This window comes from Moschus berezovskii, chromosome 5, assembly GCF_049115385.1.
Source record: "Moschus berezovskii isolate FMDL1 chromosome 5, NW_MosBer_1.0, whole genome shotgun sequence".
Classification (NCBI taxonomy): Eukaryota; Metazoa; Chordata; class Mammalia; order Artiodactyla; family Moschidae; genus Moschus; species Moschus berezovskii.
Genome location: NC_142464.1, coordinates 100289337 through 100530242, shown reverse-complemented (window position 1 = coordinate 100530242; position 240906 = coordinate 100289337). Strand labels below are relative to the sequence as shown.

Genomic DNA, 240906 nt, shown 5'->3' with positions numbered 1-240906 from the left:
AGTTTTTCTATAGAAATAATGGAGAGACCTCTAGCATGGGTGATCAAGACAATTCTTTCTTTCCACCCCCAATATCTTAACACAGCTTTTTCTTCTCCAAAAGCTTCTCCCCTCCTTGGTACACACCCTTTACATGACAAACCCTTAGCAATCCCCCACGACCAGTTCAGTCGTGGGGTGCTAGATCACCTGGGTAGAGGTGCTTGCTGGCACAGATCTCCTCATCCACCTTGTAAAAGCACTAGTTGCATTGTGTTTTAATTGCTGTAACAGTGTCCCGCTAACTTGTGAGCTCGTGTAGGTAGCAGGGGCAGAGTGTATCCATCCTGAATCCCCCACGCTCGGCGCTTGGTGGCCGGCAGCTCCCATCTGGGGAGAGACGGGGAGAGCAGGCGATTTTCCCGCGGTAACCGCGGGGCCTGCGACGAGAGGGCGGGGGCGTCGCTGGGCGAGGGTCAGGGAGCCGCCGGTGCTGGGCGGCCCCCGGGACCGGCGGCGGGGCGCTCGGGCCGAATCGCGGCGGCCGCCGCGGGGCACATGACTGCGGGCTCAGCCTCCGCCCCGCCCGCGTCCCCGCGCAGCTGCCGCCCGTCGCCTCCCGGGGTTGCGGCGTGCCGGGCCGGCGAGCGTCTCCGCGCCGCGCGCTCCCTCCGCCTCGCGAGCTGCGCCAGGCGCGCGCCGCGGCGGCCCGGGCCGGAGAAAGCGAAACCAAGGCGGGACTCCCACTCCCCTCCGGCCGGCCGGGTGCGAGCCGGGCCGCGCTCGCCCAGTCGCGGAGCCGGGAGCCGGGCCCCTCGGCCGGGCCGCGGGCGCCCGAGGGTCCCAGGTCTTCCGGCCGCCCCGGCGGCGCCCCTCCGTCTCTCCCTCCTTCCTTCTCATCCGGTCGCCGGCCGCCCGGCCCCGGAGCGGTGCGCGGAATGGGCAGGTGCTGCTTCTACGCGGTGGGGACGCTGTCCCTGCTGTTGCTGGTGACCAGCATCACGCTGCTGGTGGCCCGAGTCTTCCAGAAGGCCGTGGACCAGAAGATCGAGAAGGTGAGGCGTGGCGGGCTGTGTGTGTGTGTGTGTGCGTGTGTGTGCGCGCGCGCGCGTCGAGCGGGCTTGAGGGGGCACTTCCAGCCCACCCTCCCACTGCTGAACCTTGTGCAGGGTGGATCTGCACCCCTTATAACCCTAGTCCAGGGGCTAGGGCCCTCCTTTGTTCCTTGTCTTCTTGGACTGGGTGGGTAAGAGTTAAACAAGGCTGGAGAGGAATAATTCTGTTCCTTTTAGAGTAATAAACAAGACTGTGGGTCTAGTCTTTGAAAGAAGGCTTTCACTTACATTCTGTCATTTGTTTTCTGGGCCCTCCCCGCGCCCCAATCTCTGTTGGGCCCAAACTCATTTCCCTCCCACTTTATGAAGAAACAAACGAAATGAAAGACACCACCACCCCGCGGGTGTGTTGGCTGCTTGCCCTGGCCTCTGAAGTGGTGTGAGGTGGGGATGAGAGGCTGGTGCCTAGTCTGTTGTGTTCCTGCCTTCCTGGGCTGAGCCCCGCACTTGGTAGCCAGGCCAGGCCTCTGGGCTGGGTGACATTTCAGTTCATCAGAGCCTGTGCTGACTAGCTGACTTAGCAGCTTGGTGTCTTGTGCCAGCAGTCTGTGTTGCTTTGTCTCACCATGGATTTCTTGCTCTTCTCAAACAACCCTAAGTTTAGGTAAAGCTGCATTTAAATTCTTAATCTGAGCCCATCTCTTCCTCTCAGATGAGTGGGCTGGAGAGCTGGTCACTTCAGACCTCTCCATCCTATGATTTCACCAGTAGTCATTTCTCCTGCCCTTTCACCCACATCCACCAATCTGTGTGGAAAGAGGAACCAGAGAGAGTTACTGGGGTCACTTTTTCCTTTAAAAAAAGTTACTGGAGAAGCCTTTTTCGTTAGCACCTGATCACTGCCTGATTTCTCCCACTCCTTTACACTTACTGCTGGCCAGATAATAAAAGCTGGGGCCTCCTCCAAAATTGGTCACTGTGCTCCCAATTAGCAAAATTGTTTCATTTTTAAAATAGAGGGTTCTAAAAGCCATCAATTACTTGAAATCTGAAGCCGCTTTAAAAAAAAATGCCACGGCAAAGCATAGTTTAATTTTTTAAAAATTCACATTGCCAACGGGTGACAGGACCCACTGTCTGAGCTTCTCAAAGGCCATTGTTCAAAGCATGTTCAAAGAAAAAACTGAATTGAATCTCTCCACCTTTGTCCACCTGCAAATCCATGGCAAGGTAGTTTAAGGATGTAACCTCTTGCTTGGGTGTCTAGAGTTAAGCAATCCAATGATAGTCAATTGGATTTTCTTGTGTGGCTTTGAAAGGCTGTTTCAGGAGAGGTCTGTGTCTCAGGTATTGTCAGCCTTTGGATGCTCTGTGGCTCTACATTCATGGGCAGTGGGTAGGGAGGTGGTGGGGGTGGAAGGCAGTTGTAAGGCAGCTGGGCTGGGGCTTAGGTTTGCACTGATATTGGCGATTGGTTTTTAAAGGTGGTTTTCTCCATGAAGAATGGACTCTGATCTGACTGTAAATGAAAGGACAGGGGAAGTGAACTTTCAGAACTGCCTCACCCTGTTAAGGAACACTGCACCATGTGGTGTGTGAAACTAAATGACAGGGCTCGGTGTGGACAGGTGTGGAAATATGGTAAGGCAACCAGAGGTCACGCATTACCATCATTACCACTCCGCTTTCCTGGGTCGCCTGGAGGGGGTCGGCATGAGATGGTGGAAAGAGAAAGGACTTTGCAGGTCAGTTCGCTGGCATGAATCCAGCTCCAACGTGCACTAGCTGGGTAACTTTAGGCTAGTACTTAACCTTTCTTAAGTCTGGGCTTTTCCATATGTAAATGAGGATAACAACTATTCATGTAAATAGAATTATAAGAATTACTAGAGGAAATGGGTGTACTTTTCATGGGATACAGTAGTATGTATAGTTATTGGTAGAGCTTCCCTGGTGACTTAGCAGTAAAGAATCCACCTGCAGTGTAAGAGACATGGGTTCAATCCCTGGGTAGGCAAGATCCCCTGGAGAAAGGAATGGCAACCCACTCCAGTATTCCTGCCTAGGAATCCCATGGACACAGGAGCCTGGAGGGCTCCAGTTCATGGGGTTGTAAGAGTCAGACGCAGCTTAGCGACTAAACTACCACCACCACCATAGTTATTTGTAAATGATAGCAGTTTTATCTTTGTTAGAAGCAAATAAAAAATACATGAGATTGGAGGTTATACACCCTATGTTCAAATCCTAGCCCTGACATTTCTAGGCTCTTTCCCTTTGGGCAAGTTACATAACCTCTGAAACTCAGTCTCATTCCTGAGAGAAATGAGGATGTTAGCCATCTTGGGGGTGCATTTACCATGAAACTCACAAATCTTACACTTTGGGTCCCTCAGTTGCACGGGCCCTTCCAAGGCCCCATACCTAATTCTGTATCCAACGTTTTCTTTTCTTAGGGACAGCCTCCATACCTTGTATGAGCTTCACACAGACCTAGGATCTGCCTGTGTGTGTGCTGCTATGAAACTGAGTGAGATAACCTGCGTAAAGCACTAAGCACGGGGTGAGGCTTGGAACAGGTGCCCAATTACAGCTTCCATCATTATTCCCATTAATGTTGTTATGGAAAATTCATTCATAACTTGACTTTAATATACTTGTAATACGATCTGATTGGAGAAGGAAACAGTAACTCACTCCAGTATTCTTGCCTGGAGAATCCCATGGACGGAGTAGCCTGGTAGGCTACAGTCCACGGGGTCGCATAGAGTCGGACACGACTGAGTGACGGAACGGAACGAATACAATCTGATATTCCTAGTTCTTAATTTTTTTCCTTTGAAGATTGTCCATGTCCTGCTTTGTCTACATCAAAAAGAGGAGAGAGAAAAAGGATGAAAATCAAATGAGTAGGTTGGGCTAATTGTGAGAAGCTTAGTAACATAATTCCTATTAGAAGACTCTGTCTCATTTGATAATTGTCTTTGAGGCCCACAGCAGCCAGAGATGACTGAAGGGTGATTTTGATCTCGGCTGTTGAGTAGAGTGGAAGGAGCCAAGACAGTCTGGCTCGATTCTTGGCTTGTTATAGTATGCCTTACATTGAGAAAGCCCGTAACTGTTTCTCTTCGATGTTGTTCTTTAGTCACCCAGTCGTGTCTGACTGTTTTGTGACCCCATGGACTTAACCAACCAGGCTCCTCTGTCCATAGGATTTTCCAGGTAACAATACTGGAGTGGGTTGCCATTTCCTTCTCCAGGGGATCTTCTCAACCCAGGAATCAAACTTGCATGTACTGCATTGGCAGGTGGATTGTTTACCACTGAGCCTCGGGCAAGCTCAGTTATTTTTCTTTACTTTTCTCAATGGCAGAAGAGGCAGAGAAATTTCTCCCTTCTTGGCTGCTCACACCCACATCCTGGAGGATACTCCGAGCATGGGCCAGGCCCTCTTTGTTGAGCATTTTGACCTCCCTGAAGACAGAGCTTTGTAGGGACCCAGCAATCTCTTTTTCTGTCTAGAACCTGGAAGGGCAGGGTTTTATGTTACATTTCATCTGGTAACCCCGCTAATTGTCCTGGCAACTAGGGCAGTGCCTGGTACGTTGTGGGTAAGCTAACTGCCTGCTGTCTCACTTCTAATTGTTTTAGTTGAAAGAACATTTTCCTAAGAATCAGCAGAGCTTAGTGAAAACTCCTTTTTCAGTCACAAACAAATACTTGGATTAAATTGGACATGCCAAGTAGCAAATTATTGAACCCCTCAAAACCTCAGGTTCCTCATCTTGAAAATGGGGGGTCATACCTACCTTTGAGTTGATGCAAGAATGAAATAAAAGGATTGATGTAAAGCGTATAGTACAGTCCCTTCCTGATGCCTGAAATTATTATCGTTATTTGTATAGGCAACATATTTGCACAGCTGACAATAAACATTTGTTATTATTTCCAGCTGTTCTTTTCACAGACAGGAACCAAAGAGTAGATAAAGTTCCTTCTAGCTCCAAAATTCTGAGATTCTATGACACAGGTACGTGACCTGTGCTTGAGAGCAGCTCTGCAGCGCAGGATATTAAATTTGCCTTTCGGCTCGCTGACAGTTTGAATATCTCCCAGAAATGAGGGCACAAGCTGGCCAAAGGCAAAGTTGGCTAATAAGAGAGGGGCTGGCAGGGGAAGCAGTGAGAGGGCAAGAGACTGTTGACACTTTTTTTTCCTATTCATAGACCAAGGAAGGACGACAGCATTAGGGCTCAGGGATGAGACGAACATGACAGAGTCACCTACCCTTCACTGGAAACCTGAGGCCCTGGGCAAATACCAGTGCCTATGCGGGGAGTGAGAGCACCCTTGGAGCGCAAAGAGATAAAATATAATCCCTGACAGTTTAAGCAAATAACACTGATTGGTGAAGCAATGTGATATTTTTCAAGAGTCAAATGAGTAAAACATCTTCATTTTTTCTTATATAAAGATAATCAACTATATATAATCTTTAAGGGCTCCTTCTTGCCTCAGTTCAGTTCAGTCTCTCAGTCGTGTCCGACTCTTTGCGATCCCATGAATCACAGCACGCCAGGCCTCCCTGTCCAACACCAACTCCCGGAGTTCACTCAAACTCACCTCCATCGAGTCGGTGATGCCATCCAGCCATCTCATTTTCTGTCGTCCCCTTCTCCTGCCCCTAATCCCTTCCAACATCAGAGTCTTTTCCAGTGAGTCAGCTCTTCGCATGAGGTGGCCAAAGTGTTGGAGCTTCAGCTTTAGCATCAGTCCGTCCAGTGAACACCCAGGACTGATCTCCTTTAGAGTTCAGTTCAGTTCAGTCGCTCAGTCGTGTCCGACTCTCCGCGACCCCATGAATCACAGCACGCCAGGCCTCCCTGTCCTTTAGAGTAGGCATTGCTTAATCTGTTATTTTCTAGTGGAAAAGGAAACTGAGACTGTAAATTCGAATATGGATAGTGGTGGTTATCAAATTAGGAGCTTCCAGAAGGTGCTAGTGGTAAAGAATCTGCCTGCAATGAAGTAATCTAAGAGATACAGTTTCGATCCCTGGGTCAGGATGATCCCCTGGAGGACAGCATGGCAGCCCATTCCAGTATTCTTGCCAGGAGAATCCCATGGACAGAGGAGCCTGGCAGGCTACAGCCTAGAGTCACAAAGAATTGGACATGACTGAAGCGACTTACCACGCATGCACGTATTAGGATATTGAATTACCTTTACACCTATATGACCCTGGAAGCGTAGAGAAGTGACTTATCAAAGACCACATGATGAAGTTAGGGGCACAGACTGGCTCTTCTAGTTCACTTTTCCCATCCTTAAGGTGATCATACATCCCATTGCCTGTGACAGTTCTGGCTTATTTACACCTGTTATCCTGGAGCAATTACTAGCACCTTCTTCCCTTTCAAAAGATTCCTGGTGACTGTAAATTCTACCCTCACACATCACATTGTCCCACTTCTTGGCATTAAAGAGGAGCAGTGCTCTCAGAGGAAAGGAGCCACCCTCACGCTAGCTCAAGAAAGAGGATTTTTTTTTTTTCTCTCTAAGATTGGAAGAGGAAGCTGGTAGAAATCAAAGGGTGAGAACCACAGCATAGTAAGCCCTCCTGCGAATCCAGTAGAAACTGGACAGTCAGCAGGATCCAGGCCCAGTGTGTCTCTCATCTCTTCCTATGCCTTCCCCACCAGCTTCCTCTGTGTCCTCAGGCCCAGGCTAGTTCCTCATCTGGAGCTTCCCTAGCCCTGACCTTCTGTGATGCTCCAGCTGGTGAGCCTCCCACCAACACGCTTCATCTCTCAGTTTCTTCCTTCCAAATTCGTGACAGAGTCATGTGATTGGCTCAGCACCAGCAGAAACCATAACTCTATAAGCAGAGGCCATATCCTTGCCGGACTCGAACTCCTCCACAAAATCATCCAACTTCTCCCTGGCTTTTGGAAATGTGATCTGGTGATATCAAAATCTTATGATGTTTCTTTCAGCATCTTACTAATTCATGGTGACTGTGGGTGTATGCAGCACTAAAGATTAAGACAAGGGGGTAAGTCAGTAGTTCTCAGTGTTTTTCCTGGACTCTAGGGAACCACATCAGAATCACTTATGGAAAAAACCCAGACCCCCACCAGCCGTGCTGAATCAGAGTCCTTGGGACTAGCACCCAGGTCAAAACCAAGACTGATTCTGTTAACCGAGGTCTTCACTCCTTGAGATGGCAGTTCTTTTTTTCTTTGTGTTTTATTGTTTAAAAAAAAAAGTATTTATTTATTTTTGGCTGCACTGGGTCTTCATTGCTGTGTGTGGGTTTTCTCTAGTTGTGTGGGAGGCTACTCTTCATTGAGGTGAGGGCTTCTCATTGCAGTGTCTTTTATTGCGGAGCATGGGCTCTAGGGCACGCGGGCTTGACAGTTGTGGCACATGGGTTTAGTTGTCTCCTGCCTTGCAAGGCAGGTTCTTTACCACTGGACCACTAGGGACGTCCCTGTATTTTATTCTTTATTTTTGCCTGCTTTTCTGGTAAAGAGAAATATATGCCATTGTAAAAAGTCAGAGACAACAAAGAAAAAAAAGAGAAAGAAACCACTGTTAAATATATTGTTGATTAATCCACATGTTTTCTTTGTGCATTATAGTAGCACATATACTTTAACAGAAATGGGGTGCTTCTGTTCCCACCCTGTTATTTATTTTTAATTCCAACTGGTATAACCAGCATACAAGAGTTGATAATTCTAGTTGGGGCTATTATTCTTAGTAATTACTACTATTCTGCAGGTTTACATCAAAGAAAATATCTTTTGGGAGGGAGGGGAAGGTCTTTGCTTATGAGAACTGTTTTTTGCTTTCTTGTTTCACTGTCAAGCCACAGTGAAGGGGCCATCTGTTCTGCCAGACTCTTGCTTGTTTCCCAGGGAAGAATCAGCAGGTGGGATTATAAAATCATTAATGAAAACACATGATATTGGTCAAGTGACTAGGCATTTCTGGTCTATATCATCAAGATACATAGTCTATATCCATGATATATTACATGAAGCAACCATTTTTTGTCAAAGCTGGTAGCTAGTCAAAAGCAACTGAGAAAAATAAAGGCCACTTTCAGTGTTTGCTCTCTATATCCAAAAGCACTTTTAGGTATATTCTTTGGCAGTCATCCATTTATTTAGGAAATATTTACTGAGTATGAATCATTTATGAGGCAGTGTGCTGAGACCTATGGGTACGATAGTAAATGAGACAGAGTCCATATCCTTATGGAATTTATAATCTAATTCAGAATTCTGGGACTTAGTTGCCTTTATTCTCTTAAGGATTATTGAAGACACCAAAGAACTTATCTTTCTATTGGTTATATCTATCAATATTTATAATATTAGAAATGAAAACTGATACATTTTAAAAACACAAGTATGTGCATGCTAATTTGCTTTGGTTGTATCCAACTCTGTGACCCAATGGACTGTAGCCCACCAGGCTCCTCTGTCCATGGGATTCTCCAGGCAAGAACACTGGAGTGGGATGCCATGCCCTCCTCCATGGGATCTTCCTGACCCAGGGCTCGAACCCCCATCTCTTTCGTCTCCTGCATTGACAGGCAGGTTCTTTACCACTAGCACCACCTGGGAAGCCAAAATACAAGTATACATGAGCACATATTTCATTAGCTATCAGAGCAATGACATCATTACAGCCTGTGTAACCTCTAGAAAGTTCCACTATACGCTCATGAAAAAATGAGAGTGAAAAGGGCAGATAGTTAATGTTATTACAGAAATAGTTTTGACCATAAGGAATCCCCTGAGAGGGTCTTGGGGCCCCTCAGGGGTCCTCAGACCACCCTTGGAGAACTACTGATCTGGTTTTCATTTAATTAATTTTGTTGACTTTTAGAATTTTTAAAACATAATATAACTGCTTTATTTCTGTAAGGCCGCTTTGGGAACTATGTTATTAATGTTTTCAAGCCACCAGGGTCTTGTTTACTTTGTTATATATTTATATGTCTGTTTGGTGTCCTCATGAGTCCAGCGGAAGAACAGTGGGTTTGGGCCATCAGTGAATCAGGTTCAGGGACTCTCCTGTCTTTTCCTCTGTGTTAATCAAACCAGACCAGAACATTAGTAGCTCTATAATTGAATTCTTCAATAATTCCCCTCTAGCCTCAGCCCTGCTGCTGCTGCTGCTAAGTTGCTTCAGTCGTGTCCAACTCTGTGCAACCCCACACCATCCTCAGCCCTGCTACAGATTCTCTATCCACAGGACATAATTCAGTATTTAAAGCTAACCCCAAAGCTCTCTTTGAAAGTAGGTGTCTGGCCATATGTAGCTTTGTATCATCTTCTCAACCTGTTAAATGAATGTCATACAAAATAGATAGTTATTAAACATCACGTGGATGAATGGAGAGATGAGAACTTAACATCTTCAGGATGATTTTGGTTATATATTGTTATTCTGCTACACATTTTTTTCCAGTGGTCACGTTTGCCTCACTAATAGTTTATACCTTTAAAATCTGGAAATTTCACTGAATAATCCAGCTTTCCAGCTTCTCTGGGAGCATGTGACTGTTTGGGTTTTTTGGTTGTTCGTTTTGATTAATTTTTATTGGACTGTAGTTGCTTTTGTGGGATTCCCCAGTGGCTCAACGATAAAGAATCTGCCTGCAACGCAGGAGATATGAGTTTGATCCCTGAGTCAGGAAGATCCCCTGGAGAAGGAAATGGCAACCACTCCAGTATTCTTGCCTGGGGAATCCCATGGACAGAGGAGCCTGGAGGGCTATAGTCCATGGGATCACAGACAGTCGGACACGACTTAGTGACTAAACAACAGCAAACATAGTTGCTTTACAATGTTGAGTTAGTTTCTACTGTACAGCAAAGTGAATCCACTGTGCGTTCACATCTATCCCCTCTTTTTTGGATTTCCCGAATGTGGCTCCTTTGCAGTTCTGGCCCCGTCAGTCTGTGTGACAGCAGCGGGGGCAGAATGGAGGCTGCCCTTCAGACAGGACCTCCATCCCTGCCCCCGCCACCGTCACACTCCTGTTGTCCCCGACCCCAGGGTCCAGGGAAGGTACGCTTTGTCATGGGGTTTGCTCTGCTGTCTTTCACAGAGTGGAGAAATATCTGTTTGTATCTGATGTTCTTTACCACAAGAAGGAAAATGAAAAGATAGCCTGAAGAGGTCATTCGTTGTTCAGCTACTTGGTTGTGTCTGACTCTTTGTGACCCCACGGACTGCAGCACACCAGACTTTCCTGTCCTTCACCATTTCCTGGAGTTTGCGCAAACTTATGTCCATTTAGTCAGTGATGCTATCCAGCCAGCTCATTCTCTGTCACCCCATTCTCCTCCTGCCTTCAATCTTTCCCAGCATCAGGGTCTTTTCTAATGAGTCGGCTCTTTGCAGCAGGTGGCCACAGTATTGGAGCTTCAGCTTTAGCATCAGTCCTTCCAATGAATATTCGGGGTTGATTCTTTTAGTATTGAAGAGTTTAACATGCGTTTAACAAAAATGGGAGAGGGCGTATTTCTGTGTAGAAGTGAATATTAATGCTAGGGTTTGGCATAAAAACATGCTCAGACCTGTACCTGCTTCATTTCTTGACCTTCCCCACGTGGTTCCTTTAGCTACAGAATTTTACATTCTTTCTAAAGAAAGCAAGACAGAATGCCTTGCTTTCTTGTTATAGGAATGTCATCATTACTCTTGCAAGTCCCATTTTAAGGATATTGCTTCTAATATGATTCTTGTGATAATCCACAGTAATGGAAGGAATTAGGAGCTGTAGATATAAACAGGTGAGGGAAACATCCCTTATTTCATCTTTGAGAGATATAGTCACAAGCAAACAGGTTGTAAAATAATAAGACTGGCTCCACACATTATACAGAGAACCTGGCATTATTGCCATGGCCACCCTTCTTATTTATTCACATCTTAAAATCCTGTTTTTCATCCACTCATTCAACTGTTCCTGTATCTCCCTACCCCCATCCCCTGCCAGAATCCACATCTATCTCCCCACTCTTTACCTGGTCCTTTTGATTAAGTTTCTATCTGGTGGCTGATTTTTCTCCCTTTAGGCTGGCAGTTCTCGACCTTGGGTTCACATTTGAAATTACCTGGAAGTATTGAGAAAGTATTCTACTGGGTGTTTTGTAGCAGGAGCTTTTTCAGGATAACTGTTCTACCCTCTTGTCCTATATGTGACTTATAGACAGAGCAGCAGCTGACACATAAACTAACATTGGAGCCTCAACTGTCAGATCTCATTAGCTGAAATTATTGGAGTTGCAATTAAAGCAAAATGAGTTCAATAACAGTGACATTAAAAAAAGAAGAAAACCAATGCTTTTGTCCCTAAGTTAAAATAAGGTCAGAGAATAAGGGTAAAATATTAATGGCAGCATATTTCTTTTACCTCAATAGAGTATTTAGAAAGGTAAATAGTACAAACAACTTACAATACTCCAAGAATCTGCACTAGGTTTGCTTAATTTCTGGGAGAAATTTTTAAAATAATGCAAACCAACTGGTGTTTTGATATCTGGTAAGTTTTATTAATGTGGAATCCAATGAGAATCCTCCACACGCTATTAGATCAGGTTTTCTCAGAGTTGGTCTGCATTATCTCTGGGTAAATTTAGACCCTGTAGATGGCAATGTGGATGTTGAGTTTGTGTTTAATTATTAAGTAGCACTTTGTTGAACTAAAAGTACAAGCAGCAGTGCTCTTAAGCCCTGAAAATTTCTGAAAATATTAACTTACTTGCATTAGAGCCCAATGCAGTTCCCTGAGGGCTTATTCTTATCATCTGCATGTGGCTTTTATCAGGACAGCTGGTTCCTCAGCCATCCTTGTGCTGCTTTTCCGAAAGATCTCCACCAGGCTGGTGTGGATGTGTTGTGTCTTGTGGCTGTACCAAGTCATAGGCTTCCCTGGTGACTCAGACAGTAAACAATCTGCCTGCAATGCAGGGAATCCAGGTTCAATCCCTGGGTTGGGAAGATCCCGTGGAGAAGGAAATGGCAACCCACTCCAGTATTCTGGCCTGGAGAATCCCATGGACAGAGGAGCCTGGTGGACTACAGTCCATGGGGTTGCAAAGAGTCAGATATGACTGAGCAACTAACACCTCTCAGCAGAAGCAGCTAATTCAGCCATACCTGGGAAGAAGGTGGAACATTCCATGTTGCTGGTTCTTAAAGGGACTGTTGGGATGGCCGGTGATGGGCTGAGTCAGGTCCCATGGACTGACGTCTTGGGCTGTGTCAGGACCTCAGAGTTTATCCTGTTAGCAGTGGGGAGAGTATCTGCCCTGATAGGCACTTTTGATGGAACTCTCTGGAAGCTGATGTAGATAATACCTTTGAAAGGGGCAAAGCTGGAGAAAAGGACACCAGCTGGGAGACTACCTAACACTGAACCGTAACGCCGCAGTCCTTGCCAGTAATGAGATGAAAGTGAAAGTGTTAGTCGCTCCATCTTGTCCAGCTCTTTGCAACCCAGTGGGCTGTAGCCCACCAGGCTCCCGTGTCCATGAAATTCTCCAGGCCAGAATACTGGAGTGGGTTGCCATTTCCTTCTCCAGGGAAACTGCCCGACCCAGGGATAGAACCCAGGTCTCCTGCATTACAGGCAGATTCTTTACTGTCTGAGCCGCCAGGGAAGCCCAGTGATGAGATAGGCACAGGAAAAGAAATGAAGAGGAGGAGGTAGGACTCCTGTCATCAGTAGGACTGAGTGATTAGGGGAGAAATCATGAGCCCCTTTTTGGTCATGTTGATGTTGAGCAGCCTGTGAGGTATCCAGATTGGAATTTTAGGATGAAAGTGTAGGTCCCTCAGTCATGTCCAACTCTTTGTGACCCCATGGACTGTAGCCTGCCAGGCTTCTCTGTCCATGGAATTTTCCAACCCACTGGAGTGGGTTGCCATGCCCTCCTCCAGGAGATCTTCCCAACCCAGGGATCAAATCCAGATCTCCCACATTGCAGGCAGATTCTTGACTGTGTGAACCATCAGGGAAACCCATGGATCCATACAATTGATATTATCCCAGGAATTTCAGGCATAGCCCTTCTTTGGGCCTTGCACATGAACGTTCACTGTTACATGCATGTCAATGTTACGTCCTTAGCTGAATGTCTTCTTGAAACAGGGCCTATGCTTGTTGGGCACAGAGAAAGCTCTCAGTATATACATATTGGCTAATTAACTGAGAGGTAGGTTTTTCAGTCCAGATGATTAACCTGGCTTTGACATGGCAGATTGACCGCATAACTCAATCATCTTTACAATATTTCTCTTTTTTAAAATATTTATTTATGTGTTTTATTTTTGGCTGCTTTGGGTTTTTGTTGCTGCATGCTGGCATTCTCTCGGTGCAGTGGCTTCTATTGTTGCAGAGCATGGGCTGCAGGGCATGTGGGCTCAGTAGCTGTGGTGCGTGGGCTTAGTTGCTCTGAGGCATGTGGGATCTTAATTCCCAGACCAGGGATCAAACCCATGTCCCCCGCATTGGCAAGTGGATTCTTAACCACTGGACCACCAGGGAAGTCCCTCCAATATTTCTTCTGATGGTAGTATTACTGCATTACGCCTGGAAAAATTTGTCATGTTCTGCACTATCCAAAGTCACATGATAAAACTGATTTGGGACCTTATGCTGATTTTTAATTTAGCATCAATGGAAGACTCTGCTGGTTGCAGGGTTATCTAGTGGCCCAGGGAGGTCTTGGAGCCCAAGTGATGGTTTCTCCACAGTTTCACGGTCTTTCTGGGGTAGGTTGCCAGATAAAATTCAGGATGCCTAGTTAAATTTGAATTTCAGATAAACTTCAAGTAATATTTTAGTGAGTATGTCTATGCAATATTTTGATTCTCTTCAGTTTATCAGTTGTTAACATCCTGCTGTACTGACTTCATCTTTCTCTTATATACTTTCTTGAATTTTTTGAATGCAAGTTGCAGATATTACAGCACTTTGCCCCTGAATCCTTCAGCATTGCATCCTAAGAATTAAAAGCATTTTTGACATAGCCTGTGCAATATTTTGGGCTTTCAGGTGGCACTAGTGGTAAAGAACCCTCCTGCTAATGAAGGAACCATAAGAGATGCGGATTCTATTCATGGGTCAGGACGATGCCCTGAAGGAGGGCATGGCAACCCACTCCAGTATTCCTGCCTGGGAAATCCCATGGACAGAGGAGCCTGGCAGGTTACAGTCCGTAGTGTTGCACAGAGTTGGACACAACTGAAGCTTAGCATGCACGCATGCAATATTTGGGATATCCTTGGGCGTCCTGTGTTTTTATTCACTAAATCTGGCAGCTGTACTCTGGAAGTGTGATGGGGTAGCAGCTCCTAGAGTGGTCAGGCATGGACTTTGCAAACCCACAGACCTAGACTTGGTGGGATTTGACTTGATCAACTGGCTCTTTGAGTCTGGGAAAGCTGGTGCCATTTCCTTACCCGCAAAATGGGAATTCTTACCTTGTGGGGCCAATGGAAGGCTTAAAGTGCTCATAATGCCCAGCAGAGCACCTGACTCCTGGAGACTTTGAGTCAGTAGCAGCCTGGTAGTAATGGTAATTGTCCTTCTCTGAATTGAACATCAGGGAAGGAGATAAAAATAAAGAAGCAACTGTTTTAGAAATGTTGGCAGCTGTATTTATAAACTCCCTTCTGTTCTCTCATTCCTCTTCTCTACTTAGTGTGTACACACACACACACCCCCCACACCATCTACTCTGGGACTTACAGTGTACACTAGGTTCCTTGAGGGCCATTGTGAGTGGGGAGGTCGGGCGCCAGGGGAACGCATTAAAGGTGCAGGAGGGAATTCCCTGGAGGTCTAGTGGTTAGGACTCTCCACTTTGACTGCTGAGGGCATGGCCAAAAATAAAAGTACAGGAAAAACCAATACTCTTGAGAGCAAAATTTGAGTGGATTCGAGGTCAAAGATGGTGTGAGGCTTGTAAGGATGTTGACTCAGCTCAGAGTGACTGGGGAGAGACTGGGGGTGGGGGTGGAGGCCTACAGTGAGGAGAAGTCCCGATTGTAATAGCACCTGCTGTCAGTGTGGCTCTGACAAGCTGTCAGGCATTGGTGTTTCTGTTGCTGTTGTTAGGTTTTTATTTGGTTTGCTTAGCGAAGGACTCCAGTCGACCAGATGTTTATTTCCATCCTGAAACTTCGTCATCAACTTGAAACTTGGAGAAGTAAGTTCAAGTCAGACTGTCAGTTTTACCCTGCCTTCTGGGAATGACTTTGCCTTCCTTCTTTCTGGGAACTCTTCCTCTTGTCTTCAGACTGTTTTCTTTTTTTTTTTTTACCTAAACTGGATACAAACCAGGCAAGATAAACTCAGGCAGTTTACCATCTGTTCACTCACACTGACTGGCTCTTTGGGGTTAGATAATTCTGAGATGATTTTCTTTACTTTAATAAATGAGGCTGCAAATCCTTTCTTTTTTTTCTATTGAAGTATAGTTGATTTATAGATTGTGTTAGTTTCAGGTGTATTCTTTTTTCAGTTCTTTTCCATTATAGCTTATTACAAAATATTGAGTATAGTTCCTGTGCTATACAGTTAGTCCTCCTTGTTTATGTATTTTATATAGACAAGCGTATATCTGTTAATCACATACTTCCAGTTTATCCCTCTCCATTCCCGCCCCGCTCTTTGCTAACCACAAATTTCTATTTCTATGAGTCTGCTTCTGTTTTGTAAATAAGTTCATTTGTATTACTTTTTATATTCCATGTATAAGTGAAATCGTATAATGTTTATCTTTCTCTGACTTACTTTGCTTAGTGTGATGATATCTAGGTCTGTCCATGTTGCGGCAGCAAGCCCTTTCTCACTCTTAAGTGAGTGAGCATCCACATCTTGTCAGAATAAGCTGGCCAGGAATACAGTGTTACACCAACTATCCTGCCAATAGTCGGAGAAGCAACACTGCGAAGCCCAGTGTGGGGAATGGAGGCCCTTGGCCCTGGTGAGGGAGAGCTGACCACAGCTGATGAGGCATCAGCCTCGCCTTTGTTTTGCAAGGACAGAGGCAAAGCTAGGTGAAATTAGTCCTCTGTATCCACTTCTGCCTTCCCTTGGGGGATCTAATTAATATATTTTATAGAAAAGAGTTCCTTGGATTTTTCACTTTAAAAAATATGTATAAGGGAACAGTTATTTTTTCTGCTTATGGAAATAGTTTATTTTTGTTGTAAAAAACAAAATCCAAACAGTGCATCAGAAACATCACAGAATGAAGACCCCACCTAACCGTGTTCTATAGAGATGAAAGCTGTTAGACATCTAGTGAAGGCCTGATGATTCTGAAGATAGCTAAAAGGTTGAAATTGTAACATTATCTATACATCACCCCCCTAATGTTTCATGTTTGCATTTTATCTGCTGGTTTTGTCCACATTTATACATATTTTGCTTTGTCTGCTTTTACCAGTTAATCTACATCATGAGTATGTTTCTTATTTCTATGTAGTAGTTTTTATAATCCTAATGATTGCTTTCTACTCTAGTCTGTGAATTATTATAATTTACTAAGTCATTCTTGTCCTGTTCAACATTTTAGTTATTTCCAATTTTATGCTAATTCCTTGTTATTTCAACCTTAACTGAATCTTATGTGGGATATTTTATGAAGATAGTGACTAAAAACTTTTTTTCCTTTCTTTTCTGTTTTGTTTAACATTTGTTGGGTTGTCTATATTTGAGGAGACTCATGGAAGCGACTCGATGCCTTTCTTTCTTCAGACAAAATCCTGGAACCCCAATCTGAAGATGGTGATAGTCAACATCACAGTTACCATTTATTGAGTATTTTGAGTGTGACTTGAGATAAGCACTCTGCTTAAGTCTCATTTAATCCTTATAACAATCTTAGCCAAGCCCTCCTTCCCACGTGTGCCAGTGTTAGTTCAGTTAGTTCATGCTCGGTCGTGTCGGACTCTTTGTGACCCCATGGACTGCAGCACGCCAGGCTTCCCTGTCCATCGCCAACTCCCAGAGTTGCTTGCTCAAACTCATGTCCATCAAGTTGGTGATGCCATCCAACCATCTCATCCTCTGTCACCCCCTTCTCCTCCTGCCTTCAATCTTTCCCAGCATCAGGGTCTTTTCAAGTGTGTCAGTTCTTTGCATTAGGTGGCCAAAGTATTGGAGCTTCAGCTTCAGCATCAGTCCTTCCAATGAGTATTGAGGACTGATTTCCTTTAGGATTGACTGGTTGGATCTCCTTGCAGTCCAAGGGACTCTCAAGAGTCTTCACCAACACCACAGTTCAAAAGCATCAATTCTTTAGTGCTCAGCTTTCTTTATGGTCCAACTCTCACATATATACATGACTACTGGAAAAACCATAGCTTTGACTAGATGGGCCTTTGTTGGCAAAGCAGTGTCTCTGCTTTTTAATATGCTGTCTAGGTTGCTTATAGCTTTTCTTCCAAGGAGCAAGTGTCTTAATTTCATGCCTGCAGTCACCATCTGCAATGATTTTGGAGCCCCCAAAAATAAAGTCTGTCACTGTTTCCATTGTTTCCCCATCTGTTTGCCATGAAGTGCCAGTGTAAGCTTCCAAAATACCTCTCTCCTGTGTCAATGCAAAATAGGCAGCCTGGCACAATAGTTAGGAGTGTCAGATAAAAAACAAATCTGACTTTATACTCTATACAGTTAGCAAAAACAAGACCAGGAGCTGACTGTGGCTCAGATCATGGACTCCTTATTGCCAAATTCAGACTTAAATTGAAGAAAGATATGACCTAAATCAAATCCCTTATGATTATATAGTGGAAGTGAGATATAGATTTAAGGGACTAGATCTGATAGATAGAGTGCCTGATGAACTCTGGTTGGAGGTTCGTGACATTGTACAGGAGACAGGGACCAAGACCATCCCCATGGAAAAGAAATGCGAAAAAGCAAAATGGCTGTCTGAGGAGGCCTTACAAATAGCTGTGAAAAGAAGAGAAGTGAAAAGCAAAGGAGAAAAAGAAAGATATAAGCATCTGAATGCAGAGTTCCAAAGAATAGCAAGGAGAGATAAGAAAGCCTTCCTCAGTGATCAATGCAAAGAAATAGAGGAAAACAACAGAATGGGAAAAACAAGAGATCTCTTCAAGAAAATTAGAGATTCCAAGGGAACATTTCATGCAAAGATGGGCTCGATAAAGGACAGAAATAGTATGGACCTAACAGAAGCAGAAGATATTAAGAAGAGGTGGCAAGAATACACAGAAGAACGGTACAAAAAAGATCTTCACGACCCAGATAATCACAATGGTGTGATTACTCACCTGGAACCAGACATCTTGGAATGTGAAGTCAAGTGGGCCTTAGAGAGCATCACTACGAACAAAGCTAGTGGAGGTGATGGAATTCCAATTGAGCTCTTTCAAATCCTGAAAGATGATGCTGTGAAAGTGCTGCACTCAATATGCCAGCAAATTTGGAAAACTCAGCAGTGGCCACAGGACTGGAAAAGGTCAGTCTTCATTCCAATCCCAAAGAAAGGTGATGCCAAAGAATGCTCAAACTACCGCACAATTGTACTCATCTCACACACTAGTAAAGTCATGCTCAAAATTCTCCAAGCCAGGCTTCAGCAATATGTGAACCGTGAACTTCCAGATGTTCAAGCAGGTTTTAGAAAAGGCAGAAGAACCAGAGATCAAGTTGCCAACATCCGCTATATCATAGAGAAAGCAAGAGAGTTCCAGAAAAACCTCTATTTCTGCTTCATTGACTATGCCAAAGCCTTTGACTGTGTGGATCACAATAAACTGTGGAAAATTCTGAAAGAGATGGGAATACCAGATCACCTGACCTGCCTCTTGAGAAACCTGTATGCAGGTCAGGAAGCAACAGTTAGAACTAGACATGGAACAACAGACTGGTTCCAAATAGAAAAAGGAGTACGTCAAGGTTGTATATTGTCACCCTGCCTATTTAACTTATATGCAGAGTACATCATGAGGAACGCTGGGCTGGAAGAAGCACAAGGTGGAATCAAGATTGCCGGGAGAAATATCAATAACCTCAGATATGCAGATGACACCACCCTTATGGCAGAAAGTGAAGAGGATCTAAAAAGCCTCTTGATGAAAGTGAAAGAGGAGAGTGAAAAGGTTGGCTTGAAGCTCAACATTCAGAAAATTAAGATCATGGCATCCGGTCCCATCACTTCATGGGAAATAGATGGGGAAACAGTGGAAACAGTGTCAGACTTCATATTTTGGGCTCCAAAATCACTGCGGATGCTGATTGCAGCCATGAAATTAAAAGACGCTTACTCCTTGGAAGGAAAGTCATGACCAACCTAGATAGCATATTAAAAAGCAGAGACATTACTTTGCCAACCAAGGTCCATCTAGTCAAGGCTGCGGTTTTTCCCATGGTCATGTATGGATGTGAGAGTTGGACTGTGAAGAAAGCTGATTGCCAAAGAATTGATGCTTTTGAACTGTGGTGTTGGAGAAGACTCTTGAGAGTCCCTTGTACTGCAAGGAGATCCAACCAGTCCATTCTAGAGGAGATCAGTCCTGGGTGTTCATTGGAAGGACTGATGCTAAAGCTGAAACTCCAGTACTTTGGCCACCTCATGTGACGAGTTGACTCACTGGAAAAGACTGATGCGGGGAGGGATTGGGGGCGGGAGGAGACGGGGACGACAGTGAATGAGATGGCTGGATGGCATCACCAACTCGATGGACATAAGTTCGAGTGAACTCCGGGAGTTAGTGATGGACAGGGAGGCCTGGCGTGCTGTGATTCATGGGGTCGCAGAGAGTTGGACACGACTGGGCGACTGAACTGAACTGACTTTGATAAGGAGAGGCTGTTTAGAAGGATTATTGTAAAGGAGAAAGGACCTGGTGGTAGGGGGAGGGGATCTTGCATTTGGGAGTACATCTGACTGTATGATCTTCAGGGCCCCGAGGGTTAACCAGAAGGCTTTTCCTTTTATAAGGTGTTCATGCGGCTGAAAAGGAGAGAAACCTGAAGTTTGATTTACAAGCATTTTTTTACCCAGCTTTATTGAGGCCTGTGCATGTGCGTGCTCAGTTGTGTCTGACTCTTTGAGACCCCATGGATTGTAACCCATCAGGCTCCTCTGTCCATAGGATTTTCCAGGCAAGAACACTGCAGTGGGTTGCCATTCCCTTCTCCAGGGGATCTTCATGACTCAGGGATCAAACCCAGGTCTCCGGCATTTGCAGGCAGATTCTTTACCACTGAGCCACCAGGGAAGCCCCAAGTGTACAGCACAGTGTTATTAACTGTAGTCACCGTGCAGGCATTTGGCTACCACTGATCAGTGAGGTCAGACTGTCCAGCTAATTGATTTTGAGGCAAAAAATGGGAATCTGGAGGGTCAGCGTCTGGCCTTGTCTTAGGTAAACAAGAGGGACATCTGTGATTCTAAGTTGTACGGGGAAGGGTGTTTCTTTGAAGCCAGCTATTTCCCAGAACACAGAGCGAAGATTCTAGAACAATTGCTATTTTCCAGGAGTACAAGGCTCTGGTAAAATTCAGCGTTGCCAGGAGCACAGGTTTGCACTGAGTCCTGGCCTGGGAGGCAGGCTGCACCCTCTACCAGTATAGTAGATGTCAGGCATTCACCTAACCTCTTTGAGCTTTGGTCTCCTGAGATGTGAAACAGGGAAGATGATTTTCCTTTTGAAGACTACTAAGAGGATTGTTGTTGTTCAGTCACTAAGTCGTGTCCAACTACTATTTGTGACCCCATGGACTACAACACACCAGGCTTCCCTGTCCCTCACTATCTCCCTGAGTTTGCTTAAACTCAACCCATTGAGTTGATAATGCCATCCAACCATCTCATCCTCTGTCTCCCCCTTCTCCTCCTGCCTTCAATCTTTCCCAGCATCAGGGTCTTTTCCAATGAGTCAGTTCTTCACATCAGGTGGTCAAAGGATTGGAGCTTCAGCTTCAATATCAGTCCTTCTAATGAATATTCAGGGTTGATTTCCTTCAGGACTGACTGGTTTGATCTCCTTGCTGTCCAAGGGACTCTCAAGAGTCTTCTCCAGCATTACCATTAAGAGAATTGGATGAGATAAAGTGAGAACACAACCCTTAGCTCTTGATAGTATTCTGCAGCTCAGAAACCTTCCATACTCCTTCCTTATATATCAGATAAAATCTAGACTTCTGTGACCCCAACGTACCTCTCTAAATGACTCTCCCTGCTCTCTGTAAAGCCCACGCCCAGTCAGACCTAATACCATCACTCCTCTGGATCTTTTACTGTCTCATCCTCCATATCCACTCTTTCTGATTAAATGGAGGGCTCGAGGAGAGATGGACATAGATCAAGCACAGAGGAAGGGCTCACTCTTGTCAGCCAGACAGGATAGTGGAATCAACCCTAGCTGTCCAGAAGGCATCCACCCCTATGAACTTCTCTGCTTGCCAAATTTTTATTCCTTCTTCCTGACTCACATTAAGCCCTACCCTTCTCCATTTCAGTTTGTAGAATTCATTGTCTGAACACTACAGAGACCACTGTTTGGTGTGCTCATTGGCCATTTATTACCTGCTACTTACATTGTTAATTATCTTGCATGTGTATATCACCATCACCCAAATAGAAGGTAAACTCCTGGAACACAGAAACCATATCTGTGTTGCTAGGGATCCCCAACCTGCAATGCCTGGCGCACACACACATACAGTGTTTGGATGCATTGCATGCATAGTTCTATACTTTGCAAGAAAACCATGGTTATAGCATTGCTTTAAATAATTGTTCTGAAAAGAGATCATGGAAGGACACAGATTTTTTTTTTCCCACCCACAAAAGGAACTGGCTGCGTTTAGCTCTTTGTGTGTGTGTGTGCTAAGTCACTTCAGTCATGTCTGACTCTTTGCGAGTCTGTGAACTATAGACCACCAGGCTCCTCCGTCAATGGGATTCTCCAGGCAAGAATATTGGAGTGAGTTGCCATACCCTCCTCCAGAGGGTCTTCCCGACCCAGGAATTGAACCCGTGTCTCTTACATCTCCTGCCTTGGCAGGCAGGTTCTTTACCACTAGTGGCACCTGGGAAGCCCCCTTAGCTCTTTAGTGTGCTGAAAAAAGTGAAAGTGGAGTTGCTCAGTTGTGTCCAACTTTTTGCAACTCCATGGACTGTAGCCTACAAGCCTCCTCTGTCCATGGAATTTTTCAGGCAGCAGTACTGCAGTGGTTGCCATTTCCTTCTCCAGGGGATCTTCCCGACCTAGAGATCGAACCCGGGTCTCCCACATTGCAGGTAGATGCTTTACCGTCTGAGCCACCAGGAAAGCACAAATTAGGGTGCTGGATTACCAATAAGATACAGAAACTAATAGGTGTTAGAGCTGTGTGTTTCTGATTCTAATGTATCTGTATCTGAATTGCTTTCTCCTATCTGAATGTGGTGGCTTCTCATATCTTCCCTATGGACGGAGAAGCCTGATAGGCTACAATCCATGGGGTCACAAAGAGTCAGACACGACTGAGCGACTTCGCTTTTTTTCTTTCTTATCTGAATGTGGTTGAAGTTACGGGACAACTGCTTCCTCTGGGTACCCTTTAAGGGCTCCTTGGACTTGTAGGTGTCGAGCTGCTGTCACGGGACCTTGACTGTGGCTTTGGCTGTGACCGTTCATGCCTCTCTTCTGCTCTTCTCTGGTTGCCCCACATCATGGTCTTCTCTCTCAGCATCTTATAAGCAAAGCTGATGGAACATATAGTTTTCTTCTACTATGTTTTGTTGACTGAACCAATATTTCTCCAAAACCTGCATTGTCCTGGAGGAATGGGAAGGATTAAAGAAAAAGCAAAACCCTACTCTTTTTCTGTAGGTCAGCACCAACAGGTAACCTAATATGTTCCAATATTGAGTAGCTACACTTCTCGTTTTTGGCTAATATCACCTGTGTCATGTTACTTCTGATTAACCTCAGTTCTTTAGAAGATGTTTTCCATCCTGAGCACTTTTTTCCCTAAGAAATTCCCATATAATGTGGTATGAGATTCAAAAAAATGGATGACCCATCCAGTTAAGGGGGATTCTCAAGGAGTTCACAAAGGAGGAGAAATTACTGCCCTGCATTTTTCTGGAAATTTCTGGGTAAGAAAAAGAGGTTTTTATTTGAATGGAAGCAGATAACTTGAAAGGTATCTATGGGAGACACACCACAGGATGCCAAGTTTTTAGTAGTCCAGCCCTCCAATTCAAAATCCTCTAGGAGACAATTATTATTTCCGTGTTACACTTCTCGTAGTTAACATACCAGTTTTAGGTAGGTTTCGTTCAGTGTTAACTGAGCTGTTTCTAGGGGCTGTGTGTGCACTTTATGCCAGAGAAACTCTGGTATATGTCTACTGCATAGAGTTACCGTATAGAGCCTGGCTCTGGCAGGAAGAGGCACAGACCCTTCCTTGTCCTTCCATGGCCTCTGGGTTCTATCAGGTCAGCCTCTGTCAGCTGCTGTCCTCTCTCTCTCTGGGCCTGACTCTATCCCTTGCTCCCTCAGATAACTAAGACTCCCGTTTAGAAGATAAAACACTACAAAGCTCTTAAAAAAAAAACAAAACTGCCTAAAATGATCAGTTAGGCTGATGGGGTTGCACAGAGTCGGACATGACTGAAGCGACTTAGCAGCATGGTTGGGGTGGGGAGAGATTAATGTGTGTGTGGCAGGGGTGGGGGGGAAGGGAAGGGGGTGTTTCAACAAGTGAGTCTGAGCTGGATCCCAAGCTTGGAAGGAAAGGGGTTTTGTGGTTTCTCTTTAAATTTTTCCATCTCACCAATCTGACCTCAAATCGGTAAATCAGTACTGATAGTAAAGGCCAAGAATATTTCACTAATGTGCTGTTTGGATAAAAATCTGATGATTACATGTTCCAGCTGGTGCCAAACCACAAGCAGCCCCCAGTTCTATGACATGGCCGACTCACAGATAGGAATTGATTTCCAGCCCTCCAGATGACTGTGTTTGCGCTGACAAGCTTGGGTTTTCTGCATGCATTTTATTTCAGCACCACTTGTTTTTCCCTGCAGAGAGTCTTGAGATATTTTCCACTGAATACTAGAGTCATATCATTAAGTTCCCTTACAACTCTGCTTCGGTTAAATTGGAGGCCTGGACTACTAAAATCTTGGCATCCTGTGGTGTGCTGTGTCACAGGGTGTGGTTTCCATCGTGTTTTGAAGCCAATGCCTCTGTTTATTCAGATCCTCACCTCTAGAGGGGTTTCAGGTGATGTCATTAGCTGCTTCTTATGCAATCTAGTTATTGTTTCATTAGTGGACTTATACTCTCTTTATCCATAGATCTTTTTCCTCTCTCCTTTTTAAAATTTTTCTGTGTTGGGAATTCCCTAGCTGTCCAGTGGTTGGGACTCCACACTTTCACTGCCGTGGACTCAATCCCTGCTTGGGGAAGTAAAATCCCACATGCGGTGTGGCACACCACCCCCCAATTTTTTTTTTTCAATGTTAAGTTTTTTTTTTATTCATTATAAAAATTTGCAAAATACATAATCTCGTCAAGGAGAAAATAACAGTGATCCAGATCCCAACAGCTATCAGATCAAAATAACAGCTATCAGATCCCTGATAGCTCAGTTGGTAAAGAATCTGCCTGCAATGCAGGAGACCCTGGTTCAATTCCTGGGTTGGGAAGATCTGCTGGAGGAAGGGATAGGCTACCCACTCCAGTACTCTTGGGCTTCCCTTGTGGCTCAGCTGGTAAAGAATCCACCTGCAATGAGGGGTCCTGGGTTTGATCCCTGGGTTGGGAAGATCCCCTGGAGAAGGGAATGGGTACCCACTCCAGTATTCTGGCCTGGAGAGTTCCATGGACTGTATAGTCCATGGGGTCTCAAAGAGTCGGACATGACTGAGCAACTTTCACTTTCAGATCCCAACAAGCAGTTAGTCACTGTTTTTATTCTGGTTTATTTATTCTCAGTCTCTGACCTTATCTTTCTTAAACACCTCAATGATCTTAACTTTTTTAAAAATTAATTTATTTTTAATTGAAGGATAATTGCTGTATAAAATTGTGTTGGTTTCTGCCAAACATCAACATGTATCAACCATAGGTATACATATGTCCCCTCAATGATCTTAACTTTAAAAAAACAATTTTTCCAAAAAGTACCAGGACAATACCCAGATCAAGTCCAATTCAAAAGCAGTAGTTATTTAAATAACAGTACTTCCTTCTCAATTTTAACTATGCCTTATCTCTGTTGTTCACTTGCTAAGCTGTGTCTGACTCTTTGAGATCCCATGGACTGCAGCACAGTAGGCTTCCCTGTTCTTTACTATCTCCCAGAGTTGGCCAAAACTCATGTCCGTTGATTTGGTGATGCCGTTCAACCATCTCTTGTCTTCAGTTCAGTTCAGTCGCTCAGTCATGTCCGACTCTTTGTGACCCTATGAATCACAGCACGCCAGGCCTCCCTGTCCATCACCAACTCCCGGAGTTCACTCAAACTCATGTCCATAGAGTCGGTGATGCCATCCAGCCATCTCATTCTCTGTCGTCCCCTTCTCTTTCTGCCCCCAATCGCTCCCAGCATCAGAGTCTTTTCCAGTGAGTCAACTCGTCTCATGAGGTGGCCAAACTATTGGAGTTTCAGTTTTACCACCAGTCCTTCCAATGAACACCCAGGATTGATCTCCTCTAGAATGGACTGGTTGGATCTCCTTGCAGTCCAAGGGACTCTCAAGAGTCTTCTCCAACACCACAGTTCAAAAGCATCAATTCTACGGTGATCAGCTTTCTTCACAGTCCAACTCTCACATCCATACATGACCACGGGAAAAACCATAGCCTTGACTAGATGGACCTTTGTTGGCAAAGTAATGTCTCTGCTTTTTAATATGCTGTCTAGGTTGGTCATGACTTTCCTTCCAAGGAGTAAGCGTCTTTTAATTTCATGGTTGCAATCAGCATCCGCAGTGATTTTGGAGCCCCCCAAAATAAAATCTGACACTGCTTCCACTGTTTCCCCATCTATTTCCCATGAAGTGATGGGACCAGATGCCATGATCTTTGTTTTCTGAATGTTGAGCTTCAAGCCAACCTTTTCACTCTTCTCTTTCACTTTCATCAAGAGGCTTTTGAGTTCCTCTTCACTTTCTGCCATAAGGGTGGTGTCATCTGCATATCTGAGGTTATTGATATTTCTCCCGGCAATCTTGATTCCACCTTGTGCTTCTTCCAGCCCAGCGTTCCTCATGATGTACTCTGCATATAAGTTAAATAAGCAGGGTGACAATATACAGCCTTGACGTACTCCTTTTCCTATTTGGAACCAGTCTGTTGTTCCATGTCTAGTTCTAACTGTTGCTTCTTGACCTGCATACAGGTTTCTCAAGAGGCAGGTCAGGTGGTCTGGGATTCCCATCTCTTTCAGAATTTTCCACAGTTTATTGTGATCCACACAGTCAAAGGCTTTGGCATAGTCAATGAAGCAGAAACAGATGCTCTTCTGGAACTCTCTTTCTCCATGATCCAGCGGATGTTGGCAATTTGATCTCTTGTTCCTCTGCTTTTTCTAAAACCTGCTTGAACATCTGGAAGTTCACGGTTCACATATTGCTGAAGCCTGGCTTGGAGAATTTTGAGCATGACTTTACTAGCGTGTGAGATGAGTGCAATTGTGCAGTAGTTTGAGCATTCTTTGGCATCGCCTTTCTTTGGGATTGGAAGGAGGACTGACCTTTTCCAGTCCTGTGGCCACTGCTGAGTTTTCCAAATTTGCTGGCATTAGCTCTATATTAAACTTAATTAGTTAAATCTTTAAAAAAATGCAGTTTTTCTTTAATAACAAGTTAACTACTAGATATTAAGTTTATGTGTATTAACCTTGGGTGTGGTATTAATCAGGCTTCTCTTATAATGCTGGATAACAAAACAACCCCCCAAACTCAGCACCTTATACATGTTAGGAAGTAAGATGGACTTCCTACACCTTATGGCCAGGTTGGCTACAATTTGAGCTGAGCTATGTCAGCTGACTTAGGCTGGACTCCTGGCACCATGGCTGGTCTACGCATGGCCATTTTAGGGCCTTGGCTGAAGGGTCACCAACTGCCTGGGACAGGGTAGCAGAGGGCGGCTGGTGGAAACTTGCCATGCCTTTAAGGCCTCATCTCGAAGCTGGGGCATTCCCATTCCACCCACATTCAGTTAATCCAGTCAAGTCACTTGACCACACCTGAAGTCTGCAGGGTGGCAAGATTACTCCTTGCATAGAAGGGCCAAGGTGTATTAGTTTGGGACTGTGCTCTGTTTGTGAGGGGTGTCATAACAGTTACCACAGACTGGGTGACTTAAGCAACAAAAATGTATTGTCTCACAGTCTTGGATACTAGAAGTCTAAGATCAAGGTGTCAGCAAGGTTGATTTCTTCTGCGGCCTCTCTTCTTAGCTTGTATGTGGCTGTCTTCTTCTTGTGTCTTCACATGATCCTTATTTTGTGCTTATATCCTAATCTCTTCTTCTTATAAGGACATCCTTTATACTGGATCACAGCCCACCCTAATGACTTCTTTAACCTTTCATTTCTCTTTAAAGACCCTGTATTCAGGGACTCTCTGGTGGTCCAGAGGTTAAGAACCCACCTTCCAGTGCAAGGGATGTGGGTTTGATCCCTGGTTGGGGAACTAAGATCCATATGCTCTGGGGCAGCTGAGCACCACACTCCACAGCCTGGGTGCCACAACGAGAGAGGTCTGGGCAACACAACAGTGACCCAACACAGCCAAATAAATAGATAAATATTAAAAAAAAAAATAAAAGACCCTATATCTCCAAATACAGTCACATTCTGAGGTACTAGGGGTTAGGACTTCAATATACAAATTTGTGGGGTGGGGGCGGACACACACAGTTTAGACCATAAGACATAGTAAGGGTGGGAAACGAAGGATTGTAGACAAAGAATAGCCTAAGCACTAGACTTCAGTGCAGCTTAGCTTTCTCATCTTTAAATCCAGGATAAGCAAATCTATGCTAGGGGTTTCCTGGGGACTGGATGAGAAAATGCATTTAAAGCCCTTAGTGGTGGAAGTGGAAGGAGTGGGTGTGCGTTAGTCACTCAGTCATCCAACTCTTTGTGACCGCATGGACCATAACCCGCCAGGCTCCTCTGTCCATGAAATATTTTAGACAAGAATACTGGGGTGGGTTGTCATTTCCTTCTTCAGGGGATCTTCCTGACCCAGGGGATCAAAACCTGGGTCTCCTACATTACAGGAGATTCATTAATGTCTGCGCTGCCAGGGAAGCCCCAGGGATGGGTGTGTTTCTACCTCAAAGGGAAGGACCAGCTTTCTGGCCCTCTGGCCCTGTTCCCTCACATGGGCGAGCTGGGAACGCATGCAGCTTCTCAGAGTGGCCTGACTTCCATAGAAGCTGTCCGACCACTAGACTGTTGGTAACAAAGCAAATAAGGCCTTTTGGTACTCAGACTGTGGCCTTGGTTTTGGTGATGCCATGTCTCCATCCATGAGCTATGGCTCTAGCTTGTACCTTTTCGTTACCACACATATTTATTGATCACCTGTTATGGCTTATAAGCGCTATGGGCTCCATACTGGCACAAGGAGTGGCCCTGCTCTCAAGAGACTGCAGCCTGTGAAAAAAATAAGTGAGCTGGGAGGTCAAAGGAGAAGGTGTCCCTCACTCTACCTCTCTGTTGAAAGCCTCATGGTGTATGAATCTCTTTTGTCCTCTCCTAGAATATCGTGTTAAGGAATGGTTCCGAGACCTTTGACTCCTGGAAGAAGCCCCCTCTGCCTGTGTACACCCAGTTCTATTTCTTCAATGTCACCAATCCAGAGGAGATCCTCAATGGGGAGACCCCTCGGTTGGAAGAAGTGGGGCCATACACTTACAGGTGAGTCCTCAGCGCCTGCCTGCCCTGCCAACCAGGAAACGGCACGGCGCTCCCTGTGCCCTGAGCCCCCGTGTCTTTCCACTGGCATCCTCAGTGTGCTGCACGGAAAGCACAGGTTCTGACTGCATCTGTCTGAAGTGCTGCTGCAGGTGGGCACACAGCTGTGAATGAATGGCTTTGTGGATGGGCCAGCCCCAGCCTGTTGTGTTTAGAAATGCAGCTGCTTCTTCCTGAGCTGGAGAATGTGGTTACTAAGCCATGAATAGCTGCTTCCACTCCCTACCCTTTTAAGGTGGCCCCTTGATTTTCTATGGGCTTCCCAGGTAGCTCAGTGGGTAAAGAATCTGCCTACAATTCAGGAGATGCGGGTGGACATGAGTTCGACCCCTGGGTCAGGAAGATCCCCTGGAGGAGGACATGGCAGCCCACTCCAATATTCTTGCCAGGAGAATCCCATGGACAGAAGAGCCTGGCAGGCTACTGTCCATAGAGTCACAAAGAGATGGACATGACTGAAGGGACTAAGCACACATACCTAGTCTTACGCCAGTTCCTAGAATTCATTGTTCGTCTGAACACAGGCCTTTCTGTCTCTTTTTCTTTTTTAATTGAAATATAGTTGATTTATAACTTCCCTGGTGGCTCAGTGGTAAAGAATCCAGCTGCCAATGCAGGAGACCCAGGTTTAATCCCTGGGTAGGGAAGATCCCCTGGAGAAGGAAATGGCAACCCACTCTAGTATTCTTGTCTGGAAAATTCCATAGACAGAGGAGCCTGGTAGGTTACAGTCCATGGGGTTGTGAAAAAGTCAAACTGAGCATGCACAGATGAGATGATAGTTGATTGACCATGTACTAATTTCTGCTCTACGGCAAAGCAGTTCAGTTATACTGAATGTATATGTGTACATTCTTTTTTATATTCCTTTCCATTGTGGTTTATCATGGGATATTGAATATAGTTCCCTGTGTTATGTAGTAGGACCTTGTTTTTCTATCTCTTCTTATTTACTTCTTTCTCCTCCCCTCCTGAGTACAAGAGATAACCTGGTGGCAGGGTGGGTTAGCGTCGTTGGCAGTGACCACCGATTTCAAGCACTGGGGAGTTAGAATTTCTTTAATCATTTTTTAGAAAGATTAGTAAAGGGAGATCTTATGATCAGAGTATTTTCCCCTCTGTTGCAATATTTCCCGCACCTCCAGGACAGTAACCTCCCCCACAACCTTTGCAAACATCTTTCCAACAAAGTTTCTCTTTACCAAGTTAAAAAAAAAAGTAATATTAGAGGAAGCAGACAGATCTTTCTTCAGAACTGCTGTGTGGTAAACATGCCTCGAGATTCCGTCGTAACCGATTGCTCAATAAATGGTTGCTGACTGATTCAATCATTGTGAGTCAGGACTGTCTCAGTGCTGGAATTCAGAGATAAAATTCCCTGTCCCTGCCTCAGGTGCTAAGGGTCTGACTCTGGAGTTGAATGGCCTGTTGTCAGTCTCACCTTGGCCACTTACCAGTTATCTGTGCTTCTGTTTCCTTATCTTTAAAGTGGGGATAAAAATAGGACTTTCACCATGAGATTGTTACGAAGACCGAGTCAATGGGTCAGTATTTATGAAGTGCTTAGACTAGTGTCTGGCATGGAATTAATGCTAGTTAAGTGTTTCATGTTAGTATCAGTCTTAGTGGATTGTCTTAGTCTGTGTAAATCAATGCCCAGAATTATGAAGATGAGCTTTATCATTATGAAGTGAAGTGAAGTGTAAGTCGCTCAGTCATGTCTGACTCTTTGAGGACTCCATGGACTATACAGTCTGTGGAATTCTGCAGGCCAGAACACTGGAGTGGGTAGCCTTTCTCTTCTCCAGGGGATCTTCCCAACCCAGGGATTGAACTCAGGTCTTCCGCATTGCAGGTGGATTCTTTACCAGCTGAGCCACAAGGGAAAGCCTATATTGTCATTGTATAGTAGAATTTGAAAAAAAAAAAAAGACAACACTTGGGTCCTCATATTTATTTATTTTTTTTGGGGTCCTCATTTTAAAAAGCATTTAATGCCTCAAGAAACTCCATGGACTAGGTTAAGCCAGGCCTGCATTTGAGGGTGTACAGCCAGGGGATCGAAGTTGAGCCAGAATTAAGATTTTTGAGTGTCCTGTTTTTTTGCAGTTTTAACCATTTTTCAATGGTGATTAAAAAAATAGAAAATATACCATCTTTACCATTTTGAAGTGCAATTCATTAGTTTTAAATATATTCATATTGTTGTGAAAACAGACCTGCAGAACTTTTTCCTCTTGCAGATCTGAAGCTGTTATAGCCATTATATTACACCCCTTCCTCCTCTCCCCTCAGCCCCTAAGAACCACCATTCTGCTTTGTGTCTATGAATTTGACCACTGTAGATACTCATATAAGTGGAATCATACAGTATTTGTCTTTTGCTGTGTTTAACTAAATTCCTTCAAGTGGGGAGGATGACTGATTCCCTGCAAGAATAAACTCACCTGAGAACTAAAGGAAAACCCCAATAGTCTTCCCTCTGGGTCTTCTGGGCCTGTTTCCGTGATTGTTATCCTCGTCTGAAAGAAAGACGTAGGTTCTAATCATAACCCAACGAAATCCAATATTTCATGAAGACACGTTGTGGGCCATGGCATGTGCTGCCTTCATATGCTGTTGTAGATGTGGTCATGGGGGTAAATAAATCCTAGAAGTGAAATACTGTCCAACTGTCACCATACTCCCTAATGTTCCCATCTTAGAAGGACCTAAACTGACTCTGGATGGAAGCCTGAGAACATCTCACAGGAGTCCTTAACCCATGATTCAAAGATCCCCAGAGGTTAGTGCATAGTACTCATGGTGGTCTGTGACTTGGGGAGAGAAATTTCTGTTCATTTTCATTGGTAGTGGTTTAGTCACTAGATCATATCTGGCTCTTGCGACCCCATGGACTGTAGCCCTGCAAGCTGCTCTCTCTGTCCATAGGATTTCCTAGGCAAGAATACTGGAGTGGCAATTTACTCCTCCAGGGGATCTTCCCGACTCAGGGATTGAACCCGAGTCTCTTGCATTGCAGTCAGATTCTTTACCAACTGAGCCACCAGAGAATAACCCTGTTTTCATTAACCACTCACTAAAATTTAACATTTCCTTTGAGTGTAAATGTAGGCAGATCCCAGCAGTGTTAGAATACCATGGCTTCACCACTAAGGAAACATAGATACTGTTATGTCTCATGATAGCTGTTGCTCAAAATATCATTCATGTTCATAAATATTTCAAAATTATAGCACTTGTTAGACCTGCTGCTACATATTGTTTAAAGTGTCAATAAAGAAGCACACATTGGGACTTTCCTGGCATCCTGTGGTTCATTTTATGAATCTTCTTGAAGATTTTAATTTTTGTAAAAGCATCAGAGTACACAGTGGCTGTCTATAAATGACAAGAGAATTAAATTAACATGATTAAAGATTTGATTACAGTGCAGTTGACAAACTTGGTTATTTCTGTGATGATACAACATTTTAATAAATAAATAGAATCATAACTGAAAACATTATACCAGGACATACTAGATTTTTAAGAATTCCATTAATTTTCTAGAGTATGTTAATGAAATTTACCCATGCAATATAGCCACTTATCTGACAATGTTTCCCATGTAATTTAACATATCAGACAGACCTAACTAGTTTAATACCTCTTTTGAAGATATTTTGGGGTTCCTCTTGTAGCCACGCATTCTGGGAAACAAACTCACTCAGAAGGACCATGCAGATAGAGGAGTGCACTTTATTACACCAGTAGGCCCAAGCCCGAGTCTCCTCTTAGCCAAGGACCTGAACCAGTTTTTGTGAAAACCTTATATACCCAAAGTATATGTGCCCAAACCCAGCTCCCCAAATTCCCTGAAACTAGTCTGAACAAAGGAAAAAGAAAGATACAATCAAAGTTAACCGTGATTCATATGCCTTAAGCCTAGGTAGTTAACAGTGGACAATTATCAATAGGCTGTGGTCATACCATAATAAGCATAATAGAATGTATGATTCTATTCGGTTATACAGATAATTAGGGTAGTCTTTTAGGCAACACAGAGTCTAGGTACGAGCCCTGGGGCTTTTCCTTCCAGGAGCCTGGTTTTCCAGTTGGTATGTCATTTCCAGAGATACTGGGCATATAGCTCAGAGTCCACAGTCCGGCCCAAGATGGAGTCCTGCTTTCAAGACAGCTTTCTGTCTGTTTCCTGCTTCACTCTAAGGCATTTGAATGTTAGCTAGAGGTATTGACTTGGGGAAGTTTGTCAAAGATATCGAAAGGTTTATAACACTTGGTCGAATAGGTCACTGTGAAACAACTCTTATTTACTTAACCAAAATGATAAATTTTAAAGGCAAATACAGACTGTTACAACACATCACTTAAAAGGTAGAGAAACTTTTAAAAAAACTGTTATCAAAAGCAAATCAATATTCCAAGAAAACTTTGTTCTCTTAACACAGAGAAAAAAACAAATTCTAATTTTGTACTAACTTACTTTTAATGTTGAAATTTGTTTCCTTAGTTAAATTTTATTTTAATCTTAGCCAGTCCCGACCATGTGTGAAACTCCTTCTTTTCAGGGTCTCTTTCCCACAATGCTTCTAAAACTTTCTTTTTTGTCTTCAGGTTTTGTCCTATGCTTTCCTTTTCCTTCTCTCTCTCCAGGACAAAATACCTTCTTTCCCTTTAACAAAATGCATTTCTATTCCTTCTATTTTTTCCCTTTCATAAAAAGATGTTTTCCTTATTAATTTGTGTAGTTTTAATTACATATATTAATTAGAATTCTTAACCTTTAAAACCTTAATTTCTTTCTCCAAAGAACATATACAGATGGCTAACAGGCACATGAAAAGATGCTGAACATTGCTAATTATTAGAGAAATGCACATCAAAACTGCAATGAGCTCAGAGTGTCCATCATCAAAAAGTCTATAAATAATAAATGCTGGAGAGGGTGTGGAGAAGTGGGTACCTCCTTTCACTGTTGGTGAGAATGTAAATTGGTACAGCAACTATGGAGAAACATATGGAAGTTCCTTAAAAAGCTAAAAATAGAACTACTGTATGATCCAGCAATCCCACTCCTGGGCATGTATCCAAAGAAGATGAAAAATCTAATTCAAAAAGATACATGTACCCCAGTGTTCATAGCAGCACTGTTTACAATAGTTAAGTCATGGAAGTAACCTAAACATCCATTGACAAATGAATGGATAAAGATGGTATGTTTGTGTGTGTGTGTGTGTGTGTGTGTGTGTGTAGTAGAATAATGCTGCTGCTAAGTCGCTTCAGTCGTGTCTGACTCTGTGCGACCCCATAGACAGCAGCCCACTAGGCTCCACCGTCCCTGGGATTCTCCAGGCATGAACACTGGAGTGGGTTTCCATTTCCTTCTCCAGTGCATGAAAGTGAAAAGTGAAAGTGAAGTTGCTCAGTCGTGTCTGACTCTTCGCGACCCAATGGACTGCAGCCTACCAGGCTCCTCCATCCACAGAATACTACTCATCCATAAAAAAGAATGAAATAATACCATTTGCAGCAACATGGATGAACCTAGAGATTATCATACTAATTGAAGTAAGTCAAAGTCAAATATTATATGATACCACATACATGCAGTATCTAAAAAAAATACAAATTAACTTATTTATGAAACAGAAACTCACAGACATAGAAAAAAAACTATGATTACCAAAGGGGAAAGGGGGTAGGGAGAAATAAATTAGGAATATGAGATCAACAGATACTACTGTATTTAAAATAGATAAACAATAAGGACTTACTGTATAGCATAGGAGATTATATTCAATATCTTGTAATAACCTATAAAGGATAAGAATCTGAAAAAGGATATTTATATCCACATATATCTATATATATACATGTATATTTATATCTATCTAAATCACTTTGCCATATACCTGAAACTAACACAGTATTGTAAATCAAGTACACCTCAGTAAAAAGTTTTAAAACCTTATTTCTAGTGAAAACTAAGAAGTAAGCAATTATGAACTTTTGCATGAGCATTCTGTAGATTGACAAACATAAATATCACTTATACTTTTTAAAAACATGTGCCCTTTTTATGGAAAAATTTTCAGTGTGGCACAAAACATATTTATTAATGGTCCTAAATATCTTTATGGGGTTCCCTGGTGGCTCAGCTGGTAAAGCATCCACCCACAATGTGGGAGACCTGGGTTTGATCCCTGGGTTGAGAAGATCCTCTGGAGAAGGGAAAGGCTACCCACTCCAGTATTCTGGCCTGGAGAATTCCACGGACTGTACAGTCCATGGGGTTGCAAAGAGTCAGACATGACTGAGCGACTTTCACTTTCTAATATCTTTAATTTCTCTGTAAAAGGAAACCTAGTTTTAGTAAATAATGTTTTAATGTCTTACTTTATTTGGGAATGATCTGGATATTTAGTACATTTCCATCATGTAACTTAGCAAAATTCTAAAAGTTTCAGGTTACCAAAAATCTGGAGAAAATTATTTAAGTAGATATACCGTAAAACATAATAATTCTTAGAGTTCACTAAAGGCTCTTATCCCATTTGCATCTATTGAATTCATTTGTTCTCAACAATCATATTTATTTTACCCGTGAAAACTTCCGGAGACATCAGACCAAATTAGCCATCATTCCAAGCTATTTTTCTTGCTGATAAATTTTATAGGAGAAATAATATAAACATATTTGAGAAATAATATAAACATAGGTGCAATAAAAGTAAGTCATGCCTCTATTATTTAAACCAACAAGCTTAAACTTTAAACCAAGTATTAATGTTGAATATTTCCCAGATCACATGAACCTGAAATTCATTTAGGTTATTTCTAATACAGTTAGAAATACTTAATTTCTAAGTGCTTACTTTTAAGTCAATTAACCAGAGCTCCTTTATAAATTAATATTGATGATATTGTCTGGATGAACAGACGTATCTATAATGTACACACAGACATGTAACAGACATAATCAGATTCATAATCATAACTTCTTTTTATAACTTAGTCATAAATCAGGTATTACAATATAAGTTTATAAAGAACAGTTGGAATAAGTTAAATTTATTTGCTCAGATGACTTTTTACAGGGACAGTTGCTTTCAATTCCCCAGAGAACTGTTCTACTGCCTAAAGGGTATCAAATGATTCATTTATCCAACTGCATTTTCCTTAATTTGCTTCTTTGTTTAATCAGTGGGAAGGTTTCCAACTACTGGAAATCAGGAGTTCTGTGTTCTAGAACTCTAGGGTTCATTTTATCATGCCTACAAAAGTTTGCACAAGGCATTTCCCAAAGGTCGTTTTTCTGAGGGCACAAATCAAACCCAGAACAATTTTCCACGGGGGGAAAAAAGGGAAAATCTCCACTATTCCTTTATTAACCCCTGAATATTAGCCCCAGTTTTTGTTTCATATTGTGTGGACTCAGGTAAACTCTATTGGTTTCCTTTAGTATGTTTAACTAGTGTTACCTTAGGGACAGATATATATGCTCTGTGATATAATGCCAGGCAGGGAAAGTTTTCCCTAGTGAGACATAATGTTTATCTCACAATATAATGAGGTAAAAGAGATGTAACCATCTCACATAAAGCCCTTTCAAATAGGCCAACTTTTAAAAAATAAATTTTTATCTCATTTTTAGTAATTCTTACACCTTTAACTTTAGCCAAGGGATACCCTTTTGACTGTGTGGATCACAATAAACTGTGGAAAATTCTGAAAGAGATGGGAATACCATACCACCTGACCTGCCTCTTGAGAAACCTATATGCAGGTCAGGAAGCAACAGTTAGAACTGGACATGGAACAACAGACTGGTTCCAAATAGGAAAAGGAGTACATCAAGGCTATATATTGTCACCCTGCTTATTTAACTTGTACACAGAGTACATCATGAGAATGTTGGGCTGGAAGAAGCACAAGCTGGAATCAAGATTGCGGGGAGAAAATATCAATAACCTCAGATATGCAGATGACACCACCCTTATGGCAGAAAGTGAAGAGGAACTAAAAAGGCTCTTGATGAAAGTGAAAGAGGGGAGTGAAAAAGTTGACTTAAAGCTCAACATTCAGAAAACTAAGATCATGGCATCTGGTCCCATCACTTCATGGGAAATAGATGGGGAAACAGTGGAAACAGTGTCAGACTTTATTTTTCTGGGCTCCAAAATCACTTCAGGTGGTGATTGCAGCCATGAAATTAAAAGACGCTTACTCCTTGGAAGGAATGTTATGACCAACCTAGACAGCATATTAAAAAGCAGAGACATTACTTTGCCAACCAAGGTCCGTCTAGTCAAGGCTATGGTTTTTCCAGTGGTCATGTATGGATGTGAGAGTTGGACTGTGAAAAAAGCTGATCGCCGAAGAATTGATGCTTTTGAACTGTGGTGCTGGAGAAGACTCTTGAGAGTCCCTTGGACTGCAAGGAGATCCAACCAGTCCATCCTAAAGGAGATCAGTCCTGGGTGTTCATTGGAAGGACTGATGTTGAAGCTGAAACTCCAATACTTTGGCCACCTGATGCGAAGAGTTGACTCATTGGAATAGACCCTAATGCTGGGAGGGATTGGGGGAAGGAGGAGAAGGGGACGACAGAGGATGAGATGGCTGGATGGCATCACCAACTCGATGGATATGAGTTTGAGTAAACTCCGGGAGTTGGTGATGGACAGGGAGGCCAGGAGTGCTGCGATTCATAGGGTTGCAAAGGGTCGGACACGACTGAGCGACTGAACTGAACCCTTTTGTTAGTCCTTGCTTGTGCATGCTTGCCCAGTCATGTCCAAGTCTTTTGGCCCCGTGGACTGTAGTCCTCCAGGCTCCTCTGTCCACGGGATTCTCCAGGAGTGGGTTGCCATTTCCTCCTCCAGGGAATATTCCCAATCCAGGGATTGAACCTGAGTCTTCTGCAGCTTCTGTGTTGGCAGGCAGATTCTTTACTGCTTTGCCATCTGGGAAGCCCCAACTTGATTAACTGTCCCAAATGTTACCCCAAGCAACTGCTAGTCAGGTATCTTGATGTAATTTTCTTCCCACATTAAAAAAAAAATTCTAACAGGGGTAAATAAATCAGACTTGTTTAGGGCCCCTTTAATGTCGGGGGGCCAATAGAGGCCTCTTTGGCTCATTTAACTTTAGGTAGTGTTGGTTCAGAGCCTTTCTTTTTTCTGTTTTTGTTTGTTTGGCTGTGCCATGTGGTTTGTGAGATCTTAGTTCCCTGATCAGAGATGGAAACCAGGACACTGGGAGTGAAAGCCCAGAGTCCTAACCGTTAGACCACCAGGGAATTCCCTAAAGCCTTTGTTTTAATCTCAGCAATGTCCTTTTTTTTTTTTCAAATCCCATTTTTAAATCACCATCTAAAGATTTCTATCCTGTTGGGATGATTTCTATCCCGTTGGGATGAGTCCCTATAAAATTTCCACCTTGTTGGGAAGCAGTCTCTTGACTTTCTCCTCAGCATTTCCTATTCCCTTGTTAATTAACCCGGTTAATGTTAATTAACCTAATATTTTTATTAGTAACCTAAAGACCCATCAAGGGAAAGCCATGACCACAAATAAGGCTTTCCAAATAGTTTTAAAATACGGGAATTCTTAAGTTATATATTTTGTATCTCCCTTTTAATTTGCTCTTTTCATGGGCACTAAGAAAACAGCCATTTATAATACGAGCCCCCTAAAAATTTACCAGTTTAGAAGTTTCTTCAATTTAAAGGACCATTGTCTGGCACTGATAAGTAGTATCTTAATAGTGATAACGAGTAAGACACAACGGTGCTCAGTGGCTTCAGTCGTGTCCGACTCTTTGTGACGCTGTGGACTGTAGCCCTTCAGGCTCCTCTGCCTGTGGGATTCTCCAGGCAAGAATACTGGAGGGGATTGCCGTGGGTTCTCCTACAGGGAATCTTCCCCACCAAGGGATTGAACCCGAATCTCTTATGTCTCCTGCATTAGCAGGCAGGTTCTTTACCACTAGAACCACCTGGGAAGCCCTAAGACACCACCGATGCCCTGCAAGAGTGCAAAGGATGTGCCTTCAGCCCCTCTAATGGGCTTTTGTTATCATTTAGTGGATCTGATCTCTGTCACTTGTGAATTTGCCATTGTTTCCCTACACAGGAGAGACAACTTTCCGGAAGCTCTACCCACCCACCCCGCAACCCTGCCCCCAGCCATTTGTTAGTTGCACAGGTTCCCTCCTAACTGAGTCAGTTGTGTGTCTGCAGAGAAGGGAAGGCCTTGTGGTCCCCCACTGGTCAGTGTGAACTGGTCTGGGGGTGGGAGTCCGTGTGGTGGGGGAGACCACGCTGGGCAGTGCCAGGCTTGACTGATTGATTGGACACAGTTTACGGTGTTATGTTTCCCAAAGTTGTCATATAGTCGTGAGTCCAGAATATTAATGTTTGTGGGAAAATATGGTGGAAATTCCATATGTAGATTAAAAAAAAGTCAGTCTGGTTTAAGGAATGTACGTGTTTTTCACATTTTTATTAAGCTGTGGATTGAGCAGTCCTGGGACAGGTCTGTTGACACAAAGTTAATTTGCCTTGTGATCCTATTGCTTAGTGACCTATTTGCCTAAATTTGTGTATTCAGTGACTTTTGCATCCTTTTTGAGGTTTTTCATTTTGTTAGGTTTCTGTTTCTATTTTGCCTACTCTTTGACATTTCAAACATTTTAAAAATTAATTTGTCCAAAGTCCCTCTCAAGTCATTTTCATGTTTCTAAGATGTAGTTGCTAAATTTACAATATCTGGATAAGTATCTCCTATTTTCCTTTATGAGCTTTGCTGTTTGGATTGTTAATTTATTTTATAAGGTCGTATTACTGCTTTGATAGTAAGGAAAAAGATGTGAGGGATAAGTATTTCATAAGTTTTTTTTTTTTAATTCACTCACCATTAAGTTATATTGAATTATAAAGTAATCAACATGTACAATATCAGATACAGCATTACCTTTAAAAGTGTAAACTATATTTTATATTATAAAAATAATACATATAAGCAGCAAAGATAAAGTTGAAAGCACAGTAAATTAAAAAAACTACTGCTACCCTCCATGGTTTCACTGTCTCAAAGATAACCAGTGCTAATGGATATATTCTCGTTTTTCCATGAATGGGTTTCACTTTTGCATGGTTATTCTTTATGTTCATGTGCGTGTGTGCATGTTCAGTCACTCAGTTGTGTCCGACTCGTTGTGACCTCATGGACTGGAGCCCATCAGGCTTTTCTGACCTTGGAATTTCCCAAGCAAGAATACTGGAGTGGGTTGCTGTTTCCTGTTCCAGGGAACCTTCCTAACCCAGGGATCAAACCTAAGTTGCCTGCATCTACCTGCATTGGCAGGCAGATTCTTTACCACTGCACCACCTGGGAAGCATGTTCATATACATACATGTATATTCTACTCACCTAATATTACGTGATAGGTATTTTCCCACGTGTGTCTTTGTCTTGTTTACACAATACATTTTGTGAGAATACTCAAGAGATAGAAGGAATATATTACTACACTTCCCCACTCACTTCTTAGACATGTTGGTCCGTTCTTATTCCATCCTTTGATTACCGCGTGGATTGAATGTTCTCATGTTTGCCAACCAGTTGTGTTTCCACTTTGTTAGTTCTTGTCCTTTCCCAGTTTTCCTATCTGGGAAACTGGGTGTGTTCATGGCACTTATAAACTTTTTATATAGTAATGATATTAATCCTTTGTTATAATTGTGGCAACTGCTTCTCTATTGTTTGCCTTTTTAAAATTTACATCTCTTCTTTAATGAACATTTCTATCATTTCTGAGCTTGAAAAGTCATACTTCCTCCAAAGGGTTGAGTCTATTTTCTTGTATTCTTTTTTTCCCCCCACATTTAATTTCTAATGAATTTAATTGTTTCCTTGCAGTTTAGCCAAGGTAGGAATTCTATTTAAAGTTTCAAATGCTGTTCTGTTATTCCTTTGGTCCTTACCTCAACTCTGAGCCAAACTATATAAATGCCAAAGAGATGATAGAAAAAATTTAAATGCCATGGTTATTGTTTCCATTATTTTAAGAGAATGCTTCTCTCTTTTTCATAAACCTGACTTGCTCTTTTCTGATATCTTTTTTTCTCAAAATAGAAATAGCTTTAGCTAAATCAGGTTTTTTAAAAAATCAAAAGAAAAATATCTGCCTTTTTATCCTGTACAAAAAGGAAGTGACCAGGTGGGCTTTAAATGCACGTGCAGTCCTGGTGAGCCAGCGGAGTCAGGGTAGCACTTGGATGATGGGGGAACATTTCCATCTTCAAGAGTAAAGCTGTTTCTTGTACACCTCTAACACACATGGGCTACCCCCACCCTGGAACCAGTGCTTTTTCTCTTTGTCCCGCTCTGGTTTTCAGTCTTTAACCCGGCTGACCTAGGCAGTGGGGACAGAAGCTTCCGGACCGCGCGGCTCAGACCCGGACTCTGGCCTGTCTCCCGGGCCCGCCCACCGGCCCTGGCCGCACCGCCCTTCCCAGCCTCGCCCCAGGCTGCGGGCTGCTCTTTCTGAACTGCCGCCGCAGGGTGTAACCTTCCGCCCCACTGCAGAGTGCTCACCCTCCACTTGAGAAACACATCCTGTACGGTTATGTGGTGCCGCCTGCCTGTTCTCGCTCTGCTTCTGTTCGGAAGCCCCGTCACCCTCCCACCCTGGGGGAGCTGACTCCTTCCAGAACTAAGTGCGCTCAGGCCCCGCGTTCCCTCGGGGCGCCCTTTCCAGTCGCTGCCTCTCCTCTGACCTGACACCTTGGGGTCAGCTTCAGAGCTCTTTCTACCTGTGAGGTAGCTCTGTAAACAGCAGCTTGCTGTGCCCTGCCTTCGATTCTCTGAGGACAGCACCCAGGTCTTAGCATCTCTGCATCTGGAGAGCTTAGCACAAGCCCGCCTCCCGTGGGGTACTAGAAGCTGATGTTCCCTAAAGCACTTAGTATGTGCTCAGTAGTGTTCTGACTGGATGACAAACCCTACAAGGAAAGTGAGAGTGTTAGTCGCTCAGTCATGTCCAACTCTTAGCGAGGCCATGGACTGTGCCCCGCCCCGCCCCTGGCTCCTCTGTCCATGGAATGAATTCTCCAGGCAAGAATACTGGAGTGGGTAGCCATTCCCTTCTCCAGAGGATCTTCCCGACCCAGGGATCAAATCCGGGTCTTCTGCATTGCAGGCGGATTCTTTACCGTCTGAGCCATCAGGAAAGCCTGCCTTACAAGAAAGGGATGCTATTATTTCCATTTCATAGATGAGGAAACCAAGGCACGAAGCCAGGATTAAATGCAAAGCCTGGCAGTCAGATCTCAACCCGCACTCTACCCCGTGTGCTCAGCCACTTACAGGAATCCTCCACAGAGAGCCTTGGGTGGATGGAGGACAGAAATGACAAGGGAGATAGGATTATGTGGTGATATTGAATGTATCTAGTTTATCCAACACCTCTGAGAAATTAGATGTGGCAGAGATGTTAGTTTTTCAACTGATTAAAATTTTTCCTTTTGATTTCCTGATCTCAGGCATATTGTTTGCCTTCTGTGAGGTGAGGTTTTTGCCTGAACCTTCAGGAGTTTAAAAAAAATTTTTTTTGTTGTTTGTTTTAAAAAGTAAAAACTTCTTAAAAAATGGTTTTAAATGAAGTAATCTCAAATCAATCATTTATTTTCCTGCCATATTAAAATAATTCATGGGGCATAACTCAACCTTTTCTGAGTGACCTGGACTATCATTGTGATTAGCAAATAGTAAACTGTATTCTGAGCCTGTGCTGTCCTGGGCCTTTGACATCAGTAGGATTAATTATCAGCTTCTAAGTAGCAGGGACCATACCAGGTAGTTTTAAGTTGTTATTGTTCAGTCGCTCAGTTGCATCTGATGCTTTGCAGCCCCACAGACTGCAGCGCGCCAGGCTTCCCTGTCCTTCACTATCTCCCTGAGTTTGCTCAAACTCATGTCCATTGAGTCGATAATGCCATCCAACCATCTCATCCTCTGTCATTCCCTTCTCCTCCTGCCTTCAATCTTTCCCAGCATCGGGGTCTTTTCCAGTGAGTTGGCTCTTCCCATCAGGTGGCCAAAGTATTGGAGCTTCAACATCAGTCCTTCCAATGAATATTCACGGTTGATTTCCTTTTGGGTTGACTGGCTTGATCTCCTTGCTGTCCAAGGGACTCTCAAGAGTCCTCTGTGAAATCAAAAAGCCTTGTGTGGTCAAACCTTTGGAAGAGCTGTGCAGTCTCAGATATTTATGTTACTGTGCATAACTTGCTGTTTAGTGCTAGAGAGGAACAGAGACTCGTCTACTTTCATGCCTGTGTAGGTAAGCATTTGTTTCTGGTTTGCTTGTCTCTTTATTGTAAAATCTAGAACAGGTTTAAGAGGCATACTGATTTCTTTTCCTTCCCACCCCCTCTTTTTTTTAAATTGTAGGATAATTGCTTTACAATGTTGTGTTCATTTCTGCTGTACAACTGTGTGAATCAGCTGTATGTATACATAGATCCCTTCCCTTTGAAACTCTCATCCTACCTCTCCAGGTCATCACAGAGCTGGTTTTTTGTTTTTTAATTTTATTTATTTATATTGGTTGTGTTGGGTCTTCATTGCTATTAGGGCTTTTCTCTGATTGCAGTAAGCAGGGGCTGCTCTCTAGTTGTGGCACGCTGGCTTCTCATAGCGGTGGCTTCTCTTGTTTCCAGGAACAGGCTCTAGGCCTGCTAGGCTTCAGTGGTTGTGACTCCTGGGACTAGAGCACAGGTTCACTAGTGGTGGTGCACGGGCTTAGTTGCTCCAAGACAGGGAGCAACTTCTGGATCTTCCTTATGGATCAGGGATCAAGCCCGCATCTCCTGCACTGGCAGGCAGATTCTTTACCAGCTGAGCCACCAGAGAAACCCCACAGAGCTGTCTTTGATCAATGACTGTATTAAGTGATGAAATGATTATATTTGAGAGTCTTCAAAACAGTTTTCAGATTTATAGTAAAGCATTAAAATTATCCAGATACCCTTTTCCAAGGGAAAAAAAGACTTACTTACAATTTACCTGCGATATTAAGATTTTCATTTACAATCTAAATGATGTCATTAAGCAGTTTATGACTGAGTGCCAGAGGTGTGGTATAGGGATGAGAAACCCAGCTTGTGACTGTGGTCAGGAAAGGCCTCTGGAGGAGGCGGTGAGTAACCCTGTTGCCCAATGCCTGTGTCGGAATTATAAACTCTAAATTAGCTCTGTTCAATGATGAAAGTGAAAGAGGAGAGTGAAAAGGTTGGCTTGAAGCTCAACATTCAGAAAACAAAGATCATGGCATCTGGTCCCATCACTTCATGGGAAATAGATGGAAAAACAGTGGAAACAGTGTCAGACTCTATTTTTTTAGGCTCCAAAATCACTGCAGATGCTGATTGCAGCCATGAAATTAAAAGACGCTTACTCCTTGGAAGGAAAATTATGACCAACCTTGATAGTATATTAAAAAGCAGAGACATTACTTTGCCAACAAAGGTCCGTCTAATCAAGGCTATGGTTTTTCCCGTGGTCATGTATGGATGTGAGAGTTGGACTGTGAAGAAAGCTGATCGCCGAAGAATCGATGCTTTTGAACTGTGGTGTTGGAGAAGACTCTTGAGAGTCCCTTGGACTGCAAGGAGATCCAACCAGTCCATTCTAAAGGAGATCGATCCTGGGTGTTTATTGGAAGGACTGATGCTAAAGCTGAAACTGCAATACTTTGGCCACCTCATGCAACGAGTTGACTCACTGAATAAAACTCTGATGCTGGGAAAGGTTGGGGGAGGGAGGAGAAGGGGACGACAGAGAATGAGATGGCTGGATGGCATCACCGACTCGATGGACATGAGTTTGAGTGAACTCCGGGAGTTGGTGATGGACAGGGAGGCCTGGCGTGCTGTGATTCATGGGGTCGCGGAGAGTCGGACACGACTGAGCAACTGAACTGAACTGAATGGAAATATAATGTGAATCACATATGTATTTTAGATTTTTCTAGTAACCACATTCAAAAAAGTAAAAAGAAACATGCAATTAATTTAAATAATATATGTTTATTTTACTCATTCTGAAATAGTATCATTTCTGAATGGATAAATATGTGGTATGTATACACGCACACAAACATACACATATACAATTGAGTACTATTCAGCTATAAAAAAAGAACAAAATTTTGTCATTTGCAATAACGTAGATGTACTTAAAGGGCATTATGCTAAGTGAAATAAGTCAGAGTAAGGTAAATTACTGTATGATATCACTTCTATGTGGAATCTGAAAAATACAGCAAATTAGTGAATATAGCAAAAAAAAAGTAGACTCACAGATACAGAGAACAAACTAGTGGTTACCAGTGGTGAGGGAAGAAGGGCCAGGCTAAGGGTAGGGGAGTAATAGGTACACACTATTAGGTATAAAATAAGGTACACGGTTATATTGTACAACACAGGGAATGTAGCCAATACTTTATAATAACTATAAATTGATTTTTAAAATTGTGAATCGCTATATTGTAAACCTGTAACTTATATTGCACAGCAACTATACTTCAGTTTAAAAATAAACAGAATAAAATAGTATCTTTTTAACATGTAATCGATATTAAAACATTGAGATATTTTACATTCCTTTTTTTTTGGTACTGTTTTTGAAATCTGGTGTGTATCTCACCCTTACAACACATTTCAGTTTCAATTAGCCCCAGTTCAAATGTTCAGCAGACACAGGCCTACCAGGTAAGACCGCACAGCCCTAGATGGAACAGGAAGAATAGTACGCAGCCATGGGAGAGAAGGAAAAACGTGGGAATTTAATGACCATCTACTGTGGACCAGAGAGGTTCACGACTGGCATGAGGCATTTAAAGAACAAAACATCAGTCCTGTTTTTATGTAAAATTCTGATATTTTGGTCATCGTGAATTTTTGGCATTAATTTTGATTTTTAAAATTGCATTCAAATATTAATATATTTTGATTACAGAGTGTTTGGGCCCTTCTTACATTTTGTACCCAAGACAGGTACATCATTTCCCTCACCCTAATCCCAGGCCTGGCAATAGGCACTTCCTACCAACTTAGCCAGTACCTCATTTGGGGGCACTCTCCTGAACCAGGCTGAACTGGATATCAAAAACAGGAGTGAACTCCTCTAATTGACTAACCCTTGGACATTCATTTTGTTAAATTAATTTTCAATTGAATTCAACTTAGAAATAAAAAGACACTGGTAGACATATTGAAATGGAAACTGAATCTATGAACTGAAAACTCTGAAAATGTTTTGGAACCAAACTATAACCTCAGAGGGAGTTATTGGCTTTGATTGCCTACTTTGATTGTCAAAGTAACCGCATTTTGCTTTTCCAAATTATGGGGGAAAAGAAGGAAAGCAACAGGTTTTTGACTCTTTCTGGGGTCTTATTTCCTTCCCACATTATAGCTGGAATCTCCAGTGTTTAGGGGGGTCAGTATCTGCAGTTTCTCCCAGTATACTGAGAATGTTATATTGAAAATAACTTTGATGATGAAAGAAATGAAAAGTGTATTACCTAACAAAGTGTTGCCTATTTTCAAACAAGATCCTTTTCTTTCTTTTAGGGAACTCAGAAACAAGGACGATATTCAATTTGGAGATAATGGAACAACAATATCCGCTGTGAGCAACAAGGCCTATGTTTTTGAACGAGACAAATCTGTTGGAGACCCGAAAATTGACTTACTTAGAACATTAAATATTCCTGCATTGGTAAGCAGGCATTTTAAATCTCATTATTGTGGATTTTAGAAGAAAGGAAAAAGCTAAGCCAAGTCCATTACAGTTTTACTTTTCAGTTCATTTCAGTTCAGTCGCTCAGTTGTGTCTGACCCTTTGCGACCCTATGAATCGCAGCACGCCAGGCCTCCCTGTCCATCACCAGCTCCCGAAGTTTACCCAAACTCATGTCCATCGAGTTGGTGATGCCATCCAACCATCTCATCCTCTGTCATCCCCTTCTCCTCCTGCCCCCAATCCCTCCCAGGATCAGAGTCTTTTCCAATGAGTAAACTCTTTGCATGAGGTGGCCAGAGTATTGGAGTTTCCGCTTCAGCATCAGTCCTTCCAATGAACATCCAGGACTGATCTCCTTTAGGATGGACTGGTTGGATCTCCTTGCAGTCCAAGGACTTTTAGGAGCTATTAAGTTATATATGTAGCTGTATATATATATATATTTAATATGTATATATTGTAATTTTGTAATATGTGTATATATGTGTGTGTGTGTGTGTGTGTATATATTTCCCCTTCCATTCTTTAAAGTTCATTTTAGACTTTTTCTGAGGTCTTTCAAATGTGGTCTCTTCAAATGGTGACAAAGTGCAAATTTTAAGATTTTTTTTTTCAGTTTCTTCCTTTGTGTTCAGGATCAGACTTGTGCAAATAAGCGTGTCTCTAGGATTTTGGAAGGTAGCTGATCATATTTAAAGTGTTTATTTTCCCTCTTGTTTTTGTTCAGAAACTCTGGCAATAGAATTTGCTTGCTACTTTTTTTTTTTTTAGCTTATTTTGTATGGAGGTATATCTGGTTAATAGTGTGATAGTTTCAGGTGAACAGTGAAGGGACTCAGCCACACACAGACGTGTATCCATTCTCCTCCAAACTCCCCTCCCATCCTCCATTTTAAATATAGTAGTGTGTACATATTTAGCTTCCTATCATGGATTTTTTTTAATCCTCAAAATATGTATTGACTTTCCCCCACCTCCTTTTAAATAGCAGAGACTGGGCTGTTGAAGACAACCTAGTATGATTTATTGGGCTCTGTTTTTAACAGCAATTATAGCTGATAAAAATACATGAGACCCAAGAAACTTCTACTCATTCCCTTGGAGGCTCCCATTCTAACTCCTAGGTGACTACTTACTACATACGCGCCTGGACAATTATGGTGGACCCAGGACCTGGAAAGTATTAGACCTCAGATCAGGCCCAGCCCAGCTGCCTGATGGGGGCGCCCCCAGCCTCTAGCCCTGATCAGGAGGAAAATGGTGCCACCTTGTGGCAAAGATGCCAATGCACTGCAAGAGTTATTCCCTTTCTGCAGTTCCTGGGTTGCAAGTGAGGATCGCATTTACAAAATGTAATACTAAGAAAGGACAAGTGAAGAGATTTATTCTTCACGCTCAGCCAGAGAGGAGCCCACTGGCTGATTTTTCAGCTGTTTGATCTCAATACTTACGTTTAGGTCTGCAGCCCCTTTTGCTGAAGGGGCAGTAGGTGGGTGGGGTGCAGACACAGCTGCCTCAGTTTGCCTGTGCTCCTCAGACCGCCATGGAATGGACCCGGCTGCCCTTACTCCGGAACCTCATCGAGGCCCTGCTGAGGGCCTATCAGCAGAAGCTCTTCGTGGTCCACACGGTGGATGAACTGCTCTGGGGTTACAAAGATGAAATCCTATCCCTCATCAACGCTTTCAAACACGACGTCTCTCCCTATTTTGGCCTGTTTTATGGGGTAAGTTGATTTTTCTTTTCAGAAACTGTGTGTTCAGCTGAAGAGGAGGGCATTCCAAGCCAGATTATATCTTCACTTTGGGTGAATTGCTTGGCATTCTCAATCTCTTGTAGAGTATATGAAAAATAAGAAAGTGCTTTCGTAGGGGAAGAAAAACTTCCCCCACAGTTTCAACATGCTACGAGCACCGACTTTGAATGAGTGTGAAAACATGTATGAAGTGGGGCTCTGCCATTAGTCTTTCAAAGTGTCATAAATATGAGTAATCAATGTCAAGTCTTGTTTCGATGGCTTAGAGACTAAACCTATGGATCAGCCTGACAAAGGCAAATGAGAAGCTAAATAGGGATGTGATCATACGTTAGGGATGCGAAGTACTTATTATATTTTCAGAAATCTCATTTGTGAAAGATGTTGGATAATTTGAAACTCCATGTGCCTCCCACCTATGATTTATTTAGCTTATAAGTGGAATTTTGCATCATTTCTTTGCAGATTTTATTTACTTTGATTTGTAACCAAAAAAATGGGCTTCCCTGGTAGCTCAGCTGGTAAAGAATCCACCTCCAAGGCAGGAGATCCTGGTTCGATTCCTGGGTCGGGAAGATCCACTGGAGAAGGGATAGGCTACCCACTTCAGTATTCTTGGGCTTCCTTGGTGGCTCAGCTGGTAAAGAATCTGCCTGCAATGGGTTCAGTCCCTGGGTTGGGAAGATCCCCTCGAGAAGGGAAAGGCGACCCACTCCAGTATTCTGGCCTGGAGAATCCCATGGACTGTGTAGTCCATGGGGTCCCAAAGAGACGGACACAACTGAGCAAACCAAAAATATCAGCATTCAAGTAATTATTATTTGAAGTATATGTTATTAACTGCCTGAGCTTGAAATAAACTGAAAGTAAAAAGTGTTAGTTGCTCAGTCCTGTCCAGCTCATGGCAACCCCATGGACTGTAGCCCTTCAGGCTCCTCTGTCCATGGAATTCTCCAGGCAAGAATACTGGAGTGGGTTGCTGCTCTCTTCTCCAGGGGATCTTCCCGACCCAGGGTTCGAACCCGCGTGTCTCACATCTGCATTGGCAAGTGGGTTCTTTACTGCTGCTGCTGCTGCTGCTAAGTCACTTCAGTCGTGTCCGACTCTGTGTGACCCCATAGATGGCAGCCCACCAGGCTCCCCCATCCCTGGGATTCTCCAGGCAAGAACACTGGAGTGGGTTGCCATTTCCTTCTCCAGTGTGTGAAAGTGAAGTCGCTCAGTCATGTCTGACTCGTAGTGACCCCATGGACTGCAGCCTACTAGGCTCCTCCGTATTTACTGCTAGTGCCACCTAAAAGCAATTAAAGTCTGCATCCCCCTGCCCCGCTCCCAAAAAAAAAACTTGAGTAAAATGGATAGTTGAAAGGTTGGTAAATGACAAACTTAAACTCAGGAAGAGAGGATAAGTTCAGGGCAGGATATGTAATTGTGATTAATTTCCCCATCTTTAAATTTGTGGTTATTCTCTGGCTCTAACTGCTGAAGAATATCACCTCACCCTGTAATCTCTTAGCATTTCACTTGGTAAATGGTGGTAACAGCCCCTGTACTGTCAGGGATATATAACACTTAAAAACTATTCAAACAAAATGGTAAACAACTTTTAGATATTACCTTCACAAGAGGAGGAGGGTCCTAGGACTAGGGTCCCACCAACCCTAAATCCCTCACTCTGGGCAAGCAGACCCAATCGATGTTCCCTGGAAGGTTCCATCTGACAGGAGCCCAGCTTCCATGGGACCAGAGGAAGCACTGATTTCTTGTTAAATTGTGACTAAACCCCTGTCTAGAAATAATTTCAGGGACACTCCCTACAGAGAGATACAAAGGCTACCACCCATCTGCCAAGTAGATTCTGTTCCTCATACTTCAGTATTTCTCTGATAATTTTCTTTGTATAGCTTGATCTTTGTTTTTACACTGATTTCATCAGACTTATGGGGCTTCCCAGGTGGCACTAGTGGTAAAGAGCCCACCTGCCAATGCAGAGACATAAGAGGTGTGGGTTTGATCTCTGGGTCAGAAAGATCCCATGGAGGAGGGCGTGGCAACCCACTCCAGTATTCTTGCCTGGAGAATCCTGTAGACAGAGTAACCTGGTGGGCTACAGTCCAAGGGGTCACAAAGAGGCGGACATGATTGAGGCAACTTAGCATGCGTGCATGCCTCAGACTTATAGCTAATATCCTTAAATACCTGTTAAAAATGTAATTCACATTTACAGGCTGATTTAAGAAATTGGTACTTTTGCTTTCCCTTGGGAAGAATGTGTTGATTTACTTTATTTTTTCTTCTTTCTCTGCTTCCACTGTAACTCTATAAAACCTCATTAGTGAAAAACCCTAGCATTGCTCATTTGGATTAGTACCTGGCATGGATTTCCCACATTCAGGAAAAGAGCACAAGACATCGACTCAGAGGGTCTGGATCCAAGTCCTGACTCTTTAATTTAATAACCAAGGGACTTTTCTGAACCTCAGTTTCATCATTTGTAACCTGAGACTAAAGGTATCCACACTTCAAAGCTTGTTTGAAATAGCCAAAATGAGAGTCCACAAAAGTGCTTTGCAAACCATAAATTGCAACAGGCATTTCAGGAACTGGTTTTTTCTTTTCTGTGACTCACTCAGAAAAGAAGACCCTGAATTACTAATAATATGAACGACTGGTATATGTTTCCATTTTGGAGCCAAATAAACTCTCTCTGGTGTTGTTTTTAAAAAGGCAAAGGTGTTTCTTGTTCAGTTTTTTATCTGCTCTAGCCAAATACTGACTCTATCGCCAGCAGTACAGAGGTCCACACTTGGGCTGCCATTCATTCAAGACTGGGACACACCGTGGGCTTGTGGACTTTGCTGGCACCTACTGCTCTGCACCTGTCTGAGCCTGGCCTCCAGTCTTTCCTTAATCCCAGTGATATCTACCACATATCCCTCTGATCCCCTAGACCATTCCACTTGCTCCACTGCACCTTGTGACTAAAGAAGAAAATCTTAGTTAAGGCCATCGAACATTTTTTCCTTCAAAGACTTTAATGATGAAACAATCAAATGATTTGGTTGTTTCATCTTTAAATGGTGGGACAGAACGTGAGAGTGAGTAGGAAGAGGTGATACAGACAGTGTGTTGGCACAAAGCTCCTGAGAGCAAGAGACCTGGCTGGGTGTCTCTTAGTTGCATACTGGAAAGCCAGTCAGGATATCTGTACCTGTTGATTTTAAGGTACCTCTGTTTTCCTTGGCATAAAAGAGTTCAAGCACCTCCCAGTGAGTGTGGATTCTTGGATGTATTATATAAAATGATGGTGGCTGGGAAGTATCTTTGAGAGGTCAGCCAGTCCTATTGCATGGATGGATTATGCCTGTATTATGCTAGCAGTATGAATGATGTCTTATTCTCAGAACATTTCTCAACCTCCTGCAGTAATATGTTTCTTGTATCCAACCCACATCCCTACTGCAATAACACAAAACCTATTTATTCCTATTTGTCTTCAAACAACAAAAGTTCTAGTGAGTAACAAGGAAGCATTGATTTTCTGTGTCTGACTCTTAGGCCAGTAACAGCTGGGGAGAACTGTTTGAGTGACTGAAATATTTAAATGCTTACCCACTTAGCTTACATTTGAGTTAGTTGGAGGACTGCAAGAAGTAACACACATGTCTTTTTAAAATTTGGGGGTTCAACATTCTTTTGTGTGAGTATGCTTCTAAGTTATTGTATGTTCATATTGTTGCTCTCAAAGAGAGGTCCCTTCTCATATCTTAAAGTCATGTAAAACTTCATATGTGGAACACAATGTGACTGTTATGTATGTGGACAGTGTTGAGATACTGACATAGTTGGTGAAATAATATTGTGACAAAAAGGACCCAAGTAGGCAAAAAAAAAAAAAATAATAATAATGAAAAGAGAATTCACAAAGGGTATGAATGTTTTTTAAGGCAAATAATTGAATGAAAAAAGAATTCAACCTCACTGAATACAGAAATGCAAAAAGAAAGAAAAAACCCTTTTTCGTTGTTGTCGACCCAATAAGCAAAGTTTAACAAAAGGCATCTGAGGAATGTAAATTGATGTATCTTGCTCTTTCCACTGAGTGATCTTGAGCAACTTGCTAATGTGTTTCAAAAGCTTTAAAAATGTTAATCTTCTCTTATCTAGCAATATCACCTTTAGTGGTCTATTTAGAAAATAAAAGCACAGAAAAGTTTTTAGTCATAAAGATATACATACATTATTCATAATAGCAAAAATTTTTAAACTAAATATTTAGTAATAAGAAAGTGGTTAAATTATTTCCACCTAATATGAAGTCATTAAGTTGTACCTAGGAAGAACTTTTAATAATACAGGAAATATGTTATACACATAACTAAAGAAATTGTATATAGGTATAAAAATTGTGTATATATATGCCACACATATGTATATTACCTATATATATGTATAAGTTCTATAAACAAATTTTCTGTAGAAAAAAGACTGGAAAGAGACAAAAATACTAAAAAAAAGAGTGTATGTTGCTTCTTGAAGTCCTCCACTTAACTCAAATGTGGTCTAAGTTAAGTGGTTAAACATTTGAAATGTTTCAGAGTAACCCGTGCTATTTCCCGGAAACCGAAACTGTGTCCCAGGTGAAGAACTTATAAGAATGTACAGAGTATCTGTGCCATTAAGAAGTGTAACCTGGAAAGAATATACAACTCAAGAAAACTTTGGTTGAAGAATAGAATTATATTAATATCACTTTCTTCTATTCAAGTATAGTCAGGTCCTGGCCCTGGATTTATGCTTTTTTTATTTTTTAATTGAGATATTCACTTAACATAAAATTCAGCACTGAAAAGTGTACAATTCAGTGGCTTTTATTATATTCACACAGTTGTGCAACTTCCACCACTGTGTAATTCCAGAACATTTTCATCACCTGCCCCAAAACCCACAGACTTAGCAGTCTCTTCATTCCTCATTCCCACCAGTTCCTGGTAACTTGAATCTACCCTCTCTATATATAGATGTGCCTATTGTGGACATACATATAAATGGAATGGAATGTTGTAGCATATATCAGCACTTCATTCTTTTTCATGGCTGCGTAATATTCTGTCGTCCGGATATACCACACTTGTTTATCCATTTTTCAGTTGATGTATATTTGATTTATTTATACTTTTGGCAATTAAGAATAATGCTGCTATGAACATTTGTGTACAGGTTTTTGTATGACCATTAGATATAAATTTTGGAGTAGAATTCTCTTGGGTATATTATAGAAGTGGAATTTTGGAGTCTTATGGCAACACTGTATAACTTTTTGACTAGCTGACAAACTGTTTTCCATAGCAACTGCCACATTTTACATTCACACCATCAGTGTGGAAAGGCTCTAGTTTCTCCACATCTTCACCAACACTTGGTCTTTTCCTTTTTTAAAAAATTGCCATCCTCATGGATATGAAGTTGTATCTCATTGTGGTTTTGATTTGCATTTTTCTAATAACTTATAATATTTAATATTGAGCATCTTTTCATGTTTTTATTGGTTATTTGGATAATTTCTTTGGAGAAATGTCTCTTCAAATTCTCTGTCCATTATTTAATTGGGCTCATACTTTTTAAAACCATAAAGTAATAATACGGCCAATATGGGATTTAACAAATAGTCACTCTATTCTAATAGTTCTGGTTCAGTCTCATGAGGCATGTAGGTTCCACTAGGGCAGTTTCATAAAGATTAAATGTGCTAGTTACTGTATTATTTAGGGTTCTCTAGAAAAACAGAATCAATAAAGATTTGTATATTTATTGAGGGATTTGTGTTGGGTTGGCCAGAAAGTTCATTTTGCTTTTCCCCTAGGATGTTATGGGAAAACCCAGATGAATTTCCAGCCAACCCAGGATTAAGGAATTGGCTTATATGATTGTGGGGGCTGCCAAGTGACAAGTCAGAAATCCGTGGGACAGGCTAGCAGGCTGGAAACTCAGGCAGGATTTCTATGCTATAGTCCTGAGGAGAGAATTCTTTTTCCTCCCGGGAAACCTCAGATTTTCCTTTTAAAGCTTTCAGCTGATTAAATGAGCCTACGTATATTATCGACAGTAATCTCCTTTACTAAAGCTGAACTGATCACATCTACAATGTATAGCAACATAACAGAGTATTGTTTGGCCAAACAACTAGGCACCATAGCCTAACCAAGTTAGCACATAAAATGAACCATCACAGTTATCTTACATAACCATATTCACTTATTTTCAGAAAAATGGGACTAATGATGGAGACTATGTTTTTCTAACTGGAGAAGACAATTACCTTAACTTTTCCAAGATTGTGGAATGGAATGGAAAAACGTAAGTCTAATGGTTTATCAGTATAATTATTTTTTTCAATTTTCATTTAAATTGAATGTCCGCTTCTGCTTTATTTTTTTTAAAAATTAGCACAATCATTTTTGGGTAAAAAATATATCAATTAAAATCTATAATTATATAAAATATCCTATAATATAAATAATATAGTCTAAAATAAGACGGTAGGTATTGCGAGAGGGCATCAGAGGGCAGACACACTGAAATCAAAATCACAGAAAACTAGTTGATCTGATCACACAGACCACAGCCCTGTCTAACTCAATGAAACTAAGCCATGCCATGTGGGGCCACCCAAGACGGGCAGGTCATGGTGGAGAGGTCTGACAGAATGTGGTCCACTGGAGAAGGGAATGGCAAGCCACTTGAGTATACTTGCCTTGAGAACCCCATGAACAGTATGAAAAGGCAAAATGATAGGATACTGAATGAGGAATTCCCCAGGTCAGTAGGTGCCCAGTATGCTACTGGAGATCAGTGGAGAAATAACACCAGAAAGAATGAAGGGATGGAGCCAAAGCAAAAACAATACCCAGTTGTGGCATTGGAAGGACTGATGCTAAAGCTGAAGCTCCAACACTTTGACTACCTCATGCGAAGAGATGACGCACTGGAAAAGACTCTGATGATGGGAGGGATTGGGGGCAGGAGGAGAAGGGGACGACAGAGAATGAGATGGCTCGATAGCATCACCGACTCAATGGAGGTGAGTTTGAATGAACTCCGGGAGTTGGTGATGGACAGGGAGGCCTGGCGTGCTGTGATTCATGGGGTCGCAAAGAATTGGACACGACTGAGTGACTGAACTGAACTGAAAGATGTAAAATTATTATTTTGTAAATCAGGATTGGGGCAAGATTAAGTACTAAATTATTAGTATTAGTATACAATTATTAGTGTTAGTATTCAATTACCGTATAATGATATGTAGGTTTCTCACGGTTAAAGCATGAATCACAAGCCGGTGAAAAGTTTCACTCTTCCACTTGTTATTGTTTGTTGTTGTTTAGTTGCTCAGTCATGTCCAACTCTTTTGCAGCCCCATGGACTGCCCTCTGTCCATGGGATTTCCCAGGCCATAGTACTGGAGTGGGTTCCTCCTCCAAGGGATCTTCCTGACCCAGGGATCGAACCCACATTGAGTGATGTGTGGCTGCTGGGCAAATATTTTTCAAATTGCTGCCTGTTTGGGGGGAAGGAAAGAGATTTTTTTTAATTTAATTTAGTGATTGTACATTGCTTGTGTATCTTTCTTTTATGATGAAATACATTTCAGTTCAGTGCTATAGAATTTCAAAATTATTTCACATTTATAATTTATAAACAAACTACCTCCAAAACCAAATTTCTCCAGAAAGGAACTGAGGCAGCTTGCAATTAAGTCACACATAAAGCAAAATAATTTTTTTAGGTCACAGAAATTAGAAATCTTCAAGGAAAAGGAGGCTAATTATTCAGGGACTGTAGTAAGAGGAATTTACTTCTTGAACATTAAATTTACTTTAAAGCTTCCTAGAAACACAGGCAAGAAAACTGGTGTGGAATATTATCTTTACAATTTTCTATAAAACAAAAACTTTTTAAATTAAAAAAAAATTTTTAATTTCTTATAACACATATATCCAGGTGTATACACATATATTTACATACACATACACACACTCATTCCCAAGGATATAAGAACCTTGAAAGAATATAAGAAACTGGAAACAGTGTTGCCTTTGGAGGCATAACTAGATGACTAGGTACTAGGCTAAGAGAAATTTACTTGTAAAGGTAATAAAGCTGGATCTTGTTTTAAAGCCCATCTGTTGTTTTCTCTTCAGTCTTTTAATAGAGTTTAATGCTTCTATATATGTGTTGTAACTACTGATACAATTACCATATAATGATATTTCATATATTTATACTTATTTCAACATTCTTTTTCACCCTTAGCTGGTTATGTGTATTCTACCCTTGCTGCTAAGTCACTTCAGTCGTGTCCGACTCTGTGCGATCCCATAGACAGCAGCCCACCAGGCTCCCCCGTTCCTGGGATTCTCCGGGCAAGAACACTGGAGTGGGTTGCCATTTCCTTCTCCAGTGCATGAAAGGGAAAAGGGAAAGTGAAGTCACTCAGTCGTGTCCAACTCTTAGCAACCCCATGGACTGCAGCCTACTAGACTCCTCCATCCATGGGATTTTCCGGGCAAGAGTACTGGAGTGGGTTGCCAGTGCCTTCTCCGATTCTACCCTTAGACTATACTTAATAGTTTTTTTCTAACAGAATCTAAAGTTAGCTATTATCTTTTTCTTCCAATGAAACAATACCTTTACCCATTTCTTAACACAGCTTCTGTGTTATTCTTGTCTACAACTTGTTTCACCTTTTTAGGAAGCCAAATATAACTTAAAAGTTCATTATTTTTATAGTAAATTAAAATACCAATATATTTTATTAATTTGTCAGTGTTTTTCTTTTTACATCTTCCCTTTGGGTTTAGTTTTCTTATTGCTGAAGATCAATAGTACAGTGGTTCTCAAACAGGGGCAGTTTTGCTCCCCAGAGGACACTGGGTGATGTCTGGACGCATATCATCACAACTGGAGGTCGCTACTGGCATCTACTGGGTAGAGTCCTGGGATGCTGCTAAACATCCTGCAGTGTACAAGACAGTCGCCTACAGAGAATTCCATCAGTTCAGTTCAGTCACTCAGTCGTGTCCGACTCTTTGCAACCCCATGACTGCAGCATGCCAGGCCTCCCTGTCCAACACCAACTCCCGGAGTTTACTCAAACTCATGTCCATTGAGTCAGTGATACCATCCAACCATCTCATCCTCTGTCGTCCCCTTCTCCTCCCTCCTTCAATCTTTCCCAGCATCAGGGTCTTTGCAAATGAGTTAGCTCTTCGCAACAGGTGGCCAGAGTACTGGAATTTCAGCTTCAACATCAGTCCTTCCAATGAACACTCAGGGCTGATCTCCTTTAGGATGGACTGGTTGGATCTCCTTGTAGTCCAAAGGACTCTTAAGAGTCTTCTCCAACACCATAGTTCAAAAGCGTCAATTCTTCGGTGCTCAGCTTTCTCTGTAATACAACTCTCACATCCATACATCAGGCTCAAAATGTTACTGGGTTGTTTGTTGTTGTTGAGTTGCTAAGTTGTGTCCGACTATTTGCAGCCCCAGGTTTCCTTGTCCTTCATCATTTCCCAGAGCTTGCTCAAGCTCATGTCCATTAAGTCGTTGATGCCATCCAACCATCTCATCCTTTATTGTCCCCTTCTCCTGCCTTCAATCTTTCCCAGCATCAGGGTCTTTTCTGATGAGTTGGCTCTTCACATCAGTTGGTCAAAGTAATGGAGCTTCAACTTCAGCATCAGTCCTTCCAATGAATATTCAGGGTAGATTTCCTTTAGGATTGACTGGTTTGATCTCCTTGGGACTCTCAGAGTCTTCTCCATCACCACAATTCAAAAGCGTCAATTCTTCCGCACTCAGCCTTCTTTATGGTTCACCTCTCACATCCATACATGACTGTTGGAAAAACCTAAGCTTGACTATACTAGGTTGGGAAACCCTCGATTAGTAGTTGTTTCAGTAAGGATCTGTGGGTGGTAAACTTTCTTAGACTTTGCATATTTAAAAATGTCTTTATTTCACATTCAGTTTTTAATGATTTTCGTTTGGTATAGAATTCTAGTTTGACAGTTCAAAATTATGAAGATACTACTCCATTTACTTTGATTATATTTTTCCTTGACTTTATTGCAGTTTTACTACAACATAATCTAAATTTGAATTTATTTTATTTATTCTGTTCAGCCCTTGGAGCATACTTTAAATCTAAGGCCTTGTATCTTTCTTAAAATTTGGAAAACTTTCAACAATTGTCTCTTAAATTATTGCTTCTCTGTTATTCACTCTGTTCTCACTACCGTCCCCCAAACTCCCACTAAACGTTTATTGAAGCCTCTTGATTTAGTCTCTGTACCTTGATCCTTTCATTTTTAATCTTCCTAAGATTATATCTGTGTAAATTCTTTGAAGTAATATCTCATTTAGCCTGTTCTTTCCAACTATATACAGTCTAGAGTTTATCCCAATAGAGAGTTTTTCTTTCAGAAACTGTTTCTATTCTGAAGATTTCTACTTTTTATTCCTTGGGTCTCTCTAGAGAAGAGAGTCCCTTGGACTGCAAGGAGATCCAACCAGTCCATCCTAAAGGAAATCAGTCCTGGGTGTTCATTGGAAGGACTGATGTTGAAGCTGAAAGCTCCAATACTTTGGCCACCTGATGCGAAGAGCCAACTTATTTGAAAAGACTCTGATGCTGGGAAATATTGAGGGCAGGAGAAGAAGGGGACAACAGAGGATGAGATGGTTGAATGGCATCACCGACTCGATGGACATGGGTTTGGGTGGACTCCGGGAGTTGGTGATGGACAGGGAGGCCTGGCATGCTGCGGTTCATGGGGTCACAAAGAGTCAGACATGACGGAGTGACTGAACTGAACTGAACTCTTATTTTATTCTTCCCTTTTTATTTGTTAGTAGTTTACTGTTCCTTTTGAAGGATGCTGTTCTTTCATTTGTCTCTTTGAGGATACTAAACAGGCTATTTATTAACCAGATTGTTCAGTTACTTTAATTTCTTCAAAAGTGAATTCATCTTATCATTGTTGATTTTGTTGCCTATCTCTTAGCATACGTTGCTTTCGTTAAAAGAAATGTTAACTTGCAGAATTATTTTCATTGGTAAGTCTGTTATCTATCCATCCGCTCATCCATCCAACTATCCACCCATCCTCTCACCTCTCCCTAGGTAGCAGGTATGCAGTAGTCCACCCAGTAACCCCCCAAACCAGTATACATGGTAGACCTCCACCTCACAATTATTTAGAGCATGAGAAAGTTAGATATCATCACTGACTCAGTGAACATGAGTTTGAGCAAACTCTGGGAGAGAGTGAAGGACCAGGAAGCCTGCTGTGCTGCAGTCCATGGGATTGCAAATAGGCGGACAGAACTTAGCGACTGAACAACATCACAGATCTGGCCAAAAAATCAGCAGGCATCTTGGCCCAGGTTCTGGTTATAAGGTGTCTGGGGCTTTCTGCCTCCCTGCGACTCAGCTTTGCTTTCTTCAGCCTCTCTTGCTGAGCAGAAAAAATCCCTGCCCTAGATCCTGATTTCAAGCCCTTGATGGACCACCTTTAATCCTCACCAACCTCAGAATCTAGACTTGCAGATCTTTCTCTTGGCTTCCATACCTGCAGCCCAGTAGGCCAGCAGCTTTAGCCTTCTCGTTACTTGGCATTTATCACCTTTCATTGTCGAAAAAGATGTTTGTGCTTGAGTAGAGTATAGACCTTTTAAATGTTCCCTTTTATGGTTTATCAACCACTGCTCTGAGATTTTACTTGGAAGAGACACTTAATACATGAATTTAGAATTTCACCTTGACCAGAAGTTGGAAGAATTCCTGTTTTTTGCCCATTCCTTCCTATCTTTTGCATTTTATACCATTATTCAAGAATTAATTTTTAAAAACCTGCTATCTCAACTGTGCTCTTCAGTTCAGTTCAGTCACTCAATCGTGTCCGACTCTTTGCGACTCCATGAATCACAGCACGCCAGGCCTCCCTGTCCATCACCAACTCCCAGAGTTCACTCAAACTCACGTCCATCGAGTCGGTGATGCCATCCAGCCATCTCATTCTCTGTCGTCCCCTTCCCCTCCTGCCCCCAATCCCTCCCAGCATCAGAGTCTTTTCCAGTGAGTCAACTCTTCGCATGAGGTGGCCAAAGTAACTGTGCTCTTAGTGAGTATAAAATAGATTCAAAATTAAGCTTTCTTGTGACCCGAGAGAAGTCTTCTGTTAATTTTGGATCAGAGAGCTGTTTAGAGGGGAGACAGTTAATGATCTGTCGAGAATATTATCTTCCTGAACATGTCTGTCCAGAGTTCATCTGACTGTGGGCTGGCTGTGAACACAGCTGTTGTGAATGGCAAATTGGATCAGTGCTTAAAGCACGTGGATATTTCTAAGCCTTTACAGGAGATCCTCAGTTTTGAAGGCAGGGAAGAAGGATGTTTGAGTGTTTTCTCTGTCAGAATTGATATTTAGAAATCAGGGCCCTGCTCTTCCCTGTCTTGATCCAATTCCCAACCAATATCACCCTGGTGTCTGCATGTGAACAAGGTTCTGTGGGTAGCCAACTCCCAATTAGGTCTTGAAAAGTCCAGACCATTAAAAAAAAAAAAAAAAGGCTAGGGACTTTGCTGGTGGTCCAGTGGTTAGGAATCCTTCCAATACAGGGGCCGTGTGTTCAACCCCTGGTCTGGGAACTAAGACCCCACATACTGCGGCGCTACTAAGCCCATGCACCACAACTGGAGAGGCCACATGCCGCAACAAAGGGTCCTTGTACCACAGCTAAGACCCAACAAAGCCAAAAATACATAAATAGATAAATATATCTTTAGAAATAGCCTAAAATCCAATGTGACCATCTGGACCCTTTCTTGTTTTCCTGTGACAGGTCACTTGACTGGTGGACCGCAGACGAGTGCAATATGATCAACGGAACAGATGGAGACTCTTTTCACCCATTAATCACCAAAGATGAAGTCCTTTACGTCTTCCCATCTGATTTTTGCAGGTAAGAACTTGAAATGTGAGTTCTTTGACTGTAAGGCCGCCCAAAATATGAGGGATGTATATAATTGCACTTATTTGATGAGGATATTTATGCTTAATGAGTGACCAGCGATAATGGCATATTGAGAAACAAGAGAACGTGTCGCCGTTCACAGACCAGCTGTGTTGGTTTGAATACCAGCTCCACCACTTACACCTGTGTAACGTTGGGAACATTATTTACTGTTTGCCTCACTGTCCTCATTTATAAAGTAAGGACAGAAATAGTTGCCTACCTTGGGAGTTGTTTTGAGGATAAATGAGTTACTTTAATAAAATACTTAGCCCAGGGCCTGTCACACAGTAAATAATATTAGCTCTTCATTATTACGATATCCTCTATCAGGTGTGAAATTTGCTCTGGTCTTCTTCCAGTTGCTGCATGGAAGATAAAGAAATCATACCGTGGTCCATACTTCAGAGTTCATAGGTCTTTGCTGAGCGCTGACCTTCCCGTTGAGCGTATCCGCTCACACTTGCCCGCATCTATCCCTCTCTCCCACCTGCTGTTTCGCTCCCGACACCCGTGATGAAGTCCTTTCCGTGGGAGGAAGGCATCTTGCTCCACACCCTGACTCCCATCTCCCTGTCGTTACCTCTCCTTCTCCGCCCTTCACCATCACACTGCTCAGATGAGTAGCTGATCACACAGCCTCCCTTTCCTCTCCCACACACTCCTGCAGGGCTTTTTATGAGACTTCTCCTCGGTTGGACGTCACCAAGTTACCTTTGACTCTGTGGTGTCTACATTCTCAAGAATGGCTGTTCTTCTGGCTTTCATTTATTGTTGCTGTTCAGTCACCAAAGCGTGTCCATGACTCCATGGACTGCAGCATGCCAGGCTTCCCTGTCCCTCACCGTCTCCCAGAGTTTGCCCAAGTTCATGTCTATTGAATAGGAGATGCCATCCAACCATCTCATCCTCTGTCACCCCCTTCTCCTTCTGTCCTCAATCTTTCCCAGCATCAGAGTCTTTTCCAGTGAGTCGGCTCTTTGCATCGGGTGGCCAAAGTATTGGAGCTTCAGCTTCAGCCTCAGTCTTTCCAGAGAGTATTCAGGGTTGATTTCCTTTAGGATGGACTGGTTTGATCTCCTTGCAGTCCAAGGGACTCTGATCTCTCACACGGTTGAGCACCTCCCGAGCCAGCCCTGTCAGAATCACTGTAAACCTCCCTCATCTCTTGCACTAAATTAGCCGCAAGTGCTATTCATCCTCCTCAGAAAGGGCTCTTCTTTCACTCCCTCTCCGTCCCCAGTCTCTGTGTCACAGTGCAGGCCCTTTCCAGCTCTGGAGCGGACTGCCGGTCACCTTCCAGGCAGCTGTTCTCCCTGGTCAGTATTTGCAGAAGGACCGAAGAAAGAGAACATGTTTGAGTGCAATGAGTAAGACAAGGAAACCTAGGAGGGCAGGAAGGGCTTATTAAAGATTCGCCACAGAGGAAACTTCTTCTTATCTGGTTCCACCACTTGTGAAGAGCCACTTGGCAGCGCTTAGTAACGCCAAAGACCTCCAACCCCATGGTTACACACGTCTCTCCAACATGGGTTCCCTGGCCTGAAGAACTAGGGTACCTATGTGAAGATTTACACATCGATTGTAGTTAGGAAAACACTGGAAGTGTTGACAGAAATAATCAATAAGCGATCTATAATTGGAATAGAAAAGTTTTACTTGAGCCAAACTGAGGGCTGTAGCCCAGGAAACGCTAACTGAGAGAGCACTTGAATTGTATTTTGTCAGATTACAAAATGTGGGAGGCGTACAAAGCAAAAACCTCAAGGTTACAGTTAGTTACATGAGTTGTTTTATCAAGAAATATAACTGGACCTGTCAAGAAGTAAGGGTGCTTGTTAAACAAGGGTTGGCTGGGATCTGAAATGTTTGCCTAGTTGCAAGGGGAGACCTTGACCTTGCAAAGCTGCAGCTGACCGCTGCTAGGAGATACTGTTTTGAGAACAGCTAGTGGTGTCCTTGAGTTTAATGCAGTTCAGGAAGTTCAAGTTTTCAGTGATGCAGGAGTGTGTCTGAAGCCACATGCACAGTGGTCACCCAGTTCCCTCCTGGATATCTGAACCACAGCTACTCCATTTTGGTTTTTAAATACATTCTCTTGATTAACGGTTAAAGCAGATGTACCATGCATGTTCAACAGGCCATAAGACAGGCTGTTCTCTTTAGCATAAAGTTTAAGTTAATTCATGTATAAACTGAAATCACTTCCCCATATCTTGATATGTAAAAATTTCTTCCATCCAAAGCAATCTGAGTGCCTATGAAAAGGAGAACATAAATAAATAAATGGGATCTTTGTATGGTAGAATATCATTTAAAAAGTAAAATATAGCAACCAGAGCCATGTACTTTAATGCAAGAAATCTTAAAAATATAATGATGAAGGAAGAAACAAATTTCAGAAAGACAATATGGTATACTATTATAATGACATTTAGAAATAACAAACAGTGCCACATGTTGTTTATGAGTATGTATGTAGGTAAAAGTATAAAGGCCTGTGGAAACTTCCCTGTGGTCAGTGGCTAAGATGCTGTGCTCCCAATGCAGGGGGCTCTGGTTCGATCCCTGGTCAGGGAACCAAATCCCGCATGCCACAACTAAGTGTTCATGTCAAAACTAAAAATGCAAAGATCCTACATTCCAACTTTGACCCAGCACAGCCAAATTAATTATTTTTTTAAAAAAAAGCATAGAGGTCTGCATGGGAATGATAAACCCCAAATTCAGGATAGTGGTTACCTCTGGGGATGCAGAGAAAAATCAGAATCAGGAGTATTACACTGAGAACTTCAGTTGTAGTCGTAAATATACATTTTATTTATCTAGTGGTATTTGTTATAAAGTGTATTTATTTTAACATTTTTCTCTATTTTTCTGTTTGCTTAAAATTTTCATTAAGAAATGCTGCAGGGGTGTGATGTACAGTTGAAGGCAACTCCTACATTAGTCACAACGCAGCAAGAGATGTGTCCCGCCTGTGGTTCAGAGATGAAACATGAGGCCCCCCTCAGCCTTCAGACACCCTCAGATGCAGGGATGAAGGCTCTAAGACAATGCATGTGACAGTGCCTTGACTGTCACTCAAAGTGAAAGTGAAAGTCCCAGGGACTATACAGTCCATGGAATTCTCCAGGCCAGAATACTGGAGTGGGTAACCTTTCCCTTCTCCAGGGGATCTTCCCAACCCAGGGATCGAACCCAGGTCTCCTGCATTGCAGGTGGATTGTTTACGAGCTGAGTCACAAGGGAAGCCCAGCTGTCACTCAGGTGCTATGCAGATAACTGGGTGGTTTGTGTTAGAAGGAACCACTGATTGAAACTCTAATATCTGAGGGCAGAATTGGTGTTCTACTCTGTTGAAATAAATAACCAGGGCAAAATATGGAAACTATTTTTACTTGGGGCAAATGGGTCTCAAAGTACATCTAATTAAGTATCTGTCTAATGGGGCACCTGTCCAGGCCTTTGGGAATCTGCGGGGCCATGCCTTTTGTCACCTCCTCTACTTCTGTTTTGTCTCGGCTTCTCCCTGGCTTCCTTTCTTTTGCTTCTGCTTCGTCCACACTGGCATGTGCCCGTGCTGGTCTGGACGACTCTTCTTTCTTTTAGCATAAGCATCCATTCTAACTCATTTTCTTGGTTTTCTACCAAACATTATGTCTTTTTTCTCAGTCTCGTTGGAATGTTAGCACAGTTGCTGCCTCTTAAACATCTTTCACTGCAGTCCATCTCCTACTTTATTATACACTGAGTGGGTTGAGATCCTCTCAGTCTTTCTTAGGCCTCTTCATTTCCCATGTATCCTGTAAGCGTTTAGCCGGATTACACCTGATAACAGTTGGCTGACTTACTGACACAGGCAGAGCATGCTGATGGGGACCCACACTGACTTTTTATTCTTACTTCCTAACAGGTCAGTGTATATAACTTTCAGTGACTTTGAGAGTGTCCAGGGACTGCCTGCCTTGAGGTATAAGGTGCCTGCAGAAATATTAGCCAATACCTCAGACAACGCTGGCTTCTGTATACCTAAAGGAAACTGCCTGGGCTCAGGAGTTTTGAATGTCAGTGTCTGCAAGAATGGTAAGAACTCAGAGAGGGGACATGGGTAGGGGTACGGGGGTCTGGATGTATGATTGATGTTCTTCAACAAAGAAGGTTGTCAGCCCAATAGAGCAATTCCGACCTCTCAGGAATAATGTTTTGTTAGAGACAGACTCATAGACATAGAAAGCAGACTTATGGTTACCAAGAGGAAGCAGAGGGTATAAATTAGGAGTTTAAGACCACCAGATACAAATTACTATATATAAAATAAAGAATAAGGTCATACTGTACAGCACAGGGAACTATATTCAATGTCTTGAAAATATATATATATATATATATGTATAATTGAATCACTTCGCTGTACACCAGAAATGAACACAACATTGTAAATTAACTACAATTAAAAAAAAAAGTTTTGTAACATGGCTATAGCATAGTTTTTTTAAAAAGCATTGGCTTTCCTGTAATGATTTTATTACAGGAAATAAAATGCTAGGATACCATGTTGTGTTTTTTCTGGGCAGTAGTTCAGGAGTTGTTTTGGTTTTATTTTTTTTGAAACTGGTCCTGGGATAGGAGTGGCTGGTGGCTGCCTGTGCTCTGTGGGTCTCCTTGGTACAAGGCACTGACCGGGGTAACTGGACTCCACCGTACCCCGGTCTCCTGCACATGTGCATGACTCAGGTGCAGTGTAGCTCCAAAGGAGGCAGGGCTGTCGCTTAGGAGTCCTTCTTTTTTTCCCTTTGGCTCTTCAATTTAGCACATTTTTGTTTTGTTTTTTAGTTTTTTTGTTGGAGTTAATTTACAGTGTTGTGTTAGCTTCTGCTGTATAGCAAAGTGAATCAGTCATACATATATGCACACTTTCGTAGATTTTTTTCCTGTACACATTTTTACAGGTATTGAGTAGAGTTCCCTGTGTGATGCAGTAGGTCCTTATTAGTTATCTATTTTATATATAGTAGTGTGTATATGTTAATCCCAGCCTCCTGATTTATCCCTCCCTCTACCCTTTTCCCCTTTGGTACCCATAAGATCATTTTCTTCATGTTACGCTATTCCTGTTTTGTGAATGAGTTAATTTGTGCCATTTTTTAAGACTCCATATATAAGCGATATCATGTGATGGCTGTCTTTCTCGGACTTACTTCACTCGGTATGACAGTCTCTAGGCCCATCCATGTTACTGCAGATGGTATTATTTCATTCATTTTTTTTAAAATGGCTGAGGATATTCTATTGTAAATATATACCACATCTTCTTAATCTATTCATCTGTTGGTGGCCATTTAAGTTGCCTCCATGTCCTGGTTATTGTGAATAGTGCTGCTATGAACATTGGGGTGCATGTATCTTTTTCAATTACAGTTTTAATAGAAATAATAATTCATATTACTAGCAGCTTACTAGTACCAGTCACTGTTGTAAGTGCTTCACATATTTACATATAGTTAACACATGTAAAGTATTAACTGATTTCATGTTCAAAAGAAGGCTGAAACAGAAAGTACAGAATCAGGTAATAGGAAAGTTCATACCTTAGTAATGATTCTCATTACTCTTAAAATTAAGAGTTCATTTTAAGCAGAGTTTTAAACCCTGACCACAAAGTTCCCGGTGTTTCTTAACAATGTCTGAGCTAACCTGCTCCTTCCTGTGAATGAGGTGAAATGACTAGCGGTGCAGCTGACAAAAGCATTTTCTGCATCACAAGGATAGTTTTCACAATCATATGCTGCAAAAATAGCCTTGTTAGATAGACAACCAGTGGCCTGTTTTTATAATTGTAGAAACCAAGGCTCAGAGAAGGAATAGGATTTTTTAAATAAAATCTTTATCTCTGAGCAAATTCCTGCTAGAATTCAGGTCTTTTCATATTTGTACTGTGATGTTTCTCAGGCTTCAATTCTTTAGTTTCTGTTGAGAAACTTGGTAACCCCTTTCTCTTGATTAAAACTGTACTTTTTTCCTGAATAATGTGCTGACTTTCGCCCCCTTGTCCTTGTGGTTTGGAAGTTCTCTTTGGGCTAATCCTCCCTTTCCTTGTCTGTTGAGGTCATGGCTTCCAAGCCTGGCCATACATCAGAATGATCTGGAGAATCATTAAAAGCATCTGTCCCAGAGCCCACATACGAGGGCCCCAGAATCGGTATTTTTTAATGTGCTGCAGATAATTCTCATGAAGATGGTGCCTGCACTATTGAGAATGACTGTTCTGGGGGGCACACACCCCAACCCGGAGATTAGACTCTCCTGCGGACTCACTGCGGGGCAGTCCTGAAGCAGCGCCTGCCTGATCAGCCCATGGTTCTGTGGTTCAAGGCACACGTTAGTAACCTTCTGCTTCCTCAAGAAGTTGATGTCAGAACCCACAGAAGGATTCCAGTTTGCAACAGACTTCCTGCTTTAGTCCCTTTCCTCTTGCCTCTTCTGTGTTCCCAGATGTGGACTAAAATGTTAGCCTCCAGGACTGTCCTCCAGTGTTTTGAATTCCTCAGGGGAACATTTTGCTTAGTGGGATGAGTGAGGGTTCTGGAGTCAGAGGAATCTGGGTTTGAATCCTATTCTGTTCGTTAGCAAATTGGCCATGTTGCTGAAGGAGGGTTCCGGACAGCAGTTTTCTCATCTGTAAAGTGGGAATGATTATAACTTCCTTGGAAGGCTGTGTGAAGGTGAGAGATAAATGTATGCACAACACTCAGGACAGTGTCTGGCCCTTATTGTCTTCAACAGATCTTTAAAAATAATTTTAAAGGTCAGCGTCCTTTAAAGAAGGAAATCGTATCTTTGTGAAACTGTGTAGCAAGAGAACAAAACTCTGTATGTGTGACAAGTGAGATGTCTGAGCCATGGACTCAGACTTAAATTACTTGCCATTAGGTAGTTCAGACAGTAAAGAATCTGCCTGCAATGCAAGAGACTCAGGTTTGATCCCTCGGTCGGGAAGATCCCCTGGAAAAGGGAATGGCAACCCACTCCAGTATTCTTGCCTGGGAAATCCCATGGACAGAGGAGCCTGGTGGGCTACAGTCCATGGGGTTGCAAAGAGTTGGACACAAATGAGCAGCTAACACACAGGTTAATTTTTCCCCAAATATATTTTCCTGGCAGGAGTGACTGGGTCCCACTCTTATTTTCAAGAGCAAAACCTAGAATAGGTTTCCTTTAATAATTTGCTTCTTTATTTATTTCTTAAAAGGAATAGAAAATATTTTTTAAAAAAGAAAGAAAAGAAAACCAGTGTCTTCCTGGGGGCAGACCTTGATCTAGTCAGAGGCTGGGCCGATGGCAGGACCAGGCAAAGTCTTAAAAAAGTTCTACATAGGGAATTCTCTGGTGGTAGAGTGGGTTAGGACTCCATGCTTTCACTGCTGAGGGTGCAGGTTCAACCCCTGGTTGGGGAACTAAGATCCCATGAGACACAGCCTCCCCCCCTCAAAAAAAATTCTGTATCAACACATGCAGGAGAACAAAGCCTATCTTGGGTAAAACAAAAACAGAAAAGCAAGCAGGGGAGGAGGGCAGTGGGAAAATCCACTTACTGATGGAGAATTATAGTTGAAACAAATGCTTTAAGATGAGCCAACCCTCATTTGATCAGAATTCTGTCTCCATCACCTGATAGCTGGATGTCCTCAGGAAATTTTGTAAATTCTCTCAACCTCCCTTTCCTCAAGTGCAAACGGAAGGTAATAATTCTAACTTCATAGGATTTCTGGGACTGTCAACTAAAATAATGTGTATGAAGCTCTTGTACGTTATAAGTCCAGCACATATGAGTTGAAAAATAAATAATTCAGCTAGTAGTAGTAGTGTTAGTCACTCAGTCGTATCCAACTCTTTGCCACCCTGTGGACCAAGCCTGTCAGGTTCCTCTGTCCATGGAATTTTCCAGGCAAGAATACTAGAGTGGCTTGCCATTCCCTCTGCTAGGAGAGCTTCCTGGCCCAAGGGTCAAACCTGGGTCTCCTGCACTGAAGGCAGATTCTTGGTATAAAATAATATAGGGGTAAATGACATGTCAGAAATTGAAGTATAAACCCCAAACTAGGACTTTTAGCCTCACCCTCTCCTCCACTCAAGTTTTCTGTATCCAGCTTTCCACCCCTCACCGAGGAGCCAGATTTGTGGTCAGGAACTGTGCATTCAACTTAGACTTGAAAGAACCACATCATTCATTTCTGTTTTCCTCACTTTGCAGGTGCACCTATTATTATGTCTTTCCCACACTTCTACCAGGCAGATGAAAAGTTTGTCTCTGCCATTGAAGGCATGCATCCAAATAAGGAATATCATGAGACGTTTGTGGACATCAATCCTGTGAGTACACACGTCTTCCTGGTTAAACAGCAGGCATTTTATTCTGTCTATACGGTGTTCACCTGTTTAGCCCTGAGCACTCCTGAGAAATATATTGTCTTCCTTTCATTTATATATTCAAGTGGAGGGAACTTGGCTCAGTGCAATGTGACACATAGTCTTATAACCCGGCCATTAGAAGGCTAAGTTCTGTGGAGCTAATATGCAAAAATATCAGCAAATCCCCTTTAACACAAAAGCAACAGTGAAAGTTCCATCATTGGAAACCACTGGAATCAGACAAGGTAACCTGGATCTTCTTCTGTTGCCAAAAGAGTGGCCTGAACATATATATGCATTTCTCCCACTGGGCCACAGATCAACAAGGTGAAGATATTCCTCTGCTTACTTGCTGCCAGGAATGTTTTAGTTGAAATTTAAATATATATATAAGCTTTAGTCGCTTTTGGCAAAACACTTTATACAGGTGTTTTTGAGAGTTATTATATGACAACATTAATTTAAAGGGCATCAGATATACATACACTCTAATCCCATGTTCACAGAGGAGAAAGACTAAAAACCGTGTTAAAAGGATGTGAGTATCACTTCATAGCATGAGAGCCTCTCACTGAATGTAATATTGTCTTTCTTGGGATTCTGAACACATGCATGGAACAGTCACCCAAGAGCAAACACATTCTTTGAGCACAGCAAGTTATGGGCATTTCACTCATAACTACTCATTGCATTTACATTTGAGAAATTTGTGCCCTTGTCTTCTTATGAGGGCATCTCAGGTGGCTCAGTGGTAAAGAATCCACCTGCCAGTGAAGGATATGAGGGTTTAATCCCTGGGTTGGGAAGATCCTCTGGAAGAGGACATGGCAACCCACTCCAGTATTCTTGCCTGGACAATCCCCATGGACAGGGGAGACTGGCAGGCTGTAGTCCATGGGGTCACAAAGAGTAGGACACGACTGAGCTACTGAGCACACACAGCACATCTTATGGATAAGATCTGGTGTGGTTTTCTCCCTTTTCTCTCTTACCCATCGGTCAGTTCCTTTTCAGCAACCAAACTGTTCGTAGGTGCTTGTCACCAGGGCAAGGCACAGCCCCACACCCTTGGTGCAGAGGTGGAGTGGCCATGGGGGATGATGCTGCATCTGCCTTCTGGGCTCTGTGGGGTGGGCCTGGCTGTGCATGGGCACCATTCTCTGGCTGTGACCACATCCTCCTCATAGTGGTCTGACCCTCTGCCCGCATAGCCAGGCCCGACAGTCCAGTTCAGTCCAGTCACTCAGTCATGTCCAACTCTTTGCGACCCCATGGACTATAGAACAGCAGACCTCCCTGTCCATCACCAGCTCCCACAGCTTGCTCAAATTCATGTCCATTGAGTCAGTGATGCCATCCAACCATCTTACCCTCTGATGTCCTCTTCTCTTCCTGCCTTCAATCTTTCCCAGCATCAGGGTCTTTTCCAAGGAGTCAGTTCTTTGCATCAAGTAGCCAAAGTATTAGAGCTTCAGCATCAGTCCTTCCAATGAATATTCAGGACTGATTTCCTTTAGGATTGACTGGTTTGATCTCCTTGCAGTCCAAGGGACTCTCAAGAGTCTTCTCCAACATCACAGTTCAAAAGCATCAATTCTTTGGTGCTCAGCTTTCTTTATAGTCCAACTCTCACATCCGTACATGACCACTGGAAAAACCATAGCTTTGACTATACGGAGTTTTGTTGGCAAAGTAATGTCTCTGCTTTTTAATATACTGTCTAGGTTGGTCATAGCTTTTCTTCCAAGGAGCAAGCGTGTTTTAATTTCAGGGCTGTAGTCACCATCTATGGTGAGTTTGGAGCCAAGACCTGACAGGGCATCTGTTAAATCTCCTTCCTGCCCAGGTCCTCTAGTGCTTTGCTATTCAAAGTGACAGCATCCTGGGCTTCCCAGGTGGCTCCATGGTAAAGCAGCTGCCTGCTAATGTAGAAGACGTGGGTTCCATGCCTGGGTCAGGAAGATTCCACATGCTGTGGAGCAACTAGGCCTGTGTGCCACAACTATTGAGCCTGTGCTCTACAGCCCGAGAGTTGCAGCCACTGAACCCTACACACTCTAGAGCCCATGTTCCACAACAAGAGAAGCCACTACAATGAGAAGCCCATGCACTGCAACTAGAGAGTAGCCCCAGTTTGCTGCAACTTGAGAAAGTCTATGCAGCAACGAAGACCCAGCACAATCAGAAATAAGTAAATAAAAATAAAATTATTTTTAAAAAACCCCAAAGTGACAGCCTCCTGCCCAATCTCAAGCCCCAACCCAGACCTACCAAATCAGAACCTGCATTTTAACAAGGTCCCCCAGAATTCACATGTATAGTAAGTGTGAGAAACATTGGTCTCCTAACTCAATCCCCAGTTCTCATTCTGTCTTGGGGAACAGTTGTCCCTTGTGCCACTTTGCCTAGCAAACATGGCAGTGGCTGCCCTGTTTATCAGAACCACACAGAAACGGTGCTCTATTGAACAAGACCCTGTGTGTGGTTTTAATAAATCGACGAGTTGACTTACTGGAAAAGACCCTGATGCTGGGAGGGATTGGGGGCGGGAGGAGAAGGGAATGACAGAGAATGAGATGGCTGGATGGCATCACTGACTCGATGGACATGAATTTGAGTGAACTCCGGGAGTTGGTGATGGACAGGGAGGCCAGGCGTGCTGTGATTCATGGGGTCGCAAAGAGTCAGTCATGACTGAGCGACTGAACTGAACTGAACTGAATTGAATGTTTTCTTTCTGCTTTTCTGATTTGCAGTTGACTGGAATTATCCTAAGAGCAGCCAAGAGGTTCCAAATCAACGTTTATGTCAGAAAATTAGATGACTTCATGTAAGTTTTGCTTCTTTCTGCAGAGTCACAGGGTGGTTTTGCTACATTGACTTTCTGGTGGGGTTGCTGCTGGGAGGGGTACAGCTCTCTTCTAAGTCTGTTCACCCTTGTCCTTCAGGGATGAGGCACCCTGAGCATTTTCATGGGCTGCCTTGGTCTTAGAATTTCCTTATTTTATTTAAGCAAACATGTATAGAATTCTTTCCACGAATTAGCCATTGTTCTAAGTTGTTTACATACTTATCTATTCCTTACAATAACCCTGTGGGGCTTCCCTGGTGGCTCAGACAGTAAAGAATGAAGATCCCCTGGAGAAGGGAATGTCCACCCACTCCAGTATTCTTGCCTGGATAATCCCATGGACAGAGGAGCCTGGCCATGGGGTCGCAAAGAGTTGGGCACAACTGAGTGACTAACTTCAGTTCACTTCATCCCCATTTTACAGATAAGAAAACTGAGGCACAGAGAGGGTTAAAACCCTGCTAGAACTAGAACTCACACAGCTAGTAAAGCTACAGAGGCTGTTCTTACCCATCCACTAAGCATTTCCCATGGGCTTCCCTGGTAGCTCAGCTGGTAAAAAATCCACCTGCAATGCAGGAAACCCTGGTTTGATTCCTGGGTTGGGAAGATCCTCTAGAGAAGGGAAAGACTACCCAATCCAGTATTCACAGGTTTCCCTGGTGGCTCAGGGAAGGCTGGATATGGTATATCTATTATATAGATACCATATAGATATGGTAAAGAATCCACCTGCAATGCAGGAGACCTGGGTTCCATCCCTGGGTTGGGAAGATCCCCTGGAGGAGGGCATGGCAACCCACTCCAGTATTCTCGCCTAGAGAATCCCTATGGACAGAGGTGCCTGGAGGACTATGGTCCATGGGGTCACAAAGAGTCAGACACGACTGACTGACTAAGCACAGCACACAGCAAGCATTTCCCACACCATGACTCTGGTTCCCTTCCTCTCTTCCTTTCTTTCCACTGCTCCCACCCAGGGCCAGCCATGAGCTCTCTGGTGGGTGGTTTAAAACTCTATGGAGTTCAGTGTCCCCACACACCATCTGAAAACCACTACTGAGGATTCCTGAGTATAATCTCCTGCTGAGACTTTTCAGTGGAAACTGAGAAAATGCTATTTATGATTTAATGGCAAATGAAAAAACTGGATCCAAAACTGTAATATGTATCTATAATATCATATATCTATATTTATCAATTTTTTCTGTCTGCCTGTCAATCAGACTTGGTTAGTTTCCCCCATCGAATTTGCCAGATTTAAGCCCAGGTGTTTTGCATCTTTTTAGGAAGCAAGTGTGGTTTGTAAGAACGTATTTTGTGTGTGTATTTCTGAGGGAATATAATTCAGTAGTTATGATCTAGAGCCTTAAGAATTAAAATGGAACTGCAGTCCTGGCTCCAGCACTTCTTTGTGGTGGTTCCGGGCAGCTTACTCTGAGCCATCATTTCCTCTTCTCAAACGTGGGGCAGTAATACCTCTGCACGTGAGAACTGAGATGTTTTCCCAAGATGCCCGGTGCAGAGCTGGTGCTTAGTGCATGCTCCCTAGCTGATTGCTCCAGGCTCTTGCAAAGACAATACTTAGTAGCCTGGTTGTAAAACATTCTGAGGAATGATAGCATTGTTCCACTGGAGCCTCCCCTCCCATAACTCTTGGGAGTATAGTTATCATTTTGATTAATTTGCTTTCAGCATCTTGTGCTTTGGTAAAGACACTGTCCATAAACGTGCAACACTTCAAATTGCTCAAGTGTGATCTAACTGCTGATTGTTATGTGTTTGCAAAGGTAAGAAGGCTGCATAAATTCTGGGTAATTTAACGAATAAGTGTGCTGGAATTTCATATACAGTTATCTCATCAGGCCAGAGTGCCATCATAATGAGGATGTCTATAAAATAATCTTTTTTGTTGTTTTTATAGTGAAACAGGAAACATTCAAACCCTGGTTTTCCCAGTAATGTATATCAATGAGGTAAGTCCTGGGAGGGAGCCACGGGTATATTTCACCTATGGAAGCTTGGGACCTTCAATTATGGTGTCTGTGATTGTAGCTATGTGTGATTTTAGATGTGAGAAAGGGCGAAGGTGATTTTTTAAAACCTGTTTGTCCTCAGAAAATTTCTGATTATATGTTTACATGAATCTGTGAGATTTGAAAATGACAGAAAGAAATTTCCCTTGTCAAGAACATTATGTGGGTGAAACTCCTTTCTGGAAGCTGGTTGTGTAAGAACCAAAATGTAAAGGTGATCAGTTTCCCATTCATTACTTGAAAAAAAGAGTGAAAAAAGAGTGTGAGCTGGTTGAGAAATGATTAAATAAATTGGGACACTTGCCCATTGATGCAGTGATATGTGGTTGCCTTATCCTTCATCACAGCATAGAAGTCTATTCTACTTTCTGATAAACAGATCCTGTCTTAGTTCAAACAAAAGGAGTTTCTCTGAAGAAATTTCTTTGACAGTGTACCCAGAGAAATACTATCCCTAATTGTTAGGCATAAATTGAAGTTTTGTAAATAAAGCATATTCTGAAGGTTCTGAAAACACCTACCCACTATGTAAAACACCTGTGATAAATTCTTCTCTGAATCACATATCACACTTACTATAGGGATATCTCCTCAATTTCCCTTCTCTTTTTCACCCAGTTTTGAGGGAAAAGTTTCAGGATTTTCCTCCTCAAATTCTTGACTGGACTGGCTTTCAGTGTTAACAGCAACATTTTTTAAAGTTTGTGGTTTTTCTGTCTTTCATAAAAATATTTTTTCTTTGCAGAAGATTTAGTAACAGAGCTTAGCAAGAAAGGACAAATTAAAAATGATTTCTCACAAAACCTGAGCCAGACTGATAAACTATTTTTAACTTGCTTTATTTTCCTCAACAGTGTGTTATAAAAATTGTTTTCCAGAACAGCTTTGTAAAAATAATTTGATGTTTTGCATTTTGTAAAAATAACACGTGCTCTTTCCGGAACTCTTGGGAAATTAAAAATAACATTTAAAAAGTGAACTGCTTAATAAGCAAGCCCATGCCTCAGAGAAAAATGCAGGTGACATCTGCTTACATTGCCTCAGTGTTTTTCTGGTTTTGATATTACAAACTTGAGACCATACAGTAGATCGAGCTTGATATCCTTTTTTCACTTAGCATTGTATTGGTAGCCACACTGATAAACTTTTGAAGGGTTTGTGATTACAGTTCTAAGACAAGGCTTTTATTGTTTCATAGGAAAAATTCCATCTATATTTACCATTTACAGGACCTATTTGCTGTTTCTCCTGGGTCATTACTGTTATTGTTTGTGGGGAGCACCTTGGAAGTAGGGCTTTGTGAGAGTGTGGAAGGGTCCTGTTCTGCCACGTTGCAACATATCTGAAGTCCCCTACACCTGAACCTTTGCTTTGACCTTTTGCTAAAGACTGGATTGCGTCCAGGGAATGATGGAGTGAAACCTTATGCTTTTGCTCCCTCCCAGAAAAACTTGACTTTTCTCTAGAAAAGTAAAACATTAGACCTGGAAGCAACCTTGGAGACTGCTCTCTCACCCTTTTTTTTCCAGAGGAGACTCTGAAGGGCCTTCACCTGCAAATTGAGCCTAAATTAAGCCTAAACTCCCAGTTGTTGCTAATAATTGTTATAGCATTAAGCTCTTCAGATACCTCAGTCACAACAATTTAAGGTGATAATACCTTTGCCTTTCATCCAGAAAGTGTTATTCTAGAATAATTCCTTATTTATCAATACCCTGTGCAATTCTGGTTAGCCTTAAGACTTCTCCGAACACTCTGTTGAGACCTCTGGTCCTGATAAGTATAGCTAACTAAGAGAGAAATGATACTTCCCACACGCCATTTGTTGGAGTATTTCATTCATTTATTTATCTAATCAACTGACATTAATTGAGCACCTACTGTGTTCAGTTCAGTTCAGTCGCTCAGTCGTGTCCGACTCTCCGCGACCCCATGAATCACAGCACGCTGTGCCATATCCCAGCTTTTAGTTGACTGAAATAAAAGTCTTGACTTCAGGAATACTTCACAGTCAAGAGGAGACAAATAGGTAAATAGTTACAATGCAGAATGTGAAGACAGTGATTTTAGAATGTGAGATGGCACCTCAGAAAAGGGGCCTTGACCGAGGCCTGATGTGGCCAGAAAAGACTTCTGGAAGGAAGTTATGCTGAGCTGGACTTTGAAGGATGAGCTGGAGTCTGATACAAAAGAAAAGCTGGTATTTCAATATTTCCCCCTCCTTTTTCAGGAGGAGGAAATACCTCCTGGTGTTATCTGAGTATTTTCTCCCTCCTTTCCCCCACCAATTTGGAGTAAAACATGCCTTCAGGAGAAAAGGGAGATATTAATGACTGAGTGCCCCCTCTGGCTATTTGAACTTGCCCCCTCTGGCTATTTGAACTTGCCCCCTCTGGCTATTTGAACTTATAAATGGATTTTCAGTATCTCTGGTTTGCTGACAGGAGGACATACCCAAATTGTGTTTAATGATTTGGAAGAAAGATAGCGCAAAAAGCTTTACCCCCTGGATATTCATTAGTAATCGAGGGAATGCTATTTTCTTGCTCCTCTCCGCAGAGTGTTCTCATTGATAAAGAGACTGCAAGTCGACTGAAGTCTGTGATTAACACTACTCTGATTGTCACCAACATACCCTACATTATCATGGCGCTGGGTGTGTTCTTTGGTCTGATCTTCACCTGGCTTGCATGCAGAGGACAGGGATCCACAGATGAGGTGAGCAGTGGCTGGAGGAATGTCTGCCTTACTGGATTATGTTCCCTGAGGACTTCAGCTGTGCTTCATTGAAGGGGTGTCAGTGGGCTCATTAGGGTGGACTCTGAAGTTTGATGCTGGGCCCAGTGATTTCATGGTTGTGTTATTGCTGAGCCAAATGAGAGGCAAGGGAAGTGTGTCAAAGATGGAGGGGTGATGGAATAATACTGTTCAGTGTTTCAGACTCTGTTGTTGGGACTAGAACCCCTGGGAGTAAGGATTACATCTTTGAAAAGAAGAATATATAATACCTGAGCACCCAAACTTTGGTGTCAGTGTCCAGGTTCAAATCCCAGTTTTGACACTTAGCTATGTGACCCTAGAAATCGTGCCTCACTTTCTCCATCTGTAAAATGGGATGATAACTGAGCCTCACTTAGGAATTTTTTGTGAGGACTTGATGATATTTTAAACATAAAGCACTTGGCCCAGTGTAAACATGTAGTAAGAGCTCAGTAAATACTAGTTATAGGCCAAAACAGCTCCATAATTACATAGCAAGGCAGCCAGGGATCTGCTTGGAAAGAATCCCTGGTGTATCAGGAGACACCTACCACTGAGTCGTTACTGCACAATAAATGGTGGGCACAGGAGAGTGACTCCTTTTCTGGAGGGATGGGAACAGCCCCAAATGGATAGGATGAACGATCAGGTTGGCTTCCGTAAGTGACCAACAGGCCAACCCAGGGGCCTAAACATCTTCAATGAGCCTTTCTTAAATTCTCACCAGCTTTCCAGTTGGCGACAAAGGCTTTTTCCCTTCTCTCTTCACTGCCTCCATTAAGTGTCTGAGGCAAATATGAAGTAGGAAATGAAATAGGCTGAAACCATCTAAATCATGTTAGCTCAGATTTCCCTGTCTTCCGCGTGCTTCCAGTATGCCTCTTGACCCATGCCCGTCACATTAGCATGAATTAGGGGTGAGGCAGCAATCTTTCCATTTCTATCTGTGGATCTTAAAGTCACTGTAAAATGGCTCTTACTGCCACAGACACAGATGAAAGCCCACGTACATGTCACGAGTGCTCCTCCAGTTAACCATCTTCACATATTCAACAAGCAAACAATTACTGAGCACCCACCACCTCCAAGACATTGTTCTCTGATGGGTTTCCACTTGAAGGAGGCAAATTAAATAATGTGTGATGAGGACTGTGTTTCACGTCGACACAGGGAAGGGTACCTGCTCCAGTGTCAGGGTGAGGGTGTTAGAGCAGGCCTCCTGGAGAGGATTGGGGCTGAAAGTTAAAGAAGGAAAAAGAGGAAGCAGGCCAAGAGAAGAGAAGGCGAGTGGGACAACATCCTCCCTATCAGTTTCTCCATCCCCGCCCCAAACCTTTCCTATCTGGGGAGAAGCCGGTGAGGTGACCGCCTAACCCCACTGTGCTGTCTCTTCTGGTCTCAGGGAACTGCAGACGAAAGAGCGCCCCTCATACGAACCTAATCACACCGCGAGCCGTGCTCGGGGAAGGGAGCATGCGCACTGTTGGGACCGGGGCCACGATGCCACGGGGCAACCGTCTGTGTCCCCATGGGCTTGTCGCCTGGGGAGACTGGAGGAGGACACCCCGTGCCGGCACGTGATGAGCACCTTCCAGCAGAGGTTCAGGAACAGGCTGACCTGGTTGGCCGTTAGGATCCTGTGGTCCCTGACAGACTGTTTTGTTTTTCATGTGTCTGGCAAGTATTTAATAAACGCTTGTAATTTTTTGTTATTGTTGGGTGCTGGTAGCTCCAGAATTTTGTGACCACTGTCGTGGTTATAATGTCTTTGCATCACTTGTTAATGCTACTTGGTCTAACCTTATTCAATACTCTTCATTCACCAGATTTTGTGCTCAGAATACATAAGTATTACTTTATGTTGTATTCCTCCATTCATTTCATCCACCAAACAGAAGTAAATAAGAGTTCGGAATGCAGGGTAAAGTGGTAAACATCATTCAGTAGTGTTCAAATGAATTTAATTTCCTCTTTTGAAAAAGTACATATTGCCTTTGTTGCGAATCTTCAGTTCATAATTCCTCCAGGATAATAATTCAGTCTTCTGACCAACTTTCACCCAGGATAGAAAAAAGTGGGGAAGGGGTTGTTGGGGTGGTCCCCATGAGTTGATAGTGACAAGCACTTGAGGATTTTTGACTGGTACTTTTGTGAATTGAAAGAATGCATAAATAATGTTGGTGAGGACAAGTACAGATATTTCATATAGAATAGAGTGCTAGTTATGACTTTCGTGGGTAGTTTGTTTCTTTTTTTTTTTAGTCAGAATGATCTTGATGTGGAAGGGTGTTTCTGGGAAAATGTAATCAGTAACTGATTTTTTTCCCCCGAACCACCCTTGCCAAATATGACTGTGTTAACTACAATACTATTGAGTGAATTATTTGTAAAATTATTTATCAATATAGGAAATCCATCTATCCACAACCTAAGTTACAGTTAAATTTCAGAAGTCTTACTGTACTAAATACACATTTCTTCTGGGGCAGTCTTCTTGGTAACTCTGAAATTGTTTTTGAGTTGTTCTCACCTCAGATTCAGTTCCTTCTGATGTTTTGTGGCTCACTATCACTCACTGAGTGGAGGAAAATGTGCCCTGCGCTTCCTGTGACAATCATTTTGCTGACAGGTGATGGTGTTTTAAAATATTGCACAGGAAGTACTTTTAAGAAAGGTCGCTTGGTGTCAAAAGCAGAGCCACCTGTCTGCAGAAGACCTCTTGACTCTTAATGTAACCTGAGTCAGGATTGAGAACCATCCATTGTCACAGAATTCAAGCATATTTAAGGGCAGTTTCTCTTATTCTTAATGCTCACCATTCATTTTGGATTGAGAAACTCGTACAGTTAATCTGGCAGACCGCACAGAGAACTTCTTAACAATTGAATCATTCTGCAGGATTTTTTTTGTTTAAAACGGGATTTCAGTGTAAGCAAACGAGGGAAAAAAGTCACAGATTTCACAAATATAGTTTCTGATCCCTGTATGGAGGCAATAAATCATTTCCTTGCCCCAATTTTCCTACTCTCTACACTAAAGCCATAGGTAATGTTTCCCTTTTTTGAAGGAGCAATTCATTAAACTCTCAGTTTCTCTATAAATTAAGATAGAACCTATAGATACCCCAAATCACCAAAATGTGAGGTGCTAAATTGAAGTTATTTTGTCTTTAGTAATGCCAAATATCTAGATGTTTTAATTCATTAACATTTAACTAGATAACATCTTATTGTTAGGCACCCACTTATTCACACAAATAAAACTGATATGTCAGTGCATGCCTGTTGATTCATCCTATTATCAAGATATAATCATCTGAGATGAGGAAATTTTTAAATACTATGATAACAGTTAACGATGAACACGTTTCGACTGAATCCCACACAGCCAGGGACCCCAAAACGTATTATTTTCATGTGATTCTTAATAGTTACTTGGCTTAAAAAAATCACATTTGATATTTTCCTCCTAAAAAATCTGTGGCAAACCCATACGCTGCAGTCAAGATTATAGATTGGTTAAGAACGAATGTACCTATTTGGTTTTTGGTTGAAAATAGCAAACGGTTCCTCATGATAATTTTTGTGGAGCTGTTATCCTAGACAGGCTCCCAAAATCTTTGTGATTGTCACAATCAAAGAATACCATGTCCTGTACTCTGATGCTCAATTTACAGAGAAAGCCAACAGAGAGAGGTTACCTCCCTTCTCTCGCAGAAAACTGGGAGCTGAACACAGGACAGGAAATGGGCTTTGCCACTTTCAGCTCCAGGCTTCTCCCACTAGACTTTATTCTAGAAAGATTACTAATGGTCAGGCAGGGCAAGTACTACACAACTAACTTCTGTTGGGGTTTTTACTTAAGAGAGACTAATTCGTTATTTCAGTTGCTTAGAATGAGAGTTCTGTAAGAGATGACCTCCATCCTCGGCCCTCTGGGCACTATCGCTGGGATTAATTGCTTGTGACTATTAAAGAGAATGCTGCCCAGAATGTTCTTCCTGTAGTTTATACTGCTGGTTCCTTTCATGTGATTCTTGACATGTGTATTTCTACCCTTAATGCAATGGAATATTTCACTAATAAAAAGCTTTCTATGAAATTGCTCTGGAAACTGTATGTTATGTCATCAGGTGTTCAGTGGTCTATGGAGTTTCATTTGAAAGGTGCTCTTCGCCCTGTGGATGGAATCAGGCCTGAGTCATACGCCTTAGGCCACCTCCAATTTGAGCTCAAACTGTGGTGGACAGTTACAGGCAGCCTGACAAGCCTCACTTCAAATAGGTCCGATGCTGTGCTTTTTTGCCTCAAGTCTTTCTCCAGAGCCCTGGAAGCCCCTCAGGAGAATGGGGGTTAATGCTCCCAATTACTCATGCTCTGGGGCTTCCCAGGTGGCTCAGTGGGAAAGAATCCGCCTGCCAATGCAGGAGATGCAGGAGATGTGGATTTGATCCCTGGGTCGGGAAGATCCCCTGGGGAAGGCAATTGCAAACCCATTCCAGTATTCTTGCCTGGAGAATCCCATGGACAGAGGAGTCTGATGAGCTACAGTCCCTGGCGTCGCAAAGAGTTGGACAGGACTTAGTGACTGAGCAGCAACAACTGATGCTCAACCAGAGCGGGCAGGACTCAGCTGACAAGGGCTCCAGTCCTCAGAGGGCCAGTTCGCAGGCTCACTCTGCTTGGTTCCTCAGTTAGGGTTGCCCGCACCAGAAACTGCTCGTTACCATTTCTTCATCCCTGGCCTCATGCTCCTTACCCCCGCACAGCTGCTTCCAACCAAATAATCTACCTGTTTTAACATCCCTATTCAGGTCTGTTTCCAGGTAAATGCAAACAAATCCACCCAGAGGGTTCAGCAAGATCAGAGAGCTGTTGGGAGAAATACTAGACCTGTGTGTCTGAGGACATTTGGACTGAAGTTATTAGCCCCAAAGTTTAGATTCTCTTTAAAACCTTTCCCATGCTGATAATTGTGCAACTTATTTCTGAAGTCAGAGCCAATCCAGATCAATCATAACATATTTAGCTCAGTGTTACAAACATCCTTATATTATTAAGGATACTTGAAAACCTTAGTGTATGTGCTTCCTAGGGACCCCAAAGCTGATTTCAACTGGCTTAAGTCATAGGAGAAGTTGTGGGATCATAAATGTAAACTTTCAATGAAGTTTCAAGATGTTCTGGGAACTGACTTGGAGCTAAGGGAAGGCTTGACTAAGGAAGCAATATTTGCCTGAGACTGAAGAACAGGCAAAGCGAAGCATTGCAGACAAAGGTCACTGGAAGTGCCCAGGAGCAGGAAGGAACATGTTACACGTGACTGAGGTAATATTTGGCTAGAATTTAGAGAAGGAAGAATAGTGGGAGATTAGAGTGTTCATTGGAAGGACTGATGCTAAAGCTGAAGCTCCAATACTTTGGCCACCTCATGCGAAGAGTTAACTCACTGAGAAGACTCTGATGCTGGGAGGGATTGGGGGTGGGAGGAGAAGGGGACGACAGAGAATGAGATGACTGGATGGCATCATGGACTTGATGGAGGTGAGTTTGAGTGAACTTCGGGAGTTGGTGATGGACAGGGAGGCCTGGCATGCTGTGATTCATGGGTCGCAAAGAGTCGGACATGACTGAGCAACTGAACTGAACTGAACTGAACTGAAGGCTGGAAAGAAAGGCAGCCTTATTGGGCCATGTTAAAGATTTTGTTACATATTGTATGATTCTACTTGCAAGTGGTACTTAAAATAGATTCACAGAGACGGAGTAGAAACAGTGGTTCCTAGGGGCTGAGAGTGGGGTTATTGTGTGCCCCAGTTGTGGCCAACTCTTTGAGACCCCACTGACTGTAGTCCGGCAGGCAGCTCTGTCCTTGAGATTGTTCAGGCAAGAAAACTGGAGTGGGTTGCTGTTTTCTCCTCCAAGGGATCTTTCCAACTCAGGGCTCAAACTCACAACTCGCGTCGGCAGGCGGATTCTTTACCACTAGCACCACTATTTCTAAGGCCAACAGGAAGCCATTAAAGGGTTGTGAACTGGGCTGTTGGCCGGTGCAGGACAGGGAGAAGAATGGGAGATGTGACAGGTTTGTTTAGGAAAAACTCAACTCTAGCTGCAGGGTGAATAAACTGGAAGAGTCAACCTGGATACAGGGAGGTCAGTTACGAGGCTGTTGTGTTAGGTGGTTTCTTTGGGATCTCCACTGACGTTTAAGATGGATTTCGTCTAGGTATCATGAACCAGCTGGCAGGGTGAATTCCACAATGCTGCAGAGCATGGGTTATGTAATGGGTTTATTATGGAAAAAAAATTATAGAAAAAGGAAAGGACAGACCCTCCATCTTCCTGTCATCTCATGGAGAGGGAAGCTGAGGGTCAGAGCTCTGGTCTCAGTGCAGAGAGCGTATTTACCTTTTTATAGGACGAGTGTGAAAAAGCAGTCTTGCCGATGGAGGAATAAACAAGCAAGTGAAAACAGCAAGTTTGGGCTTGGGCTGCCTATGGAATATTACAGTCTCCACTGCTGGGGTGAAGAAGACGCCAGTTACATGGGACCTATCATGGGGTGCAGCCCTTCCCCTCCTCCAGGGGAAGGGGGAACCCCCAGTCACAGCTCGTTCATTCACCAGGCAACCTAGAATGAACAGCCAAGGTCACAGTCCAACAGTCCTGCTCATTGCACAGCACAGGCTACTGCAGTAGTCTAGCCAGGAGCTGGAAAACATTGTTTTTTCTGTAAAAAGCCACTTAGAAAATAGTTTAGGCTTTGCAAGCCTCTTTGTCACAACTACTCACCTTTGTTCTTGGAGCATGAAAGCAGTCATAGACAACACATAAGTGAATGCATAAGTCTGCCACCCAAAGAAACTGTGTTTACAAAAACAGCAGCCCACCTTTGGCCCGTGGGCTGACATTTGCTGATCCCTGGTCTGGGCAAGAGGTTACAGAAATTTGAATCAGGGAGATGGCAGTGGAAATGAAGTATTTTTGAAATATTTAAAAGATAAAATATATAGGTTGTTGTTGTTCAGTCACTAAGTCGTGTCCGACTCTTCGCAACCAAAATAATGGGACTTGGAGATAAAAATGGAAAGGCAAGGGAGAGAAACATGTCAAGGAAATTATTCATTCACTCCATGGTACGGAATAAAAGTCTGTCATGTGGATGGACACTCTGTTAGCATTAGGAACACAACCAGTAAACAGTTTTCTGTCTTCATGGCGCTAAGATTAAGACCACACGTGCTAAGTCACTTCAGTTGTGTCTGACTCTGGGCGACCCCATGGGCTGTAGCCCACCAGGCTCTTCTGTCTATGGGATTCTCCAGGCAAGAATACTGGAGTGGGTTGTCATCTTCCCGAGCCAGGGATGGAACCTGTATCTCGTCTCCTGCATTGGCATATGGGTTCTTTGGTGGTGGTAACTGCTAAGAATATTAAAATAGCCAGTGATAGGAGTGGAATCGGGAGGCTTCATATTGAAGAAATGCTTGTCCATTCTCTTCCATCTGAAATTGTTCTCTATCATAATTTCTGTGATTTGGCTCAGCTGGTTCTTCTCTCTCTTGGGCTCTGCTCTGGTCATGTTACTGGTGCTCAGCTGTAACCTCTTCTCACTGGATCCTCTCTCCCTGACAATCCCATTGGCTCCCTGGCTTCAATAGCAACCTAAACCTCATGGACCTCTGTTTAACCTCAGTCCCACATATCCAAGCATCTGCTGGATATCCTCAACCAGCTTGTGCTCAAATCCAGTAAGTAAAGCAAGGAACTCATGTTTTTTTTTTTTTTTTGCTTATCTTCCTCCCAAGTTCCAGTGTCATCACAGTGTAGCTGGCTGTACAAGCCAGGAACCAGGGACTCTTGCTAGACCCTGCTTGCCTGCCTCCCACACCCATCAATCATTAAGCCCACCTGCTCTTCAGTCTCCATTCCTGTCGTCCTCATCCACATACCAGTGTTCGCACTGGCCCTCCTGGAATGACCACTTTTAGAATTACTTAATTACTCACATTTTCGAAACCTGTAATGGGTTTTATACTGCAAAGTTTTCCTCCACCCCATCTCCTTGCCACCCAATTCATCTTCTCAGAAAACCAAAGTTATTCATTTTTAAAAACATATCTTTCCAGGTATATTTTATACAAATATGTGTAATTACATATTCTAGCCCTCTTTTTTCTCCACTGAAATTGTAGCATACCATATTCAAGGTGTTGTGTTTATGTAATTTATCTTTGAGATCTTTCTTTTCAGTACACAGAGCTTTACTGTTCCTATTGCATTGCTGAATAGTAGTCCTTTGTATGAATGCAACTTTTTAGGCAAAACACTGTTTCCAACCATTTGTTATTATAAACAGTGTTGTAACAGATAACCTTGTATTCCATTAATTTTGCCAAATAATTTACAAGGTAAGTTCCTGGCAGTAGCATTGCTAGGTCCAAAGACAATTTTAACAGACATATGACTTTTTTGTTGGTTTTATTTGTATTAAAGTTACAAAAGCACATAGATTTAAGAATCACATAATTCTACAAAGTCTCCACCAATAATTCTTTTCTCCCTCTATTCTCTTTTCTAATTTAAATTTATTTTTAATTGGAGAATATCTGCTTTACAATGTTGTGGTTTCTGCCATGCATCATGCATCAGTCATAAGTACCGCTGGACTGCAAGGAGATCAGTCCTGGGTGTTCATTGGAAGGACTGATGCTAAAGCTGAAACTCCAATACTTTGGCCACCTCATGCGAAGAGCTGACTCACTGGAAAAGACTCTGATGCTGGGAGGGATTGGGGGCAGGAGGAGAAGGGGACGGCAGAGAATGAGATGGCTGGATGGCATCACCGACTCGATGGACGTGAGTCTGAGTGGGAGTTGGTGATGGACAGGGAGGCCTGGCGTGCTGCAGTTCATGGGGTCGCAGAGACGGCCGCTACTGAGCGACTGAACTGAACTGAACCGCTACGTTCCCTCCCTCTTGAACTTTCCTCTCACCCTGTCTACCAAGAATTCTACAAAATAAAAAAACCCAAAAAACCTAAATTCTCAGAAGCACTTCTTTCTGCCTTTTTCTCTCCCCGCCCCACCCCCATTATTACCCCATAACTTTAAGTGACCCGGTGTTTGGTGAATGTTCCATTGACTCTCTCAGGGCGTCCTGGGTAGCTCAAATGGTAAAGAATCTGCCTGCAATGCCGAAGACGTGGGTCCGATCCCTGGGTCGGGAATGCCCTGGAGAAGGGCATGACAACCCACTCCAGTATTCTTGCCTGGAGAATTGCACGGGCTGAGGAGCCTAGCGGGCTACAGTCCATGGGGTTCCAGAGTCGGATGCGACTTTCACTTTCTCATTGCCTTTCCACTACGAAGAAGGAGGATTTAGCTTTCTTTCCTACCCTGGATTCATTAGACACTGGCCTTCAGCCTGCTTGCACATCTTTCCCAAGGGGGCCTCCCCAAAGCCGTTTTTAAAGGCTCCCGAGCGGCAGGTCACTGCAAGCTTCCCAGCGTCTCACCTAGGCTGTGAAGCTCCACGCCGGGTGAAGCCACAAGGCCCCCGGAAGCTAGCCGGGCCGGGGGCGTTCCCTCCCCACCCTCCACCCCCTGCGCCTTTCCAGCGTTCCGGCCTCTACGGCGAGGCCAGAAAAGAGGCGGAACTCCCTGATCTGGAGGCGGTTTCCTCGCCGGATTGAAAGGCGGCGTGCACCGAGTGTCGCGGGAGCCCCACCTGGGTCCCCTGCTCCCGCGACATGGCCTTCAACTTTGGTACTCCGTCTGGCACTTCAGGTACCGCTGCAGCCACCGCGGCTCCCGCGGGTGAGTGACTGCCCCGGACCTGCTCCCGGCGAGGAGGGGAGGTCTTCGGTCCGGCCCTTCCGTCCGAGACTCTTCGGCTTGGGGATCCTGGGGTCTCCTGCCCGCGCGGAGACTTTGGGGGCTTCGGGAAAGGGCGGGCGTCAGCCGAGCGGGCGACGGCGGCTCCTGAGGAGGCCGCGGGAGGAATGGGGGCCCAACCCGGTGCTCGCGCGCGCGGGTCTGGCCCCGCAGGCCCCTCTCCTCCTAGGGTTCGTTTCCCGCCATCCGGGAGTCGGGCTCGGAGAGACCCGAGGCGGCTTCTCTCACCCTCTGCCAGAGACCCGTCCTCCCTCACCTCGCCGCCGCAGCCTCCGGGACTTGCGCGAACTCGTCGCGGGTTTCCTGCTGCTGGGCTCGGCGAGGATCAGGCTGGGGAGCCTGAGGCGCTGCCGTGCGGCTCCCTCGGCCCTGGCCCTTTAGCTTCTCGCTGCGGGACTGCAGGCTCCTGCCCCTTCCTCCTGTCCCCGCCTCCTCGGCTTTCTTAACTCAGGTTGGAGCAAAGTCAGGGTTTGTCTTTGTTCACTTCTGTGGAACCTCCTGCAGACTCTTCTAATCCTTATCTTGCTTTCTTTTTCTTCTTTTTTCTTCCCCCTCTCCCCTTTTAAAATTCTGTTTATTTCTTTGCCTGCACGCCTATCAGGATTTGGTGGGCTTGAGACTGCCAACTCCACCGCCAGTGGGTTTAATTTTGGGGGTTTCGGATTAACTGCTAATCCTGCAGTGAACTTTAATATTGGGAATTTCGGTGTTTCTACCACCTCGGCGACTCCGTTCAATTTTGGTAACAGTCTGGCAAGTGCAGGTAGATATGCGGGTCGTCTGTGTAATGAATGTTGGGAGCTGGAGTCCAAGAATATTTTGTGGTTCCAGAGTTTGAGAAACAACAGCGACTTGTCTAATAAAGGAAAATCATTTCCTAACGTCGAATCAAAAACATTTGTATTAAGTTTTGACTCTTAAAAGATTTGGTTTGGGGAAGTCTTGCAAGTTATTATATAATATTCCTTTGTTAAATTTCCTTTTGATTGAGTAGAATATATCTTCCAAGTGATATGAAATTGGAGTGGATTTTTATTTTGAGTGGAATACGTCTTCCAAATTATTAAATATCTCTTTTCAAAATGTAAGTCAACAGGCCCGTTTTCCCGGAATTCTTGGACTCCTGCAGTCATTTTTTTCCCATTTTTCCTGCATCTTTCATGGGAATTTCATTTGATTGTCTTTGTGTTTCCTGAGAGAAACAAATCTTATACGAACAGCAGCAAACTGTCTTGTTTTTTAATTTGTATAATAATAATAATGTCTTTCTTTAATAAACTGAGCAGATTAGGATACATTTCTGTAAAATAATGTAATTATAGTAAGAATCCTCAGTTCTTTACTGGATTTTTGAGAAATGACCAGAGCAGTTTAATTTCAGATAGCACTGACTTCTAAGATGTAGGCTAGACATCTTTGCACTAAAAAAGATAATTATGAAGATTTTGTATCTATATGGATCATTTGAAGCTCATTGAAAATTCTGCAAAACACAAACGATGTGTGTCTATATATATATATGAGAAAAAATTTTAAGTAGGTCTCTGTACCTTGCATACAATGACCCTATAGAAAAGTCTTGTTCTTCAGCTGCTCGTATATGAATTTATTGTTCATATTCTCTAACATATGCCAGTTATGCCCATGCCAATTATATGCATTTGGTAATCATGATTTATTCCCTAAGACCTATTTGGAAGTCTGGCATTTTGTGCAGTCACTTGTTACTGCAATGTGAATATGAGCTTGGCATTTGATTTGAAAACATTTTGAAGAATACTTGAATATTCCAAAGATTGAACAATCTGTTATCATTAAGGTATATTTAAAGTGATCACATATCACTGTTGTTTGGTATGTTTTCTTTTCCTTCTTTGCTTAAAATTGGCACTGGGTAAAACAGAAACATTATTCTGAAATTTATGTTTCCGAACAAACCCACCCAGCTCATAACTCAACAACAATAAATAAACCAGTTGGTATTTGCTTGATTTCATGTTCATTTGAAGTTGTCACTTTTAAGTTTTGAGTTATGATAACTGTTTTAACTACTTTTACGTATGTTCATTAACTTAGTCTTCAGCAAAGGATTGATTGAAATTCTTGTTTACTTTTTAAATTTTATATCCTGGCAGATCCATTATTATTTATAAATATTTTTCATATTATGGAGCATGTTAAGATACCAGTGCTTTTATTGTATAGCCATTCAGAATATATCTTAGTTTTTCTGTGATACTTGGAAGTAATGAAAAAGATTAGGAACAGTATTTAGTATTTTAGGTGATTTTTATCAAAATGTTTGCAGTTTGCAGTACCACAGTAGAATCTACAAGTAAATAAAGTATTTGGTTGTGCCTGGATGCAACATGTAATTTACTCTTGAATTATTTTCCCAGTCAGAATCATATGATGACTGTCAATGGGCTGTGGATTTTTTGCCTTTTTGTATCTCTTATGTTACAATATTAATGAATCTCTTTCTCTTATGCCAGAAATATATGAGATTGAAAGTTAGAATCCCAGAAAGTCTGCAGTATAACTCAGAGAGGACTAATGGTTCAAACATCTGTCTTAAAAGTCTTTTTCAGCATTTCATTGGTAATCAAAGACTGACTGTAAGGGAAGACAAAGCAATTTTAGATTGGCTAGATTCACCTCCACTCATATGTCAAGTTGCATCGGTAAAGATTAATTTTGTCTTTAGATTTATCTGAAAATGAAATTTTTGTATCTGTCAGTTCCCAAACTGTGGTGCAGGGTCTGGTGATGGCTCTGCTCTCCTTTGAGGCCACTACTGCCTTTTTTTTTTTCTCTTATCTCTTTAAGAAGTAACATTCTTGTTGTATAAAAGTCATTATATTGGTATGTTTAATTTGAAAAGTTGCTTAGTCTTGATGGAGACCAAGTAGAAATGTAAGTTAGAATATAAATTAATTCAACAAAACCAAGGTTGCAAACTGGCAACACAGCCTGCCAATATGATGTTTATCACACTGTCTTAAAAATATTTGAATTAGTTGCAAAAAATCTGTTGAATTCAGGTTTAAAATTATGTCAATTTCACATTTAAAAAATCTAAATTTTTCTATTTCTCTTGGGGAAAATGGGAACATATAACACTACTCAACTACCATTCTCCTGTAGCAGTCATCTGCTGGAATTTAGGAACTGCTGCCATTTAAAAAAACTGTCCACATTGATCAGTTCCACCAGTCAGTAAACACCTAGCCTATTTCATTAATATTAACAGCCTGTGTCTTATAGACATTTGAATTTGCAACCCCTGTTCTAAAAGTACATAGTCATTTTAGTGTACACAAACACTAACTAAATAGGCTTAACGTGTTTTCTCAGCCATAACTTAATCACGTCTTCAGTTGAAAGATATACATTGCATTGTGGCAAATACTTACATAATTTGGAAAAGAAATTACCTCGTATGTATTCAAAAATTCTTCATTTCTATTTTATTTATGCTTTTTTAATTAGGTGGGTTTGGAGGATTTGGGACAACGTCTACCACAGCGGGTTCTGCATTCAGCTTTTCTACTCCAGCTAACACAGGCACTACGGGTAAGAAGATATCTTATATCGTTTGTAGAAGAAAATGAGCTACAGATCAGATATCTTTTTTAACTTAAAATTGCTAATTTTCATTCACAGGATTCTTTGGTAGTACTCAGAACAAAGGTTTTGGATTTGGGACTGGTTTTGGCACAACTGGAACTAGTACTGGCTTAGGTACTGGTCTGGGGACCGGACTTGGATTTGGAGGATTTAATACGCAGCAGCAGCAACAGCAGCAACAGACTAGTAAGTACAAGAGGTTTTCATTTTCAGATATGAAACCATAACAACGTAGATAATATTATTTAGTGCACTGTTCAAAACATTTGAGTAGATACCTTTTTTTTTTGAGGAGTTATAAATATCATATTCCATAGGATTCCAAAAGCTACTTCTCATGTTCAAATATAATGATAGCAACTGGGGAAAAGACATGATTGTGATTATAAGACCTCTGTGTTTAGTGTCATTCTATTACAGTTTTGTTGTTGGTAAAAATAACACAGGTATGTAAAGCTGCACAGAAATACAGCTTCATGAATTGTTTATAAGATGAATGCCCTTTGTAACCACTGCCCATGTCAGGAGGTGGACCCTAACCAGCCACTTTAGAAACCCTCCACATTCTTCTCCTAGTCATTTCCCCATCAAAGGAAATAGTTTTGCCTTTTATGTTGATCACTTCCTTACTTTTCTTTATGGTTTGTTACTCAAGTGCGTGAACAGTATTATTCACTTTCATTTGTCTTAAATCTCTGTAAGTCCCCCTTTTTAGTTTTCTTTTTTATTTTTCAGTTTGTTGATGAAATCAGATCATTTGTCCTATAGCGGTTGACAGTCAGGACTTTATGATTGCATTCCTTTTGTATAGTTAACATACCTTTGTCCTCTGTATTTCTTGTAAATTAGGTTGGATCTAAGGGGTTATTTATATTGATCATTCAGTTTTTTATTTGTTTGCAAGACTACTTTATAAATGTTGTATTTTTTTTTTTATCAAGAAGCATATAATGTCATTGTCTCTATTTTTTGTGATGTTACCATTGGTGATGATTACCAAGATCCATTAATTCATTGCGGGTTGCCAAATGGTATTATTCCAGCTGTGTGCTTCCTTTTCCATTTATTTGTTGAAATACTTCTATAAAGAGAAACTTCTCCTCATCTACCATTTGAATAATTCTTTCCCTTTATTCCTAGCTTTCAAAATAAAGATTTGGTTCCCTATCCTTCTCCAAAGGTAACCTTTTTTTTAAATGTCAGGAACTGAAGTATTTCAATTATTTGACATTTTTCAGTCCATTGCTGTTTTCCGTATTGATGTTTAAATTGTTCCATCTTTAGCCAGCGTATGCCTCTTCAAGTTGGTTCCCAAGTCATGTTGGTACACAAGTGTAGAATTAGTCTGATAACTTCCTTACTCAGAGAAGGCACTGGCACCCCACTCCAGTACTCTTGCCTGGAAAATCCCATGGACGGAGGAGCCTGGTGGGCTGCGGTCCATGGGGTTGCTACAAGTTGGGCACAACTGAGCGACTTCACTTTCACTTTTCACTTTCCTGCATTGGAGAAGGAAATGGCAATCCACTCTGGTGTTCTTGCCTGGAGAATCCCAGGGACAGAGGAGCCTGGTGGGCTTCCGTCTGTGGGGGTCACACAGAGTCAGACACAACTGAAGTGACTTAGCAGCAGCAGCAGCTTCCTTACTAGCTGGTGTGGCAGTATGTTCCAGAGTTATCTTGTATGTGTATATGTATGCTTATATGCTTAGTCGCTCAGTTGTGTCCAACTCTTTGCGACACCATGGACTGTAGCCCACCAGGCTCCTCTGTCCATGAAATTCTCCAAGCAAGGATACTGGAGTGGGTAGCCATTCCTTTCTCCAGGAAATCTTCCTGACCCAGGGATTGAACCTGATTCTCCTGCATTGTAAGCAGATTCTTTACAACTGAGCCACCAGGGAAGCCCTTTATCTTGTATGGATTAGTATATTTAATTATCACAAGAACTCTATGAAATAGAATTCTTATTACCTCCATTTTATAGATGGAGAGAGGTAACTGAGAAAATTGTGCCTTGTCCATACGTCTTCTGAAATGTACAGTAAAACAGGTTCAGGTTCTTTGATTTCCTCTGTAATGCTCCATTTGCTTTTCTGCAGGCCGGTACCTCCTAAAATCACTTTTGTTTCATTTTTCTTAGGTGACTTCGATTGATTGGCTCGAATTCGCCCTACTCAGTCATTGAAGCTTAGTATCTTATTAAACATGAATTTCAAGAATTATTAACCAATAAAATGAAGAAAATAGAAATTTTCATTCTTGTGTTATAAGAAAGTAATATATCTTTCTACTCTCCTCCTGCAACAATAGGAAGTTAGATGGAAATCCTAATAGTTAAGAAGAAGAAAGGAAAAATGAAGGGTTTTCTTTGTTTCTTGACATGAAGTCTCTTCAGCTATGTTATTGTAGTTACACTTATTTTTCCTCAGAAAAATGGGAGTTTGAATCTGGTGCTGTTCATTTTCAGGAAAAGGGCTCATTCTCCTCTAAGTGTGTTGTTATGTCAAGACTCTGGGTATATAAGGTATATATACTGGGTTTATAAGGTTGTTCACAGTCTGTAAGGAGATAGAATAACAAACTTTCAATTAGATTGTCTAATAAACATTCAGTTATAAAAAATATATGTGTTAAAGCACTAAAATACACCATATAAAGTGCTTTGGAATGTAGAGGAAAAGTCGACTCTTAAGGGACTTAGATGGTTGGATAAAGTCAGAAAAGCGTATTCTAGGCAGAGGACTAACATTGACAAAGGCATGAATGCCTGGCACAGTGTGGTGAATTTGGGACCTGCTGTTGGTAAGGAGTTTGAGTTTACTGTGCAAAGATTGTGAAACTTTTGCATCATTTTTTAAAAACTGTTTGTACGAGGTGCTTGCTGTCTGATTACACTGTCTCTGATATGCCTAATCTCGGTTATCTGCTGACTTCCTGGACAGTACTTCTTATTCATTGAACACTTTGGCAGCTGGCTCTGAGTTTTGCTCAGTGGCTCAGTCAGTAAAGCATCTGCCTGCAGTGCAGGAGACTTGGTTTCAATTCCTGAATCGGAAGTTCCCCTGGAGAAGGAAATGGCAACCCACTCCAGTATTCTTGCCTGGAGAATCCCATGGACAGGGGATCCAGGCAGGCTATAATTTATGGGATTGCAAGAGTTGGACACGACTTAGCGCTATCTTTTTCTTCTTCTGAGTTTTGCTTTTCGACTTGTGCTGTCAATCTGAGTTATTTTAGCATTCACATACCTATGTACTCAGACAGTCATACCATCTACCTTTCATTCTGAAGACCTCCATTTCAGTTTAGCCATAATTCTTACCTTGGACTTTGGCAACATCTGAAACTGTTCTAATTTCATAATTGACTAATGTAAACATCCCACAACCTTTGCTCTTTAAGCCTGCCTTTTCAGGTACTTTCAACATAGCTGTTCTTAGACCTTGTTCTGATTTTTAGACCACCGACACTTTCTACACTTCAGTCAGCTCCTTCACTGTTCTTTCTAACTAGCTTAAGAGTCCTTGTCCTTCCATTTCAGTCACTCTTACCAAGATGCTAAACTGCCTTATCCTTGTATCATGTTTCCCTGCAAGAACAACCTGAAGCCTGTGTAAGCCCGATATCTATCTAGATACCACCTGAGAAAATCATACAGTACAGGAGATTGAATGGTACCTCCAAATTCTTAATCACCAACCCAAGTTGGGCCCTCAACATTGCTTGGTAATCCTGTGAAGTTTCTATTTTCAAATTATTCTCCTGCTTTCTATAAGTTATTTTAAACCTTTATTCTCTTCAAATCTCAAATTTCTCTGTTCTCACTTTTAGCAAATGGCCTTGACCTCTACTTCAAAGAGAAAATAGAAGCCCTCATGGTAATTCCTTCAGCTGCCCATTGCCAAACCTAGTTTATCTATCTCCTGTATCCATTCTTTCCTCTTCGCCTGTGCTTTGGATCTCATATCTTCCATCTTCTGGGGCCCCTTGTGCTGTGGATTATTTTTCCCAGCAACCCCGTGCCACTTTCCACCTCTTACTCCCCACCAAAAAAAAAGTCTTCAGCTTCTCTATCCAAGGATTATTCTCATCCACATTTAAACATTCTGAAATTTCTTTTTTCTTTAAACAGTGAAAACAAAACAACTTTTATTTCACATCTCACTTAAGTTATTGCTGCCTATCACTCTTCTCCCCTTCATAATCTACTTGGAACAGATGTAAAAGAATGGGATCCCCTGCTGCTATCTTCTGTTACCTCTTAGACCACACTGGTTTCTAAACTCTTTCTTTACCCAATCAAGTGTGTGTGTTAGTTGATCAGTTGTGTCTGACTCTTTGCAACCTCCTGGACTGTAACCCACCAGGTTCCTCTGTCCATGGAATTCTTTAGGCAATAATACTGGAGTGGGTATTATATCCCCTTCTCCAGGGGATCTTCCTGACCCAGCGATCGAACCCTGGTCTCCCACATTGCAGGCAGATTCTTTGCCATCTTAGCCATCAGGGAATGACCTTAACTAATTAAGGTCATTAATTTCTAAAATCCAGTGAACATCCACTGTTCTTGAATTGTGAAAAAGTCTAACATACAAAAATAGAATAGTAAAATGACCTCATGGTCTACCAAATAGATTGAACAAAAATCAGAATCTACCACATTTGTTTTCTCTATCTCCTTCTTCCTCGTCTGTTTTTTTTTTTAATTGCTGAAGTACTGTAAAGCAAACCCCAAACTTATCATTTCACCCTTATTTTACTGCTTTACTGTATTTTTCTCTTTAAAACCACAGAGTCATTCCAACTCACAACTCCTTGGTATCATCTGATACTCAGGTCTTAATCAGATTTCCCCTTATGTCTCAGTCAAGTTTTCTTCAGTTGGCTTGTTGAAATCATGATCCAAACAAAGTCACACATTTACTTTCTTGTTATGTCAGTATAGAGAATTCTTTTTAGTATAGATAGTTTCTTACTTAAGGTTTCGTTTTTTTTTTTTTAACCTGGCTCATGAATTGTTGAAGATACTGAACCAGTTGTTCTGTGAAATATCCCCTATTCTAGATTTCTTTGTTTCCTTGTAGAATCATTTAACTTTATGCCCCATATTTCTGGTGAATGAAGTTAGCTTTTAGGTAATAAAGAGTTAAGTTTGACTTTTTAGCATGAATACTCTGCAAGTGGTGCTGTGTGCCTCCTGTTCAGAGGCTGTCTCCTTTGGAGATGCCAAGGTTGACCAGTTGGTTCAGGTGGTGAGAGCTAATCTACAAAGTCCCCCATCATTCTTTAACCTGTTGGTTTCGTTAACTGACGGTCGTCACCTCAATCAGTTACTTTATTAGGAGCTGCAGAATGGTGACTTTCTAATTCCCGCCCTGTCTTCCACACTGAAATTCTTCTGTAAAAGGAGTTTTTCTTCATTCCTTTTCCCCCCAAGACTGCTTGGTCACCCTGAAATAGAATTTGTGTAGGAAAGGCATAATAAATTCTTTCTTTTTAATTGATAGTATTTGTAAGAAGTTTTTGGTTCTTGATTATTTCCAGTGGTATCCAAGGAGTTGAGAGTTTTCTAAATTTTTTACTTTTACTTTTAAAAATTATCATTTTGAATGCATGAAATTAATAAATTGAATATGTTTGAGTTGGTTACATTCATTATTCTTTTGATGCTGAGATTGTCACATTTTTGGCTAGTGTGAGCCCTCAGCTTCAGTGATAGTCTGATCTTTTTTTTTTCTCCTACCCTTTTGTTTAGTATTCCGTATTCCTTTTGCCAGCTCATCTCCCCCTCTTCTTTGACACAGAGATTTGCACATGCTTTTATTCTTTGCTGCTACCCCTGGCCTGACTGACTACTTCTTTTAGACCTTAGCTGAAGTTCTAATGGAATAGCGTTCTCTTGACCCTCCTGCCCCAGGCTTGATTAGCTCCCTCATTTAGGACTCTCAGAGCCTCTACTTCTTTGAGGCACTTATCACAACTGTGAATGTTTGTTTGATGTGCTCAGTTTGTTTAAAGAACCAGTCTTGTTTACCACCATATCCTTAGTTTTTGCCTCTCTGTCTGACACTTAGGAAGTATTCAATAAATATTTGTTGAATGAATACATGGTGCAAGAATGAATGAAAGTTATGTCTAAAGTTACACAGCCAGCTAAAGCTTTAGCTTAGGATTTGTCCATTTGTTGATTTTTTTTCACTGTATATTTCTTTGCACTAAGAAAAGGAAATTGTTTATTAAGCTGATACTACATAACATTGATATAATTATTCTTTTTGCTTATTTTGTGTCCTCCAATTTGTATATATTGTATAAATATAACAGTAGTAAATGTTGTTTAAAAAATAATTTTGCAACTTCACAGACTTTAACCTTTTTTTGGTGTGGGTCTAGAATTAATATCATGAATCTAATTTGTGTCTAATGGAACTGGTTGCATTAAGATGATATTAAACATGCCAGTTTGACATTATAAAGATTGTCCTAGCATATTAGTTTTCTATTATTGCTGTAGCTAAGTCTCACAAGCTTTGTAACTTAAAACATACTACCTTACAGTTCTGGAGATCAGAAAACCAGAAATAAGTTTCACTGAGCTAAAATCAAGGCACTGAGAAGACTGCATTACTTCTGAAGGCTCTAGGAGAGAATCCATTCCCTTGCCTTGTCCAGCTTCTGGAGCCCGCATTTCTTGGCTTATAGCTCCTTTCCCCATCTTCAAAGCGAGCAGCATAGCATCTGCAAATCTCACTTTGACTCTGACCTTCCTCTTCCCTTCTAAGGATGCTTATATTATGTTGAACTCACTCTGATAATCCAGAATGGTCTCAGCTTAATTAATTGAATCATATCTGCAAAGTCCCTTTCTCTGTGCAAGGTAACATATTTACAGATTCTGGGGATTAAGATGTGGATCTTTTGGGGCAAGGTTGTGACAGGGTTTATTCTGCTAATTGTATCTAGGATCTGAATTGATAGATTAAAAAAAAACTAATTTTGGGGTAAATTTTTAGCATTAGGTGGTCTCTTCAGTCAGCCTACACAAGCTCCTGCCCAGTCCAACCAGCTGATAAATACTGCAAGTGCCCTTTCTGCTCCAACACTACTGGGAGATGAGAGAGATGCTATTTTGGCAAAATGGAATCAACTACAAGCCTTCTGGGGAACAGGAAAAGGATATTTCAACAATAACATTCCACCCGTGGAATTCACACTAGAAAATCCCTTTTGCCGGTTTAAGGTATCGATACTGCTTTTGATCATCACTTGAAGAGTGTTTGAGAGAATGTGATATTTGGATTAAAATAATACTAAGGAAACAATTGCTTGTTTTTTTTTTTAAGTACTCATTGAACATGGTACAGTAACACTTTTGTTTTAAAAGTATAGAGATAAAATTATACAAAAATTGAGATAAAGTTGAATAATTTCTTATGTGTGTGTGATTGAGATGACTAGGATATGACTAAAGAAAAGTGACTAGAGTGACGTTTTTAACAGGAAAATTGTTAAATGGTCTGCTTGGTACCTATAAAGGGGAGACCCAAAACTAGAATTTAGCTGGATGCAAAAGCCATTACAACAATATGGTCCATTTTCTTTGTTCTGATTCCACGCCTACCAAACAACTTTCTTGTTTGAATTGAACTTCTTAGACATTCTGCTCATCAGTCAGTGAGAGTATTTAGTTCAGCTTGGTGATGTATTTTTCATAAAAAATTAACGTATTATAATTCAGTTTATGTGGCAATCCAGGGAAATTTTAATTTTACTCTCTAGGTTTATGTTGTTCCTGGGTAAGAAAGAAGGTTTCTCTTTATAATTATGTGACCTTAGAGCACAGATTGGTGGAAGGAATCATTACATATTCCCATATTCTTCAAGTTTTGTTGGCCTGTGTCAGCCTCTTAAACCTAATCATTGTGTGTATAAGCCGGTGTTTGGAATTGCAAGGCTGGAAATTAGACCTTTAAACATGGCTAAAGAACAAAAAGGGACCAACCTGTCTTTTTAGAGAATATCTCTATCTCATCACTCTGCAAAAAGAAAATATGTCTTTCGAGTGTACATAGTTTAAATTTTAATACTAAGAGATATGTAGTAGACATAGGTTGAATATAACAATTTAATTTTTTTATAATGCTATATTAATATACATATGGTAAAATGCATAATGAAGTAATCTAAAGTGAGTTTAGATTCTTTTTTAAAAATTGTATTATAAATGATAACAAAAGAGAAAAAAGACTTCTGCCTAAAAGAATAATTCTTTAGAAAAGTATAGTTTGTCATATTTAATGAATTATGTAAACAGCTAACCTGTTCTATATTATATGAAACCATAAAATAATGTAGACATTCTTTGTAGCATTTATAAGTTGATGGTGTTATTATGGTACTTTATAAGTATTTATTTAGTAAATCATTTCTTTATATATCTTTAAACTTTGCTTAAGATTCCATGAGTCAGATAGATAGTAAAAAGTAAGTTACGTTTTGATCCATGACTTTGGCAGTCATTTTTATGGCATGCAGAGTGGTTTCCACAGTGTTAAAAAACCCAACAATGGGGATCAGTTTTTCAGAGGAGAAAACTATTTAGTTACTCTGTAGGAGAGAAAATTTTATTTTCACTATCTATGTTATTCTTGGGTAAGAAAGTTTCTCTTTGTAATCTTGTGACCTCCTAGGGCACAGAGTGGCGGAAAGAATCATTATATAGTTCCTTCATTACCAGACATTAAGCTATTTTTCCCATTTTAGCAGATAGTAGGCTGTTAATGTTAAACACTTGATTTGAGATCTGTACATGTTTTTGATATTGTTTTGTCATTCCACAGGCTGTAGGTTATAGTTGCATGCCCAATAATAAAGATGAAGATGGGCTAGTGGTTTTAGTTTTCAACAAAAAAGAAACAGATATTCGAAGCCAGCAACAGCAATTGGTAGAATCATTGCATAAAGTTTTGGGAGGAAACCAGACCCTTACTGTAAACGTAGAGGGTATTAAAACATTGCCAGATGATCAGTAAGTATACATTAAATGTACTGTATGTTTCTGTGTACCTTGGTTCAAAGAGAGTGATCAACACTGTTACTGTTTTTGTTGTTAAAGCACAAATTAAATCTCAAAGCAGAGTATTATTTTTCAGCTAGTGATTCTTCAGTGTTCATAGAAACATTTATTTAAAAGTCTTTTTCTTAATCTTGGGTTTCTTAACTTGTTCAGTTCAGTCGCTCAGTCGTATCTGACCCTTTGCGACCCCATGAATCACAGCACGCCAGGCCTCCCTGTCCATCACCAACTCCCGGAGTTCACTCAAACTCATATCCATCGAGTCAGTGATGCCATCCAGCCATCTGATTCTCTGTCGTCCCCTTCTCCTCCTGCCCCCAATCTCTCCCAGCATCAGAGTCTTTTCCAGTGAATTTTCACTTAGAAACATTAATTGTGGCTGTGTGCAAATCAGGGGCCACAAAGATGTTACTGCAATGTTTTAACTGATTACTGTTCATGTTCATTCATGGATAAATATTATTAACTTCCCTTGTCCTGTGTATAATTGTCATACTTAGTGGCAAGACATTTGCTTTAGAATATTTTGGGTTAGAAGAATTATTAGTGAGATATAGTAACTGAAATCAGATTTTACTTTTTGTTCTATAAACTGCAATGAAGCAACCGTTAAGTTTCAACAGAATCTCCAAAGTACTTCTTGATTCTGGTGGGGAAAAAAATTAAAATAGGACTTGCAGCTAAACATACCTTTACAGATAATATTGTCTGTCTCATTTCTGAATTGAGCTAGCACCCTTCTAAAATCACATACTGCGTTAATATTTGTGACTGTGAGTTATATGCCCTGTATTCTATAACTTGGTTATCTTTCCCCCAGGACAGAAGTTGTCATTTATGTTGTTGAGCGTTCTCCAAATGGTACTTCAAGAAGAGTTCCAGCTACAACACTGTATGCCCATTTTGAACAAGCTAATATTAAAACACAATTGCAGCAACTTGGTGTAACCCTTTCTATGACTAGAACAGAGCTTTCTCCTGCACAGATCAAGCAGCTTTTACAAAATCCTCCTGCTGGTATGTCTCCAGAGTCATGGGGTTGAGGAAATGAAAAGTTTGGAAATACATGCTTCCTCTATTTTGGGAGCTGTTGCTTTGTTATTAATGTTAATGAAACCAGTGTCATCCTGTCACATCTGCTTATTTGGGACATAGGTTTGAATGTTCTTATTGTACTTATTCATTTAATTTTTTTGTATAACTAATTATGTTTGTTAGAAATTTTGTTGGGCAATGATGAACTAAAGAAAAATAGCCCATAATCCATCTACCCAAAGATAATTCAGTCTTAATATTTTATTTTTGTCTAGCTTATCTCTTATTTTAACTGAGTATTCAAGTAAAACCTGAATGTGTTCTCACCGTAAGATTCCAGATGGCATATCTTAATTGACTGAGTGAAAGATCTTTACCTCTCTTCTGCAGAAGTAACTACTATTAATAATTTATTGAACTTTATCAGTCCTTTATCTGTGATTTTAATGTCAGCATTTCTGTCTGTATTTATATATAAAGTCCTTGAAAAAGGAATTCTGAACTACACATTTACTACAACCTGCCTTTCTGCTTTCCATGTCAGTACATAAAGATAAATCAGTACATAAAGATAAAGAAATCTTACTCTTTTTAAAAAACTGCATGGAATACTGTGGATGTACCTTACTGTATTTAACCTCTAGGCTATTTCTACTTTTGCACTACTATAAACTATGTAACAATTAACCTCCTTGTGTACTTGTCTTAAAATGCACAGGAATGTATTTTTTTTTTTAGAATAGATTCCTGGTAGTGAAATTTTAAAGTCAAGATTATGTATACAGTCAGCCCTCTGTATCCGGGGGCTCCACATCTGCAGGTTCCACGTCTGCACCTTCAACTAACCACAGGTCCAAAACAGGAAATAAATTTTAGGAAGTTCCAAAAAACAAAACTTGAATTGCTACACCTTGGCAGCTTTTTCATAGCATTTCATTGTGTTAGGTATTATAAGTAACCCACAAGTGATTTAAAGTGTATGGTAGGATGGATGTAGGTTATATGCAAATATTATTAATACTATACCCTTTTTTACAAGGGACGTGAGCATCCCCAGGAAGTGGGGTGGGTCCTGAACCCCACCCTCTGCAGATATCAGAGGGTCGGCAGTACTTTATGTATTGTTGTTGCTCCTGCTGCTAAGTCGCTTCAGTCGTGTCCGACTCTGTGCGACTGCATAGACGGCAGCCCACCAGGCTCCTCTGTCCATGGGATTCTCCAGGCAAGAACACTGGAGTGGGTTGCCATTTCCTTCTCCAGTGCACGAAAGCGAAAAGTGAAAGTGAAGTCGCTCAGTTATGTCTGACTCTTCGCGACCCCGTGGACTGCAGCCGACCAGGCTCCTCCATCCATGGGATTTTCCAGGCAAGAGTACTGGAGTTGGGTGCCATCGCCTTCTCTGGTATTGTTACTGCTACTGCTAAGTCACTTCAGTCGTGTCCGACTCTGTGTGACCCCATAGACGGAAGCCCACCAGGCTCCCCCTTCCCTGGGATTCTCCAGGCAAGAACACTGGAGTGGCTTGCCATTGCCTTCTCCGGGTATTGTTGTTAGGTACTGCCAAATTGCCCTCCAGAGCAAGTTTAGCCATTTACATTCATAATAGGAATGTGTTAGTTTTCCTCACATTTTTTATTTTTCTAAAGTTTTCTCATTCTGCTCTATTTTTGCCAACAATGGAGATAATCAGTCTTTTTAATTTTTCCACTCTTTTGACAAAAAGTTAATACTTTCATTTGCATTTCCCTATTACTAAAGTTGACCAGCTTTTTGTATATTCAGTTCAGTCGCTCAGTCGTGTCCGAGTCTTTGTGACCCCATGAATCACAGCACGCCAGGCCTCCCTGTCCAACACCAACTGCCGGAGTTCACTCAAACTCATGTCCATCGAGTTGGTGATGCCATCCAGCCATCTCATTCTCTGTCATCCCCATCTCCTCCCACCCCCAATCCCTCCCAGCATCAGAGTCTTTTCCAGTGAGTCAACTCGTTGCATGAGGTGGCCAAAGTATTGGGAGTTTCCGCTTTAGCATCAGTCCTTCCAATGAACACCCAGGATTGATCTCCTCTAGAATGGACTGGTTGGATCTCCTTGCAGTCCAAGGGACTCTTAAGAGTCTTCTCCAGCACCACAGTTCAAAAGCATCAATTCTTCGGCGATCAGCTTTCTTCACAGTCCAACTCTCACATCCATACATGACCACTGGAAAAACCATAGCCTATTAGCCACGTTTATAATATTTGTGAATTACCTATTCATGTTCTTTGCCCATTTTCTATTAAATTTTTTGTCTTTGTGATTTAGAGGAGCTCTTCCTATATTCTGGAGATTAATCTATTATCCTATTATAGATACTTGCTTTTGAGGTACTTTTTTTTTTTAGCTGTATCCTACAAAACAATTTTTTCTTCTTGTTATGGTCATATTTGACAATCATTTTTCATTATAGATTTTAGGTTTTGTGTCTCACCATAGGAGGGCCTTTCCCATACAAATATTATAATAATGGGAAATAGTTCCTTTTAAAAAAAATGTTTCTTTTTTATGCTAGGTGTTGACCCTATTATCTGGGAACAAGCCAAGGTGGATAACCCTGATTCTGAAAAGTAAGTGTATCTTCATCTTGTTTTTATATTCAAACTAATATTTACTACCAGGGAAGCAGATGCAAGCTGTTAACTATAATTCTTAAATTTAGAGTGAGTTTATCTTCCTTTTCATTCCTTTTTAAAGAGTGTTGATTATAATCAGGCCGCATCATGTGGTGAAAAGATTAAAATCTGAGTCATAGTGCCCTAATTATGTATTTGCATTTAATACTGCAGTTTTTGACCACACTGTATTTCCTCACTCATAAAATGAGGTTGGATGAAATCTCTGTGGTGTAACACTTGATTTCATACTCATAGATCTGCCTTTTAACCCTAGAAATGTGAATTACAGAAATGTTATTATGAAACCCTTACCTTGCATTTTGTAATAATAAAGGCTTTGGTCTGAAAAGTGACCATTTGTGTTTCTTCAGGTTAATTCCTGTACCAATGGTGGGTTTCAAAGAACTTCTTCGAAGACTGAAGGTTCAAGATCAGATGACTAAGCAGCATCAGACCAGATTAGATGTAAGAATCTAGCTTCGTTCTCTGGCCCCAGGAGGAGTAGAGGGATTACAGACCTTTGTTCTTACCATGTGTTTTAGTTACTGTTTTGTCTTATGGGAAACAGTATAGTGTATACTACAAATTAACAATTATACTTTTACACAACTTATTTATAGAACCTCCAAAAATCATGTAAATCTGATTTAACAATGAGTTTAGAATTGTTGACTTTAGCAAATAAATTAGACTTATGGATTCTTTGGCTGGAATTTAAAAGATTATTTTTTTAAACACTTTTATTTATGGGGCCTTATGAAAATGAGGGCTACAATTATGATTGTGTCATCATAGTGCATTGTAATAATAGGTTAATGAAGCAAATTTTAAATTACTGAATGCTTAAATCTTAATATTTTTAAAGTAGACTTTTGTAATCAAATGCCTAAAGGTTCTAGAGGTCACCTCCAAGTCATGTGGAACTCCTATTTAGATATTCATTCAGACTCTATTTGTGTAATGAAGCACTTCTGTTTTTGAAGCAGCCCATTTCTTTGTCAGCTCGCTCTGATTGATGCTGGTTCTCTTTCTTACATTGACTCAAAATCTGTCTTACTATAATTTATATGCATTTTCTCAGGCATTCTTTCTAGGTAACCACTATATTCCTATGACATCCCTATAGGTATTTGAACATCATGATCATTTTTCTTTTTTTTTTTTTTAATTATTTATTTAGGTGGTTGTGCAGTCATTTTTTCTTCTTCTTATTTTCTCTGGCTGAAAATTCCAACATGGATTTTGAATGTTACATGATACCCAGGCCTTATCTTAGACTCAGTCAGTTCAGCTCAGTCATGTCCGACTCTGCGACCCCGTGAATTGCAGCACGCCAGGCCTCCCTATCTATCAGCAACTCCCGGAGTTCATCCAAACTCATGTGCATCCAGTTGGTGATACCATCCAGCCATCTCATCCTCTGTCGTCCCCTTCTCCTCCTGCCCCCAGTCCCTCCCAGCATCGGAGTCTTTTCCAATGAGTCAACTCTTCGCATGAGGTGGCCAAAGTATTGCAGTTTCAGCTTCAGCATCAGTCCTTCCGATGAACACCCAGGACTGATCTCCTTTAGGATGGATGGTTGGATCTCCTTGCAGTCCAAGGGATTTTCAGGAGTCTTCTCCAACACCACAGTTCAAAAGCATCAATTCTTTAGTGCTAAGCTTTCTTTATGGTCCAACTCTCACATCCATACATGACCACTGGAAAAACCATAGCCTTGACTAGACGGACCTTTGTTGGCAAAGTAATGTCTCTGCTTTTTAATATGCTATCTAGGTTGGTCATAACTTTCCTTCCAAAGTGTAAGCATCTTTTAATTTCATGACTGCAGTCACCATCTGCAGTGATTTTGGAGCCCCCGAAAATAAAGTCTGACACTGTTTCCACTGTTTGCCCATCTATTTCCCATGAAGTGATGGGACCAGATGCCATGATCTTAGTTTTCTGAATGTTGAGCTTTAAGCCAACTTTTTAACTCTCCTCTTTCACTTTCATCAAGAGGCTTTTTAGTAAGGGTGGTGTCATCTGCATAGCTGAGGTTATTGATATTTCTCCCGGCAATCTTGATTCCAGCCTGTGCTTCTTCCAGCCCAACGTTTCTCATGCATATAAGTTAAATAAGCAGGGTGACAATATAAAGCCTTGACGTACTCCTTTTCCTATTTGGAACCAGTCTGTTGTTCCATGTCCAGTTCTAACTGTTGCTTCCTGACCTGCATACAGATTTCTCAGGAGGCAGGTCAGGTGGTCTGAGATTCCCATCTCTTTCAGAATTTTCCACAGTTTATTGTGATCCACACAGTCAAAGGCTTTCACATATCAATAAAACAGAAATAGATGTTCTTCTGGAACTCTCTTGCTTTTTCCATGATCCATTGGATGTTGGCAGTTTGATCTCTGGTTCCTCTGCCTTTTCTAAAACCAGATTGACCATCTGGAAGTTCACAGTTCACATGTTGCTGAAGCCTGGCTTGGAGAATTTTGAGCATTACTAGCGTGTGAGATGAGTGCAATTGTGTGGTAGTTTGAGCATTCTTTGGCATTGCCTTTCTTTGGGATTGGAATGAAGACTGACCTTTTCCAGTCCTGTGGTCACTGCTGAATTTTCCAAATTTGCTGGCATATTGAGTGCAGCACTTTCACAGCATCATCTTTCAGGATTTAAAATAGCTCAACTGCAGTTCCATCACCTCCACTAGCTTTGTTCATAGTGGTGCTTTCTAAGGCCCACTTGACTTCACATTCCAGGATGCCTGGCTCTAGGTGAGTATCATGCCATCGTGATTATCTTGGTCTTTAAGATCTTTTTTGTACAGTTCTTCGTTGTATTTTGCAACTTCTTTTAATATCTTCTGCTTCTGTTAAGTCCATACCATTTCTGTCCTTTATTGAGCCCATCTTTGCATGAAATTTTCCCTTGATATCTCTGATTTTCTTGAAGCGATCTCTAGTCTTTCCCATTCTGTTGTTTTCCTCTATTTCTTTGCACTGATCGCTGAGGAAGCCTTTCTTATCTCTCCTTGCTTTTCTTTGGAACTCTGCATTCAAATGGGAATATCTTTCGTTTTCTCTTTTGCTTTTTGCTTCTCTTCTTTTCACAGCTATTTGTAAGGCCTCCTCAGACAGCCATTTTGCTTTTTTGCATTTCTTTTCCATGGGGATGGTCTTGATCCCTGTCTCCTGTACATTGTCATGAACCTCCATCCATAGTTCATCAGGCACTCTGTCTATCAGATTTAGTCCCTTAAATCTATTTCTCACTTCCACTGTATAATCATAAGGGATTTGATTTAGGTCATACCTGAATGGTCTAGTGGTTTTCTCTGCTTTCTTCAGTTTACATCTGAATTTGGCAATAAGAAGTTCATGATCTGAGCCACAGTCAGCTCCCGGTCTTGTTTTTGCTGACTGTATAGAGTTTCTCCATCTTTGGCTGGAGAAGGGAATGGCAACCACTTCAGTATTCTTGCCTTGAGAACTCCATGAACAGTATGAAAAGGCAAAATGACAGGATACTAAAAGAGGAACTCCCCAGGTCGGCAGGTACCCAGTATGCTATAGAAGATCAGTGGAGAAATAACTCCAGAAAGAATGAAGGGATGGATCCAAAGCAAAAACAATACCCAGTTGTGGATGTGACTGGTGATAGAAGCAAGGTCCAATGCTGTAAAGAGCAATATTCATAGGAACCTGAAATGTTAAGTCCATGAATCAAGGCAAATTGGAAGTGGTCAAACAGGAGATGGCAAGAGTCAACATTCTAGGAATCAGCGAACTAAAATGGACTGGAATTGGTGAATTTAACTCAGATGACCATTATATCTACTACTGTGGGCAGGAATCCCTTAGAAGAAATGGAGTAGCCATCATGGTCAACAAAAGATTCCAAAATGCAGTACTTGGATGCAATCTCAAAAACGACAGAATGATCTCTGTTCATTTCCAAGGCAAACCATTCAATATCATGGTGATCCAAGCCTATGCCCCAACCAGTAACGGTGAAGAGGCTGAAGTTGAACAGTTCTATGAAAACCTACAAGACCTTTTAGAACTAACACCCAAAAAAGATGTCCTTTTCATTATAGGGGACTGGAATGCAAAAGTAGGAAGTCAAGAAACACCTGGAATAACAGGCAAATTTGGCCTTGGAGCACGGAATGAAGCAAGGCAAAGACTAATAGAGTTTTGCCAAGAGAACGCACTGGTCATAGCAAACACCCTCTTCCAACAACACAAGAGAAGACTCTACACATGGACATCACCAGAAGGTCAACACTGAAATCAGATTGATTGTCTTAGACTAGGTACACTGAATTTATTGGCATCACTTTTAAAATGAGTTGTGCATAGTACTATAAATGGGGTGTGACCAGTTCTTGAAAGTAAGGACAAAGAAGCTATTATTTGTGCTTATCTTTGTCAGTTTTGCTAGAAGTTTGTCCATTTTATTGATCTTTTCAAAGAACAAGTTCTTGGTTTTTTTTTTCCTAGTTTTCTGTTTACAGTTTTATAAATTTTGGCTCTTAACCATTTCCTTTATTCTGCTTGCTTTGGGTTTATTTTTCTCTTCTTTTTCTAGTTTCTTAAGGTCGCAGCTTAGGGTAGAGACTTCTAATAAAGGCATTTGATGCTATTAATTTTCTTCTAAGTACTGCTTTACCTGAATTCCCCAAATTTTGATAATGTTTTGTCATCTTTTATTAAATTTTTTTTTAAAATTTAACTTTATTTGTCTGTGTCGGGCCCCAGTTGGGGCACACAGGATCTTCCATCTTCCTTGAGGCATGTGTGATCTTTAGTTGTGACATGTGAACTCTTAGTTGCATCATGTAGGACCTAGTTCCCTGACCAGGGATCGAACCCAGGCCTCCTGCATTGGGAGCTTGGAATCTTAACCATTGGACCACCAGGGAGGTGCCATATTTTTTATTTCCCTTGATGGTTGTATTTGACTGTTGTGGTTTTTGACTAATAGGTTATTTAGAAGTATGTTTCATTTTCAAGTATGTTTCAAGTATGTTTCATTTGGAGATTTTCCTTTTATTCTGTTAGCTAGTCTGTTATGGTCAGAGAACTTTTGTATGATTTCAGTTCTTTTAACTTTGTAAAGGTTTTAATCCATAGACCTATGAAAAGAATGTGTATCCTGCTATTCTTGGAGTCCTCTGATGTTGTCAGTGAGATCCATTTGATAGATTGCTCAGTTCTTCTAAGTTCTTGTTGATTTTTCTAATTGTTTTTTTTATTGTTTATTTTTGCTGAGTCTTCACTGCTACATGGGCCTCTCCAGTGGTAGAGAGCGAGGGCTACTCTCTAGTTTTGCGGTATGTGGACTTCTCATTGCAGTGTCTTCTCTTGTGAGGCACGGGCTTGGTTGCTCCGTGAAATGTGGGATCTTTTCAGATCAGGGATCAAACCCATGTCTCCTGCATTGGCAAGCGGATTCTTTACCACTGAACGACCAGGGAAGCCCTACAAGTTGTATCTTAAGAGCAGAGTTGAAGTCTCCAGGTGTAGTTATGGATTTGTCTTTTTTCTCCTTTCACATATTTTAGGTGGTTTGCTGTTAGGTACGTATGTATCTGGGATTGTTATATTTTCCTGGCATATACCATTATGTTCCTCTTTATGCTTAGCAGTTATCTTTGCTTGGAAGTCATCTTTCTCTGATATCAAATAAAGCCACTCTGGCTTTCTTTTGACTAGTGATTTTGTATCTTTTCCATCCTTTTACTGTTAACTTACCTTTATCATGTTTGAAGTAATTTTTTTGTAGATAGCATAAAATTTAGATTTAGGCCTACAATCTTACTGTTAACTGTTTACTCTGTTTTTCTTTCCTCTTTTTTGTTTTCTTCTGGGTTGTTTGGACATTTTTTAGTATTCTTTTTAATCTATTGTCATTTCACCTATCATTTGTTTTAGTGATTGATTGAGTGTAGATCTCATTGGCGTGTGTGGTGGTGATTTTGTCCCCCAGGACACACTTGGCAGTATCTGGAGACTTGTTCGATTGTTACAGCTGGGTGAGGGTGGTGGTTGTGGTGGTGTGTGCTACAGTTATCTAGCAGGTAGAAGCCAGGATTCTGATAAACATCCTACAGTGTACAGAATAGTACCACTGCAATGAAGAATTATCTGGCCCAAATTAATAGTGTTAAAAGTGAGAAACACTTCTTTGTATACCATAACGTATCTCCTTGCACCAGAGGTAATAGGTTTTTCTTGGAGTTATCAGCGTGATGCCCACTTCTAGGTTTTGGGCTGTGTTGAAACCAAACTGAGGGCAAAATAATGGTAAACTCACCGCTAGTTCGGTGGTCCTTCAAATTCAGAGTCCTCAGATGGTTGCCCATGCATTCTGTTCATTGTACAGCTATCTTCAACAGGAAAGAGAGAGCGGCACGTATCTAGTCATTTGGTCTAGAATCAAAATTGTTCATATCATTTGCCAGTTTTTCTGATGGACTGCATATCTTTTCTTTTTGAATTTCAGTTCATCTTTTATTCCAGATTTTAATCCGTCGTCTAACATTTCAAAAATCTCCTACTTTTTTATTTCTCTGCTAATTCTGTCTGTAGTGTCCATAGTTGAAGACTTTTGTTATTTACAATGCTGTGTTAATTTCTCCTGTTCAGCAAAGTGATTCAGTTTAATTTATATTTATATATATATTCTTTTTCATATTCTCCATTTTGGTGTATCACAGAATATTAAATATAGTTCCCTGTGCCATAAGTAGGGTCTTGTTGTTTATGAAAATCTTAATTTTAATGTAATGATAGCCATTGTTTTTTTGGCCTTTTGTCTTCTTTTTCGGGGATTTTCTTAAGAAATCATTCCTCATCCAAGGTCTTAGAGTCTACAGTTTTTTTTCTATTCTTGTAGAGTTTAACCTTTCACCGTTGAGTCTTCTGTCCTCATGGAATTCACTTTATATACACTATATGATATGAACTTTTTCTAAATAGTAGCTTATTTTTTCCAGTGTTACCCACAAAACACAGATACTTTCCTCAATGATTTATCAAAGCATTTACCAAACCAAGTTCCCGTATGTATGTGATGTAGTCTGTTCTTAAATCGGTTTCACATTTTTTTTTACTCTTACAGCTTTGCAACATATTTTAAAGATATGTGGTGGAGTCAATCTCCAGCCTTTGTTCTTTTCACTCTTTTAAAGCTCTTTATGGATTTTCATTCTTCTGTAACAGTTTTATAATTGAGTTTGTCAAAATGCTAGAATTTTAGTTTGAATTGCATTAAATATATAATTGAATCTTAATAATTTTGTTATTCCATCTTGAACAGGTTCCTTTTCTCTTGTGTCTTTCGTAATAGTTTTAAAATAAATTTTAAAAATCGTAGGCATTTTTTCTTGGTTAATTTCTAGATTGTTTTAGTGTTGTCAATAAATACTGTGAGTGGTAACATTTCTTTTTCTTACTATTGCTGCTATAGAATAATAATTACTCCTGTTGTCTAGAAGTCCTGCAAACTTTTCAAAATTGGGATGGAGAGGGTGCCTGGGTTACATAATATAAAATTTAGTCACCTAATTGTGTCCCTTCAACATGGCCTGGCACTGAAGTTTCCTTAAAAGGTGACATGTATAGGTAAAAATGCTAAAATATGTCTTGTACAATCTTCTTAGCCTCTTATCATCTCAATATAAGCCAGTGTCACAGAATGATTAGTTATGATAGGAACAATCATAATGGGGTTAATTTTGATTGGGAAGCTTTAATTAACTAGGATTTTAACTCATTCTGTAAGGTTAAGACTTTCATAAGGTAGAACAGTAGGATTTTAGGCCAAGTAAAGAACAAATTAAATATCTGCAGAGACATAAAAATGTCTCAGTTGTGTAATTAATATCCTTCCTTTCTCCGTCCACTCTGAGTGTATCTCTCCATAGTATTCTGTTAAATTTACTCTTGGACTGTATACTATACAGGGCTTCCTTGGTGGCTTAGACGGTAAAGAATCCACCTTCAATGCAGGAGACTTGGGTTTGATCCCTGGGTTGGGAAGATGCCCTGGAGGAGGGCATGGCAACCAACACAGTATTCCTGCCTGGAGAATCCCCATGGACAGAAGTGCCTGGCGGGCTACAGTCCATAGAGTCGCTCAGAGACGACTGAGCGAAAGCACAATGTATACTGTAATTTCTTCAAGTAGTTAGATTTAATTGTCTCTTAAGGCTCCTCCATGTTACTTTATAGATCTTAACTTTTATACTTTCATGGCCTGGTTGTTGGCTCTGTTCCATAATATTCAAATTCCTTAATTACTTCCAAAGAATATGTTTTATTATTCTATACACTTTGGCTCATCACTAAAGTTCCTGGAGCTCTAAAGAAATTTTTGAATGGTATGTTTTAACTTCTGGATGTACAAAAGTGGAAGAAATATAAAAGTAGATTTAAAGGAGTTTATATTTTGAGAGATGAATCTCAGGCTCACCTTTTGCATGTAGTGAACTTAATAAATAGTTGTAATACTTCATTTACCTTAAAAAATTGTTTTAAACAGATAATATCTGAAGACATTGGTGAATTACAGAAGAATCAAACTACAACCATGGCCAAAATTGCACAATACAAGAGGAAACTTATGGACCTTTCCCACAGAACTTTACAGGTAGTGATTTGGATTTTTTTTTTTCCAACATTTTATAAGACTATATACATGATGGAAGTGCTAAATACGGATTTTTGCAATGGGAAAAAAAAAAGACTAAAAGGAAATAATAGTCCGAAAGTATCAAACTTTCTCATTAAAACTTAGAACTCTGAGGTGAGATCTCTGGAGAGGATTGGGTGAAGAAAGTGAAATATTCTAAAACTTGCATTTTATTGAGAGGGTAGGAGGAAAGCAGTGAGAAAATGAATCATCTTTATGATGTAGCAAAAGTATGCATCAGATCATTAATATCTAGTTTTCGTAAAAATAGCGAGTATAACAATTTAATGAATGAAAAACAACAAAAGAACTTGCAAACTAACAAGGAAATGAAAGAATGAATACCGGCTTGAAATTTACCATGACATTGAAATTACCACGGAAACAAACAGTATACAGCAGAAATTTGGGTGGAAATTTATAGCCTTAAGAAACTTCATTTTTTAAAGATACAAGATGCAAAAAGTAAAGAACTTAGTACTCAAGGGAAAATATTGTCAAGAGAAGACAAAAGGAGCCAGTGAGAGGGAAATATAGGTGATGTGGAGTGAGTGAGGCAGGAAAAACCAACCACAGTAGAAAGAATATGTTGAAGAGCTGTCTCTTTAAAAAGACCATTAAAATGGCTAAATATGAATCTGAAGAAGGAAAAAAAGATTCCTCTCATGAGCCTAAAGACAGAAAAGAAAAATTAGAAGTAAGAAGGGAGATAATACCACATACATACACAAGAGAATAAGAAAATACTACAGTGGAATTCAGGGCAATAAATTTAGATGTTAGATGATTTTCTAGCAAAATGGAAATTATTAAAATTGACCTATAGAAAAAAAATCTTAAATAGACAAACACCATAGAAGCAATTGGGAAAGTTATTAAAGATCCAATAGCAGAAAAAGCACAAAGGTCAAATAGATTCATTTGTCTAAACATTAATGCACTAATTCTAAAGTTACTTTATTTCAGACAAAAAGAAAAATATAGCTGTTTTTTTTTAACAGTTTGAGATATAATTCATATACCATACAATTCACCTACTTGATTTTTAGTATATTCACAAATTTGTACAACCATCACCACAGTTTTAGAACATTCGCATCACTCTAAATTAAAAAAAAGCCATGCCCATAAGCAGCTACTCCCCATTTCATCCTAAACCCCCTAGCCGTAGGCAACAACTTTGCATTTCTATGGATTTGCCTATTTTTGAACACTTCTTGTAAATGAAATCATTAAATATGTGGTATTTTTTGACTGGCTTTCTCAGCATAATATTTTCAGCGTTCATTCATGTTGTAGCATGTAACAGCACTTGCGTTTTATTGCTGAATAATATTTCATTGTATGATTAACAGATTTTATCTCTTCATCAATCCATGAACATTTTGGTTGTTTCCACTTTTTGGCTATTCTGAATAATGTTACTATTAAAACTTGTGTACAAGTGTTTGTGTGGATATATGCTTTTGTTTCTCTTGGGATACATAAACCTAGGATGGCAATTGTGTACCTCTGTGTTCAACCTTTTCAATAACCAAATTATTTTTCCAGAGCAGCTGCAGCATTTTACATCAGTGTTTAGTACCCCAAAATAAAAATTTATAACAGATAATTCTAACAGAGGTGCAGATTATACTAAGTAAAACAAACCAGACTTAAAGGCTATATGTGATATAATTCCATTTATATGATATCATGCAAAAGGCACAGCGAGAGGTATGTAATAGATCAGTAGTTGCTAGGAGCAGGCGGTAAGGGAGAGGAGACTACAAGGAGCAGGAGGGAACTTTTTGGGTGATAGAAATGTTCTATATCTTGATTGTGGTGATGGTAACCTGTGTTCATCCAAATACATAGAACTGTACTCCTGAAAAAGGGTGAATTTTGTTGTATGTGGATTATAACTCAGTAAATCTGACCAGAGAAGACAAGTGCAAAAATCTAAGTGAAATATAAGAGAATTCTAAAGGAATGTAATTTTTTTCTTAAAGGAATATACTTTGACTCAGGTTAATTTCAGGAATGGAAGGTTGGTTCTGTAACAGGATCTATGAACATAATTTATCCTAGCAACACATGGAAGGAAAATATTTAAGTTTTTGTAAATAAGCAGGGTAATTAAACTAGTATAAAACAATGAAAAGAGATTCTCTCTTTGCTGATATGACTGTGTATCTAGAAAACCCAAGGAAATAAACAATAGAATGAATGTGGTAAGATGGCTAAATATGAGGTTTTTAATGTTTCTTTTTACTAAATCAGTGTTAGTGTTTTAAAAAGTCAGTGTTTCTTTATACTATTCAAGGAAATAAGAGTATTCCATTCATTATCATGAAAAAACTGTAAAATACTTAGGAATAAATTTGTGAGGAAAATATACAATCGGAATTAAAGTTTTCACAGATAGATAAACCATATTCTAGGAAATATCTACTTTAAGAGTGAATTACAGCTTTAAAAAAATTGATTAAAATCTTTCAGTACATAAGGATAACTTTTGAGAATAGATTCAGGAAAACAAGAAATAGTGTAGCAGACTTGCTTTATCAAATTTTAGAAACTATTTTAAAGTTCTTATAATCAAATTAGCATGGGCTTGGCGTGAGATTGGACATGAAGATCCACAGAACAGAATAGAGAATCCAGAAATAGATGCACATTGTATCTTGATATGAAAAAGGTGATATTTCAATTCAGTGGGTTTAATTAATAATGCTAGAGTAATTGTCTATCCATCTGGAAAATTTGACCACTATATCACACCATATACCAATTAGCTCCAGGTTCTTCTGTCCGCAGGGATTCTCCAGGCAAGAATACTGGAGTGGATTGCCATGCTATCCTCCAAAGGATTTTCCCAACCCAGGGATCAAACCTAGGTCTCCTGCATTGCAGGCAGATTCTTTACCAACTGAGCCAACAGGGAAGCCCATATACAAAAACAAGGGGTATTAAAGACTTAACTCTTAAGAAATTTATGAAGCTGCGTGAACAACCTAGGGATTGAAGAGATGTGTAACCAGAAACCATAAAACAAAATTAACTAACAAATTTTGTAGAGCAAAAGAAAACAGAAGCCATTTGTTAGTAGTCAAGTGATTTTAGAAAAAGAAAATTGTGAATTTGCAAACAGCACTGATTTTAGTTGTAGTGTTAATATTTGTATCTTACAAAGAAAGTGCTACATTTTGACCCCTAAAACCCCAATTGAAATACAGGCAAATGTGAAGGCAATTCACAGGGCAGATGCAGAGTAGTTCTTAACTGGTGGAAGATGGTCCTTCAACATTCAAGGTGGGGGTGGAATCCCCTGGTGGTCCAGTGGTTAAAGCTCCTCACTTCCACTGCAGGGAGTCCGGGTTCAATCCCTGGTCGAGGAACTAAGATCCTAACTGATCCCAGAAGCCAAGAGTCCAAGAAAGAAAAAGCAATCAAGGGGATGCAGATTTTAAAGAAAAATCGTGTGATGCTTTAATACTCATCAGATTGGAAAAAATTTAAACGTCATTACCTATTGCTGACAGAAATGTGTTTAACAGGGTATAACAGGGTAGTCTTATGTGTGTCTTATGAATATGTAAGTTGCTAGGATATTTGGGAAAGCAGTTTACCAGCTTCTGAAGACTGAACACACCTACCTTTAAACCCAGCAATCTCAAATTCATGGCAGTCTATACCACTAAATAAAGATAATATATATATATATATACACAAAACTGTTTATTATAGCATTGTTCAGAGTGTCAAAACTAGGAAAAATATATCTACCTCAATATAAGAATACTTAAATTATTGGCTAATCATGAAAGTTATGTAGTCATTAAAAGTAAATTCATCTAACTTGCCTAATAAGAATGGGCAAATATAATTCAAATCTTAAACTGTTATGATTCTATTGTTAGTGTATTTAGCTAATTTCTTTCAACAGTTGATGTGTAATAAAATTACCTGTATAACTGAAAAGAAATAATTCTATTGTTGGGCTTTCTTTGTGTAGGTCCTAATCAAACAAGAAATTCAGAGGAAGAGTGGATATGCCATCCAAGCTGATGAAGAGCAGTTGCGAGTTCAGCTGGATACAATTCAGGGTGAACTAAATGCCCCTACTCAGTTTAAGGTAAGACCATAAAGCCAGAATTTGTTTCAGGTGGCTCAGAAATGTTACTTGGTCTTCAAAGAGACCAGGTACGTGTTCTTTTTAATTAAAACTTGCTTTCTAAAGTAGACTCTTAATCATGATGTTCTGGGCATGTATTAATTGTATGATTGTATTAATGTTTCAAATAAGGTACAAAAGGAGAATTAAAATCCCTTTAATTATAGTAGTATCCATCCTTTTAAAACATTCTCTTAGAAATGGTTGCTGTTGTGAGCAGTTATAATACTCAGTATTATTTTTAAGGGCCGACTAAATGAACTGATGTCCCAAATCAGGATGCAGAATCACTTTGGAGCAGTCAAATCTGAAGAAAGATACTACATAGATGCAGATCTGTTACGAGAAATCAAGCAGGTAAGTTTTCCACTAGAGTGCACTTTTTAAAAAGTGAATTCATATCCATAAGGAGGCTGTTATCCAAAACAAAACACCCTCCAGAAAATAACATGTTTAGAGGATATGAAGAAAATGGAACTGTTGTGCATTGCTAGTGGCAATGTAAAATGATATTCACAAGCACTATGAAAAATGCTTCCTTAAAATATTAAATATAGAATTACAATACAGTCCCGCAATTCTACTTCTGTGTATGTACCTGTAAGAACTGAATACAGTGACTCAGATATTTGCATGCCCATATTCATAGAATCTGGAGAAGGAAACGGTAACCCACTCCAGTATTCTTGCCTGGAGAATCCCATGGACGGAGAAGCCTGGTAGGCTACAGTCCACGGGGTCGCAAAGAGTCGGACACGACTGAGCGATGGAACGGAATGGAATTCATAGAATCATTATTCACAGTAGCCAAAGTGGAAGCAATCCAGGTGTCCAAAGATGGGTAAGTAGACAAAGTATGGTATTTGTACACAATGGAGTATCAGCCTTAAAAAGGCAGGCAGTTTAAAGACATTATGTGAAATAAGCCAGTTATTTGAAGGACAATAGTTGTATGATTCCATTTATATGGTGTACACAAGAATAGAGTGGTAGTTGCCGAAGGGAGGGTTACTGATCTCATCAGCCTTCAGGGGACCTGGGTGGAGGCTGCAGGAGCCAAGACCTCAGACCACTTGTCTAAGGCTCACTTCTATGAAAACGTTAGGAAGTACTACTCTAGCTTACTTTCATTAGTATAAATACACACTGGTTTAATGAAAGCTGTCCATCCATCCAGCAACTGTCTAAAAAAATAAGATGGCAAACTTTGTGGAATATATTCAGTTCAGTTCAGTTCACTCAGTCGTGTCCGACTCTCTGCGATCCCATGAATCACAGCACGCCAGGCCTCCCTGTCCATCACCAACTCCCGGAGTTCACTCAAACTCATGTCCATCGAGTTGGTGATGCCATCCAGCCATTTCATTCTCTGTCTTCCCCTTCTCCTCCTGCCCCCAATCCTTCCCAGCCTCAGAGTCTTTTCCATGAGTCAACTGTTCGCATGAGGTGGCCAAAGTATTGGAGTTTCAGCTTTAGCATCAGTCCTTCCAATGAACACCCAGGATTGATCTCCTTTAGGATGGACTGGTTGGATCTCCTTGCAGTCCAAGGGACTCTCGAGAGTCTTCTCCAACACCACAGTTCAAAAGCATCATTTCTTCGGTGCTCATCTTTCTTCATAGTCCAACTCTCACATCCATACACGACTACTGGAAAAACCAGAGCCTTGACTAGGCAGACCTTTGTTGGCAAAATAATGTCTCTGCTTTTTAATATGCTATCTAGGTTGGTCATAACTTTCCTTCCAAGGAGTAAGCGTCTTTTAATTTATATATGTACCTGATTACATTCATATTTATAATTAACTGAGAACAATTCCAACATATTAGAATAACTATATGAGTTTATGTATGCAATAAAATTGGGAATAATATAAACACCTGAAATGTTAGCAATAGTAGTTACCACCATTATCAACAGTTTATACTTTAAAACATGGAAATCCTCCGATTTCAGAATGATTATTTTGTTAATCTATATTTGAGTACCTTCTTGCATTGTTTTAATATAACTGGTTTTTTATCAAAGGTTGATAAAAGAAATCTGTAAAAATCTGCATCTTTTGTAAAATTTGTTATATTTATTACATATTTGATTTTGCTTTTCACAGTATTTAACTGTATTTTAAAGTGTTAGCAAAAGATACATTGCAAATTTTTAAAATATGCATATGAGAGCGACTGAGTCCTGTGTTGTTAGTAAAATAATGAAAAATAGCCTTTTTCCTGTAAGTAGCTTGCAGTTTAATACAGAAATACATTGATATTTTTTTGATTCCTTCTAGCATTTGAAACAACAACAGGAAGGCCTAAGCCACTTGATTAGCATCATAAAAGATGACTTAGAAGATATCAAGTTGGTAGAACATGGATTGAATGAAACCATCCACATCAGAGGTGGTGTCTTCAGTTGACAGCTCACAAACTTGTGTTAAAGGTTTGTGAAATACATCTTCCTGTTACATCAGGCCTTCTTTAAAAATGAAACTGACCACATGGAGGGGGGAAAAAACAATCCTCTCTCCTGACTTGGTTTTTGAGAAGGTTACTGAAAAATTATTATCCATCAAATCTGAAATAACAGTCACTTCACTGCTCTTCAGAGATAGCCTTTGAAAGATTTATATCTAAAAGCTGTAATTACTTTAAAAGAGAAATACATAATTACCAAAAATATTTACTATTGTACATTTTTACAACAGCATTGTTCTTAAAAATAATCAGTGTTTAATGATTATTCTCCATTGAGCCTGTACTCTGCTTTCCATAGCAAGTAAATATGAAATGTCTACTTTGCACATAACAAAATAAACTGTATAATTACTTGGCTGCTGGAGATTTGTACTTCAGAATGTAAATGTCAGTTTTTATATTTGTGAATTCATCTGTGGGAGGAGTAAAGAAAATCCAAGAGTATTTAATGATTAATGTGGTTTTCTTTTCATTCTATAAAAATTTGAAGATATATTTTTATATTATTTTACTTATTTGGAATTATAGAACACACGTAAGCAATTAGGATATAACAGAAGAATTACATTTTATCATTTTTGCACCTTTTTTTGTTTTTTAAACCTCTATGAAAACATAAATAAATTCTTGATTATAATTACTTTTTATATAATTCTGTCTGGTGCTTTGTTTATTTGGTTCTGGGAGAAAGATGACTGATTCATGTTCATACAAGTATTAAATCATAATCACAACTGAAGTATTTCAGTTTTAACCTGGTTTTAAGTCTGACTTCACCATCAAGGTGAAGGGCTTCCCTTGTGGCTCAGCTGGTAAAGAATCTGCACGCAATGCGTGAGACCTGGGTTTGATCCCTGGGTTGGCAAGGTCCCCTGGAGAAGGGAAAGGCTACCCACTCCAGTATTCTGGCCTGAAGAATTCCAAGGACTACAGTCCATGGGGTCGCAAAGAGTCGGACACGACTGAACTGAAGAGACTTTCACTTCACCCTCAATACTGATGTATTTTGACTGGGTACAGCAAAGAGAAATTACTTCATATATCATCTAGGATAAACAATTCTCTAATACATCATTAGCATCTGAAAACACTGGAAAATCTAAGTTAGACATGGTAATGTGCAATAGTGATTCTTTAAAACCAGATAATTTAAGCAATTTCTCTGACTACACACGGCACATCTCACTGCATGTTAGCCCCTGTTGGAATGCTTTCACTCTGCATTTCAGGATCATGCTTTGGCTTATGATGAGAGGTATCATAAACAGCCTATGAACCCTACCACCGTGTTACTATGAGGATAGCAAGGAGTGTGATGTACTGTGTGTCCACAGGCCCCCTCTGAGACACCACTGGAGGAATCTGTCCAGATGCAGACTAGCTAACAGTTGTGTAGGAGACACAAACAATTCTTGTGGGCTGCTGCTTCTAACACCTCTTTCTCATCCTTGTAGCCAAAGGTGAAAGGAGTTTGCCTCTCTGCACACTCTTTTACTGTAGGAAGAAGTGGTGATTTAACAAATGAGAATTGCTCCTCAGTGAGCAACATCTCTGTTGGACAGATGGCTAACGGTGCTCACCTCTCTAGCCTTTAATTTTTCGTGCTGTCATATTCTTAATTTCTAATTTCACAAGCCCTAAATAGGGCTCAGGGTTTGCCTTTTAAAGACAGGTCCAGTTAGCCTCCTAAGTTTCAATTCTGCTGGTGACTGCATGTTAAGGCAGGCTACAGGCTTTGTTCATGCAGCTGTTAGATAAGCGGCCCTGGTCTGTATCTGACTTGTGCTCCAAGCAAATGATAACCAAGTTCTAGATTTGGATAGAAATCAGACTAACTTTGGCCTCAGGACTAAACTGTGCTCTCCAGCACAATTTATAAAAGTTCTGTGAACTAGGTAATGGTTCTTGTGGATAGTTCACTCCAAATTCTCAATATGAAGAGAGATAAATAGAATTAAAGCACACTGAACCCTTAACACCTAGTTTAGACTTCATGAAGTTTTTCTGTATCTCTGAAAATGGCCTTAAGTTCTTTTTGAAACACTGGCAGTGTAAACAAGTGTCACTTATCAAAGCCCATGCCTAAATCAGTTCAACCACTTATCAAAGCCCATGCCTAAATCATTCAACCACTCTTTTTCTTGGGGAAAAGAGCACCTTACTGTACTTACCTCATTCTCCTTTCTTACTGAGCCCACATATTCGCTTAGTACTGTCTGCCTTCCTAGGTTAATATGAGGTTCAAGTTAGGAACTACGTATGGGAAATACTTAGTAAACTGTTTTGTTTGTAAAAAAACAAAGTATTCATATATAGAAGGAAAATGAAGAGACTGAAAGAATATACTATTTGAAGTCAAAGTCTGATCCTTTAAAGATGAGTAAAACACCTTCAAAATTCTAATTCAGGAATTAAATTCATGTTAACCACTACCATTATTGATATTTTAGTATTGAGCCAGTCATTTCCTAGGCAGGTTGATAAGAAGTCTAGGGGTCCCCAAGGAGAGAGGGGTCTGGAATTCTCAAGGAGGAAGAAAGGACAAACTTTTTTTCCTCTACATTCCTTAGGATTATATAACAATAATGTATACTGCCTGAGGACAGTCTCTGGATTAAACCTGCTGGTTAAACCTGTTATTTTAAGATGTAAATTATGGGAGTAGGTCTGGTGAGGTCTTTACAACCTCCAGACATTCTTTGGATTCATTGGAGAGTATATAACTCCATTGCTAACACTAGGAAGGGGGTACTCTTTCTACCCACTTCTGATGCCTATGTCAGAAGATTTCTCTATCTCCTTTATACTTTAATAAAACTTTATTACACAAAAGCTCTGATGAGATCAAGCCTCATCTCTGGCCCCTGAATTCTCCTCCGGAGGCCAAGAATCCCGGTGTCTTTTCGTGGTTCAGCAACAACCTTTCAGTATCTGGCAATTCTACTGAAATTAAAGGTCTTTTATTGAATTAAATCAAAAGTATACAGTTTTTTACAATCATAAAATTAATATAGAAATAAGTGAAAAATGAATTCTATGATATCTGGGTTTACTACCAGATTTGCTAAGTGAATAACAAATTCATGTTTTATCAACTGAATGTTGACCAACAAGTGAAAAATACATCTTTCCTTTTGATGATTTCTGTGGGATGCCTGTAGTTCTATTTCAAGTACAATGTAAAGTACAAGTAAAGAGTGTATCAGACTACAGAGCGACCAAAATTTATAGCAGAAGCACTGATTAAAATGATGAATGTCCCACACTGGGGAAGGATCATTTTGCCAGAAGATGCAGAGGGATGGCTTTTGGGACCTGGAACTGGAACTGCTGGAGCTGGAGCTGTTAATGAGAATACATAGTCACTGACACACGTCATTTTGAGTATCACATATTTCATCCCCTGACACCATATTTCCTGACTATATGAACAGACAAGTTAGATTAGAAACATACATCAAGTACTTCTAACCAGGACAACTTTAAAATAAATACAGTTCATTACAGACTGGGGGCTATATTTTCATATATATCATCAAGGTGTGCTGATCTAGGTTTTATCCAGGTTTCCACAGCCTTTTTAGTATTTAAGTAGACAAAAGTAATTTCTCATTGTTCAAGTTCACTAGAATTTCTTGGCAATTGAAAATTTTCATCTTCTGTATATAAAATATAAAGTTTAATGCTGTGTCTTGTCTATTTAGAGTAAAATAGTATATTTCATATGTATATTCTACTAGTATACAATGGAATATAGCTGCATTTTTTAAAACACTAAGCCCTGCAAGCTGATTAAAAAATATATCTTTTCCCTTTATACATAAAACACTACTCTGGAGAAAACCACTTCCCTTCCATCTGAATAGCAGAGAGAGGTTCAGTAGAGTCCAGCCATCCAGGATGGCCTGATTCACACTGCCCTTAATGCAGACATCTGACTTTTGACTGTGTTCTGGTTTAGACTACCAGGGAAGACTGACGAAATACTCAGATGGGCTTGAGAGAGTCATTTCTTAGGCAGGTTGATAAGTCTAGGGGTCCCCAAGGAGAGAGGGGTCTGGACTTCTCAAGGAGGAAGAAAGGACAAACTTTTCTTTCCTCTACATTCCTTAGGATTATATAACAATAATGTATCCTGCCTGAGGACAGTCTCTGGATTAAACCTGGCTAAACCTGTTATCTTGCTTCCCTGGTGGCTCAGAGGTTAAAGCGTCTGCCTCCAATGCGGGAGACCCGGGTTTGATCCCTGGGTCGGGAAGATCCCCCGGAGAAGGAGATGGTAACCCACTCCAGTATTCTTGCCTGGAGAATCCCATGGACGGAGAAGCCTGGTAGGCTACAGTCCATGGGGTCGCAAAGAGTCGGACACGACTGAGCAACGGAACGGAACGGAAACCTGTTATCTAAAGATGTATATTATGGGAGTGGGTCTGCTGAGGTCTTTACAACCTCCAGACATTCTTTGGATTCACTGGACAGTATATATAACTCCACTGCTAACACTAGGAAGGGGGTACTCTTTCTACCTGCTTCTGAAGCCCATGTCAGAAGCTTTCTCTATTTCCTTTATACTTTAATAAAACTTTTATTACACAAAGCTCTGAGTGATCAAGCCTCATCTCTGGCTCCAGATTGAATTCTTCTCCTCTGGAGGCCAAGAATCCTGGCATCTTTTCCGTGGTTCAGCAACAACCTTTCAGGCTCACCATTCACATTTCATAAGTGAAACCATGGAAATATTATAAAACCTTCAAATCATAAATGTATTTGCTTGCCATAATCATAAACATGCAGTTATGGGAAAATGGACAGGTGGATGCACTCCTGCATTAGTTTGTTACTAGAGAGCAGTGGTTCTCAAGGGGGTTCTCAAGGGCCTGCTAAGAGGCAGTTTGCAAACTTGTCAGGATATTTTTTGATTATCACAGCAGTGGGGTATAGAAGTAGAAGACTAGTACCCATGCTGTGGACAGTCTTGCACAATGAAAAACTGACCCACTTCCACATAAATTTCAAATGTACTGCTAGACATAAATATATATTAAAAATGTATTTATATCCAGAACCTGTTTTACATATAGGCAAAATATATTTGGATAGTTTTAATAAACATTAGTTTCTATATAATAAGTTTAGATTATTAGTTTAGTATCTAATTAGTTTCTATCTAATAAGCCCACAGTATTTCTTCACTTTTATTTTTCTTGTATAGAGTAGCTTCCAGGTTTCTCTTAAATCCAAATTTATTTGTGTAATTAAATACAATCATCTGACTACTTCATTATGTCTTCTAGAATAATCTATGCATTTATTTACATACTGAAATGTTTATAATTTTGTTATATCATTAGGACATTAATTGATTTTTTTATGGGTGCAAGTGGGTCTTATCTAAGAATTTTATTTCAGAATACCTTTAGAAAATATTTGTTCTAAAAGAACTGGGTTGATAGAGTTGAGAACCACTGCTTGAAAAAGTAGTCTCTATATACAGTTGAAAATCACTGCTTAAGAAACAAAATCAAGTTGCCCCCACCATTTGCACATACAAGTATTTGGATGTGACATTATATTGTTAGGATGCTTTAAACTTGAGGTTGGTGTCTTTTTTTGAAAAACTTCTCAGTTTTTGTATATTGCAGAAACAGACATCAACTAAAGAAAAGAAATATTTCTTACTAGGCTGGTTGATATCTTGGCTTTTGTCTTCTAAAATAGAAACAGATGTTCAGTTAATTGCATTGTACACCAAAGAGAAAAATATCTCATTATATGATTAAGCAAACTTGGTTATCTCTGGGTGTGGGACTGAAGGGCAGGATATTAGACTTACAGGTATTGGGGGGAGGGTCTAAGTTTACTCATTTGCATGCTTTGAAATATTTTTACAATGTATGTGTATTTTCATTTTTAAAAGTTAAAATTTTGTTTATAGGAAAGTCTTTTTTACCTTTTAAACTCAGATCCCCAAATGCAACTATAGCACCTACCATTTACTGAATGCTTACTGTGTCACACGTTGACCAAATACTTAATGTTCATTAACACTTTTACTTCTCACAGTCCTAGTAGGTAGTAGGGTTATCCATATTATACAGATTTCCCCAAAAGTTGCATAAAATCACAACTTCTATGCTTGGTAATCAGTGGGAACAATACCTGCTTTCAAAGCCTCTGCTCTTAATTACTATGCTATTTCAACTCCAGGTGTGTTAAAATTAAAAGATTGCAATATTGCCATATTTTGACAGCTCTGAAGCCAAATGCCAATTCTAGAAGCCCAGATTCGAGGTGTATTTATTTTCTGTAACTACATCCAGCTGGGAGACAAGTGTCATGCAAGAGAAAATGAACAAAACTTGGGAAGTTTGGGTCTTGACTGTCTCGTTCTAGCCTCTTACAGGTTCCTTAACTTCCCTATATTCCATGTTTTCATCTCTGCAATGGTGACAGTACTTCTCTTATTGGATTATATGAGATTCTGTGTAAATGTTTTGGCATCACCTTTAAAAGCCTGCACTATAACAGTTTTCTAAGAAAGGGCACGATACAAAACAGTCCCAGCAAAACTGAGTGGCTTATTGTTGGAGGACATGGTGAGTGCAGTAAGGAGTGCAGAAAGCATGTCCCACGCTGTGCAGGGTTGACACACCCCTCCTTGATGATTCCTGTGACTACAGATTCCCTCAGTAGCCTGTTCACCTGGAGAAACCTGCCCCTTCTGGAATAGACAGGTGCAGCTGGAGGTCAACTGTTCCAGCTTCAGGTCAACTGACCCAGGGAGCCCTAAGAGCAGTCTGCTGCTCACACTGAAAGGAGTCCTCGGCACCTCCCCTGTGGCTTGCAGACTGGATGTGTCAAGCTGTACAGCCCAACTGTCCAGACCCCTTAAGACAGAGCTCAGTGAGTGATTACAGTGAAGGACTCAGAACCCCATGGTGCGTCCACCCCCACATACATAAAAGAATTTTACAAAAAGAATTTACCAGGTTTTTCATCCGGTTGTAACATTTTTATTCCTAAATGAGAAAAAGATGTATTATTCAGATAATAATAAAGGCAACTACCACTTACTATTTTAACCCACCATTTGTTTTGTCAGTGCTTTATCTCATTAGGACTTTAATCCTAAATTAAGACTTTAGTCCTGCAAGACAGAAGCTTTCCTCATTTTACAGATGCAGAAGCAGAGGTCCAGAAAAGTGAAATAACTTATAGAAAGTTACCAAGAGGAATATGGCAGAGGAGAGACTTCATGAAGTTGGGTCTGTCTACCCAGACCATGTACATCCCCCATACCTTGCTAAGTAACTGCCTTTCAAAACCCAGTGTGCCGAGTAAGGTGCCAATGAGAGTACTAAGTAAACTCAGGTCCAGCGAGCTGAAGAGATGTAGATGAAGTGTGCCATCAATGTCATTAGAGGTTCACTTCAAAGTTGTGGCCAAGTAAGTTCAATCATTCAAATCTGGGCGATTATAAAAGTGTTGCTGGAACCTCGCTCTCTGGGTCACAGTGAACTGTGAACGGCTTGTTCCTGCACACAGCACGCAGTACCCAAAGGCAGCAACATTAAGCAAAGCTCAGTGCTGTGTGGACGGATGCCATTTAGTAGATGCCAGAAATCTAATTTCCTTAACAGATGATCATTACATAATAACAAAACCTACCAAAAATCATTTTCAAAACACCTATGAATTCAAAAGAAAGGATTTATAAGCACTGGATAGGGGCTTGCGCCCTGAGATTTTGTGTTTTTATAGTCCTTACAGGTATCTCCATAAGGCAGCCACATTTGAAAGAGGACAGTTCTTAGGCATAGAGAAGTTTTATTATTGTCCATAGCTCTCTGGTAAAATACTAGATCATTTCTTTTTTTTTTAACCTTCTCCTTGTCTCAGAGATAAAAACTAACTTTGAGGGCCTTTTAATATTTTTTCCTCCCCTATTAGCATAAGTTCTGAGGTCCTTTTGACTTGACAGGAGTCACACTGTTCAGTTTCTCCGGCCATAGAAACTCAAGGCCCCTCACAAGCCTTGCCTTCAGCAACAGCCTCACACTTTTTAAAATACTCATTTTCATGGTTATATCATAAACGTAGGTTACATATGCATGATAAATATACTGGAAAAACACTTGAGGAACCATAAATTTTAAGAAACTGGTTCTTGGTCATAGCGGCTTTCCTGGTGGCTCAGACAGTAATCTGCCTGTAATGCAGGAGACTGGGGTTCGATCTCTGGGCCAGAAAGATTCCCTGGAGAAGGGAATTGCTACCCAGTTGAGACTCCCACGGACTGCAAGGAAATCAAACCAGTCAATCCTAAAGGAAATCAACCCTGAACATTCATTGGAAGGACTGATGCTGAGGCTGAAGCTCCAATACTTTGTCCACCTGATACAGAGCCAACTAACTGGAAAAGACCCTGATGCTGGGAAAGATAAAGAGCAGAAGGAGAAGGGGGTGACAGAGGATGAGATGGTTAGATGGCATCACCAACTTGATGGACATAAGTTTGAGCAAACTCTGGGAGACAGTGAAGGACAGAGAAGCCTGGTATACTACAGTTCACAGGGTCACAAAGAGTAGGACATGACTTAGCGACTGAACAACAATTTGGTTATAAGAACCTAGATCTTTCACTCATGTGATCTTGCGCAAAGTACTTAGCCTCCCTGCATATCTAATGGTGACGATTAAACCTATACTTCCCAGACTGGCAGTCTCCTCTCCAGCATGCATAACATTGCTTACTAGGTAGTGAAAAAGATTCTCTAATTTTCATTCCTAAATGAGAAAGAAATTTTCAGTGACTTGCAGTTTGTTCCAGTAAGTACAATTTTCAAACTCCTTCTTGTCTCATGAACTCAAGTGATACAAGCACCAGAGATCCCACCTGCACTGTAGTTTCTGGCTTTTATTTTAAAAGTTCTGGCTACATGAACCCTCACTGTGCAAATCTATGCCAGACTCAGAAAAGCCTTCTGTCATGGCACGTAAGTCTGCCTCTATGGCCAGGAAAATCCTATACTTAGTTACCTGCAGATCTTAGATGCTGAGATGCTTTTATTAACAGCCAAAGCTAACAATCAGCTTTTGCATAAAGTTGAAGTTTCTATTAAATACCTTTAGCTGTGGAATCTAAGCCTGGACTGCATGCATCCAGGTTGCAGCAGCCTGCCTTCCACCTGCCCCCAACAGAGCCAACTGTCCAGCTCCAAGAATGCACACACACTAGGGAGGAAAGGAACTTTCCTACTCTCTTCTCCAGCTAAAATTCTGTAGAATGACAGGTAAGAAGGAGGCTATAAGGGAAATATTAATGACTAGTTGTCTCATGACAATATTCTCTTTAACACCCTGAGGAATCCTTCTCTTCTCATACTTGGACCAAGAGTATAAATAAAGCTGTCTTACCAGGTATCTGGGTGGCTTCCTGGCTTTTCATATCTGAAGACAGAAATGAATATTGGTTAATGTTAATCAAATATCTTGCATTGTTAATGCTCCCTTTTGTGTATACCAGCCCCCATTTCTAAGCCTTAAAAGGGGGGAAGTAGGGGTGGGGAACAGTAACAATAAAAACACCTTTTAATTGCTCTTCATTCTCAGACTGGATAAAGCCCAAACTCCTGATGCTGGACTTCAGGGACTTCATGATGTAGCCAACCTTATCTTCATAAGGCAATCTGAGCACACCAGTTTTTGAATGAAACAGTACTGGGTCTAAGACTCTGCTTGGTTTAGTTCTATTGTCATTACAGTTACTAGCTCTCTGACTGGGCAGGCCTAATCCCTCTGACCTTTATTTCCTTATGTACGCAAAAGAAACACCTTGCAGGTTTGTAGTAACTGATGATTATAAAAGTGCTAAATACATTATTACATGGAACATAAGCAGCTCTCAATAACTAGAGTTCCTCTGTTTTGGCTTAACTTATTCCTCAAACTCTACATGTCCAGTAATGTCCTTAGTTCTAGGAGTCCTCACATCTCCTTCTAACCTTGCAGCTAGCAGCTAGTCTCAGAGAGTAAATAAAGGGTCACTTACCAGGAAAGACAGTGGATTCCTGGCTTTTCATTTCTAAAGATGAGAATAGGAACTATGTAATGATAAATGCAGTAAGCTTGAAAATTAACCTTATATAACTATTTACAAGTAAGAGATGACCCATTCCCAAAGTTTTATCCTATTTGGGTAAAAAGGAAGAAGATTTAGCACACTGGTGCCTAACTTACACAGAGAACTATGGTCAGTGATCCAGGCACTTTCTAGATTAAGTGAAATATCTCTTATTGATTTATATTTTTTAGACTCTGACCTATATTTGTCATGATCTATTTTTTAAAAATAAAATTTCTTGATTATGTAAGTAATATAATTATAGATAATTTAGAAAAACATAGGAATCTACTAAACATTACTCATAATCCCAGCTATCAGAGCTGTTCATTCTTAATACTGGCATATCTCCTTCTTGTCTCTTTGCTATAATATATGTCTATGTGCATATGCTACATACATTTTCATTACTTTTTCAATTTTACTGAGATATAACTGACATAAAACACTGTATAAGTTTAAAGTGTGCAACATAATGGCCTGAGTTACATATATTGTGGCATGATTACCACAACAGTTTAACATCCACCATCTCATATAAATACCAAAAAAGAAATTTTTTTTCCCTTGTTATGAGAACTCTTAGGATCTACTCTTCTAACAACTTTCAAATATACCACACAGCTGTAAACTATAGTCATGTTGTACATTATATTCCTTGTATTTATTTATCTTATAAATGGAAGTTTGTTCCTTTTGACACTGTAAAATAGATTTGACATTATATTCCATATGCTGTTTTTATCCTTTTTTAATATTCTTATTGGAGTATAACTGACTTACAATGTATTAGCTTCAGAAGTACAGTGAAGTGAATCTGTTATACATACACATATATACACTCTTTCTTAGATTATTTTCCCATAAAGGCCATTACACAGTATTGAGTAGAGTTTGTTTTTATCCTGTGATTTTTACTATCACTGTATTATAAGTACTTTCTCTTATCTTTGGGCTTCCCTGGTGGCACAGTGGTAAAGAATCTGCCTGCTAAGGCAGGAGACATGAGTTTGATCCATGGGTCAGGAAGATCCCCTGGAGAAAGAAATAACAACCCACTCCAGGTATTCTTGCTTGGGAAATCCCACGGACAGAGGAGAATGGTAGGCTGCAGTCCATGGGGTGACAAAGAATCAGACACAACTCAGTGATTAAACAAAACAGCAGCATGTCTTCAGGTATTTTTTGAAAACATGATTTTTAAATTGGTTAGCGTTTCATAATAAGAATGTTATTTAACAATGTCCAACTGTTGGATACTAAGTTTATTTATAAATTTTTGCTGCTATAACACTGTAAAAACATGTCTATATATATTTTGTACACAAACTTTTATGTTTATTTCCTTAGGACAAATATCTAAAAGTGTTACAGCTAGGTTAAAACGCGTGGACATTTTAAGACTAGTGATACAAATGATTGGAACTGTCCTCCAGAGAAGTTTGAATTTATAATCTCACCAGTAATTTATGAGCATGTTTGTGTCCCAGCACCCTTGAAGAATATTATTTTTAAAAAGACCAAAAAACTTGGGAATGAGTCATACTTTAGAATTTACTAAATATCAAATGGATACAGCTAATAGCAACTATATATATATATATATAAATGATTATATATACACACATATATACACATATATATATTTCGGCATATATATAAATATATGGGTGTGTGTGTGTGTGTAGATATATATATATAATCATTTTAATTTAGGAAAAAATGTCATTTTTATGCCCCTGATGAACACCCTAGGTTACAAGAGTTTGTGAAACAATCACACCCTCCTCTATCCATGTAATAGCTAGTATAAAGCAAAAAATAACAGGTTCTCTAGAACTAGTTCCACATGTCGTATCTCTAACTGTTCTGCTGGGATGACCTATGGATTGTTAGCTAGGAGACAGAGAGAACTGCTGCATCAACCTTATTAAGAAGGGTACCTGGAACTCAGGAGGGCCTCTGATACATCAAACTCGTAAGCTAAAGGTGGGTTCTGCCTTCTTCCCACTTTTCCTTACCATTCCATGCCCACCTGCTCCCACCCATAAGGAAGTTGCCCTGCAAATCTAAGTAAGCTCCCAGAGTTTACGAAAATATCTTACCAGGGTTTTCCAGCTTCTGGTTTTCCTCACCTAAGTTACAAAAAGAAACTCATCAGTTTCAAAAATAGACCAAAGTAACTGGGAGTTATCATAGTTACAGCACAACTACTTTAAAGTAAAATGGCCACTTGATATCCAGTAAACTAATGCTACTAAATTTAAGTGTCAGCTACAAACTAAACACAGTTGGCTAATAGGGCTGGAACAGTCCTCTGGCCCCTTCTACCCAGAAAAACTGTTACATATAGCAAGTCTTCTAGCAATCTCCACAAGCTAGTAAAACGTCCTTTGAAGAGGTGGCTGAAGTCCCTGTGGAGTGACCAGTAAAACTTGTGGCTGCCTGAGCCAATAAGAAGTGTTACTAAGCAAGTCCTGAGATGCATGAAATGCTTCACACAAGGACAGGAAATACCTTCCAAACAACAAGTAAACTGCGTACTTAAGAAAAGACTAGAAACTTTTCTCTCTTCACACTGTAGCCACATGGGCCAAACATGTAATAAGAAACTTAGACACAAAGAAGTGACCTGAACCATATCACCATAAGTGGAAACTTAGAGGGGGTGGGGGGTGGGGCGGTGCATCTACACCCAGATGTTTTAATCAAATGATACCAAACACCACTTTATTTAAGAAAGGCAAAAATACTAACTTTTTATACTTTCATCTGGATGTCTGGTATCACACAGGCTAACCTCAATGACTTAATATAGAGCTCTACCTATTAAAGACCTCGGACCTGTCAAGAGTATCTAGCTCTCTGGGTTCCACCAATCTCATTCCCACATTGCTCAGATCTCCAGAGAGCCCACCCTCTCATTTGAAGGGAGGTAAATTTCCCCAGAATAGATTTTTTCCCCCCCTTCATATCTGCCAAGTTACTCCTTCATAGGTGCAAAGCACTCCTTTTCTTCAGCTAAGAACTGAATTTGCTGAACAGGAAAGAGTTACTAAACACCCATGAAGGGGTTATTTTTAAAAATTAGAGCATACTTACCAGGGTTGTAGACAGGTTGAAAATAGTCTAAAATAAAAACATGCTTTCATTACATAGTACTATACTGAGAAGTGAATGTCAGGTTCAGTCTATTTTTACATGCTTATTAATTATAAAGATTTGAGTTGGCTTACATTCAAGATACAAACAAAATATGGCAATATGGGAATATAAAATTTCAATCTTGAAAACAAATGGTTACAGATTCATTTTAATTATGTGAAGAAGAATCCACAGAAAAACTAGCCAGGAAGACAGGTAGAAATGGACCCTTATTTTTCAAACTTTTTAAACAAAGAAATCTTCAAATAGGATCCATCCAAAGTATGCACCAGCCCAAGGCATTTTCTGGCAACTTCAGTTCAAATCTGTTGAGTCTAATTTGATGATGTTGTTCCTGAACATTCTCAGAATTCCTATTTACCTTTCCAAATCTTTCCCATGGTCCTCTAAGAAAGATTATTTTTCTTATATTCTCCTACTTTCCTCTGAGAAAGCAGACCAAGTTACCATTTTGACTCCCCGTGTCTTTCCCCCTGAGCCATATTCACTCCATTCCTTCTTCAGTCTCCCAAATATTACTTCCCAAGATGTCAAAACATAGGAATATGATTCTAACTCTGTGCATAGGAGTCATGTAGGGGTTTTCAGGAGCCCTTAAGTTCTTGTAATGATGGACTAGGGTCAGAGTTGGCAGTCCCGGCATGCCCAAGGCAAATGCAGTATTTGAGAGAACAGCCACAGGCAAAGGTGGGATAGGGTTAAGGTGGATCCCTGCACCCTCCCCCTGAGAAGGTAAGAGAGGCAGCACAACTCAGCATTGAGAAAGCAAGGGCTGACCGTATGACGGTATAGTGGGGTGGCTCTGACCTATTCCAGGGAGAAATAACACTGATAAAATTCCCATTACAGAGATACTAAAGCATATCTTACCTATGTTCTCAACACAACTTTCAGTTTTTAGTCCTGAAACACAAAGATAAAGTTTTATTAGTTAGTGAACTCCGGGAGTTGGTGATGGACAGGGAGGCCTGGCGTGCTGTGGTTCATGGGGTCGCAAAGAGTTGGACACGACTAAGAGACTGAACTGAACTGAACCCTATTAAAAACTTCAAATTGGTCTGTTGCTACTGTAATCTAATCTGTCAGCTCCGAGTCTATCAGACTAATAACTTAGTGGGAAGTAAATTGCATTTTTGTTTCATAGTATAGTCACTAAACAGCTATCTTTTCCGGAATTCAGTTTCCTCATTTATGTCTTTTTTGGGAGATTGCTTCAAATAACCTCAGGAATCCCATCCAAAGGTAATAATAATACTGATTAGTCTGAAAAAATTAGCAGAAAATTTATCTGTTTAACTAACCCTCTCTTCAGATACTAAATATCCTCAACAGTTAACCTACCCCTTTACTATGACAATTTGTAGCCACTGGAGAAAAACAATCTCAATCAGAGCTTAAAGATCTTAGAATATATGAACAAACATCCTTTACATTCATATAGAGAAATGAAGTTGATGTTTCCCAGAACACTGATCTGTGTGTAAGGAAATGCACCATTTTTTGGAGAACAGGTGAACATGATATCGAATGGTATATGTGTATAAGGTCCTTGATCCTCTTGCTGTGGCACCCTAGAAAAAGTCATCAGTGAGTGCTGCAGTGACTCCTCTGAGACTTGACATAAAGGGGGAATCTGCTAGCTTGCCCAACAAAGGTTAAGCCAGAAAATTCAGCGAGAGGGTGTTTAGTTTTAGTGCCAGCATGAGTCATGGAGGGCTTCCCAGGCACCACAGGAAGGTCTCGATGTCTTATGTTCTCTTCTCTTAGTCTGGTTAGCTCACACACCTCATCTGGAACTTCAACTCCCTGAGGATGAACCTCTCAATCCAAGATGTGGGTGTGAAACACCTGGCTTCACTATGAGACATGCTCATTGATAACTGCTCTCAGATCTTGCTCCATTTATGGAGTTTCAACAAGAATCCAGGTGACTTGGTTCAGTTTCTACTGGCCCAGGAAATCTGTAAGCATCTGGATAGTACCCTGAGGCCAACCTTGGTGTTTGGCTATACAAGAAATTTTTTTGAAAGTTCTAGAGACTATTAGAAAATGCTGTCTCAGCAGGTGATGAGTGGGTGCAAGCCTTACCCAGAAGTTTTAGTTGAGGGAAAGGTGAAGGTGAGGGGAGCTGTGGATGAAAAAGCTACAAACATGATAGATTCAGCCTGGGAACAAGCACTGGGGAATTTTAAAAGCCTGCATCTTTTTTCTATAGCACAAATTATGAGCATGTTTCTCAAAGTATCGGGAAGTTCCCCTGGAGAAGGAAATAGCAACCTACTCCATTATTCTTGCCTGAAGAATCTCATGGACAGATGAGTCTGGCAGGCTACAGTCCATGGGGTCACAGAGATGGATATGACTGAGTGACTAATACTTTCATGTTCTCAAAATATAGTCTTCCAATCATATACCTCAGGACCACCTGGGCACTTATTAAAATTGTAAATTCTAAAACTCTAGCCGGGACTACTGATACATAATTTCTGGGAAAGATAACTTTATTGCATTCTTATTGCATTAAAATCTACATTTTAAACAAGCACTCTAAGTGATTTTTAGGCAAAAAAATCTGAGAGCCTCATCCTTAGTAGATTGTTGTTTACCTAAGTCAGAGACCCCACTGACTGTAGTCTGCTAGGTTCCTCTGTCCATGCGATTTCCCAGGCAAGAATACTGACGTGGGGTGCCATTTTCTTCTCCATGGGATCTTTCTGACCCAGGGATCGAACCCCCATCTCATGCACTGGCAGGTGGATTCTTCACCACTGAGCCACCCCGTAGTAGAAGATAGGTATCTTTTAATGTTTAACACAGATCCATTTATATGAAACTGCATTTCTCCTCCCTTTTTGAGCCTAGGTTTAATTTGCCATTAGGGTTTTCAGCAGCATGAATCAAACTATTTTGGGTTTCTAAAGAAGTAGTAGGCTGGGGGAGAGATCAGGATGATGAGTCAGAGGACATGGAGCTCACCTCATCCCAACGAATGCATCAAAAATACATCTGCACGTAGAACAATTCTCACAGAAAACCAACTGGAAGCTGTCTGAGAGCTCTAACACACCAAAGTGGTAAAAAAGATTCCCACGGATGGAATGAAAAAAAAAGGGCATCAGGATGGGATAGGCACCCTGGGGAGGGACCAGTGAAGCAGGGAGGGTCTGCAAAGGCAGGCCCTCACTTTGCGAAGGCCCTCTGTCTGCTGGCAGGTCAGAGGAGCTGCAGGGCTTGGACTCTGATCATGAGGTGTGCAAACCTGCTGGCTTGCTAGGCATCAAGGTGGACAGAGATGCGGTGACAGCTTCCACCTCACAGCCCTTCTCAGCCTGAAAGACATGCCAGGTGAGCTGCAAGTATGTAGAGTAGCCAGGTGGTGAAACTCCAGGAGGTGGACCCTAACAGAGGACTCTGTCAAGCCAGGGGGAGATAGCCCGAAGGGCCTGTGGTGTTATTTCAGTTCAGTTGCTCAGTCATATCTGACTCTTTGCGACCCCAGGGACTGCAGCATGCCAGGCTTCCCTGTCCGTCACCAACTCCTGGAGCTTACTCAAACTCATGTCCACTGAGTCAGTGATGCCATCCAACCATCTCATCCTCTGTCGTCCCCTTCTCCTCCTGCCTTCAATCTTTCCTAGGATCAGGGTCTTTTCCAAGAAGTTAGTTCTTTGCATCAGGTGGCCGAACTATTGGAGCATCAGCTTCAGCATCAGTCCTTCCAATGAATATTCAGGACTGATCTCCTTTAGGATTTACTGGTCTGATCTCCTTGTAGTCCAAGGGACTCTCAAGAGTCTTCTCCAACACCACAGTTCAAAAGCATCAATTCTTCAGTGCTACCAGTCCATTCTAAGGGAGATCAATCCTGGGTGTTCATTGGAAGGACTGATGCTAAAGCTGAAACTGCAATACTTTGGCCATCTCATGCGACAAGTTGACTCACTGGAAAAGACTCTGATGCTGGGAAAGGTTGGGGGCGGGAGGAGAAGGGGACGACGGAGAATGAGATGGCTGGATGGCATCACCAACTCTGTGGACGTGAGTTTGGGTGAACTCCGGGAGTTGGTGATGGATAGGGAGGTCTGGCGTGCTGTGATTCATGGGGTCGCGGAGAGTCGGACATGACTGAGCGACTGAACTGAACTGAAGCTTTCTTTATGGTCCAACTCTCAAATCCATACATGACTACTGGAGAAACCATAGCCTTGACTAGACGGACCTTTGTCAGCAATGTCTCTGATTTTTAATATGCTGTCTAGGTTGGTCATAGTTTTTCTTCCAAGGAGCAACTATCTTTTAATTTCATGGCTGCAATCACCATCTTCAGTGATTTTGGAGCCCCCCAAAATAAAGTCTGTCACTGTTTCCCCATCTATTTGCCACGAAGTGTGGGACCAGATGCCATGATCTTAGTTTTCTGAATGTTGAGTTTTAAGCCAACTCTGCCGCTCTCCTCTTTCAGTTTCATCAGAGGCTATTTAGTTCCTCTTCGCTTTCTGCCATAAAGGTGGTGTCATCTGCATATCTGAGGTTATTGTATTTCTCCCAGCAATCTTGATTCCAGCTTGTGCTTCTTCCAGCCCAGCGTTCCTCATGATGTACTCTGCATATAAGTTAAATAAGCAGGGTGACAGTATACAGCCTTGATGTACTCCTTTCCCAATCTGGAACCAGTCTGTTGTTCCATGTCCAGCTCTAACTGTTGCTTCTTGACTTGCCTACAGATTTCTCAGCAGGCAGGTCAGGTGGTCTGGTATTCCCATCTCTTTAAGAATTTTCCACAGTTTGTTGTGATCCACACAGTCAAAGGCTTTGGCATAGTCAATAAAGCAAAAGTAGATGTTTTTCTGGAACTCTCTTGCTTTTTCAATGATTCAGCAGATGTTGACAATTTAATCTCTGGCTCCTCTGCCTTTTCTAAATCCAGCCTGAACATCTGGAAGTTCACGGTTCACATATTGCTGAAGCCTGGCTTGGAGAATTTTGAGCATTACTTTGCTAGCCTGTGAGATGAGGGCAATTGTGCAGTAGTTTGAGCATTCTTTGGCATTGCCCTTCTTTGGGATTGGAATGAAAACTGACCTTTTCCAGTTCTGAGGCCACTGCTGAGTTTTCCAAATTTGCTGGCATACTGAGTGCAGTGCTTTCACAGCATCATTTTTTAGGATTTGAAATAGCTCAATTGGAATTCCATCACCTCCACTAGCTTTGTTCGTAGTGATGCTTCTTAAGGTCCACTTGACTTTGCATTCCAGGATGTCTGGCTCTAGGTGAGGGATACTATTGCGGTTAACTGAGTCATGAAGATCTTTTTTGCATAGTTCTTCTGTGTATTCTTGCACCTCTTCTTAATATCTTCTGCTTCTGTTAGGTCCATACCGTTTCTGTCCTTTATTGTGCTTGTCTTTGCATGAAATGTTCCCTTTGTATCTCTAATTTTCTTGAAGTGATCTCTAGTCATTCCCATTCTATTGTTTTCCTCTATTTCTTTGCACTGATCATTGAGGAAGGCATTCTTATCTCTTCTTGCTATTCTTTGGAACTCTGCATTCAAATGGTCTGGGCCAAACCAGAGCCCACTGCCAGCATTCATGGAGAGGCTGGGCTCCAGCAGTGGACTTTGTTGGTGTGTACAGTGGGTAGCAGGCAAGGCAGATAGTCCCCTTGGGAGGAGTACTCAGCTGTTCCTTTCCTGGCAGGGGTGTTCCAGTTCTGCCCACCTCACGTAGCAAGTTAGAGCTGGGTCTGGGGTAGACAGGTCCTGGGGAGAACCCTATCACAGAGGCAGCCCCAACGTCAGGCGGCAACACAACCACCTCGCTTCCTGCAGCCACAATGCCCCAGCCTCCAGCACCAGCTGAACACTAGGCAAGAAACGCATGAGACCTTGGACTGCTTCTGGGCAGAACTGTGGGGGCCTGCTTGGGCACAGATTCACTATGACCACATGGGCCTCGCCTGATTCAGTGCTCACCTCCTTGTAGACAGATCACATACTGAAGGGCAATGGAGTCTTACAGAACTGACCCTCAGGATTTCTACTGGGGGGCAGATCCCACCCCACAACAGGCTGTGACAGCCATGGAGCAAAAAGGAGGCCCCACCCAACATCTGGTGCAGGCTCTGATCACCACAACACCAGTCACCCCTTATCAAGGGGATAACAGTCAGCACACTTTGAAGAAAAGAAGCCCTTACAAAAGAAGCCCTCACACCAAAATTATTGGACCCACAGTCTACTCAGGGATGCTCCCACACAAAAGCCAGCCCTTCAAAACCACAGAAGACAACTGTTTCTCCTAAATTTAAAGAGACAGGTAAATGTAAGTAAAATTTAAAAAGCACAGGAACTACTCCCAGTTAAAAGAACAAGAGAAATCCTATGAAAGAACAAACGATGAAACAGACTTCTCCAGTCTACCTGACTCTGAGTTCAAAAAGGAGGTTAAAAAAAAATGCTAAAGGAATAAAGATTATTGACAGAAATGCAGAATCGCTGTAACAAGGAACTAGAAACTATAAAGAGGATCCAATCAAAATTAAACAACTCAATTGCCAAGACAAAAATCAATCTATAAGCAAATAGCAAACTAAATAACACAGAAGAACGAATAAGTGATCTCCAACATAGAATAATGGAAATCGCCCAATCAGAACAAAAGACAGACAAATTTTTTAAAATGATAGCATTAAAGAAGGCCTATGAGGTAAAAGTATGCCAATCTACACATAATAGGGGTTCCAGAGGAAAAGAAAGAAGGGTATTAAAAATGCATTTCAGGGAATTCTCTGGTGGTCCAATGGTTAAGACTCAGCGCTTGCACTGCCACAGGCCTGGGTTCAATCCCTGGTCAGGGAACTAAGATTCCACAAGTTGCACGGTGTAGCCTAAAAAAAAAAAGTGAAGAAATTATGGCTGAAAATTTACCAAGCCTAACAAAGGAAACAGATACCTAGGTACAGAAAGCATGGAGGGTCCCAAATGAGATGCACCTAAACAGACCAACACCATGACATACTATGATTAAAAAGGACAAAGTTCAAAGGCAGCAAAAGAGAAGCAAAGAGTCACTTACAAAGGAACTTCCAGAAGGCTATTAGCTAATTTCTCTGCAGAAACTTTGCAGCCAGAAGGAAGTGGCATGATATATTCAAAGTCATGAAATGGAAAGGTCTGCAACCTAGGTTTACTCTACCCAGCAAGGTTATCCTTTGGACTAAAATAAGAGATAAAGAATTCCTTCAGTTAGTTCAGTTCAGTCGCTCAGTCGTGTCTGATTCTTTGTGACTCCATGAATCACAGCACGCCAGGCCTCCCTGTCCATCACCAACTCCCAGAGTTCACCCAAACTCATGTCCATCAAGTCGGTGATGCCATCCAGCCATCTCATTCACTGGCGTCCCCTTCTCCTCCCGACCCCTATCCCTCCCAGCATCAGAGTCTTTTCCAGTGAGTCAACTCTTTGCATGAGGTGGCCAAAGTATTGGAGCTTCAGCTTTAGCATCAGTCCTTCCAATGAACACCCAGGACTGATCTCCTTTAGAATGGACTGGCTGGATCTCCTTGCAGTAGAAGGGACTCTCAAGAGTCTTCTCCAGCACCACCGTTGAAAAGCATCAATTCTTCGGCAATCAGCCTTCTTCACAGTCCAACTCTCGCATCCATACATGACCATGGGAAAAACCATAGCCTTGACTATACGGACCTTGGTTGGCAAAGTAATGTCTCTGCTTTTTAATATGCTATCTAGGTTGGTCATAACTTTCCTTCCAAGGAGTAAGTGTCTTTTAATTTCACGGTTGCAATCAGCATCTGCAGTGATTTTGGAGCCCCAAAAAATAAAGTCTGACACTGTTTCCCCATCTATTTCCCATGAAGTGATGGGACCATATATCATGATCTTAGTTTTCTGAATGTTGAGCTTCAAGCCAACTTTTTCACTCTCCTCTTTCATTTTCATCAAGAGGCTTTTGAGTTCCTCTTCACTTTCTGCCATAAGGGTGGTGTCATCTGCATATCTGAGGTTATTGATATTTCTCCCGGTAATCTTGATTCCAGCTTGTGCTTCTTCCAGCCCAGCGTTCCTCATGATGTACTCTGCATAGAAGTTAAATAAGCAAGGTGACAATATACAGCCCTGACGTACTCCTTTTCCTATTTGGAACCCGTCTGTTGTTCCATGTACAGTTCTGACTGTTGCTTCCTGACCTGCATACAGGTTTCTCAAGAGGCAGGTCAGGTGGTCTGGTATTCCCATCTCTTTCAGAATTTTCCACAGTTTATTGTGATCCACACAGTCAAAGGCTTTGGCATAGTCAATGAAGCAGAAACAGATATTTTTCTGGAACTCTCTTGCTTTCTCCATGAAGCAAAAAAAAGACCCAGAATACAGCAATACCAAGCCCAACCTAAAAGAAATATTGAAAGGTCTTCTCTAACTAGGAAAGAATCAAGAATCTATTGAAAAGGGAAAATCACAACAGGAAAGGCAAATACATAAAAGAATTGAAGATCACTTAAATAGGTCACATATTAAAAACGATCAAAAAATTTTGTAGAAGTGATAAGTACAATTAATAGCAAAAAGATAAACATTATGATGTCAAACAGGTCATCAAAGTAAAAAATATGAGGGAGGGCAGGAAAAAATGTATATCTTTTAGAATATGTCTGAACTTACATAACTACCAGTCTAATGCAGGTAGATACAATTACAGGTTAATATACTTGAAAACCAAGGTAACCACAAATCAAAATCATACGGTCACAAAAACAGAAAGCAACTCAAGCATAAAACAAAAGAAAACCATCAAACAACAAAAAGAAGAAATGAACAAGCAAGAATTACAAAATCATCTGGAAAACAAGGTTTTAAAATGGCAATAGACATATACTTGTCAATAATTAGTTTAAATGTCGATAGACTAAATGCTCCAATCAAAAGAACAGAATGGCAGTTTTTAAAGAAAAAAAAAACTGTAGTATGCTGTTAACAAGAGACTCACATTAGGGCATAAGAGATACACAGACTGAAAGTGAGGGGATGGAAAAGGGTATTTCATTCAAATGAAAACAGTAAGAAAGCAGGGGTAGCAATATTCACATTAGGCAACACAAACTTTAAAACAAAGTCCATAAAGAAAGAAAAAGACAAAAACTGTATAATGATAATGGTTCAACACTAAGTAAATCAATGTGATATTCCACATTAACAAAAGGAAAGACAGAATCACATGATCATCTCAATAGATGCAGAAAAAGCATTTGATAAAATTCAATATCCATTCAAGACAAAAACTTTCACCAAGGTGGGCACAGAGGGAACCTAGCTCAACACAATAAAAGCCATTTACAATAAACCATAGCCAACATCATACTCAACAGTGAAAAGCTGAAAGCCTTCCTCCTCATTCAGGAATAAGACAAGCATAACAACTCTCACCACTACTATCTAATATAGTATTAGAAATCCTAGGCAAAGGAATCAATTAGAAAAACAAAAGGTATCCAAATTTGAAAGGAAGAGGTAAAACTGTCACTATTTGGAGATGACATGATATTTGATACAAAGAGCCCTACAGATTTCACACACAAACTATTAGAACAAATGATTTCAACAAGTTAGCAGAATCTAAGATTAATATACAGAAATTTGTTGCATTTCTTTACGCTAACAACGAAATATCAGAAAGTAAAAAAGCAATGCTGTTTATAATCATGTCCAAAAAATACCCAGGAATAAACATTTAACTATGGGCATGAAAGAGCTATACACTGAAAACTATAAAACACTGAAGGAAATTGATAATTTTCAAGTAAACTGAAGATGATTCAAAGAAATGGAAAGGTGTCCCACGCTCTTAGACTGGGATTATTATTAAAAATGGCCATACTACCCAAAGCAATCTACAGATTTAATGCAAACCCTATCAAAATATCCATTCCATGTTCACAATACTAGAACTAATAATCCTAAAATTTATATGGAACCATAAAAGACCCAGAACTGCCAAAGCAAGACTGAAGAAAAGAACAAAGCTGGAGGCATAAGCCTCTCAGACTTCAGACAATACTACAAAGCTACAGTAATCAAAGGGCATGGAATTGCCACAAAAACATATGTCAAGGGAACAGAACTGACAGACCAAAAATAAAGCAATACACCTACAGCCAATTAACCTATAACAAAGGAGGCAAGAACACATAATGAAGAAAGTCTCTTCAATAAGTAGTACTGGGAAAGCTGGACAGTTATATAAAAATCAATGAAATCAGAATTCTCCCCCACACCATATACAAAAATAAACTCAAATGGTATAAAGAACTAAATATAAGACATAATACCATACAACTGAAAGTGAAAGCTGCTATCCAACTCTTTGTGACCCCATGGACTATACAGTCCATGGAATTTTCCAGGCCAGAATACTGGAGTGGGCAGCCTTTCCCTTCTCCAGGGGATCTTCCCAACCCAGGGATTAAACCCAGGTCTCCTGCAGTGCAGGTGGACTCTTTACCAGTTGAGCCTCAAGGAAAGCCCAAGAATACTGGAATGGGTAGCCTATCCCTTCTCCAGTGGATCATCACAACCCAAGAATTGAACTGGGGTCTCCTGCATTGTAGGCAGATTCTTTACCAACTGAGCTATCATTGACCCTCAGTGATCAATGCAAAGAAATAGAGAAAAACAACAGAAGCGAAAAGACTAGAGATCTGTTCAAGAAAATTAGATACCAAAGGAACATTTCATGCAAAGATGGACAAATAAAGGACAAAATGGTATGGACCTAACAGAAACAGAAGATGTTAAGAAAAGGTTCCAAGAATACACAGAAGAACTATGCAAAAAAGATCTGGTGATAGAAGCAAGGTCCGGTGCTGTAAAGAGCAATATTGCATAGGAACCTGGAATGTTAGGTCCATGAATCAAGGCAAATTGGAAGTGGTCAAACAGGAGATGGCAAGAGTGAACATAGACATTCTAGGAATCAGTGAATTAAAATGGACTGGAATGGGTGAATTTAACTCTGATGACCATTGTATCTACTACTGTGGGCAGGAATCCCTTAAAGAAACGGAGTAGCCATCATGGTCAACAAAAGAGTCCGAAATGCAGTACTTGGATGCAATCTTAAAAACGACAGAATGATTTCTGTTCGTTTCCAAGGCAAACCATTCAATATTACAGTAATCCAGGCGTACGCCCCAACCAGTAACGCTGAAGAAGCCATAGTTGAACGGTTCTATGAAGACCTATAAGACCTTTTAGAACTAACACCCAAAAAAGATGTCCTTTTCGTTATAGGGGACTGGAATGCAAAAGTAGGAAGTCAAGAAACACCTGGAGTAACAGGCAAATTTGGCCTTGAAGCACGAAATGAAGCAGGGCAAAGGCTAATAGAGTTTTGTCAAGAGAACGCACTGGTCATAGCAAACACCGTCTTCCAACAACACAAGAGAAGACTCTACACATGGACATCACCAGATGGTCAACACCGAAATCAGATTGATTATATTTTTTGTAGCCAAAGATGGAGAAGCTCTATACAGTAAGCAAAAACAAGACCAGGAGCTGACTGTGGCTCAGATAATGAACTCCTTATTGCCAAATTCAGACTGAAATTGAAGAAAGTAGGGAAAACCACTAGACCATTCAGATACGACCTAAATCAAATCCCTTATGATTATACAGTGGAAGTGAGAAATAGATTTAAGGGAGTGGATCTGATAGAGTGCCTGAACTCTGGAAGGAGGTTCGTGACATTGTACAGGAGACAGGGACCAAGACCATCCCCATGGAAAAGAAACGCAAAAAAGCAAAATGGCTGTCTGAGGAGGCCTTACAAATAGCTGTGAAAAGAAGAGAAGCGAAAAGCAAAGGAGAAAAGGAATGATATAAGCATCTGAATGCAGAGTTCCAAAGAATAGCAAGGAGAGATAAGAAAACCTTCCTCAGTGATCAATGCAAAGAAATAGAGGAAAACAACAGAATAGGAAAGACAAGAGATCTCTTCAAGAAAATTAGAGATTCCAAGGGAACATTTCATGCAAAGATGGGCTCGATAAAGGACAGAAATGGTATGGATCTAACAGAAGCAGAAGATATTAAGAAGAGGTGGCAAGAATACACAGAAGAACTGTACAAAAAAGATCTTCACAACCAAGATAGTCACGATAATGTGATCACTGACCTAGAGCCAGACATCTTGGAATGTGAAGTCAAGTGGGCCTTAGAAAGCATCACTACGAACAAAGCTAGTGGAGGTGATGGAATTCCAGTTGATCTATTTCAAATCTTGAAAGTTGATGCTGTGTAAGTGCTGCACTCAATATGCCAGCAAATTTGGAAAACTCAGCAGTGGCCACAGGACTGGAAAAGGTCAGTCTTTATTCCAATCCCAAAGAAAGGCAATGACAAAGAATGCTCAAACTACCGCACAATTGCACTCATCTCACACGCTAGTAAAGTCATGCTCAAAATTCTCCAAGCCAGGCTTCAGCAATATGTGAACCGTGAACTCCCAGATGTTCAAGCAGGTTTTAGAAAAGGCAGAGGCACCAGAGATCAAATTGCCAACATCCATTGGATCATGGAGAAAGCAAGAGAGTACCAGAAAAACATCTACTTCTGCTTCATTGACTATGCCAAAGCCTTTGACTGTGTGGATCACAATAAACTGTGGAAAATTCTGAAAGAGATGGGAATACCAGACCACCTGACCTGCCTCTTGAGAAACCTGTATGCAGGTCAGGAAGCAACAGTCAGAACTGTACATGGAACAACAGACGGTTGGAGATCCAACCAGTTCATTCTAAAGGAGATCAATCCTGGGTGTTCATTGGAAGGACTGATGCTAAAGCTGAAACTGCAATACTTTGGCCCCTCGACGAGTTGACTCACTGGAAAAGACTCTGATGCTGGGAGGGATTGGGAGTGGGAGGAGAAGGGGACGACCGAGAATGAGATGGCTGGATGGCATCACCGACTCTGTGGACATGAGTTTGAGTGAACTCCAGGAATTGGTGATGGACAGGGAGGCCTGGTGTGCTGTGATTCACGGGGTCGCGGAGAGTCAGAGACGACCGAGCAACTGAACTGAACTGAAAGAATGCTCAAACTATTGCACAACTGCCCTCATCTCACACGCTAGCAAAGTAATGCTCAAAATTCTCCAAGTCAGGTTTTAGCAATATGTGAACTGAGAACTACCAGATGTTCAAGCTGGGTTTAGAAAAGACGGAGGACACCAGAGATCTAATTGTCAACATCCATTGGATCATTGAAAAAGTGAGAGTTTCAGAAAAACACCAACTTCTGCTTTATTGATTAAGCCAAAGCCTTTAACTGTGTGGATCACAACAAATGGTGAAAAATTCTTAAAGAGATGGGAATACCGACCACCTTCCCTGCCTCTGGAAAAATCTGTATGCAGGTCAAAAAGCAACAGTTAGAACTGGACATGGAACAACAGACTGGTTCCAAATACGAAAAGGAGTACGTCAAGGCTGTATATTGTCACCCTGCTTATTTAACTTATATGTAGAGTACATCATGCGAAATGCCAGGCTAGAAGAAGCACAAGCTGGAATCAAGACTGCCAGGAGAAATATCAATAACCTCAGATATGCAGATGACACTACCCTTATGGCTGAAAGTGAAAAGGAATCAGAGCCTCTTGATGAGTGAGAGGAGAGTGAGAAGCTTTAAAACTCAACATTCAAAAAACTAAGATCATTGCATCCAGTCCCATCACTTCATGGCAAACTGATGGGGAAACCATGGAAACAGTGACAGACTTTATTTTCTTGGACTGCAAAATCACTGCAGATGGTGACTGCAGCCATGAAATTAAAAGACACTTGCTCCTTGGCAGAAGAACTATGACCAATATAGATAGCATATTAAAAAGCAGAGATGAGACATCACTTTGCCGACAAAGGTCCATCTAGTCAAAGCTATGATTTTTCCAGTAGTCATATATGGGTGTGAGAGCTGGACTATAAAGAAAGCTTAGCACTGAAGAATTGATGCTTTTGAACTGTGGTGTTGGATAAGTCTCTTGAGAGTCCCTTGGACTGAAAGGCGATCAAACGAGTCCATCCGAAAGGAAATTAGTCCTGAATATTCACTGGAAGGACTGAAACTGAAGCTCCAGTACTTCGGCCACCTGATGTGAAGAACTGACTCACTGGAAAAGATCCTCATGCTGGGAAAGACTGAAAGCAGGAGGAGAAGGGAATGACAGAAGATGAGATGGTTGGATGGCATCACTGACTTGATGGACATGAGTTTTAGCAAGCTCCCAGAGTTGTTGATGGACAGGGAAGCCTGGTGTGCTGCAGTCCATGGGGTCGCACAGTCAGACATGACTGAGTAACTGAACTGAACTGAACCATACAACTCCTAGAAAAGGACATAAGCAAAATATTCTCCTGCATAAACTGCAGCAAAATGTTGTTAGATCAGTCTCCCAAGGCAAATGAAATAAAGGCAAAAATAGATAAATGTGACCTAATCAAATTTAAAAGCTTTTGCACAGCAAAGGAACCCATCAATAAAATGAAAAGACAACCGAAAAAAGTAACTGACAAGGAGTTACTATCAAAAATGTACAAATAGCTCATACAACTCAATGTTCACATTCATGTGCAAGTTGCTCAGTCGTGTCCAACTCTTTGAAACCCCATGGACTTTATGTCCATGGAATTCTCCAGGCCAGAATACTGGAGTGGGTAGCCTTTTCCTTTTCCAGGGGATTTTCCCAACCCAGGGATCAAACCAGGGTCTCCTACATTGCAGGTTAATTCTTTACCAACTGAGCCACATGGGAAGCCCAAGCAATTCAGTAGCAAAAAAAAAAAGGAAAGAAGACTTCAATAGAAATTTTCCCAAAGACAACATTCATATAGCCAACAGGCACATGAAAAGATGCTCAATATCATAATTATTCAGTTCAGTTCAGTCGTGCCCAAATCTTTGCGACACCATGAATCGCATCACGCCAGGCCTCCCTGTCCATCACCAACTCCCGGAGTTCACTCAAACTCATGTCCATCGAGTCGGTGATGCCATCCAGCCATCTCATTCTCGGTCGTCCCCTTCTCCTCCCACCCCCAATCCCTCCCAGCATCAGAGTCTTTTCCAGTGAGTCAACTCTTCGCATGAGGTGACCAAAGTATTGGAGTTTCAGCTTTAGCATCAGTCCTTCCAAAGAACACCCAGGACTGATCTCCTTTAGAATGGACTGGTTGGATCTCCTTGCAGTCCAAGGGACTCTCAAGAGTCTTCTCCAACACCACAGTTCAAAAGCATCAATTCTTCGGTGGTCAGCTTTCTTCACAGTCCAACTCTCACATCCATACATGACCATTGGGAAAACCATAGCCTTGACTAGACGGACCTTTGTTGGCAAAGTAATGTCTCTGCTTTTTAATATACTATCTAGGTTGGTCATAACTTTCCTTCCAAGGAAATAATATTCCTTCCAAGGAGTAAGCGTCTTTTAATTTCATGGCTGCAATCAGCATCTGCAGTGATTTTAGAGCCCAAAAAATCATAATTATTAGAGAAAAGCAAATCAAAACCACAATGAGGTATCACCTCACAACCTGTCAGAATAGCTATTATCAAAAAGTCTGCAAATAATAAATACTGGAGAGAAATGTGGAGAAAAGTAAACTTTCTTACACAATGTAAATTGGTGCAGCCACTATGGAAAACAGCTCCTGAAGAAAATAAAAACTGAACTATCATACAATCCAGCAATCCCAATCCTGGGCATATATCTGGATAAAATTCTAATTTGAAAAATACATGCACCCCACTGTTCACAGCAGCATGGCCAAGACATGGAAACAATCTAAGTGCCCACCAATTGACTGGCTTAAGAAGATGTGTGTAGGGGGTGTGTGTGTGTGTGTGTATACATACACATACACTATACACACACACACACATATACACACACAATAGAATATTACTCAGCTACAAGAAGGAATGAAATAATGACACTGCAACACAGAAGGACCTAGAGAATATCATACTAAGTGAAGTAAAGTCTAAACAATAAGGATTTACCATATAACACCATGAGCTATATACATAATGTCCTGTATAACCTATAATGGAAAATAATCTGAAAAAATACATAAAACTGTATCATTCTGTACACTTGAAACTAACACAATATTGTAAATCAACTATACTTGAATAAAAAAGTAGCAGGGTTAAAAATGGGTAATAGATTGATTCAGAAATAAACAGGATAAGACAGAAGTATATATAGGGACTGAAAAAGGAATATAACTGCAGATTCAACAGGTGTAAAAAGACATGAGATTATTATGATTAGCTTTATGCCAATAAATTTGAAATCTAAGGCAAATGGACAATTCCTAGGAAAATGTAGCTTATCAAAAATAACTCAAAAATAAATAGAAAACACAAATGGTATTTTAACTATTAAGCAGTTTAAACTTTTTGCACAAAGGAAAATACCAGGATAGTCTGGTTTTTACAGAGTACTAAAGACTCGATGGACATGAGTTTGAGTGAACTCCGGGAGTTGGTGATGGACAGGGAGGCCTGGCGTGCTGTGGTTCATGGGGTCACAAAGAGTCGGACACGACTGAGCGACTGAACTGAACTGAAAGAGAAAGGAGCTGCATAGAGAACCCCAGACATCTTTAGGGTTTCTAGTAGTCACCAAAGTACTGATCAGTTTACTTGTGTAAGGACTCTATCCAAGGACAGTGAAAGAACTCAGAGTATGAAGAATAGTGCCTATTCCTACCTGCCACACTGGAAACCTTGTAAGCTGTCATTTTAGCAAGAAGCTCTATGGTAAGAAGACTTAGAAGCAGTTCAGACAATAGTAAATAAAACCCTCCCTTGGGTTTCCATCTCCTTCAGATCTCAAACAATTACAGATATTTGTGACCAAACTCACAGCTGACTGGAATTTCTGGCAACAAGAGTAAAGCCACTGGAATTTTGGACACAAGGACTTCTTCCCTTTGCAGGGTTACTACTACTAGCCAGTAGCCAGTAGGGCTACTACTACTGGGCCTAATGATATAGACTATCTCACAGAAAAAGAAGCCATGACTCCCCAACCCAATATCTCATTGTGCAAAGGGTTCTCTTTGAACCACAGTTCCATGAAGTAGGACAAACTCCCAAAAGTTCCATTGTCACATAGAAATTTAACAGCCAAACCTGGCTCCTAAAGCCTCATCCACTTTCATAAATAAATGGCTGCCCATCCATTAGACCTGCAGTTCCCAAACAGTGGTAGAGGTGTCCCTCAATGCTCTAGCAAATTTACAGGGACACCAAGGGATATTTTAAAAATTTCAAGACAAACAGAGCCTTATTTAATATTGTTCAGACACTGCGTGAACTATCAGCTTTAGGTAGAACAGTTTCAAAGTTACATTATATTACATTCAGTTCAATAACATCATATACTTGCAAAGCTGGGTTTTTAGCAATTGTGATAAAAAGCAAATACATGTGAAAATCAATGATCAGGAAATAAGGTAGTATCTACTCTGATACCAAGGTTTGAGAAGCTGTGCAGTCAGTGTCCAACAGGCACAGACATCACATTAGCAAGTCACTATGGTAAAGAACGAAATAACAGCACTTTAAATTTATATATACATATATATATAACTTAAAACATCTACTAAGATGTTAAGACATAAATACTGAGATGTTTGATTTGATTTTACCTAATAAATAGACCTTTTAGGCATTTATTTCAGATTAGAGACACTGTGAAAAAATTATGATAACACTAAGAACACCATGAACTGACAAAATCTGAGAACCTCTGCACTAGACAATACAAAGTCTTACCTACTACTTTAACCAAACTACACTCAATGGGGTCCTTACCTGTAAGACATCACACCTGAAAAGATAGCACAGTTCTCTAATAAAACAGCCTATTGCAACGTTGGGCAAATCCAATGAAATGCTGCATTCATCCATTATAAGGATGGGCACAATAAAAGGACAGAAATGGTAAGAACCTAACAGAAGCAGAAGAGATTAAGAAGTGGCAAGAATACACAAAACAGATGTACAAAAAAAGATCTTAGTGATCTGGATAACTGTAATGGTGTGGCCACTCACCTAGAGCCAGATATTCTGGAGTATGAAGTCAAGTGGGTCTTAGGAAGCATTACTATGAACAAAGCTAGTGGAGGTGATGGAATTCCAGCTGAAGTATTTCAAATCCTAAATGAAGATGCTATTAAAGTGCTGCACTCAATGTCAGCAAATCTGGAAAAAAAGCAGTGGCCACAGGACTGGAAAAGGTCAGTTTTCATTCCAATCCCAAAGGGTAATGCCAAAGAATGTTCAAACTACCATAAAATTTCACTCACTGCATATGCTAGCAAGGTTATGCTCAAAATACTTCAAGTTAGAATTCAACAGTACTTAAACTAAGAATTTCCAGATGTAAAAGCTGGGTTTAGAAAAGGCAGAGGAACCAGAGATCAAATTGCCAACATATACTGGGTCACAGAGAAAGCAAGGAAATTCCAGAAAAACATCTACTTCTGCTTCACTGACTACACTAAAGCCTTTGACTGTTTGGATCACAGCAAACTGTGAAAAATTCTTAAAAGAGATGGGAATACCAGACTACCTTACCTGCCTCCTGAGAAACCTATATGCAGGTCAAGAAACAACAGTTAGAACCAGACATGGAACAATGGACTGGGTCAAAACTGGGAAAGAAGTCAGTCAAGGCTGTATATTGTCAACCTTTTTAATTAACTTATATGCAGAGTACATCATGTGAAATGCTGGGCTGGATGAAGCACAAGCTGGATGAATCACAAGCTGGAATAGACGCTGCCAGGAGAAATATCAACAACCTCAGATATGCAGAAGATACCACTCTAATGACAGAAAGTGAAGAAGAACTAAAGAGCCCTTCACGAGGGTGAAAGAGGAGAGTTAAAAAGCTAACTTGAAACTCAACATTAAAAAAACGAAGATTATGGTATCCGGTGCCATCACTTCATGGCAAATAGAAAGGGGAAAAGTGGGAACAGTGAGATTTTATTTTCTTGGGCTCCAAAATCACTGCAGACAGTGACTGAAGCCATGAAATTAAAAGATACTTGCTCCTTAGAAGAAAAGCTATGACAAATCTAGACAGCATATTAAAAAAGCATATACATTACTTTGCTTACAAAGATCCATGGTTTGTAAGCATTCATCCAGTCAAAACCATGGTTTTTCCAGTAATCATCTATGGATGTGAGAGCTGGACCACAAAGAAGGCTGAATGCTGAACTGTGGTAATGGAGAAGACTCTTGAGAGTCCCGGGGACTGCAAGGAGATCAAACCAGTCCATCTTAAAGGAAATCAGTCCTGGATATTCACTGGAAGGACTGATGCTGAGGCTGAAGTTCCAATACTTTGGTCACCTGATGCTGAGAAGGACTGAGGGCAGGAGGAGGAGTGACAGAGGATGAGATGGTTAGATAGCATCACCAACTCATTGGACATAATTTCAGCAAACTCTGGGAGATAATGGAGAAAAGAAGAGCCTAGCATGCTGTAATCCATGGGGTCACAAAGAGCTGAAAACCACTTAGCAACAAAGACGATGATTAATGACTTGTTCACTGTCTTGGGTGCTCTGTATGAGAAGCTGAACTTCAAATAGTGATCCTGGTAGGGAGCACACCTACTGGGGTACCGACTGAAATCTGCCAATACTAATGCCCTAGTTGTATAATCAGGTCATCAAGACACTCAGAACTGGATTAATAAACTTCCACACAATCTCTCACTACGGAAAAAAATGAAGCAAATACAACTCATAAGCTCAGTCTTTATATTAACCACATACAGGCTCATATTAAGTGACTGCATCTAAAGAAAAGCATCTGGAAACCAACAAAGGAAATCAAGCGTGTGTGGTCACTGTCTCTATTACAGCTTCTGGCTCTATACACAAAACTACTACACTAAGGAAATCACTTGAAAAGGATGAGGACTACAAATTAAGAATTCTAACAGCCTCCCCAATGAAGATCTCTACATAACTAACTGGATGGCTGTCTTCAGGTTTTATTAAGCTGCACATAGTCAAGTTAATTTCTGCCTTGGCCAAGTTCATGCCAAGGATATGCTTGTGTGGGACTTGCTCTAACCTCAGTGGACAGATGAACATTCATATAGCATCTGTTCTTACTTCAGTAAATGAACATATATTTCATATGACCTGAGCAAAAAGATAATTCTGATTAGATCAAAATCACCAGTATATGAAACGAGATGCTAACTTTGCTTCCCCAGTAGTTCTGGGGCTGCTATCCTGACTGTAGAGGTTACCACAGAATTCATCATTACGGAAAGAAGACAGTCAATGTGAGTCATCCCAAACAGAAAGTGACAGACTATAATGGGTTGGGATTATAGTAGGCAGCTTCTGACATGTTTCCCAATGATCTTGCTGCCTAATTCTAGCAAAAGGAATATAGCAAAAGTGATGCAATGTCACTCCTGTGATTAGGTTGCAAAGGACTGTGACTCGTTGGCTCTCTCTGGCTTTCTGGCATTTTGATAAAGAAAGACGCCATGCTGTGAGACAGTCTATGGAGAGGCCTGATGAACAAGGGAGGCCTCCAGTCAATAGCTCATGATGAACGAAGACCTTAGTCAACAACCCAACTGAAGCAACTTAGCATGCACATATACAACAACCCACAGGAAACTGAATCCTGCCATCAACCATGTAAGTGAGCTGGGAAGTAAATCTTCCCCAGTTACGTATTATGATGACTGCAGTCTTTTTTGAGAGATCCTGAGTCAAAAGACCCAGCCACAGTAAACCCAGATTTCTGACCCACAGCAGCTATGAAAAGAAATTCTGCCTATGGACACAGCTTGAGCTCATGGCAGCCTGACCTATGTATTTCAGACCTGTCTAGCTAGCCAATACAATCATGTAAGCCAACTCCTTACAACTGATTTGTTTCTCTGGTTGAGCCTTGACTGATACAACAGCATGAATAAGTCTAGTGGGTGAAAGTCTGGAAGGGGTTGATAAAAAAGAGGTCTCCCTTTTCCTATAAATATGAAATAAATAGTCTGAACAGCCTTCCAAATGTTCTCGGCATTGGATTAATTCACAATGTGAATTTCTCATGGTGATGGATGTGATATATCGCTTCCTATCTGGTCTATCTATACAGAATCTTACTAAATCCCCAATCCCAGACAATAGCACAGAAACTGCGCTACTTCCAGGGAGGGCTAAAAAAGAGTCTATCAGAACCAAGGAAGGCACTTATATTTGAGGAGCCCTCAAGTGCTAGGAGTGGATTTATAAAAATAAATCTGGATAGCTCCTTTCCCCTTTTGATGGCTTAGCAGAGATGTAGCTCAACAAGTCCAAGAAAGCTCAACAAAACAGACTAACCCCAGCCACTGGAGTCCAGGGGCTCTTCCTCTCTAACAAGGTTACTTTTTGAGTCAGAGAATGTTGACATTCCTTGTCCATCATTCTATTAACATGTAGAGTCTATTTACATATATATAGTCTGGTCCCTTGCTATAGAAACACTGTCCAAAATGCCACATGATCTATGACCAGCCTGTTCAGTAAAATAATGAGAGTTCAGAGGATGATGTATGCACTACTATTTCTCTTATTAGTTTTCTTCCAGTAAATCATACTATACCTTCACTGTAAGATACATGAAATCTCAAAGCTATGACTTCCTGCCAGGAATTTATTTATTAAAAGTTTCTTTTATTCATTTATTCACTGCTTATCGATCTCTGAATAGGTGCTAGGGCCAGACACCTTTCTAGACTCTTAGGGTAGGTCATAGGTCAGTGAAGGAAAAAGTAAAAACAAACACCAAAAACCTGCTCTTTAGACGTTTTCATTCAAGTAGGGGAAGGTAACAATAAATACCTAAGTATCATATATAATCCATAGGTGAATCTGCCGCTACTGCCTCACTCCCCATGTTAGCTATCAGTCTGCTTCTAAAGGTGCTGGACCACAATCTTTTCTGTTGTCTCTGATGATACTTTTCTTCCAAGCTGCATTTTTTCCCTCAGTCCTGTTCAAATGCAACAAATAGGTTCTTTTGGCCACACAATTCATACCAATTGCTATCTCTAAACTTTATTTATATCTGAATTCTCTACCATGAAATACACACATGCACACTCATTCAGATTTAGCATTGCTGAGGTATTTATGGATGTGCAGTGGTCTAGTTTAGGGGTACCAGCTTCTTCCTGCTTAATGGTTAAGTTCTTCCAAGGAGATAATTTATTTCAGAGTCATCTTGTCATAACTATTCTACATCGAATTTACGTTTCGCTGCTCACACTCAAGTTTAACTTCTCGCTCACATCAGTTCACACTGGTGCAGCATTTTCCAGCCTGTTCCTTATTAGTCTAAGAGACAGACCACGAGAAAAGTATTCTGTGATCAAATACATCACCTACTTAGAAATTCACATTGTATTAGGTTGGTACAAAAGTAATTGCAGTTTTGGACTGTGAATTTTAAATCATTATTACTAGGCTCAAACACATCTTTATTAATCAAAATAGCAACCATTACAATAACATTTTTGCCAACAGGAAATAAGTTTGTCTATTACTGCAGCATAAAAATCCATGCTTCAGGATTCGACAAACTCTTAGAAAGCATTTTCTGCCCCTTTTTGGTTGTGGAAGTGCTTTGCCTGCAAAAAGTCGTTGAGATGCTTGAAGAAGTGGTGGTCAGTTGGTTGAGAGGGCAGGTGAATATGGTGGATGAAGCAAGACTACAAAGGCCAATTCATTCAACTTTTGAAGCACTGACTGTGTGACATGTGGTCAGGCATCATGGAGAAGAACTGGGCTCTTTCTGTTGACCAATTCTGGCTGCAGGCATTGCAGTTTTCAGTGCATCTCATCAATTTGTGAGTATACTTCTTAGATGTAGTGGTTTTGCCAGGATTCAGAAAGCGGTAGTGGATCAGACTGGCAGCAGACCACTGAACAGTGACCATGACCTTTTTTTGGTGCAAGTTTGGCTTTGGGAAGTGCTTTGGAGCTTCTAGTCCAATCACTGAGTTGGTTGTCACCGGTTGTCATATAAAATGTACTTTACATCACATGTCACAATCCGATTGAGAAACGGTTCGCTGTTGTATAGAATAAGAGAAGACGACACCTTAAAATGACAATATTTTGATTTGCAGTCGGCTCATGACTCAACCACTTATCGAGTCTTTTCACCTTCCCAGTTTGCTTCAATTGCCAAATGACTGCAAAAACGGTCATTTTCAACTTCCGATGGCTGGCCATGACACTCATCTTCAAGGCTCTCCTCTGCAAAACTTCTTGAACCACCACTGCACTGTATGTTCATTAGCAGTTCCTGGGCCAAATGCATTGTTGAGGTTGCAAATTGTCTGCTGCTTTACGACCCATTTTGAACGTGAATAAAAAAATTGCTCGAATTTGCTTTTTGTCTAACATCATTTCCCTACTCTAAAATAAATATAAAACAAGCAGCAAATAATAAGTCATTAGCAAAAAGACATAAAGTGAGAAATGCGCATTAAAAAGATGTATAACATAACCACATTTACATATTCCAACATCAAATGGAATATTGAACCTCAAATATTCAACAATGTAAAACCGCAATTACTTTTGCATCAACCTAAAACATTATCACTTTTAAGGCTCTGAGAAATCTCACAGTAATAAACTGTTTAACTCTGTTCACTCAGTATGTCTGACACTTACTTCACCATAAAACAGAAATTTGCTAACATTCTACTGAACCAGTGTTTCAGAGCTCAACTCTAGACAAATGCTGAGTGGGCTGATAGCATCATAGGCAAGAAATCCAGAAAAATGTGTTCCGATGTTGAGGCTGACTTTGTTAACGTAACCTCAGACAAAGCATCTAACCTCTCAATTCCTACATTTTCCATTGGTAAATGGTGGTAATTACAGGCTCTCCTAGGCTTGCTTTAGGTTTCATTCAGTATCTCTAAGTATAAAACGTGAATGCAAAACACTTTGTACAACCTTAAATAATAGTTTTAAATCTTACTTTTTGTGTCTCTTCAAGCATTTAATTTCCATCTCATGCATATTCTTAAGTAATATTTATTCTTATCCAGTAATTTTATAGACAAGTTCCTCTTATCAATGGTCTAATTTGTACTGTGATCCACATCTAAGTGTAAACCATCTCCCCTCCTGTAGGAAGTTATCCTCAATTTGGCTTTCTCTTATTTCTCCCCTCTTTACTCCTTTGGTCATCTGTTGGGAAATTCTGCCTCTCCTCTGGTATGGAGTTCTGCAAGGGCACAGACCCTATCTTCAGTACCTGGCCCATAGCAAGAATTCAGTTTAAAACTGAGCTGAATCCTAGATTGTTCCATTTTTAAGAATTACATCATCCTGTTTTCAGTTATAGTACTCACAAAACTGGGGGAACCTACCAAATATTTATCCCTGGAGAAGGAACTGGCAACCCACTCCAGTATTCTTGCCTGGAAAATCCCATGGACAGACAAGCCTGGTGGGCTATAGTTCATGGAGTTGAAAAAAGTCGGACACGACTGAGCAACTGAACACACACACAGCATGTATTTGTAATTTATCTACAGTCCTCTCAATTCAACTGCAGTTTTCAAATGGGGTCATTTTAAACGATAATGAATGCAGCCTGATTACACAGCTGACACTCTACTTTTATCAGGTCTTCTAAGAAAACAGTACAGAAGAGGTTTGACCTGTGGTAATTTTCCTATAAGGATGGATCTAGTGTTTGCTACCATTTACTTACTCCTATATTCTTGGATTAATACGAGTATCTCTTTGACTACCAGGAATTATTTTCTCCACTCCCAACCAACTAAACTATTTTCTTTAGCTAACTAGGTTTTGTAAGGCCCACAACGTTTTATCTTGGAAATCACAAACAAGTTTAAAGTAATAGCACAGGACTGTGTCAGCACACTAAATTTAGCACAGCATAATTTTTAAGTCACTTTTAGAAATGTTGCCTTTTTTCATCCAGAGTTATCTTCAGTCACAGTAGAACAGTTCAGTTCAGTTCAGTTCAGTCGCTCAGTCGTGTCCGACTCTCCGCGACCCCATGAATCACAGCACGCCAGGCCTCCCTGTCTATCACCAACTCCCGGAGTACACTCAAACTCATGTCCACAGAGTCGGTGATGCCATCCAGCCATCTCATTCTCGGTCGTCCCCTTCTCCTCCCACCCCCAATCCCTCCCAGCATCAGAGTCTTTTCCAGTGAGTCAACTCGTCGCATGAGGTGGCCAAAGTATTGCAGTTTCAGCTTTAGCATCAGTCCTTCCAATGAACACCCAGGATCGATCTCCCTTAGAATGGACTGGTTGGATCTCCTTGCGGTACAAGGGACTCTCAAGAGTCTTCTCCAACACCACAGTTCAAAAGCAAGGTTCTGACTATATCCGCCTGGTTGAGCTTTTAAAACCCCTGGTTACCATCCTTCATAGTGTTTCAAACAGCCTAGCTTTAACGATCACTTCAGGCTGTTTTGAATCCTGAGTTTCCATTAGTTATCTCCAGATGGCAGCAGAGGACATCAGTTGAGACTCCAGTAAAAGTGAAGTTGCTCAGTTGTGTCTGACTCCTTGTAACCCCATGGACTGTAGCCCGCCAGGCTCCTCTGTCCATGGGGATTCTCCATGCAGGAATACTGGAGTGGGTGGCCATGCCTTCCACCAGGGGATCTTCCCTATCCAAGGATTGAACCCGGGTCTCCCACATTGCAGGTGGATTCTGTACCATCCGGGCCACCAGGGAAGGTAAAGCAACACAATCAAATGCAGTGGCCTGACTTTGTCAGAGCTCTCCAAACAGTATACACGTGAGTTTCCAAAAAGGTTTTCCCTTGTAGCTGGTTTGAACATTAACCTGCTGTGTGGTTAATTAATTAACCTGCTCTGGCTAACTTTCCGGGCAGGCCCTCAGAAGTTTGCCCATTCACCTCCCCTTTCCTCACACTGGACTAGTAACACACTAGCCCACGTAGGTCTGAGTCCCGGCTCATTCTGGATCAACCCGATGGCTCCACCCCTTTTAACTTAATCAAACTCAAAAACGTGAACTCTGTATGCTCCATTGCCCACCTCTGTCCTTCAACCAGATACCAGCTTTGGCCTACTGTAGCTACTGTAGCTCTTGTAGCCAAGGCTTCTGTGTAACCAATGCCTCCCCAAAGGGCATTTGGCTGAATGCACCACCGAAAGTGGTATCATTCTGTCAGCCCAACTGCAACTGGGTTTCTGGCCATAACGTGCTGGTAAAATTGCACAGGTTCTGGGGTGCAGAAAGCGGGTCCTGATTTGTAGTGTTTGCTGATGTTCACTGTATAACTCTCAACCATGGCCAATTTCAAGCCACTGTGATGTACTGAGGAACTCGGAAGAGAGAAATGCCCACAGTTCGCGACCACGAGTTGCTTTGAGGGGCCTGGTTTTGGTCAGGTCCAATGTATGTTCAGTGAAGGAAATGGGCACTTTTCCTCTCAACATAAATTTGCTCACTCCAGCCTTCATATGTCCCTCAAGGAGAACAGTCAGTCTTCCAACTCAGAGTCAGGACTAGAGTGAGGCAAAAAAGGTATGTAAAGTGCAAAATTTAAGGAAGCACTCATTCTCTGGATCATGCAGGTGCAAATCATACATGTATATGACCCTAAGCATGAAGACTTCCTTAAAGTCTTCCTTTTGTGCCCCAAGGATCTCAATGGTTACACAGCTTCTGCCATTAAATCAAAAGTGGACCAGCTCCCCTCCCCACTCCATCCTCCAGGTATAATGTCTCATCAGCACTTCTCTATCCGTTCTTTTTTTATCTCATAATGTGCTGGCACATTTGAGTTTCTGTATAAACTTCTATCCCACTTTCAAGGCCCTACTTCAGTACTTTCTCTGCTTGATAAGCAGCCATGGTTTTGGGTTCAGCTAGACAATCACATTCATGAGACCCCAAAGGCATCCCCTCACCAGTTTACTTGGTTTTGTAGGCAGAGAACAGAGCATACTACTTAGGAGTGACATGCGGTATAAACCTTCAACACAAGTCCTCACAGCAGGGCTGTTCTTCAGTCCCCAGAATGACATCTCAGTACAAGACAACAAGATTACACAGGTGGGTACAGGACCCATCCTAGCTTAGTATCCTCATGCCACATATAGAAGACAATATCTCTTACATCAATCAGTCCATGAGTACACTAGAGCACTCAGCAAGAATACTTCAGTACATCACACCACATTCAGGAATGCCCAAAGCTATGGCTTCCCTCCAGTTATTTATACTTCATTCACAATCTCTCAGCTCATGCACTCTAGCAATCAAGGGTTATGTTTACCATTAGGCAGCGTTGCATGGTTACACAGTTGTCATTCCCTCTGTAGTAGATTACAGAGAAACAGTGCTAGAAGATCAACAAGAGGTCATTTTCATAGGACGAAGGAGAAAGGGTTTTGTTAACCCTTTACTCATATACAACAAGGCACAATTTCATAAAATTTCCGAATGCTGGGGATAAGAAAATATCCTAGAACCTCCCAGAGGGAAAAACGGGTCTCACTCAAAGTTTCAATGATAAGAATGGCTTCACACTCTTTAACAGCAACATCAGAAAGTAAAAGATAGTGGAATAATATCTCCAAAATTCCAAGAAAAATAATTTCAAAAACAGAAATACAAATCTACAAACTATTATTCAAGTCTTTAAAGGTAGATTTTTCAGATGGACAAAGTCTTAGAAAATTTGCCTCACTGTCTCCTTCCTCAGAAACCTTCTGAAGAATCTCTACCCCTTCCAAAGTAAGGAGTAATTCAAGAAAGAGAAACAAATTCAAGATATAGGGGATTCCTCATAGGGCAGAAGCAAAAGAAAGTCTCAGAACAGCAGTGAGGAGAGATTTCAGGATATTTTCACAAAGCAGGACGATGGAGTACAAAGAGGGTGAGGGTGGGGGAGAGTATCTGATACGCCTAAATGTATTAAGAGCTAACGGCTCAGGGGGTGAATTACTGATGGCATACAAAAAACTAAGAAAACAGAAAATCATACAACTAATAACTCTGGAGTAAAAGAAGTACTTAAAAAGAAAAGGTAGCAGGCTTTACTACACTGGGGGAATGAGAAGGGAAAGTGCACAAATATTGAGGAGGGTGGTGTTTATCAGATACTTTTAATTTACTGACCTAACAGCTATTTCTTATTCCCTTCTCCCCTGCCTCCTTACACGACAGAGGCTGGAAAAGCTAATTACCCTCTTTGCAAGATTTTCTTGTAGTTCAGTTCAGTCGCTCAGTCGGTCGCTCAGTCGTGTCCGACTCTTTGCGACTCCATGAACCGCAGCACACCAGGCCTCCCTGTATTCCATCACCAACTCCCGGAGTTTACCCAAACTCATGTCCATTGAGTCAGTGATGCCATCCAACCATATCATCCTGTCATCCCCTTCTCCTCCTGCCCTCAATCTTTCCCAGCATCAGGGTCTTTTCAAATGAATCAGCAGATGACCAAGTAGCTGTTCCGGTCAATAACACACAATCTGGTGAAATCTACCTGGAGTTTCTGGGGAAGCTTTACCCTCTTGGTTAAGCAGGCAGATTTGGCTGCCATCCTCCTTTCCCTTCACTTAATCTTGGACATGGATTGATGCCTATATCTGCCAACAGTCACACTGAAAACACAAATCAACAAACTCAATATGCTAAAGTTGGTGGGCAAGAAACAAAGAGTCTGAGTTACTCATGATGTAGCTGAGTTCCTCTACCAACTCTGGACAGCCCACCTGTAGTTTTTTGATTAAATGAGAGCCACTTGGCAGGTTTTCTGTTACAACTGAATGCAATGAAGAACTCCTAATTAATGTAGGGTATGTCAGAGCTAAATACTTATTCTCTATCAGTATTGCGAAGTCAATAAATAATGTCTAACATTTTTAAATCAAGAAAAACACGCTGAAGCATGTTATTTACTTAGAAACATGCAGTAAGTATCTAAAAAATAGTTAAAAAACAAAAAGGATGCCACTAAGGAGTGGGAATTGGGGACAGAAAGGGGTAGGGCAGGGGTAGGGCTATTTTCCACTGTAAGCCTTACACGAAGGGTTCTGAACCACACACTTCTTTGTTGTGGGGGCTATCTGTGAACAGTTTGGCAGTGTTCTTTGGCCTACACCCACTAGATGGTAGGGAGATGGTGTAACAATTAAAAATGTTTCCAACTACAGTCAATTGATCCTACCAGACAAAACTGCTCCTGGTTGAGAACTATTACCTTATATTACTATTTTATTTAATTTTCAATAATACTGTATGATTTTGATAAAACTAAATTATGGAAAAAGAAACTAATGGTATGAAAAGAGCTAGACAGAAGACCACCAATGACTTTTCTCCCTTCAAGACCTCCCACATTCCTTCCTGACTTCTCCCTGGGCCTAAGAGACTCCCCACTCCCCTTCCAGACACACACAGACAGAACAGAGACACTTACCACCTAGAAACGCACACTCATAGTGGCTGCAGGTCTTGTTTGTGCTCTGAAGGATAAGGTTATTGCCAGCCTCATCCTGTGACACATGAAAAACCTCATTCAGAGGTATTAAAACAATTCTTTCACTTTCTTTATCAAAAAATTTTTCAACAGCAACTCCAAAACATGTTTTGATGGTTAACAGGACATGTTGGTCATCAGCAGCTTGAGGTTTGGATGAATATGCCAAGGTGAAATGGCCAAGTCGGGCTTGGTTCAGCCCTCCAAATGTAAATGAAGTATTCAGCCTTATGCTGTACACCACGTTTTTGTAACTGTTCTCACAAGATCTTCTCAGCAACTGCAGAGCTTTTGTCAGGTAAAAATGGAAAGCTTTGAACTGGAAGCCATAGACATAATCTTTTCGAGACTGGCCAGCCATTTCCATAGCTTCATTGAACAGATGGTAAAAGGAAGATTGCTCTTGAGCTTCAGAAATATAGGCCATCAGGGCTATACCATAGTTATCCTTGAAATTCACAGGGAGAAAGAGTTGAGGCTTCCAAACTTCCCACTTGGCTTCTGCATTTTCCCACACGTCTTTTAAGAGCTGGAGGCTTGCTTTTTCCTCCTTGAACAGTTGAGGAACATATTTGATTTCCATCCGGTTAGCACATTTCAGGTATTCATCATCAAATGCATTATCTGCCATATCTAACATTTCAGCTTTTACCTGCAAAGGAAAAGCAAATTAGTACTCTTGAAATAAAAATACTTAGTGTATATCATTTTCTCTCAATTTTCTGCAAAGAATCCTGCATCCTCTCAAACCCTGCCAAGACTCTCTTCCTTGCCCACAAAGAACTTCTGATATCTTTTTATATAGGAAGTATATTCCACTGTTAGTGATAACTTCTTCCAGCTGTGACATATTTATATGAAAGAGTAAATGGGAAGTATGAGCATGACCATGCCTATAAGTCATTCATCTGAACCCTGTAGTACAGAGGAAAGAAAATGAGTGTGAAAAAAAAGAAATGGGTGGCAGTCCTGGCTCTGAACAATACTGCTAGCTAAATTTCCTCAACCATTCAAGACTATGGAGTTAATCTGAAATACCTTGTATGAAATACTTTACTAGATGGATAAATACATAAAGGTAAATATTACCCCTTTTTCTCTGAGGACACTCCTCCCTTTTCTGTATGGTTTGGCTAGGACTAATTCTGCATCTTCAGCCCCTATTATAAGCAATGATGCGGCAGGCTTAAAAACCAGAACACTCCCAGATAAACAAAAGGCTTTCTTTTCCTTCAACCATAAGCTCTAAGGATAATATTGGCTTGGGGAAGCCAACAGTTATCCTTTTAGTCCCTTGAAGAATCCTGTCTGCAAATAAAGCCAACAAAGAAAGGTTTGTACAGCTTAGAGGTGAAGAGAGATGAAGTCCTGATAACATTACTTAAGGCCTGAGTCCAGCATTACCTTAAAGCTATATTTTGCTTCAGTTGTTCAAAACAGTAAATTTCCTATTCATCTGGGCTTTCTGTTCTATGCAACTAGAAAGGACTAAGCATCTTTAAATGATATGCATAACAAAAGAAGCAGGATGGTGTAATATAACTAACACTAGCTTTGAGCCAGACAGATCTGGATTCAAATTCCATTTCTGTTATTAACTAGGTACTAATTACTTATGGGACTTGACATTTTTGAGCTTCAACAGCTCTCACTAAGGGAACACTTCTTCTTAGACTCCTTTGCACATCCAGCATATTCCAAGTGGCCATTAAAGGTCACAGTTTCTCAAGGCTATTTATTTTCCAAATCTCAAGTCTACCCTTAGGCAATGATGTAAGACCCATAGTTTCAATGATCATCTGATTATCTCTGACTTGTTGTGTAAGTGCAAGATCTATATATCAACTGCATAATTAATAACTCCATTTGACTTCTGTATATCAACTGCCTACTTAATAATTTCACTTGAGGTGCTCGGTGCTCAAAGATCCAAACAATCCAAAGAACAAAACAATCTAAGAGCAAGGCCAAACTTACAACCCTACTGCCTACAGCTAGCATCAATCTAGTCCTTATATAAAACCATCCATTCATTTGTGAAATTTTCTTAGATTTTTCCTTCTCACTCGCGCCCTGCACTCCTAAGACCTATAAAGCTTCTCCAGAGAGCTTTCTGTGTGTGCAGCACTAAGTGTTCATGTACTAACTCATTAATCTTTGTGGTAACCCTGTGAGGTAGGTTCAGTTCAGTTCAGTCACGTCCAATTTTTTGCGTCCCATGGACTGCAGCATGTCAAGCTTCCCTGTCCATCACCAACTCCTGGAGCTTACTCAAACCCATGCTGATCAAGTCAGTGATCCCATCCAACCATTTTATCCTCTGCTGTTCCCTTCTCCTTCTGCCTTCAATCTTTCCCAGCATCAGGGGCTTTTCCAGTGAGTTAGTTCTTCGCATCAGGTGGTCAAAATATTGGAGTTTCAGCTTCAACATCAGTCCTTCCAATGATTCAGGGCTGATTTCCTTCAGGATAGACTGGTTGGCTCTCTTTGCAGTCCAAGGGACTCTCGAGAGTCTTCTCCAATACCACAGTTCAAAAGCATCAATTCTTTGGCACTCAGCTTTCTTTATAGTCCAACTTCACATCCACAGGTAGGTAGGTACTATTATTCAGTTCAGTCGCTCAGTTGTGTCCGACTCTTTGCGACCCCATGAATCGCAGCACTCCAGGCCTCCCTGTCCATCACCAACTCTTAGAGTTTACTCAAACTAATGTCCATCGAGTCAGTGATGCTATCCAGCCATCTCATTATCTGTTGTCCCCTTCTCCTCCTGATCCCAATCCCTCCCAGCATCAGAGTCTTTTCCAATGAGTTAACTCTTCACATGAGGTGGCCAAAGTATTGGAGTTTCAGCTTTAGCATCAGTCCTTCCAAAGAACATCCAGGACTGATCTCCTTTAGAATGGACTGGTTGGATCTCCTTGCAGTCCAAGGGACTCTCAAGAGTCTTCTCCAGCACCACAGTTCAAAAGCATCAATTCTTCGGCGATCAGCTTTCTTCACAGTCCAACTCTCACATCCATACATGACTACTGGAAAAACCACAGCCTTGACTAGACGGACCTTGGTTGGCAAAGTAATGTCTCTGCTTTTTAATATGCTATCTAGGTTGGTCATAACTTTCCTTCCAAGGAGTGCTGCTAAGTCACTTCAGTCGTGTCCGACTCTGTGTGACCCCATAGACGGCAGCCCACCAGGCTCCCCCGTCCCTGGGACTCTCCAGGCAAGAACACTGGAGTGGGTTGCCATTTCCTTCTCCTAAGTGTCTTTTAATTTCATGGCTGCAATCAGCATCTGCAGTGATTTTGGAGCCCAAAAAAATAAAGTCTGACACTGTTTCCACTTTTCTTCCATCTATTTCCCATGAAGTGATGGGACCAGATGCCATGATCTTTGTTTTCTGAATATTGACCTTTAAACCAACTTTTTCACTCTCTTTCACTTTCATCAAGAGGCTTTTGAGTTCCTCTTCACTTTCTGCCATAAGGGTAGTGTCATCTACATATCTGAGGTTATTGGTATTTCTCCCAGCAATCTTGATTCCAGCTTGTGCTTCTTCCAGCCCAGCGTTCCTCATGATGTACTCTGCATATAAGTTAAATAAGCAGGGTGACGATATACAGCCTTGATGTACTCCTTTTCCTACTTGGAACCAGTCTGTTGTTCCAGGTCCATTTCTAACTGCTGCTTCCTGACCTGCATATAGGTTTCTCAAGAGGCAGGTCAGGTGGTCTGGTATTCCCATCCCTCTTTTAAAGATGAGGAAACTAAGGCAGGGAGATTAACTTGTATGGAATTCAGATTTAAACCCAGGCAATCTGGCTCCAGGGTCTGTTTCTTAACCAAAATTTGTTTCTGATAATAAAGACCACTGACATTTATATAGTACTTAAAAAAAAAAGAGCTTAACTCTGTCCTTATAGCAACACTTATGAAAGGTCTGGAATAAAACTCACAACACCATCTTACAAGTAGTGCTAGTAGGAACTGTACTGGCATCAGAAACTGTCTGATTACCAGCCACAAAATATTCTGTTGCAAAAGTCACTGAGACCCCTGAATTCTACGTCCGTAGGTGAGTTTCTTGAAGTGGGAATTTGAGCTTTTCTAGATCAAATCATTGCCATCTCCTAGCCAAGAAATCAGAGAAGGCAATGGCAAGCCACTCCAGTACTCTTGCCTAGAAAATCGCATGGACAGAGGAGCCTGGTGGGCTGCAGTCCATGGGGTTGCTACTAGTCAGACATGACTGAGCGACTTCACTTTCACACACTGGAGAAGGAAATGGCAACCCACTGCAGTGTTCTTGCCTGGAGAATCCCAGGGACGGCGGAGCCTGGTCGGCTGCCGTCTACAGGGTCGCACAGAGTCGGACACGACTGAAGCGACTTAGCAACAGCAGCAGCAGCCAAGAAATGCACTTTCCTCCACAGCACAGAATGTACCAGAGTGCATCCTGGGCACCAATGTCTAATTTATCTTCAAGACTTCAACATGTTATAAGACATCGTGCCCTGAAACCACCTCCCACATTCCTCACATCATATCCAAGAGTTGATCCACTATGTTCCTGTCTTTCCCCGTGCCTCTAACCAGTCTCCACATGTCTAATTTTAGACTTCAAGTCTTTCTGGCCCAAGGCCACAGCTGATTGTGTGTTCTGAACAGTGAGTACCTTGAGCAGTGAAAAAGCCCACAAATGCCACCACCATTCAGGGAAAACTGAATGGACATTTAGGAACAGGTACAAAGGCCAGGTGAAGCTACTAATTATATTTTCTTCCTGAGTTATCCACTGAAACAAGGCTATATGGATGAAGCTTAATTACCAAAAATTTATTACAAAAATGTAAAAATGATTTTAAAAGATATCAGTTAAATTATGAAACATTTATAAATAAACACATCAAAATTATGTTGCAGAAAAATATTAAAAAGGCAAATCAAAATCACAATGAGATACCACCTCATATCCATTAGGATGGATATAAAGATAAGGAAAAAAGGGAAAATAGCAAATGTAGGCAATGATATAGAGAAACTGAATCCTCATACACTGCTGTGTAAGTAATACAAAATGTGGAAAACAATTTGGCAGTTCCTCACAATGTTAAACACTGAGCCACCATATGACCTAGCAATTATATACTTCTGGTATAAACCCAAGAGAACTGAAAACATATTTTCACACAAACAAAAATCTGCATGCAAAAGTTTGTGGCAGGACTATTCATTCCTAAGTCCTGAATGAGGAAATGGCAACTCACTCCAGCAGTCTTGCCTAGAAAATCCCATGGACAGAGGAGCCTGGGAGCTCCAGTCCATGGGGTCAGAAAGAGTTGGACATAACTGAGCATGCATGCTCACATTCATTCATAAGAACCAAAAAGTGGGGCCAACTCAAATGCCCAACAATTAATGAATGGATAAACAAAATGTGGCAGAACCATGCAGTACTAACATACACTGAAACATGTATGAAGCTTGAAAATGTTATGCTAAAAGAAACCACAGAGAAGGCCAGATATTGTATGATTCCATTCAGATGAAATGTCCAGAATCTGCAAATTCATAGAGACAAAGCAGATCAGTGGATCTCAGGGAATACAGGGAAGAGGGAATTGACTGCTAACAGCTACAGGGCTTCTTTAGGGGGTGATAGGAATCCTATAATGAGATAAAGTGATGATGGTTGCACAACACAGTGAATATATGACAATCACTGAACTATACACTTTAAAATGGTATCTTTTTATATGGGAATTACACTTCAATTTTTTAGAAGTCACACTGCGAAACAGGTAACAGAATATACAATGATTCTATAAACAATATTTCAGAATATTAAACTCAAAATGGATGAAGTTTTTAAGAATTAACACATTTTAAAGAAGGTGCTTCAAATCAGTGGACAAATACTCAGTAGTGATGTGAGAGCTAACAATGTGGGGGAATAAAATCAAGTGAGATACCTGGCTCATATTTTACATAAAAACATGTTAAAGAATGTTTGAAGATTCAATTCTAAAAAATAAAATCATGAAAGTTCTATCAGAATAAAAAGAATACTGAACAGGAGAAAACAGCCACTATATAAAACATGGGAAACAAGTAGACACTGCATTGTCAACGTATATGAAGAAAAATATATGTTTTTAGAATATCCAATGCCACGGACAGATACTTGTAGCACAGTATTAACTTAAAAAGGTAAAAAAAAATACTATATGTACTGTGAATCTATCTTGTAAATTACAAACATAAATACATAGAAAAAAGCTGAGAAGCCTACACACCAACAGATTAAGACTCATTCCCTCTGGGTGGAAAACTGGATGATTTTTACTTTCCTCTCTTTGGTCTACTTTGAATTTTTAATTTTCTACACTTAACATGTATCAGTGTGTAAAAGGTAAGATCTACATTTAAAAAACCTAACTTTTACCTATTCTATCTGTCCTCATTTCTATCATCTACCCACACAAATGCCTCAGGCAACCTTATACCAAGAGTTCCCGTTCCAATGACCACATGCTTCCCATTCCTAACATTACCTGGAGGATGTCCATTAGAATCATAGGTGCCAACAGCACGGTGACCATTTCAAAATGTCCTGTCTTCATTCTTCTCTTCTAAATTAAAATGAAGGAATTCCAATTTAGTAGACTTAAAAAAAAAGTTTAGAGAAGTAGAACACGATATACATTTTTTCATTCTGAGTAAGAGTGGGTATCATCATGGTTAGGAAGTGATTATGAATAAATTTCCAATGGCTGAAAGGGTCATTAGATTTTGTCTGGTGATCTAACACCTTCATTCTACACATGAGGAAACAAAAGCTCAGAAAACTTCGGATATTTGCTCAGGATTAAATCTGTCAATTTCCATTCTCCTTTAGACATGTCTCTCCCACCAACAGTTACTGAGAGTCAATTATTCTTCCTCCCTCTCAATCTCCCCTCATCATTCACAGGAAATCACAAACTGAAAAAAAAAAAAGAAAAACACAACACCATTGCAGATTGGTCTCCTAGCTCCCAGTCTCCAAGAATTCTCCAGGAGTTAATATCCACACATATCATCCACTCTTCATCCTCTCTGCAAACCAAGTGACACCCATTTGGTAGGATGGAGACAGGTAGTGGTAAAAACCAGAAGGTTATCCGGGGTGTTCTCTTCCTCCCAAATATTCACATTTAAGAGAAGCCAAGGATAAAACAAGCATCCTGAATAACTTGCTGAAAGCAGGAATGAGAATAAGAAGGAGGTGAACAGGAAGCAACTCTGGTAAGATTATATAACTCTACTGGCTGGCTGCCCAATATTCATCCCAACATTCATGAGACAGAAGCAGGTAAACAGGAGGGTAAGAGGCCATCAAGGGCTGAAGCTGTCCCAGAATCACTAACTGATTCAATTAATTAAAGACTGCTTTTTGGCTTTTTCCACATACCTAAAACAAAGTTGACATGACTGGAAGTGAACTGAAATCTCTTTTTCATCCTACCAATCACCATATTCTGGCACCTGAAAGTGGGGATGAACAACACAGGGGAAAGAAGACAGTCTTCCCTCTGGCCCCAGACTGCCATTTTTATTCATGAGCAGTTTCCTTCATTAAAGATATTAAAAGATAGCACAAAAATGCCACTTCTGTGTTAATCATCCCTTTAGAAAAGAGATTTTGAAAATAACACTTGACAGATAACTGTCACAAGGCAAGCTCTGAATGAGGATTTTCTTGAAAAATCTTCACTTCTGTAGTCTAAATGTAAATAAGTCAAAATGTTTACCTGGCTTTTCTGCCTGTGGAGTTTTAAATGATGCTAGGTCTCACTGTTTCCCCACTCTCTCAGTTGTGGTGAGGGTGTCTTCAGGATAGGAGGTTGTTGACACTGAGAGCTGAAAAGGGAATGCTTTTCTTTTTATAAACATCCCCAGCAGTAGCTTGGCAGTAGCACATTACCTCATTTGTGTTCTGCTATTTATATCTGGCCCCTACACTATCCCTTGGAATCACCACCGTTAACACATGAAATCTCTAAGAGGCTTGTAAAGCCATAGCAATTCCCTCCAAGCACATAACATGTTCAGTCTGAGCCCTCAGTTCTGGGCTTCTCAGAGAGTAATCACACTTCCCATTCCTAACCTTTTGACCCTTTGATTCTGAGATGTCAAGCTAAAGCAAGGATTTTACCCTTGCTAGATGGTCCACATAACTCAGAGGACTTCCTGTGTTAATCACCAGCAACGGTGATGGCTATCACCATTCACTCAATCGGCTTACTGTATTTTAGGTACCATGCCAGGTGCTGGGATGCACAAGGAAAACAAATCTGAAAAGCACTCAAACAAAAGATGTGAAACTTATCCAGAGTACATGTTAAGAATCTTAAGCACAAAGCCTAGTGACAGCACTAAGAAGGGAAGGATTTGGCGGTATCTGCAGTTATAACTCTCATTTGAGTAAAGTACATCTAGTCCTGCCTCTTGAGAAACCTGTATGCAGGTCAGGAAGCAACAGTCAGAACTGGACATGGAACAATAGACTGGTTCCAAATAGGAAAAAGAGTGCGTCAAGGCTGTATATTGTCACCTTGCTTATTTAACTTATACGCAGAGTACATCATGAGGAACGCTGGGCTGGAAGAAGCACAAGCTGGAATCAAGATTGCTGGGAGAAATACCAATAACCTCAGATATGTAGATGACACTACCCTTATGGCAGAAAGTGAAGAGGAACTCAAAAGCCTCTTGATGAAAGTGAAAGAGGAGAGTGAAAAGGTTGGCTTGAAGCTCAACATTCAGAAAACAAAGATTGTGGCATCTGGTCCAATCACTTCATGGGAAATAGATGGAAAAACAGTGGAAACAGTGTCAGACTTTATTTTTTGGGGCTCCAAAATCACTGCAGATGCTGATTGCAGCCATGAAATTAAAAGACACTTACTCCTTGGAAGGAAAGTTATGACCAACCTTGATAATATATTAAAAAGCAGACACATTACTTTGCCAACAAAGGTCCGCCTAGTCAAGGCTATGGTTTTTCCCGTGGTCATGTGTGGATGTGAGAGTTGGACTGTGAAGAAAGCTGATCGCCGAAGAATTGATGCTTTTGAATTGTGGTGTTGGAGAAAACTCTTGAGAGTCCCTTGTACCGCAAGGAGATCCAACCAGTCCATTCTAAGGGAGATCGATCCTGAGTGTTCATTGGAGGGACTGATGCTGAAGCTGAAACTGCAATACTTTGGCCACCTCATGCGACGAGTTGACTCACTGGAAAAGACTCTGATGCTGGGAAAGGTTGGGGGCGGGAGGAGAAGGGGACGACCAGAATGAGATGGCTGGATGGCATCACCGACCCTGTGGACATGAGTTTGAGTGAGCTCCGGGAGTTGGCGATGGACAGGGAGGCCTGGAGTGCTGTGATTCATGGGGTCACGGAGAGTCGGACACGACTGAGCGACTGAACTGAACTGAACTGAACACCTAGTCCATTGACTGCTATGTTGAAGACCATATGTTATTTTTCTCTCCCTGACTTATTTCTTGGCATAATGCCCTCAAGAGCCATCCACGTTGTTACAAATGGCATTATTTCATTCTTTTTATGGCTGACTAATATCACATTATATATGCACCACATTTTCTTTATCCACCTAACTGTCCATGGACAATTACGCTGCTTCCGTATCTTCTTCTTGTTCAGTCGCTCAGTCCTGTCCGATTCTTTGAGACCCCATGGACTGCAGCACACCAGGCTTCCCTGTCCTTCACCATCTCCCAGTCTGCTCAAACTCACGTCCATTGAGTTGACGATGCCATCCAACCATCTCGTCCTCTGTTGTCCCCTTCTCCTCCTGCCTTCAATTTTTCCCAGCACGTAAATAATGCTATCAAGAGCATGAAAGTACAGAAATCTTTTCAACTGTCTTCATTTTCTTTGGGTTAATACTCAGAAGTGGAATTGTTAGATCCTTTGTTGTTACTGTTGCTGTTCAGTCACTAAGTCGTGTTCAACTCTTTGTGACCCCATGGATTACAGCATGCCAAGCTCCTCTGTCCTCCAATATCTCCCAGAGTTTGCTCAAACTCATGTCCACTGAGTTGATGGTGCTATCTAACCATCTCACCCTCTTTCACTCTCTTCTCTTTTTGCTTTCAGTCTTTCCCAGCATCAGGGTCGTTTCCAACGAGTTGGCTCTTGCATCAGGTGGCCAAACTATCAGAGTTTCAGCTTCGGCATCAGTCCTTCCAGTGAATATTCAGGAATGATTCCCTTTAGGATGGACTGATTTGATCTCCTTGCTGTCCAAGGGACTCTCGAGAATCTTCTCCAGCACCACAACTCAAAATCATCAGTTCTCTGGTGTTCAGTCTCCTTTATGGTCCAACTCTCATATCCATATATGACTAGTGGAAAAACCATAGCTTTAACTATACAGACCTTTGTCAGCAAAGTGATATTTCTGCTTTTTAATATGCTATCTAGGTTTATCATCGGAGAAGGCAATGGCAAGCCACTCCAGTACTATTGCCTAGAAAATCCCATGGATGGAGGAGCCTGGTAGGCTGCAGTCCGTGGGGTCGCTAAGAGTCAGACACGACTGAACGACTTCACTTTCACTTTTCACTTTCACACATTGGAGAAGGAAATGGCAACCCACTCCAGTGTTCTTGCCTGGAGAATCCCAGGGACGGGGGAGCCTGGTGGGCTTCCGTCTATGGGGTCACACAGAGTCGGACAGAACTGAAGTGACTTAGCAGCAGCAGCAGCAGGTTTATCATAGCTTTCCTTCCAAGGAACAAGCATCTTTGAATTTCACAGCTGCAGTCACCCTCCACAGTGATTTTGGAGCCCAAGAAAACACAATTATGTTTTTAATTTTTTTGAAGAACTCCCCATATTTTTCATAGCAAATGCACCAATTTACATTCCCATCAAGAGTGCATAAGGATTTCTTTTTGTTCACATTCTCCAATATTTGTTGTCTTTTTAAATAAGAGCCATTCTACCAGGTGTGAGGTGATATTTCATTGTGGTTTTGATGTGCATTTCCCTGATGATTAGTGATACTGATCTTTCCATGTATCTGCTGGCCATCTGTGTATATTATTTGAAAAAATCTCTCTTCAGGTCTTCTGTTCATTTTTATGTGCATTATTTCTGATTGAGTTGTTATGAGTTCTTTACAAAGCTTGGATACCAACCCTTTATCATACTATGTATGATTTGCAAATATTTTCCACCATTCAGGTTGTATTTTCATTTTTAGGTGGTTTCCTTTACTGAGCAGAAACTCCTTAGTTCAGCTGAGTACCATTTTTTGATTTTTGCTTTTACTGCCTTTGCTTTTGGTGTCAAATTCAAAAAATCACTGCTAAGACCAATGCCAAGGAGCTTACCACTTATGTTTCCTCTAAGAGTTTTATGGTTCAGGTCTTACATTCAAGTCTTTAATACATTTTGAGTTAATTTTTGTGTATGATGTGAGAGAATGGTCTGGTTTCATTCTTTTGCATATGCCTGTTCAGTTTTCCCAACACCATTACTGAACACCATTCCCAACACCATTTACTGAAGAGACTCCTTTCCCCATTGTATATTGGCTCCTTTGTTGTAAGTTAATTGACCATATATGCATGGGTTTATTTCTGGGCTTGCCATTCTAGTTCACTGATCTATGTGTCTGTTTTTATGCCAATATCACACTGCTTTGATTACTATGCAGGTGTGTTAGTCACTCAGTCATCCCCAACTCTTCGCGACTCGTGGACTGCAGCTCACCAGGCTCCTCTGTCCATGGGATTCTCCAGGAAAGTATACTGGAGTGGGTTGCCATTTCCTTCTCCATTAGATTACTACAGCTTTATAATAAAATTTGAAATCATGGCACATAATACTTTCAGCTTTGTTCTTCTTTCTCAAGATTGCTTTGGCTGTTTGGAGGTTTATGTGGTCCCAAACAAGTTTTGGGTTTCACTGGTGGCTCAGATGGCAACGAGTACACTTGCAATGCAAGAGACCCGGGTTCAATCCCTAAGTCAGGAAGATCCTCTGGAGAAGGGGATGGCAACCCACTCCAGTATTCCTGGCTGGAGAATTCCATGGACAGAGGAGGCTGGCAGGCTATACAGTCCATGGAGTCAACAGAGTTGGACAAGACTGAGCGACTAACACTTCAGTTCAGTCGCTCAGTCGTGTCCGACTCTTTGCGACCCCATGAATCAAAGCACGCCAGGCCTCCCTGTCCATCACCAACTCCCAGAGTTCACTCAAACTCATGTCCATCGAGTCGGTGATGCCATCCAGCCATCTCATTCTCTGTCGTCCCCGTCTCCTCCCACTCCCAATCCCTCCCAGCATCAGAGTCTTTTCCAGTGAGTCAACTCGTCGCATGAGGTGGCCAAAGTATTGGAGTTTAGTTACTAAACAAGTTTTAGAATTTTGAGGGGGATCCTATTTTGTGGAAAATGCCATTGGAATTTTCAAACGGATTGCACTGAATCTATAGATTGCTTTGGGTAGTATAGACATTTTAACAATAGGAATTCTTCTAGTCTCTGAGCATGGAATATCTTTCTATTCATCTGAGTCTTCTTCATCTTCTTTCATTGCCTTGATTAAATTTATTCACAGATACTTTATTATTATTGGTGAACTATAAATGAGATTATTTTTCTTTATTTCTCTGATAGTTATCAGTGCATTGAAATGTAAGAAATTTCTGTGTATTGCTTCTGTATCCTGCAACTTCACTGAATTTAATTCTAGTTTTTGGAGGAATCTTTAGGATTTTCTGTATATAGTTATCATGTCATCTGCAAACAGAGACAGTTTTACTTCTTCCTTTCCAATTCAGATGATTTCTTTTTCTTGCTGGACTGCTGATTAGGACTCCCAATACAATGCTGAGTAAGTGTCTAGAGTGGTCATCCTGGTCTTGCACCTGATTTTAGATGAAAATCTTTCAGCTTTTCATCACTGAGAATATTAGCTGTAGATCCATCACAGACAACCCTTACTACGTGGAGGTACAGTCCCCTCTATACTGACTTTGTTGAGAACTTTTTTTTTTTTTAATCAAAATGGGTGTTAAAATTTCTCAAGTGCTTTTTCTACATCTGTTGTTATGATCACGTGATTTTTATCTTTCACTTTGTTAATCTACAGTATTTCACTGATTGATTTGTGACTCTGAACTATCCCTGCATCCCTGGAATCAATTCCACTTGATAATGGTGTATAATACTTTTAATGTATTGTTGAACTCAGTTTGCTAATAATTTGTTAAGGATTTTTACATCTATGTTCATCAGGGATATTAGCCTGAAATTTTCATTTTTTGTAGTGTCTTTGTCTGGATTTAGTATCAGGCTAAGAATGCCCTTATAAAATGAGTTACGAACTCAGATGTGTTTCCTCCTCTTCTGTTTCTTGGAAAAGTCTGAGAAGGACTGGTGTTAATTCTATTTCAAATACTTGGTAGAATTTGTTATTGAAACCATTTGGACTTTTGTTTGGGGCAAGTTTTAAATTATTGATTCAATCTGCTTACTAATAATCAGTCTGTTCTGATTTTTTGTTTCTTCCTGATTCACTGCTGGAAGGTTGTTACTAGGAATTTATCCATTTCTTCTAGGTTGCCCAAATTATTAGCATATACTTTATTTGAAGCGGTCTCTGAACAATTCAGTTCAGTCACTCAGTAGTGTCCGACTCTTTGAAACCCCATGGACTGCAGCATGCCAGGCTTCCCTGTCCATCACCAACTCCTGGAGCTTACTCAAACTCAAGTTCATCGAATCGGTGATGCCATCCAACCATCTCATCCTCTGTTGTCCCCTTCTCTCTCTGCCTTCAATTTTTCCCAGCATCAGGGTCTTTTTCAATGCATCAGTTCTTCGCATCAGGTGGTCAAAGTATTGGAGTTTCAGCTTCAGCATCAGTCCTTCCAATGAATGTTCAGGACTGATTTCCTTTAGGATTGACTAGTTTGATCTCCTTGCAGTCCAAGGGACTCTCAAGAGTCTTCTCCAACACCACAGTTCAAAAGCAGCAATTCTTCAGTGTTCAGCTTTCTTTATGGTCCAACTCTCACATCCATACAGACTACTGGAAAAACCACAGCATTATCGGCAAAATAATGTCTCTGCTTTTTAATATGCTGTCTAGGTTGGTCATAGCTTTTTTCCCAAGGAAAAGCTTTTCTTCCAAGTCTCTTATGATGCTTTATATTTCTGTGATATCATCTGTAATGTCTTCTCTTTTGTTTCTGGTTTTGAGTTCTCTCTTTTCAGTGAGCCTAGCTAAAGATTTATCCATTTTGATTATTTAACAAAACAGTTTTTTATTTCATTCATCTTCTCTATTGTCTTTGTTTCATTTATTTCTAGTATGAATTTTGCTATTTCCTTCATTCTAACTCTGGGCTTTATTTATTCTCCTCTTTCTAGTTCCTTGAGATGTAAAGTTAGGTTGCTTGAAATTTTCCCTGCTTCTTGCAGTAGGCATTTATCACTATGAACTCTCCTCTTAGAACTGCTTGTACTGCATCCCACAAATTTTGGTATACTTCCATTTTTGTTTGTCTCAAGGTATTTTTTTATTTTGCTTTCAATTTTTTCTTTGACCTACTGATTATATAGGAGTATGCTATTTAATCTTTCAGTTCAGTTCAGTTACTCAGGCAGGTCCAATTCTTTGAAACCCCATGAACTGCAGCACACCAGGCTTCCCTGTCCATCACCAACTCCTGGAGCTTACTCAAACTCATGTCCATCGAGTCAGTGATGCCATCCAACCATCTCTCCTCTGTCCCCTTCCCCTCCCACCTTCAATCTTTCCCAGCATCAGGGTCTTTTCCAATGAGTCAGATCTTCACATGAGGTGGCCAAAGTGTTGCAGTTTCAGCTTCAGCATCAGTCCTTAAAATAAATCTTCAGGACTGATTTCCTTTAGGATTGACTGGTTTGATCTCCTTGCAGTCAAAGGGACTCTCAAGAATCTTCTCCAACACCACAATTCAAAAACATCAATTCCTTGGTGCTCAGCTTTCTTTGTGGTCTCTCACATCCATACAAGACTACTGGAAAAACCACAGCTTTGACTAGATGGGCCTTTGTTAGCAAAGTAATGTCTTGGCTTTTTAATATGCTGTTTAGGTTGGTCATAGTTTTTCTTCCAAGGAGCACGCGTCTTTCAATTTTATGGCTGCAGTTACCATCTGCAGTGATTCTGGAGCCCAAGAAAATAAAGTCTGTCACTGTTTCCCCATCTATTTGCCATGAAGTGATGGGACTGGATGCTATAGATCTTAGTTTCTTGAATGTTGAGTTTTAAACCAGATTTTTCACTTTCATCAGGAGCCTCTTCAGTTCCTCTTCACTTTCTGCCATAAGGACTTAATCTTTACATATTTATAAATTTCCTAGTTTTCTTCTTATAACTGATTTATAGTTTCATGCCATTGTGATTAGAAAAGATGCTTAATATGATTTCAATTTTCTTAAATTTTTAAATTTTGTGGGCTAACATATAGTCTATCCTAGAGAATGTTCCATATACACTTGAGAAAAATGAGTATTCTACTGCTTTCAGGTGGCATGTCCTGTATATTTCTGTTAAGTCTATGACATTTAAGGCCAATGTTCCCTTATTTATTATCTTTCTGAATGATCTATCCACTGATATAAGTGGGATATTAAAGTCCCCTACTATTATTGTACTGCTATCTATTTCTTCCTTTAGGCCTGTTAATATTTGCTTTATATACTTACATGCTCCTATATTGGCTGCTTGCCTGGTGGTTCAGATGGTAAAGAACCCGCTTACAATGTGGGAGACCTGGGTTTGATTCCTGGGTTGGGAAGATCCCCTGGAGGAGGGAATGGTAACCCACTCCAGTTCTCTTTCCTGGAGAATCCCCATGGACAGAGAAGCCTGGTGGACTAAAGTTCATGGGGTCGCAAAGAGTTGTACACAACTGAGCAACTAACATACTAACTAACATACAACTAATATAACTAACACAGCATACTGGGTGCATAAACATTTACAAATGCTATGTCCTCTTGTTCAACTGACCACTTTATCACTACATAATCTTCTTGTCTCTTTTTACAGTCTGTTTTGTATATTTTGTCTGATATAAGTGTTACTGAATGAACACAAGTTTGTATGCCCTATGCACAGTGAGGCCAAATGATATCAGAACATCATATGCATAGGGGCTTCAGGTGGGAGCAGCGCCAGGTCCCAGGACAGGGCTCCACTGAAAGCCTGGTAGAAGGCTGGACGTGAGCCACAGCCTTGTGTACCACATTTAATGGAGTCAGCTTGCCCAGTGCCACCCACCCTGTGCTACCACTGCTGCCCCCCTAGCCTGGCCTGGCCAAGCAGTCCCTGACGCCTACTGGACTCTCTGCAAGGACAGCTATGACAGGAAGGTGAAGCAGGCAGTGGGAAGAAAGCAAGAAGGTGGCATGCCCCTGTGCCCACTTGGCCAATGAGACCCTGACCTGCAGATATACCTGCCACTAGAATATGGGTGAAGTAACACACAACTGTTAGCATGCAAGAGATAACACATGGTGGTTAAAAGACCCATTCCACCAACAGTCAGCCAAGCAGTGATTCTGGGATAAGAGACTGCAGAGAGAGGCGAATTGCAGCCTAATCCCGGGCCCCTGGGGCCAGGAGGTGAGCTGGGAAGGCCAAGAGACAGGTTGAAGGTTGTGTCCTGCAGAGCTCCAGAGCCCTCACAACAGCCACCAACTGGCTGGACCAGGCCTTGAAGCAGCAGTGAATCTCTCCCCAGTCCTCACCTTCACCACTAACGGTGGTGGCAATCTCCATGGGTCATAGGCCATGAAGGCCTCAGATCCTCTCCAGCTTAAATGAAAAGCCTGAGAGCTGGCTGGGTCCCAGGTGCCTTGCCCTCTACGTGATAATGACTGAGCAGGGTCTCAGAACCTGGCCCTGAGGATTCTGCCAGCTGAGATCTGCCTCTTCAACCAGCCCACAGACTGGCAACAGGACCCAGACTGGGTATTGGATGAATGCACCCAGATAGGTCGACAGGTCCCAAAGAGGGACCCCTCCTTTTAGCCGGGACCAGGACCTTGGAGGGCAGAAGTTGAGCACTGGGACCTCACTCTTTCTTGCCAGAACAAAGAATACCATTTGCTTCACTGGAGATTTACAAGAACATGGTTACGTGACCTCTAGAACAAAGGATCTGACACCAAGAAATCTGAAACAACTAATGATACCTCCTCTCTCACCTCTCCTATAAAAGGCTTTTGCCAAAAGTTTTGGGGAGCTCAAGCACCTGGGACCCAGCCAGCTCTCAGGCTTTTCATTTAAGCTGGAGAGGATCTGAGGCCTTCATGGCCTATGACCCATGGAGATTGCCACCACCGTTAGTGGTGAAGGTGAGGACTGGGGAGAGATTCACTGCTGCTTCAAGGCCTGGTCCAGCCAGTTGGTGGCTGTTGTGAGGGCTCTGGAGCTCTGCAGGACACAACCTTCAAGGCATAAGCCACCCATTTCTGTGCATGGCTCTGCAATAAACCTTTCTCTGCTCCAAATTCCAACATTTTGGTGTTGTCTGACCTCCCTGCACATTGGACACTTAGATGTGCATCCGGTAACGTAAGTATAGTTATTCCAGCTTTCTTTCGGCTTCTGTTGGCATGGAATATCTTTTTCCAGCCTTCTACTTTCAGTTTGTGTGTGTCTTTAGGTATTAAGTGAGTCTCTTGTAGGTAGCAAGAGACTGTATCCATTCAACCACTCTATACTTTTTGATTGGAAAATTTAGTTCATTATACATTTAAAGTGATTATTGAAAGATATGTCCTTATTGTCATTTTGTTAACTGTTTTCTGACTGTCTGTAGTTCCTCTCTTCCTTCTTCTCTTGCTCTCTTCCTTTGTGGTTGATGATTTTCTTTAGTGGTTATCTTATACTCATTTCTCATTTCTTTTTATGTATCTAGTATAGGTTTTTGATTTGTGGTATCAGGAAGCTAACATATAACAACTTAAAACAGTCCATTTTAAGTTGATAACAACTTAACTTTGAATGCATTCAAAGTCCTACATGTTTATTCTTTCACTCTCCATATTTTATGTTTTTGATGTTATATTTACATCTTTTAATTGCGTGTGTTCCTTAACTATTCTGAATGTTGAGCTTCAAGCCAACCTTTTCACTCTCCTCTTTCACTTTCATCAAGAGGCTTTTTAGTTCCTCTTCACTCTCTGCCATAAGGGTGGTGTCATCTGCATATCTGAGGTTATTGATGTTTCTCCCAGCAATCTTGATTCCAGCTTGTGCTTCTTCCAGCCCAGCGTTCCTCATGATGTACTCTGCATATAAGTGAAATAAGCAAGGTGACAATATACAGCCTTGACGTACTCCTTTTCCTATTTGGAACCAGTCTTGATGGAACAAGTCTTTCACTTGATGAAAGTCTTTCACTTGATGAAAGTGAAAGAGGAGAGTGAAAAGGTTGGCTTGAAGCTCAACATTCAGAAAACAAAGATCATGGCATCTGGTCCCATCACTTCATGGGAAATAGATGGGGAAACAGTGGAAACAGTGTCAGACTTTATTTTTTTGGGCTCCAAAATCACTGCAGATGCTGATTGCAGCCATGAAATTAAAAGACGCTTACTCCTTGGAAGCCAAGTTATGACCAACCTTGATAGTATATTAAAAAGCAGAGACATTACTTTGCCAACCAAGGTCCGTCTAGTCAAGGCTATGGTTTTTCCCGTGGTCATGTATGGATGTGAGAGTTGGACTGTGAAGAAAGCTGATCGCCGAAGAATTGATGCTTTTGAACTGTGGTATTGGAGAAGACTCTTGAGAGTCCCTTGGACTGCAAGGAGATCCAACCAGTCCATTCTAAAGGAGATCAATCCTGGGTGTTCATTGGAGGGACTGATGCTAAAGCTGAAACTCCAATACTCTGGCCACCTCATGCGACGAGTTGACTCACTGGAAAAGACTCTGATGCTGGGAAAGGTTGGGGGCGGGAGGAGAAGGGGACAACAGAGAATGAGATGGCTGGATGGCATCACCGACTCTGTGGACATGAGTTTGAGTGAACTCCGGGAGTTGGTGATGGACAGGGAGGCCTGGCGTGCTGTGATTCATGGGGTCGCGGAGAGTCGGACACGACTGAGCGACTGAACTGAACTGATTCCTTAACTACAGTAGTTAGTTACTTTTATTACTTTTGTCTTTTAACCTTCACACATGTTTAACAGTGACTAATCTACTACCTTTACCATACAGCCATACCTTACCTTACTGAACTTTGGTTTATTGTGCTTCACATTGTGCTGCATTTTTTACAAATCAAAGGTTTGTGGCAAACTTGCCCAGACCAAGTCTGTAGGTGCTATTTTTTCAAACAGCATTTGCTAACTTCATGTCTCTGTGTCACATTTTGGTTAATTCTTGAAAATTTTCAAACTTTTAAATTATTACATCATGGTGATCTGTGATCAGTGATCTTTGATGTTACTACTATACTGCTTGCTTAAGGCTCAGACAATGATTAGCATTTTTTAGCATTAAAGTATTTTTAAATTAAGGTATGCACACTGTTTTCTTAGGCTTAATGCTACTGCATACTTAACAGTCTAAAGCATAAAATAAATATAACTTTTATATGCACTGGGAAATCAAAAACTCATGTGACTTGCTTTATTGTGGTAGCTTGGAATCAAGTCAACAGTATCTCTGAGGTATGCCCATATATTTACCTTTAGCAGTGAGTTTTATACTTTCATATGTTTTGTTGTTATTAATTAGCATCCTTTCTTTTCAGCTTAAGTAAGTCCCTTTAACATTTCTTGTAACACTGGTTTAGTGAGTGACATCCTCCTTTGGCTTTTGCTTGTCTGGAAAACTCTCTCCTTCAGTTCTGAATGGTAAGTTTGCAGGCAGAGTATTCTTGGTTGTAGGGTTTTTTCCTTTCCTTGCCACTCCTTTCTGGTCTGCAAATTCACTGCTGAAGAAAATCTTCTGCTGGTCTTATGGAGGTTCCCTTATACATAACAAGCTGTTTTGCTCTTGCTGCTTTTAAGATTCTCTCCTTGTCTTTAACTTTTGACATTTTAATTATAATGAGTCTTGTGGGTCTCTTTATCTTTTAGCTTCCTGGATCTAGATGTCTGCGACCTTCCCCAGGTTAGGGAAGTTTCAATCATCATTTATCCAAATAAGTTTCCTCCCCTTTTTCTCTCTCCTGTCCTGGCGCTCCTATAATACAAAAGGTAGGCACCTGATGTTGCCCCAAAGTTCTTTATGCTATCTTCACTTTTTTACTACTTTGACTCGGTGAGTTCTTCTATCCTGATTTTGAGTTCATTTGCCCTTTCTTCTGTTTCACCTAATCTTCTGTTGAATCCCACTAATGTATTTTCCAGTTCAGTTACCATACTCTTCAGCTCTGTGACTTCTATTTGGAATTTTTTAATATTTTCTAATCTTATGGCAGAAAGTGAAGAGGAACTCAAAAGCCTCTTGATGAAAGTGAAAGAGGAGAGTGAAAAGGTTGGCTTGAAGCTCAACATTCAGAAAACAAAGATCATGGCATCTGGTCCCATCACTTCATGGGAAATAGATGGAAAAACAGTGGAAACAGTGTCAGACTTTGTTTTTTTGGGCTCCAAAATCACTGCAGATGCTGATTGCAGCCATGAAATTAAAAGACGCTTGCTCCTTGGAAGGAAAGTTATGACCAACCTTGATAGTATATTAAAAAGCAGAGACATTACTTTGCCAACCAAGGTCCGTCTAGTCAAGGCAATGGTTTTTCCCGTGGTCATGTATGGATGTGAGAGTTGGACTGTGAAGAAAGCTGATCGCCGAAGAATCGATGCTTTTGAACTGTGGTGTTGGAGAAGACTCTTGAGAGTCCCTTATACTGCAAGGAGATCCAACCAGTCCATTCTAAAGGAGATCAATCCTGGATGTTCATTGGAGGGACTGATGCTAAAGCTGAAACTCCAATACTTTGGCCACCTCATGCGACGAGTTGACTCACTGGAAAAGACTCTGATGCTGGGAAAGGTTGGGGGCGGGAGGAGAAGGGGACGACGGAGAATGAGATGGCTGGATGGCATCACCGACTCTGTGGACATGAGTTTGAGTGTACTCCGGGAGTTGGTGATGGACAGGGAGGCCTGGCGTGCTGTGATTCATGGGGTCGTGGAGAGTCGGACACGACTGAGCGACTGAACTGAACTGAACTGAATCTCTTTGATAAAGTTCTCACTGTGTTCATCCATTCCTGAGTTCAGGGAGCATTTTTATGATTATCACTTTGAACTTTTTATCAAGTTAATTACTTATCTCTATTTTATTAAGTTTTTTTTGAGGTTTTATCTTGTCCATTTGGAACATGCTTCTCTGTTTCTTCTCTTTGCTTGACTTTCTGTCAGTTTCTATGCATTAGATGAAACAGCTGCTTCTGCCAGTCCTGCAGGGTTGGCCCTGTATAGGAGACAAACCTTATCATTCAACCCTGCCCTAGCACTCTTGGTTGTTTCTCAACACCATTGTGATTATCCAAGCAGCCTATTTTAAATAGCTGAGGGAGAACCAAGATCAGTTAGTGTTCCAAAGGGAAAGATCTCACTCAGCATCTAAGTTTAGCCTGATTAGAAGCCAGACCCCCAAGCAGCAGCTTTTATAAATACAAATAAACAGTTTTGTCAGACCACAAGTACAAGCCCCGCTGGCCCCCAGAGCGAAGTGATCTGGAGGTATCCCCTAGGCAGCTGTCATAAAGATCAGGGCTCCAGATGAGTATGTAAGTTCCTTTCGGTGAGAAACCAGTTAAGCTGTGGCATGGTAAAGGGAGAAAGAAAGATGGTATTCCCCAGCCCACATCACCTGAGAGCACCTCTGTAGCCTCTGGAAGTGTTTCATACCTGAGCCTTGTCCTATGGCCAAAGCTCCAGGACTGGCAAGCAGGACTCTTTCACAGAAAGACTAGGGGAAAGTTTTAGTCCACTCTCTGTACAGTGACCTGGGAGTGGGAGTCTTCCAAGAACTGTATCTCTGATAGTTACAGTCCTGGGGGACCCAGGAACGTCCCTGGCTACCAGACAATCAAGGAATATTCCCTGGGCAGCAGCTACAAAAACCAGAGTACCAGATGCAAAACTGGGATACCAGATATTTATAGGCACTCCCTTTCAAGAGATGCTGACACTCAGGAGTCTAGCAGGAGAAGGGAAAGATACTGACTCCCCTTCAAGTTCTCAGGTTTACAGTTAGCTTATATATGTTTAATTAGAAACCTGTCCCTCGGGTTGCAGCAATAAGCTAATATTGGCCCTTTTCACAAAAAGATTGAACTCCTAAGTCTGCTACCTCCTGCTGTGCCCTGGGGGTGATTACTGTTTAAGAACTATTTCTCTTTGGTTACAGTCCCATGGAGCCTACAAGCTAAGCCTGGCTGGCCACTGGAACCAAGTAATTAGAGGTATCCCCTGGCAGCATCTGAAAAAATTACGGCACCAGAGAAGGATATAAGCTTCTCTCTGAACGATACCAGCAAGCCGGAACAAGGTAGAGGGAGAGTGCAAAGATGTAGTCCACCTGCCTCCATACCCTGAAAACAGCTCTATAAGCCCCTATGCTGCTAAGCTGCTGCTGCTACTGCTGCTAAGTCACTTCAGTCGTGTCCGACTCTGTGTGACCCCATACACGGCAGCCCACCAGGCTCCCCCGTCCCTGGGATTCTCCAGGCAAGAACACTGGAGTGGGTTGCCATTTCCTTCTCCATAAGATGTAGTCCACCTGCCTCCATACCCTGAAAACAGCTCTATAAGCCCCTATAAAGTATGCCAAATCAGCAATCTGTTCCTCCAGCCAAAGCTCCTGGACAAGCAAATAGATCTCTTTCTCAGAAGGACTAGAAGGGTGTTTCAGTCTACTTTCCGTGTAGTGCCATAGGAGTGGTAGTCTTTCAAGAAATGAATCTCCAATTGTTACAGTCTCATGAAACCCAGGAACACAAGTCTTCTTGGCCTCCAAAGCCAGGTGATCCCCCAAGTGACATCTGCAAAAACTGGGTCACCAGATATAAAAATGGAGCAGCAGATGTGTAGAGAAGCTCCTGAGAAATACTGGTACTCTGGAGTGCAGCAAAGCGAGAGCACAAGGATGGCACCCATTGGCTAGAGCGATTGCTGCTGTTTAGTCACTAAGTCATGTCCAGCTTTGTGACCCCATGGACTGCAACCCACCAGGCTCCTCTGTCCATGGGATTTTCTAGGCAAGAATATTGAAGTGGGTTGAACGTCCTTCTCCAGGGGATCTTCCCAACCCAGGGATCAAAGTTAAGTCTCTTGCATTGGCAGGCCATTTCTTTACTACTGGACACCAGGGAAGCCCAGCTATAGTGAGGCAGAGTACAAGAATGGAACATACCAAAGAGAAAAAAATAAATACATTCTTTTTTAAGAGTTGCGGAAGGAAGTCCTAGGAATCCAGTGGTTAAGACTTCACCTTCCAATGCAGGGGGTACGGGTTTGATCCCTGATCGGGGAGCAAAGATCCCACATGCTTTGCAGTCAAAAACCCAAAACAGAAACAATATTGTAACAAATTCAAAAAAAGACTTTAAAAACAATGGTCCACATAAGAAAATCTTTAAAGAAAAAGATTTGGGGGAGATTGTACCCACTGACTTTAGTAAGGCAAAAACGGATTGTGAAAAATGGTACCCAGTGACTACAGCATAAAGATGACACCCATTGGAAACAGGAAAATAAAGAAACAATGGCACCTGTGGGTTTCAGCAAGGCAGAGCAAGAGCATGATGAAAGAACCCATTACCCTCCTTCGCAGGAGAATACTCCAGCAGGCCTCTGCCCCTCAGACCAATTGCTCTAAAATTAATAAACAAGTCTTTTATACATAAATCTGGATGCTTTTCAAAGGGCTCCTTCTGCACTGCTCCCTAGAGCAGATGAGTCTGCACACTGGCCCTTTAAGACTGTACCTCAGTTTGTCACGGCCCCATCAGTCTTGTATGTGAGCCCTGCTAGCCTTTAAACCCAAGTGTTTTGAGGGTTTGTCTCTCAGGTGACTGTCTTTAAAGTTGGGGTGCCCAATGTGAAGTAAGAACCCTTCACTCCCCAGGGCAAAATTCCAAGTTATGAGCTACCTTTCAATTGTGGGCTGCAGCACCAGAGTTGGGAGTTTATGGCAAGATTGTGCCACAGTCTTTCCTACCCATTTAGAAGTGGTTTCCTTCACATTTGTCTGATGTGAAGAATTGTCCCACCAGTTTTTAGTTTTTCCCTAGAAGCAACTATTCCATACATGGCTGTAGATTTGGTATGCCCCTGGGAGGAAGTGAGTTCAGGATCTTCTTATATCACCATCTTGAACCAGAATCTCCAATTTTTGACTCTATTTCATTCATCCATCCATTCATTCAACAAATATATGAGTCTTCACAATGTTCCAGGCACTGGTTTAAGTACTGCAGGTAATCAGTGAACAAAACAGACATCGTGCCCTTGTCAAATTCATATTCTTGTGGGAGGGGACAAACAACAGTTAAAATAAATAATTACGAAAGTATGTTAGAATATAGTAACTGTTATTTTTTTTAAAAAGAGACTGGTTTGCATGGGGAGTCTGCCATTTAAATCAGATGGTTTGGGGGATGAAAACATGATATATAAGCAAAGCCTTGAAGGAGATGAGGGAGATCAGCCACGAAGACTGTGGTGGAAGAGTGGTCAGGAGGAAGAAATACAAAAGGCTGATATGGCTGGAATAGAAGAGTCGTAGGTAAGGAAGAGCTGTGGAGATAAGGTCAGCAAGGTAAGGGTGGTAGTGGGAAGATAAGAGTCTTGTTTGTTGGCTATTATAAGAATCTCAGATCTTATTCGAAGAGAAAGGGAGTAAATCACAAGGTTTGAATAGAAGTATGACAAGCTTTGATTTATTTTTTAAGATGATGACCCCCTGGCTGTTCTGCTAAGAATAGTCTGTAGGGTGAAAGTCAACCAGTTTACAGGTTATTATGATAATGAAAGCAGAGACTATGGTGGCTTGAATGTGGTGAGGTTGTGACTGAATTCTTAGCATAATGCTTTTAAATCCATCCATGTTCTTGCACACATCAACAGCTCTAAAACTAACTACAGTGATGGCTCCACAATTCTGTAAATAAACCAAATACCACTGAATTATATACTTTATTTTTTATTTTATTATTATTATTTTGGCTGCACTATGCATCATTGGGACGTTAGTTTCTCAACCAGGGACTGAACCTGGGCCCCCAGCAGTGAGAGTGCAGAGTCCTAACCACTGACCCACCAGGGAACTCCTTGAATCATATACTTTAAATACATGTGTTATTAATATATGGTATCTGAAGTGAATCTCAGTAAAGCTGTTCTTTAAAAGAGGAATGACCTACTGATACACGCAACATGGATGAATCTCAAAAGCACTGTACTAAGAAGTTAGTCATAGAAAGCTACACACTGTATGATAACATTTAGATGACATTCTAGAAAACACAGAAATGTAGTGACAGAAAGTGGTGACTGCCAGAGCCTTGGACAAGGAGACTGACTACCAACTTTTTGGGGTGATGTAATGTTTTATATCATGATAGTACTGGTGGTTACATGATAATATATACATTTGTTGCGGGTCATAGAATTGTACATTTAAAGCTGATTAATTTTATTTAAAAGAATCATATATAAACAGTTTATTTTAAAAAATAACAACAACCTCACCCACATACTCCTTGGAATGTCTTCATGTACCTCCAGAGTTATATGTATCCCAATTTGAAGACTACTACCAGAAAGCACCTAAATGAAGCAATGGTCAAAGGAAGAGGCTTGAAAGAGAGCTAGGAAATCCAAAGGAGCTCAGGGTTGTGATCAGATAACGCAAGGTACATGTATCTTAGAGACTGGAGGCCAACGCAAGATATTACAACACAGAATGGAAATTATCACCATCCAAAGATCAGCAGGATAAGACACTTCAGGAAAGGTCAGAGACCACTAGAGGGCAGCAACAGAACAAGTTACCTCTACCTACGCTGGCAGTACTTAGCTTGCTCTTGGGAAGGAAAAAGTTTCCCAGGTGGTGCTAGTGGCAAAGAACCTACCGGCCAGTGCAGGGGACATAAGAGATATGTGGTCCATCCAGAAGATTCTCTGTAGGAGGACATGGCAACCCTCTCCAGTATTCTTACCTGGAGAATCCCAAGGACAGAGGGGCCTGGCAGACTACAGTCCATAGGGTCACAAAGAGTCCGACACAACTGAAGTGACTTAGCAAAGCATGGGAAAGACAAAAGGGAAAAAGAGAAAAAAAGAATTCTGAATTTAATTTTTTTACTTAAGACTGCTTCAACTCACAACTAACTAAATTTTAACTGGCAGGATTAATGTTCTACCATTAATGGACATGAAAGTAAAAGTCACTCAGTTGTCAAGAATACTGGAATGGGTAGCCATTCCCTTCTCCAGGAGATCTTTCCAATGCAGGGACTGAACCCAGGTCTCTCAAATTGTAGGTGGATTCTTTCCCGTCTGAGTCACCAGGGATGGCCCAATGGACATGAGAGTTTGTAAATTATGTGTATTTCCAATATAGATAAATATAGTTTCCTTTTTGCATATGGTTCCCACCTACATTGTGGCACCCTGCTACTGGGGAAAACTTTAGCCTGTTCTCTGCTAGCTCAAGATGTTGGAATGGTCTCCAGAAATGATGACATTTAACTGCTGGTTTAATGAGTTAGTATTTTCTACAGATTGTTGGATGCCCTGCTGGTAAATCCTCCCATCAGTACAGTATATCCCTCCCAGTACAGTCTCCTGGCACTGGGTATTCTAAAGAACAATCTCTATGTCCTCTCACCTGTACTGAATGTTCCTACCACAAACTCTAGATGAGCTTCCTTGGCCTTGTTGGGCATCTTGCTATAAAGAACTAGAGCTGGTTTGTGCCTCAGTTACCTTTATAGGCCCCAAGGGAAACCTAGGAATTCCACCACAACCTTGACTTTGTAGAAAACTGGAGAGAAGAAACCTTTGTTTGCTCCCAACCCATCCTGTCATTTTGCTATTACCAACTTATCGCTTGGGTGGTCTCATGTTATACATGATGCTTTTCTAAAAGACCTTGAAAACAGCCCAGTGTGCCCAAGGAAAGGCAAAAGAAAACAATCACTACTGTGCCAGGATCCCAGAAACTTGTTTCTAAACTCCTACACCAGCCTTTTCCAGAGTTTCAGTCAGAGAAGCCAGGACACAGGAGTCTGATCTTTTCTGCTTCTTTTCTGTTTTACTCTTCTACTCCCAATTCCCAGTAGGGGTACTTCCTACATGCTATTTCTTCCTACTTTATCCTATGAACCTCTCTGTTCTGGCATTTTCTGCCTTTTCCTTCCCTTGGACTATTAATCACTTAATTTTTTTTTTTTTTTTGGCGCAGGCTCATAAGGGCCATTTATTTATTTTAATTTGAGGCTAATTACTTTACAATATTGTATTGGTTTTGCCACACATTGACATGAATCCGCCCTGGGTGTACATATGTTCCCCATCTTGAACTTAATGACTTAATCTTAAAGGTGTTTGGAGAACAGACAGAACATAACTTATAGAGGGAATGAAAGCATATTTAGTATTTTCAAAACAATCCAAAACATTACCCCATAACATTCACTATTAAATGATTAAAATACATTATTCTATTTGTAGACATGTCTCTGTTGGTAAATTTTAAGCCTCTATGCTTTAATTCTCAACTTATTTTCCTCCTACAATGAGAGACCCATTCTTACCAAGGAAAATGGATTTCTATGACAATGATCTCAAAGTGTTTATATGTATGTGTGGAGTATTTAATTACATTTTTTTCAAATGCCTTCAGAAATCTTTCACATGTCCCTCATGATGCTGTAACTTATCTTTGAATCTCTTAGCATGCTCCTAGTATACATCTTTTACACTATGAGTATTTCAAAACGTTTATGAAACAAGGAAAGATAGGGAGCAGGAAAGAGAGGAAAGAAAGAGTCAGTAGCCTTACTAAGCTTAAGATTTCCAGGATAAATATTAGTAGGAACAGTATTAGCACCTCCAGACACTAAGGGCAACATTTTAGCTTCTGCAACAAAATTTAAGGTGCCCACTTCCTTGGGGAAGAAGTTCTACTCACAGGGACTTTCCAGTAAAAGTGGTAAGATGTCTTGGTTTTGGTAACCGGGCTTTCAATTTCAGCTTCACTGAACACTTAGATGAACTATGACTTGAAACCATATACTTCATCAGTTCAGTTCAGTCGCTCAGTCGTGTCCGACTCTCTGCGACCCCATCCATGAACCGCAGCACACCAGGCCTCCCTGTCCATCACCAACCCCCGGAGTTCACTCAAACTCATGTCCACTGAGTCGGTGATGCCATCCAATCATCTCATCCTCTGTCATTCCCTTCTCCTCATGCTTTCAATCCTTCCCAGCATCAGGGTCTTTTTAAATGAGTTGGTCTCTATAGTCCAACTCTCACATCCATACATGACTACCGGAAAAACCATAGCTTTGACTAGATGGACCTTTGTTGGCAAAGTAATCTCTCTGATTTTTAATACACTGTCTAGGTTGGTCATAACTTTTCTTCCAAGGAGCAAGCATCTTTTAATTTCATGGCTGCAATCACCATCTGCAGTGATTTTGGAGCCCCCCAAAATAAAGTCTGTCACTGATTCCACTGTTTCCCCATCTATTTGCTATGAAGTTATGGGACCAGATGCAGTGATCTTAGTTTTCTGAATGTTGAGATTTAAGCCAGCTTTTTCACTCTCCTCTTTCACTTTCATCAAGAGGTTCTTCAGTTATTCTTTGCTTTCTGCCGTAAGTGTGGTGTCATCTGCATATCTGAGGTTACTGATATTTCTCCCAGCAAACTTGATTCCAGCTTGTACTTCATCCAGTCCAGCATTTCTTATGATGTACTCTGCATATAAATTAAACAAGCAGGGTGACAATATACAGCCTTGATGTACTCCTTTTCCTATTTGGAACCAGTCTGCTGTTCCATGTCCAGTTCTAACTGTTGCTTCTTGACCTGCATATAGATTTCTGAGGAGGCAGGTAAAGTGGTCTGGTATTCCCATCTCTTTAAGAATTTTCCACAGTTTGTTGTGATCTACACAGTCAAAGGCTTTGGCATAGTCAATAAAGCAGAAGTAGATGATTTTCTGAAATTCTCTTGCTTTTCTGATGATCCAACGCATGTTGGCAATTTGATCTCTGGTTCCTCTGCCTTTTCTAAATCCAGCTTAAACATATGGAAGTTTACGGTTCAGGTATTGTTGAAGTCTCACTTGGAAAATTTTGAGCATTACTTTGCTAGCATGTGCGATTGTGCGGTAGTTTGAGCATTCTTTGGCATTGCCTTTCCTTGGGATTGGAATGAAAACTGACCTTTTCCAGTCCTGTGGCCACTGCGGAGTTTTCCAAATTTGCTGGCATATTGAGTGCAGCACTTTCACAGCATCACCTTTTAGGATTTGAAATAGCTCAAGTGGAATTCCATTACCTCCACTAGCTTTGTTCGTAGTAATGTTTCCCTAAGGCCCACCTGACTTTGCATTCCAGGATGTCTGGCTTTATACTTCATTAGTTTTGTACTATCTATCGATACCTGTTACACAGATAAACTCAGTCACAAGTTCACATACAACACTATGTTCCAGACCATAGAGTTCAATGTCATGCTCTAATAATAGTAAAATTAACTTTATTTTCTTCACTATTATGATAGGAGCACTTTCAAATTGGAAACACTAAGCTATATGGTGAGCGTTTTCCTACATGCTAGAAGGAGGCTAAAGCCAAGTGAAACTGTGACTGTCGTTAGTTAACCTGTTATCAGTTCAGTCACTCAGTCATGTCCGTCTCTTTGCCACCCCATGGACTGCAGCACACCAGGCTTCTCTGTCTATCACCAACTCCTGAGCTTGCTCAAACTCATGTCCATTGAGTCACTGATGCCATCCAACCATCTCATCCTCTGTCGACCCCTTTTCCCGCCTTCAATCTTTCCTAGCATCAGGGTCTTTTCCAATAAGTCGGTTCCTCTCATCATCAAAGTATTGGAGCTTCAGCTTCAGCATCAGTTCTTCCAATGAATATTCAAGACTGATTTCCTTTAGGATTGACAGGTTTGATCTCCTTGCTGTCCAAGGGACTCTCAAGAGTCTTCTCCAACACCACAGTTCAAAAGCATCAATTCTCTGGTGCTCAGCTTTCTTTATAGTACAATTCTCACATCCATACATGACTACTGGAAAAACCATAGTTTTGACTAGACGGACCTTTGTAGGCAAAGTAATGTCTCTGCTTTTTAATATGCTGTCTAGTTTGGTCATAGCTTTTCTTCCAAGGAGCAAGAGTCTTTTAACCTGTTACAGTCTTACAAATCTCTTTTGCAGTACTAGTTTTCACCCAAGGAATTTTTTTTACTACACTGAATTATTTTTTTACTATAAGGAGTCATTTGATTATTCAAATATAATAATTTGGTTGGTGTCAAAAAATCTAGACAGTCAGACACGACTGAGTGACTTCACTTTCACTTTCCACTTTCACGCATTGGAGAAGTAAATGGCAACCCACTCCAGTACTCTTGTCTGGAGAATCCCAGGGATGGCAGAGCCTGGTGGGCTGCCGTCTATGGGGTCACACAGAGTCGGATACGACTGAAGTGATTTAGCAGCAGCAGCAATTCTCTATTATGCGGAATAAAGCTCCACAGTCCAACCCACAATCACCATGGAAATGGAGCATCTGACACTACTGTGGCATATTTTAAAAATAATCTATTTAGAGAATCATTTTATTGAATAAACGTTCTAGGCAGACAACCACTCAACCAAGTATGAATGAACACATGGTAACTCTTGAGGATTTGCTTTCTCTTATCCTAACCTCTGATTTGGGTAGTAAAATAGCTCTGAGGAAAATAAAAAAGATGTACGACAATTCCCCCTTGCATTCCTTTTAGAAGATGTCCAACCCTTGCAAATCAAGATTCTGGGGCAATGAACTACAAATGGAACTTTTAAGAACAATGTTGACACTAAGGCAGAAACACAAAAACTGAAATATGATATTAGTAACACTGCAGATTCCCTTGAGCTCATGAAGCACTTTAAAAGAGTAAGAAAAGGTATGGTTCAACTGGTAAAGAGTTCACCTGCAATGGGGTAGACCTGGGCTCAATCCCTGGGTTGGGAAGATCCCCTGAAGAAGGGAAGGGCTATCCACTCTAGTATTCTGGCCTGGAGAATTCCATGGTGTTGAAAATAGTCGGACACGACTGAGCAACTTTCATATCAATAATCTAGGAAATGACACTCAAAAGAAACTCTAGAAAAAGGAGACGTAAGAACACAGCACACAAGAGTCAACTACAACAGAATTCTTCTCCAGAGAAGGGTCCATTCCTGAGTGACTGACTAATCTGTGTAATTAGTGACTGAGTAATCCAGAGATTACTGTGCGGTTCTCTGTATCCAAATGATTCAGCAAAAGTAGTCATTCATTCATCCACTCAAATACGTACTCGAAAAAACCTGAGGTATCACCATGTGCCAGACTACAGAGTTCAATATCAATGTTCTAATATTTGTAAATTAACTTAATTGTATTCACCATGGTGAGAAAAACATTTGTAAGTGGGAAGCACTGGGATAACTGATGACTATTCGCCTAGGACCTGGATGGAAACTAAGGCCAAGTGAACATTACATCTCTATACCTCATTCTGCCTCTGACTGGGTAACCTAAACCTTAAAGTGAACACAAGTTTACACAAACAAGTGACTCATATTTATTGTGTACTATGTGTTAAGTCAGGTGACGGATATTAAAATTTTTAAGAGAGTCCTTAGCCTCAAGACACTGTCTGGTGATGGTAACAGATTTTAGATGAAGAAATTTGGGGACACAATTATCACTAGGAAGAGATGTTTTGATAGGAAGAGTTTTTCTTACAAATATATAATATGGTTTCCCTCCAAAGGATATCCTGATAACTATCCTTTCTTCTGACACATCGATTTCAAAGTGTTTATTACTGAAGGCCTTATAGAGTTAAATTGTAAAGACGCATACACCTTGGAAGGAAAGTAATGACCAACCTAGATAGCATATTAAAAAGCAGAGACATTACTTTGCCAACAAAGATCCGTCTAGTCAAGGCTATCGTTTTTCCAGTGGTCATGTATGGATGTGAGAGTTGAAGAAAGCTGATCGCCAAAGAATTGATGCTTTTGAACTGTGGTGTTGGAGAAGACTCTTGAGAGTCCCTTGGACTGCAAGGAGATACAACCAGTCCATTCTAAAGGAGATCAGTCCTGGGTGTTCGTTGGAAGGACTAATGCTAGAGCTGAAACTCCAATACTTTGGCCACCTCATGCGAAGAGTTGACTAACTGGAAAAGACCCTGATGCTGGGAGGGATTGGGGGCAGGAGGAGAAGGGGACGACAGAGAATGAGATGGTTGGATGGCATCACCAACTTGATAGACATGAGTCTGAGTAAACTCCGGGAGTTGGTGAAGTACAGGGAGGCCTGGAGTGCTGCGATTCATGGGGTCCCAAAGAGTCAGACACAACTGAGCAACTGAACTGAACACTTACATATAACTTAAACATCAAATATTTCAGAGTGTGTGTAATGATAAACAGCCTGTGTCTCATTTGTTCCCAGAAATAAACACTTCCATGTGCAGTTCTTCTGTTTATACTATTAGCATTTGCCTATACCACTTCCATGGGAGAAGGCAATGGCAAGCCACTCCAGTACTATTGCCTAGAAAATCCCATGGATGGAGGAGCCTGGTAGGCTGCAGTCCGGGGGGTCGCTAAGGGTCGGACACGACTGAGCGACTTCACTTTCACTTTTCACTTTCACACATTGGAGAAGGAAATGGCAACCCACTCCAGTGTTCTTGCCTGGAGAATCCCAGGGACGGGGGAGCCTGGTGGGCTTCCGTCTGTGGGGTCACACAGAGTCGGACACGACTGAAGTGACTTAGCAGCAGCAGCAACAGCATACCACTTCCATGGGCTTTCCTGATAGCTCAGTTGGTAAAGAATCTGCTTGCAATGCAGGAGACCACAGTTCAATCCCTGGGTCAGGAAGATCCGCTGGAGAAGGGATAGGCTACCCACTCTAGTTTTCTTGGGCTTCTCTTGCGGCTCAGCTGGTAAAGAAACCGCCTGCCATGCAGGAGACCTGGGTTCAATCCCTGGGTTGGGTAGATCCCCTGGAGAAAGGAAAGGCTAACCACTCCAGTATTCTGGCCTGGAGAATTCCATGGACTGTGTAGTCCATGGGGTTGCAAAGAGTCAGACACAACTGAGTGACTTTCACATACCACTTCTATACTACTAGTATATTAACTCAAAAGTATAGTACATACAGACTTTTAAGTTGTGAACTTTCAAAGATGTGTACATGCATTTGCATGACCAGTCACATAAATTAGCTCATGGGTCTGGCATACATTGTGAAGTGCATGCATCCTCTACAAATGGGTGGGACTTTGTGGACTTTACAGTACTCTGTGGGGTTTCCCAAGTGGGGCAGTGGTAAAGATTCTGCCTGCCAATGCAGAAGACACAGGTTCAATCCCTGGGTCAGGAAAAGCTCCTGGTGTAGGAAATGGCAACCCACTCCAGAATTCCTGCCTGGAAAATTCCATGGACAGAGAAGCCTAGAGTACATCATGTGAAATGCCAGACAGGATGAAGCACAAGCTGGACTCAAGACTGCTGGGAGAAATATCAATAACCTCAGATATGCAGATGATACCACTCTTATGGCAGAAAGTGAAGAGGAACTGAAGAGCCTCTTGAAGAAAGTGGAAGAGGAGAGTGAAAAAGTTGGCTTAAAAGTCAACATTCAGAAAACTAAGATCATGGCATCCAGTCCCATCACTTCATGGCAAACAGATGGGGAATCAATGGAAACAGTAATAGATTTTATTTTTTTGGTCTCCAAAATCACTGCAGATGGTGACTGCAGCCATGAAATTAAAAGATGCTTGCTCCGTGGAAGAAAAGCTATGACCAACCTAGACAGCATATTAAAAAGCAGAGACATTACCTGGCCGACAAAAATCTGTATAGTCAAAGCTATGGTTTTTCCTGCTGGATGATAAAGAAACTTGAGTGCCAAAGAATTGGTACTTTTGAACTGTGGTGTTGGAGAAGACTCTTGAGAGTCTCTTGGACAGCAAGGAGGTCAAATCAGTCAATTCTAAAGGAAATCAGTCCTGAATATTCATTGGAAGGACTGATGCTGAAGCTGAAGTTCCAATTCTTTGGCCACCTGATGTGAAGACCTGACTCAATGGAAAAGACCAAGATGCTGGGAAAGACTGAAGGCAGGAGAAGAAGGGGATAACAGAGGATGATATGGTTGGATGATCACCATCTCAAAGGACATGAGTTTAAGCAAGCTCTGGGAGTTGGTGATGGAGAGGGAAGCCTGGTGTGCTGCAGTCCGTGGGATTGCAAAGATTCAGACACAACTGAGCAACTGAAGTGAACTGAAATTTTAAAAATTTTGAGAACCTGAAGCAGTAGCTACATTTTCCATCCACATTTTTCTCCATACAATACAAAATTGATTAAAGATTTAGAAAGAAAAAAGCTTTTAAATTGGATGGGAAAAAAAGCTATTTTCATTCACTTATCAGCTGTAAGAGGTCCAAAATGGCATGGGACCTTGTGGATTCAGGACACAAACAAGGGTAAATAAGATCTGATTTATTGATTGGAAAAACCTGTAGAAGTTACACATTCCTAAATAAGGGAAAAATGAATAATAATTTTTACTTTCAGTCCTGTACATTTCTTTTTTAAATGCATAGAAGAACACTATTTTAAAAGGTGAACATTTTATGTAACACAAAGAACACAGAAAAATTATGTCCCTAGGCATGACTAATGTAATCAAGAGTTTAGTTAATAACTTTTTTTCTCAAAGCTGGAAACTCCCATAAAGCAACTACTGTTGGAACATCATTTAAACTTAAAAGAAAACTGAAGATAACTTACCACTTTTTAATTTAAGCTTCCTCTCTTCTGGAAGAGAAAATCTTTTTTTTTTTTTTTTTTAAAAAGGAATCAAAACTAAAAGGGGTATTCCCTTAGGAAGACAAGAGAGTTAACGATTACATGAATAGGTCCAGGAGCTTTCTTCTATGTGACTCATCATCCTTTTTAGAGGCTCCAGGGGAGAATCCATTTCTTTTCTCATTCAGATTGTTGGCAGATTTCCATTCCTTGCTGATTCAGGACTGAAATCCCTGTTTGTCAGTTGAGAGCTATTCCCAGTTTCTAGAGGATGTCACACTCCATGAACTATTGCAGGCCAGTCTCCTCTGTCTATGGGATTACCCAGGCAAGAATACTGGAGTGGGTTGCCATTTCCTTCTCCAGGAGATCTTCCTGACTCAGGGATCAAACCCGCATCTCCTGAATTGGCAGAAGGATTCTTTACAACTGAGCCATACTTCAATTAAAAAAAAAAAGAGAAATTTTTATGAAAGAGAAAACAGTTGACTTTCAAGAACCACAAAGAAGTCAAGCTACAAAAGACATAAAAAGAGTCTTTTGAACTTGGTTATATAAGAATTACCAATACCTTATGACAGCTCCACGAGAGAAAGAACTTGACATCAGCAGGTTCAAGAGAAAATGGGGAAAAGGATGGGATCCTTACTAAAAGGACAATATGACGATGATGGTGGTGGTGGTGGTGGTTAGCCCACTACTGCTGCCATAACAGACAGTACACACTGGGTGGCCTACACAACAGAAATTCATTTTCTCACAGTCCTGGAGGCTGGAAGTTCAAGATCGAGGTGTCAACAGGTTTTGTTTCTTTTGAAGCCTCTCTCCTTGGCTTGCAGATGACCATTTTTTCCCCTGCATCCTCACTTGTCCCCAGTGTGTCTTTTCTTGCAAGAACACTGTTCCCATTGGATTAGGGCCTCCACTCTTATAACCTCATTTAACCTCAATTATCTCCTTAAAGGCCCAATCTCCAAATACAGTCATAATGGGGTTTAGGGCTTCAAGCTATTGATATAAATTAAGAGGGGACACAACTCAGCTTATAACTATGAAGATGAAAACGATGACAACAATGATTGCTTCTGACACTTATGAAGTACTAACTGTATGCCAGGTATAGTACTAAACACTTCACATGTATTGTCATTTGATTCTCAAAGAACCCTATAAGGGACCATTATTTCTTTCATTTTATCATGTGAAAAGCTGAAGCAAAATCATACAAGGGGCAGAGCTTAAACCTGAACCTTAGTCTTTCAACTTAAACCCATGTTTTAAAACATGATGCTATCTCTACTTTTTACATAGCTGTAATGGATCACTGCAGATGCTGATTGCAGCCATGAAATTAAAAGACGCTTACTCCTTGGAAGGAAAGTTATGACCAACCTTGATAATATATTAAAAAGCAGAGACATTACTTTGCCAACAAAGGTCCGTCTAGTCAAGGCTATGGTTTTTCCCATGGTCATGTATGGATGTGAGAGTTGGACTGTGAAGAAAGCTGATCGCTGAAGAATTGATGCTTTTGAACTGTGGTGTTGGAGAAGACTCTTGAGTCCCCTGTACCGCAAGGAGATCCAACCAGTCCATTCTAAGGGAGATCGATCCTGGGTGTTCATTGGAAGGACTGATGCTGAACTAAAGCTGAAACTGCAATACTGTGGCCACCTCATGCGACGAGTTGACTGACTGGAAAAGACTCTGATGCTGGGAAAGGTTGGGGGCGAGAGGAGAAGGGGACGACAGAGAATGAGATGGCTGGATGGCATCACTGACTCTGTGGACATGAGTTTGAGTGAACTCCGGGAGTTGGTGATGGACAGGGAGGCCTGGCGTGCTGTGATTCATGGGGTCGTGGAGAGTCGGACACGACTGAGCGACTGAACTGAACTGAACTGAACTGAATGGAAAGGAAACAAGACAGCATCCAGGCGAGAATATGAAAATGAGGAAGGTTTTTGTTTTTTCCTTTGCTTTTGTCTTGTTTTTACTAGCCCAAAGCTAAGAACAGCTTGAAAAACAAGGTAATATACTAAACGGAAAAAAGTCCAGAGAAAAAGGGAGCAGCTGAAGACAGAGTCTACTGTTCCACTTTTAGCTCCTGCCCTGATCCTGATAAAAACTGAAAAATAAAACTTAAATTGCACAGCTAGTTAAATCGTTCTCTCTACAAATTATTCTTAACTACCTATCATGTGACAGGCACTGAACAAGAATCTCGTAATAGTGAGCAAAATCCAGAAATTGTTCTTATAATACTTACAGTCTAGTGGAGAAGGTAGTACTAATTAAATAATCAGTAAAGATTATATAATAATAAACTGAGATAAGTGCTATGAGTGAAAAAAACATACTTCTAAGGGAACACATAATAAAAGAACCTGTTATAGATTATAGAGGGTGTACTACTAAAGGTGACTCTTAAAAAGAGAGTTAATACTAGGCTCAAAGCAGAAAGATGAGTAATATGTGCAATGGGGAAGGGGACAGGTAATATTCTGGGCACAGGGAAGAGCGAGGCAAAGGCCCTGAGGGATGTGTGGGAGGACTATGGCATACTTGACGAACTGAAAGAAGGTTAGCACAGCTGGTGTTGAACTAACAAAGGGCAGAATAGCGGAAGATGAAGCTGGGAAGGCAGGCAGGGCTATAATAATGAATTTGGTCTTAATCTTAAAGGCTGCTGGAATATTTTAAGAGTATCACAGAGACACAAGATTAGATCTGCCTTTAAAAAGTCCTTCTGGCTCCACTGTACAAAATAGATTAGGAGGAAGATAGAACGGATGCAGGTTGATCAATTAAGAGACTACTGCAGACTCCCATGTTTCTGGCTTGCACAACTGGTTGTTAATTGATGACTGATGGTGCCATACACTCAGATTAGGTACACTGTAGAAGGAAAGATTTTAAGAGTTTGGTTTTGGATACATTTAGTTTGAGGTGTACTCAAATACAGGTGGTTGAATAGGCAGTTTATATACAGGTCAAAACTGAGAGGTTTAGATTAGAAACATAATTTGGGAACAACTGATGTATATATGCATAATTACTGAAGCATGACCATTGACTACAATGCCTAAGATATAGCTAGTGACACAGAAGATACAGGATATAAAGTGATAAAAGATTGCCTAGGTCTTAATCTTGAAGATACACAATACTTAATTAACAGGGAGAAGAAGATGAGCCTGCAGAGAAGGAATAGCAAGAGACAGGAGGAAAATCATGAGCACAAGATCACAGAAACCAAAGGAAGAGAGTATCAAGGAGGAGGGGTTCAAAAGTATGAAATGCCACTGATAGACACCAATTCACCAGAGTAGAAAGGGAACTTAGAAATCGTCCAGTGCCCCATTATCTTCCAAATTATGGAATTAAAATTCAGGTAATATGCTAGTTAACCAGTAGAATCTAGATTAAACCCGTAATTCCCAATGCATAGGATAATACTTTTTTCATACACTTATTTGCCTGATGACTATTACTTGACTCAGCTTTTCTTTTTTAATTAAATCACCTCTACTAGTCTTTCACCAAACCTCTGGCTACTTCTGAAGCTTCTCTAAGTCAATAAATCATAATCCACTCTAAAAGAAGCCTTCACTAAACATTAAATTAGAAAGTTGATTGATCTGGCTCTGCAACCAGAAAATAAGTCGCCACCCACTCCTTTACTCCCCGCCCCATTCACTCACTCCCGCCACCCCTACTAAAGCTGTCACACACCAGTGTCTGAGCATAGCATCCTACACTCTTTGCATTCAAAGGAAAGACTGATTAACCGGGAAACTATTGGAAGAGAGAACTGGAACCTAACACTTTGACTATCAAGTTGGCATACTCAGTCATCCTCCCTTCTCCAGGTAAAATGAAAGCTTCAGCCCCAGAGAAATGAAAGGAAGGGAAAAAAAGGAAGGAAAGGGTGCAAAACAATAACAACACTGTTTCGCATATTTGCAAGGAGAAGGCAATGGCACCCCACTCCAGTACTCTTGCCTGGAAAATCCCATGGATGGAGGAGCCTGGTAGGCTACAGTCCATGGGGTCGCTAAGAGTCGGACATGACTGAGCTACTTCACTTTCACTTTTCACTTTCACGCATTGGAGAAGGCAATGGCAACCCACTCCAGTGTTCTTTCCTGGAGAATCCCAGGGACGGGGGAGCCTGGTGTGCTGCCGTCTATGGGGTCGCAAAGAGTCGGACACAACTTAGGGAATGAACAAGAGTATATCTTAAAATTTTTCACTGCAAGGAAAAAATACTATATATTATGGCAATACTTACTAGACTTCTTTTGGTGATCATTTTGCAATGTATACAAATACCAAATCATTTTGTCTTATACTTCAAATCTCAACTTATTCTCACACACACACTTTATGCAAGGCAAATAAATAGGATCTAAAAGATAAATCAGACAAGGTTCTTTTCCCAGATAAAACCTCTCAAATTTAACAGTCACCACCATCATTTTAACATCTATAGGAAAGTAGGTTCTGATTTCCTAATCAATGTGTCATCAACAATCCTTTTGCTAATTTTACAAATGTTAGTGATACACATTTAACTCATATTTAGCTATCGGTTTATTCTGTGTCCCTCATCCCTCTCTGTCAGACATGCACAAACACAGTAGTTCTCCACTTCATATTTATATAGTTTACTTGTTTATTCTCTTAAGTATATCCCTTTGCCCTAATGCTACTGAACTTCACACTAATCTATTTCTCTAAATTGCCACAATCACTAAGTAGTTTAGTGATCCACACAATCTGGAGTGTCCTGAATATGTAATGAGCGTACAGAGTGGCAAATAATAGATATTTCTTCTTCCCTAAAAGGGAAAAAAGTTAATTGAGAACAGTTGAGAATATAAGCAAAAAGCCACTTAATTCTAAGTTTTTAGAGAAACAAGAAAGGTAGAACTCACAATCTTTAAATTTAAAATCAAGAAATGTCTTTTTTCAAGAAGTAACTTTTTAAAAACAAATTTTACAAATATTTTTAAAAATTCAATTCCATATTACAATCAACTAAAAAGGATGGAGAAAAATAGATGAATAAATTCTGAAATAAAAGCAAGAGAAAGAGAAGGGAAGACAGTTCAAAAATTAAAAGAACTTTGGACTTTCCAAAGCAAATATCTGCTATGAGGTTCTTTCCTTGCACCGTGAGCACAAAGCTAACAGGAAAAAGTCACTTTGGCTGCTGTTTACAAATTTTAATTCAAAACATAGGGGGAAAGTTACTTCTGCAGCAAAGACTACATGCCTGCTGCGTTTGTGTGTGTATATTAATAGGCAGAAAATTCCTACTCTCTTTTTTCACCTTTTAAATAGTTTCTCTTGGCCCAGGGTGAAAGACAGAAATGAATTTCTTTAAACATACACATCAGCAATGATTAATTCTTAGAATTATGAAACTCAATGAAGCCGTAAGTATTAACATACATATTTTACCAACTTTCCATTTCACTCAAAGATAATATCTTTTCTTCAAAGCAGTATGTTCCCTGTGCAAACTCCACCTCTAGCAGTTACAGGAAGCTCTAGTTCAGTCTCTACCTTATCTGGTAACCAGACTCAAGAAATTCATTCATTAAAGGCCCTATCTATAGTACTCCACATGTCATAATCCTTCTTTTTTAAGAATACAAACAGAAATTTACAATACCATATGTAAAATAGATAGCCAATGGGAATTTGTTGTATGACTCAGCAAACTCCAACAGGAGCTCTGTGACAATCTAGAAGGGTGGGATGGGAGGGAGATGGGAGGGAGGTTCGGGAGGGAGGGGACATGGGTGTACCTATGGCTGATTCTTGTTGATGTATGACAGAAAACCACAACATTCTGTAATGCAATTATCCTTCAATTAAAAAAACAGAATACAAACAAAGCCATTGTTATTACAAGTTGGAGTTTTTTAAATATAAATAATCTCAACTCTAAGATGAAAAGGCATTTATACTAACTAAATGGATGTGAGAGTTGGACTGTGAAGAAAGCTGATCGCCGAAGAATTGATGCTTTTGAACTGTGGTGCTGGAGAAGACTCTTGAGAGTCCCTTGGACTGCAAGGAGATCCAACCAGTCCATTCTAAAGGAGATCAATCCTGGGTGTTCATTGGAAGGACTGATGCTAAAGCTGAAACTCCAATACTTTGGTCACCTCATGCAATGAGTTGACTCACTGGAAAAGAGTCTGATGCTGGGAGGGATTGGGGATGGGAGGAGACGGGGACGACAGAGAATGAGATGGCTGGATGGCATCACCGACTCTGTGGACATGGGTTTGAGTGAACTCCGGGAGTTGGTGATGGACAGGGAGGCCTGGCGTGCTGTGATTCATGGGGTCGCAAAGAGTCGGACACGACTGAGCAACTGAACTGAACTGAAAGCATTCATGAGAGCCACAGCAGAAGCTCTTGGCTAAAGGAAATTTGGTTCTACTTAATCTTATGGTACAGAATGCACCTTGTTCTTAGCATCATGTTCATAAAGGTGTCCTGTCCAACTATCTCAGAAGGGATTCCCTAAGTTTCCAACACAGCTGTTATCCATAATCGTCAGCATACCACAAGAAGCTTCTGAAGAGAGAAAAGAACACTGCCACAGAACAGCTTTGAATATTATGGATAAAAACCAAAATGGGCTGTTATCAATGTTTAAGAAGATACTCTTTTCTGAAGGTTTAAAACAAACAAACAAACCCTTAGTAGCAGAGACTGCCTCAGGGGAAGATACTGTGGGGTTTTTTTTGCATGTCTCAATTATTTTTAAACCACGTGTGTACATATACACATGCACATATATCACAATGAAAGCCAATATAACACAATGGATTTCTGGATCCAGAATACCTCAGTTCAAATCCCATCTCATCCACCTTCTAGCTATGTAATCACTTACTAACCATGTTGACACTGGATGCGTTTCTTACTTCTCTGTATCCAATTTCATCACCTGTCAAATAGTGATAATAATAGTTCCCCTCACTGGGTTGAGAAGAATCAATGAGCTAATAGAGTCTGGTGCACAGTAGGCACCATGTAAATATTAGATATCACTATTTTTAACTTTTGGAGTTAATTTTAAACTTATGCTGCTAACACACTTCAGTCGTGTCCGACTCTGTGCGACCCCATAGATGGCAGCCCACCAGGCTCCCCCGCCCCTGGCATTCTCCAGGCAAGAACACTGGAGTGGGTTGCCATTTCCTTCTCCAACTTAGACTTATAGAAAGATGCAAAAATATTCTTAGGATAAGGAAAGGTATCCTTATCTCATCACTTCCCTTCCCCTAATGCTAACATCTTAAATTCAGTTCAGTTCAGTTCAGTCGCTCAGTCGTATCCGACTCTCTGCAAGCCCATGAATCACAGCACGCCAGGCCTCCCTGTCCATCACCAACTCCCGGAGTTCACTCAAACTCATGTCCACAGAGTCGGTGATGCCATCCAGCCATCTCATTCTCTGTCGTCCCCTTCTCCTCCCGCCCCCAAACTTTCCCAGCATCAGAGTCTTTTCCAGTGAGTCAACTCGTCGCATGAGGTGGCCAAAGTATTACAGTTTCAATTTCAGCATTAGTCCTTCCAATGAACACCCAGGATTGATCTCCTTTAGAATTGAATGGTTGGATCTCCTTGCAGTACAAGGGACTCTCAAGAGTCTTCTCCAACACCACAGTTCAAAAGCATCAATTCTTTGGCGATCAGCTTTCTTCACAGTCCAACTCTCACATCCATACATGACCACGGGAAAAACCATAGCCTTGACTAGACGGTCCTTGGTTGGCAAAGTAATGTCTCTGTTTTACAATATAGTATCAAGGTTGGTCATAACTTTCCTTCCAAGGTGTAAGCGTCTTTTTAATTTCATGGCTGCAATCAGCATCCGCAGTGATTTTGGAGCCCAAAGAAATAAAGTCTGACACTGTTTCCACTGTTTTTCCATCTATTTCCCATGAAGTGATGGGACCAGATGCCATGATCTTTGTTTTCTGAATGTTGAACTTTCAAGCCAACCTTTTCACTCTCCTCTTTCACTTTCATCAAGAGGCTTTTTAGATCCTCTTCACTTTCTGCCATAAGGGTAGTGTCATCTGCATATCTGAGGTTATTGATATTTCTCCCAGCAATCTTGATTCCAGCTTGTGCTTCTTCCAGCCCAGCATTCCTCATGATGTACTCTGCATATAAGTTAAATAAGCAAGGTGACAATATACAGCCTTGACGTACTCCTTTTCCTATTTGGAACCAGTCTGTTGTTCCATGTCCAGTTCTGACTGTTGCTTCCTGACCTGCATACAGGTTTCTCAAGAGGCAGGTCAGGTGGTCTGGGATTCCCATCTCTTTCAGAATGTTCCACAGTTTATTGTGATCCACACAGTCAAAGGCTTTGGCATAGTCAATGAAGCAGAAATGGATGTTTTTCTGAACTCTCTCGCTTTCTCCATGATCTAGCGGATGTTGGCAATTTGATCTCTGGTGCCTCTGCCTTTTCTAAAACCTGCTTGAACATCTGGGAGTTCACGGTTCACATATTGCTGAAGCCTGACTTGGAGAATTTTGAGCATGACTTTACTAGCGTGTGAGATAAGTGCAACTGTGCGGTAGTTTGAGCATTCTTTGGCATTGCCTTTCTTTGGGACTGGAATAAAGACTGACCTTTTCCAGTCCTGTGGTCACTGCTAAGTTTTCCAAATTTGCTGGCATATTGAGTGCAGCACTTTCACAGCATATTACCATATCACAATTTTCAAGAACAGAAAACAAACATTGGTACAATTTTGCTAACAAAATGACAGGCTTTAAATTCCACCAATTTTTCCACTAACATTTTTTTTCTAAGATCCTGTCCAGGACCTATACTAATTCAGTTATTTCTACTTAGTTTCCAAATGTGACAGCTTCTCCTTGAAGACACAAACTTAACCCATGATCAAAGTAAATATCACTAGTCATAAAATACATCAAAAATATAAGCTCCTTGATATGATACACTGAAAAAGACATAACGTCATTTGGTTGTTTTCTTGCCAAAAATGCATAACTTCATTCCAGTTTTGAGAAAACAGAAGATAAGTCAAAATTGAGACACATTCTATAAAAAAACTGATAAGTATGCTTCACAAGTATCACTATTATTTACCTTTTTTAAAATTAAAAGTAAATTATCTTTTTAAATCAATATCTGTAAGTCATGATAACATCCCAAAGTTTGGGTAACTTTTCTTTAATTCTAATTTGCAGGTAGTTCCCCACTTATCTACAGAACCTAATTCAAAATTCATCTGAAGACCCACTGTTTTCCACCAAGATGATTTTCTTCATGACAGAGCCTGTGTTTCAAGTCCATTAAGAGGTAACGCTGTTTTAGCAGGCTACCTTATAAACCTAGCTAACCTAATATGTATCTTTTCTCTAGGAAGAAATGCCTTACAGGCCCAACCAGAAATGCCAGGAATACATCTCTCTCCCTGATGCACTCTGTCCCCAACAGGATGGGCAACAGCAACTCTGCCTCTTTCCTGACCTATCTGAATACCTCCAGCACACCCTTGGTGGTGCTCGTTTAGTTGCTCAGTCAGGACTGACTCTTGCGACCTCAAGGACTGTAGCCCATCAGGCTCTTCTGTCCTTGGGATTTCCCTTTACTCTATCGCTACTAAACAACAATGATGGCTCTTGGCAATTCCCAGGACCACTCCTCTTTACTCTCAAACTGTTTCTCTTACCCCTTTCCCTAATTCTTGGACTTCTGGCAATTTAAGACCTATTTCTGGAGCCCTCAGGTTTGGCAATATGTTCACATGCCTCTCTTCTGAGGCTTTCCAGACTCAGGCCTGGACTCTGCACATTCCTCAGATTTTGAGAAGATGCCACAGGTGTAAGTAAAAGTCTGCCTCCACTAGTTTAACTCTTACAGAGCTCCATCTACTAGCTGGGCTGATCCTTGGTATTCTCCCAAATATGTAAATTCAGACTTAGAGATTCCAGAAGGGACGTGGGATGAGGAGAGGTACCAACTAGTACTCTAGAAAGGGTTAAGAATATAGGCTAGAGAAAAAAAGTTAGTGGAATGGAGGGATGGGAACAAGAGAGCAGGACTATAATTGTTAGCACCAGTGTCAAAAAGTAGTTACCTTGCCCTATTCCATCCTTCCCTATTTTTCCCAGAAGGCTCTAAGGTCTTCATATGGTACAAATTCCCAGGGACAGGGACTGCTGGCTTCCCAGTGCACTGATGTCAACTATTGTCTCCGACCAGAGTTTCTGTCCATCTCAGCTAATTGTAAAAAGGAATACAGACTTCTCAGAAGCAGGAGGCTTAACTCCAAGACTTAAAAACATCAGAAAACTCCTGGGAACTCCACGGAACATTAACAGACAAGAGCTCATCCAAAATCCTCCATACCTACACTGAAACCAACCTCCACCTAAGAGTCAACAAGTTCCAGAGCAAGACATACCACACTAATTCTCTAGCAAAGCAGGAACACAGCCCTGAGCATTAAAAAACAGGCTGCCCAAAGCCACACCAAACCCACAGACACCCAAAACTCACTACTGGACACTTCATTGCACTCCAGAGAGAAGAGATCCAGCTCCACCCACCAGAACACTGACACAAGCTCCCCTAACCAGGAAACCTTGACAAGCCACTCATCCAACCCCACCCACAGAAAGCAGGCTCCACAATAAAGAGGAACCACAAACTTCCAGCTTACAGAAAGGGCACCCCAAACACAGCAATCTAAACAAAATGAAAAGGCAGAGAAATAATCAGCAGGTAAAGGAACAAGATAAATGCCCACCAAACCAAACAAAAGAAGAGGAGATAGGGAGTGTACTTGAAAAAATAATTCAGAATAGTGATAGTAAAGATGATGCAAAATCTTGAAAACAAAATGGAGTTACAGATAAAAGAGACAAGGATTGAGAAGATGCAAGAAATGTTTAACAAGGACCTAGAAGAAATAAAGAAGAGTCAATCAATAACGAATAATGCAATAACTGAGATCAAAAGCACTCTGGAGGGAACCAACAGTAGAATAACCAAGGGAGAAGATAAGTGAGGTGGAAGATAGAATGGTGGAAATAAATGAAGAGAGAGGAAGAAAGAAAAAATAATTAAAAGAAATGAGGACAACCTCAGAGACCTCTGGGACAATGTTAAATGCCCCAACATTCAAATCATAGGGGTCCCAGAAGAAGAAGACAGAAAGAAAGGGCATGAGAAAATACTTGGGGAGATAATAGTTGAAAATGTCCTTAAAATGGGGAAGGAAATAGCTACTACCCAAGTCCAAGAAACCCAGAGAGTCCCAAACAGGATAAACCCAAGGTGAAACACCCCAAGACACATATTAATCAAACTAATGAAGATCAAACACAAAGAGCAAATACGAAAAGCAGAAAGGGAAAAGCAACAAATAACACACAAGGGGATCCCCATAAGGATAAGAGCTGATCTTCAAGAAACTCTTCAGCCAGAAGAGAATGGCAGGACATACTTAAAGTGATGAAAGAGAAAAACCTACGACCCAGATTACTATACCCAGCAAGGATCTCATTCAAATATGAAGGAAAAACCAAAAGCTTTACAGACAAGCAAAATCTGAGAGAATTTGGCACCACCAAACCAGCTCATTGACAAATGCTAAAGGATCATCTGTAGACAGGGAACACAGAAAAGATTTATAAACTCAAGCCCAAAACAACAAAGTAAATGGCAATAGGATCATACTTATCAATAATTACCTTAAATGTAAATGGGTTGAATGTCCCAAACAAAAGACAAAGACTGACTGGATACAAAAACAAGACCCCTATATATGCTGTCTACAAGAGACCCCCCTCAAACCAAGGGACACACAGACTGAAAGTGAAGGAATGGAAAAAGATATTTCATGCAAATGGAGACCAAAAGAAAGCAGAAGTAGCAATACTCATATAAGATAAAATAGCCTTTGAAATAAAGGCCATGAAAAGAGACAAAGAAGGACATTACCTAATGATCAAAGGATCGATCCAAGAAGAATATATAACAATAATAAATATATACGTACCCAACATAGGAGCACCTCAATATGTAAGGAAAATGCGAACAGTATGAAAGGGGAAATAAACAGTAACACAATAGTAGTGGGAGACTTTAATATCCCACTCATACCTATGGATAGATCAACCAAACAGAAAATTAGCAAGGAAACACAAACTTTAAATGATACAATGGCGCAGTTAGACTTAATTGATATCCATAGGACATTTCACCCCAAAACAATGAATTTCATCTTTTTCTCAAGTGCACATGGAACATTTTCCAGGATAGATCACATCCTGGGCCATAAATCTAGCCTTCAGTTCAGTTCAGTTCAGTCGCTCAGTCGTGTCCGACTCTTTGCGACCCCATGAATCACAGCATGCCAGGCATCCCTGTCCATCACCAACTCCCGGAGTTCACTCAAACCCACCTCCATTGAGTTGGTGATGTCATCCAGCCATCTCATTCTCTGTCGTCCCCTTCTCCTCCTGCCCCCAATCCCTCCCAGCATCAGAGTCTTCCCCAATGAGTCAACTCTTCGCTTGAAGTGGCCAAAGTATTGGAGTTTCAGCCTCAGCATCAGTCCTTCCAATGAACACCCAGGATTGATCTCCTTTAGGATGGACTGGCTGGATCTCCTTGCAGTCCAAGGGACTCTCAAGAGTCTTCTCCAGCACCACAGTTCAAAAGCATCAATTCTTCGGCACTCATCTTTCCTCACAGTCCAACTCTCACATCCATACATGACCACTGGAAAAAACATAGCCTTGACTAGATGGACCTTTGTTGGCAAAGTAATGTCTCTGCTTTTTAATATGCTATCTAGGTTGGTCGTAACTTTCCTTCCAAGGAGTAAGCGTCTTTTAATTTCATGGCTGCAATCAATAAAAACTGAAATCATTTCAAGCATCTTTTCTGATCACAATGCGGTAAGATTAGATGTCAACTACAGGAAAAAAACTATTAAAAATACAAACATATGGAGGCTAAATAACACGCTTCGGAATAACCAACAAACCACGGAAGAGATCAAAAAGGAAATCAAAATCAAAATATGCCTAGAAACAAATGAAAATGAAAACACGACAACCCAAAACCTATGGAATTCACTAAAAGCAATGCTAAGGGGAAAGTTCACAGCATTAAAAGCTTACCTCAAGAAACAAGAGAAAAATCAAATAAATAACCTAACTTTACACCTAAAGCAACTATAAAAAGAAGAAATGGAGAACCCCAGGGTTAGTAGAAGGAAAAAAATTATAAAAATTAGGGCAGAAATTAATGAAAAAGAAACAAAGGAGACCATAGCAAAAATCAACAAAACTAAAAGCTGGTTCTTTGAGAAGATAAATAAAATAAACCATTAGCCAGATTCATCAAGAAAAAAAGGGGGAAAAAACACAACAAAATTAGAAATGAAAATTGAAAAATCACAACAGACAACACAGAAATACAAAGGATCATAAGAGCCTACTATCAGTAACTATATGCCAATAAAATGGACAACTTGGAAGAAATGAATAAATTCTTAGAAGAGCATAACTTTCCAAAACTGAACCAGGAAGAAATAGAAAATCTTAACAGACCCATCACAAGCACAGAAATTGAAACTAATAAAAAATCTTCCAACAAACAAAAGCCCAGGACCAGATGGCTTCATGGTTGAATTCTACCAAAAATTTAAAGAAGCTAACACCTAGCCTATTCAAACTCTTCCAGAAAACTGCAGAAAAAAGTAAACTGACAAACTCATTCTATGAGCCCACCATCACCATGATACCAAAACCAGACAAAAATGCTACAAAAAAAGAAAATTATAGGCCAATATCACTGATGAACATAGATGCAACAATCCCCAACAAAATTCTAGCAAACAGAATCCAACAGTATATTTAAAAGATCATACATCATGACCAAGTCGGCTTTATCCCAGGGATGCAAGGATTCCTCAATATTCGCAAATCAATCAATGTGATACACCATATCAACAAATTGAAGGATAAAACCATATGATTATCTCAATAGATGCAGAGAAAGCCTTTGACAAAATTCAACATCCACTTATGATAAAAACTCTCCAGAAAGCAGGCATAGAAGGAACATAGCTCAACATAATAAAAGCTATATATGATAAACCCACAGCAAACATTATCCTCAAAAGCAAAAAATTGAAAGCATTTCCCCTAAAGTCAGGAACAAGACAAGGATGACCACTCTCACCACTACTATTCAACATAGTTTTGGAAGTTTTAGCCAGAGCAATCAGAAAAGAAAAAAAATAAATAAAAGGAATCCAGATTTGAAAAGAACTAAAACTCTCACTGTTTGCAGATGACATGCTCCTCTACAGAGAAAACCCTAAAGACTCCACAGAAAATTACTAGAGCTAATCAGTGAATATAGTAAAGTTGAGGAATATAAAATTAACACACAGAAATCCCTTGCATTCCTATACACTAACAATGAGAAAACATAAAGAGAAATTAAGGAAACAATCCCATTCACCATTGCAACGAAAAGAATAAAATAATTAGGAATAAATCTACCTAAAGAAACAAAAGACCTATATATAGAAAACTATAAAACACTGATGAAAGAAATCAAAGATGACACAAATAGATGGAGAAATATACCATGTTCATGGATCAGAAGAATCAACATAGTGAAAATGAGTATACTACCCAAAGCAATCTACAGATTCAGTGCAATCCCTATCAAGCTACCAATGGTATTTTTCACAGAACTAGAACAAATAATTTCACAATTTGTATGCAAATACAAAAAACCTCAAATAGCCAAAGCAATCTTGAGAAAGAAGAATGGAACTGGAGGAATCAACCTGATTTTAGGCTCTACTACAAAGGTACAGTCATCAAAACAGTATGGTACTGGCACAAAGACTGAAATATAGATTAATGGAACAAAATAGAAAGCCCAGAGATAAATCCACACATCTATGGACACCTTATCTTTGACAAAGGAGGCAAAATATATAATGGAGAAAAGACAATCTTTTTAACAAGTGGTGCTGGGAAAAGTAGTCAACCACCTATAAAACAATGAAACTAGAACACTTTCTAACACCATCTACATAAATAAACTCAAAATGGATTAAAGATCTAAATGTAAGACCAGAAACTATAAAACTCCTAGAGGAAAACATAGGCAAAACACTGTCTGACATAAATCACAGCACGATCCTCTATGATCTACCTCCCAGAGTAATGGAAATAAAAGAAAAAATAAACAAATGGGACCTAATTAAACTTAAAAGGTTTTGCATAACAAAGGAAACTATAAGCAAGGGGGAAAGACAGCCTTCAGGGTGGGAGAAAATAATAGCAAATGAAGCAACTGACAAAGAATTAGTCTAAAAAATATACAAACAGCTCATGCAGCTCAATACCAGAAAAATAAATGACCCAATCAAAAATGGGCCAAAGAACTAAACAGACATTTTTCCAAAGAAGACATACAGATGGCTAACAAACACGAAAAAAACTCAACATCACTCATTATCAGACAAATGCAAATCAAAACCACAATGAGGTACCATCTCACAACAGTCAGAATGGCTGCTATCAAAAACTCTATAAACAATAAATGCTGGAGAGGGTGTGGAGAAAAGGGAACCCTCTTACACTGTTGGTAGGAATGCAAACTAGTACAGCCACAATGGAGAACAGTGTGGAGATTCCTTAAAAAACTGAAAACAGAACTGCCACACGACCCAGCAATCCCACTGCTGGGCACACACACTGAGGAAACCAGAACTGAAAGAGACACATGTACTCCAATGTTCATCGCAGCACTGTTTACAACAGCCAGGACATGGAGGCAATCTAGATGTCCATTGGCAGATGAATGGATAAGAGAGTTGTGGTACTTATACACAATGGAATATTACTCAGCTATTAAAAAGAACACATCTGAATCAGTTCTAATGAGGTGGATGAAACTGGAGCCTATTATACAGAGTGAAGTAAGTCAGAAAGGAAAACACCAGTACAGTATATTAACTCATATATATGGAATTTAGAAAGATGGTAATGACAACCCTGTATGCGAGACAACTAAAGAGACACAAATATAAAGAACAGACTTTTGGACTCCGTGGGAGAAGGTGAGGATGGGATGATTTGAGAGAATAGCACTGAAACATGTATATTACCATATGTGAAACAGATCACCAGTCCAAGTTTGATGCATGAAACAGAGCACTCAAAGCCAGTGCACTGGGATGACCCAGAGGGATGGGGTGGGGAGGGAGGTGGGAGTGGGGTTCGGGATAGGAGACACATGTACACCCGTGGCTGATTCATGTCAATGTATGGCAAAAGCCACCACAATATTGTAAATCAATTAGTCTCCAATTAAAATTAATTAATTAAAAAAAGAATATAGGCTTCTTCCCTTTTTCTCTTTCCTTGGAATAAGCCAAGTTTTCTAATGTGTTAAATGACTCGGGAAGAGTTACATAATTTGTGGGATGTAACTCTTTTAAACTACCTTTAAAAAGAAGATACTGGTGCTCTTACAGAATTACTGCAAGGACTAGTGAGACACTGGGGGCAATACCTGGCACATGGCAGGCACCCAACAAATGATGACAATTATCGTGGTCTCCATCACCACCCTGCTACCTCCAGCTGGCACAGGTGCAAGGTTGACAGGGAGGAAACCAGAGCTGAGGAGTGAGCTGTTTCCCTCACCACACCTCTTACTGCTCACCTACCCACACATTAGAAGACTACAGAAGCAAGAATCATGGAAAGTAAGCTAGATTGCTTTTGTTGGCTTTTTATTAAAAAGGGATATAGCATTCAGCATAATCTATAAGATAAAAACAATAGACAGCCTATCTACATAGTTTTAAGTGTTGTTCTTGTTTTGACTCCAAGATATTTATTCTAAGCATCAAAATAATATAAGAAATAAAATATCTGCACTAAAAAAGGTCCTTCCAGTTCTTTTTGTCACATTCCTCATTATATCTCCTATTTAAAACATTAAAGTTTAAATTGCAAAGCCACGTGTACTGAAATGCTTCTTACAAATCACCATTTTGATATCCTATTTCTAAACAACACAAACCAACCCAGTGCAACTTCATACCTTACATACATAGCTCCTCTAACATTCACATGCAGGACTCATCTCTCCAGGCAAGATCTTTACGTGCATACTCTTTCCAACTAGCTCTGAAATAATATCTGCCAGATCTATTCTTTCCTCTCCTTCAGCTTTTCTGAGTAGCAGAAAACCTGAACTAATGATAATAAGGGAGACTACTGCACAATTTTTCTTCCTCTTATTGAATCAAGCTTCTTTCAGTTAGTTGTTTGTAAAGTTGCTCATCGCTAATCTCTCACATGTTTCTATCCCCTAACAATAAGCATGTTATTTTCCAACTTGGAAAATTAACATGAACGTCCACAGTGAGCTGGCAGTTGTAGACTGCAGTCATTTTCCAGGCAGCCAATTTAAGGCCATGAATAGAGATGCCTTTGTTGTGAGAAAAATGGTTTCTTTGAAGTTTATGGTGATGTTGAAGCTGCTTTATACAACCTACTGCTCCTGGCTCAGCAAACATTCTGTGAGGAGTACAGAGGTCATGGAAAAGAGGGTTGAAAATCTGTTCAGTGAGATAACAAAACTGAGATAACAGAACTTCTTCTGTCTTCTAATATCTAAAATTCTAAAGGAAAGGAATTCACTTTCAAATCCATGTTCTTTGTTTCCTTCTGAATTATCATGAAAACAAATTAAGTAGCTTCTCTTTGACACTTAACTATACTTTAATAAAATCAAATTGGCAAAAAGTAACATTCCAAGGCAAATAAGTTTGGTTCTACATAAAACAAACGGGTTGAAAAACGTGAATAACGGTTGTTATTTCATAACTCTTCCTTCCTCAAAGGTAAAACATTAAATTTCCTTTTCAGAAGAATGGTAGATTTAAATCTTACTTCCAAGAAAATGAAAGAGTTACAGTTTAATAAATCACCTGTAGCTTAGCTGTTCCAGGAAACCCTCTCCTTTGCAATAAATCTAATTAAGACAATGGGAAGCCATCCAACTCCAGGAACAAGATACAGGTAGCCTGTGTCTGACCAGCACAAAAAGGCACAGATAAAAAGCAAAATAAACTGAACTTTCAGTAACCTTGAAATCTTCAATCACTGAAAGCTAAAAGCTTTTTTTTCTTTTTCTTTTTGTGTTCATCTTTCAGAGTACCAATAACTGTCTCTCCTTTAACATCAGAAATTTGGTAGAATTCAGTCATCTTTCATGTACGGTACATCAGTTCTGATTCCTTCTATCATTCTGAAAGGAGAGAAAAAGTATAAGGCTAGCAGTGGGTCAGTTGGGTCAGTATGGAGATGGAGGCCACTGAAAACTGGCCCTTCTTTTCTGCATGTATTTGAGACTGCAATGTTTGAGGCAGTGCATATCACAGATGAAATCATCCTTATGAAATGTGAGTTCTTGTACATCTCATTCACAAATGCCAGATTATATTACACTATATTTTGAAAATGTCTTATGTCAAAGTCCCAGAAGGAGATTAAGTATAAGCTCAGAAAAATCCTTTTCAAAATTCATTATCTTTGTGGAATGCTTTCAAATAGCAATAAAATATACACTACTCCTTAATGCTACAATGGTTTTTTTTATTGTTTTTACCATTTTTCCCCAAATTTAATTTGGAAAAAATACAGCCTTGCCCAGTGCCTAATAGCTGCCTTGAATACAGCCAGCAGGATCTTCTGATTTCTGGAAAAGGTATTTATTAATGTTAAAGGAAAATCACAGAAGTAGAATTCCATTAAGGGTTTCTGAAAACATCCACTGGCAGCTCCCTAAATGCCTTAATCCCTCTATAAAAGAGCATCAGGTTTTGTACTACTGTACTTTTAAGAGTTAAGGACTCTACATCAATCTGTTCAACCTATTCACATTATTTTAGGTGCCTATCACATGTGTGGCAACCTCTACCCTAGGAGTGAGTCATCTGCCTTCTATAAACTCAAAACAACAGGATTCTGTTACATTATGCATGCATGGTAAGTCACTTCAGTCATGTCTGACTCTGTGCGACCCTATGGACTGCAGCCAGCCAGGCTGCACTGTGTGTGGGATTCTCAGGCAAGAATACTGGAGTGGGTTGCTGTGCCATCCTCCAGGGATCTTCCTAATCAAGGGATGGAACCTGAGTCTAACCTGCATTGGCAGGTGGGTCCTTTACCACTAGCGCCACCTGGGAAGCCCTCTGTTACATTATACTGCTTTATAATAAATAAGAACTGTTCCATTTCTAACCCACTTTTCATTAATTTAACTAGCAAAACAGTCTTGATTAATTTTTCCTCCAAACAATCAATAAGTTATTCAAAGACTTAATGAATGGTGAGTGGAAATTATTTTTAGCCACCTTGCACTAATCTTTCCCCATTTGAAAACACTTTATTGCATAATTGAGAATCATAACTAAAACTTCATACAAATCACAGATTATAGAACTGTTAAGTTGCAAAGGTTTTTGGAAATTAATCATAAGAACTACATTTATGGGATTCTCCTTCAAATTCAAAGGGAAACTTGTTTGAATGGATGAACTTAAAATAGTTCAATTCCAGAAACAACAACAATAAAGGCAAACACTACTAAAAACAGAGAGAATGAAGTTTAATCTTTGTCCTGCTTAATCAAAGAGAAGATGCAATGAGATATAACAACTTAGTGAAGAGAGAAAGAACAAAAGAACTAGGAAGATTTAGAAAAGTTTCTAAAACTAAAAAAATTTTAAAAAGAATAGTATCTCTTCTTCCCTCTATGCCCATTTTTATTTAAAATATAATATCAAGGTAGTATAATATGCTAAATGAATAACTAGGCAAGTACTGTCCAACACAGTAGTCACTAAACATATGTGGCTACTAAGCATCTGAAATGTGGCTAGTCCAATTTAAAAGTGTAGTACTGAGAAGGAACAAGATGGCGGAGGAATAGGACGGCGAGACCCCTCTCTCCCCTACAAATTCATCAAAAGAACATTTGAACGTGGAGTAAAGTCCACAAAACAGCTTCTGAATACTGGCAGAGGACGTCAGGCACCCAGAAAAGCAGCCCATTGTCTTCGAAAGGAGGTAGGAAAAAACATAAAAGATAAAAAGAGAGACAAAAGAAGTAAGGACGGAGCTCCGTCCCGGGAAGGGAGGCTTTAAAAAGAGAGAAGTTTCCAAACACCAGGAAACACTCTCACTGGCGAATCTGTGGCGAGCCTTGGAAGCTCAGAGGGCCACATAACCCTCTTTTTTTTTTAAGATTTTTTTAAAACCCACAGATTACCCGCCAAACGGTAACTCCCAGCAGAGAAGGAGCGCAGACGCCTGCATACGCCATTAGCAAGTGGGGGCTGGGCAGGGAGGAGCCGGCTGAACTGCTTAGAGAGAGGACTGGGCTTGAATGCCGCGAGAACAATTTGAGAGAACTGGGGAGAGCAAAGCAGACTGTGGGATAGCTTCCCCACGAAAAGGCGGAAAGCTCTAACCTACGACTCAGCCAGCCCCGCTCACAGAATAAAGGACTGAGCAGAGCGAGGCGGCTGCGGTCGGCCCATCCCCCATCCCCCGCCGAGACAGGCAGGGAAGTCAGCCAGAGCCGGAGGGGGCAACCGCGGCCCCAGAAAGGCATCCGATACAAACTGCAGGCAGGTTTGTTGCTAATCAGGACTTCTTGGGCTCGGGCCGGTCGATATCCCCATGAGAAGGTGTGCCGGTTGTACACCCATACCCAGAAAACTGAGTGGCGGGGACTGGGGAGGCGATAAGTCGCAGAGACTGCACTCGCCAAACACCTGGTCCCCTGAGCTGCTCGGACCGGGGAAGGCACAAAACGCAGGCCCAACCAAGTCTGCGCCTTTGTGGAGTACCTGAGAACCTGAACTTGAGCCGCTCAGACCTGGGAAGTCCATACAACCCAGCGCCGGCCTTGGACAGTTCCTGGCAGAGCAACCTAGAGCCTGTGCAGTGTAGACCGGGACAACACATGCGCTCTGAGCGGGGTCAAACCCAGTGTGACCGAGACGCTACGAGCACTCCCCACAGACGCCAGAGATATTCGTCTGCAGCGTTCCTCCCTTCCCAGAACAGGACTGAACAACTGATCCTTAAAAAGTTTCCACCCGCTCCCTAGTATCAGGGCGGAAATTAGACACTGAAGAGACCAGCAAACAGAAGCTAAAACAGAGGGAACCACCTTGGAAATGACAGATAGAGATGTCTAGAGGCTACTCTAAGAATAAGACCAAAAACCAGAGGCAAGAGGCTTAAGCCCGAATACTGAGAACACCAGAGAACTCCTAACTCCAGGGAACATTAATCGATAGGAGCTCATCAAACGTCTGCATACCTACACTAAAACCAAGCACCACCCAAGGGTCAACAAGTTCCAGAGCAAGACATACCATGCAAACTCTCCAGTAACACAGGAAACTAGACCTGAGCTTCAATATACAGGCTGCCCAAAGTCACTCCAAACCCACTGACATCTCATAACTCATACGGGACACTTCATTGCACTCCAGAGAGAAGAAATCCAGCTCCACCCACCAGAACACCGAAACACCGACACAAGCTTCCCTAACCAGGGAACCTTGACAAGTCACCTGTCCAACCCCACACACAGCGAGGAAACTACATAATAAAGAGAACTCCACAAACGGCCAGAAGAGGGAAAGGCCACCACAAGCAAAGCAATATAAGCAAGATGAAGAGGCAGAGAAAGACCCAGCAAATAAAGGAACAAGAGAAATGCCCACCAACACAAACAAAAGAGGAAGATATAGGGAATCTACCCGATAAAGAATTTTGAATTTTGGTGGTGAAAATGATTCAAAATCTTGAAAGCAAAATGGAGTTACAGATAAATAACCTGGAGAAAAGGATTGGGAAGATGGAAGAAAGGTTTAATAAGGACTTAGAGGAAATAAAAAAGAGTCAATATACAATGAATAATGCAATAGATGAGATCAGAAACACTCTGGAGGGAACAAACAGGAGAATAACAGAGGCTGAAGACAGGGTAAGCGAGCTAGAAGATAGAATTGTAGAAATAAATGAAACAGAGAGGAAAAAAGAAAAACAAACTAAAAGAAATGAGAACAATATTAGAGACCTCTGGGACAATGTTAAACGCTCCAACATTCGAATCATAGGAATCCCAGAAGAAGAAGACAAAAAGAAAGACCATGAGAGAACACTTGAGGAGATAATAGTTGAAAACTTCCCTAAAATAGGGAAAGAAATAATCACCCAAGTCCAAGAAACCCAGAGAGTCCCCAACAGGATAAACCCAAGGCGAAATACTCCAAGACACATATTAATCAAATTAAGAAAGATCAAACACAAAGAACAAATATTAAAAGCAGCAAGGGAAAAACAGCAAATAACACACAAGGGGATTCCCATAAGGATAACAGCCGATCTTTCAACAGAAACTCTTCAGGCCAGGAGGGAATGGCAAGACATACTTAAAGTGATGAAAGAAAATAACCTACAGCCCAGACTACTGTACCCAGCAAGGATCTCATTCAAATATGAAGGAGAAATCAAAAGCTTTACAGACAAGCACAAGCTGAGAGAATTCAGCATTACCAAACCAGCTCTCCAACAAATGCTAAAGGATCTTTTCTAGACAGGAAATACAGAAAGGGTGTATAAACTTGAACCCAAAGCAATAAATAAAATGGCTACGGGATCGTACTTATCAATAATTACCTTAAACGTAAATGGGTTGAATGCCCCAACCAAAAGACAAAGGCTGGCTGAATGGATACAAAAACAAGACCCCCATATATGTTGTCTGCAAGAGACCCACCTCAAAACAAGGACACATACAGACTGAAAGTGAAGGGCTGGAAAAAGATATTCCATGCAAATAGAGACCAAAAGAAAGCAGGAGTAGCAATACTCATTTCAGATAAAATAGACTTTAAAACAAAGGCTGTGAAAAGAGACAAAGAAGGAAACTACATAATGATCAAAGGATCAATCCAGGATGAAGATATAACAATTATAAATATTTATGCACCCAACATAGGAGCACCGCAATATGTAAGACAATTACTAACAAGTATGAAAGGGGAAATTAACAACAATGCAATAATAGTGGGAGGTTTTAATACCTCACTTACAGCTATGGACAGATCAACTAAACAGAAAATTAACAAGGAAACACAAACTTTAAATGATACAATAGACCAGTTAGACCTAATAGATATCTATAGGGCATTTCACCCCAAAAACAATGAATTTCACCTTTTTCTCAAGCACACACGGAACCTTTTCCAGGATAGATCACATCCTGGGCCATAAATCTAGCCTTGGTAAATTCAAAAAAATTGAAATCATTCCAAGCATCTTTTCTGATCACAATGCAGTAAGATTAGATCTCAATTACGGGAGAAAAACTATTAAAAATGCCAACATATGGAGGCTGAACAACACGCTGCTGAATAATGAACAAATCATAGAAGAAATCAAAATAAGCATAGAAATGAATGAAAATGAAAGCACAACAACCCAAAACCTCTGGGACACTGTAAAAGCAGTGCTAAGGGGGAAGTTCATAGCAATACAGGCACACCTCAAGAAACAAGAAAAAAGTCACTAAATAACCTAACTCTACATGTAAAGCAACTAGAAAAGGACGAAATGAAGAACCCCAGGGTCAGTAGAAGGAAAGAAATCGTAAAAATTAGGGCAGAGATAAATGCAAAAGAAACAAAAGAGACCATAGCAAAAATCAACAAAGCCAAAAGCTGGTTCTTTGAGAAGGTAAATAAAATTGACAAACCACTAGCCAGACTCATCAAGAAACAAAGGGAGAAGAACCAAATCAATAAAATTAGAAATGAAAATGGAGAGATCACAACTGACAACACAGAAATACAAAGGATTATTAGAGAATACTATCAGCAATTATATGGCAATAAAATGAATAACCTGGAAGAAATGGACAAATTCCTAGAAAAGTACAACTTTCCAAAACTGAACCAGGAAGAAATAGAAAATCTGAACAGACCCATCACAAGCACAGAACTAGAGGCTGTAATCAGGAATCTTCCAGCAAACAAAAGCCCAGGTCCAGACAGCGTCACAGCCGAATTCTACCAAAAATTTAGTGAAGAGCTAACACCTATTCTACTCAAACTCTTCCAGAAAATTCTTGAGGAAGGGAAACTTTCAAACTCATTCTATGAGGCCACCATCACCCTAATCCCAAAACCGGGTAAAGACCCCACAAAAAAAGAAAACTACAGGCCAATATCACTGATGAACATAGATACAAAAATCCTTAACAAAATTCTAGCAATCAGAATCCAACAACACATTAAGAAGATCATACATCATGACCAAGTGGGCTTTATCCCAGGAATGCAAGGATTCTTCAATATCCGCAAATCAATCAACGTAATACACCACATTAACAAACTGAAAAATAAAAATCATATGATTATCTCAATAGATGCAGAGAAAGCCTTCGACAAAATTCAACATCCATTTATGATAAAAACCCTCCAGAAAGTGGGAATAGAAGGGACATACCTCAACATAATAAAAGCTATATATGACAAACCCACAGCAAACATTATCCTCAATGGTGAAAAACTGAAAGCATTTACCCTAAAGTCAGGAACAAGACAAGGGTGCCCACTCTCCCCACTACTATTCAACATAGTTCTGGAAGTTTTGGCCACAGCAATCAGAGCAGAAAAAGACATAAAAGGAATACAAATTGGAAAAGAAGAAGTAAAACTTTCACTGTTCACTGATGACATGATCCTCTACACAGAAAACCCTAGAGACTCTACCAGAAAACTACTAGAGCTAATCAATGATTACAGTAATGTTGCAGGATATAAAATCAACACACAGAAATCCCTTGCATTCCTATACACTAATAATGAGAAAATAGAGAAATTAAGGAAACTATTCCATTCACTGTTGCAACGAAAAGAATTAAATACTTAGGCATATATCTACCTAAGGAAACAAAAGACTTGTACGTAGAAAACTATAAAACACTACTGAAAATAATTAAAGAGGACACTAACAGATGGAGAAATATACCATGTTCATGGATTGGAAGAATAAATATTGTAAAAATGAGTATACTACCCAAAGTAATTTATACATTCAATGCAATCCCTATCAAGCTACCAACGATATTTTTCACAGAACTAGAACAAATAATCTCACAATTTGTATGGAAATACAAAAAACCTCGAATAGCCAAAGCAATCTTGAGAAAGAAAAATGGAACTGGGGGAATTAACCTGCCGGACTTCAGGCTCTACTACAAAGCCACAGTCATCAAGACAGTATGGTACTGGCATAAAGACAGTAATATAGATCAATGGAACAAAATAGAAAGCCCAGAGATAAATGCACGCACCTATGGACACCGTATCTTTGACAAAGGAGGCAAGAATATACAATGGAGAAAAAACAGTCTCTTTAACAAGTGGTGCTGGGAAAACTGGTCAGCCACTTGTAAAAGAATGAAACTAGAACACTTCCTAACACCATACACAAAAATAAACTCAAAATGGATTAAAGATCTAAGTGTAAGACCAGAAACTATAAAACTCCTAGAGGAGAACATAGGTGAAACACTCTCCGACATAAATCACAGCAGGATCCTCCATGACCCACCTCCCAGAATATTGGAAATGAAGGCAAAAATAAACAAATGGGACCTAACTAAAATCAAAAGCTTCTGCACAGCAAAGGAAACTATAAGTAAGGTGAAAAGACAGCCTTCAGAATGGGAGAAAATAATAGCAAATGAAGCAACTGATAAAGGATTAGTCTCCAAAATATACAAGCAGCTCCTGCAGCTCAATTCCAGAAAAATAAATGACCCAATCAAAAAATGGGCCAAAGAACTAAACAGACATTTCTCCAAAGAAGACATAAAGATGGCTAACGAACACATGAAAAAATGCTCAACATCCCTCATAATCAGAGAGATGCAAATCAAAACCACAATGAGATACCATTTCACACCAGTCAGAATGGCTGCTATCCAAAAGTCCACAGGCAATAAATGCTGGAGAGGATCTGGAGAGAAAGGAACCCTCTTACACTGTTGGTGGGAATGCAAACTAGTACAGCCACTATGGAAAACAGTGTGGAGATTCCTCAAAAAACTGGAAATAGAACTGCCATATGATCCAGCAATCGCACTCCTGGGCGTACACACCGAGGAAACCAGAATTGAAAGAGACACATGTACTCCAATGTTCATTGCAGCACTGTTTATAATAGCCAGGACATGGAAGCAACCTAGATGTCCATCTGCAGACAAATGGATAAGAAAGCTTTGCTACATATACACAATGGAGTATTATTCAGCCATTAAAAAGAATACATTTGAATCAGTTCTAATGAGGTGGATGAAACTGGAGCCTATTATACAGAGTGAAGTAAGCCAGAAAGAAAAACACCAATACAGTATACTAACGCATATATATGGAATTTAGAAAGATGCAAATGATAACCCTGTATACGAGACAGCAAAAGAGACACAGATGTATAGAACAGTCTTTGGGACTCTGTGGGAGAGGGTGAGGGTGGGATGATTTGGGAGAATGGCATTGAAACACGTATGTTGTCATATGTGAAACGAATCACTAGTTCAGGGTCGATGCATGTTATAGGATGCTCGGAGCTGGCGTGCGGGGATGACCCAGAGGGAAGATAAAGGGAGGAGGGAGGTGGGAGGGGGGTTCAAGAGGGGGAACTTAATGTAAACCCGGGGCGAATTCATGTCAATATATGGCAAAGCCAACCAATATAATATTGTAAAATAATTTGCCTCCAATAAAAAATAAATTACTTTAAAAAAAGATAAATAAATGTGTAGTACTGAAAAAAAATTAAAATCTCACTTAATGATTTTATAATGGTTACACCTTGAAATGATAATATTTCATGTTTTAAACAAAATAAAAATATTATTAAAATTAATGTCACCTACTTCTTTTTACTCCTTAAATGTAGCTGCTGCTGCTGCTGCTGCTGCTAAGTCACTTCAGTCGTGTCCGACTCTGTGTGACCCCATAGACGGAAGCCCACCAGGCTCCCCCGTCCCTGGGATTCTCCAGGCAAGAACACTGGAGTGGGTTGCCATTTCCTTCTCCAATGTGTGAAAGTGAAAAGTGAAAGTGAAGTCGCTCAGTCGTGTCCGACCCTTAGCGACCCCACGGACTGCAGCCTATCAGGCTCCTCCATCCATGGGATTTTCTAGGCAATAGTACTGGAGTGGCTTGCCATGCTACTAAAGATAATTTCCTGGCAGTCCAGTGGTTCAGTGAGTAAAGAACCTGCCTGCAATGCAGGAGACACCAGAGATATGGGTTCAATTCCTGAGTCTAGAAGCTCTCCTGGAGGAGGGCACAGCAACCCACTTCAGATGGTAAAGAATCTGCCTGCAATGCAAGTGAACTAACTGGGTTTGATCCCTGGGTTGGGAAGATCCCTTGGAGAAGGGAATGGCAACCCACTCAAGTATTCTTGCCTGGAGAATTCTCAAAAAAGAAGTTGAGTAATGTGAAATAATCATCTGAAAATACAAAACTAGGAAACAGGAAGAAAGGTTTGAAAATTACAGTGATTTTTCTCATCTTACAAAGGGGGGAAGATTCTATTTATGGTTGATGTAAATTACCAGAAAAAGTCAGGTTAAAAAATATTAAGATTACTAGCAGAACATAAAATACTGTATTCTGTTCAAATCACATAAGAAAATGTTAAAAAATATATATTTAAAGTTGGAAATCACAGAAAACATAAAGACAGAAAAGAAATATCAAGGAAGCATTTTATAAAGCTTACAGATTACCAATTACATAGTAAATGATTATATTCACCTATTAAAAATCGCTTTGATATGATTTTTTAAGTGTCTGCAAAAGACATTTAAAACAAATAGATTTAGAAAGCTGAAGAGGAAAGTGAAGTGAAAGTAAAAGTCACTCAGTCGGGTCCGACTCTTTACTACCACATGGACTATACAGTCTGTGTAATTTTCCAGGCCAGAATACTAGAGTATGTAGCTGTTCGCTTCTCCAGGGGATCTTCCCAACCCAGGGATGGAACCCCGGTCTCCCACATTGGAGGTGGATTATTTACCAGCTGAGCCACCAGAGAAGCCCAAGAATACTGGAGTGGGTAGCCTACCCCTTCTCCAGGGGATCTTCCCAACCCAGGAACTGAACCAGGGTCTCCTGCATTGCAAGTGGATTCTTTACCAGATGAGCTACCAGGGAAGCCCCTTAAGAGGAAAAGGTAAAGATAAAAAGAAAACAGGGTTATATCAAAGCAGAATCCAAGAAATACAAACACAGCATGAGAAAGGACCGTTTTTTAAAAATCCACAATTCACACAACTTTATGTACTAAATAATAATGCTTGAGAAACAAATACATGCAAAAACCGCTAAACATGCAAAAATAAATGGATATAAATTCAGAAGTACAGGTCTTTAGAAGACTTCTTCAGACATACAATTACAGTCAAAAAATACAAATAAGTTGAAATAAAAGGTCATTTGATGTCAAACAAAATAGGCCTCCCATGCAAGAGTTTGGACTTAAAAGCAAAAGTATAATTTGTTTTAAAGAATGTTCTTTTATATAGTTCTGTGAAGGATGGAAGGTGGAAAGGACTGAAAATCAGAAGACAATCTTCCTAAATGGCAATCAGAATTTCACTGCCCAGGGTAGTCCAATAAACTAATACATTTCTAGGAAATGCTACTGGAAGGCTGGTTCCCATCTGGGAATACTCTATATAGCTCTTTACTGTCTACAAAGTAAATGCTTTCACATTCATATTACTTTCAATATTGTAACAAAAGGAAGGAACGGTAGATGAGAACAAAACAGAATCTCTTGGAAGAAAGGAACATGACTCAAGGAGGGAAATTCCTGTTGCCACTGCTGGTGTATAAAGTGCCTTATATATGCCAGTAAAAATTCTCTTCCACAATCTGCTTTTCTAGTCCCTCCAAGAAGAATATCAAAGCCAAAGCAGCAGCAACAAGCATGACTGTGAAGGGCATGGCTGTAGTCCTGGCTGTGATATTATGTGCTGCAACTGTTCAAGGTATATGGTACCTTTTACTTCTCAACCTATAAATGTCTTTTCTAATGCTTCAAATGTCTTTTCTAATGCTCCAAATGTCTTTTCGTTCACTTTTATTTCAAAATATACAGTGAGTTTTTATTTACCCTCAAACGTTAGCAGTCGCTACAGCTTTGGCAGAGAATATTGGAAATGTTTAACTGAAACTAGAGATGGTAAGTTTAACAGAATTTATTTAGCTACAAAATCTGGCAAGAGCCTTTAGGAATAGTTTTAAACGTCTGCCAAGATTTTAAGAGATAATGTTATTAGCTTTCTGGAAAAGTTCTTGAGCATAAAAGCAACAGGCAAATGAGCTTGATCTCTAATAAACTTCTTTCATTTTTCCCTTTATTTTTTAATGGTTTGCTTACAAATTCAAAGAGAAAATTGTCAACTTCTTAAGTTCTTTTCCTAGTAACACAGCAGTGGTGAGTGCTATTTGACAAATTACTATCTCTAGCCTCACTAAAAACTTGGCTCACATTCTTCATCAAGATTATAAAACAGAGCCCACTGCTGCAATCAAATGTATTAGTAACTGATGCTATAATCTGTTCTAGGCTTCCCTATGTTCAAAGGGGGACGGTGTCTTTGCATAGGCCCTGGAGTAAAAGCAGTGAAAGTGGCAAATATTGAGAAAGTCTCTATAATTTACCCAACTAATAACTGTGACAAAACAGAAGTGATGTAAGTAATGGACATGGTGAAGATAATAGTGGGGGGCGGATTTTTTGTGTTGTTTTTCTTATGTTTTTCCATTGAAAATTTAAGACTGTTTTGGACCTTCCCTTAACAGTATCACCCTGAAAACACATAAAGGACAAAGATGCCTAAATCCCAAGTCAAAGCAAGCAAAAGCTATTATCAAGGTAGGTTACCAGATTACTTCCATTTTATAATCTGCTTTATCCAAGACAAATCTTTTGGGAAAAAAAATTAACATATGCAGAATGGTTTTGTTATGATCCTGTGTGAAGTATTCTGATAAGGGATCTCTGGTTATGATCGACTTTCCTTTCCTGCTACACATTTTTGCATGTCAACTCTTAATCACTAGGAAACAAGAACAGTCCAAGTCTGTAAAATTTTCATTTTCTCATTACAGAAAGTTCAAAGAAAGAATTCTTAAAAATATCAAAATATATGAAGTCCTGGGAAAGAGGATCTGAAAACCTAGAACAAGTGTAACTGTGACTACTGAAAAGATAAGAACTCTGCAGTAAGGAAACTGACTTTCTTCTGCCGGCTGCAATGAACATTCACACATTTCTAAGTTAGGAAACTCTAGGAGATTTGATACTTATAACTATTTTGCTGTGGCTATGAAAGCATTTCTGTCTCCAGAAGTTATCTGTCTGTACTTGACATATATTTCATATTTTAATATATTATTATTACTAGAATTAAGACCATGACTCATAAGTCAAAGCATCCATATGTATAATAATCATTCCTTAAATAATTTTTATGTCAATTCATATTCCTTTTCCCAAAAGTTAAATATATAGAGAGGAAGTCCTTAAACATCATCTTGTTTTATAAAGACAGCTGTAATTCATGAAATGTACTATGAAAACAATTATAAACTAATGGTAACTGGTAAGAGTGCAAATATTTCATAATAAAATGAGTAGCTCTGGTGTTTTGAATTTTTTAAATAACTATTTTTTCATCGAGATATTTGAAGCAATTAGGATGTATGTGTTAACCATGAATTTTGGTTTTATCCATTCTTACAAATTATAGTAATACTTTGGACACATTTTAAATATGACATATTTTTGTCTACCAAAGAAAAATACTGAAAAATAAATAATATGTGCATATCTCGCAACCACATTTACTTTCTGTGATTCTTTTTCTTAGAAAAACATCTATTTTTTAGTCATGTCTATACTATAAAATTTAGAGATATCCAAAATAGTTTCACTTTGAAAAGAATCAAGTAATTTTTCTCTAATAAGCTACCACTGTTCTGTTCTGTTCAGTCGGTCAGTCGTGTCCGACTCTTTGCGACCCCGTGGACTGTAGCCTACCAGGCTTCTCCATCCATGGGATTCTCCAGGCAAGAATACTGGAGTGGGTTACCATTTCCTTCTCCAGGGGATATTCCTGACCCAGGGATCGAACCCTGGTCTCCCGCATTGGAGGCAGACGTGTTAACCTCTGAGCCACCAGGGAAGCCCCTAAAAAACTGCAAAGGTCTTCTAGAATGTTTACTCCACCAGGCCAGGCTTTCTAAGGCAAACTGGTTCCCAGATACTCCCAAGGAGTCCAGGGGCTCAGCAAACAGTGCTGGAACGAATGTGGCCCTGTGTCCCACCTGGGGCAGAAGCTCAAAAGGTAGCAGCTACCAGTGTGGTTCCCTCCCCACTCTCCCACCCCAGGCAACATCAGAAGCGGGGCAAGCTACCACAACCCTCCTTAAAACAGAAACAAATACATGTTTTCCAGAAACATAAGATACCATAAACAATTTTACCTTGTAATTCAAGAGGTACACAGATACCTATCATCACAAAGAATTGTTTTGAAATATATTTTAATGAGTAGTTGTGAAGGACAGCTCTCTCTTTTCTTTTTTTTAAAGGATCTTCCTACACTCAAACTGCTTTCTTACTCAGGGCAAATTTCTTATTATGTGAGCTTTGGCGGGAGGCCAAAAGGAAAAAGCCAAAGGAAGGAGTTCCCTGGCGGCCAGAACAAGGTCTCAGCAAGACCATTCCTACCCTAGACTTTGAACTCCGGCAGGCACCACAAAGATGCTATCAGTAAGATATATTTAAAGCAGCAGTAGTAACAGTGTAAGTCTGATAGTGGTGACTTCCTAACATGTTCCTGTAGCATGACTGTGGCTATAATCCTTCCTGCCACCTAGCACCCTTAGGTTTTGTACATTTTCCAAATCCAATTCTTCAGTCTTTTCGTGAACTCTTCAACTACCAATTAAATTTCTTTTCACTGAAGTGAGCCAGAGGTGGTTTCTCTGTGTGGATCCAAAAACCTTAGCTGTTACAGCACTCTTTATATAGACATCTAAACACTGGGAAAACTAAAATATTTATAGAATTATCAAAAATCATGTTATTTTTGTTTATTTGAAAACAAAAGAATAATTTAAATGCATCTTTTGTGTATCCTTCTTATCAATATCAAAGAGCCAACCATAAAACAGATCAGAGAATGAACAGAAAAGTAAAGAGCACAGTAGGGTGCCTGGAACCCAATAGTCCTACTGACTAACTTTTGACTGGTGCCTACAAGCAATAATGAGAAGCCAAAATGTCATCCAGGAGATCTGTATATAAATAAATAAATACCTGAATCATATATTTATTCTATGGTATATTATATAGATATATAGTATAAATATTATGCGTGTATACATCATAAATAGACATAAATTTCTATATAGATATAGGGCTTCTATAAGAATTCCCTGGATTGTTTTAAAACTTGGATCTATCACTTGACTATTTACAGTGATTTTTTTTAAAAGGACGTCTTTGAAAATAAAAAAATTTCACTAAGTTCTACACTATAAATTTGATATTTTTTAAAGTAAAGTAGCACAGATGAGGAGAAGGAAATGGCAACCCACTCCAGTGTTCTTGCCTGGAGAATCCCAGCGTCGGGAGAGCCTGGTGGGCTTCCGTCTATGGGGTCACACAGAGTTGGACACGACTGAAGTGACTTAGCAGCAGCAGCACAGATGAGTTGGAAAAGGCAATGTCAACCCACTCCAGTACTCTTGCCTGGAAAATCTCATGGACATGGACAGAGGAGCCTGGTGGGCTGCAGTCCATGGGGTTGCGAAGGGTCAGACACGACTGAGCGACTTCACTTTCACTTTTCACTTTCATGCACTGGAGAAGGAAATGGCAACCCACTCCAGTTCTCTTGCCTGGAAAATCCCATGGACGTGGATGGAGGAGCCTGGTGGGCTGCAGTCCATGGGGTTGCTAAGAGTCGGACACAACTGAGCGACTTCATTTTCACTTTCATGCATTGGAGAAGGAAATGGCAACCCACTCCAGTACTCTTGCCTGGAGAATCCCAAGGACGGCGGAGCCTGGTGGACTGCCATCTATGGGGTCGAACAGAGTCGGACACGACTGAAGCGACTTAGCAGCAACAGGAGCAGCAGCAGCACAGGCCAGTGTCACTGATGAACACAGACACAAAAATCCGCAACACAGTAATAGCAAGCAGAATCCAACAAAACAGTGCAAGGATGAGACACCACGATCAAGTGGAATTTATGCCAGGGATGCAAGATTTTTCAGTATCCACAAATCAGTATGACACACAACACTGGAAAAACTGATGAATAAAACCATACGATCATCTCAATAGATGTAGAAAAAGCATTGTGACAAAATTCAACACCCATTTATGATAAAAATTCTCCAGAAAGTGGGCACAGAGTGGAAACTACCTCATCATAATAAAGGCCGTATATGACAAATCCACAGCTAACATCACACTCAATGGTAAAAAATGGAAAGCCTTTCCTCAAGATCAGGAAGAAGAGGATGTCCACTCTCACCACTTCTGTTCAACATAGTTTTAGAAGTCCTAGCCACAGAAATCAAAGAAGAAAAAGAAAAGGAATCAAATTGGAAAGAAGTAGTAAACTGTCACTATTTGCAGATGACATGATACTATACATAAAATAATCCTAAAGATGCTACTAGAAAACTACTAGAGCTCATCAATGAATTCAATAATGTTGCAGGATACAAAATTAATATACATAAGCCTGTTGCATATCTATACACTAACAACAAAAGATCACAAAGAGAAACAGTCTATTTACCATCACATCAAAAAGGATAAAATATCTATGAATAAACCTACCTATTCATGGGGTCGCAAAGAGTCAGACACGACTGAGCGACTGAACTGAACTGAACTCTGAACTGAACTGAACTGAAGAGGGCAAAAGACCTTTACTCCAAAAACTACAGAAACTGAAAATGACACAAAAAGATGGAAGATATACCATGTTTCTGGACTGAAGAATCAGTATTATCAAAATGACTACACTACCCAAGACAACTTACAGATTCAATGCAATCCCTAACAAAACACCACTGACATTTTTCAAAGAATTTTTAAATCTATATGGAAACACTAAAGACCCTGAATAGACAAAGCAATCTTGAGAAAGAAAATGGAGCTGGAGGAATCAGAATCCCTGACTTCAGACTATACTACAAAGCTATAGTAATCAAAACACTATGGTACCATAAACCATAACAGAAATATAAAAACAGAAATACAGATCAATAGGGTAGGATAGAAAGTCCAGAATACAGTCACACACCTATGGACAATTTATGCAAAGGAAGCAAGACTATACAATGGAGAAAAGACAGTCTCTTCAATAAGTGGTTCTGAGAAAACTGGACAGCTACACATTAAAAAAATGAAATTACAATCTACACACAAAAATAAATTCAAAATGGATTAAAGACCTAAATGTAAGACCAGACTATAAAACTCTTAGAAGAAAACATAGAACACACTTTGACATAAGTTGCAGCAGTATCTTTTTGGATCTACCTCCTAGAGTAATAAAAAATAAAGGCAATAGTAAACAAATGAGACCTAATTAAACGTAAAAGCTTTTTGCATAGCAAAGGAAACATAAAACAAAAAGTCACCCCACAGAATGAGAGAAAATACCTGTAAACAAAGCAACTGACAAGGGATTAGTCTCCAAAATACACAGTTCATGCAGCTCAACATATTAAAAAAAAAGAAAAACAACTCAATCGAAGACAGACAGAAGACCTTTCTCCAAAGAAAAATCTTGGGAGAAAAGACATTTCTCTAAAGAAAACAAACAAACAGCCAAAAAACACATGAAAAGATGCTCAACATTAATAATTATTAGAATGCAGGTGAAAACTACAAAGAGGTATCACCTCACACCAGTCAGAATGGACATCATCAAAAAATCTACAAAGAGTAAAGGTTGGAGAGGATGGAGAAAAGGGAATTCTCTTATACTCTTGGTGGGAATGTAAACTGGTACAATCACTCCAGAGAAACATATAGAGGTTCCTTAAGAAACTAAAAACAGAACCGCCACATGGTCCAGCAATCCCACCCCTGGGCATATATACAAAGAAAACGCTAATTTAAAAAGATACACACTCCCCAGTGTTCACAGCAGTACTATTTTCAATAGCCAAGACATGGAAGCAACCTAAATGACCATCAACAGATGAATGGATAAAGAAGATGTGATCTGCTGCTTCCCTGGAAGAATTGATGCTTTCAAAATGTGATGCTGGAGAAGACTTGAGAATCCCTTGGACAGCAAGATCAAACCAGTCAATCCTAAAGGAAATCAACCCTGAATATTCACTGGAAGGACGGATGCTAAAGCTGAAGCTCTAACACTCAGTCAGTTAGTCAGTTCAGTCGCTCAGTCGTGTCCGACTCTCTGCGACACCATGAATCACAGCACGCCAGGCCTCCCTGTCCATCACCAACTCCCGGAGTTCACTCAAACTCATGTCCACAGAGTCGGTGATGCCATCCAGCCATCTCATTCTCCGTCGTCCCCTTCTCCTCCCGCCCCCAATCTTTCCCAGCATCAGAGTTTTCCAGTGAGTCAACTCGTCGCATGAGGTGGCCAAAGTATTGCAGTTTCAGCTTTAGCATCAGTCCCTCCAATGAACATCCAGGATTGATCTCCTCTAGAATGGACTGGTTGGATCTCCTTGCAGTATAAGGGACTCTCAAGAGTCTTCTCCAACACCACAGTTCAAAAGCATCGATTCTTCGGCGGTCAGCCTTCTTCACAGTCCAACTCTCACATCCATACATGACCACGGGAAAAACCATTGCCTTGACTAGACGGACCTTGGTTGGCAAAGTAATGTCTCTGCTTTTTAATATACTATCAAGGTTGGTCATAACTTTCCTTCCAAGGAGCAAGTGTCTTTTAATTTCATGGCTGCAATCAGCATCTGCAGTGATTTTGGAGCCCAAAAAGACAAAGTCTGACACTGTTTCCACTGTTTTTCCATCTATTTCCCACGAAGTGATGGGACCAGATGCCATGATCTTTGTTTTCTGAATGTTGAGCTTCAAGCCAACCTTTTCACTCTCCTCTTTCACTTTCATCAAGAGGCTTTTGAGTTCCTCTTCACTTTCTGCCATAAGGGTGGTGTCATCTGCATATCTGAGGTTATTGATATTTCTCCCGGCAATCTTGATTCCAGCTTGTGCTTCTTCCAGCCCAGCGTTCCTCATCATGTACTCTGCATATAAGTTAAATAAGCAAGGTGACAATATACAACCTTGACGTACACCTTTTCCTATTTGGAACCAGTCTGTTGTTCCATGTCCAGTTCTAACAGTTGCTTCCTGACCTGCATACAGGTTTCTCAAGAGGCAGGTCAGGTGGTCTGGGATTCCCATCTCTTTCAGAATGTTCCACAGTTTATTGTGATCGACACAATCAAAGACTTTGGCATAGTCAATAAAGCAGAAATAGATGTTTTTCTGAAACTCTCTTGCTTTCTCCATGATCCAGCGGATGTTGGCAATTTGATCTCTGGTGCCTCAGCACGATGATTTAAATCCATCAGTCACTCTGTTAAGTCAAAATATTGCTACAATTTAATCGAGATTCTTGGAAACTTCCAATTTTTAACATATGAAATGACTAAGAAAAGCAGCGGCATAATTATGCCACATTTCTTCTGCTCCTCTCCAAAGGAGGAACCAGGAATAAAAACTTACTCTCACACTTTCTCTGAAATGAGAACTTTACAGTCAATTAATTTTTCAGTGGACCACTGGTATACAGACTTGGATTAATCATTGTAGTTGATGATACATACATTGTCACCTTTGAGGTGTATATATATAGATATATCATAAAATGAAGACCCATGAACACACCACTCAAATCAAGAACTAGAACATTAATAACTTAATATAACTAACTGTGTTTCTTCCCTATCCTATTCCCTTGCCTCTTCCAACCCCAAGACAATCACTATTCTGAACTGTTTCTTCCCTTGCTTTTTAAAAAACTGTGGCAAAATACACATAATCTAACATTTTACTCTCTTAAACATTTTTAAGTGTTCAGTTCAGCAGTATTAAGTACATTCATGTTATTGTGCAACCATCACTCCCTTGCTTTTTAAAAATGTGTCTGTGTTCTGCTGCTCAGTAGTGTCTAACTCTTTATGACTGTAGCCTACTAGGTTCCTCTGGCCATGGGATTCTCCAGGCAAGAATACTGGAGCGATTTGTCATTTGCTCCTCCAGGGGATCTTCCCAAACCAGAGATCAAACCCATGTCTCTTTCATCTCCTGCATTAGCAGGAAGAGTCTTTACCACTGCACCACCTGGGAAGCCTTCTTAAAATTAGTTTTATTTATACACACACAGTTAAATAAAATATTATTTAACTTTAGTTTTGCTTAACTTTATCAAAAGGGTAATCTTTCTGTATTTAATCTCAACATTATTTTAAAAAAATTCACCTATATTTTCTGCAAACAAGTCTTGCTTGCCTTTTTTTAGTTTCACTCCTAATATTCATGTTTTTAAGAATTTGTTGCTTCCGTAAATTTTTATAAAGTAATATTAAACTTATTTTATTTCTGATAGAGAAAGCGTAGTACACTGATCTTATAGCCACCTACTTTGATAAATTTGATCATTTCTACATTTGAAGGGGTAGTTCCTATGCAAAAAATCTTCCATGCAAAATTTTATTTCTTCCTTAATAATACTTCTGGCTTGAATTTCTTTCTTTTAAATTTTTCAGGCTATGACCTATAGCACAAAGAAGAAAAATAAAAAAATAAGCATCTGTGTCTTGTTTAGTAAATTCATGGTGTACTCTTATGCACTGAAGGTAAGACAGGTTACCTAAATAAGCCCTTTCCTAAGACTAAATGCTGCATGATTCCAGCCCTCAGTTCCACCAGGAGAGGCATGCTATGTCTGGTCAATGCTGTAGACTAATAGACACATCTGATCACACGAGTTACAACATCATCTAGAGAGAAAATACTACCTGTCATACCTAGGAAATAAGCTGAAACTTGGACAGAGACCTGACTATATTTTTGAAATGCTGGCCAGTTAAACTTCATTTAGACTTGTTAAAATACCTTTTTAATAATCTGTCATCTTTAGAACAATGTGAAAGGTGTATATTATAACACATATTTGAAAATAAGAAAACTGAAGCACAGACCTACCTAACAGTTTGTCCAAGTTCACAGAGCAAGTGAGAGACCAAACTATACACTGCTATCTGTAGAGACCCAGACCATCTCATCATCCCATTAAGTGTGAGAAAAGCAAAGCACTGCATGGTTTCAGTGTGCATACAAACAGAAGTTATTTATTTGCGGGCTTTCCCAAGCATGCTTATTTTAAGTATACATCACCAACTTTGCCCTGGCTGTGAATGATGAGACACACTAGTAACTCAAAAGTATACAACCAGTATTACCAGACACTGTTAGCTAGGAGAATCTTTTGACAACTCAGTCAAAACTTTGAAAGGCAAAGCTTTACCCTGCTCTCCCAGAATTTCCAAGGTGTACTGTAAATCAGCTGAGGGGATTCTCAGCCTATGGAAATCACTGAACTGCTCCTGCTCACTTTTTAGGAAATTTCTTCTAAGCACATTAGTTTCTCGGAAAGCATTTTTTTTCTGGGTCTGTAACAAGTCTGTCAGGGCAGACACTTTCTTTTGGCCTGATGCCATAGTTACTCTTAAACCAACAGCAAATGAAACTGAAACTACAGATGTACTTTTTCCCTTAATTCTTTCTTTTAAAAACTAGACTCAGATCAGTGAATACTAAGAAAGTGAATATATAAAAAGTCATGCAAAAATTAAGATATAAAATTTAAAAGTTATTACTTAGATTTTTATTCACATGATTCACGTAAGGCTGCCAGTTGATGTAACAAGTAATAGTTGGCTTACTATTGTCTCTAAAGTTTTTTTTTTTCTGAATTCTCCTCCACACTGATCATACTTATAAAGGTTTCTCTCCTGAGCAGAGCCCCACTCAAAACAAGGAGAAAACAGTCCTTTGTTTTCATTCTATTTTCACAAGAAAACAACCTGATAACTATTCAACTTCTCAGGTACTCTGATACTAGAAAAGGATGAAATGGTTATCAGACTCAATCATTCCGGTCACTGGAAGGTCTTCACATAAATGAACAAACTGTCTTTAATTTTCATCTTACGTTCTTGTATATCTTGTTTGCAGAATTAACTCTTTAAGAACATGTTTACCCTGAATGATTAGAAAAATATGAGAGTTTCCAGACCTATAAATCTGAGGACCAGATCCTACAGAATCCTAACAAGATGTTACCAACCCTATGAGACTGAAGCAATCTGCCTGATTGGTTGGTTGGCATCTCTCTAATCCATTTTTGGTGATACTTCTCTAATTGTGTATGCTTCCCTTCCTGGCCACTTGTCTAAATACAATCCACACATTAAAGTTCATCTATTACTGGTCTTAATAAACACAATCACCTATAACCCTCCCCATATCATATATTATCTATACCACTCATTTGTCATTGATCACACAGTTATTTTTTAATTGATATTTACTGTTTCATATTTGTGGCCTTTCCAGTTAGAATGCAAATCCATCAAGGACAGACACTGGATCTTATCCTAGTATCCCGTGAGACTAGCTTGGTTCCCTTCATAAAGTAGAGAGACAATAATAAGAACAAGTACAATCCTCCTTGTTCTTCTGCTTCCAAAACCATCAATGAACACATAAGCAATATGCACTGAAAAGACCTGCATTCCTTCGTTCATTCAGTACATAATTGAGGAGAACCTCCAATGAATAATTTAAAAGTTTTAGTGCACCACCTTTTATATATTTACCCCAGTGTCCTAGAAATAAAGATTTTGATCTATAGCTAGCTGAGAATACCTGTATTGATTCTACTTATCTGAATCTAAGCTAACTTCTGGGGAAATTATAGCTTTCTTAGGTTAAACATGGTTTCTAAAGCTAGGAAACAGTAATATTTATTCATGTCTTAATGTAGACATGTGATGAGTCAATGGAAATTCTTTTTGAAGATGTATAATTCTTATTTGCACCACTGCTTAAAGTCTGGAAAGATATATACATCTATCCATCCATCCAGTATTTATTGAGTACCTTCCATATGCCAGGTGACATGCTAGGTGATAGGTATGAGCTCTGAAAAAGACTGATAAGGTAGGTCCCTGTTCTTTGAGGGCTTATAATCCAATGAGACAAAACAGACATTAAAAAGTAAACTAAGCAAGTATCAGAGTGTGAGAAATGCCAGAGAATTAAAATAAGGTCATGGATGTCCTAGATTGTTTGGTAAGAGAAGGTACTATTTAGATAAAATCCAAACGTCCAGAAGGAACACCAATGCAAAGAACAGGGGCAAAAACATTCCAAATAAAGAAAACTGTTAGTATAAAAGCCTCTGTGACTGGAGTATAGTGGCTGAGAGGGAAAATGTGAGATGAGGCTGGAGAAATCAGTAGCAACCAGATTATAGTGAACTTAGTAAAACAAGATACAGAATTGGATTTAATCTAACTAAGTTATTGAAAGGTCCTAAGCAGAAGAACGACATGACAACTTACAGGTTTTTTTAATTTTATTTTGGAGCATAGTTGATTAAAAATATTGTGTTCATTTCAGGTGTCCAGTGATGTGATTCAGTTATACGTGTATATGTGTCTATTCTTTTTCAAATTCTTTCCGTAGTTAAATTATTACAGAATATTGAGCCCTGTTCCCTGTGCTATACTGTAGGTCCTTGTTGATTATCTGTTTTACATATAGTGGCTGGAGACTTCCCTGGTGGTTCAGGGGTTAAGACTCTGCACTCCTACTGCAGGGGGTGCGGGTTTGACACAGAGAGTAGTGTGTACATGTCAATCCTGAACGTTGAATCTATCCCTTTCCCCTGGTAACCATAAGTTCCCATAAGTTTGCTCTCCTCTCTGAGTCTGTTTCTGTCTGGTAAATAAGTTCACTTGTATCTTTTTTTTTTTTTTTAAGATTCTCCATATAAGCAATATCATATGATATTTGTCTTTGTCTGATGTACTTCACTTAGTATGATTATCTCAAGGTCTATCCATGTTGCAGCAAATAGCATTATTTCATTCTTTTTTGTGGCTGAGTAAAACTCCACTGTTATGTATATACCACATCTTCTTTATCCATTCATCTGTCAATGGACATTTAAGTTGCTTCTTTGTTTTGGCTATTGTAAACAGTGCTACAGTGAACACTGGGGGTACATGTATCTTTCCAAATTAGCATTTTCTCCAGATATATGCCCAGGAATGGAACTGTTGGATCATATGGTAGTTCTCCTTTAGTTTTCTAAGGAACCTCCATATTGTTCTCCATAGTGGCTATCCCAATTTACATTCCCACCAACCATGTAGGAGGGTTCCGTTCTCTCCAGTCTCTCCACCATTTACTGTTTGTAGATTTTTTGATAATGGCCATTCTGACTGGTGTAAGGTGATATCTCACTGCAGTTTTCACTTGCATTTCTCCAATAATTAGCGAAGTTAAACATCTCTTCATGTGCCTCTTGCCCATTTGCATGTCTTCTTTGGAGAAATTTAGGACATCTGCCCATCTGTGGATTGGGTTATTTGTTTTTTGGGGTTTTTTGGCTATTGAGCTACATGAGATGTTTGCATATTTTGGAGATTAATTCCTTGTCAGTTGCTTTGTTTGCTAATATTTTGTCTCATTCTATGGGTTGTCTTTTTGTTTCATTTATGGCTTCCTTTGATGTGCTGAAGTTTTTAAGTTTAATTATGTCCCATTTATTTTTTGTTTTTATTTCGATCACTCAAGGAGATGGTGTGGAAAAGATATTGCTGTAATTTATGTGAGAGTGTTTTTGATTATGTTTTTCTCTAAGAGTTTTATAGTATCCAGTCTTACATTTAGGTCTTTAAGCCATTCTGAGTTTATTTTTGTGTGTGGTGTTAAAGAATGCTCTAATTTCATATTTTTACATGTAGCTGTCCAGTTTTCTCAACATCATTTATTTGAAGAGACTGTCTTTCTCAACTGTGTAATCTTGCCTCCTTTACTGTAGATTAACTGACCACAGTGCGTAAGTTTATTTCTGGGCTTTCTGTCCTGTTCCATAGATCTGTATTTCTGTTTTTGTGATGGTTAACATAGTTTTGATTACTATACCATTGTAGTATAGTCTGAAGTCAGGGAACCTGATTCCTACAGCTCTGTTTTTCCTTTTCAAGATTGCTTTGGCTATTTGAAATCTCTTGTGTTGGAGCTCAGAATTCTCACTTTTAAGGGAGAATCTCTGCAATATAATTATTCTCTGCATTCCCAGGGCAATGGGATTTGATATGTATCACAAGTCCGCCCTTCCTACTCATCTTGTTACGGTTCCATCTTTGTATCCTTGTTGTAGAAGATATTTCCTGGCAGGTTCCAGTCTTTTTCACTGATAGTTGTTTTGCAGATAGTTGTGATTTTAGTGTGCTCATAAAAGGAGGTGAGCTCAGGATCTGTCTACCCCACTATCTTGGCCACTATCCTCCAGAATGGATTTTTAAAAACATGATCTAAATGTATATAGTTTTTACAAAAGATGTAATTTATATTCAATGACTTAAACACGTTAAAAGTTAAATATCAGAAAAAGATATTTCATGTTAACAGTAACCAAAAGAGAGCTGAATAGCTGTAGCTACACTTAACAGACCAAACACTGTTAGTAGAGGCAAAGAAAGATAATTTATAACGATTCATTAAGTCACAAAAGTTAAATACAAGAATAAAAAAAACTTTGGGAGGTGTCTATATTTCTGATGAAAGAAACGTTGAGCAGGCTCATGAATACAGCTGAGGAATTATCTAGCTGAATAAATGACAGGATGCTGATGATAAAATCTATCTGCAGTATTTTTAAAACCACAATAAAACTCAACTCTTAAATAAAATTTATATATTTTAAAAGAATTTAAATGCAAATATCAGAACTAGGAAGAAATAAATGTCTTTTTCCCCCAGTCACAAAAATCCCAGGATATACAATGTTCAATATATTCTAACACAAATCCAATAGAACATGGTCTGTTTCAGGAAAG

The 240906-nt window shown here is 40.6% G+C and overlaps 4 protein-coding genes across 10 annotated transcripts; 3 read left to right on the top strand and 1 right to left on the bottom strand.

Annotated features, from left to right (window-relative positions):
• The first annotated feature begins 615 nt into the window (after nucleotides 1-615).
• Nucleotides 616-81855, top strand: SCARB2 (scavenger receptor class B member 2). Its single transcript, XM_055434034.2, has 12 exons — nucleotides 616-1034; nucleotides 28829-28986; nucleotides 46691-46838; nucleotides 48400-48588; nucleotides 54884-54975; nucleotides 61525-61644; nucleotides 65612-65781; nucleotides 69950-70068; nucleotides 72864-72937; nucleotides 74883-74934; nucleotides 77554-77712; nucleotides 79157-81855. Exons 1-12 carry the CDS (start codon nucleotides 918-920, stop codon nucleotides 79193-79195), a joined length of 1437 nt encoding a protein of 478 aa, XP_055290009.1. The 5' UTR covers nucleotides 616-917; the 3' UTR covers nucleotides 79196-81855.
• A 5566-nt stretch (nucleotides 81856-87421) lies between these two features.
• On the top strand, nucleotides 87422-120245 carry NUP54 (nucleoporin 54). Of its 2 annotated transcripts, XM_088836400.1 has the most exons (13): nucleotides 87508-87574; nucleotides 88254-88415; nucleotides 91145-91228; nucleotides 91319-91468; nucleotides 98298-98524; nucleotides 100125-100312; nucleotides 101181-101377; nucleotides 103948-104002; nucleotides 104422-104515; nucleotides 112587-112694; nucleotides 116734-116853; nucleotides 117139-117249; nucleotides 119177-120245. In XM_088836400.1, exons 1-13 carry the CDS (start codon nucleotides 87508-87510, stop codon nucleotides 119303-119305), a joined length of 1692 nt encoding a protein of 563 aa, XP_088692526.1. In that variant the 3' UTR covers nucleotides 119306-120245. The 2 variants fall into 2 exon arrangements, with proteins under 2 accessions (XP_055290088.1, XP_088692526.1); XM_055434113.2 differs by lacking the exon at nucleotides 88254-88415 and having other exon boundaries at nucleotides 87422-87574; nucleotides 119177-120242.
• A 2062-nt stretch (nucleotides 120246-122307) lies between these two features.
• Nucleotides 122308-170221, bottom strand: ART3 (ADP-ribosyltransferase 3 (inactive)). 5 transcript variants are annotated; one of them, XM_055434119.2, is made up of 11 exons: nucleotides 170087-170221; nucleotides 168848-168925; nucleotides 162234-162945; nucleotides 133522-133554; nucleotides 132589-132615; nucleotides 131592-131621; nucleotides 129415-129447; nucleotides 128781-128813; nucleotides 126350-126382; nucleotides 125043-125072; nucleotides 122308-122705 (listed from the first exon to the last, which is right to left on the bottom strand). In XM_055434119.2, the coding sequence occupies exons 2-11, from the start codon at nucleotides 168914-168916 to the stop codon at nucleotides 122566-122568; spliced, it is 1140 nt and encodes a 379-aa protein (XP_055290094.1). In that variant the 5' UTR covers nucleotides 168917-168925; nucleotides 170087-170221; the 3' UTR covers nucleotides 122308-122565. The 5 variants fall into 5 exon arrangements, with proteins under 5 accessions (XP_055290094.1, XP_055290089.1, XP_055290092.1 ...); XM_055434114.2 differs by lacking the exon at nucleotides 170087-170221 and adding an exon at nucleotides 169307-170052; XM_055434117.2 differs by lacking the exons at nucleotides 129415-129447; nucleotides 170087-170221 and adding an exon at nucleotides 169307-170054.
• A 56375-nt stretch (nucleotides 170222-226596) lies between these two features.
• CXCL11 (C-X-C motif chemokine ligand 11) lies at nucleotides 226597-228513 on the top strand. Of its 2 annotated transcripts, none has more exons than XM_055434887.2 (4): nucleotides 226597-226708; nucleotides 227290-227416; nucleotides 227526-227598; nucleotides 227835-228513. In XM_055434887.2, the coding sequence occupies exons 1-4, from the start codon at nucleotides 226648-226650 to the stop codon at nucleotides 227856-227858; spliced, it is 285 nt and encodes a 94-aa protein (XP_055290862.1). In that variant the 5' UTR covers nucleotides 226597-226647; the 3' UTR covers nucleotides 227859-228513. The 2 variants fall into 2 exon arrangements, with proteins under 2 accessions (XP_055290862.1, XP_088692222.1); XM_088836096.1 differs by having other exon boundaries at nucleotides 226600-226708; nucleotides 227839-228513.
• The last annotated feature ends 12393 nt before the right edge of the window (nucleotides 228514-240906 follow it).

What these genes read in the sequence shown, in the direction of transcription:
- SCARB2 (XM_055434034.2), top strand. Translation starts at nt 918, where the DNA reads ATGGGCAGGTGCTGCTTCTACGCGGTGGGGACGCTGTCCCTGCTGTTG. An exon ending in TGGACCAGAAGATCGAGAAG is followed by an intron (nt 1,035 to 28,828) that starts GTGAGGCGTGGC and finishes GTCCTCTCCTAG; the next exon opens with AATATCGTGTTAAGGAATGG. An exon ending in GTGGAATGGAATGGAAAAAC is followed by an intron (nt 54,976 to 61,524) that starts GTAAGTCTAATG and finishes TTCCTGTGACAG; the next exon opens with GTCACTTGACTGGTGGACCG.
- NUP54 (XM_088836400.1), top strand. Translation starts at nt 87,508, where the DNA reads ATGGCCTTCAACTTTGGTACTCCGTCTGGCACTTCAGGTACCGCTGCA. An exon ending in TAACAGTCTGGCAAGTGCAG is followed by an intron (nt 88,416 to 91,144) that starts GTAGATATGCGG and finishes TTTTTTAATTAG; the next exon opens with GTGGGTTTGGAGGATTTGGG. An exon ending in TGTTACGAGAAATCAAGCAG is followed by an intron (nt 117,250 to 119,176) that starts GTAAGTTTTCCA and finishes GATTCCTTCTAG; the next exon opens with CATTTGAAACAACAACAGGA.
- ART3 (XM_055434114.2), bottom strand. Translation starts at nt 169,375, where the DNA reads ATGATATGTGTGGATATTAACTCCTGGAGAATTCTTGGAGACTGGGAG. An exon ending in AAGTTGTGTTGAGAACATAG is followed by an intron (nt 132,616 to 133,521) that starts GTAAGATATGCT and finishes TTTTTATTTTAG; the next exon opens with ACTATTTTCAACCTGTCTAC. An exon ending in GGAATCCACTGTCTTTCCTG is followed by an intron (nt 128,814 to 129,414) that starts GTAAGTGACCCT and finishes TTCTGTCTTCAG; the next exon opens with ATATGAAAAGCCAGGAAGCC.
- CXCL11 (XM_088836096.1), top strand. Translation starts at nt 226,648, where the DNA reads ATGACTGTGAAGGGCATGGCTGTAGTCCTGGCTGTGATATTATGTGCT. An exon ending in ATGTGCTGCAACTGTTCAAG is followed by an intron (nt 226,709 to 227,289) that starts GTATATGGTACC and finishes AATCTGTTCTAG; the next exon opens with GCTTCCCTATGTTCAAAGGG. An exon ending in AAGCAAAAGCTATTATCAAG is followed by an intron (nt 227,599 to 227,838) that starts GTAGGTTACCAG and finishes CATTACAGAAAG; the next exon opens with TTCAAAGAAAGAATTCTTAA.